The sequence below is a fragment of the Colias croceus genome, chromosome 8, assembly GCF_905220415.1.
Source record: "Colias croceus chromosome 8, ilColCroc2.1".
Lineage (NCBI taxonomy): Eukaryota > Metazoa > Arthropoda > Insecta > Lepidoptera > Pieridae > Colias > Colias croceus.
In genome coordinates, this window is record NC_059544.1 from 4334771 (window position 1) to 4604625 (window position 269855).

A 269855-nucleotide genomic window follows, 5' to 3' on the forward strand; every position below is an offset into this window, starting at 1 on the left:
TACATTATTATTTAAAATTACATATATTTAGACTTTCTTCATACATTTCTCCTTTAATAACATATTGAACAATATATTTTCTTATGTTACATATTTATTTACATAACTTATCGATAGCTCAACACGCAATTGATACCTACCCATCCCTATTTGTCACACACACATCTATATAGTATCTATAGCTCATCTGCCTTCGATGCGCACTAAGCAATTTGTGCAATACACGCGCTCTATACTATTCTAATATAATACTCTAAGCTTCTACTGGTAGCAGCAAGTAATATTTATTAGTTACACCAAGTACTTCCATAATTATGTTGTGCTAATTAATAAATTCCTAGTACCTACTTATCTCAGTTTATAAAGTTGTAAATGCTTACTTTATTTACTTTTATATTTACAATCTGACACAAACACTTTTACATTGCTTACATAATAAAAATTGATCACAATTTACTTTTGATATATTTTACACTGTGGCATAGCGCTAACGACGAAAAACAAACGACGCGAGCAGCGCGAGGAGCGCGAGTCACGCGAACGGCCCCCCACACTTCACTTCCTAAAATCTTGCCTCGCGTTGAAATACCTCGGGACTACATAAAAACAAAGAAAAGGTATTTCTATACAGTATGTTGTTGAGGACTGACTAATGAATTTTGTAAAAAATATTAATTTAATTTTTTCCAGATCATACTTATTGTTCATTTTCATTTAAATTAAATTCCAACTCTACTTTGAAGAGAGCTATAGTACAATAAAATAATATCCCGTGTGACTTTCCATGCGTTTAATAATGCAATTTAATAAAAACAATATATAAGTTAATTTGTTTTTGGTTAAATGAACATAATAAAAGGTCAATTTATATATCATATCATTATTAATCGTTACAGACACATTATTTTGCCCTCTATTGATAAAATAAATAATATTTTGCATCCGCCATGTAATAAAATTGTAACAGGGTCGCAGATATTATGCATGCAGAATAAATTGAGGAAAACAATAATATAATATTAACGGGATCGAAGCTGCATACAAGGCTCTGAGAAGAAGAAATTTCCGGGCTTCTTTCAATTTTCACAAAATCAAACACATATTAAGTGTTCTTGACTTGAAGTTGCAGGAAAATTTCAGCGGAAATTAGAAAAGTTCAGGTGACACTATTATTATATGTAATAAGTTCATATTAAAATAGTTAAATAATAAAGTATCGATATTATTTCTCTTAAAGTATCATAGGACAAAAATCGCATCATAATTTGAAATCTATTTACTACAATAAATGTTATTTTCTAAACATAATAAAAATAATGCCCCATTTATTATTTAATTTAGGTAGATCCTTATTAAATCTTCTATCTAGCAAAACAAAAAGCTACAATCTAAAAACACAATTATTCTGTTTGTCAAATGCTAACCTCGGACAGATTAATTCCAGATAAAATAATAGTTACTTCATAATTTCGGATGAAGGCTGGACGTGATCCAAAACCAGTCTCGATGGATTCGCTTCGAGATAAGGCTTTATGGTCAGAAAGATGAATATTACCTTTGATTAAAAGTAAAAGCTTTTAAATAACTGTTCATTATTTGTTGGTAAATAATAAACGGCAGTGAACATTTATACGAACAAATAAATTTATACAGGCAAAAGCTCTTTGGGTTTAAAATGCAATATTTTGAACTTGTGAAATGTCAAATTTTCGACTTCGCATTGAGATATACATAATTATGGAGTCGACACCACCTACATCACTTATGTTCATCATTATGTTCCGCTCAACATACGCCATATGGCGTAATTGCACGCTCATTTTTTATTTGTTTTAAAGTGAAACGCATCAAATATGCCTTCGTGTATGTTACGATATTGCACAAATAATACGGAAAAGTGCAAAGGAATAACTTTCATCTGTAAGTACCTAACTAGATAATAATTTTTAGTTAGAGCAAAAACATGGCGCACAGATTTTGTTCCTGGTGTCTCCTCCATAGTAATATTATCTCAATGCTTTAACGTACGTTTATTGTGCAACCCACAGATCACAGAACTCTATGGTTTAACCATATTCTCTAATGTTATTTTTTATTGATAAACATCATAATTATAGAGCCATGAAATAACTAAAAAATAAATAAAAAATAAGTATGTAATGAAAATACATGAGCGGATATGGGTGATCTTAAATATGTAAATTAGCTATGACGAATTAGATGTGACAAAGTTTTTTAATTCGATATCTTAATCTTTTTTTGTCCATGTTATTTACTCAGGACTCTATTACAACTCCATTCTATTTGCATTTGTATAACCCATACGTAATTCAATAACAAACATTTACATAGGCAACTATTCTCATTTCACATCTGTAAAGAATGTGTAAACAGACCGATACATTTCCTTGCCTTTGAGGTAAATCTGCGCATAATAATTCTCGATATTAACATAAACACTCAGTCTAATCGTTTATCTTGTAAATATTGAATGTCATCGACGCGATACATGAGTAATTAAGAACTAGTCTCATCGAGGTATCTGGCCTCAAATTAAAGCCTTATAGCGACAAAACAAGTACGTATAGTATAACTACGTAAAACAACACTTCCGCAAAACCCAGCGGTATGGTACCGAAGGTGAATGGCCTCAGGCTGTTGACAATGCCAGTGAATGGGATACATTTTATAAAAATACTAAAGCGCCCATACCCTACATAACCTTATAGAACCTATACGGTCATGTGGATAAAGCTCAGACATAACAAAAACAACAAAAATATCCACAAATCCGCTAGCATAAAAAAGGATTTAGATACGTATAGAGAAACCTGTTTAAAATTTGGATTAGTTTGACGTCAATAGTTACATATTACGAATATAAGAATATTCTTTATTTATTTACAAGGTAACTTAACGTTTTATCCAATACGTTAATAGGTAATTACTTATGTATTTACCTATACTGTCTTTTCCGCTATCGATATTTTGTTCAAAAAAATAATAAAAGCTGGAAGCTATGAATATCACAGACCCTTAAAATTCAAAAAAAGTATATTATTTACGCTACACTTAATATTGTGTAATATTACGATAATGTGCAAAAATGTAATTTAATATATTTCGTTGTTAAGAGCTATTAAACGTACAAGGATTTATTAATAAAATCTAGTAAATAAAATACCTTCAAATATCCTTCAACTAATATTAATAAAATGTATCATTATTTTACATAAATACATTATTTATGAAACTTAATAAATTGCCGAAGAGTCAAAGAAAACTTTGCCTATACCTACATTAAAATGTGATTTAAATTAATAATAATAGTAATGGCTTATGAAACTGTGACTCTTCTCAATTTAAACCGAAATTTATGATCCGCTTTTATTTCTTAATTAAGAATAAGTGGGTCGATTTATAGTTAAAACATAGTGTGTGATGCGTTCTTGTTTCTGTTGTTAATTAAAATGTAAATTATTAATTATGAAGTAACCTTCTCGCAACATTGAACTTGCATTATGACAATGACCCAATTATTGTGTATGGTTCATTGATCCAATAAGACCATCGCCGTCAATGATCTATTCAGGCGGATCGATAAAAATTCCATTGCACGGGCACATTTATTCGCAATAACAAAACTATTACGTTACCTGTGTCATATAGTAATATATTTTTATCCCTTGATGTAGAGTAAAAAAATGTAGGGCTGTATGTGAATCGTGAACTGTGTCACTTTCAACCATATTTTCATTAATAGGTAGATAAGGCCGAAACTTTTTATGTAGGAAATTATTAAGGATAGATTCTATATAAGAGATTTAGATTTATAACAAATATTTAAAAAAATGGTTGAAAATAATTGAAAAATAATGAAGTAAAATTTTGTCATCAAAATGTTGCATAAAAACGCAATATACCTATCAAACCAATAAGTTTGCGTGTCCTATCTTATTTCATTAAAATCGTTATAGACTAACAATGGGCACCATCGGTTTTTCCTATGTCTCACGAAGTCACAAGAGAGTTTTTCAATCAACCTGCAACCAAACCATACTTAGAGACCATTTCAACTTAGCTTTAATCATACTCATACATAATCATCATACGGCAATTATTATTTAATCGTTTACAGAATATCATCATTTAATCCTTCACCTTGCAGTTCCATTCAAGTGTAACATAGACGCAAAAATGTTTCATTACTTAACAATAATGGTGCCAAGTTCACCGCTCCAATCTCCGTTGTGTCAAATTACAGTATTCGTTATGCTAGATAAAACACGTCAATATTTAATACGCTTACGATTGTTATTGATAATGATACTTTTATGTCTCACTTCTCGATAGAATTACCCAATGAATCAAGATTGACCAAAGGTTCTAGTGAATCGGAACCAAAAAAACAGATGGTCAAATCAGGAGCGTACCGTAAAAAAGCTCGCAAAGATTATAAATATATCCGATATCTTTTATAGGTATCTAATGTATAATGTAAAGTCATTTAATTTTATTTATAAAAAAAAAATAAGTCGTCATTTCTCTGTGGGTGCTTTCTAGACATTGTAAGAATTTTGTGCATAAAGTTCAGCTCGGTTCCAAACTGAAAAATTATTAATATTATTATTTCTTTAAATTATCTATTTCAAAATAACACGTAATACCTACAGGAAGGAAGATTTACTTTCCTGTAGTTTACTGTAGTGTTCTGCTGGTAATAAATTACCTATAATATTATTTCTTGATATACCTAATTCCCTAAAAAAGCTACCTCACTTCGCAATACAGATAGGTACTTTACAATGTAGAGCTATAATTATGATTTGTTATCATATAATATACATAGTCATTGACCATAGACTTGTTAGGTCACAAATCAGACTTTTTCTTAGGTTAACGTAATAAGTAATAACCTCACTTTTTGTTCAATTAGTCACGACATCACGAAGTTGCCATGGATACAATATATTGGATATTATATTTATTACCTACATTTTATAAATAAAAACCTACCTAGTTTAACTTTTTGACCGGATCATTAAAACTACTGAATTAATTTTAATAACACATTCCTGCACTACATTTTGACATACGTTTGCATATGGGTACAGTTATCATATGCAAATTAATTATAATACCTACAATCTTCCTACAATATTATACATGTTTAATGTTTATACATAATATACACGCATAATATTAGGAGATACACATCAATCTCATAAATATACTTACCCTTTCGGAGAATGGTTATAATTATTTTCCACTCAATTATAAGTACTTATTATCGTGTGAAAAAAGTAAAGTAAATATTGAATGTACTCGTATTTATTTAAATAACAACTACTTATTTATAGAAATAAACAAACCGTTTTAAATAAGAATTTATATGGCTATTTCATAATCTTATGACACTGCCTTATGCCTACAACAAAGTTGATTCGCTACAAACACGTTAAGAAATTAACATTGAATTACCTATCGCAATTGATTAAAAATTCAATTGCATTGATAATTTTTTAACCGATATATAGCTGGAAAAGACACCGGAAGGAAGGATGTAGGGCGGCCTTGTCACAACTTCCGACGTCTAGAGATAGGGTTCACTGTGTGACCTTCCTATGACTCGACAACTTAGTATAAATGAATTTATTAGAAACAGCAACAATTAATAAAGATAATTAAAGGTTAAGGTAAAAGAGATTTAAAAGAGCGTCTTATAAAAAATTTTGAAGTCTGGTTGAGTATCCTAGTTGGAAATTATTGAATTTCAATTCGCCTGACAAAGTTCTTGAATTATTTTTAAACTCATTTGAAAAGCAAACACAGCATTTTCGATTAACGCACAGATTATGTACTAAATATGTAGTTATATAGATAAATATAAGATAAATATGTAGTTATTAGTTAGATACTTCGTAAATTAAGGATTAATTCTTAATTCTTCTTGTTATTTCGTTTCATTATTTTTAATTAGGTTTATTTATCTAAATAATTAAATACGAAGAGTACATAAAGATCCTTCCTTCCAGGTCCTTCCTTAATTCCTTCAAGTGATATAGATAAGATTAAGATCTGATCAACATAGATTTTTAACCACGGTCTCAACTCTCACCTGACAAACTTTCGCTAATCAAGTTGACATACCTAATATCAATAATAGGTACATGACACATGTACAACTTAATTTTTATGAATACTTCATTTATTATATTACAACATCGCAGTATTGAACCTAACAAGTATATAATAATAAAGTATATAAGTAAATTACAAAGCTTACGTGACCGTTCGCACGTTCAAAGTGAATGTCAACAATTTAGACTTATTGTTTGGTAAAATTTGTATAAGTTTACTAGCTGTTCAGTATTACGATACAAAGATATGATAGGTAGGTATAGATAAAATAAAAATATTCAAAAAAACGGTCAACCTTCTACCCTTAATGAAGGAGGCGGACTCTAAAATATGTTAATCTAGGCAGGTAACTCATTAGTATTATAAATTATAATACGAGCACAGGCAAAAATTCTCGCGTTTTTTCACTGGGAATAAGCTATTAGCTAGAGACATATTATCATTTACAGTGAAACCTGGTTAAGTGAGACATCAAGGGACCTGCAATGTCGTTTCACTTATAGAGGTATTCCACTTACCCAGTGTCTCAGATATACAGGTACCTATAAATAAATATCTGTCTCATTTAGAGAGCATTCCATTAATAGAGGTGAGAATACAGGCTATTTTAGTTATACAGGTGCGATCATTAAAAAAAAACATCTGTATGATAGTAAAGTGAAACTAAAACTGAAGGTAATAATTGAAGCTCAAAATTTATACTTACGTACTTGGAATTACGTGTGGAATTTGTGGATAGAATAAGAATGAGTAAACAAACAATGGTATCTCAGTTACAGAGGTTTATGCATATACAATTTACTCGCTGTCTCAGTTATAGAGGTAACTATGATCACAGAATACATAATAGTAGCTAAACGCTACAGAACGGACACTCTCCGCCTCCCGCCAAAATTAAACACTTACCTCACCCCGCACGATCAGACATGTTATGGTACCCATTTCCCCGCAAGGACGATACCAACGACGTCTTTAGACGAAACGCAACGAAGATTGACAACATTTAATAATCAAATTGACTTAAAGCAATTTTATTATTTTGGATTTGTGATTATCGTTTTTCGTAGAAAATGGTTAGATATTGTGCTGTTTACGGATGTATTTCATCAGAAAAACGCGAATTTTTTTTTACGCTAGTCACAAATGTGCCAACCATAAAGAGTTTACACACACATTTGCAGTCTCTACAGTGTGACCTTAGTGTGACTGTCAAAACTATAATTTTGTATGGAGTGTCCGGGGTGTGCTATGATGATAAATCGAAAGAACAAATCCCAGATATAGAGGTTTACCTCGTCCCACTAACAGAGGTAATTCAGTGCCAAAGTGTTGGGACCTCAGCATGAGTTCCAGTTATGGAGGTTTCTCACTTATCCAGGTCCCACTTAACCAAGTTTCACTGTATAACCTACCTACCTAGTACCTTGTATACGTAGTATATTATTATTAGTCTGTGCTAGTACCTACTCGTTTTACTGATCGAATTATATTATACTAGCTGCTCCGCGCGGTTTCACCCCCGTGGCTCCACCCCTGTTGGTCGTAGCGTGATGATATATATAACCTATAACCTTCCTCTATAAATGGGCTATCTAACACCGAAAGAATTTTTCAAATCGGACCAGTAGTTCCCGAGATTAGCGCGTTCAAACAAACAAACAAACTCTTCAGCTTTAAAATATTAGTATAGATTACTGAAATATAATAAAATATAAAATAATAATGTAAATAGAAAAAAATATCAATTTAAATTTATTCTGGCAGATTGCACAACAGGGCCGCACAGTATCGATGCATTTCAATGATTATTATAATTGCAATGAGCGGCATGCAATGATATTTTTGTCATCACTTCTTAGAACAATTCATTTTTTTATTTCGCAAATCATCCTACATAAATTTTTATAACACCTATGAACTTTGTGTAAAGTCAATGCCCTAGCTGTACTTAATATGAAAACGATGACAATAGTAGGCCTTATTTACTAATGTTAAAGTAAGTAATGGCCTCCCACTTAATTTCGTCAAGGCAAACTTTAGGCATAAGGAAATTATCTCCTAAATAGGCTTTGTTTAATCTTTGTATACCCTAATTGGTAACCTTTTACCGATCTTATTTACATAATAAGGTACCTAACAGAATAAGGCTTCATGCGCACAATTACAATATTTTACTACTTTGTGTATAAATAATAAATATTTTAATAGCCCAATATAGAAGTCGGTATGCTCATTATGTTGCAATATGATAATTAATTTTAGTTCTATATTTTATTTTATGCTCTATGGTTCTAATAGTGGTCAGTTAGCTTGGTGGTTAGCTTATCTAGCTCATAATGATTATAGCAGTTACTTGTAATTATTGTTATTTTTGCATTCGTTATAACAAATAAAAACGCTTGAATAAAAACGATAGTGGATAAACCCAGAATAAACCAAATGATTGATTATGAATCATTATTCTGCTCCGTCACGCAGTTCAAGCATTTTGTACCCAAAGGCCTGAAATTAAAACTTAAACCAACTTCAAAAAAAGATGGAGGTTCTCAATTCGGCCGGTATTATTGTTTACTATACCATTCCATACTAATATTATAAATGCGAAAGTAACTCTGTCTGTCTGTCTGTTACTCAATCACGCCTAAACTACTCAACCAATTTTTATTGGGTGAAGCCATTATTTAAGAGAAGAAGAAGAAGAAGTACTCACTACTCAACCAATTTTCATGTTTGGTATGGAGATATTTTGGTACCCGAGCACACCCGGGACACTCCATACAAAATTATCGTTTTGACAGCCACACTGTAGAGACTGCAAATGTGTGTGTTAACGCTTTATGGTGGGCACATTTGTGACTAGCGTAAAAAAAAAAATTTATCCCGGGAAATTGACGCAGTCCCGGAAATCCCACGGGAACAGGAACTATGCGGGGTCTTTGACTGCGCGGGCGAAGCCGCGGGCGGAAACCTAGTACAATATAAAGGTAAAGGTAATAAAAAAACAATCTGTGCTTTTTGAAGATTTTATTAAAACATCCAGATTTCAAATACATATAGATAAGTGTTACAGTGTCCTTAATTAAATACACATTTTTCCAGAGTAAATATTAAATAATAAAAACATAGAAAAAGGTTTATCGTAATTAATATACAAAACATTAATATACAAAAAGAACCTTATTCTATTTATCAAAATATAATAATATGAATGAAAACATTTACTGTAGTGCCTAATTAGGTTGCGGTTATTTTTCAACAATTTTATAAATCCGAGACCCAAATTTTTTTCATAATGTTCCGAGAAAATAAGCAACATAATTTTTGAAGTTATACTTCTTTTGGCGCGATGGAGAAAAATGATGAAAGCCTGAGATGAAATAAACAAATGACAATATAGTCCTGTAATATCCTTTATAAATCCTTACCTAATATACTTATCGATTATTCTTTTATTAAATTCTGACACATCAAAACAAAGGTATCTTGTATAGTTAGCTTACACGTTTATCGATCACGGAGTAAAAAAGGAAATAAACATTTTTCTGTAATACATATATGCAATTAAGGTTTTAGAAAAAGCATAATTTTGACTTTGAAAATAAATATACCTATCACAATAAAAAAATCAATCACAATTTTTGAAGTGAAACTTCTTTATCGGGGTTGGAAAAAAATTTAGTGTAACATTTTTTCGTTCACAACATTTTTTTGAAAAATAAGTTCCTAAAGAAGTTTCACTTCTTACACGTACACGCACACATTTTTTATCCACGAATAATTCTAATTTTCTAAACATACAAAATCATTTTTTTTTTTTTTTTGTTAGTCCGATTTTCATCATTACAAATAATATTTTTGCAAACTTGAAAACAAGACCATTTTGATTTATTTTTTTATTTTTTATTACTTTTTAGGGTATACGCAGTTACAATAATATAATCATTAATTCCTACACGATTAAAATATAAGCGACTCCCGGCTTCTAACTTCAAACGCTGCTTCTACCGATAAGCAAAAAAGCAGTGACCTTTTTAATACAAACAAAAATTACATTAATCAATTGATTTCAATTGGCAAAATATTCAAATACTATACAAAAAAACGTACATTCATTGTTACATTTTCTTGATCTATTACGAAATTAAGAATATATAAAAAATAAGAATAAAAACTACACCTGGAGTCGCTAGACAACATAGGAACTTAGACGAAGAACATGCGACTGTAATCCAGCATTCTGCTAAGGACTTGCAGACGCTGAGGTTTGATCTGCAGATCTCTGTCGTTGAATTTCGTTCCACTGTAAAAAATGAAAAATATTACGTTATAATATATACGGTTACCCTACAAATATTATAAAACGCGCAAGATTGTGAGGATGGATGGATGTTTGTCTGTTATTCTTTCACGTAAAAACTACTGAACCGATAACAATGAAATTTGGTATGGTAGCTGAAGACCCAGAATAGGACATGCTACTTTTTATCCCGGAAATCCCACAGGAACGGGAACTATGTGGGTTTTTTGACCACGCGGGCGCGAACGAAACCGCGGTAGTTATAACTTAAATATGGCAGATCGGATTTTCATGATATTTGGTTTGTTGAATTCGTCTCCACTTGGACATTATTAGTTTCTTTTTTTTAAGCTATTGCATATCTTCTATCGCGGGCCTTGAGCGCGGGGACCGAATCGAGAAATTCCGTAACGAAAAAGCCTCACGCTCCTCACTCCGACGGGTTCGGAGGTGTGGCTTGAAGGCATGCTATGCAATAGCTTTACCGCGGCAGTCCCCGAGTGCCACGCGTCTTTTTTTCAACATGACTCACAAGGTGAGGTTCTTAGCGCGCGTGCACGCAAGGTGCGCGTAGTACGTGGGCGCCGGGTACGACACGGAGCGTGTGCAGCGCGAGAACAGGTGGCACAGGTAGTACGTGAGCTGCTCCACTTCCTCTATCGCTATGTTGCCGTCGTTCCGGACCACGTAGTAGCGGGTCGGTCGGGCCGTGCCTTTGATCGCTTGGTGGGACACCTGAAACGAGCAAAAAAAAATTGAGTGTCTGTAAAGTCGGTTTACTCACGATAGTTGAACGTGACAACGTCCGATTGTGCTTCTTTGTCGCTCGTTCCGCGCTCTCGCTCGCACTTCAAGCCTTACATGGACCGCCTCAGATGAGTCAGAGCGAGGTAACGCCGCATGAGTCATGTTTTTTCGTGCGTGCAGCCGGCTTTATCGAATTATAAGACGTTGTCACGTCAATAAACAATAACTTTATTTCCAAAATATAAGATAGGTACATAGAAATTGAAAACCCTTGCTCCCACACTAGGATTCCCTGTGTCGTTAAAATCAAATCAGTGGCATTAGTATTGATGAAAAAGTTGTGTTAAAGCCCCGATCTGGCAGTGGCCACTCGTGTTAGTTTGGGAACATAAGGTATACCTAGTCAATTGGTTATATTTTATTTAAGAACTTCCGCAATAAAGCGGTGCAATAAAGCACCCTTATTCGTGAATTTATCAGGGGCGTCCAACACAATAGCTACACTACTGACTCCAAATCAAACATATATTTAACTAAATAAATAAATAACCACTTTTAAACCATAAATTTGTAACAACTTACATATTAACCGCATAGTTTATAAATAAATATTGTAGAAATTACCATATAGAAATCCACTTCGCTGCTGTGCACAATGTCCTTATCAACCACCGTGCCCGGTTCTACGTTTTGAGCGTTAGTTTCACCCAAAAAGAATCTAAAATTGAACAGATACGTAAATCTACTAGATATCTATATATAGACATTGTTAATTTCATTAAAATATTAAGGTACGACACGTATAGTCCAATTAAGAATGGCGACTCATAACGAACTTTACAATTTTACAAATATTTTTTTAAGACGTACTTATTCATAATTTGCCATCTCCTAATGCTGTTTTACGGTTTGACACTATTCGATTAGTGTCGAAAAATAATTCGTCCAAACAACGGCAAAGTATTATATCTTCGTAGACAAAACACAATCAACAACTCAATTTTCATCAAAGCACAAAATCTGTCACTTCTGTGAATGTTGGTTAAAAAAAAGTTTTATTTATCACTAGCGGTCCGCCCCGGCTTCGCCCGTGGTACATGTTTACGTTTTCTCTACATAAGAACCATCCTCGTACCTCAAGGAATATAATAAAAAAGGAATTATCGAAATCGGTTCAGCCGTTCTCGAGTTATGCGCTTACCAACACATTTTGCGATTCATTTTTATATATAAGATTTAAATAGTCCGAATATAACTTTCAACCACTTACCTCGTGTGATGTCTCTTTTGCACAAGTAAAAACATGATTTCAGGTTTTGCATTAGCGCCAGCCATACGCTCGTATGCCTTGTACACGGCTACCAATTCACTATTCATCACCTGTTAAAAAATGGCAATAAGGTTATTTAATAAAACACGCCAAATTCGCAAATCTTCAAACAAATTGGCAAATAATAATAAAAGGGATGCTGGGATACTTGTTTTTAAATCATAATAAAATCCGTGGCATTAAGTAATAGTTATTAGATATTTTAAAAATTAAATCTCAGAAATTAATAGATACTTGAGCGAATTGGCCTTCCGACACTCCATCGCGGAATATGTAGATTTTTCGTGGAAGGGAATTCTGATGCTGTTTATACACCTTCAAGTGTTCCACCATCATATTCTCAAATTCGACGATCATCTCTTTCTGAAATAAAAAAATCACAATAATATGAATGTATTCAAAATATATTAACACAAATTTGTTTCAAATTGTCTACTCTATATATTAATTTAGACGGTAGTTACTGTGTGACGAATATTTTAAGTGATAAAGATTAGGTTTTTCTTTCACATCACAACAGAGTAATTTATTATTGACTGGTCAGGCGAAGCCGCGGGCGAAATACTAGTAAAATATTAATGAGCTTTTAAATTGATGAATTTAATGAATTAATTAAATTATTGATCTTACCTTTGGTGTTTGAATACTCAATTCAATGTTGTATTGGAAACATTTTGTGTCGAACGAAGCGGTCACGGCTGCGATACTTGGTATATCCGTCTGAAATATAGTCACAATGTTAGTACAATATGTGAAGGCAACTTAATATTATGCAAATTATTTTGTATTTTTTTTGAAGTGAAACTTATTTAGGCGCGATGAGAGTACAATTTCAAGGTAGCGTCATGGCAATACCGTCACGTCATGGAGTAAGGGGACGATTTTGGTATCTTTGAATCTTGCCAAAGAAGTTTCACTTCTGACACGTGTGCTCGGCATAAACGCTCTTCTTTTTTCAAAATGTCCAAATTTTTTATTAATTGATTATATTATTTTATTTTCAATAAATTAATCAAAAATTTTTACTAATTTCCTAGGTTAAAATAATAAGCGTACCTGATCAGGGCTCGGATGTGTGACGTCAGCGCCCACGATCATAACGCCGCCATCTTTCAAACATGGCGGCACACATCTATTCTCCAGGGTTTGGTTAACGCCCATCAATTTAGAATTCACCTATAATGAAATGGAAATGAATAATGCTGGCAAGCTACAGGGTTTTCGTTCTCTAATAGTATGCATAGATTTGTAAATAAAAAGAAAGAAAAACTACAGGTGTACATAGAATGTGTTAAGTTACAGTATACATATTTCTTCTAAGTCCTCTTAGGTATCCTGATCCTTCTAAAATTACATGTTTTAATAGAAATTATGCCACAGAAGAATTCAAATATAATCTGTAATATAGTTTAGACTAAAAAGTCTAAAGGACACAAACAAGGAAATTTTATTGTATTACGTAAGTATGTATATTGATTAATGTTCCTGCGAAACTTCACAAATTAGACATAATCTGTAAATATTTAGCTTACCTTCAAAAGTATATTTCGAATAGTCTGTTCGTTCATACGTCTCTCTGCTGTGTTATCTTTAATGCACTGTGTTAAAATCCCAACCTCCAGCTCGGCCATTTTTTTAACCTGTTACAAATATTTTAAATGTATATAAAAAGGCATCAAACAGACATAAAAATATTGAGAGGAATTACAGATTTTTTTATCGCGATATACTCAATATCCCATTGGAAAAATAAAACTTTGAAGTGTTACTTCTTTAGGCGCGTTGAGAGTAAAATTTCAAGGTCGCGTCAAGGCAATACCGTCATGTCATGGATTAGAGCGACGATTTTGGTATCTTTAAATCCTGCCAAAAAAGTTTCACGTCTGACACGTGTGCTCGGCACACACGCCCTTTTCTTATATAACTTACCTTTTGATAAACATTTGGCGCCCAAGAACTAACAATGACGAACAAGAATTTAATCTTATTATCCACCGCCTTTCTGAACGTCGAATGAAGCTCCGTGACCCTTATGTTGAAATTCGTCAAGCTTGGCTCCTCCACAGTCATACCCATTTGTTTGCCGACGCGTTTTATCTTTAAATAAATATAAAATTTAACATATACATATAACTCAATTGTAATAAAATTGTAAATACAAATAGGTATACATTTATATTTTTTACAAAAAAATCTCACTTCTTAACCTTCATTTATACTTTTATAAACATCACTAAAATACTTTAAAAATGCGAAATGTTTAATATTAGAAATGAATTCTCTCTTTATACACCAATATTTCCTATAAACACTAAGAAGTCACTATTTAAATATAAGTATTACGGCCTAGCATGCTAGGCTAAGAAACGCACGTAGAAACCTAGGTCACAAGCATGTTATATAGTTTTAAGTTAGGCAATAAATCTTTTTTTTTCTTCCTTCCTATATACGCACCATTTCTATAATATTGTGGCAGTTCAACCTGTTAGGATCGGCTTCAACAACAATGAAGCCCCACGATTGAAGCGCGCTTGGTTTCAATAAACGTCTTGCTTGCCATACTCCCCTCCTGCACACAAACATTCTTTATTTATATCCACAATGTTTATAATTAAAACCTACATTAACATTTTTAGATTATGAAATATATACTATAAAGTAATCAATAATTACAGTACCTTGGTATTTTTTAACCGACTTCAAAAAAGGAAGAGGTACTAAGCACTTAGTATTGAGCCCGATAAGCCGGTTAGTTTTACATTGGCTTGGCACCGACATCAAACCTATTTAATAAATAGCACATCTAAATAATATGTAGTGATTAATAATATCAATTAATCTTTTTTATTTTTTACTTTTCCGTTTTTGAAGTCGGTTTTTCTTTAATTTAAAACTTAAGAGTCCGGCGGAGGCCGCTGCCAACTGCAATTCGAAGTGAAGGCAAAATACGCTCGAATATTGTTGTCTCTGTTGCACAATTCCCGCCGAAGCCGCGCGTGAATTTGTGTGAATAGTGTGTAGTTGTGTGAGTGTACCATTCATTCATATTGACAAACGCATTTCTTTTTATTTAGGAATATAAAGCCTGATTCCCACGACATGTTTGCTTCACAAACCCGACCGCGCCACACCATACCACATGCCATGGGAATCGGCGCGCTTGTGGTAGTTTGACGATGTTTGCCGACGCATGTGCTATCCATCGGAAGTCGGTAAGATCAAAGGTGCGCGCTTGGCGCGGTGCGACGGCGTTGGTCGACGTCCGTCGGGGCTTGCCGTCTGTAGCGCGTCATTGTTCGGAACCGTACGATAATTATTATTATCGTACAAATACGTCATCTCTTCAACGAGCTGTAATATTTTTATTTATACATAGTTATGTATTATGTATCATGTATGATATGTATGTATGTAAGTATATATATGTGTATGTATGTGTATTTATAGATATTGTTTTTACTTATTTATTTATTATTAGGTATCTATTTTTATATATATACGTATATAATATGTATATGTACATATTTTTTTTTTTTCTCCTTTTAAATCAAACACCACCCATCTAATTTTAATTAACTTAACGTATCACTTAACATCTTGTAATGACCCACAGATTAGGTATTAGTAGGAATACCCGTCCACCGTGCTCGCCAGTGCTTGCCATACGCAGACATGCCGTGGGAACGCTCAGTTCAAATCGCGACGGACGGCGACATGCGCTTGTCGTCTGCCGATGCTTGTGAAGCAGACATGCCGTGGGAACCCACCTTTATGTTTCTTATTTACTTTATTTTTGCAGCAAACTTTGGGCAATCGTAAGTGTATGTGCAGAATAGAAATGCGTTTTAAGGAAATTTCTTTACAACACTTATATCCTACTAGTCATATTATAAATGCGAAAGTTTGTATGGATGTATGGATGTTTGTTACTCTTTCACGTAAAAACTACTGAACCGATTACAATGAAATTTAGCACACATATAGAGGGTAACTTAGATTAACACATAGGATTTTTATCCCGAAAATCCCACGGGAACGGGAACTATGCGGGTTTTCCTTTGCAAACGCGGGCAAAGCCGCGGGCGAAAATCTAGTCTTCAATAATATCTCAACATCTAGGCTTTGTAGAAAAAAAATGTAGCTGTAAAAATCAGGGTACATTTTTTTCGCAAATATAATCTATACTCTACTAGCGGTCCGCCCCGGCTTCGCCCGTGGTACATATTAACGTTTTCTCTACATAAGAACCATCCTCGTACTTCAAGGAATATAATAAAAAAAGAATTATCGAAATCGGTTCAGCCGTTCTCGAGTTATGGAATTACAACGAAAAGTGGCATTGATTTTTATATATTAGATACATATATAATAAAAAAATCTGTAGAAGGGTCAATTCTGTACATTGAAAATATCGAAAAAGTAAATAGCAGGGGGTGTTACTGGATCGATACCAAACCCAAATATGTGAATAAAAAAATTTTTGTCTGTCCGTCTGTCTGTCTGTCTGTATGCTGACATCACGTGAAAACTAACAGTTCGATTTCGATGAAACTTGGCATAATAATTATAAGTACTTTATTATCCTGGGCATACAATATATACTTTTAGATACTTTTTATCCTGGAATAACACGTGGAAAAAAATAATCTTAATTTTTCAGTTTTATCCATAGACGTTGTTCTGTAGAACCGCGAACACACGTTGCGTTACCCGCAGTGGATTCTTTTTTTTATAAGATGTCATTGTCAGAGTAACTCAAAATGGAGAAATAAACCATCCACGCGAAGACCGACATCCGCGCGGACGGAGACGCGGGTGGAAGCTAGTCAGAAATATTACAATACAATTGGCAAAAAATACGCACGCACAATGCACTATATGTTTTTACTTTTAGGCGCAAAAAAGTGACATCCTTTGACCCTTTTTATCGGAAATATCTAAGGAGCTTCTCTTTACACGAGTAGAACACCCAGAGTTTTATTTTAAAAACACGATTTTTAAAAAAATATTTAATATATTGGGATTTTCGCGGCCGACTGAGCTACCTAAATAAATTCGTAGAAAAAAAATTGATACACTAGAAAATTTATTATGTTGCTAATATATGTAGTGATTACAGGCGCAAATTATTTTCATTAAAATAATTATTAAAGTAATTATTTTAAACCAGAATTAACAATACTTGTATTTAGGTATACCTACTTAATTATATTTAAAACGATAAATTAAATTAAACTAAAAAACACAAAATATGCAAAAATAAATTAAAATTATTATTATACGAGCATAGAACCTCCACCTTTTTGTTTTAGGATGAAAAAAAAAATAGTTTGACAGGGTTGTGCTTGACAAAGTGGTGACGTGGTTTTCACACATCGAAAATATTACCAACACATACAAACTTTTTTCTATACTATGAAGTTTACTGTATGTATCTGTATATTGTGCTTGATGCGACAGCACGACGACCGATGAAAATTTGTGATTAATTTGAACGTGTGCCGTAATACCAAAAACGATGAATGAAAACTCAATGCTTTTCCAATTTTTTTTGCATATTGTGTAACTTAACAATGTAAACCATGTTTCGAATTACATTACATTAAGAATATTGCCGTTTTTATTACAGAATGGATGAGTAGAAAACATATCATTTATACTTTAAAAATGTGAGAAATACAAATCGTTTACAATTCGTTGTATTTAAGTATTTTGCAATAAAAATAATATGGGAACCTAGATAAATACTGTCTTATTCCGAATAACAGCACAATAAAGTGGAAATATGCTCAAACTGAAAATTATTTTGGTATTACGTTTGTATGGAAAAATTGTCGTCCGCCGGCCTCTTAAAACCAAGATACTAATATCATAGCAATAATTAAGCTAGAATAACGCTCGAATAATATAAAGTCGTTTGGCTAAATATTATACTAACAGGTATTGTAGGTAGTAAATGTATAGTAATACCAAAGTGGAGCGATGTTTCAATTGGCATAAAACTGAATACTATTACTGAATACTGAATACTATAATAATAACATACTTTTCTGAATAAAGAAGGGTATTGAATTGAAATTTAACTGCTTTTTTATACTTAAGAATTATAGAAGTAAAATAAACCCACCTAGGTATAACTGTTCCCTCGCCGACATTCAATATTGGTGCGTGTAGAATTTTCGCCTCCACTTCATAGAATCTCGTTGAGATCTCCAAACCAAATTCGCGGAAATATTCATTGCTGGAATACTTCATCTGTAATAATAAATATCATATCATAATAAAATAAAAAAGTTTCGATTGTTAAATTCGCTGCAAATGCGACATTTTTTTATTGAATTCGAATTAAATGGAGCAACATAAGTTACTACAAGAACAAACAAAATACTAATATATACAAATAATAATATTAGTTTGTTTATTTCGAAAATTATTTCATTCATTTCATTATAATATCCGATTGCTATTACAGGATATAATATATTATTACAAAATGATTATACTTTCTGTGAATATAATATACTATACTAGCGGTCCGCCCCGGCTTCGCCCGTGGTACATATTAACGTTTTCTCTACATAAGAACCATCCTCGTACTTCAAGGAATATAATAAAAAAAGAATTATCGAAATCGGTTCAGCCGTTCTCGAGTTATGGAATTACAACGAAAAGTGGCATTGATTTTTATATATTAGATACTCAGTAACCATTTCGATTCTGCATACATTAGTTGTAAACAAAAAAATAACATATATAACTTACATCCCTGATGACCTCTTCAATCTTCCGCTTACGGTCGCTAGGCGGCGTTGCCGCTTCGCGCACCATTTTCGGCAATTGCCTGTCGTTGAGTTGTCTATTCAATGCCTGTTGGAAAAACACGTGATTTTTTGTTAAAAGCAGACAAAATAAATTATTATATATATCCCTATTAAGGCGACTACACCACCGAAACTAGCGCCCCCCCAACATTTTATTTTTTTACTCCTAAACCAGATCAAATTTAAAAAATCTAGCTCGGTACTTTGCTAGTATATTACTTGTAGTATTTTTGGTATTACTTTTCATTATTTTGCATTCGGTAAATTAGGAGAACTTTTGATTACCGCCAAAAGTGGCCACTTTTGGCGGTAATCAAAAGTTCTCTAGAATAATGAACAGTTAGAATAGTGAAAAGTAATACCAAAAATACTACAAGTAATATACTAGCAAAGTACCGAGCTAGATTTTTTAAATTTGATCTGGTTAAGGAGTAAAAAAATAAAATGTTCGGTGGCGCTAGTTTCGGTGGTGTAGGCCTCTTAATACTGTCATATAGCCAAATTAACTATTAAATAGATCATCCAACACCATTTTATACAGGAAGCCTAACAACATGCAACAACCAATAGGAGTGGGGCAGCAATAAATATCTTATATACGCGGGAATAAAATATAATACTGGTGAAACAGCGGGGCAGTTACCTACTTTGAGACAATTTCTAATTTTACTTTTTATCGCGCGAAGCTTTAAAAACTTGTATACATATATTGATGTGATCTCTTTTATTTATTGTTAACTATTTCACAATCTCACCTGTCCATATGTAACTTCCAGTAACTCAATTGGATAATAAATCTCCTTGCTCCTTGGACCGACCCATACGCAATTCATGTAGGGATATTTGAGCCTGGAATAAATAAATCATTAATATTGGAAAATTTATAATCAAAATAACAATCTTAGAAATTATGTCAACAAGTCATACTCATGAATAAAAATATATTTTCTAGTGTTTGATATTACGCAAGTATTATCCATTTAGAAAAAAATATTTTAAATTTTTAACAGATCGCTTTAACGCTGCAAAGTGTGCGAAACGTCGGAAAATAATATAATGAATAAATCGTGTTTAAAATCCGTTAAAACCTTTAATTTCTAAATTTTTAAAAAATAATATATTATATTTGTAAAACATTTAAACAAACAAATTCCTACCTTTGTCCCTTAACCCTGGCGAAATATTGTTCGACGGTTATATGTTCCTTCTTTCCAGCAGTATCAGTGAGGGTAAACTTCATTTCATTCGCGGGCAATACCAGAGAATTGCATACAAATTCACGTTTTTTAAATCCTGTTTTGTGATCCCCAATCATAGCATTTACCTGGCGAACATAATAAATACATACATACATGATATTAACCAATATTATGGCAATTATTGATCAAAGCAATTATTAAACATCGTCCATGAAATGTATCTGTATTTTTTTTTAATAATATCATAATCATTTATTATATTCCTAATATATTATCATTAACATAAATACTAACGTGCAATCCATTAACAAATTTGCGGAATAGTTCGCATTCAATTTTACGCTGCCTCTCTAAAGGATTATTCACATCTAAGCGAAAATCGTTTCTGTACGTATCCAACAGCGGCTGGCATTTGGGAAATCCCTTGTGAGCGACTGAAAATAAGCGACATAAAGTTTGGTACTGAAAGTATTAAAATAAAAAAAGTTATTTGAAATTAAAACGAAATAAAAAAAGTAATTAATTATACCATATCATGATACAGACTATGCAAATAGTATATATACATATTTATTTTAACTACAACCAATTTGGTACAAAAAACAATTATATAAATAAAAAAAATCTAATATATAAATATATGTTCGTATTTGTGTAAATTATGAAATTAATAATATTGCTTTTATGTCATTATTTTATATTGAAGTTAAAAGCTTACCATCAATATTTATAAATGGTCTTGATGTAAATATAGCAGATTGGAATAAACCAGTCCACATTTCTAATCCGTCGCCTAAATCGACGGGATTACGAGGACGGGTAAAGTACTGACGGCTCGCCTAAAACAGACAATTGAAATACATATGAAAACAAGCACAGTATAGCTATAAAACATAGCAGCAGTAACATTTCACATCGTGAAGTATTAAAATGTGACAAAACATTAGTTATATTTTTTTGAAGTGAAACTTCTTTAGGCACGTTGAGAGCAAAATTTCAAGGTCACGTAATGGCATAACCGTCACTTCTAGAATAAAACGACGATTTTTGTATCTTTGAATCTTGCCAAAGAAGTTTCACTTCTGACACGTGTGCTCGGCACACACGAGCTTTTTCTATATTAGGTAGAAAAGTAGAAATCGTCTTACCTTCACATACTTTTCTAGCGCTCCTTGACGTAATATAACGTCAATACAATGTATGGCCTCTGTGGGTGGACACAAAGCGGTCCCTTCTTTCATATATCTAAAATTATATTATCACTTTAAATTCCACGAAAGTACAAATTTTAACCACTCTGATCTTGTATAAGCTACTTCTAACAATTACCTAGGTACCACATACAATTAGAAATAACAAATATAATCGTCATAAACACAACCTGCCTTCTTGTCCTTTTTAAGATTCTGTATTTATATGCGTGAATTAATAGAAAATAAGCATTATTATCTTACTTGAAGAGGGAACCTAAATCAACAGTCCCAGTTGTTTTCATAGCAACATCAAATTTGATAAAGGTCCCATTGTCATCTTTAATTTGGACCTGAAACGTAATTTTGTAGGTATCAAAAAATATTAAGCATAGATTATTTTCATTTTTTATTGAAAAGGAAAAAAATCGTAGAACTCAATTTGAAATAAATTGTCGTAAGCAAATACAAAAATAAAATGAAACAAGAGAAGCATTATTAGGTATGGTGTTTCATACATAAAATTTTATTTTGTATAAAGCATAAAACTGTTCCATTACAATTAGAATAAAAGCTATTTTAACTTTAAAACGTTATACATTACATATAATATAAAATTAGAGACATAATTATAATACATACATTTGAAACATTAGTCATTAAGTTAAAATTGCAAACAGTTCTAAAAAGCTTCAACTTACGTCAGTATTTAAAACTTCATTGTCCTTCATAAGTTGTTTTAAAGCATAACAATTCTTCATCATATCAAATGCTATTAAATTTTTTGGAAAATGTTTTTCTTTCACTGCTTGGAATACTTTCGGCATCAACTTTTTAGGCCTCTCAGGAGTAATTGCAACGTCATAACGATGCTAAAATTAGAAATAAGCATATGTAAAATTATTTATTGTCGTAGAATAAAAACAAATCGTACATTAAAATACTCACAATGATCAATGGCTTGATGAGCATCGGTAAATAGTTAGTAAGAACTTTTATAGGATCAGAAGGCACCCCTGTTCGACTCCTAATTTTCTTAGGTAATTGAAATCGGCACAAAGTAGATGAGGGACGACCAGACTGCGTCGGTCCTTGGGCCTGTCTAACGGGCGCTTGTTCCACCGCACGACTGGTTGTAGCTTGCGGTTCCACTTGCGCGGGAGCAATTGGCTTTGCAGCAGAATCGCCGCCATGACCCGGCATAGCTTTTGGAGCACCCCAGGCAGGTGCTGCTCCCCTTCCATGACCTGCCGATTGTGATTGTCCAGGTCCAGCCCAACCTCGTCCAGCCCCTGGAGCCCCACGGCCACGACCTCTTCCAGCCGATTGGAATGGTTGCGTCGGTAAAGGCACACTTTGGGATTCTTGTTTTTGAGGCAAACTAGCAATATCTTGAACCGATTGCGATGTTGATGGACCTGACGTAACCATAGATTGTACCGGCGGAGGAGTTTCCTTCTTCTTCTTTTTTCTTTTCTTCACCCCACCGATACTCAATCCAACATCGTCCTCACCTACATCCTCTTGAAAAGCTTCTTCTTTTACTTTCTCTGGTGCAGGAACCTTAGGCATTTCTGATGTTGAAGCTCCAGTGTCCTCGAGCGTAAGATCGCCTAAACCAAGACCCTCTTCTGCCTCTTTCTTCCCCTTTTTCTTGCCTCCTTTAAAAATAAATATGGTTGAGCATAACTTTAAAATATAAACAACGATATAAATAACGACGCAAGACGTTTCTTCCACAAGATTTTATTTAAAATAAATTCACACTCAGTCAAGAGTCAAGATGTTTAACGTTACATTCAACAACTTGACGAGTTGACCTTTAGTCATTCAATCAAATAGCAGATTCAACCAGATGACTGCGACATATCGAAACGAAGAGGAAGAGAATATAACAAAATGGAAGGATATTAAAATAATCTATCATTCATTCATATCATTTTTTTTTTTAACTCTACAAATCAAAAACCTCCGTGGAACGTCAGATATATCTATAATCCGCGTATAAGTAACTAGCTTTGCTCCGCTGTTTCACCCGCATTGCATGATTGCTCCGCTCCTGTTGGTCAGTGTGATGATATAATATAGCCTAAAGCCTTCCTCGATAAATGGGATATCTAACACCGAAAGAATTTTTCAAATCGGACCAGTTTTTCCTGAGATTAGCGCGTTCAAACAAACAAACCAAACAAACAAACTCTTCAGCTTTATAATATTAGTATATTAGATTAATCGCTTGATAATCAATTATTACGAAGGATGAAAACAAAACATCAATTTCATACACTTTTCGGGTTCATCAATAAACACTATAAACAATCTCTCTATCTAAAAATAAACGCGTACAAGTGGCTAATGAGATAGTAATTCAAAAAGGCCACTTCACAAGACTATCACAAAATAAACTTACATGTATTGTAGTGATAGCTTTATGTAATAAACGTGAAATGGAAATTTTAGGACTAGACTGCACTGTTTTGCACTGTTTTCATCCGTTCATCTCGCGCAGTGCTACAGCGCATACTAGACGCACTAACTAAAAGACCTATGTCCATAGTATTGATCGCGCTATTAAATATTAGGAATTATTTTTAAAATTTTCAAAAAAATTAAAACCAATTCTTATGACAGATTAATAAAGTAAATTATGCACTCAAATGCAGAAGAAAGAAAACGATATCTTTAAATATCACAAAAAAAAAATTCAACCGACTTCAAGAAAAGGAGGATGTTTTCGATTCGACTGTACATATTTTGTTAAGCCTTATTATTTGTTAAGTTAAGTTTATTTGTATTTGGGTGCAAATGTCGCAAGCTTTTCTAAATGAAATCTTTCTTATGATAACAACACAACAAAAAAAGAATTAACGAAATCGGTCTAGTCGATCACGCGTGATGCCGGGGAAATAGGGATTCATTTTTAGGATTGCGTATGGTGAAATAGGACCATAATATTATTATGATATTACTAAGACTTCGCTGTCTGTCTGTCCGTTCATCTGTTACCAGGCTGTATGTCAATTTGAAATTTCAGAAATAAGTATTTCTGTTGCCGGTATAACAATAAATATAAAAAAATGAGGTTGACCTTTTATTTAAGTTTTTAGCTTTAACTTAGTGTCGCGAGTCCGACTCGCACTTGACCGATTTCAATATAGAGAGATTATTCTTTCATAAGATCCTTCTCATGATTAATACGAAAAGAAAGAAATTATCGAAATCGGTGAAGCCGTTCATGTATTATTCCCTTTGAAATAAAAAAAATATCTTTATTGAGTACAAAAATTAATACAGTTACAATTACAGTGTGGCTCTGTCTTCCTACAGATAATTATTTAAAATATGTCAACAATTACAAATGTAACCAACAAACAATTAAAAATAGTCCAGTTGAGAACTTCCCCATTTTTTTTTTATCAGTAAAAATTCATACAAAAATTATGCATTTCATTAAAAGACAGTCTATTTTGTCTGTTCATATGGACGCTTCTATTCTTTATTTAAGTTAGAACTAGTAGCTAATTAAAAGTCTCTTGCTTGATAAAATTAAATCAAATGTAACAAAGTGCATACCTACAGAGTGAAAGATAGCTGTCCTACATAAATATAAAAATGTGTAATTAAAAAGAAGCTATTATTACATAAGCTTTTGCACAGTAATTAATGATTTGAGTTTAAAGTTCTTAAGATTAATCAATATTTATTTACTATAATTTCTTTGCAATTGAAAAACTGTATCGTTACAATCACATATTTCGGCATATACACATATCAACACCGTCTAGGGATATTACGAATTTTTTTCAATTAACTAAAAATTTGTTATAAATAGAATGCAACTTAATATTTTTTATAAAGCCTATTTATTAGGCTATAGCTTAGAATAAAACAAAAACAGTTTTTTTGCGAAAATAAAATTTTATTTATAAAAAGACAAAAGGTGAAGTAATGGCAAAACTAACGACGTATGTGTTTTTTGAGAAAAAAGTTAAAAATAAAAGAAAATAATGCCAGTTTTTGCAATCATTCAGAAAATCAATAATCAGTGAAACCACCCATGACGTTAACAACCGTCCTGCAACGGTTTTTCATGCTTTGAATCAAGTTATCAAAGTCAAGCTGTGGGATATTGTCCCAGGTCCTGCTAAGATGTAAAAAAAGTTGCTCCTCAGTCACAATGTTTTTAGGAAAATTCCTCAAAGCCCTTCTTTGGAGCATGTCCCACGCGTGCTCTATAGGGTTTAGGTCAGGTGATTGCGCGGGCCAGTCTAAGACGGATATGTCGTGCTCCTGCAGCCACCTGGTTACCACTCGCGCTGTGTGCGAACGGGCGTTGTCGTGCATGAGCGTAAATTCTTGGCCCATTTGTAACCGATGGGGGTTGACTATTGGTCCTAGCACCTGGTCACGGTATTTTTCAGCCGTCATGGTATTTCTGATCCAAACGAGGTCTGTTCGTCCACCAACACGAATTCCGGCCCAAACCATAATTGTTCCACCGTGGTAAGGGTGGACTTCCTGATGGTGTAGTAGTCGACTCTCACGACCAGGAACTCGCCATACGCGTACTCTTCGTGAATCGGGATGGAAACCGAATCGAGACTCATCAGTAAACAGCACTACAGACCACTGGTTATCTTCCCAGAGCAAATGTTCACGAGCCCGCTGCAATCTTCGTCCACGATTTCCTCGGCGTAGTGCTGGAGTACGAAGCGGTCTGCGAGCATGAAGATTAGCTTCATGCAGTCTCCTCCTCACAGTTTGGTCACTCACAAGCAACTGGTGCTCTGACTGGAGCCTTTGAACCAACTGCATGGCCGTAACATTTGGTTGCCTTCTTGCAGCAACTTGCAAAAATCTGTCTTGTCGTCGGGTGGTTATGCGCTTCCCACCTGAGTGTCTTTCAGCCACTTCTCCAGTAGCACGATAACGTGACCATAATCTCGAGATAACGTTCTGTTTTGTTCCAATCTCCTCAGCAACACTCCGTTGAGTAGCCCCAGCTTGGAGCATGCCTACTGCCCTTAACATTTCCTCTCTTGTTAAATGGCGCCGCTGCATGATGCGTACAGTGTCAAAATTTCGAAATTAATCGCTAACTTGTTGTAAAACACCAATAAATGACAAAAAAGAACCGAAAACTAATGGTAGGTAAAGTGCACCTTCGACCTTCTCTCTAGTTATGCCGCGCAAATCTTTTGTGTTTTCTTTAATTTCTTAAATTCAAATTTAGAATTATTTAAAAAGATTTATAAAATAAGCTTTCTTAAAATATTTTAAAACTAGCCAGTATTTTTTGAAATTAAAAACTTTAAACATAATATCCCTAGACGGTGTTGATGTGTATATTTCTGGATCAGGTTTCTGATGTCATGTTTTTTTTAATACAAAATATGAGGATACAGAGGTTATAATATAATGGGGTGTCTTCAAGGTCTTCAAGAAGGGGTGTTTATTTTGAAAACTAAGCTTCTAATTAGAAGAAGAACTGCAAACATATTTTGTATCATATATTCATATACAGTGGTGGTCACATAATTAAAGACACTAAGAGCATTTTATACTACCCAACACACTTATCTCAACATTTTTTTTTTACACTACCATTGGAACTTTTTAAATAATTTTAAAATATTCAGGTATGTGTTGTCTAATGATAAAACTAAATTTTATCTACAAAACTTGTCGGTTTGTTAGATTTTATTCGGTTCATCCTTACTACTAGCAGTTTTAACCTAGCAAAGGTCTGGCCATATAATTAAAGACATTAGACTCGCTTATAAGAAATATAAAAAATTATTATTTTAATGAGATTATTTTTCCAACACAAAATGCCTAACGTATTTACAAAACATTTTTACACTTTTCAATATTTGGTTGCATGTCCTTTGGCAGTAATGACGGTTTACATCTCTTGGGCATTGAAGCAACTAATTTTGTATAAGTTGCATCACTAATTTCAGAGAGACCGTAAGACTGTAAGAGGGCCAATCCAAAACAGTTACAGATTGGTTCCTTAACAAGCACTTCACTACTTTTGCTGTGTGCTTAGGATCATTATCGTGTTGAAAAGTCCAAACAAAAGGTAAATTTTCCTCCGCATAGGGCAGCATGGATTGCTCTAAAATATACTTGTACTGGAATTTATCCATGTGGCCTTCCGTCTTTTTGACAGGTTCAACACCAAGTCCAGAAAAACAGCCATATTTTGATATTTCCACCCCCATGTATGGCTTACTTATTATTGTATCTTGGATCCATTTCCTTATTGAGATGGCGTCTTACATATTATTTTCTGACATAATTAATCATATTAATCTTAGTTTCATGCCAAAACAGCACATGTTTCAATTCTCGTTAAGTCCAGTCTTCTTATTTTGTAGCAAAGTGAAATCTTGCCTTCACAGTTTGTTTTTTTCAAAAGTGGTACTTTCCGAGATACTCTTCAGTGCAAGTTTTCCTCACACAGTTCCCGTCTAATTGTCCTTGCAGACACCCCCTTCAAGTCTGCTGCACCACACAACTCTGAACTGTATCAGTTCCGACCCTTTAAATGGATCTTTTTTAGCCAACAACACCATTTTTTAATCTTTCGGCCGAGCAGTTTCACTTGGTTTTGCTATTCTGAGTATGTTTTCGGTCGTGTAGAACATCTTGACATGTTTTAATGCATTCATAACCGTATCCTTGGAACAGTTTAATCATCATGGAAGTTAAAAATAATTTTTCTTGTGGACGAGTCGCAACTCTTGTTTTTAACCATAATAATTGATATTAAAACTATTAAACGTATGAATTTTAATTCTAAAAGTTAAAAATACTCAAAAAAATTATGGAGTGTCAACGATTTATGAAATTACGAGGCAAAACGAAGAAAAGCACAATGCTGTTTCTTTTTATTTATAAAAAAAATATAACTCATTTCTTGTTGTCTTTAATTAAGTGGCCAGCTACACGTACGTAAACAAAGTTTGTGTAACATTCCCACAGAGAGCAAGTGTCGAAACTAACAAGGAATATAACTATTTTTTGTCCCTCATTTTAAAGAACATATTGTCTTGTATGGTTTAATAAAAATAATACTAGATTAAATACCTTTTTCAGATAATTGTACTTCCTAATGTAAATCTTTTATGGTCAATTAGGGGGTGTCTTTAATTATGTGACCACCACGTATATATCGATAAAATATAACTGAAATATGAAACCTAACCCTGAAATCTTTGCTTGCTTCACATTGAAAGCGTCATTTATCAATTTGTGGCTTTTGAAGAGCCAAATTGTGCTCACTTCAATGTTATATGGAGTTTATTGTTACAACTTACAACTGAGTTATAAACGTTTACACTGCATATATAATTAAAGCTACATACTACTCTTTAATGGCTGAACAGATTGAATTGATTTTTATTTGATTAATTTACGTCTGCTTGGTAATCCAAGATAACTGATAAAAATTTCTTTGAAATAGAAGCAACATCTCCCATCTTGCTTTAAATAAATACAAAAAAAAAATTCTTACCTCTCCCCATTTTGAATTAAAATCTGCAAAAAAAGAAAAATTGTTAATTATTTTTGTCAATACTTTTAATCAATTTAATACAACTATATTATATAAAATTTAATATTTAAAATTACTACTAAATTGCAAATGAATTGCATCATCAAATGGCTTGGGACAAGTTTTAGTCTTTTAAAAAACTTTATTGTGATTGTGAATCTAACAACTTATCATTTTCTAAAAGCTGAACAACAATTACACACATTAACTAAATATTATTTTTCTCTCCAGAATTATTATTTTTCTTCATGTATGGTTTCACGATCGACTGACTATAATAATGGCGAATATTTGCAATGTAGGTACCTATACAGAATGTAGGTTGATAGATTAATATGGTTTGTTGATAACGTCAAGTAACTCGAAAATTAATAAATCAAAGAATAGGTAGGTAGGTAAAAGTGTATTGTGCAACCACAACATGACATGGTCCATTTTCTTCAGGTTCAAAATTTTAACTCTTCTCCATCATTTGGTAAACAAACAAAATCAATCAAGTAGGGATTACCTTTTGTAACTTCTAAATCAAAACAATGCTGAATAAATCAAAAAAACAAGTTTTTACTTTCACTTTAATCACGGATTATTGTAATAATCACAAAATAATCGAATAAGCTGCAGTGTCCAGTGAGGAGGTAAATTACCTATTTATATTTTCAACACTTCCATAGACAAACATTTGTATAATACCTACCTACGTAAATAATAGGCAACCGATATTCAGGGTTGCTCTATTAAATTATACCTGTTTTAAATCTCAAATTTGAAAGCAATAAGGATAAGAGCGTTTTCACATTGTCCGGTCCGATATCGGATATCGGAAGCCGATAGCCGATATCCGATATCGGACACAATTTGCCCTTTCACATTATCCGATAATATCGTCCCGATATCATGAGTGTTGCCAGAAACTGGAAAAGTAGATATATGGAGAATTAAAAAAAACAGTGGATGCATTTATGTTACAAAAAATAAACTTTATTTTAAATAAAATAAATAGTAATAAATAAACTATGTTTTTCAAACCGGTTTAATCTGCTGACTGCGGAGTTTGGATTTGTACCCTCTGCAGAGTCAGAATCTAGTTTCAATATTCAATTTCATTGTGAGGCTTGTTTTTTTATATGCTGTTTTTCTTTTTTTAATAATAGAACATGTTGTGTGGTCGTAGTGAATTATTTTTAGAACTTTTTTATATTAAATCATGTACGACTGTTATGTTCTTATACAAATAAAATAAAATAAAATTCAACTCAGTATTAAAGCGACGAAACTGGCAAATATAAATTCAAATTACATTTACAAATGTAGGTGCTGTTATCTACCACAGAATAGTAAATTATCTACGTAGTACCACAGACTAATAATAATATAGCCATTTAAATAATCTAAGGCCCCGTTTCCACCTGCAAGTAAACTTCTGCAAGAACTGTCCGACAGTCTGTCTGACAGCAGCTTGCATGTGTAAACTATGTTGCAAGTTCTGTCGCGACAGTTTGTCAAGCGCTTCTTGCGAGAAGTTGCGACAGCATGTGTAAACATGACTGCGTCTACTCGCGACAGTTCTCGCAGCTTATCGGTCTAGTTCCGTATATCTCGCAGCAAGCTGCAAGTATCGCCCACATGGCTTTTGATTTTTGTTTATTTGAAATTAATGAGTCGTGAATGCTCTTGTGAAGAATGAAGAAACTATAAAGTCAATAGGATTATATGAGATCTTAAGATGGAATAATGTGATTATTTTTTGAAAATGAAGTGAAATGAAAATTTATTTGTTGAGTTGTGGTTACAAAGTTTTTATAATAAATTTCATGTCCGCACAATTCACCAACAAATTGGCATACAATATATTTATATTATGCTAATTTTATAATTTAACTAAGTTATTATTTAAACAATATATTATTTACATTAGTTCATTAGATCATTTTACATTAAATAGTACACATTATAAATTATAGTATACGATTTATTTCACAAAATAGAATAGAAAAATTGTAACAGTAATTCCTATCCCGTCACTCGCAAGATCGTGTGTAAACACCTCCGCGATAAGTTGCGATAGTATGATGCGCGAGCTTCTTGCATGACATTTATTGCAGCAATAAATTGCAGGATATGTAAACGACATTGCAAGTAACTCATGCAAGACTTCCGCGAGTTTACTTGCAGGTGGAAACGGGGCCTAAGCACGAACCCAGACAACCAAAATAGTAAACAAGCCAAACATGCTCAAAAGTCGCCGCGCGTTCTTGACAAAATGTAAGGTCGCCGCATTCTAATTCTGAAATTTTAGAGAAAACTCAACAAAATTGCCGTATTGTAAATTTTCTTTTCAATAAAAAGAGTTTGATTTTAAAAAATTCAACTGATAGATCGTAGTTGTACATACAGTAAAAATAACTACAAAAAGAAACCGACTTCAAAATAGCTGGAAAAGTAAAATATAAAAAAGATTTGATATTATTTTATACTTAATATTATTTAGATGTGCTATTTATTATACAGGTTTGATATCGGCGCTAAAACAAAGCACTAAATCTGTGACTCAATGACAACAATACAATAAACAGCTTACAGCACAACAGTAGTCCAAGTAGGAGGAGGAGCGAGGCAGAATGAGTAAATAAAGATAAAAGACACTAATATTTCGAAGATACGGTTGAATTTAAGAACGCAATCTATTTTTGTTTACTTCAGTTCAGCCAATTGCCGTATATTATAGGACGGTATTAAAGTAGCTCCCGTAAAAATAGTATTTTTAATGCCTTTAAATACTTAAATGAATGTTTTCTTAATAAAAAGGTTTAAAGTAAATGAAAGGATTTTTTTTACATTTAGCGCCTAGAAATGACTGAAAATACACAAACTAGTGCTTTTTTTGCTGTTGGTATACTACCTTTTCGAAAATTGAGTTGGTAACACTGAACATTATCGTCCGATAGTTCACGGGAATATCGGTGTTGGCTCCGATATCCGATATCGGACCGGACAATGTGAAAGACAGGTACCTAAATCATACATTTTACTTAGCCTCCGATATCGGATATCGGCTATCGGCGCCCGATATCCGATATCGGACCGGACAATGTGAAAACGCTCTAAGGATGTTTAAATCCATTGTACAGTGCGACACAAAAGAGATGACAAAAAATGAGGGCGCCACCGTCGCTCATATAGCAACACTGATACTGCGACGCAAGCAATCTTGATACTATAGAATAAAAATCAAAAAAATAAAAAGTAATAAATACCGCGATTTAAAGTTGTTTCATTCATCATCGTGTAAATTTAAGACAAAAATACATTAGTATTTTAAATGACCTACCTAGGTCAAATTTTACTTAAATGTATTTGGAATTAGTTTATAGAAATCAGTCAAGCCATTTAGACTGCAGAGGCGCACATAGAATCAAACATACGAACAAACAAACATACATACATACAGCTCAAACCTAAGGCTCAAACACATTACGCTCCTTCTGGGTCCGTCAGGTAAAAAAAACAAGGTGATTTGAAAACTACATATTTTTATTTATTTTTTGTAGATATTCTCCTTCATTTTTACTCCCTTGCTCCACTATCCTGCGTACTGTGCTTTCAGAAACCCCTATAACAAACGAATTAAGATGAATAAAATCAAATAGTACATTTAACATATTTATTTAGTAGCTTAAAACTATTTTTTTTTTATGTCGGAGGCCAAGACTCACTTTGGATCCCTGCGTCCACTCTAGTAAGTAGCAAGTAAGGATTCTTAGATAGCTGTATGAAAATAGTTATCACTATGCTATTTAAGGCTGGTTGGATTGGATATAACTTCTTGACTCAAATTGTGCTGGTCGCACTATAAAAACTAGTTTTTGTTTACATACAAATAACCTCAAATTAAATTTCAAAAACGTAATAATCGCCATAGATACGTACATTAAACACTCGTCACTAATGGAATATTCTATTTTACATAGTACTGAGCAAAAATAAATAGAATCTCACCGGTATAATCTGCTGTACGTCTGTAAACGTTTTCCAAATATTTTTCTCGTTTTTCAGCTTGAAATTATGAGAAACACCGAATGAAAACTTTATATATGGCATCACGGACACCGCTACGTTTAACCTTTTTCATGATTTCTCCTTTTTTTAGTAAATTTCTTGTTTAAAATAACAATTTTATCTCAACTTCACCAAATAAACAACAAATTTTTATTCAACTTGACAGCTGCATTGATAATTCAGGGTTGCCAGATAATGAAAAAAAATTAGTTCCAAATTAATTAATTTCATCTCTTTTATGTCGCACTGTAATTTATTTTAATTGAATCAACATCTTACTTTATTAACAAGTCGAGAAAGAAAACGTCCTTCTAAATTTTAAAAATACATAGGTTTATGTACCATAGCCTACAAAGCTACGTAGTTTTTTCGTCTGGCAACCGATTGGTGACTGCCGAATAATCTAGAATTTCAAGGGATATCCCCGCATATTGACAATTTTTTCCAATTGAATTCAATACAATAATTGAAATATACAGAAGAAATAAATATTAAATTATTATTACATTAGATTGGCAATTTTAGGAAACTGATGTTGAACCATAGAGGAGAGTAATAGGTTATATGTGTTGAACTCTGTTGAAGTGTTACTATCAAAGTTTCTAATAAAGTATTAATATAGGCGTTCGAATATGGTACGGGCCGCACCGCGACTTGGGTGCGCTCTGGACCATATTCGATCATGACGTGTACCTTGGTCGGTGGTCCGCCGCAAATAATTATTATTATTTACGGTGCGCTCGGTTCTATGATTTTCCTTCTGAACTTAGTGCGGACCGTACCAAGTTCGCGCGTGTGACCATAGAGTCACAGTACTCTATGGTCACAGTTCTACCGCCAAACAAAACGGACGTCGGTCGATCGTCATCAAGAAGCTGGTACTCAGAGCAATTTATTGCTCTGAGCTTAGGTACCTATATCTAATACACTGGAGATTGCACTATGAAAGTTGACTTGTCACGGGAAGGTATGACCTTGAATGACGACTGGTTGTTTTTTTGTCCCTTTCACACCTAACTTGGCAAGTTGGTGTGAAAGGGATGAAGGAACAACCAGGCGTCATTCAAGGTCATACCTTCCCGTGACTTGTCAACGTTCATAGTGCAATCTCCAGTGTATTAGATGTAAGCTTCTTGATCGTCATCAATAGCAATGGCGTTGGATGACGTGGCTATTACTGAAAAAAGATTAATAATAGAAATTTTAGAACTCTACAAAGATGTATTATTATTTTCTTATTTACAAACGAATCCCTGTCTTTTAAATAGAATTTTGCCCATTCTTTTCTCTTTATATTCTTCTTTTCAATGGTTGTACGTCTTGTACTTGCTACGACGATTGCCGCAATTAACGCGATATAATTAAGCTTCTTTGGATAAAGTTGAAGGCATGTCGACTCGACGCACTATATGTTTTTAGGCCCGAAAATATAATATAAAAAAATAAAAACGAAAATCAGTAAAAATTACAATACTTTCGCCTCTATCGACAATATCGAATATTTCAAAAAGGGATAATTTGCGCCTATAATTATTACTACATATATTAGCAACATAATAAATTATTGTATCAATTTTTTTTTATACGAATTTATTTATCTCTGTCGGCCACGAAAATTCCAATATTTTGAATATTTTTTTTAAAAATCGTGTTTTTGAAATAAAACTCTGGGTGATCTACTCGTGCATTTCAAAAGAGAAGCTCCTTAGATATTTCCAATAAAACAAGAATGTCACTTTTTCGTGATGTAATTTGATGTAATTTCACTTAGCTCGATGACATTTTAATTATTTTGAAATAAAAAATTGCGTATGGCACCTATTTAACAACAAAAAAACCTCTTGCAATAAAAAAATTATGTCTGATGGATCTATCTAAAGGCAAAAGATTAAAAATTACGCGTTTGACTTAAAAGTTAAGTGTATTTCCCTGTGTGCACTAATAAACGCAACCACTACCGCCAGCCAGACAGCCCGGACTCTAACCGAAATAGCAAGAGAAACAGTATATCAAAAACTCAAATATACTAAAATGACTTTTTTTAAAACGTTGCTAGCTCCCGTATGGGCGTATTCAGAAAGAAAGCTTGAAACATCGGCGCTTACCGGCGCTTGTCAGCGCTGGTTACCCGCGCAGGAAAATATATGAACACGCTCCGATAAGCGCTGATAGGCGCCGACCATCGACCACACAACCACTAGACGCCTAATGTTAGCTTGTATGCATTAAGTTCAATCTGTCAACAACTTGAGGTATGGTGAAGCGGGGCGCTGCATTCTCATTGGCTAATTCAAGGTCACCAAATGTCCTAGAGATGAGACATAGTAAATTTGTATACAAATACTTTATCGATATATTTTGTATTCACATACTTTATCGATATAGGTATTTTGTACATATACACGTACTTTATCATTGGAAATTGAATACGATGTTAATACATATTAATGAAAACCAGTCCAGCGTGAGTCGGACTCGCGACACTGAGGGTTCCGTACAAACAGGCTAAAGAAAAACAAATCTGCAAAAAATCGGTCACCAATCTAAATTATGACCTTTGCTTAACGTCGATTTTCATTTTTAGTGATATAGTATTCATATTATTTTATTACAAAAACTTAACATTTTATATTATAATATAACTATATTATGCAACGTCATTCATGTCATTAATTTTGAAAACAACTAGTATAAAATCGCGAACCTAAATAGTTTTCGATAATTATTATCGATACAATTTACAATCACAAAGCTGGTATGTCACTAGTTACACGTGCCACACCATAGAGGAGAAGGGATGCGTAATCAGGTGATACGAAAGAAAGAGATGCAAATATAATCGACGCGCTTTGTCACTTGACCAGTACCAGCGTAAAAAGAACTCCGATAAAATATTGTTCGTAATAATATTTAAATTATACGCAAACAAACTACTTAAATATGAAAAGTAATCCCGTCCTTCTGCAAACTTGAGGTTTTACTCGTTTTACCACACTATATACTACAAGGAGCCATTGTTTCTTTTTTTTTAAAGGTTTTTTTCGGACGTGTTAACAGATCACGGAACTGGTCGCAACTGATAGTTGCGTTTCGTATGGCTGCGGTTATAAGTCCTATTAGACACATGCGTTGACAGAAACAGTTCGTCTGTTATTAGGCGTCTAGTGGTTGTGTGGTCGATGGCGCCGACAAGTTCCGATAAGCTTCAACAAGCGCTTGTCAGCGCTGGGCGCTGCCATATAAAATTTGTTTTGATCTGCTTCAACCTGCTTCCTTTGTGTAGAACGAACTAGCGTTGACAAGCGCCGACAAGCGCCGATAAGCGCTTATAAGTTTCAAGCTTCCTTTCTGAATACGCCCTATCCTATTAAGTAGAGATTCTGAAATCTGAAGTATGTGGTATGATATGTCTGTGGTATGATTACTCGTACTAAGAGCTAGCGCGCACGAGCAACTTTGTCTCCGCAACTATTTTGTCTCTCCCATCAATTTGTATGGGGAGTTGCGTCGCTACGTGCGCGCACTTTCATACTAGCCCATGGGTGGGAGAGACAAATTACGGAGACAAAGTTGCCCGTGCGCGCTGGCTCTAATACATAATCTGTGGGTATGATTGGGATTTGGGATGGCAACAATGACTAAGGAATCCTATGGACAGGGCATAATGTTCTATACAAACAACTGATTATACAAATATCATGCATTTCGATACCGAAATAATAAAACGAATACTGTCTCTTTCTAACTAATGAATATTCTGCTAAGTGAAAATATATGACTATACGTCAGTCAGTGCTAATTCTATACCGTTTGACATTTGAAGTTAGCTCAAATACCTACTGTGGCCGGGCGCCATTTTATGTTCTCGTTATTATGATGTACATGCTCTGTCATTGCTCCATAATAAACATTGAAAAATATTGAATATTTTTGTGATTGTGACAAACATTTGTGTCTAAAACATATAGAGTGGTCAAGGACAAATAGTGGCATAATACCAAAGCGCAGTATTGTGGGATGTGGCTCCGGAAAGAATGAAAACTAGAAAAGTTTGTCTTTGCACCGGTATGCATACGTTTTGACTGAAATATTAGTTATTACTTTGCTGATTTACTTATTTTCATGTATATTGAATTGAGGAGTATTCACAGACTATGTTCAGTGTAAAATTGTTATCAAATATAGCTTTATTTTGTATATTTTCGTTCTAGTAAAATAATGAATTTGGGTGCTAGTGATGACTTATAATATCGACATCAGCAAAATGTTCGATGAAGACGTGCGTCTCCCAAGGCTGTGTCATTAATCTTAAGAATAGTTGCTTTGGTGAATACACTTCCAAAATAACAAATTAATTTTGCCAAGAGCAGCAGAAGGAAAAATAAAACACTTAAATTTACCTAATATGAATTTTAACTTAAGTAAGATTAATCGCTTTTATAGTAGGTACTTTAAAAATGTATTTATAAATAAGTCAGGTCAGGACTAAAATTATAATAACCTAAAAATTCATTTTTTGAAGGTTACCAAGAAGTGAAAATAGAAAAGGAGAATGGTTAGAAGCAATTGAAAATGAAAATATCAAGCCAAATGTAAAGGATATAATATCATAGTATGTTCCCTACATTTCCCCGAAAGTGCTTTCAATAGAACAATGGATGTGATTAGTCTGCACGATGATGCTATACCAGTATGTCTGCCGCTGCATTCACACAGGGTGAGGTTTTTATCTGTAGACACGTGATGTCTTCCAATTTACTTTTGGTCTTTTTATTTAGATTTAGGGCTGTCATTTATAATCTAACGTTTCTCCTATTTTGAAGGAGGCCTGTGAACAAACTGAGATGGTTTTATATGATTTTTTGAGTACAAACTTGGGTGATATTTGGTTGTTGAAATGTTATTGACTGAGGGAAAGTGCAATTTACTTTAAATACATGGGGTGTTTTAAGTTATTTTTCTATTCTTTATAAATTTATATTTATAAAGCATTTCAATGCCATAAAACCAAAAATATAAATTCAAGTTCCGTCCATCCGCATTGCCCTTTTAATTAAAATGTATTGCATTTTAGTTTAAATGTAAAGTGAACAATGCTAGTTAATGTAAACTGTGACATTTCATTTCCAGGTACCAGTTGAACAGTCAGCCTCAAATCCCGAACTCAAAAATGAACTGAGTGTATCTGAGTGCATTCCAGGCTACACAAAATAGTTTAGTTCTATAATTTTCTCTATTATTATATATTATTGTTTTTTTTTGTCTATTATTTATAAATAAATAAATACAATTACTGTATATTGTGTTGTTCATCGTAATAAAATACTATTATATACCTATATTAGTATATATTATGTTGTTTCATTATATTACATTCCTCAAAACTGAAATTACCAAATTGTAAGTCTACCGTAATCCTTATATCGAAGTCAAAATTGAACTGGATTTATCAAATTATACAGGGTTAGCTATCTTGTCCGGCGAGGTTGCTGGTGTTTTACAAGTAACCCTGTACAGGTGTTACCGTCACGAGCAGCCATCGTCATACTTAATTTTATTAATTGGCATTGTCATTTTTTCCATTTGTAATTTTACTTCTATGTTTTGTACAATAAAGTTAAAATAAATAAAAAAGAGTGTGTGTTTATGTACACGCGTTACAAGTTACGCGCCAAAAGAAGTATAACTTCAAAAAAAATATATTAATATTATTTTTATATCGATAAACATAATAATGTTTATCGATATATTCTCGGCACTAAACACCGCCATGTTTTGTTACAAGCAATATGGCGCCGGCCACACTTTTTTGTAGGTATGTCACTTCCATGTGATTCCTTATTCATTGGATGGCAATTGGCAACTTCGTTTGACAGTATGACGGATGAAAGATCAAGCGAGTAGAATTTAATCGAAAACCACAGAAGACGAAAATTTTGTATTTATTTCAGTAATAGCTAAAAGCAAGAAATCGTCTTTACAATGAATACAATCCCTTGGGATTCATAACAAAATAGATCTACATATTCATTTTCATTGTTTTTATAAAATGACAATTGTATTGTTTACAACCACATTGTTGTGTATGATTAGAGGGCCTTTTAAATATGGCCTGTTACAATGCCGGCAGTGAAATAAATACAAGCATTTTTAATGATTTACTTGGCGAGAATTATATTGTAGATGATTTATCTATTGTACCTTTAGAAAAGGACAGTTTTGGTGAGTTATATTCTTTATTCGTTACGATAAGACTCACAAATATTATTATTAAATGTCATAAAAATCTCAATAAAATCCTCAGTTCATATTACTTTTTTTTTATATGCCTAGTGGTGATTAAAACAATTTTTAAATTATTGATTTACATTTAAGCAATATGTGAATTGTGTGGTCGCGTTGGTAGAAGAGGTCAGTTTTATACAAGAAATAATAAGGTTTGTTCATTAAGATGTCATGCAAGTAGTACTCGAAAGCGTCGTTGTAACTGGAGGTTCAAACTGATGGAAGGTGCTGAACATATGGCTGGCTTAATCCCTTTGGAACCTCTGCCACAATTGCAGCATTGGCAGGCTTCATACAATGACATACAGGTAAGGAATGTATTTTAAAGTGTTATTTAAAAATATTTCACAAACATATCTAAACAAAATGTGTTGCAAGGTTCAGGAGATAATGCAACATTTTTTAAATGAGTTTCCTTAGACATTAAGACAAGCTTTAACGTCCTAGCTATGCATTATCATTTTAAGACCATCATCATATAAAAATTCAAGTTGATAAATCTATTAGACACTTCATCATCATTCAGAGGATCATTTCATTGTTGGCATCATACAAAAATAAATATTTAAAATACCACTTGCTTTAATTTTAATAGCATTTGTATTAATATAAATATTATAACAAAAATCATTTCTTTCTACTGTAGATGAATAGCAAGTCTAAAGAGATCATACTACAGCAATACACAATGACTATAATATTCACTATACTCTACAGCACAATCTTGTATGAATATAATTTGCTTAAGATGATTTTTTTACAGGCCGGTCCAATTAAACAATCAGCAGCTGTATTGGCTAACAGCTATGTTTGGAATGATGAGTTATTTGGCTGCGATTTTCTCGCCGCTCCAGTCAGTTTATTTAAGCATGCTCCACTTCATGAAATGTGGGATAATACATTTGAAGGGATGAAAATTGAAGTCAAAAATACAGATATTGAAAATTACTCAGAGAAATTAAATGACTTTTTCTGGGTGGCCACTGTTTTAAAGGTTGGTAGTAATAATAAATGTATTTTCATGGATTTGGTTCACAATAAAACTTACCAAAGTGATAGAGGGTCAAATTGTATTACAAAATTTTACATAAAATAGGTATTGCATACATATAATAATATTTATTTAATAATTGCAGGTAAAGGGGTATATGGGCCTACTTAGATATGAGGGCTTTGGAAGTGACGATTCAAAGGATTTTTGGGTAAATCTTTGTTGCTCCGAGGTACACCCTGTAGGCTGGTGTGCTACTAGAGGAAAGCCTTTAATACCACCTAGAAGCATAGAAGATAAATATACAGATTGGAAGAAGTAAGTGATTATAATTTTTAACCCATTGACCACCGAGCGGCCCAATGAGACCGCGACTGTGATTCCGGGGGCTGATGGGTTTATTTTTAATTATCCCATTTATGTTATAGTGTAATTAAATGTATCATCATATTTTTGGCATAAGTATGATAATCTAGAATCTAGATTTCAGATTAAGAAATAGTGAGTACATAAGTTATGTTTGTTTCCATTTTTTACAGGTTTTTAGTGAAACAGTTAACTGGTGCTCGAACTTTACCTGCTAATTTCTATACAAAATTAAATGACAGTCTTGTATCAAGATTCAAAATTGGTTCCATCATGGAAGTTGTAGATAAAAATAGGATTTCTCAAGTTAAGGTAATATTTGTTTACATCAAGTAATATTATATTGTAAACAGTTGTTATAATAACATTGTATAATATCAAATCATCAGCCTCATTTTGACTTGTTTCTATGTGTCTCCTATTTCTATGTAAGTTAATAATTATACATAGTGATATAGTAATATGTATTACTATGTATAAAATCTTAATACTATATCATATTTACAGGTTGCCAGTGTGTGTGAAATAGTGGGCAAGCGTTTACACGTAAAATATTACGACAGTTCCCCGGAAGACAATGGCTTTTGGTGTCACGAGGATTCCCCCTTAATACATCCTGTTGGTTGGGCGTTTAGAGTTGGCCATCCATTAGACGCTCAGCAAAGCTATTGCCAAAGAGTTGCGGCTGGTCGACTCCAACCAAATGACTCTACACCAGATATGTTTTACAAATACCCAACAAATGAACCACCACTTTTCTCAGAAGGAATGAAATTGGAAGCAATTGATCCACTGAATTTGTCAGCCGTGTGCGCAGCAACAGTGATGCAAATATTGAATGAAGGGTACATGATGATAAGGATAGATTGTTATCCGGCTGATGCTTCTGGTGCTGATTGGTTCTGCTATCATCAGCGATCTCCGTGTATATTCCCTGTAGGATTTGCATTGGCAAATAATATCTCCTTGGTTCCTCCTATTGGGTAAGTACAAATATATCCGGGGTAAAAAAAATAATTTGTAATGTCTCATAAAAACTTTTCTTTTAATTTTGGTTCGATATTTAATGTCACTTAGTGGTTAGTAAATAATAATAAAAAAAAAATCTGGTCTGGTGCATATAATTTTGCTTATTTTGACGACATACTGCACGAGCATGAACTACGCTCGTATCAAGAAATACTTGATGCGAGCGTGACTGCAAAATTCTAAATTCGGATGACGAACACATAGCGGGTATAACTCAATACACCATGAGATCTGGGAAAAAAAATATATTAGAAAGTTTCTATGGAATCTATACTTCTATACTAATATTATAAAGCTGAAGAGTTTGTTTGTTTGAACGCGCTGATCTCAGGAACTACTGGTCCGATTTGAAAAATTCTTTCGGTTTTAGATAGCCCATTTGTCGAGGTAAGCTATTACATATCATTACGTTAAGACAAACAAGAGCGGACTCGCGCGAGTGAAACCGCGAAGCGCAGCTAGTTTTTAACTAAAAAAAAATTGTATGTTGTTGTATGCGTATGCATATGGTAGTCTGGAAGAGATCGCTGCCTAGCGATAAGGCCGCCATTTGTACATACTTGCATCTGTTTGTTCTATTTCTGTGTTTTATGTAAATCTTGTGTGTGTGCAATAAAGTATTATCTATCTATCTATGCGATTCAGGTACACAGCGGAACAATTCAGCTGGGAGGAGTACCTCGCCGAGACGGGAGCGCCCGCGGCCGGGCACGGGCTGTTCGCGGCGCGCGGGCGCGTCGTGGCGCACGGGTTCGTGGCGGGCATGCGGCTCGAGTGCGCCGACCTGATGGACCCGCGGCTCGTGTGCGTCGCCACTATAGCGCGGGTGGTCGCCGATCTGCTCAAGGTATTTGTGGAAACAAGTTTTTTTTATGTATTTTATTTTGTTCAAAATTCTGCCTTACCTAAGAACGAGTATAAGAAGATCGCAACAAGACATATAAGTATATTAAGAAGAGCTGGAACGTCAACACATTTACACATTGCACATGTTAGGCCGGGAGATACTGACACAAAATTTCGGGTCATTTGTAACAGGATGGCGGTCTAGAGGGGTCTTACTTATCCGACGAGTGTGACTTACGCCCACGCGACTAGTCCGCCGGTACCAGCGTTCTGACCATCATTTTTCTTTTTGTCATTGCGTAATAAGACCTCTTTAGAACCGCCATTCTGTTACAAATGACCCGAAATTTTGTGTCAGTATCTCCCGGCCTATGTATGTGTCATATTTTGCAATTGTTTATAAATACAGGGTGATGTAATTGGTGTAGTACGAATATCTAAAAATCTATGAAGAATTTTGTGATACAGTAAATGGAAGAATTATATACTATTTTACAGTATTTAATAAAATCATTTAATTTTTTGTTCATTTTCATTAGAAATGTCAATTTTTCTCACCAAGGTGGAAATTTGGATGATAAGGATCTTGTTAGAAAAATATAAATTTTGACTAAAATCGGCATTTTTTTTTTAAATCAAATTACTAATTAATAATCAGAGTTATCACCATTTACATTAATTTACAAACGATATCGGTTGTTCTTACTTAAAATTGAATACCAATGTCTTATTGCGGTATGTGTTCTTTGGAAGTGTTCGTAAAGTTGTTGATCCGAAATTAAATTTTGCGGAAAATCTTTTAGAGCGCTTAGTTGTGACATATCCTAAGCATATTCAATAGAATTAAAAGACGAGCGAATATGCAAGCCAGTCTAAAACTTGAATATTTTCTAAAATGAAACTAGAGTCGCATTTATTTTTGAACATACTGTAAGTGAAATTGCATAAGTGTGAGTACTGTGAACATGCCAGCTTTGCTTAATTGACCCTTATTCCATAATTTGTCGCCCTGGGCCATTGCCCCCTCTAGCCCACCCCTAACGCCGGCCCTGCTAATATAATATATCTGAAGAGTTTGTTTCTTTGTTTGACCGCGCTAATCTCAGAAACTACTGGTCCGAATTTGAAAAATTATTTCAGTGTTAGATAGCCCATTTATCGAGGAAGGCTATAGGCTATATATCATTACGCTAAGACTAACAGGAGCGGAGCCACGCGGGTGAAACCGCGAAGCGCAGCTAGTGTATAATATAATAATATATCGTAATTACATTGTGGTGAAAAGTTAACAATATTTGAATCATTGAACCAGGTGCACTTCGACGGTTGGGGCGGCGAGTACGACCAGTGGCTGTGGGCGCACAGCACGGACGTGTACCCGGTGGGCTGGTGCCGCGCGGTCGGGCACCGGCTGGAGGGGCCGCTGCAGCCCCCGCCGCGAGCCACCCGCAAGCCGCCCAGGCCGAGCCGCAGGCGGAGGAAGCAAGGTGAACATACACATAAATACATGTATACGCACCATACACACCTACATGATAATTACAAATAAAAAAATTATTACGTACAAAAAACACAACATGCATACGGTCGGTTCAAGGGACCGCTGCAGTCACCGTGCGCCGCATGCGGAGGCAACAAGCTTAATACATACATATAACCAAAACATCTCTTCTTATTTTGTTTTTATTTATATAAAATACTCGTGTCACAATGACAGTTACCAATTACCATACTCCTCCAAAACGTCTGTACCGATTCTCACGAAAGTTTATTTTGTTTTTTACACTTTTAATTTAATTCTTTGTACATTTTTATAAAACAAAAACGATTTCAGTAGCAAAATCGACACCTCAACCGCCAACTTCAACGGAAGAAACATCACAAAACTCTGATATGGGGGATTCTAAAAGTATCTCGGATAATGGTGAAACTAAAAGCTTATCCCCGCCGACCAGCGTGTCTGAAGTGTCGGCCGATTTAGATTCGCGTATTGAAGAACCGCCTCATAGTAAATTGAAAATGGACGTTGATTCAGAAGTCAAATGCGAAACAGCCAATGATCCAGGGATTGAGAAGGGTCAAGTAGAGCTCATGGTATGTAGTCCATATATATTTCTGTTGTATTTGCTTCGATATTTCTTAAATAAGAATACAAAATCAAGATGCAATTTACTTGATTTTTATTTTATTTTTATTTTTTTTATAAACAGGTACAGTTACAGACTGCAGAACATTACCTTATATCTAGCTCTTATCTAATAATACATATAAATTCTACAATCCAATTAATACCGTACACAGCTTACTTATACCAAGCTATAGCCAGGAACAAAAACAAACTAAGAACAAGAAAATTCTAACAGAGTGAAAAAAAGCCACTATTTAATATACAAAAAATAAAAACAAAATACGTTGTTACAGCAATTTATAAAAATTACTTCTAAAAACATCCAAACTACCCAAGAATATGTCACAATCCGGGTCTAAATTATTATACAGGCGGCACATTCTGTGTACAGGATTGTTATGCGAAACATTGTTTCTGGTAGGTGGTATGCTGAATAGACGTGGAGTGCGTGAAGGGCGGGTAGGAGCTCTAAAGTTAAGGCTAGACAAAAGCTCGTTCCCTAATAACCCATTGGCTATTTTATGCAGATTGCACAAATCAGTCAGGGTCCTACGGCTTTCTAGATTCATTAGGTGGAATTTACGCAAACGCTGATCATATTCAGGTATTTTACGCCGTAAACCTAATTTACCACACTTTAATTGTACGTAAGAAGCGCCTCTGCACAGCTTCAATGCGGTTTATGTGATTATTGTATATTGGAAGCCACACCGATGAACAATATTCCAATATACTTCTTACAAGGGTTAAATATAATATTATCCACGACTTCGGATTTTTAAATGGTGAGGCGGTACGTAAAACAAAGCTCAAACTTTTATTGGCCTTACTGACAATGTAATCGTAGTGCGGTCTAAATGATAGTGAAGAATCGAACATCACACCTAAGTCTCTAACGACATTGACTCTGGCATTTTTTAACATTGAGGGTCATACGATTGGTATTGCACCATTCACTGACGACATCTAAATCCCTTTGTAAGGTCTGACAGTCACTATAATCTTGTATTCTGTGGAAAATCTTGACGTCATCCGCATACGCAAGAGTATTACATGAGATTAATTCAAGAAGATATTTGTGTTGAATAACATAACATATGTAATTCAGATTATTACGATTTATTTCCATCAAACTCAAATGTATTCTTCTTTTCAGGATTCTTCACTACTGGATTTACCAAAAGAAAGTGTTTTATCCAGCGATAGTAAACTAGAAATGTTAGTAGCTATTCCGGCTAAAAGTCCCGAAATACGAGAACAGAGTGCCGACGACAAAATCATTCCAAGACTAGTTAATAATTCCGTACCTCTAGATGTTTTAAATTCGGTGGAACCAGAGAACTGGACCACGTCTGATGTTGCAAAGTTCCTCACCGTTAACGACTGCCAGCCATATTGCATCAACTTTGCTCAAATAAATGGACCAATGATGCTGCAATTGTCCAAAGACGAAATTATAGAACTACTCGAGATGAAAGTTGGTCCCTCTCTGAAGATTTTCGACCTCATACAGCAGCTAAAGTGCAAAATCAAACAACCGCAGTGTAGATTGCTTGGTAGTTTTAAATAGTATCCGCTACAAAGGGCCATTTCATTGACTTACCCTATATAGTTGACAGTGATTTCGTAGGCAAAAATGTGTAGCAACATAATCGTGATAGCTTGCATAGCACATTCGTATTGTAATTTATTTTGATATGTAATATCTTGTGTGGTTTTATACGTTTTTAGAAAATCTCATGCACGGTGTAAGTGTGAGTGAATTGTGATGAAAGTAAAATACTATTCGATGGTCAAGGGATATGCATGATGATTGCATTTTTATTGTATTTACTTTTTTATTTTACTTCGGTTATTCGGTATATGTTAAATTCGTATAGAAATAAAAATTTCTTGTGAAAACTAAGATGAATGAGAGTGAGTGAAGCTTAAAAATGTGATAAATTAGTCAAACAATTAATTTTAAATTCGTGTACAATCTAATTTTAAACTGTAAATCATCTCCTATGACAAATAATAAATTTTAATGCTTTTAAAATTTTAAACACGCATGCTTATGAAAATGCTTGTATTTAGGATGTAGATTAATAATCATGGAGTAATTTTAATACTTACAGATTTTAATCAATTCTCATTTTTAATATTGGTTATAATTTTTAAACTATTAGATTTCTTTGAAGAAAAAATTCATTTACCCTACTCAACAGTTTTTCAGTGATTAAATAATTTTAAGGGTTGTTTTAAACTTAATTTATTACCAAAGATGTAATCCACATTCAGATTTGAGCTTTTCATGTGTGACCTCATTTTTAAATAGCTGTTGCATGGTTCTATTATACTCAAATCAATATTTTACTATTGAATGAAACACAAAAATCCCTTTTTAATAACATATTTAATGAACATTAGTATTAGTCAGTACCATGTTTTTTAGCGTTTGGACATTATCATATTAAATAAATATTTTTAAACATTGAATTGTCTCATTTCATTAAAATATAATATATATCACAGTTTATATGTGGACGGATAAAAATTGTTTCCTCTATTCTTCACCAATATACATCTTTACTGTTTACAATTTCTTGTAGCATCTGTCTAGTCAGTAATCTGTAACAAAGAAAAATCATGTTCTTTCTTTTTATCTACACTAATATTATAAAGAGGAAAACTTTGTTTGTTTGTTTGTTTATGCAAGCTACATTATCCACGAGTAATATAGGCTATATATTATCACGCTAAGACCAACAGAAGCGGGTAAAATCGCGCGGCACAGCTAGTTATCTATAAAGCAGAAGAGTTTGTTTGTTTGAACGCGCTAATCTCAGGAACTATTGGTCCGATTTGAAAAATTATTTCGGTCAGATAGCCCATTTAGCTAATTAAGGCTATGGCTTTACATAATATATCATCACGCTAACAACAACAGGAGCGGAGCACAACAGGTAAAACCGCGGGGCACAGCTATTTATTATATAAATAATTTTAAATAACAGGTACAAAGTTAAAATGGCAAAACATAATACTCTATTGATATAAACTATAAAACATACCTCATTGTGTGCGTGGGTATAGTAGGTGCATACAAAACGCAACCAACAAGATTTCCTGACCTGTGAGCATGGCACTTATGGTATTCAGAACACCAGAATGTTTCACACATTCCAGGCAATGTGCTTGTCGTGTCTGTAAATAGAAAAAATACCTCTATTGCTTCTTTATTCTAAAATACGTGAAATTAAACCCTATTTTTGTATTAGTATTGGGAAGAAATATAAACCAAAATTATGTTTTGATTTTTTTTCGTATTTTCTGCAATGGATTATTTTTTATCGTTAATAGGTAGATTTTCCGAAAAAAAAATAGTATGTTTTTTTCTTGATGTGTAAATATCCTATGGCAAATTAACTTCAACATTCAATCAAAAATACCTTTATCCTCCATGTCTTGCACTTTCAACTCAGGTGCTAGATCTCTGGCAGATGTAATGAAGAATGTTCTCAAAATGTCCATTCTGTGTACACCAGACATACTTCTTATCTTTTGATTACTGCTATGTAGATGGCGAGAGAATATGCATCTTTTCTTACTTATATTTATAACTAAACACCTAAAAAAGCAAAAGGTAGGTTATTCTATGATATATTTCTGCTTGATACTCTTCTTATACAAATTAATTCTACATTTAGTAACAACAAAATATATTTATATGTGATGTAATATATCAAAAGTAACAAATGTATAATTTACCCCAAAATGCAAGCTTCAAATGTTATGCTCAATGGAAAATTTCTCGGATAAACCAATTTGGCCTCCTTTATGAGATGTGTTGAACTTTCCCAGCATTGTAGAACGATTTCATCAATCTGTGACAATGCTGGTGTGGCTCCACAAATCACTAGCACATACACATCAGCTAGAAGCTTGCATGTGACTGCTCTGAACGCTACCTGAAATTTAATTTTTCTGTTAAAATTTAATTTTCATTGTCATGTAATTCAGTTTCTATTCTAAGAGCCTTTAAAGTTACACTTACTAACTATTTATAAATAGCTAAAAATAGTCAAGTTCAGGGAGAGATACCCTTTTTAATGTTTTACAATATCAACTTCTTTATTTTTTGTACACATTCATTTTGTAATGAATTTTGTTATTAATGTAATTTAGCATAAATTGTATAATTGAAATAACACTTGACTGTACATACATTAGGGCTCATGTGTGGCAAATAAACAGGTGTTTCCCGCAAGGGAGCTCCATCTTGTGACGCCGCTAATAATAGGAGTATTTTTGCTTCCCGAGAGTCTAATTCATGGAAATCTGAACTGGTTGCCACTAAGTGTCCATGTATGCTGAGACAAGCCCATCTCCCTGTTACTCGCTCTGCATAGTTATCTAATACTTGCTAAAATAAAAAGATTTTTATCTGATGTTTGTTCAGAAACATGAATGGCAATACTTTTATAAAAAGGAAATAAAATGATAAAATTAAATTGGTATTGAGATCAATTACTACAATAATACAATATTTGATATCTTTTTTAAATAATATAGTGTAAATAGAAACTTAGACCTGAGTATACATTATACATGTTGCATAGTGAATATTATTGTATTTTACCTGTAGTTGCTGTGCCTGTGGACACAATATGCCTTGAATTAAATCCAGGAGCATTGAAGTCTGCGGCACACAGTTTGGATCTAATGATTCAAGTAAGTAATCTAAAATAGGATAGCATTGCCTCAATTCCCTCTTTATTTGATCTACGTTCTTAAAGTTTTCCAACTCCTTCTTGCCAACACAAAATATCATGACATCATGTACTAATGACAACAAAAGTTCAAGATCACATTCTAAACCTCCTGTGGCAACAGCTATAAGTGTTATGCTAAAATAAAATAATTGGCCTTAAATCTAGAAATTATACACATAAATAACTTGGACCAAACAAAGTATTTCTTTCACAATTTATTTGTGTGTGTAACAGGCAGTCAATTTGAAGGAAAATTAATATACACAAGCTTGGTATACCTCTTACAATATTCTTTCCATATAATAGATCCATTATCAACATGTGTGTTAATCATTGATAAATTGTGACATTTACTAAACATATTGATGCCATGAAGAGATGCTATGGTAGAAAATTGTATCTAAAACATATATAGGATAATAAATTGATGTTGCTACGAAAGTCCCTTTTATTATTAATGGTAAAGTTCAATCAATTTTCCATACGTTATCGATATTCCCGCGCTTTCTTGAAAATATAGGAACACCGCTTTCTGAACCAACTGCGATTATTATAACAGACATCCTGTGTGTAATATCTTTGTTATATGGTATATAGCGCTATAATGAGCAGTATTTGATCTATAAGCGATTTATAACCATTTTATAATATGATAATCTTAACTTTTATTACGATAATAAATTATTGTAAAGTCAAAATTCGTTTAGGGTAAGCTTATCAACCCAGAATTAAGGAATGATCACACGATTTAATACATAATTTAATAGCCTACGACCTATTTTGAATGTCTTGTATTTACTAAACAAACAACGATGGAAATAATGAAACAATAATAATTATTATTATTGGGATTTGGGAATTAATGGGAGATTATGTAGCGTTAACTGTATTTTGAAATTATTATCATTTAGCATTAGCATTTAGCACTGTCAAGTGTCAAATATTAATTGTCAAAAGTGTCAAATGTCAGTCTTATGTCACTTGACATTTTTTTTCTAAGAGCAATAAACCTATAGAGTACTTGTATCGAGCGTATACAATTTACATATATTTGTTTCTCTCTATCTAAAGAAAACGTCGTATGAAAGAATGAGACAGCTATAGACAACAAGCTACGTTTCAACATAGTCATGGCACCATTTTTACTATAGGTACGTATTTAGATAGATAGAAGGTGATAGTGATGGGATGTGCTTCAATCGATAAAATCGTGAATGTATTTTGCATTTACGGATTCGTGAAATAATAAATAAAAAAAACAAAACTTATAATTAATTTCAGTTGAATACATTATTTGTATATAATAAATGCGAAATTATGCGAGAATGGATGTTATTCTTTCACTGCGGAACCGATTACAATGAAATTTTGTACATACACACACATAGGTTAGGTTTTATCCCGGAAATCCCACGTGAACGGGAACTGTGCAGGATTTTCTTTAAAAACGCGGGCGGAAAGCTAGTATATTATAAAAGAAATTTTAAAACTTGAAATGTAATTTAAAATAAAGAAGGAAATGATGATAAAGTTAAAGGAGTGAGGAGAAAGGCACAGTCAGCATGAAGGAATCATGCAGCATTTTAACAAGTTAATAAAAGGACAGTCTTAATGAAAACATTTTCCTAACATCCTACTAATAAAGCGAAAGTTTGTGAGGATGAATGTTTGTTACTCTTTCACGCGAATACTACTAAACCGATTAAAATGAAATTTGGAAAAATTACTTTTGATCCCGTAAATCCAACAGGAATGGGAACTATGCGGGTTTTTCTTTGTAAACGCATGTATATTAAGTATGTATTTCAATAGTAGTTTCTCATCTATGAGAACTGTCATTTAATCAACCGTTTAATTTTCACATAGTTACACATTTAAAGTAACTTATGTGTAAAAAATTTCAAAATAAAAATTCACTCTCTTTAATCAAATGTATTTATTATCTAACTACAGGAACAAAAAAAAACGTAAGCGTAAGATTGCACAATTCTTCTAGAGTATCCATCTTGATAACACGCAGGCTCGAAATGCAGTGAACACAATATAGCAAATTGTGGCGGCGTCCAATCAACTCATGTCTCATGTTTTATACCCATTTTTTATTTAGCTCTGGAAATCTAAAACAAAATGAATTCATTAATAATCTGAAAGAGAAATTAATAAACAACAAACGAAAACTAAAACACATAAGGCAAATAAAACAACCACGTGGCCGTTTTATTTTCCTGCGGTAAAAAATTTACATCTATTATTTGCAACAACAACTACATAATATAAATCTGATATAAGAAACAAAATAAAAAAATCAACGTTAATATGAAATAGATTTTTTGTCATAAATCGATAATATACGCTAGATGTGTTACAACACTACGGTGGTAAACAAAATGCCAAACGTGATATTATTGTGACATTTTTTAAAAATTATTTCATTATTCTATATTCCACAACCCCATAAAGTGGGTAAATGTTACAGTTACAACATAAAATTACAAAAAAGCGCTTGATAAAACCTTCAAATAGGTTTAAAACATAAATATTTATCAATTTGCTGAAAATCACTTACCGATGGAAAGATATTTGCACATTGTTTTTATCCAAAACTCCCATTCGACTAGTGATAGCCGGTTGATAAACATACAATAGTTATTTTAGCACACTGACAAATAAAAAGAAACACTGTACACTTTATATTTTCTAAATATTTCGTTAAAAACACTTGACACACTGAGCCCACCAGCTGGTTGGAAAACAAACTGACTGCCGGCGCGCTACGTTTGAAGACAGTGCAGATACTCTATCGCTATCTCAATCTGGCTTATGCTGTTATTGACTAAGAGTAAGTAGATTAGAAAATATGTATTTTGTTCTGTCTCAATATAAGAACTCTATAGGTTTATTGCTCTTAGTTTTTTTTAACCATGCAGGAACAAAATTGCCACTCAACAAAAAGTAAATAAATCAAATGCCTTCTATTCACCCTCAGTATTCACCCGAGAACAATGTTAAACAACCAACTTATCTACATCTACAAGTTAGCTATATTATATTATATACTTGAATGAGGTCTTTTTGCTGAAATAAATAAACGATAAATTATTGTAATTTTCAGATAAGCATTCAGAAGTTAAAAATAAGGAATCCGAGCTTTATTTGTTTAACGGGCAAGACAATTACCATTGCGCTGTAATCCCCCTTCACCTTCACCACAGATCAAGTAATTTAAGTAGGTACCTTCACTCAGAGATTAAAATTTCATAGGTGTTTTTTAAATTATCTTTTGAACTCTGGGGACATATTTTGAATTCATTGAATAATAATATTAGGTATATGCAACATTAGGGTAGTTTTCCAATTACAGCACTAGAGCGCATTATGCGGCATAATGCTTATTATAACGTTGAATGTTTCAACTACAGCAACGCTTCGCACAATCGAGCACTCATAAAAGTAATGCTGATACATTATCATATTATATCTTTTCAATAAATATATCACTTGATATGGAACTAATTGATTGATTGACCAGTGATTTAAACTCGGAGTACTCGATAAATAGTCATCATCACTATCATCTGAGTAAGATGATTCAATTAAAAAGTAAGGTGGGGTAAGACTAACATAGTTTGTTGTTAGAAATGAAAGATCGCTTCATACACTGAAATTTCACATCTTACTGTTAAATGAAAAATAACACTACATTAAGATTTCTTTACACTTTTATACAAATCTTTTAATTTTCACGCAAGTATACTGGAAGCCGATTTATTAAATGAAATCTATAGACTATGTGAACTGCTAGTCTTGCCCCACTAAACGGGGTAAGACTAACACTGTTTTTATTCTTTGATTTATAACATACTTTCTTAACTTCTGTCGAAAAAACCAGTTACATTACAGTTGCCACTTAGACTAGGTACGCTGTTTTGTGTTACAGAATAAGGTTTAGTTTTCCACTTATTCAGTTTTTTCTTTATTTGGGGGAAGACTAACATATGACAAAAATTAGGGGTGTAGAACCTTTTTTTCTTTATTTGGGGGAAGACTAACATATGACTAAATTCAGTGTAGAACCCGGGAAATCCTGTAATAAAATTATCAAACAAGTCAGAATTTTTAAATATCAGACAGAACATAAGTTGACCTCATTAAAAGATTAGATAATAAAGAAATAAAATCAACGTTTTATTACGTCTTTGAATATATTTAAAAAAATCAATTAAGTACTTAAACTTACACAAATAAATCTATACATATAATAAAATCGTAGGAAAGTCAAAACTGTACATTGAATATTTTTTTAAAAGAATACCTGGGCCGTGATCTATAATCGATATAGAAGCCAAAAACATAGTTTTTAGAATTTTTGTCTGTTTGTCTGTTTGTCTGTATGTTTGTCCGAGCTAATCTCGAAAAGTACTGCATAGATTGACTTCAAATTTTGCATGAATATTACTAACAGGTCGGGTGAGGCTATAGGCTACATATTATCAAGCTATCATCTACGGGGGAGGAGCTGTGAACCTTTCATTTTCTTACGTATTCCGTGTATTACGACAGCGTACAATCTAAAGACTCATGTTTAAATGTTGGTTTCGAGTAAGCCATGCTATTATCTAGCTTTACAAAATAAAAACTATGTCATTTACGTAATTTGGGCAGAGAAACAGTTTAATGAATTTAGTAGTATAAAGACAAATTAGAAACAGCGCCATCTATTAAATGTTATAAAAATCAAATCAATTTACACGTTAACTATTGGAAATTAATAATCAAATGACGTATATATAAATGTTGTTTGACAATATCTAGATTGACACTATAAAAATTATGCCATTTAAGTAACTTGGGAAGAGAAACATAGCTTAAAGAATGTAAGTTGTATAATGTTAATTTTGTAACAGCGCCATCTATGAGATTTCGTAAAAATCAAATCAATTTACATGTTAACACTACTGAACACAATGTTAAAAATTAATAATTTAAATATAATTATGTTATTTATTTATTTAACTCTTTAACCCATATCTTCCGTTCCCTATAAGATATATTTCGTGTAAATAATAAACTACATTTTTTTTAAAGTGAGGGTACCTACTTAGATGTTTATTATGTTAAGTAAAAATAGACACCATTATCTACAGTTAATCTAATGATTGTGTTCCAAAGAGTATAATAATATATTGTTGTGTTCATTAGTTACAATTTTTAAAATCTTCGTGTTTTATAAATTTACTAGCTTACCGCCCGCGGCTTCGTCCGCTTTGCCTAAAACCTAATAAATTATGTACTAAAACCTTCCTCTTGAATCAGTCTATCTATTAAAAAAAACCGCATCAAAATCTGTTGCGAAGTTTTAAAGATTTAAGCATATAAAGGGACATAGGGACACAGAAAGCGACTTTTTTTTATACTATGTAGTGATATTTATAAAGCAATTGAATGCCATAAAACCAAAAATATCAAATGCAATCTTCGTGTTTTGTGAATTTTCACCATCATGCGTTCCCACAAAAGGTAAGTTGTTACTTACAGGTATTTATTGAAATGAAATGAAATGAATGATTCTTTTATTATTTTGAGGTGCATTGGGAACAGAAGTTTTTGATAAAATTTTATTTGTAAGTAGCTTTTTTTATAGATTTACAGTTAACTTTTGATTTTTTATTCAATGCTAATAAAATTATATCGCCTTTGGAAGACGATTTCTGCTGATATTTTTACTACACAACTTGAAAATTGATGATTTGATGATAAAGACCTAGACAGTAGCAGCGAGGATTAAGTGGAAATTAGTAATCATCCGCTTCGTCAATTTTTGACTGAAGTTAATGTCCAACGTCCAATGGTTCAATCATTGGAAGTATCTCGGGAAATTTTGGAGGATATTTTTCAGGAAGGAGAGGAGGGGCAGCCAACCACATATCAAACTACTACGTTTTAGTACCGAAAAAAATGTTATTGCCAAATGAAACGTAAATTTTGCACTCACAACTTTACAAGTAATGTTTTTATTTTGACTTTGCGGTTATCTGATTATAATATTTATCGTTATGGCTATCGACGTACCGACCGTACTGGGATCAGAGTAGGTACATGATATACAGTTCATCATCCAGGATTGCTTAGAGCATTTTCACACTGAAAAAGATGTTTTCTTTGAATCGAAGTTGCTTCATTTATTTATTTTTAATCATTTTACATAATATGTTTTATATTTTATAAATATATCATTTTCATTATTTAAGTAGATAAAATAAATTATGTAACGGTTTTATAAGAAAACACATTATATTTGTTAGGCGACGGTGATTTCTTCCAGGCAAAAGAAATCATCTTCAGGATGGAATCATCCTGGATCATCTTCAGAATCATCTTCTGAATCATCTTCAGAATCATCTTCAGAATCATCTTCAGGATGGAATCATCATCATGGATCCAGATGGGGGTCAAGTGACGCGGGCCACGTACCACAAACATGCTTAGTTTGTGGTATCGAGCGCGAAAGATAGTCATCGTGTTTTTAGTAAAGTTACTATGTAAACTAACGTAATTTAATACTTAGGTACATATTCTATAATGGTGTGCTCAAACTGTTAATCTACATTTAATTTAGATTATTATTTGATACTAAGTAATGTAGAATTTAAACCACATTCATGTTTTCTTCAGATTTTAAGATTTTCTTATCAGAGTGTTCAATTTTAATGTAGTTAAATTTTATAAGAGACAATAATTAAGAAAATTTTAAAATAAAGTGTCACGTATTTTTTTTAAACAACGAATGACGAAAAACGACCTAATCGCGGACGAAGTCGCGGGCAACAGCTAGTTAAAGAATAATTACGTAAATAATTTTTAAAAACTTTCATTAAAAACTTAGAAGTTATTTTCTTCCAATGTAATAAATATTTATGAGGATATTTTTTTTAATTAATTGTATATATGCAGAGAGAGCAATATTAGCAACCATCCAAACGTCAAACCAATTGGTTACAATAAGTCATCATCATCATCAGCCTGTATCAGTCCACTGCTGGACATAGGCCTAAATAAGTACCCGTACCTACCATAGATAAAAATGTTTACAACATCTGACTTGGGGCAAGACTGCCATATGTTAGTCTAGCCCCAGGTCGAATGATAGTCTTACCCCACCTCGCGATTTAGAGTTTATATATTTGTTTTGATCAATTTCTTTTTAAATAAATTGGTTTTACGTGGGACCAATATCATTACTTAAAAGCTTGTGTTATTGCAATTATATTCACGTATGTAACGTTCCAAATTCACCACTTTTTCCCTCGAAAATTTTATTCTACTCACTACACGCTGACCTCGTGTTTTGCCTCCTCAAATGTCAATTTAGAAATATCTCATGTTCACATTTTTAACGTTAAGTAGCGACATCTGTGTTTTGGGCCGAGAACTTCTTGAGTATTTCCTACTTTACCAACATAACAAACTAGAGATAGAAGCTGTGCTTATCGAGTTAATACACTGTGATAGTCTTCCCCCTATGATTGTCTTACCCCATCTTACCTTACTTAATTCTTTTAGAACTCATTTAAAAAAATTACTCAAAACAAAAAAAATGTTAATGAAATAATCAAAATCCAAATTTGAAATTACTTAAAATAACCGTAAATAATTTTCAACCAATTATTATTTATACCACTTTATTTACACATTAATGAGGTTATTGCTAACTCTATGAATATTTTTTTTTCAACACTGAACTTAGAATATCCGGAAAATGCTGGAAAATGCCTGGAAAATATCCGAAAAATGCGTGAAAATATCCGGAAAGTGCGTGAAAATGTCCGGAACAAGCGTGGAAAATGCCACTTCAAATTTGCGGCATCAGCATAATTCGGCATTGTGCGCCACTGAGTCGCATAACGCATTATGCTCCTGTAATTGGAAAACTACCTACAAGATATTATGCGCTCAAGTGGCGCTAAATCTGTTTGTCATTTGTCAAAATATGTCAATTAATAATGTCAATTGTCAAAGGTAAAAAAAAACTCAAAAGTGAAAAGAGTTATAGCACAGACTAATAATAATATACTACGTATGTTATAGTAACTTCTGAGTAAAACAAAATTGCAAAAAGTTTGTTGGTTTGTTGTTTGTAATCATCCACATAATAAAATCCTAATTTAATAAGTAATATCCTATTGCTCACGTTTTTGCTTTACGAAGAAGAAGAAAGTTTACAAAAATTGTCGTCATTTTACACTGCCTATAAATTTTATTTCTTATCGATGTATATCGAATAATGTAGTTATAGTGTATAGATATATAATAAATTATATCGCATGAATCCCCAGTGCTTTAAGAAAATTGCATCATATTTGTGAGGAAGTAACGCAGTTTTGTTCTATATAAGTAACAAAAAATTTATGAAATGGATAAAATGGTAAGTATTTTGTAATTCAGAAACATCTATATTTAATCGTGAAGAAAACAAAGAAAAATTGATCAATATTCTTAATTTTTGCCCTATTGCATAATATTTATTGAGTGGTGAATTTTTTTTATGAAACAATATTTTATTGTGAACAAATATATTTTAGTATTGAAATACAATAAAATTTAATTTATATAAATTGGTGATATACTTATTCTTCTTGTGTATAAGATTAATCTTGTGAATTCAAAGATCTGTTACATAGTAAAGCAAGTTAAGTTTAATTGAAAACCATTAAAACAGAAGCAATATTTCCTCTTCAAAAATAAATGGTTATTAATAATGGTTATAATTGTATTTACAATTGCATGTTTCAGATGGCACCTTTTAATTTAGAAGGAGAAACTTTAGGAAATAAACACAGAAATTACAATAAAAAAATAAATGATTTAATTTCTCACAATCCAAATGAAAAGCAAACTGCTATTAATTATGATGATTGCGACATAGAAAACTTACTGAAAATAGATATTGCTTGCTGGCAAAAAGATGTTGAATATATACTTGAGATATTTAAATGTAAGGATATGTTGTATCTAACTAGAGCCTTAAAACAGGTGAAATGGCTGATAATAGAGCTGCCATATGCTCACATAATCAATCCAACTTTTATACATGATGAGTTACTTCCATGCATGAGCATAAAGGCATACAATAAACTTATGCTGCACATTCGATTAAATCTCAGAGATGAGGAAAGAGTTGATATGTTTTACACTTACTTGGAGGAAAAAGAACTTAAAAGAGCATTTAAATGGCTACCTTATGCCTCACCAACATTAATAGAAAAAGTATTAAAGCAGCATGGTAGAACGGTACCTTTGACTATCATAAAGCGGCTATATAAGTCAAATTGTTTATTTGATTACTGTAAAGATGTACTTAGTGAGCATAATTATGATAATAATAAGATAGCCCTGGAATTATTAAGAAATGATCACACCAACTATATGAATTATCTCAATTTAATACCAGAGTATCAATTACCAGATATTTCAGCCAATAAAACAAAGAAAATAATGAAAAATTGTCCCGATGAAATTTTAAATAATATTGGGAAATTCATTAGTAAAGTACATGTTGAAACTGTTGCAAAAAACATTCCATCAAAAGATATTCAAGCCTTTTTGGAGAAAAATTGTCAAAATCCATACCTTAAGCCTTTATACAAATATGACAAATTAATATATTTTATTAAAAAATTACCAGAAAAAGTTGATTTAGTTAAAACTGTATTTTTGGATAAAACAGAAGTAAAATTTACGACGGAAAAATATCTGTATAATAATACCATGATCCGCTGTTTAACAAATATGAATAATGAATACTTGTGGTATGAGATCATGCCTATTGACATAGCATTTGTTGGCTTAAAAAAATTAATTGAAGCCGAGTCAAACCCTCTTAAAAAGTGTAATATGCTTTGTATGCTTTGGTCTTGTTCTCGTGGCTGTGAAATGCATATGCAAGAAGTACTTAAATATTATCATACAAATCACATACATGAGGCTTTTAAATACAAATCAAAATTTATCAAACATGTTCTATCAAAAGCAGACATCCATCACGTTGAAAAAATCACCTGGAATCTTTTGAATAATTTGTTCTATAGCATGGGGATTTACAATCAGAGTCAGAATAGCAAGATGGATGAATATGTTGATTGTATTATATTATATAACATCATTCACGATTGTAATGTTCCTGATGTAATACTGTCCAAATTTAATTTTAAAACTTTCAAGAATATTCACAATAAATTAACTCAAGAAGAAAAAACAAGATTATGCGAATTCTTATTGAAATTTAATAGCAAAATCCTACAGCAATACAACATTGCAGATGAAAAGGATTTTAAAGAAATTTTGGCATGCTTTAAAAACATATCAGATTTGAGCTGTGACTATAAGAAAAGTCTAGATGATTTCCTAATGAAAGAAATGAATGAGATGATAGATTATCTTCTGAATCAATCAAGATTTGAAGACCTAAAAGAAATATGTAATATTGGAATAAATTTGAGAAGGTATATTATGATCAATCATTCTATTTTCATAAGTGAAACAGAGAATGATTGCATAAATGCATTAAGATATAAACCACAGTTGTTACTTGAAAACGTGAACGCAATATGTGGGAAATCTGAGTTGCCTAAAAGAAGATTGTTTCAAAAGCTTCGAGTTTATTGGCATGATACACTTGCTGTAATGTTTAAGGATACACATTTTAAAATTTTATCTGAATGTTGTAACGAAAATGCTGCTATTATAGGACATGTAATCACTCTTTTGTCACAAACTGAAATAGAGAAATTATTACAGACATATTTAGTTACTGATTGTACACACAACAGTAAACTGAAAAAGAGCATAGTAAACTCTTTATATATGGCTCGACCAGCACCTTCGCTGGAAATCTTGGTATCAAATATGAATAATATGAACTTTTCTCATATAGCTGGAGCTTTAAATTGTTTGTTCTCGGACTTAAACCAATTTGTAGCCCGTCCATACATTTACAAATTCTACAAAATGAATATTTTGTTGCGAAAAGTTGCTTTAAGATTTGCGGTCACTAAACTAAAGCATGATGAAATAATTAAATTATTTCACGAGACTTGGGTAATTTCTAAGAATCGTCGGTTGCGAAGTTTAATATTCAAATTAACTTTTTCTTTGTTTATTTCATCAAATAAGGATAAAGACATTATAGATATATGGGAACTAATGGACAGTTTTATTGGGGATTTAGGATTAAATGAACACAAATCTATATATAATACATTATGTAACATACCAAAATGTCCAACAACAGTATGTCAACAGTATTATAAGCGAGTGGAAGCTTTTTTAAAAACATTACCAAATGATAGCTATTATAAAATGTTTGACCATCATATTCTACATATGATTGAATATAACTCCAGTATGAATTGGATTTTAGATGTAGATTTGGTTTTAAAGAAAAAAGAAACAGATTTACAAAACTTACTGACAAAACAATATTATCCACATTGGCTACCTGAATACTTGATGGATGTCAAAGATGAAAAAACCCAAATGGAAAGATATAATGCTTTATTTGTACCATTTTTAGATAATGTATTATGTGCATGGCAATCTGAGTCACAAGCTAAGAAAAACTTTCTTAGTATAATGGAAAGACTATATGAATTTATTGGAACATGCGAAAATAATAATAAAATAGTTGTACCTATTACAATGTTTTCTGATATTCAATCAAGAATAGAAAAAGCCATACCCAATGACGAAAATTACTTTCTTTTGAGGTATACCAAATTAGCTGTGTGCTATTTAAATGTTGTAGACACTTTTCTAAAGTCAAATACAAATACACTTGAATTATCTGCAATAGTTTGTGAAAAATTTGGAAAAGTTTGCGTTGAGCAACTAGATGAAGATATCAAAAAATATTCTACTGCAATTTATTTGACTTTTTCCCAAGCATTGGATTATTTAATTACTCAATTGGATTTTGGCGTAATTAAAAAAATGCGTATTTTAGAAGCAGTGATGAGGTGTAATCCTCCCATAGAAGGTTATATAATGGTAGTGGAATTACTACCAAGGAGTATATTTACTGAGTATGAATATTATTCACGCAGAAGTGTAATACTTAAACTCAAAGCGCATCCAATAGAAGCGGTAAGAACGCATGTACACAATTACTTTCTCAGAGTTTAGACGGTAGTCTGTAGTACAAAGTACAAGTACAAGTAAATAAAAACAAAAGCAACAAATGTTACCATTCTATTCTGGGAATAATATTTTGCGATTTCTGTAATATTTTCCCCTATATACTTCCCCATTTAAAACATTAGTAAGGACAAAGAATGTGCAGTCAAATATTGTAGAGGAATAAAAAAAAAAGTTATACATATATTAAATAAAATTTATTTTAAATAAAAAAAAATATTTTAGTACCATAACATGATTATTATTAAGTATAATATAAGAATTTTATATTTAAACACTATCGGTTGTGTAAGTACATCAGAATATTGTATAAAACAAAGTTAATTAAGTAAAGATGTTTTACTCCAATGGTTCCCTCCGTCATAAGTCCGTAGATGTACCGTTTCCTTGAACGTCGTGCGCTCTTTCAATATTTTCTTCAGAAGCTATGGTTGTAGCTGAAAATGAAGTGGTATTTATTATATTTCAGCGTGGGTCCGATATTTTAAACATAGTAAATTTCCGCCCGCGGCTTCGTCCGCATTTGCAAAGAAAAACCCGCATAGTTCCCGTTTCTGTGGGATTTTCGGGACAAAAAGTAGCAGCTCACAATAAGACGTGGAAGTATGATGGTATGATTGAATTATCGTAAGCGAAAAAGAGACAACATAAATTAATTCAATCCACATTTCACGTATAAACTTGTACATGTATACGCAGTATACTTACGATCCTTACTCAACAGTTTTGGGCCTGTAAGTGCAATAAATATAGCACCAGCGGGAGCTGAGATTACTACGCTTAGTACACTCATGGCCAAGATAGTTTTGGCGTAAAATTCTTCGTCAGTTTTTGGATTTCCTGCAGATTGCCCATTATTTACAAGATCCAATGCTGCGGGGCCTAATGCTGCCTGTTAAAAAAAGTATCAATGCACTTTATAATTTTAGGGTTTTAAAATATAGGGTTTAGCTGAACATAAAATACAACTAAATCGGATACTTTAGTAAAATTCCTATCGAATGAATAAATAATTGTATACAGTACAGTATTTTTCCACAAGATTCATAGTAAGTACTTACTTTTCGTAAGTACCTATGTACTAAAATATAATGATTTTACCTGAACTGTGGCTTTAGCCATCCAAGTAAGGCCGATAAATAGCTTCTCCTTTGGATTAAGACCGCATCCAAAACTAATAAGGAATGTTGCAACTACCCTCAAAGCAAGACAGGATAGTAGACAAATAGCGCCCATAGATATCATATCTGGATCAAGTGCACTAAGCTAAAAAGATAAATAAACAATTATTAATCGTAAAACTTATTATTTTTATCAAAATATTGGGATTTTCATCAACTTACCGTTATTTGAGCTCCTGTAAAAGCAAAAAGTATTGGCTCAAAAAATATCCAAAGTATCCTAAATAAGTTGCTCACGGGGTTCTTATTCACTGGCCATCCTTGCTTTTCCCAAAAGTAAGCAGCCATAAAACCAGATGATACGATAGCTAAAGGACCTAGAAGTATAGAACGAGAATAGAAAATAACAATACATAATTATTTACTAACACAATGTAATTAAGATTGTTATTTTTGATTGTGATTTCGATTTTAGTTTTGGTAATTCTGACATAAAAAAAACATTTATATTTTTTTGGTTTTTATGGCATTCAAATGCTTTATAAATATAAATTTATAAAGAATAGAAAAAATTCGATCACGAGGCGGGACTCGAACCCGCATCCTTCGCGCCATTCCGGGGCGGATGCCTTTCTTTTCTTTTGGATCGAATTTTTTCTATAAATTTATAAAGCATTTGAATGCCATAAAAACCAAAAAATATAAATTCAACAAAAGGTCGTGTTCCATCGTTACAATATTGTATTCACTGAAAAGTGCTTCATATTGGTTGAGATGGTTGTTAAATCATCTCAATAGATGGCGCGCGGTGTGTCCCTTAAGACACATAAAACTGAAAGAATAGATTAAATTCGATTGCTCAGGCGGGTCACGAGTGGCTGAGTTGGTTAGGCATCCGCCCCGGAATGGCGCGAAGGATGCGGGTTCGAGTCCCGCCTCGTGATCGAATTTTTTCTATTCTTTATAAATTTATATAAAAAAACATACCTGCTCCACTCCATCCAACCAAATTAGAAATAAAAAGAGCGAATAGGCCCCCTAAAAATAGCGATAAAAATCTCAAAGGAACTACATAGGTGTCTCCTTTTTCCGGAATTACAGATGTCATCCCTCCCCATAATCCGCCTAATACTATTCCTACAATTATGGACAGTGGCCCCTAAAAATAAGTTTTTGTTTTAGTAAAGAAAACGCTATAATATTTCATAATGCTATATTATAAAAAAAAGATGAAATTTTGAAATTGTATGCTATAATATGTACCTATAATATTATGTTCAATACATCGAAACTCCGTCATCTATATGAATGATGTCCATCTATTTATGATTAATAGTGCCAATATTTACCTTAATAATATTAAATGTAGTAGATCCGGTAGAGAACATAGCGTTCAAAATGATTGCAAATACGGCAACACTGACTGAGTCATCGATAGAAGCAGCAGCTAATAGTAATGTGGGAATGCCTTTAGCCACTCCATAACCAGCCTCGCGAAGTCTAAATAAACAGGGGACCACTACAGCTGGGGATACGGAGGCAATCATTGAACCCAAGAGAAATCCTGGAAAAATAATATAAAAAATACTTCCATAATAAGAGCTAATTATATGCTGGAAAAGTATAAATTATTTATATATTTTCTCCACTATTGTCTTTACAAGTACTGAATACAACAGAGATGTATGTAACTAACTAATAAACTCTGAGATGAACATAGGTTTACGTATAAGGGTACAAGAACACAAATAAAGGTTTAATTAAATTTAGATTCATATAAATGTAAATAACTTACCCCATATCCACGGTAAATGTAATAAATAATGTGCAGTGATTGCAATGGCAACACATTCGACAAGCCAAGGGAGTAGCCCTAGTTGTAATACAGCTATGTAATGCTTTTTTAGCACATCAGCATTCAGACCTAATCCGGCTCTCATCAATATTATAACTAAAGCTATTTTTCTGTAAATAAAAACTGAATGTTATTGTTATGTTTTTATGACGACTCAGTTGGGTTTCGCACACCTGACTACATAGGTACTTACATGGGATAGTAACAAAGTATATATAAATAAATTCCTTTCCTAGTATGTTTCTCATAGGTACTGGATTCGATCCCCTGCCGTGGAGGGAGATGGAGTTGAGCAAAAAAAATTATTGCGTGAGAGAATAGGTACGAAAAATCACATATTTGCTGCTATTTGAACTGGTATGCTAGTTAAGAAATGCGATTAGTGAATTAGTTTTAATAATCTGCCCCATAGGTACCTAAATCCCAGATGACTGATATCTAATCCCAATCTTATCCAATCCATACTATTATATATATATATTAATATTATAAATGCGAAAGTAACTCTGTCTGTCTGTTACTCAATCACGCCTAAACTACGTACTAAACCAATTTGCATAAAATTTGGTATGGAGATATTTTGATACCCGAGAAAGGACATAGGCTACCTTTTATTGCGAAATATGTACCACGGGCGAAGCCGGGGCGGACCACTAGTGTTTTTTTATAAGTAAAATTCTCACCTCAGATCTTGATTTAGTTGTCGATAAGTATCAGTCATGTGAACTAGGTTTAAGTTTTGGAATAAAATACCAGTAAGTAACATGCCGATAAGTGCTGGTAAAGTTGTGACTTTCAACCAAATCCATCCTACTAAGTACGATGCTATGACCAATAAGGTCATGCTAAGTAATTCTCCACTTAGAGCAACAGGATCTCCGATTTCAGCGTATAGGATGCCCCAAGTTAAGAAAACTGGAATATATAAATTCATGATGAAAGCGATTTAAAAATATAATCACGACAAAAATACTTACAAAATATTTTTCTCCATCTCTTACTTAGTTATAAATTTTTGTGGTGTGGTGCGAAATATTCGAAGTTCCCTGGGTGAATTAAATTTTGGAAATGTGTTCAACTGGAAAATGAGGGTTTCAATTTGTCATTAGATTTGTACTTACAAAAAATAATGATACATATTTGCTGAGCTGCCTGTCTGAATGTTGGAAATAGGGGGAAGGGAAATGCTCTCACCCACCAGGGTGGCTCCGAAGAGGGTGTTGAATCGGGTTCATGACATCGTAAACAAAACTTTTGCCACCACCTAAAATTATGCACTTTTTAATACCTCGGAGAAGTATAGTGCTCTATGATCACCAATTCACCAAATCAAAAAATCACGATACACTCATTTTTGTACTGCTGACTAGGTAGTATTTACTACTAGTTTTTTTTTATTCAAACAATAAATAAAAAGATAAGTTTAAATGAAAACAGATTGTTTTTTTTATATATTTATGGATGACTCTATTAGGTAGGTACTTAATATGTGTCTAACGTAGAGAAAAATATTAGTTTATAGGTAATTGACTTACTTACTTTAAATTATCCTGGTCGTGTTTACTATCTGAAATAGTTAGAGTCATATTTAAATACTTGATCGTAAATTAAATTAAATACCTAATCTTTATACATAATATTAATACCAAACCCAATAAGGTAACCCTGTGGGTTACCTTCACCTTCACCTCTAATATTACTATTTTATTATCCCGGTCTACGTATTTATATATTACCAAAGATACAATTTTATTTATTTACATTAAAGTCATAATTTATAACTCAAATAGTAAAAAGGGTCAATGTAGAGAAGTGTTGTTAGAATATAATAATATAGAGAATGACGCCCGGTCCTAAAGAATTAATCTTAAATTTTCCAAACATGCAAATTATATTACTTATAATACTTTAATTAATAATTGGTTAGTTGTTACAGTTATTAAAATTGAAAAACCGTGCTTCGTTTTATAAATTTTCACATACCGACGAACGTGTAAACTCGTTCTCCTAAGAATAAAAATAAATAATAAAATTTATTAGAAATTATTCTTTACTAATAAGTAGATTAGAAGTACCTACCTAGTAATTATATTCTTTAAATATTTATTTATTATAGAAATTGTAAAGATATAAAACATACCTGTGTCGTATCCCTTGTGTGCCATATCTAGATTTTCATAGCTGTTTCGTCGATCTGTAAATTTATAGCAATTTTTTTTATAAACTTTTATAAGCCAAGACATTTTTTGTAAATCTTTAAGTAGACGTTTTACTGAATTTTAACATTAATTTCGCTCTATGGTAGCTAAGTAGACAAAATAACTATTGACATTTAGATACGGTCGATGGAATTAACTTTTATCAGATTAAAAACATTAGGTAAGTACCTATAAAACAAAGTCGCTTTCTCTGTCCTTATGTCCCTATGTCCCTTTGTATGCTTAAATCTTTAAAGCTACGCAACGGATTTTGATGCGGATTTTTTAATAGATAGAGTGATTCAAAAGGAAGGTTTTAGTATATAATTTATTAGGTTTTAGACAAAGCGGGCGAAGCCGCGGGTGGCAAACTAGTTACCTATAAAAGAAACAGTCTAAAATATAAATTATTGACTGCCTAAATTAAGGTTTAATATTAAAAGTTGAAAATCAAGATAAAATTATGTGATTAATGATTATAAAATGACAATATTTAACCTTTAGTTTATCTATTAATTTATTACCTCATTCAATAAAATATTTAATGCTTCTTACCTACTTACCAATTATTACTTTAATAATAATTTAATAATAATTTGTTGAAGAAACGCAGTTAAAATAGTTTATATTTACCTACCTATTTGTTTTATTTATGGAGATAAAATACATGTAATGACTAAAATGTAGAGGAAATCACTCGCGTTCTCTCGTTAGTTTTCATATAAAGTACATTATTACACAATTTACACTTGATAATCGTTTAAACTTTATTTATTATATTAAATAATGAAAGCCGACGACGTTCCCGCGTTCCTTTTGTATTGAAACTAAAAAACTGTGTAGGTACATTTATATATATCGTGAAAATGCCAAAGTGCGCAAGTCAAAAGTCAACAAGAAACGTAACGTAAATGTTTAGCGCTGAACGACTTCTTTACTGTTGATAAGAAAGGGAACTTAATATCTACATACCTTAGAATAGAACGTGTAGAAAATGGTTTCGCGGCATTTTTAATATTAACTTTTAAACAGGTTAGTTAATTAGGTAATATGCTTATGCTTTAACTGTACTACCTATTAAATTACATTATATTAACTAGCTATTCAAACCTAGATTAATTATTTTACATTATCTGTACCATTCATTTATTAAGTATTGTTCAACACTTTATGTTGGTAATAATATGTAGGTAGCAATCGATCTTTTACATTAAGGAGTTTATAATTATTTTTCAGGCGATTTGTATCGCTATTTAATTTATATCTTCAGGTAGGTATAAATTAATTTGGTTGAGTTATAAAGTTATTCGGTAAAAGTTGGCAACACAGAATAATATCTGTCATCTAGATTCTAGAGGAGGGCGGCAGGCGCGGCGGTGCTTGCTCTGTATCCAACTACCTAGTTAAAATGTGGATATCAATATCAAACACAATGTTATACGAAATACCTAATGAGTTTAATAAAGAAAAAAACATTGCATCTTGCAAAATATTATATGAATCGAATCGTGTTTAAAATTATGAATGTGAAACAATGACGCATGTTTTGTTTGATATGTTTATCATATTATTACTTTGACGCTAAATACAATTTTTAGGTTATAGCACAGGATTACACTAAAGTTGTGCAACGTTCATATAAAATAATAACTACACTTAGTCATAATATGTTTACATTATGTGTTGTCACTCACGTGATGAATTTAGTTCAATCTGGCTAACTTTAACGTAGTTGACCTTGTCATGGCTGCTTTTATTAATTTCGGACATGGTTCCCAATTTACGCACTCGAATGGCTTCTGAATCTTTATGGCTAAACGTCAGAATAGAGCCGTTAGGTGACGCAATTTTTTACTGAATGGTATTTTTCGTGAAATGCAATGTATTAAAATGTAACAAATATGTTCCTTCTGTTTACATTTTCCAATTCTGTGAACACGAATATTTACAAAGACATTATGATGTAGAATCTAAATGAATCCTAATTTAATATTTGTTGTTTCTTGTAAATAGGTAGATACTTATATTTTAGTTATCTAGTCATGTGAGAAAATTGGAATAACCATCAAAGTACCTACCTACATTATAAATATTAAATAAATATTATATTTAGTCTAAGCATAGTCACAGAATAATAACTAGTAGCTGCATAGTACAAAATACTATGGTGTGCTATGGTATAGGCACAGATGATATACTATGCCTAGGTATAGATAAGCAGTATAGATTTTTATTATTACAGTAATAAATAATATTTAGGATTAGAAATCACGTAGGTAATATATTATGAAGTGATGTCTAAAATCTAAATGAATTGAGATAGAAAGATGTATTCTTTGATTATATTTGATATATTTCTGAAAATCAGTGTTGTAAACTTGTAACTGTGTTGCAACTTGCAACATATACCTACTGAGTGGCTACCTGGTTTGGCACCACATACTGTTTCTTTTATTAATTTTTACTATTTATTTTTTATTTTACTGTAGTAAGTAATAAGGTTGTTACATATCGTGATTTTATTTGTTTAGGTACTTGTTTTCTTTTTTTCAAACTGTTTGTTTTCCGTGTTTAGGTACATCGTTAATAATTTATGTTGTATTTGTGGAGTCAAATAAATGTTTCTTTCTTTCTTTCTTTAAATAAAATTAAAAAATATATTACTAGGATATAATAAAATGTATGAGCATTGCAAGTTAGAACTAAATAGTTTGAAGTAAAAGTATTTATTTTTTAATTATCTATAATATAAAAATGAATCGCAAAATGTATTGGTAAGCGCATAACTCTAAAACGGCTAAACGGATTTAGTTAATTTTTTTTTAATATTCCTTGAAGTATGAGGGTGGTTCTTATGGAGAGAAAACGTAAACATGTACCACGGGCGAAGCCGGGGCGGACTGCTAGTAAGTTATAAATTATAACGGAAAGAAGTATTTACATGTCAGACGATAGACTTAGATATTAATTAGGCAGAAATGAGAAAAGAAAGGTGTGCATTACGTTTAATATATTATTTCTAAATGGATATTCCTTGTAAAAAATGTAAATGTTTAAGTACCTAATTAAGAGGTAGAAAAATTAATAATTCATTCTCCATTGTTTTTAAATCATTTTATAATATTATGCTTAGATAATATTATAAAACGGATTCTCCTCCTGTCTGAAATTTCTTTACAGTACTCCCAAACTGATAATGCGCATAGAAAAATTCGTCACTGTTCGGCAACTCCCCATGTCATATTCCCCGAGCCTCCGAAGACGATATGTATATAGAGTGGTTAAATGTATTTTCTTCATGCATAGTTTATTATAATTATGAGTTTTATTGTGATTTTATGGTAAAAGAGATAAGTAACGAAATTTTTTTCGATAATTCAATGTAAGTTAATAGCGAGGATACGCCACACGATTGCGAATATATATTTGTTGTACCTATTGATTTACTTAGAAAATTCTATACTTAGAACTATTAAAGTGTCTTACTGAAGCTGGCGTAATGATGGATGTATGGAAGGCAAAGTTTATTATTAAAAAAATGATTTTCAAACACTGGTTTACATTTAAATTGTGAAATCTAATCATTAAAATCTCAGTCAAAAGGATTTACAGAATCAGGGATTAACTCTATTTCTGATATCGTAGAATGATCAGAACTTTCATTATGCTCTTATTAATTTTCACTTTTCCCACTGCTATCTGCTATCTGTGTAAATAATCATTTTACCGGAAAGTTCAACTTTGAAACAAAACTAAGAAGGGTATGTAACAGCAGCTCTATATAATTCCATACAGAGATAATACGTGCGGTCACCACCAATACATAAAGACGACTGATGGATTTTTGAATTTTTTGATTGACAGGCTACCGTCACCTATCGCCCGAATTGTTTTCGATTGTGTATGATTTTGAATTGACTCCTATTTCTTTCGAACAAGGTGCAAGATGCAAGTGCATTGTTTAGGGCACTTATGATTTAATGATTCGGGGTGATTCGGGTGTTTCTGGAAATACGATAATTAGCGAAGATCTGCATGCGCATTATTAATTTTGGAGTACTGTAGTTACTTTTGTCCTATGTTACTTTAGGTACCTACTTTTGTCTTTATTATGTGTCTTATGAAATTAAACACAATATGTTATTTTAATTATTATATTATAGCCCCAGTTTTGGTGAAATAATTAATAAAAACAGTTATGTAGTTTTTGTCTTTTGAGTACCTAATAGATACAAGTATTAGGTAGGTAGGTACTGATAATTATATCTATCACCGCAAAATACCAGGACATTTAAATCCTTCAGTTTGAATCTGGGGGCACGGTAGTGCCCCCGCCAAGACGAGCCAAGCGAACAAGCACGGGCACTTACCTACCTTTTCTCGAAGCGCTTCGACGTTTTTTTGAACCCTCATAATTTGGGTTTGGATTATGCTAGATCAACAAAATTTTCGGGATATATTGTCAATAGCGGACTTATTGAACATATTAAGTTTTAATTACATTAGCTTTTATACTTCAGATTTTATTTATATCTAAAAAACGCTAATTTCGTCACTGACTCACTGATGATCATCAAAATTCTTAAGGTATTTCCTAATGTCCTAGAAAGCTGAAACTTTGTACGTAAGCTAGTATAAGCACACAAACAACAAAAAAATTATAAAACTTGTAACTTTCACCCCCCAAACCCTTAAACTAGGGGATGGGAGTTTGTATGAGACCTGTAATTTTAAATTAAATTTTGATGACGCTAGAGGTCTAATCTAATAATCTAAAACTTGGTTCCCCTAGATATTCTTAATATATATAAATCTCGTGTCACAATGTTTGTCCTCCATGGACTCCTAAACCACTTAACCGATTATAATAAAATTCGCACACGATGTGCAGTTCGATCCAACTTGAGAGATAGGATAGTTTATGCATGTAGGTACCACGGGCAAAGCCGGGGCGAACCACTAGTATATATGTATAGGTACTCCTTGTTAAAAAAAAAATTTAAACTTTAATCGACATAACTACTTATAAAATTTTGTTACAAACAACTTACAAAAAGAAATGAAATCCCACCAAAAACATTTTCATGTAAAATGTTGCCTAGACGAGCCCATATGACTCGCACTGTCAAAAAGTTATCAGATCTCATGTAGAGCGAAGCTTCTAACACTACACGCCCTAACTCTACAAGGCCTAACTTCACAAACTCTACGCCTTAGTCAAAATATGTGGCTAATCGGTTAAGTACTTTTGTGTTATACAATAGTTCTTGTAGTAACGAACGGCCAAGCAGGTATACTAAGAAGCTGCTAAGTATATCTAATATATGTACTGTTATTATCATACCTAGTTATTATCTTATGAAATTAATATTATTGCTGCTACTGTAATTTAAAGGAAATACCTAGTTATGACTCAGTTTAGCACAGCAACATCCTATGAAATGCGAAAGTTTGTGCGAATGGTTGTAAGTATGTTTGTTAGGTACTTATTCAAGGGAAAAACATTGAACGGATTTTGATAATAATCGGCAGTTACGTATCTATAGAAATACCTACTTGATTTTTCCGCGGGTACGTCCGCGGGTGAAACCACGCAGCACAGATACTTATATATAAGGTAGGTGTGTCAATTAACGCCCTCTGTTAAATAACGCCCGAACTTCAAAAAACCCACTTATATTCAATAGACCCGCATCGTACCTCACGCACAAATGAATTGCACCAATAGGAACGCGCCTAGCGCGGTTGCGTAAGTCTGGAGTCGCCATCTTTGCCAGTAGCAGCTTTCGTTTCAAGAGCGTTAGACGTGCACTGGCTGTTATAAAAATTTCTTCTAACGAAACTATAAGTTTTCAGTTGTTTTTGAGTTATTTCTTGGATTATTTTATACTTTGGCAGTAATATACATAACCACACTTCATATTCTGTAAATATTTTCAAAATGATTTACTTAATTACTTCAAAATTTAAAAAAAATGTCAATAACGCCCAGTCGCGTAATAACGCCCAGTAAACGGACCTTGGGGCGTTAAATTAGTTTTTTTTTTGTTTAAAGTATGATAGAAGATTACTAATATTAACGTTGATTAGTTAAACTAAAATAAAAAAAGTATAAAATCGTTACAACTTGAAGAAACAAGTCACTTTATGTGAGTTACGAATTTTATAGTTTTAATATTAAATTTTCTTTCTTGAGCTTCTTTTATTTTGAATAAAGAAATTTTATAACGTGCTTTTTATATTTTACTTAGCAGAAATTCTATAAGAACGTATTTTAGGCATACACAATTTTCTTTCATAAACGGGCGCTATTTAACACAGTATTTCTATAAACGCCCAAGAAAAGGTTTTTAAAAAGATGTCTTTATGTCATGAAACATAAATAGTTTCACGTTTTAATTGGTATTTTTCGGTTTAGAAAGAAATATCAAACCTACTCGTCGTCTGTTTATGTGCTTTAAAGTAGTTTTAATAAATAATAAATTAGATTTTTGTTAGGCGGGCGTTAATTACCTCTTCTACCTTATAACTACTTATTATAAAGCTGAAGAGTTTGTTTGTTTGTTTGTTTGAACGCACTAATCTCGGGAACTACTGGTCCGATTTGAAAAATTCTTTCGGTGATAGATAGCCCATTTATTGAGGAAGGTTATAGGCTATATTTCATCACGCTACGGGCAACAGGAGTGGAGCCACGGGGGTGAAACCGCGCGGAGCAGCTAGTATATAATACATTTTTAAGGCTAACAGGCTTATCAGACCGCCAATAAAAAATTTCATTAAAAAAAATTGAGTCGAAGTTGTAACTGCACTGCGAATCGCAACACAAAATACAGGTCGGTCAATAGCCTCTCTGTAATAAAATTGGGTTACAACCAACATTTTTATTACAAACAAACAACGGGATATGAGCAACCCGTAACGAAAACTAAAATGATTTTTTAGCGAACAAAGTTGATCATGAATGATTGGTCCAGTTAATGGGAAAAGTTAACTTGACTTTCTCGTAAGCAACCGCACCACTGTTAAACAGGCTGTCGTACAATTCACCTGCCATTAGAAAAGGCAAGATTAAATTATAATGCCTCAGCTTGCGATTCTGATATTCTTGTGAAAACAAAATTTCGTGGAAAATTCCAATGCAACGAGTTACCATCACTGTGCAATATCATTTATACCAAAAATTTATTATTATTTTAAGAAATGTGTTTACCAAAATATGTTTTAACTGTTTCGTTTTTAGTGTTGACAATAACATCATTAGGTAAGTAATTTTAATTAAGTAAATATAATATTGTTTTAACACAGCTAGGTTGCATTAACGAAAAGTTCAGTAAAATTTTTTTATGTTCAATGACAACAAATATCTAAACAGAATTTCTTTATCAAACTTTATTGTTTATTTATTAGTAATAATAATTGATGTATATAATTATTTAAAACGTTGTTATATCTTATACACAAATATTATTTTATACAAAATTAAGTCATTGTAGGTATACCGAACGAGAGCGTGTAAAGTATTTTTTAAATAGTTATTGTTTTGTCAAGATAAAGAAAACGTAAGTAAAAACACATTCCTTAATTGTTCCTTAACGAATGATTATCACCCTCAAATATTTACTCTATTGTTTTTTTAATGACTGGTAAAGAAGGATTTAATGCAGAATATATTCGTAGGTAGTAAACGTGATATTTTAATAATTGAGTATCAATGATCATTTATCTTATTGTTTCGTTATCATTGAATATCATAATATATATTTACTACTTATGTACTACTCTGACACCAATGAAAATAAAAAAGTTCAGAACTCAGAAGTTATGTGCGTATATTTTTTCTCAATTTGTTTTGATAAGTAATTAGTTAATCTGTTAAGATAACATTAAAAAAATCAGAACCTGCTACGAGTGAGCTTAAATTTGACACGATACAAAAAGATTTTATCGCAAGTCGCATAAAAGATTTTATCTACTTTCCTCCTTTCACATCTTATCAATAATACAAAGCATATCCTAGCAGGCTACAGCATAAAAAAATAATAAAAATCATCCCTTATTAAGCTGAATTATTTACTTACCGACTTTGAAAAAGAAAAGTTTTCATAATTCTCTGAACACGTTTATGATTTCTTCGCCAACTGTAGATTGATTTTCAAAATTATTATTATTTCTTATTCGAAAGAGATTCTAGGCACGCGCCCGCCGTGGTATCACAAAGTTATAGGTAAATTTTTTACTTCCCGATTTTAACACCCAATAAATAGGTGATTTACCCGCTTTCATCATATTAATATCTAAGATTTTAATATGTAAACTCAAACTCAAACTCAAACATTTATTTATTCAATTAGACTACTATTTAGTAGCACTTTCGAATCGTCATTACATAAGTATTTTTAACATTTACCACCGATTCGGAAAGCAGTATCTATGGAGAAGAATCGGCAAGAAACTCCATAGTTGCTCTTTTAAAATCATGTCAATATTACATAATATGTAACTTATATCTAACTTATACATAATATATCATAATATGCCAAAGAACTGTCCTGTGGTTTTTACGCGACAACCCTCCATGGGTCTTTATCGTCCATATATTCCTGAATACTGTAGTACGCTCTCTGAACTAGTACATTTTTTATATAAGTTTTAAATCTAGACACGCGGCAGCGTGTCAAGCCGAGTTCAAGCGAAGAGAACTGGCGAGCAGCAGCCGTGTGTATATTTACACGAACCATTTCGAGCCACTTTTCACCCCCTTATAACTCGAAAACTATTTAAGTTACATAAACCAAATTTGGTACATATCAAGAGGACCTCAAGATAAACAAGAACCTTAAATTTCATAAATACAGATTAAACAGTTGCGTAGATATTAATATCCAAAAATCGCAATTTTTAAGACTGACTGACTTATAGACATATACAAAACCTAACCCACTTCCAGATGACCTAGAAAGTTCAAATTTTGTAATCAACCAGGTAATAGTGAGTGTACAAAGGAAAAAATCAGAAAATACTGAATTTATTTGTATTTAATTTTTTTTCAATGACATAAATTTTGTTTGTATGGAAAAATGGAAAAGTTTAAAAAAAAAGAAAATAGTATATTCACCTTACTAGTCTTAAAAAATAGATCAAAACTAATCAGTGGCCGAAAAAAATTTTGAAATCCATCAATAAATGACTGAGATATAGATTATTGAAGTTTACATATTTTAGGACGAAACATCTGTAGATTCGAAGCGCCTCTGACATCACACTCACTCGCGCTAGTATCGCTAGGGCGGATTACTTCGATTGCATGATTTCTTTATTCAAAACTGTTATTAAACGTAAAATAAAAGAAAATTGTAATAAAAATATTGCCTTTATTGCTCATACAGTTAAAAATAATATGTAATTTTACATATTCACATTTATTTATTCTTTATTTATGAGTGTTTAGTTTAGTTTTAATTTCAGTGTAAATAAATAAATAAAATCTTCATTTTGCTTTAAACATGGTATTCAATGATGATACAATTATATTAATAAAGCACAAACATGTTTAGCCAATACAAGCATGCAAAAATAATTACCATAAATGGTGTAATGGAAGAAGGCTTCGTCGAAGGTCGAAATGATTTAATATGCGTAATATTAATATGAGTGAAACAACCTTAGGCGCGTTTAGAGTAAAATTTCAAGATCGCGTCATGGCAATACCGTAACGTCATGGAGTAAGGCGACGATTCTTCTACAACGATCTTTGCATCTTGGTAATAGTGTGTGTACAAATTCACGCTGGATGTTTAGAAAATCATATTGTAATCTTTTAAACAGAAAACGAGTTTAAAAAATTGCAGATAATGACGGGGCAATGTGCGCTGACATTCATAACATATAAGAAAATATAGAAAATAATACTAAACAAACCATACAGAGAAACCGCAAGAAAAAATAAAAAAAATCGTATATAAAAAGTATTATATTCATAAAGTAAATCAAATTTGCAGAGTAATTTTCTGTACAAAAAGTAATGATATCCCACCAAAAACATAAATGTAAAATTTGGAGCCGAGTTCAATCGTTGACTTAATTTGCCAAAAAAAGAAATGAGATCTAAATGTGTGCCAAGTTCTGCAGACAGTCCAGAAATTTATTTACAAAGATGTATTAAGTTCTTAGGTTGACTGAAAACTCAATTGTTTTATTTTCCCTTAGAGAACAATGTTTATTCCAAAATATAACTTTTTTAATTTGAATAATATAATTATTTTCACAAAGCAAACAACTAATGACCTATTGAACCCCATAATTTGATGAGGCTAGTTTTTAGAACCTCACAAAATATAAACAGTATGTAAAACTAGCCTCATCAAATTATGGGGTTCAATAGGTCATTAGTTGTTTGCTTTGTGAAAATAATTATATTATTCAAATTAAAAAAGTTATATTTTGGAATAAACATTGTTCTCTAAGGGAAAATAAAACAATTGAGTTTTCAGTCAACCTAAGAACTTAATACATCTTTGTAAATAAATTTCTGGACTGTCTGCAGAACTTGGCACACATTTAGATCTCATTTCTTTTTTTGGCAAATTAAGTCAACGATTGAACTCGGCTCCAAATTTTACATTTATGTTTTTGGTGGGATTTAGAATTACTAAACTATTTAATATTGAGAGGAATTCTATTGTATAAGCGTATACCTTGACCCATAAATGAATTTTTAACTTTAGCTAATCGGAAAAATGGCATTTCAATTCTATTCCTGTTCCTTGTGCCATAATCGTGTCTATCTCCTACTCTTGTGTGTAAGTCGGCGTTTTTGTGAACATGCAAAATATTATTAAATATATACTGTGATGGTACAGTAAGGATACCAGTATTCTTAAAATGATCTCTTAGTGAGTCCCGAGCACGTAAATTATATATAGAGCGAATGGCTCTTTTCTGTAAGATAAATATAGTTTCTATATCTGCAGCCTTGCCCCACAGTAGAATTCCATAGGACATAATGCTATGAAAGTAGCTGAAATAAACCAATCTAGCCGTATCTTCATCGGTGAGATGCCTTATTTTTAGGACTGCATATGCAGCTGAACTGAGCTTACCTGCAGCAGTGTTGACATGGGCTCCCCACTGTAGTTTCTCATCCAATGTTAACCCTAGAAATACAGTAGACTCAGTAGGATGCAATACCTCCCCGTTCAAGGTAATATCTCTGTTCAACTTTTTTACATTAGGAAGTAAAAATTCAACACAAGTGGTTTTTTTGGCATTTAATAATAAATTATTGGCAGTAAACCATTCAGATATGTGTAAAAGAGCACTGTTCACTTCGTCAACATTTGGGTCATGCCTATCCACATTAAAAATTAATGAGGTATCATCTGCAAACAGAACTATTTCACACCTATCCTGCAAATAATAGGGAAGATCATTGATATATACCAAGAACAAGAAGGGACCTAAAATGGACCCCTGTGGAACACCAATGTTAATTGACGCACCGCTAGAACGTTCTCCATTAACAACTACAGTCTGTATCCTATCATGCAGGTATGACGCTATGAGGTTCTGGGCTTTTCCTGTAATTCCATAGTGATTAAGTTTACGTAACAAAGTACAATGTTCAACGCAGTCAAATGCCTTGGAGAGGTCACAAAATATCCCCAGAGCATTTTTTGAGTTTTCCCATGCTTTATAAATATGTGTTAGAAGTGCAACTCCAGCATCTGTGGTTGAGCGCCCCTTTGTGAAACCAAACTGTTTGGTGTGCAGTAAATTATTAGATGCAAAATGACTACTCAATTGGTTTAATATCAACCTCTCGAATACCTTACTTAATGTTGGTAAAATAGAGATAGGTCTATAATTGTTACAGTCTTCTTGATCGCCCTTCTTAAATAGAGGTATAACTTTACTAAGCTTTAGTAAATTAGGAAATGTACCATAGTCACAACACTTATTAAATATGAAAGCTAAATTTTTCGCAATATTTTCTATTATATTATTAACTAAATTTACGGACATTCCCCAAAGATCACAAGTATTTTTTAGATTAAGCGTCTTAAAGGCAGTAACAATATCACTAGCAGTTACGTGTCGTAATTCAAATAATGTACTGCACCCCGCAACATGGTCCCTCAAAAAGGTTTCTGCAAGTGCTGAAGACGAATTTAAACTATTAGTAATAGTAGCAGGGACACTACTGAAGAATTCTTCAAAAGCAAGCGCAACATCAGCACTTTTGTCAATAACCCTGTCATTATATACAAGTTTTATGGTATTACTTGATTTGCTTTTACCCATTTCACCATTAATAATAGACCAGACTGTTTTAACTTTATTATCAGAGTCGCGTATTTTTTCTTTGATATACAAACGCTTTGCAGTAAAACAAACTTTTTTAAAATTTTTTGAGTAATTTCTAACATAACTAAGAAAAGATGGGTCTTTATTATATTGCTTCATACCATATAACTCATAAAGAACGATCCTACACCTATGTATGCTAGATGTCGCCCATTTACTAAATGGTAAATCCTTGGTAATATTTAAAGATTTAACTTTAAATATTTTTTCAAATTCATTATGAACTAAATTGAAAAGATTTTTAAACATTTCACAAGGATTATTATTACAGGATTGATCATTCAGTACGGGCAGGTTTTTATTAATATTATCTCTAAATTTATTAATGCCTTTTTTACTTATAGGCCTAACATTAATCCTTTTAAATGTAGGTATGCAATCCCATTCAAAAACTACTTTCTGGCCACAGTGATCCGAAGTCAATGTATTGAGAATATTTTTCTCTAAACAGATGCAGTCACAGTATATATTATCAATACAGGTTGCAGAAGTAGGTGTAATTCGTGTGGGTTCGTTAAAAAGTTTATATAGATTAAATGACTGAAATAAATTAACAATTCGTGTAGCCGTTTGTGTTTGTAAAAGTAAATCAATATTAAAATCACCACATACTATAACTTTTTTTTTACTCCTGCTTAGACGCTTTAATATTTCTTCCATGACTTTCTCAAACATATTATAGTCACTGGAAGGGGGTCTATAAACGCAAACAATAATATATCGCTCCAGCTCCACACAGGACAGTTCAATGGTCCGTTCTACAGAAAGACCAACAATGTCAGTTCGTTCTTTACATTTTACACTATCATGTACAAAAATAACAGAACCTCCGTGAATAGCCTGCGTCCTAAAGTATATACTTTTTAATTTGTAATTTTCAATATTTACTAACGACTGACATTGTTTAAGCCAATGTTCTGTTACACAAAATATTTTAATATTGTTATCATTCAGAAACAATTCTATTTCTAACAATTTGCTAGCCAAGCCTTGAATATTTTGATGCACAATGGAAAAAGACTGCTTAGCTGTTGTCTTATATACTAGTTTAAATCTAGCTTAGGGCTAGATTGTCTGTCAACACTTAACCTAGGTTGATGTATAATATAATTACTACTACATAAAAATATAGTAGATTGATGGTCTGATACCGAACATGTACCAGACTGGTTAATATTATATGCTATTAACATAGCAAGTTCACGCTTATATCTAGATGGCAGATACACTGTATTCCTTGTCAGAGTAAAAGATTTAATACATAAGTTAATGTCAAAGTAAATAAATGCATCACAATGATGATTTGTTAGGTTATACAATTTTAAATTCATATTATGAATTAATCTATTTTGTTCCTGTGTTAAACCAGGTAGGTATGGCAATGTACACAACATAAATTTACATTTAGTCTTACTACTAATATCTAACATTTTTTTAAATCCTACATCAATATCCTTATTATTTATATTTAAACTGTCCCCATATAATATAATTACAATATTATTCTTATATCTAAGATATTAATATGTAGAATAGAACCAAATCGAAGACAGTTTTTTTTTAAATGTAGTTGTACACCAATAATTATTCACATAAGTGATTTCATTTTAGATAGCTACCTAATGCAAATTCATAGTCATAATACATAAATTGTTTTCAACTAGCTTCCGCCCGCGACTCCGTCCGCGCGGATGTCCGTCTTCGCGTGGATGGTTTATTTCTCCATTTTGAGTAACTCTGACAATGACATCTTATAAAATTATAAAAAAAAGAATCCACTGCGGGTAACGCAACGTTTGATTTTTTTTCTAGGTATTTTCCCAGAATAAAAAGTATCCTATTTTATGCCCAGGACAATAAGGTATAATTATTATACCAAGTTTCATCGAAATCGAACCGTCAGTTTTCCCGTGATGCCTTCACATACAGACAGACAGACAAAAAATTTTTTAATCACATATTTGGGTTTGGTATATCGATCCAGTAACACTGCTATTTATTTTTTTAATATTTCCAATGTACAGATTTACAGATTTATTATACCTATAGATGTGTTTTGCTTAAATATGTCCGTAGGTAATAATAAAATATTTTAAATTTGTTTTGCTTGATTATTTCTCGTAGATAGGCCATGTGCCTGAATTAATAACTAATTCAATCTAAATCATCGCAACAGTAGGTAAAGGATTGTCTGTTTTAATTTTAAAGTGTCTGTTGTTTTAAACTAATATGAGAAACAATTGAATCGATTTCATTGGTAGTTTGTTAAATTATTCGGGACTAGCTTTCCACCCGCGGCTTCGCACGCGCAGTCAAAGAAAAACCCGCATAGTTCCCGTTCCCGTGGGATTTCCGGGATAAAACCTATCCTATGTCCCGGGGTAAAAAGTAGCCTATGTCCTATCTCGGATATCAAAATATCTCTATACCAAATTTCATGCAAATTGGTTCAGTAGTTAAGGCGTGATTGAGTAACAGACAGACAGACAGACAGAGTTACTTTCGCATTTATAATATTAGTATATGGATTATAGATATCTACGTGTATTTTTAAACATAAAAAGTTGGTCGCAAAAAATCCAATTTGTGCGGTTGTTCAAAATTTGTCGCTGATAGTAACTAAATGTAACTAGGTATTGAGTTTAAATTAAATTAGATTCATAAAGTTTCCTAGGAAATACATGTATATAAGAAATATGATATTCTTCGCTATAGTTACCTGAGGTAGAACTATCTACAGGATTATCAGTGAAAGTTGTTTAACGGCAACATTTTCCAATAAAACATAAATTGTGCACATACCTATATGATATATAGATATTTGATAGCTTTCATAATTTTTTTAAGCTTCATAATCACTACATAGTATAAAAACAAAGTCGCTTTCTCTGTCCCTACACGTCCCTTTGTATGCTTAAATCTTTAAAAACTACGCAACGGATTTTGATGCGGTTTTTTTAATAGATAGAGTGATTCAAGAGGAAGGTTTTAGTAGGTATATCATTTATTAGGTTTTAGACACAGCGGGCGAAGCCGCGGGCGGTAAGCTAGTTGCTTATAAATTAAAAGATTAACCCAAGCCCAATTGAAAATATTCCACTGTCAAGATCGCCAAAATGAGTGCAATGGCAGTGGTCAGTGACCCAGACATCAATTATTTAGGTCTCCTGTTTTGAGAGTAGTGGTAGGGGTATGGAATTTTCCATCATATTCAAGGTTGAAACCAAAATATAATTTGAAAAACAGTTAATATAACGAACGTCTGTGAAAGTTGTAATTAAAAAAACTACAATCTCGGTTATTAATGAGTTTTTTTTGTATTCTGTAAATAAAACTGAATCTAGGTTTAAGATAAATTTTATTTGAATTTTAAATTAAAATAAGGAGGATTGAGCACAATAAAATTTTGTTTAATTTTTCTGCATTTTTTATATTGATTTAATCAGTTTAAAAGTATTTCTTCCTTTTATCTATATGCTCGATACGCATAATTGGCGACACATACCTATCTTTGCCGAGATTATATGCGTTGCAGGGGCTAAACTGACGCATTAAATTCTAAACTTCCTTACTAAAGGAAATAAAGACTTATATCTTCTTCTAGGTTATTATACATGTAGATGTTAAAAATATTTATTCATGAGTATAAGTACCTGATGAGAATGTAATTTCAGCCTCAGATGTCGAAGGTGACATGATGTCAATGCTAGACTTCCGCTATTTTCGGTGTGTCATGAAGAGGGAATGGAAGTGCCCCGATAGTGAGATTGAATTTCATTTGTTTACCCCGTAAGTATAACTGGTACATTGTTAAAATATTTAAGTTAAGAATACAATTTTCCCTAAAAATATCTATATAGTCAGTTATGAAAACGTAATTAATAATCGAATTGGATTTATACAGTAGATGACTGATGCTTTTACGTACCTGGAAAGTCATCAGTGCTCAATCCACCAACGATGCTGCATGCCATGCAGCAGCTTACCATGTTTATGATACATTTATTTTAAGCAACGTTATAATCCAAATAGAAGCAACTGTTCATAATTTATAAAATGTGTGAACCAAAGACACAGTCCTACCTATTTTACAAACGAAATGTATTGTTTGTAGTTGTTCTCTATAGATAAATGGATTTAATAATGTAATCAGTGTTTCGTGAGCAGGGAACGTCCAGTGAACCAGAGGATAAATGTGAAACATATACATCTCTTACCGAAACTAGGATGGAAACTAACAAGGAAGAACGTTTTCATAATACATGGATTTAATGGTACTCATGCGAAAACACCTATGTCTTTTCTACGTGACGGTAAGTTTAAAGATAATAGATATTCTGTACACGATTTTTGAACGAACTCTGATTTTAAAGCAGATTTATTACGATAGACAAATACATTGTAAGATATTCTACTTTCTTTGCCTTTTTCGAAATCGTTTTAAATGGTTTTAACAATTTTTGTAATATACAATGGTGATGTTTGGTGAGTCTAGGCTTTAATAGTGTAACAAATTTAAGAGTAATCATAAAACATGCAAATAATCCAATATTTAATTTATTCTCAGGACTTTCACTAGTAGAAGTCTCTGTTTACCGTGGTAATAATAAGTTAATCCTATACAAGACTATTGTCTGTGAGTAAAATATCATGTGAAAGTTAAATTGAATGCACCGGTATAATTGTGGCTTATTTTATCGCCCATAATAGTTTTTAACTGTTATGCTTTTGTTGATAAACGCAGCAGTTAGATGGTACAAGGTTTAAAATTTTAATGTATGTTGTAATGTCATAAGATTTATTATTAAGTAAGGTTTTAATAATTTCGTATACGTATATTATATTAAGATGAGTTTTAATTATTTTAGCATACTTGTGGCGCAAAGATTACAATGTTTTTATGGTGGACTGGTCGGCGCTGTCCAGGTTTCCGTGCTATTTATCTGCTCTAGCAAACATGAGGTAACTTTCTCATTTATTGAACTATTTATTAATTAATTTGTTCTTGATCATCATTAACCGACTTCAAAAAAAGGAGGAGGTTATCAATTCAGCTGCTATGTTTTTTTTTTATGTATGTACACCGATTACTCCGAGGTTTCTGAACCGATTTACGTGATTCTTTTGTTGTTCGATGCGGGATGGTGTCGAATTGGTCCCATAAAAATTTTATTCAGATAGGCTCAGTAGTTTTTATTTTATGAGCATTTTTGTCTGTATTTGTAAATGTTGCAAGTTTCCATACAAAAGTTTACATAAAAAAATTCCATAAGTAATTACTTGATGCTGATATTTGTTAACGGTTCGACGCTTATATTCATAGACCGTGTCAAGAATTCTTCCATCATATTTTATCCTAAATTAAACTTTAATCGAAATAAGCCATTCCAAATATAAATCTGACATGTAATTATGTCAGATTGCAGCAGTGGACAATTTTGTATAGGTATAATTTTTTTAAAGAAGTACTTATATCTCTACATGCATTTGCAAAAGAAAAAAGCACAATGATGTGCTATTGTGATAGCTATATTCCTAGCTTCATACAGAATGTCGGATAATATCGAGTTCAATTGACTCTCATACATTAATTTTTTAACTGATATTCTAATATTTTTAGGTTAGCAGCTCAATGTACTGCTCAATTTTATTCGTTCCTAACTCAGAATGGTGCGCTTGCTAAAATGATAACATGCGTCGGACATTCCCTTGGCGCCCATGTTTGTGGGATGATGTCTGCACATCTCACTAAGAAGCAGTATAAGATTGTCGGTAAGTGTTAATAAGGTGTTAATCTCTAAAATTTCGTGAATTATTATTAAAATATAACTAGATAGGTGTAAATAGTATGCTAAGCGTCGATTTAGGATCTGATAAAAGAAGATAATGTAACGTTTATTACCTAATAATTATTGTTGTATTGATTAATTTATCAAAACATTATACTTATCTTAAAAATAATATAATCGTAGTATATATTCATTTTATTAGATTTTGGTAAATGTTCTTAGACCTTTCTCCATACCGTAACAAGTCGTTGAGATTATTAAAAAGAAATACTTAATATAAGAAAATAAACATTTTAATTGATAACAAAAATTTATAACATGGTATAAATTGTTTCCGATATTATGAAAGAAATATAACATGTATCAAATAGAAGTTCGATTATAATACGAATTGAATTATAGTTGAGGTTTCTTCGGTAGCGCCATTGTTACAGTCTTAGTTTCCAGGTATTGAGAAATACCATCTTCACCCCTGAAAAATAAAAATTGATTTAACTTTAAAGTGTATGCGAAACATATTCTAATGGGTATTGATATTTTCACAAACAAAAAAAAATCTTCATCAAAAAAATGTTACAAGAGAGATTTTGAGGCCATGCATGTCCAATAATTAATTAATAATTAGTAAAGTAACTAACAAATTAATCGAAAGAAATTAATCGAAACTTACAATTCTCTTCCCAATCCAGAGTCCTTAAATCCACCGAAAGGTGTTTGGCTGGTGACATGGTCGTACGTGTTAACCCTGAAAATAATGAAATATAACAGTCAGTAGTATTCCTTTACTAATACTGTACCTAAATAAATTAAAATAAAACTGATCCACATGCAAAACCCGAGAACACCTCACTTGACCAATTTGCATTTTTTTTCATGTTTTGGTAAAACAGAACGGCTTAAGTATATGGAGAGAAATGACGTAAAAGTTAGGAAAAAAATATGTTTCCAGTTGTGAATGAACATATAATAGGCATCCACGTCGAATTGAATATGTTTAATTCCTGAATCTAATCTTTAGACCTTCTAATAAGAGATATTACAGATTTCTAGCCTTAAGAAGTATTAAAAGAAAACTTACCATACAGAGCCAGTTCGCATATATTTCGCAAAGCTCAGAGCTGTAGTGATGTCATTGGTGATGACTCCAGATCCCAGACCGTAGTTGGAGTCGTTCGCGCGATCTATAACTTCTTCGAACGTTTCGAACTTTAGTATACTTTGAACTGGCCCGAAGATCTGTATAATTGGTAAAAAATTACTAGGTATTAAAATACTTCAAATTTAATTTACATTTTAAAGTTGATTATGCTTCTATATTCCCACTTCTCTATTGACAGTGAAGGAAAAAATCGTGATATAGAATATCATTGAACCCAAAAACATGCATGCATCAGGCCTGCTTACATTTCTTGAGAGAATAATCACCATGTACATTTTTGCAATGATAGGAAATAGCTTAGCATGTCGCATTGACTTTTGTTAAGTCTTGTGAAAAACAAAAATTTCTAAGAAATTCTAAAATTATAGTCATACATTTCACTATGGTAGATTATTTTGATTGGTGCGTATATCCAAACAATATAATAATAGCCAAATGCTACTGACCCCTCGCTCGGCGTAATCATCCTGTTTGTACACAATTCGTTTTCTATCTTATCTCATATCACTTGTTTAAATATAGTCTTTGAGTGATACGTCATATTTCAATACACAACATAATTAATATAATAACATTTACAAACTTAGGAACATCTTTTGTAAAACTAAGTACATACCTATATTGTTTTTTCTATGTTCTAATTATTATTTGGTAGGTAGTTTACTGCTACGGTAACATACAAACGTGTATGCAAGAACTCCTACTTTATAATACCTACGTATATATGTGGAAGGAAATAAACCTTTTTTTTGTAATTTTACTCACCTCTTCGCGAGCAATCTTCATATTATCTTTAACATCAGCGAAAACAGTGGGCTTGATGTAGTATCCTTTGTCTCCAAGTTTGTCTCCTCCGGCCAAACATTTCGCGCCTTCATCCTTACCAGCTTTGATGTACCCAAGTACTTTTGTGTACATCTCTTTGTCGATCTGTAATTTTAATTTTATTATTTAAAAAAAATTCCAGTAATCAACCAAGCATGGTTCATAATCGAATTATAAAACGTAAATAGATTAAAATTCTAATACATAATTTATATTAATTATAGCAGTACACATTTGGCTATTTTTTAATCCAATTATTTAGTACTAGATATAAAAAAAGAAAAAATATATATTTCAAGAAATAAACAGCAGAGGGATCCACTGTTCTAGTACGAAAAAACAAACATTTATCAAATTGAAATATTTACCTGGGGACCTTGTTGTACATCGTCGAAGGGATTTCCAACGGATCTATTTTTGGCGATTTCAGCGGCTTTTTGAATGAATTGATCGTAAATACCGGATTGTACGAATGTTCTCGTCCCAGCACAACAACACTGTCCACCATTTGCAAATGCGGCCGCGTGGGCTATTTGCGCAGCTGTTTCAACTAGAAACATAAATCTTTATTTAAAAAAAGAAATTTTATTTACATAAGTAATATAGAAACATGAATCTTTATTGTAAATAATTTTATTTACATAATAGATACGCAACAAGGAAATGGACTTATATAAATTGTTAATATTTTAATTTAAATGTAATTTGAGTTACTTTCACGTTTATAAAATGTTATGTAGTGGGGACAACTTATTTTTAGAATACACAACAACCAAAATAGAAGACAATTTAAACATTAAGCTAATTTATAGTAGGTAGGTACATACCGTCTGCGTCATTGAAGACTACTAGAGGGCTCTTTCCACCAAGTTCCAAGGTGACCCTCTTAAGATTGGCAGCCGGCGCTGCTCCAAGAATTAAACGACCCACCTGGAATTTTTATTTTATTATCTACTTGAAAAATAAGTCAATAAATTATTTATGTAAAAGTTTACATGAATGAAAAAGATGAAAGAGTTCGAGTTTAAGTTTCTTGTTCTAGACGTATGATAAATCTTCAAACATACACATTTATTTATATCAGCTTGTTAGATACCAAGGATACTTAACGCATCTAAATGACATTGTTAAACCTTTGTAGATATATGAAGTACGTGATGAGCACCTTCGTGAAACTAATAGACAAATAGGCAGCGTCGAGTAAGACGAGTAATCGCAGCGAGCAAGTCAGACCAATATTCTTTGACAGGTCAGAAAATTGATTGAAAATAAGAAGAATTAAGCAAAGAGTACAATTTTAGGATTTATATAAATAAATCGACGGATAAATCGATCGGAAAGACGATTATTCAAATGTCGGTAGTAATCAGAAGTCTTGATTCATAACAAAAGTATATAAATATTCGGATTGTTTCGTAGACTTATTTCGGCCATATTACTAATAAGACGGATCACAAATTAAGAATTAAACAAACATCACCTCAGTGGAGCCAGTGAAGGCAACTTTATCGACATCCGGGTGATGTGTAAGAGCTGCTCCAGCGGTGGGTCCGTACCCTGGCAGGATGTTAACCACGCCGGGGGGGAAACCGGCTTCCTTAATCAGCGCGGCCACTGCTAGCGCTGTGAGCGGCGTTTGTTCCGCTGGCTTTACTATTATGGTGCACCCTGGAAGTTAAATACTTTCGTATAGCTTTCCCGTGTGGTGACGAAGGAAATAATAAAGCGTTTGTCGTGGAAAGAATAGATAGTTAGGATCGCGCGAAATATTATGTTGGAACCTTTTGTACTGGTGAAAGTATAATTAAATATTCAGATTAGATTTTTATAAGTAAACGAATGTAATCTAGAAAGTATAGATTTTGATTGAGCCAGAGATAGAATTATTAATTTTGAAGAAATATTGCGATAAGCTACACGTTACGTATCAGACTGCACATGATGTAAATCAATTTTTTAAATTTCTAAAAACTTTTTTCGAAAGCATTAAACCTCATGAACAATTTCCGTAACTATGCTCCTAATTTACGCATAAACATTATTTTATACTAACTATTCTAATTCTGTACTTACCTGCAGCCAAGGCTGGTGCAATTTTCCACGACAACATCGGAATTGGGTAGTTCCATGGTATAATTTGCGCGCAAACACCGACTGGCTCCTTTAAAGTCATGGACAAAACTTCTCCATCTAAAATGTATGCAATTTTTATAAAAATACTAGTAGTAAAAAATACGTTGAGCAGTGATGGCTCAGTGGTGAGACCTCGGACTTCGAATCGATAAGTCCGGGGTTCGAGACCAGGCGAGCGCGCAGGAAATAAATTGATTTTTCAATTTATCTGCGCATGTTGTTACATCGCACCACTGCTCACGGTGAAGGAAAACATCGTGAGGAAACCGACATGTCGAAGAATTAAAAAGTTCGACGACATGTGTCATCCGCCAACACGCACTTGGCCAGCGCGGTGGATTATGGCCTGTACCCTCATAGGAGGCCCGTGTCCCAGCAGTGGGAACGTATATGGGCTGATGATGATGATGAAAAAATACGTTCATTTTTATTAAAAATATTTATAACTTCTTCATCTTAACCAATATTTATTTTTTTATTATTTCTTTGTTTGCAAGAATATTTGATATTCTATCAAGTCAAAATGGAAAATCAGATTGGTTGGGGTTGTTGTCCTGTAAATCGTTGAAATTCCCACCTTTTTATGTAGGAAATAATTTAAACAGCATTCCTAATTGATTCCTAATCATAAGAACGATTATGCAATCAAATATGTGTCCACATGTAATGGTTTTACACGAGTATCATAATTAAAAGCAACTCTTACATGACAATCATGTATTGTTATCAAAAATTAGTAATGAAGGCAGTGATAGTGGAGGTCAACATAGTAAACACAAATATTGTAACGATAAATACGATTATGGTCACGTGAAAGTGCATTATGTTGCCGATTTGGAAGAAAATATTAAGAAAGAAAGTTTATTTTAAAACTTTAATTTGCTAATACAAATATTGATTTTTTTGTCTATATTTAGAATGAAATCATTTGTTGTTTTTTTCGGGCGAAATTAGAATTTTTGCAAAACAAGGTTTATCTTATTGTATAATAATAGATCATATAAGAGACCGACAAATTTTTATTTGCAGCCAGAAATTGTTTGACCGATAAATATCTTAATTTAATTTCATTAATTTAATTTTATGTTATCTTTGTCATCACCCGTTTCAAACAATTTAGGTTCCGTTGTTATTATCGTTTTATAGTCACGAAATAAATATTTTAAAATTATATATAATATCTTCTTTTCTAATATGATTAAATAGAGACTCATATATTTTTGGTTAGGTAGAAAATACGATATAAGGTATATTAATATTTCGTCTCACCTGCAGGAATTGTGTTGCCCAAAATTTTGTCGGCTTTTCCAGCGTAATACCTCAAAACACTGGATGAATAGTAAACTTCTTCTTCAGCTATTTTGACTGGCTTACCGCAGTCTAAAGTTTCTAGTTCAGCTAAATATCTGGCTTGGGAATCTATTAAATCGGCTAATTTGAGTAAGAGCATCCCTCTTTGAGAGGCGTCCATTGTACGCCACGGGGAGTACCGGTGGAATGCGGTTTTTGCTGCGGCTACGGCTAGATCAACGTCTGCCTGAAATAATGGTAAAAACTCGAGAACGGCTCGACTAAACCGGCAATTTTTAAAACGTTTTTGTTAAGGCACAACAGCGAAGGTTAGGTTTTGTTACCCTCTTGGTTAGATTAGTTAAGTTGCGACTAGTAGTAGTACCTACTAGTAGTTCTCTTGTTCGCGTAAAGTGGTCTAATAAATCTGCTGAAATCCAGCCGGCTTCCAGAATTTACAGCGTGCTTTTCGACCAATACATTGGATTCTATTTTATTCGAAAAAGACTAACAATTATTATAAAATGAACACGGGGAGTTTTTTTTAACTATTCTAAATCTATACATATAATAAATCTGTAGAAGGGTCAATTCTGTACATTGAAAATATTGAAAAAATAACTAGCAGGGGGTGTTACTGGATCGATACCAAACCCAAATATGTGATTAAAAAATTTTTGTCTGTCTGTCTGTCTGTCTGTCTGTCTGTCTGTCTGTCTGTATGTGAAGACATCACGTGAAAACTACCGGTTCGATTTCGATGAAACTTGGTATAATTATACCTTATTATCCTGGGCGTAAAATAGGATACTTTTTATCCTGGAAAAATACGTAGAAAAAAAATTAATCTCAAGTTTTCAGTTATCCATAGACGTTGTTCTGTAGTAGGTACCGCGAACACACGTTGCGTATTATTATAGACCTAGCCGTATTTGGGTCCAATAGATATTTATAAGATGTCATTGTCCGAGTTACTCAAAATGGAGAAATAAACCATCCACGCAAAGACCGACATCCGCGCGGACGGAGTCGCGGGCGGAAGCTAGTATTTAATAAAGAAAAAGACATTCCAACTACAGATAAGGTTGACAATAATCTTTAGCACAGATTCTAATCAATTATTATTATTATAATAAGTAGGTATATCTACCAATAGCGACAACCTGTTGAAGAATCAAGATAGGAAGATTAAAAATTACAATTTTAAAAACCCCCCGCAAGCGAAGATAATTAAGCTTCTGGACAAAAATATAGGGTCAGTTATATATATCACACGACTTCGTGACCACGCAGATCGAATGCATTTCGAGACATTTTATAATGTGTAATTAAAAAGCGTGATGTAAAATAAAATTCTAGGTACCTCTATTCTATCTACTTTTGTATGCTCTGTTGCGTGTTGCTTAAACGCACTAATCTTGGAAACATCTGCTCCTATTTCTAAAATTCAGTACATATTCTTTACTCCATAGTTATATTCTTGTATCTTCATAATATGTTACGGACGTAGGTACCATCATACCTATGGGCAATATTTTTTTTTATAAAAAAATAGTAGTAATATTTACTTACCTTATCTGCCTCTGCGACTTGGGCAATGATGGTCTCATCCTGAGGATTTATGGTTGGAAAAGTCTTTTTGCTGACTGCGTCCACCCACTCATTGTTGATGAAAAGCTGTATTAAAAATACCTCAAGTTATGCATATGTCTGTTAAATAATTTTACGGCTTTTATTACTTAAGGTAACGGCACCAGTGGTGGACAAGCATCCAGTAATGGACAAAATAAATATAAAATTTAAATAATAAGACCAAAATAAACGTTATATAATTTGGCATTACTTAAAATATAAGTTTGGTTAATAAACTATCAAAATACGACACTTCATCTTATTCGGTCAAAATGTTTGAAGATGGCATAACTTTATGTTTAGTTGCTGCGACTCATTTCTAAGAAATCCGTTTTACTAAGGAAATCCTTAAGGAAGTGAGGACACAATTTTGTTTATAAGAATTTTTGTATAAATCTTAGCAAAATTTGATATTACTTTTATTTATAGTAGTTAAGTGTACGAAATATTACACGATTTAGTATCATGATAGGTTAAGTTGTTTAAATAAAATTTGTCAGTGTCCATAACTGGATTTAATTCTATGGATATATCCATTTATGGACAAATGTCGAAACTAAACTTTTTTTTAAGATATTAAGTACATGCGCTTTTCTATATTGTCTTTTCTTTCTGATTAATAATATACCTATCACGACTATTTCGAACACAGGGTTCCAATATTGTACAACAATTGTCCATGACTGGATTTGCTTTGGTTCCTATAATGGACATTGATATTTTTTGTTAAAATTACACTCCCCGACAAATTGGTAATGCAATCAATGCCCTTAATAATAGGGATAAAGTAACAAAAGCCGCTGAAGGATTTGAAGTGCCAAGAATGAATTTGCACAATAAACTATCAGTTAAAAGTCCTAAGGTCTGCTCAATGGGTCCAACAACACAATATATATCTGAACATGAAGAATATATTTTAGAACAATGGGTCATTATGTGCTGTGCTACTCGTTCTTGGCTTCATTCTCTATCACTGCGTAGATAAATCGCATCCTTATGCGCATTGTAACGCATCTATCATCTCTGATGAACTGTTTGGATCGCTGTCTGCTGCTAAATTCCACCACCATACAGCACACACGCTTAAATTTAATCCACACCATCTTGACAACAGTTTAAAAGAAGCTTTTTGCCTCATGCTACAATTTGGAATCCATATCGATGGATCGATCAGATTAAGGCTGCTATTGGCGGTTCCCGAGTGTAGCGGAATGCCAGGAAACAGAGAGATATGGTGGAACATCGTGAAGCGGGTAACATCTACCCTTCAAACCTCATGTTGACCACCTTCGCTCTGACTAGAGTGATACGACGAAGAAGAAGAGTTCCCAAAATGGATGGATGTGTGGCAGTACTTTTTTTAGTTATATTTTTCATCCCTGACTTATTGAGAACCCATATTGTTTTTTCTTAACGGACACAACTCAGATTATTTAACGATGCCTTTGTCCAATTTTTGCCTAGAAAATGGAAATTAAGACTGTTTAAAATATTATAAGTATGCAAAATAATTAATAAATACTATTTTTTATGAATACATCCCAGATTTATTGTATTCCAATCATCATTTGCAAGAATTTATTGATAACTATAAGTCTTCTCCAAGTGTAAATAACTGGAGAAACAACTTTAAGTAAAGTCCATAATTGGGTGTTCATAACTGGATGTTGTCCAAAACTGGGTGTCCATCATTAGATTTTAACTGTCCAACACTGGTGCAAAAAAGTGGTTTTTTTATTTATAAATAACTTTATTATTTATGCATTGTAATCTTTTTTCTAACAATGGTTATGTTAAACTAACATTGAACTAAAGGTATTCAAAAACAATATCCAATAAAGTTAAAAAACCTATGAGAAATTTGCAAAAAACTTGATTTTTTTCCTTAATCTGTACAAGACTGGTGCCGTTACGTTAACAGCTTTATATTTTGTACTGATAATAATTACAGCTTGATAAAAACTTACACCCGACCCCACGGTTTACGAGTTCACGGTCTTTGGTAAATAAGAAATTACCGATTATAATTAATACAGGGTGAAATATTATTATTCCTAGTTACTTACACAAATGAACTACGAAATGTGCTTAATAAATTTTCTGTGTCCATACGAATTACCTAGGTATATTTTAACATGTCAACAATACCAATAAGTAGGTAAAATATAATGTAGGTATTCATAGAAATGTGGAAGATTATAAAAATAAGTCTTATCACGTGTTTTTGTTCAGAGCAGATTTCGATTTGCACTTGTTATTATTTTTAATTTGGTTTGTGGAAGATTACATATTGTATCCCATTTTGGAACTAATAAAATTAAAAAGAACTGTTTAATTTTTAGCCGATGTACAAAATACATGCCGAAAAAAAAATTAAAGGTAGATATAAAAACAAATGAGATACCTAATCCTATAAGTATCCCTGGTCAAAACAATTATTATTTCATTATTTCTGTACGAATATAACGCTGTAATATAAATAAATAAAAATTACACATAAAATGTATGCAGGTGATTAAAATAAATCACAGCTTCATCGTACCTACTGAAAATCTACCCGGCATTTTCGCAGACGCGCGTACTAAATCCAATATTATAACGTGTTAATATCTTATATTATGTTTCTAAGCCGGATATTTATTAAGGTAAATATTAATTAGGTCACTAATTAACTCACCTTAGTATATTTTACATCGACTTTAACCATTTTGCCTTATATTTGTTAGTATCGCTCACAAATAACACGTAACAACTCAAGGTACGCCGTGGGTGGACTGCAGACGATCGTGAAATTCAGCGTCCGGTCTATCACATTTTGACGGCTAATTTTTGGTGTTGCTAGATTTAAAAAATTATGCATTATCAAAGAGGTTGAATGCACCATGAAGGGTTTAGTATAGAAAAGGAATAACGTGTTTTTTTTTTAATATTAGCACAGTTTTACAATATTATTCCCTAACAATTTACTAATATTTCATAGCATGTTTTCAACTGAAGTACCTAAGATTTCACTATAAAATTTCGCTCTCCGAGATAGCTGTACCTAAATCAATATTTTTTTTTAATTTATTTAGGGTTTGTCATAGTTATATAGGTGAAGGTTAAAAAAAAATACAATTCAGGTGGAAGATTCCTGAATTGTATTTTTTTTAATACAATTCAGGAATCGAATTGTATTTTTTTACAATTCAGTTACATACTATTATTAGTATGTAAATATTACATTACTAGCTTACCGTTTTCAATGAAAAACCCGCATAGTTCCCGTTCCCGTGGGATTTCCTGGATAAAACCTAGCCTATATTGTATTGTGTTGTATTGTTGTTGTAATATAGGCTAGGTTTTATCCAGGAAATCCCAGTTTTATCCAGGGAATCCACGAGTACGTGGATAATGTAGCTTTTGAATGGTGAAAGAATTTTTAAAATCGGTCCAGTAGTTTATGAGCCTGTTCATTACAATCAAACAAAGTTTTCCTCTTTATAATATTAGTGTAGATTTGTTTTGTTATGATGTAGGTTTCTTATGTAACAATAAATCGAATTCTCGCCCACGGTCTATAGTGGTTTCAGTTGACGTCAACAAAGATGCGCGATCAGCTGCTTGCCTCGATTCTGAAGTATAACCAAAACAACCCTCACGATAAACTAAACTCTACTCATCTGGGCTGTGAGACACAGAGGTCTCCTGTTTACATAATGGAACACCTTTCGCCAGCCAACAAGGCTCTTCATGCAGCGACCAGAATTAAAGCTAAAGAAATGGGTTACAAATACGTCTGGGTTAGAAATGGTAAAATATTTGTACGTAAAACTGATGGTGCTGAATATATATTGATCAAGAATAGTGTTAGTCTTAGCAAATTAATTTAGCTGAACCTAGATCGTAAGTTTTTCTTTTATTATAACCATGATTGAGACTTAACCTCTACAAAATTCAATAATTTAAAAATCTATTACCAAAATTGCAGGGGCCTTAGAACTAAAACCAACACTTTTTACAATAATATTTCCTGTACCGATTATGATATAATAATCCTAACCGAAACCTGGCTAAATAGCAATATACTTAGTTCTGAACTGGTTGATGATAGGTACGTGATCTATAGGCGGGATAGGGAGACGTCAGGTTTTCACCCAAATAAAGATGGCGGTGGAGTCTTAATTGCTGTTCTAAGGAAATTTAACTCCTACCGTATCGATAGATGGGAAAGTAGATGTGAGGATCTCTGGGTGACTGTTGATGTGCCTTCTAATCACGTCTCAAATCAAGTTATCTTCTGTGCAGTGTACCATCCTCCACCTGTTTCTCTGTCCTCCATCGAACATTTTATTGAGCACTGCAATATAGTCATTGAGTCGACAAAAATGCCAATATGCATAATAGGAGATTTCAATCTAGGTAAAATAAACTGGACCTCTAGATCCCTTAATATATCTCTTCCTAATGTGTGCAAAACATTTCTGGAATTTGTTGATGTTAGTAAACTGTCCCAATTCAACTGTGTAAAAAATATTTCTGGTCGAACTTTGGATCTTGTCCTTTCTTCCTTATCTTCATGCTCAGTAAGTGAACCCTTATTCACTTTGACATCCATTGACGTACTTCACCCTCCGCTTGACATTACACTTATATTTTTAAAGGAACTAAATCTACCTTACAACAAACACAACTTGAAACGTAATTTCTACAAAGCAAATTATAAGAAAATTATAGAGTACCTGAATAGTCTTAATTGGAGTGAAGTTCTTGGTGGGTCTAATGATGTTGATAGCATGGTTCAAATTCTATATGATTTGCTAAATGAGATCATAGCTAAGCATGTTCCAACCAGTAAAACCTCATCGACTCGTTATCCACCATGGTTTAATAAAGGAATGATACGTTCATTAAAAGAAAAGAATAAGTTGAGATTGCGTTACAAGATGTACAAAAATCCAATGGATGAAATTGAATTCAAATTAATAACAAAGAGATGTCAATTACTAGCAAAGGACTTATACAAAAAATATATGGACTCATTAGAATCTAATCTATCGAAGAATCCAAAGCTCTTATGGTCTTATATCAAGTTAAAGCGCGGTGGAACCAGTTCCTATCCCCTGACTATGAGCGATAGCGAGACTTCTTCATCAGATGCTACAACAATATGTAATCTTTTTGCTTCGTATTTTTTATCATCATACACAACTGCTCATGACAGTGTCTCTCGTGTTCCTTATCATCTAGATGCAATTGAAACTAATAGCCAATGCTTAATAATACCGTCACTTGATAGGGACTGCATTCTTAAAAAGTTACAGTCGCTGAATGTCGAAAAAGGTGCTGGTCCTGATGGGATTCCGCCTATTTTTATATCTACTTGTGCGACAGCCCTCGTTGACCCCCTGGTAATAATTTTTAATAAGTCGCTGAAGTCTGGAACTTTCCCAATTCAATGGAAGAAAGCTAAAGTCGTCCCCGTACATAAGTCCGAGAAGAAGGATATAGTCTCAAATTATAGGCCTATTTCAATTATCTCAACATTTGCGAAAGTCTTCGAGTCATTAATTTGTCCTTACATCCAACAACATTTCAAGCTCTATGTAAGTGATCACCAGCATGGTTTCATTCCATCAAGATCAACAACCACAAACTTGGTGACGTTTACAGAGTCTCTTATCCGAAATATTGACGCAAATAAACAATTTGACGTCATCTATACAGATTTTAGCAAAGCCTTTGATAGAATCTCTCATCCTATACTAGTCTATAAACTTTCTGCATATGGCATCACAGGGTCACTATTAAATTGGATCCAGTCTTATGTTACGAACCGCGAGTTCTTTGTCGTCATGAATGGGTACAGATCCAATAGTCACCACATTTCATCGGGTGCTCCCCAGGGTTCGCACTTAGCACCCGTCCTTTTCAACATCTATATCAACGACCTGCCCCGATGTTTTCAATTTTCTGAATGTTTTATGTATGCCGATGACTTAAAATTTGCTAGAGCTATTGATGAACCGAATGACATTGCGCTACTTCAGGACGATTTAAATAGGCTTACTCAATGGTGTTATCAAAACAAAATGCAACTAAATCCAAAAAAATGCTACCATGTAAGTTTTTCCCGTAAAAATTTAACCTTTCGATCGCAGTATCTAATTGGTAATGAACTAATTCAAAATGTTGACACAATCCGAGATTTGGGAGTAATTTTTGATAAGAAAGTAACCTTTGTACCTCATATTGATCATGTCATTAAGAAGTCATCCCGAATGTTAGGCTTCCTAATCCGAAACACTAAGGACTTTATCCGTGAGCGTACAAAAATTATGCTATACAATAGCTTAGTACGAAGTATTATGGAATACTGTAGTATCGTTTGGAGGCCGCACTTTGCCACTCACATGTTGAGATTGGAAAGGGTCCAGAAACGTTTTTTATGGCACTTAGCTTTTTTTAAAGGGAAAGCTAAGCAGCTGTCCTCTTATAAGGAGCGTCTCGGCTTTTTCGGAATGATCTCTCTATCGACCCGCTATAATGTCAGCGATGTGTTGTTTCTCTTTAAAATTCTTAGAAATAAAATTAACTGTCCAGGCATATTGCATCTGATAAATTTTCGCGTTCCATCCAAGTACCCACGTAAATGTATTACTCCGTTGTGTCCGCCACTACGAAGAACGGTTCTAGGGGCAAATTCCCCCATCGGCAAATTAACTAAATCTCTAAACGAATACAGTGATCTAATAGATATAAATGCAGACAGTGTGGTTAAGTTTTATAATGCTTCTCTCAAATATTTCAAGGAAAAATAATTGTACCAAATAATGTATTTATTTAACTGTAGCTTTTTTATTGTTATTGTTATTTTAATTTTTTTTTTCTTTAATTTTAATATTGTAATGTAATTAATTGAATGACGATTTTATCTTAATATTAATATGAATGTTTAAATTATTTATAAATGGATATTTTTCTTATGTTTGTCCAAACTATATTTTTGTGTAGATATTATAAAAAAAAATTGAATTTTTGTGTTGGTTTTTTTTAAGCTTTTTAATATTATATTTGAAAATTGTAAATTAAATTCCGATTTTATCTTAACTTGAATATTTACATTGTTTAAATAGATATTTTGTCTGTCGAACTTTATATCTTTATGTCGATATTATATTATATTATTAATATTATAAAAAATGAATTTTTATGTTGGTTTTTAACTTTTTATGTACTTTAATTTAATATTTTAAAATTGTAATTTTTGTATGCCGATTTTATTTTAATATGACTTACATTAGTTTTTAAATAGATATTCTGTTGATAATTTGTTAAACGTTATCTTGTGTATTTATCAGTTTTTTTTTTTTTAATGTTCATAAGTCATAACCGTTTTCAAAAGCATGTAGTGTTAGCCTGTAAGTAATTGTTACACTAGATACGTTAAATTGTATTTTTCCTTTTATGCCATATATAGTGTAAACAATTGTTGGCTATCCTTGGTAAATAAATAATAAAATAAAATGTAGTATGTAAGTATAGCAAATAATAGCTACTTTCTACATGTTTATTTATTGATGTGGTTTAATTAGAACAACCATAAAACAATTCATATTATCGCTTCAACTAATAGGGATAAGGATATGAAAATAAAATGAACTAGTAAATATAAAACAATTTAATAAAAAAAGGTGTATATAATTGGCATTAAAAGTGGAACGTTATGTTTTTTCGGCAATTTACAGCAGTGGTTTCTTTGGCAGGTTGATGGTCACGGTCTTGTTTTCCAAGTATTGTTGAATACCGTCTTCTCCCCTGTAAATAAAAAATATTATTATAAAAATATTCAATATAAAAACATATAGTTACTTAAATTGTTTATACAATTATAGAATAGCATACAATTTATATTTTGCAATAGGTATTATAAATATAGGTAAGTATATTATATAATAAAAAATTACAGTCCTTTTGAGACTTAAAAAATTTCTTTAATAAATAATATTTTACGATATTTTATATGCGAATGAAATTTTGTCAAAATTCTTCAAAATGTGTTATTAATTATTATTATGCATTAGGTATGCGGCCTAATGCATAATAATTAATAACACATTTTGAAGAAACCTAAGAAGAAAAAAAGGTTACGTTTTAACGCAAATCGCGCTCTTTAAAACAAGGTTTATAATGCTAACAAATAATAATTATTATTTAAAAACTCACATTTCGCGGCCAATACCGGACTCCCTGAATCCTCCGAAGGGTGTCTGGACAGCTACATGCTCGTACGTGTTGACCCTGAAAGTGAAATAAAAATAAATATACCATTTTATCCGACTTCGTTGCTGTAGTAACTTATGGTAAAAATATATCTAATAACATTTCATTACATGATGATTAAGGGTATTGTAAACTTAGTGACTGATGATGTTATATTTCAAGGCCTTGGCCAACTTATTATTAAGAGAGACCTGGGAAACCGGTTCATATACCGCTCCGATCATTATTTTGTATTCAGGAAGGGTTTATTAACTGAGAGAAGAAATAAACATCGGTGTACCTATATGTAGGTATACTAATCGAACCAAGAATAGGATCGATTCTGTGACGTCATTACATAGGTTAATAAAACGAATTAATATAGTTATATTAGTAATTATTAGGTAGGTACCATATTAATACAATTTAATTTATGAAATGCAAAGGATTAAGTAAATCGTAATCAACTAACATTTGACATGTTATTACATGGACCTAAGACATGGACATATATATTAAATCATCGACGTCCCTCTTTTTATTTGAATCGAATATGGGCCCAATAGTGAATAGGCCCTTTTCACAATGGACAGCGCTGGACGAGTATAGCCAATCATGAAAGTGTAAACTGTAGAGGCCCTAAATGTTGATGATCAGCCGTCATTGTAGATGTTTATTAATAATTGCCGTAATGGCGGCAAGTATAGGCAATCACCAACAATATACAACGCTGCCCATTGTGTTGTGCCCATTGGATGAATTAATGCAATATACATACCAAACGGTGCCAGCACGAACATGCTTCGCGAATGCTAGAGCTGTGGTGACGTCATTGGTGACCACGCCAGCTCCAAGACCATAGTTGGAGTCGTTAGCACGGTCCACGACTTCTTCGAATGTCTCGAACTTCAAGATGCTCTGGACTGGTCCGAAGATCTAAAAAATGTTTTGTTTATTGCCTCCATTGTTTATATTTTTTAGTGACAAAGCATTGAACACAATAATAATTTACCTATAAATTTATACATTTTACATGCGGGTATGTTATTTTTTCTATTGTTTATAACATAATTTCTCTTAAGTCTGTTGACTTTATTACCATCACCAGACTCTTTATTAAATTATCGGGCAAAATATCCTTGAGACTATAATAGCTACTTCACAGACTTGAATTGATAAACGTCGCACACATAATTACTAGCAGTCATGTCACAAAATACTTTAATACGCATTATATGACTCCGCATATTTAGATAGTTATTTACTTAAGTATATAGTTACAGTTGATTTGTTACCTACTCCAAATTATATGTTATTATGTCTCTCTCCATAATACACGGGTATCGCCGTAAGGATGATACCCGGTCCTTTGGAAGGCTTACGTGGGGACACAGGTCCAACACGCAGAGGCCCTTTAGAGAATTTAATGTGTTGTGGGACACCAGCCGCAGCCTGCCCATGGCTGCACTATAGAGATACAGCCCTGGGCAGTCCGCGGCCAATGTAGGACTATTGCAGAAAAATGGAAATGAATAAAACTGGGTTATGGAAGGGGGTGTTAGATGGACTGGTATATTGGGTCTATGGGGGCTATGGACGTCTGCCTTTTCAATATTAAAAATTGAAAATTATGGCAGACGGTGACTCGCCAGTTCGGTCGATGGGCTCCCAAAAAGGTTACCGATAATGGCAACAAGGGGGCAACATCAGCTGAACGGCTAGGGGTGTAGAGAGGTGCGGCACCGGTTTCACCATCGCGAGCCCACGGGCCCGGAGCGGGTTTCCCCGCTATTACGCCATTAGACACTTCCACCCCCGAGCATATAGCTCTAGCGGCTCCACTCTGGACGGCCAACAAAGGCAAGCCAGAGGTGGGGGATCCTGAACCTCGTCATTGTTCACTCCGAACTGCCACAGGGACAGCCCAGAGGTGAGGACAGGGACCTCCCCCGGGAGCGCTCGGTTCCCGCGGGGTCGCTACTCCCCAACACCTCGCCACAAGGTGCCCTGCGGGGTGACTGACTGCACGGTTGGGATATCTATTGTAGATATGCCAACCGGGGGCGATGGGGTCGTCACATCCCTACGCCTATATGTTATTATTATTATTACCTCTTCCCGCGCAATTTTCATGTCGTCCTTGACGTCAACAAATACGGTAGGTTGGATGAAATATCCAACGTTGCCATGGCGACTGCCGCCAGCCACGCAGCGAGCACCCTCTTTCTTACCAGCATCAATGTAGCCGAGAACTTTGTTGAACATTTCAGTGTCGATCTGTAAAAGTAGTTAGGAGTAACATGAATAAAATAATATTATTGATATAAATGATAGTTTCGTGAAAAATTTTGGAGGACATCAGTATCCTACATCTTTGACGGAATATTTATTTTTCTGTTCTATAAGGAGGGATTATCTCAAATTCACATTCATCTGCAATTACAATATGGATTTTCTTTCAATTAAATTATTATTTAAAGTATTATTTCTTCCATCCATATAGAGAGGTGTGTCATTTCATTATTCACTCAATCCGGTTTACGAACGTAGTACAAAGATTCGATTACTGACCTGGGGGCCTTGCTGAACATTCTCAAAGGGGTTTCCAACGGTCCTGCTCTTGGCGATTTCAGCCGCTTTGGCGACAAACTTGTCGTAAATTCCAGACTGAACGTAAGTCCTGGTTCCCGCAACGCAGCATTGGCCGGCATTCGCGAAAGCCGCTCTGTGGGCAATGTGTGCGGCTTTTTCCACTGAAATATTAGAAAACTTGTTAAAATAATCTCATATATATAAAAAAGAACACAGTTAAGGAAACTTGGAATCTGAGCTCAATATTTTGGATTATGTTAGGTATTTTGAAAATTGTTTAATAATTACATTAATTATCCTACTCAGTTCAATATAATGGAACAGAGAATTTATGAGGAAAAAAATACATATTAGTTTCCTGTACCTAATAAGGATTCACACTTCTACGAAGTTTACTAGTAGTCTATTTATTTAGATGACTGAGCAATTTAAAAGCGCTTTTTCATATTTTTTATATTTATAATATGATGCAATATGTATTGTGTAAATATATGATGTAATTTGGACTTCTTTTGTATAAAATTTTGTTTTTTCGGTTTTATAAATAAATTCTTTTGCATACCATCAGCGTCATTGAAAATAACCAAGGGGCTCTTTCCACCAAGCTCCAGTGTGACTCTCTTCAAATTGACTGCTGAAGCTCCCTGCATTATGATTTTGCCCACCTAATATAAATAAACTTATTAAAATATAGTTCGGTACATTTTCAGCATACATATTATGTATAATTCGGTAAATATATAATAGGGTTTTCAAAATCAACCACTTTATATAATTTTTACTTTCGAAATTCGATAAAATATTTTAAATTTTAAAAATTAATGATGTTGTCCTCGAATTAATTACCTAGTTAACGAGTTTAGATATAGGTCAATAATGTAGCTCTACAATTTGTTTTTAATTCAAAATGATATTTTAAACGTTTATTTTCCGTAAGTTTTCCGTAATTTTATTATACAATAGAATTCAACATACTTAGCATATTTTTGTCTCAAATTAAAATGTTTACAGAAAACAAATTAAATATTATTTTAGTCATAGTGTTCTTGTATAGGTACCTAGTGGTTTGGTTGCATAACATTAAAATTAAAGATAATGGGTAATCAATGCAAGTATATACAATAGCTTCACCGTCTGTCCCATTTAGATTAGATATCATTGTTAATTAAGTTCAAGATTCTTAATACATTAACGCTATTGATTCTGGCTACTAGGTACTTTTTGTTTCTATCCACTACAAACGGACATTTTAACATTCATAAATCTTCGTAACAAACATAACACCCATATAGATTAAAGATCTAGATTAACTTAAAAATACCAATCTCGTTATAATTTAAATACAAATATTAGCGATGAAATTAAAACATTTAGTCCTGCTATCTAGTCTTCTTCTAATCTATCCACTCCTATTATCTAATCTTATCTATGAAAAGATGCAGCTGAAAATGTTAAGATATATTTTTTTTTAGATATCTGTCTGCAGATAATTATCTCCTTTTTAAAGTTACCGTAATTTCCATAGTCGGTAATAATTAGTTCTGCCATTCGAAAGATGCATAATCTTCAGATCTTTCTTGTATAAGAACTACGCGAATGAATAGCGTTACCAATCTAGTTATTTACAAACGTGTAAGTATGCAAAATAGAAAATAATAACCTCGGTGGATCCAGTGAACGCCATCTTATCGACGTGAGGGTGGTTAGTCAAAGCAGCACCGGCGGTGGGTCCGAAACCGTTAATGACGTTCACAACTCCTGGCGGGAAACCGGCTTCCTTGACCAGGGCGGCCATTGCTAGCGCGGTAAGGGGTGTCTGCTCCGCGGGCTTCACGATCACAGTGCATCCTGGGAATTTCAAGCGAATTATTAAGAACTGGGATACGTTTCAAATATCATAAAGCATATATCAGACGAAACAGAAGCTATTTAACAAATAACACGGTTTAACTCGGTTGAAGATAAAACATCTTTATTTTGCTTTAGATAAAAAATTATTGAATAATAACACGAAACAGCAGCATTGAGAAGACTTACCAGCAGCCAAAGCAGGTGCGATTTTCCAAACAAACATAGGAATGGGGTAGTTCCATGGGAGGATTTGTCCGCAAACGCCAACTGGTTCTTTCAAGGTCATGGACAAAACTTCACCATCTGTAAAGAGAATCGTATTCAATGCAGATGGTATAGAAATTATATCGGTAACAATGAGATGTTTCGTATTTCTGAGTATGTGATATGAAGTATTTAAAAGAAATAGTATACCTGCGGGAATAGTGTTTCCCAAGATCTTGTCAGCTTTACCAGCATAGTACCTCACGACTTGGGCTGCCCAGTATACCTCGCCGATCGCTTGTGCAACAGGTTTGCCGTTGTCTAGAGTTTCCAGCTCGCTCAAGTATTTAGCGTCCCTTTCCATCAAATCAGCCAGTTTGTTGAGGAGACGTCCTCTTTGGGAAGCATCCATGACGCGCCATTCTGAGTACCGATGGAAGGCTTTGACTGCTGCATCTACAGCTAAGTCTACGTCAGCCTATAAAAAGCCAAACATTTAAAATTAATCATGTCTCATAAAATAAAATTTGCCCATTTTTTATGTACCTTATTAATTGATACGGATAAAATATTTCTTTGACCATTCATCTAAAAAATATCGTTTTACCTTGTCTCCTTCAGCCACTTGCGTGATGACAGACTCATCTTGAGGGTTGAGAGTAGCAAAAGTTTTCTTGCTCACGGCATCCACGAATTCATTGTTGATGAACAACTGAAATTCAATTACAGTTCATAATATTATGAGTTTTCAGAAACACACTAAAAAGGAAAGAAGTCAATATGTGTTGAACAAAATCTAATCAAATAAAAGTTTGTTCAATATAGTCAGAAGATGCCAAAATAATCCTGCTAGTACTATACAATATAATGTATAGTGACTACTTAATAATTTCAATTACTTCTTTAGCTTATTATCATAAGTATCTGCAATTATTGTAGTTTCATTGTTAGAAATATTGCTTTCTGCTTTAATAAAATTATTTTCTTTAAAAGATAAGAAAAGAAAGATTCTATAATTGATATATCCAATGCATGATATTGATTATGTTATTATCAATATATATAATATTATCAATATATATAATGTTATCACACTGAAAAATAGTAGGTAACATTGCAGCGAAAATACTATTTATTATATATTCCACTTCTACTTTAAAAACATATATGTAAAGTAAAAATCATAAACGTAATGCGTTAACTAATGCGGTTTTATATTGTCACATTGTTTTAGCAATGAAATCGGAATAACAATTGTGATTGAAAAATAAACCCAACAATAGGTTGTTACTAGCGCGCCTCTCATATTGCTACAATTGACTAAATGGCCGGATGCTTCATTCCGAGTAATAATCAGTAATTGTTAGTTGTGACAATATGCGATCAAAATCGAATCATAGGTACTGTGTAAATTTTTAAGAGAATTTTCTAGAAATGAGACTTAAATATTCTGTAAGTAAATACATGATTTCATATTATCATGGAATTTATGATAACATAAATTGATCAAAATGTATGTTATTTTCATTAATTTTTCAGCTAGAGATAGGTATGAGGTATATCTGCTTGTTGTTTCAATGCTTCCAAAAAAAAAAACACCTACATAACATATTTCACTTGGAAATAAGTTTGTTAAACTTTGGCAATATACCAATAATGTTGCGTAGAATGAAAATAGACCTAATGGTATTAAATTAAGACTTATTTTAGCTTTTCTTCTGATACGGTATTTATACTGAACTTGACCATGAACGGATTTATCTTTGTAGCCGTTTATCGCTTCAGTTAGCGAATATTTCATATGTTTAAAATTTATTCAGATGTGAATTGGTTCTGTCTATTTAGTAAGTACTTTGTTTTAATCTTATCAAGGCTATTTAAAGATCTTCCGCTATCAATGTTTATCAGTACTTATGCGAAAACAAGATTTATCTAATTAAGAAATTCAAAGTAGCCCTATTTTTATGTTATATTATAATTTATTGAAAAACACATTGATTTCTAAATAAATTTAGTAGTTTTGGTTAGAAAATCTAAATCACAGATAATATAATACTGATCTAAATATAGAACAAGCGTTTCGTAATTTATATTCCGATCGTCTATATCACTGTACACTCTACTATGATGTGATATGTCATGTCTATCTGCTTAACCAATTTCGATTTTTAATATATTTTAATTTTCCACAGTTATTATGTCTTTCTTTGTATAGCTATGTTGTATAACAAGTAACAACAGTTATATTCAAAGTTGACGATGCATAACATTCCATATTATGTATAATTACTTTTTACTTTACGTTTATCATCTTTCAGAAAAATTGTAAGATACTTTTGAAATACATTTGTAATTTTTATTATAGTTATATTCATAAAATCGGGATGATACGAAATCCGTCCTTGACTGATCATTGATCAGTCTATAGGCGTAGGCGACAATGAAACCGGTTAAATGGTATAAATGCTTAAAAACAACGAAATAACAACAAAATAAAATGGAATATTGTGTTAAATTGGAACATAAATAGAGATGTATATTATGGATAAAATTATTTGATTATTTTTTCAAATTCCTACCGATAAGATTAATTCGCCGGCCGGCGTTTGTTACACAATAGTAAAAAAAAATCATTATTCTTTATTTTGTATAGATTTAAATAACGTTTTGGAATGTCGAATGATATAATTCACTTAAGTACTTACCTTAGTGTATTTAATATCAACTTTGGCCATATTTAGTCTGTCACACGTGTGTTCTCAACCGCGGTCAGTCACAATGTGTTGCGTTGTGTCCAAACACCAAACACCCAGAATAGAATATTTCTTAATACTGATAAAGAGCTATTGATAGTGGATAGCTTAACTTGTCCTACGACTTTTGCTCACACGTCTATCACTTTAATTATTATTTATTCTGTTTATACATATTTATACTATGCGTTGCGACCCTGGTGGTGGGAGTCACGATCCTCAGTAATGAGGGAATGACTGAAGAGAGAGAGATACTATGCGATAATGATTCTTCGTGATATCTTTTATTTGTTCTGCTTGGTTCGTGGATTTCAGTCTGCTTATGCTCAGATATGAAAATTAAAGAATTTTTTAAAGATATGCTGTTTATGATTTATTTGGTAAAACTTTAGAAAAACCTATGTTGAAGATAGAATGCGAAATATCGAGTGGGTGTATATAAATTTTCATTTGGTGCACAAGTATAGGATTTCTTAGTTGTTAACACGCTAACCACGGTAGAGATATTCAATATAGAGGACATACTTTATCTTAAGAAAGATAATCATTGTTTCGGTATAGATAATTATTATTGTTATGGTACTGAACGTATTGTACTAACTGAATAATGGTTTATGGTTTATAGAACTATAATAGGAAGAATAATAAGGTCCATTATGTTTATTATCATAACAAGCAATCGATTTTTTAGATAGAAGTTAAACATAAAACTAGCTTTTAATTGGAGCTATTTGCCATACCTAATTTTTTGTTTCCGAATAGGTATCTTGGTTTCAAAAGATTCATATAACCGAAGGAGTCGTATGAAAAAGGTAGCAAAAAATGGAACAAGATCTCGATTTCAGTTAGTTTTTACTCTGTTATATCTTTGGGACTTATTCGAAGTATTTTACAATTCTATTTTTTAAAATACGCAATAATAAATAAATACAATAAGTAAATAGAAAATACATTGAAATGGAGATTGCAGTAAATGTGAGGTGATCTTTCCTTTATTGATATTAGTTCATTATTCAGTTATTTTAAAATAGATTTTTCATTGTTCTATATTTCTAAATTTTATCATTTGAATTTGGATTATTTCTGTTCAATTTTTATTGCTTATTTATAGAAAGTATAAAACCTTTCATAGCTCATATTTCCAACTATATCTCATAAAGTTTGATTTCTAATAAAAGTAAGGAGTCGGTAAAATCAATATCAAATACACGTTTGAATCCAATGTGTTCAGGTGGAATTTAATGATAGTTACAATAATAACAATTCATAATCAATTCAATTGTTTTCATAATAATTTTGCAATTCATTTTATATCTGAATTTACTCAATTGTTTCGTTTAAGGCACAAAATAAGAAATATTATATCTATGGGTCAGTCTTCCTCACCATTTCTGTCCTTTTCTGATAATTCCTTAATTTTATTTTTATTCCCGTCGTCCATCCTTTATCCCTTATCTTTTAAAAGCCGACCACTGAAAACACATTTGCAGTGGCCCTACTTCTGCAAATGATCCTGGTTCTAGTGAGCTACCAGCTCAGTTGCCCAACCGTTCATCAAAAATTGCTTCGACTGACATATTAGTGAACAACATCACATCATAAAAGTGGCTATATTGTTGCAGGATTAGATCCAGCCCGTCCTCTAGTATCAGAGTATGGTTCTAGATTGTTCCGACTGAGTCGAGATGATGCTCACATAGTTCAGGTGATACATACGAATGCGGGTTTCCTGGGTGAGTCTGGCCAAGTGGGGCATGTTGACTTCTGTGTCAATGGCGGCCGATTACAACCGGGTTGCAGCGGGCATTTCATGCGTAAGTAGAAACTTAATTTTACCTACGTATTTCTTACTATTTTTTTCTTAATAATTTATATGTCTGTGTGCTACGTTTTTACATCTAAACCATCATTATGATATAGATACGGACTAGACCTTTAGAGAGGACACATTCGCTTCTTTGAGTCAAAACCTGAATAAGTTAATTAGGAAATGGAGTTAAGTATATTCTATGGGAAATGCTTGAGAGCTCGAGTGCGGAGCGTAGAGTTACAGACTACTAAATAGTGTGGCGTAACTTCGGGTGCAAATCAAGTTTAGTTATGATATCTTAAAATAGAACATGTTAATTGTTCTGACGAAATGCAAACATAATTGTACACACCATATTTACAAATATATTTGAACAAATTGAGTTTTAATATTTTGGGAAGGTCGATTTCGATTATTTATATTTTAAATTTAGATCATTCAAGACAATGGGTAGGGTACCAAAGACTTTATTATCTATAAAAGGAGTGTGCTTAGGTATTTAATTTTATTTATGAGTATAATAGTGTGTCTGTTCTTAAAATAAATTGTTATACATTAAGATAAAAACTACTTCTATCTATGAATACAAGTCGTTTAACATAGATGTTATCTTAAAAATGGTACTCCAACAAACTATTGACATTCATAAGGTATTGAAAATTGTTTACTAAAATTGTTTATTATAAGTGGGAGCGTTATTGATAATAAATTCATTATGTTAAACGTGTTAACAAACAAAATATTCTTATTGATATATCCAGCATAATTTGTTTACCATTTAGAAAAAAAAAGAGTGTGTGTACTTATGTACACGCATTAGAACTTATACTTCTTTGGCGTATGGAAAAAATACTAGAATATACAACTTGAACATAGTTTTCAATTTTCATACCACCTAGAACTAACTTCATGCTGTTAAATTTAGGTGCCGGTGTGCGCGCGCATCGTAAAAATTCACTCTCATCATTTTTCTCCATCGCGCCAAAAGAAGTATAACTTCAAAAAAATTAATAATGACAAAATAATGAAGCTTTTGGAACTCAAATTCAACATATTATCAATGAATGCCTATGTTCGAAAGCTCTCTTTGGAGGCTTGATTTCTAGCACTAAGATTATGTGACGTTAGCAAAAAGATAACTCAATAATTAGGTAATTCTATTAAATTCGATATAATCTTATCGGCTCGTTTTGACTGTACTAGCTCAATGATTAACGTTATTTCCATAAATAAATATGAACATTCATTGCTGTAACATTATCACCATTATAATAAACTTTTTCATAAATGGTTTTCATAACTCACACAATCATCCTGATAATTTTACACTGCTATATATCCTGCTGTATCATTTCAGCAATGTCATGCGTTATTGTGATAACTGCTGAAGATGATTTTTGTGAACATTTATCATTAATGAACCATTTTTTCAAAGTATTTTTAAGTCCGTGAAAGCTGGTTTTTTCAGTTTTTACCCTACGTCATTTTCCATCTACTATTCTTGTACGATCGACTTCTTTCTCGAACATTCCATTTATCTAAATAATTTCCAGTTTTATTACATATTATTGCATAATATTTTTACTTCTATCTGCGATAATAATGCTCGTGAGAGAACACTGATAGTGGCCCATGACGTGCACTGGAAAAAAATATGGGCTGATCAGGATGATGATAGATTTTAAGACAATAATTTTTATTGGGTTAAATAATATTTATTTTAAGGTGTTAGACGATGTAGTCACTTCATGAGTGCCTGCTACTTCGCTGCCAGCATTCGCCGTCGTATGCGAATAGTCGGCATGCCCTGCGACTCCATCTGTCCGAAGCAAGACCTTGCAGTTGTGGTCAGGGATGGAAAGCCGTTGGCCATTGGGACCGATGTACCGGAAAGGTAAATTTGTGTTCTTTCTCGAATGTTCTAGAAGGTTCTAGAAGGTTAGCTATCTGTTTTACTCTTAAAACAGAAGAGTGTATCAAAGTACACATACCCTCTGGTATGTGTACTTTGGCACACTCTTCTCTGTTAATGACGTGATGGAGGTGTTATATCCTTTTTACTGTCCTACCATACTGGATATTAATCTTGGCAGGAAAAATAATTTTATTTGACAATTACTGAGTTGCTGGCCACTAAGCATCAACGGTTGTTATTATTGTGTAGAATTATTCAGTTGTATATATATCGCATAGCGTTAGGTACACTTCACAGAGCTATTATTTTGTAAAGCTCTTAAATACGACGGCAATAAGTATGAGGATGTACTTATGTACCACTTTAAAACCCAGATCACGTATTGCTAGTCATTGCACTTGTACTATATAACATTTCAAGGATTTTCGGTTGTGATTACAGTCACTATTTATACCTAATTTAAATCTGGCTAGCCCTATTTTGCTTCATTGGAAGTAGAGATATATAATTGACTTTATTACATACTTACATGCATCACTTCGTATACCTACGATATAATGAATTTGTATGGTGCTTTGAGCTGTATGATTTTGACAATTGAACAGTATTTTCATATAATACGATTATTAATATAACAATCCACCCAATAACATAAAATCCAAATTACTGGACCGGTTAGGCTAAAATCTAGACAGCTACTATGATGAAGGCATCCGCTAAGAAAGGGTTTCGATAAATTGTAGGTTCCTGAAAATTGTAGTGTTATGTAGATATTGCATTGCATAAAAATATAAAACCTGCATTCAAGGGAATAAAATAAGGGAGGCAAGTTTGTATCAAGAAAGTTTATTTTGACCACCGGGCTAAGCTGCGACCAACATATTTTTGTATGTTATAAGTTATAACATATTTTTGGCAAAATTGTAAACAGATAATAATATTATGTGTCTTATATGGTCTTATGTATGTCATTTTTCACAGTTTATTTTAATAATAACTGGATCGATTATTTATACAACTGTTTTAAAATATGTTGGTATGTTTAATTGTTTAGCATTATATCGATTTTATATTTTAACACTTTAATTGCATAATAAAATGTATTTTTCATTAATTTCTTTTGTTTACAGTTCGAGAGGAATGTACTGCGTGAATGTGGAAAACCATGAGCCTTGTCCATTTGATTAACTTTTATAAACAATTTGTTACTTATGAATTTACTGTTGTAGAAGAAAAGAAAATCACTATATTATTGATTTGTAAAATTGGTCGTAAATATTTATTATTTTTTGTTAATAAGTAAGCAGTTGTACAGGCTAAAGTTTTTTTTATGTAAATTAATAGAACTCATAGCAAAACCCAAATACCTTTTTAAGTTATTTATTAACAAATAGTACAGTAAGCCCAAAATATTAATGGTAATAAAAACATTAAAACAGGGTTATCTTATTCTTACTTGATTTTTAAGTAAATTACAAAGAAGCATAATTTATTGTAGTATTTAGTAGAATTAGTAATATTTGGTATTTTTATCTGGAAAACATAATTTATACCATAAGATTGTGATACTCTTTTATCAATTATCTCAATTTCATTTTTAATACGTAGTTCTGCATGTAGTGTGTAATGAGCAGTACAAATTCAGTGCAGTGTAAAGTGTTCATATGATTTTTCAGTACATATTTAGTTAGTGGCAAATATGTCGTATTGACCTTTCTGAAGATCCTGTTAAAATCTCTTTGGGGATGGAGTGGGAAGAGCGGGTGGTCAGAACATTGACAATTAGTATTGAATGATTTTTAATACCAATCGCGTATTGGCTGATAAGAACCGTACCCGTACCCGTATTTTGTTATTATTTACCGATAACTATAAATAAATAAAAAGTTCTTGAACCTCAAATAGCATTAAAAAGATAATTGTAGTGAAAATAAACTTTATTAAGGTTTCAATATTGAAGTTTTATTTTTCTTTGGTTTGAATTCCACCTGAATGACCGTACAAGAGAAGTTGCATTCGTCATTGTAGAACATTGATTTAAATGTGAGGTTGCCGTATAAAAACATGCCTCCGTAGTATTTTTGAGCGACGTTTTCGATATTAATACTTAGATGATAAGTACCCTGTAATAAAATCATTAAATTAACTTCATAAGGCCTAGGGGATGTGAAGCGAGGAATTTGTTTTTAAAGAACCAATCCTGTCGCTTTATTTACCTCGCCTTGGTCAACACCGCTCTGGTGCAAACGATACTACCTAAATTGTTCTTTGCAAACACATCCCTCGCATGACATCCTCGATCATATCTATGGTGGAAAAGCACCCTTAGTAGGTATTATTATCTCATCAAGGAACAAAGGATGAGTATTCTATTATTATAATAAAAATATGATATGACTGGTGTATGATAAATAAAATAACTAACTTTAACAAAAACACACTGCTGTGTAACGTTCAGTATAGCTTGAAACAGTGGCTTCATGAAGAGATGGTCACAAGGATTCTTCATCTGAAGACGTATGAGTGGTTGTCCATTTATAGTGGCTACTACTTTTCCCTGAAAATATAATCAATTCATTCTAGGTATTATACATATATTTTACTAGCTGCCCTTCGCGGTTCCACCCGCGTGGGTACGATCCTGTTGATCTTAGCGTTATGTTATATAGCTTACTCGATTAAAACCCCTTCCAGATGACACAATTTAATCAGTCGATTTGATTGCCGATTAAATCGGGCCCAATTTGATCGTCTATCCACACGTACACTTTTAAATCGCCAATTTTAGTTCTGCTCCGTTGCCGTTACTGACTGGACTTTTATTTTGCAACATGCCTCTTAGTAAAAAACAAAAATTGGGGCTGATTTTGGCTGTAACTACAAATTTAGAAGAAAGAAAAAGAAAAAATGTGTACATGTACATGTACACGTAAAAAGTGAAACTTCTTTATGACCTTATTTTTCAAAAAATAATTTACTATGTATTTGTATAGGTATGCAACTTTACAGAAATACGTCTAATCACGCGTCGTAGGCTTGTCGTAAGGATAAGAAAAAGATGGTGGGTAACGAAAAAATGTTACACTAAATTTTTTTCCAACCCCGATAAAGAAGTTTCACATCAAAAAGGATATGGAGCAAAGAATGGTTGCTTAAAAGAAATCGCCTAAGTCAGGGATGGGGAAACTACGGCCCGCGGGCCATCTCCGGCCCGCGAAGGCTTGAAATCCGGCCCGCGACCATCAAACAAAAATCAAGAGAATATTTCGTATTGTTAGTAATTTCATTCTCATTGGCAATGGCCAGCTTGCATAGAACAATCAATTGTTTGGTCAAATGGGTCGTGGCATGTGCTGTGCATGTGCGGTCCGAACGTCGGACACCCCTCCCGCGCGCCCACCCTCGGATTCCCGTATCCACGCCGCCCGCGCCGCACCGCCGGCCGCCGCAGTCCCAGAGTACGCCGTATATTCTTAATTACGAAACTACAACAGTCGCCTAACAGACGGTGAGTGGTGACATTTTTAAATCCACAAGATAACATCTTACATGTTATCATGTTCTTTGTATGTAAATTCTGAAAACAGTTTGTTAATATAATAATATACAAGTAGCATAAATTTCATCACATTTTGTGTCTTAAAATGATTTAATTGTAAAATATGTTTGAGCGATGTAGTGATGTTGGTTTTGTTGTTTTGTTACAGCAGCAAAATGACGACCAAAAAACGGAAAGTTGATTCTGAGTGTCGAGTTTTTAAAGAAGAATGGTCATGGAAATATTTTTTCACAGAATTTAAAGACAAACCAGTTTGTCTCATTTGTAATGAAACAGTTGCAGTTTTTAAAGATTTTAATTTGTCTCGACACTTCTTAAAAAAACATGCAAATGCGAAATATTCGTCTATGACAGAGGCAGAGAGAAAGTCCTTTGTTGAAAGGCAAAAAGATAAGTTACGTGGACAGCAGAACATGTTCACGAAGCAATCTGATACTCAGAAAGCTGCAACACTGGCAAGTTATGTTGTAGCTTACAAAATCGCAAAAAGCAATAAAACTTTGTCGGATGGTGAGTTTGTAAAAGATTGCATGGTGGCTGTAAGCAACATTATTTGTCCAGAAAAAAGTAAAGAGTTTCAATCTTTAGCTTTATCACGGAGAACGATAACTGATCGAATTGACGCCATCGCTGCACAATTATCGTCACAGCTGGAACAGAACTGTAACGAATTTGAATACTTCTCTCTAACCATGGACGAGAGCACAGACGTGAGCGATACTGCCCAATTGCTGATTTTTATTCGAGGAATTGATTCAGAATTCAACATAACCGAAGAATTAGCATGCTTACAATCCTTGAAAGGAAAAACCACTGGAAAAAATATTTACGACTCTTGTTTTGAGGGTCTTTCAAAGTTTCACTTGCCTATGGACAAATTATGTAACATAACCACGGATGGAGCACCAAATATGATGGGTAGCAATTTGGGGTTTATGGGTATATTTTGCTCATGAGCAGTGGTGGCTCAGTGGTGAGACCTCGGACTTCGAATCGATAAGTCCGTGGTTCGAGACCAGACGAGCGCGCAGGAAATAAATTGATTTTTCAATTTATCTGCGCATGTTGTAACATCACCACTGCTCGAATGGTGAAGGAAAACATCGTGAGGAAACCGACATGTCGAAGAATTAAAAAGTTCGACGACATGTGTCATCCGCCAACCCGCACTTGGCCAGCGTGGTGGATTATGGCCTGTACCCTCATAGGAGGCCCGTGTCCCAGCAGTGGGAACGTATAAAATGGGCTGATGATGATGGGTATATTTTGCAAAGAAAACCCTAATAATAATGTATTATTTCTGCACTGTTTAATACACCAAGATGTGTTGTGTAAAGCAGCTATTGACATACAACCCGTTTTGAGTGTGGTTGTTAAACTTATCAACACAATACGTTCACGGGGTTTGATGCATCGACAATTCCAAGCATTTCTAAAATCCACCGAAAGCGAGTTTTCTGATCTCCTCTACCATACTAAAGTGAGATGGTTAAGCTGTGGCAATGCATTTGAGAGAGTGTGGAACTTAAGAAAGGAGATTCAAGACTTTCTGACGGTGCAAGGCAAATGGGACGACTTTAAGATCATGTCTGACGAAAATTGGCTTGCTGATTTCGCATTTTTCACAGATTTGCTGTCGCACTTAAACAAATTGAATACAAAGCTTCAGGGCAAGAATCAATTCTTAGATGAGCTTTGGGGACATTTAAAAGCCTTCAAATTGCAGCTTAAATTGTTTTGCTGTTGTATAGAGAAAAATGAACTTACCCATTTTCCCAATCTGAGCAGTATATCACCTGTCTCAAACGACAAATTAAAAAGGTTCGCTCAACAGCTAAAGAAACTGCACGAAGAATTTGAGAAGAGATTTCAAGATTTTATGACAATTGAGCCTTCACTAAATATTTTTTCGATGCCTTTTAATGTCAACATCGATGAAACACCCGCCAACCTCCAACTTGAACTAATTGAGATGCAATGCAATACCCATTTGAAGCAACTGTTTCTTAACACCAGCAAATTGGAATTTTATAAGTCCATACCTAGGACACAATACCCAAATATAGTTGCCCACGCCCAAAAAATAATGGCTATGTTTGGTACAAGCTATTTGTGCGAACAAACTTTTTCAATAATGAAATTAAGAAAAAATTGTCTTCGTAATAGGCTTTCGGATGACCACCTTTATTCACTACTAAAATGTTCAGCATCACAAATGGAGCCTGTTTATGATGAAATCATGCAAAAACAAAAACAGTTCCACATGTGACATGTCCCCACAAAGACCAGCGCTCCTCAACCTTCTACTTCGCAGCTAACTTAAAAGTTTAATTTAATTACAATTTCCAATTTCTTTTTTATTCCAATAATTATTTTGTTATATTGCACAATAAATTAGTGTTTCAAAAATACATATCAATATTTTTATTTCGGTGATTAACATAGCCAAAAATGAAACAACTTGGCCCGCCATATATTTCGTTAGTATTATATTGGCACGCCAAGGAAAAAGTTTCCCCATCCCTGGCCTAAGTCATATAAATATTGTTAGAGAACTGGACAGTGTCGATTTCACAAATTTTATGCGGATGGACCATGACACTTTTAATGAATTATTATCTCTAGTACCTAAGCCCATACATTACTAAACAAGACACTGTTATGAGAGAATTAGTCCTGAGGAGAGATTAATACTAACGCTTAAATATCTAGCATCAGGAAGAGATTACAAGTAAAAATTGGCCAATTAGCGTCCACACCACCCAATTTGATCGGACAATCCCAAGGCAATCGCAAATCGGCCGATCCCGACCACCCAATTACCTTGAATTTCATATTTCCGTCTAGACGACCCAATTTGATTGCCAATCTAGTCAAATTGGACGAAAAATTGTGTCGTCTGGAAGGGGTTTTATGGGCTATCTAACACCGAAATAATTTTTCATACGGGCCAGTAGTTCCTGAGATTAGCGAGTTCAAACAAACTCTTCAGCTTTATAATATTGTTATTTATTAGTAAAAATATTTATATTTTGTATTTTCGTAACAATAGGTAAAACGATATGTAACACCGTGCTCTTTGAATCGTAAACTGTGAATTTTTGGCGGGCAAAAAATGGTCTGATGTATTGACTATGGGTGATATACCTACTCGTTTTTTGCTACTTCATTCACCTTTACGTGTAGGTCACTTCTTAATTTAGGAAGTTATTAAAATATCATAAACATTACCTTTATATTTCGTTAAGATTAACACATTGTGAAAGCTACATGCTAAGGCTGCATGTAAAATTGTTTAAATTCTTCTTAGAAAAGGGCTGTTTATCCCGTAAAGACAATACTTTCAACAATAAAATTACTTAAACATAGTTGTTCTATTGCGTTTGCGTTTTATTTGTGTATATGATTCGGTATCCAACTGGTTATGGTTTTGAAGTGAAACTTCTTTATCGGGGTTGGAAAAAAATTTTGTGTAGCATTTTTTCGTTACGCGTGCCATTTTTCCGTTACGCGCCATCTTTTTAACCGACTTCAAAAAAAAGGAGGAGGTTATCAATTCGGCCGGTATATTTTTTTTTATGTATGTACACCGATTACTCCGAGGTTTCTGAACCGATTTACGTGATTCTTTTTTTGTTCGATGCGGTATGATGTCGAATTGGTCCCATAAAAATTTTATTCGGATAGGCCCAGTAGTTTTTATTTTATGAGCATTTTTGTCTGTAGGTATTTGTAAATTTTGCAAGTGCAAGTTTGAAGTCGGTTGTTTTTAACGCAGTTATCACTTGTTCTTATCCCTACCACGCGTGATTCGGTATTTCTGTAAAGTTGCATATGGTAAATTATTTTTGAAAAATAAGGTCATAAAGAAGTTTCACTTCTTACGTGAGTACACTTAGGTAGTACACGCACACATTTTTTTAAAATATGACTATAAAATATATAATATATTACCCGAGTAGGAATAACATCCTTCTTAATGACGATGTCGTACAACAAGTTGACTTCGTCAGTCGACATTTTAGCTGAGATAACGCAGCAGTCTTTACGTTTAGGACCTTTGCATAATTCGACCTCCTTAACGTGTAGTGAAAACTCTCCCTTAAAAAAAAAGGAAGATTTATTTGGATTCACGCACCGAGCTGCTATTAACCTTGCTATTAAGCCTATTAACTTAAAACCTAAATAGAAAATGAAATGTACTTAAGGATAATATCTGTGCCTCCAGTGAATAAGGGAGTAAGACGAGTTATTCCCTTTGGTTTTTATTGCACCATTGGATTCAGCTCGTCAAAATACACAACATATCAAAAGGTCATATCTCTAGCTGCATCCTAACCCAGTTTTTCGAATGACCCAAACGGTATAAGTAGGGTGTGATAAACGGTATAAGTTACCTTATCCATCATTTTAGGCAATCGCAAAGGAACTATTCGTCTCGAGTCAAAATAACCCACGAACACAAAGACATATGTGTAGTTATACTTTTTGAATAAAGACTTAATTCATTTTGTTCCATCCGTGCTAACACTATTTTAGTATAAACGCAGTTGTGTCATTTTTCTAACATGAGCATAAAGGAACAACTCTTACACCCGTATTCACAAACGTTACTGTGAGGTCTCATAGTAGGCATGGACGCATAGGGGTAGCAAAATCATTTCACAAACAATACTTAAGTGGTGAAGCGCACTATGCGCTCGTTAAAATGAACGCACAGCTAAGCAACTTCGTTAGCTACTTTAGACAACGCATAGTAGACCAAAAACAGGCCACGTGTACAAAACGTGTGAAGTTATATTTTTTTGTCGTCTTAATTTGTTGTTACTTTCAACCTCAAAAGTCAAAATGGATTATAGCAGTGAAGAAGAATTCGTAATTATATTAACGATAGGATATTTGAACAAAGGACAATAATAACAAGAAAAGTGGTACGGGACTTTCAAGATCCTTATTTGATTACTATAGTTCGGAAGAGTTTAGAAAACGTTATAGATTTTCGAAAGATGTTGTTTATATATATATGGCTGTGAGTTGAAGGCAACAGTCAAGTCCTCCCAAGCTTGCTTTTTTAATTCAATATTTTTTGAATTAGTTCGCTTGTCTTCAATAATGGGTCGGTCTCGTACTAGAGCCACGATTAGTTCCCTTTCCGACGTGGTGAATGGTATTTTCTTAGAACTGGAATACAATTATTATGTACTCATATTGTTTTATACGTCACTCAAAATTTTCTTTTAAGTTTTCCTTAGTTTGTCAGTCAATATGCCATATCAAACCAAGTTAAAATTACATACATAATAGCAAAGTAATAACATTACAATGTTTAAACTTAGGTAATTTGTGAAGATAGTAAAACAAAATTTCTCTGACCACATTGCGTCCGTAACGTTATTTTTTTTATTTCCAGTCACGTGGTGCTGCGACATTTTAAGTGTAAGCTTATCAAACGGTTCGAATTGATTGTCATTGTCATTTACTCCTGTCAAACTCTACCATGAACTTAGCAATACAAATGGACCAATCACATGTCGCCATTTTACGCAGTGCGTTTGCTTTGCCAAGCATTACTTAAGTTTTGTCTATGAATAGAAAGGCTCGATGAATGGAACGCACTGAGAAGTGTTACCCTTGGCACAGTGTTGATGCTTTACTTAGGGAAGTACTGTTTGTGAATACGGGTGTTAGTGTCATTGGTTCAAGTGACGACATGAGACAGTTTTGCATTAATGCCGTGTTACTATTGGTCTATTTGAATACTGCACGGAAACAACGGACACTATTCCTTTTTGCTTTATAATATTTTTCAATCTTTTTTTATTTATCAGTTAACTTGGGATACTAATAATATTTCTATGGAAATGAACTATTTTTTGCAATAGATATTAAAAATACAGTTTTAATTAACACATTAAGTGCTAATATTATACTCCTTGTTTATATAAATACAGAACGATAATTGAATCATCTAAAAAAAGCCAACAAAAATGTTAAACTTATAATATTTTCTTCTTATATTTGGGTAAGTTTTATAAAAAATAACTAGTTTTTAATCTTTTTTTTTATTTAATCTAACTACAATAATACTATAATTATAGACGCATAGAAAAAAAAAATTTATAACCAGTCTTGACAATTATGAATATTGTGTTCTCTCTCATATAGCGTTTTAGCCACTGTAATTTGCCTTTTTATAGGAAAAAAATCCGCAATATCGAAACTATTTTGGTCCTGCATTATCGTAAACATATTATTGATACTCTGGTACCATATATTTTGAAAAAATTTTGATATTGTCACGTAGAGTCTCTTCAAGTCATATTTGCATCCAAGGCACCTTCAAATCTGTGCTTAATTTTTTCATAAAATCTTTGCGGCTCATTGTTTTTTCTTTATTTATCTATATTATTTTGATATTATAAGATATAGAAATTGTTAAAATTCCATATCATGCCGTAAAATATTGCCACTGACCACCTATAACTTTCCCTGTAAGGTAACTGAACATACCTACAGGAATATGGTTTTCGAGCTTCTCTTATCTCTTAATAGTGCTTGTATTCTCAATGTATAACCACCATGACATATTCGGTTTTTCTCCAGACAACATCTTCAGCCACCCAATCCTCATTCGTCATTTACTAAAATTGAAGGTTTTTCGTCCTAGTGTTAAAGTTTTCTGGATCCTATTTTATACTCAATATATAGTATATAATACTATATCATGTAAAACGTGACTTGGAAAAAAAATATTCAAATAAATCAACACAAAATATTTTTTTTAAACAATCGTAAAAGTTACGAAAAGCCCAATTATACGTCAAAATGACGTACAACATCCTCTTTACTACAAAATGGCGGAATTTACCGGGATGAGCCAACTATGTACTGCTAGGTCTCGATGGCTAATGAGTTGTTTCTGGATTTCGAAGCGATTCGATGGTAAATATAGAAAAGACAAAGTTATTTCGCCGCGGTGTACATTAAATTCTGTGCCTCCAGTGAATAAGGGAATAACTCAAAAACAGCACTTTTCAGGAGAGACAAAAAACTATTTATCAACACTAAATCTTTATAACTTCAAATTTTTATGCTTGTATGGGTAAGATATTATGTTAGACTTTAGTTTTACATAAGAACAGATATTGTAACAACCCCATAAATATACTTTTTTCGTGTTTTTTTGTAGTTGTGCCCTTATGAACGAGTACTTCATGGAATAACTCAATGTATTCACATAAGGTTTTTTTTGCCCTTTGCAATATAACGACTTATGCCCTAATGCACTATGTTCATAGTCGCATAACACGACTTAAATTATTGCCAGTTTTGGTTTTATAGAAATGATGCGACTTATTATGCTTGAAATTTGTGTACTTTATGACTCAATTGAGGCCTTTTAGTGGAACAACCATGCACGTAGTTTGAAAAACGAATAAAATCAACGGATTTTTTATCGTTATTAGATATATAATAAAAACAAAACAACATGTAGGTGTTTATGCATTTAACCCTAGAAGTCCAATCTACGTAAATAAATTATCTACACACGAATGATTAGTGCTTTTAGGATTTATCGTGAATCATGATCCCATGATATTATTATAAAACTTTAAATAACTCAGGCCCCGGAATCACAGACACAATAGAAAATCTATTGTGTCGTGGACCGATCGGGCCGCTCAATGGGTTAAAAAATGATCTTGATTCAAGGAGGTTTTAGTAAAAAGCAATTTTAATACGCACACAGAATACGCACATAATTATTTTTATCACTATCTAATGAAAAAACCACAAACAGGGCACAAAACCTTGCACAAAACGAATAAATGAATAAAATGTGCAGAATGCATGGTCTCGTGAACATTTTTTGCGAATAATGAGGAAAATATTTTATACAAAGGACCTGAAAGCGATCTTATTATTTCATATCAGATCAATCTGATACTGAAATTAATACGTTGTTGTACCTATGCTTGTTAAACATAAATACCTGATATTTAATGAGGTATTATTACCGAATAATTTTTATTCAAATGTAGCGGATAAAATTAATGCAAAAAATTGGCATTATTTTTTCATTGAGTATTAGTTAATCATTCATAAATATCTCCGATCCGTTTCAGATAAACTTGGTTACAAGCGCTACCACACTATAATATAAAACTGTGTAATATTTTTCAACGAACGCTACCTATCATAAATATTATGACACGTCATTAAGTCACATCATTTTAACGTCTTATTGAAACATTAATAAATATCAAATAATGAAGATCAAAAATTATTTTAAAATGCTTTACCTAGACTCATAATTCATGCACATACTATGATTGTTCGTGAAGATTAACAAATGGTACTATATGTTCAAAGTTTAATACTGAAATGCGTTAGTTTGGGTTGTGTTATAGCGGCTGGAGGCTTATGGGCTGGTTCCGAAGTGGATACAAGACCGAAAAACAGGGACGAACAGACTCTAGTTGGTGGGGCGATTTGGTCCCAAACGCTCATCCCTTTGGGTCTAATAATATCTATGGTAGTAGAAGACGGATTGTATGTCTTTGTACATGGCTATTTTCTCCTTGTAGGATCTGCGCTATTAATTACAACTGGGATGGTTTTGGTAAGATATTTTTAATGATGTACCTATTAAATAAAGGTTATCACGCGCGCTCTGGTCCGTTCGTTAATCTCGACAGAGGTAGATAAACATTATCAGAAATACGGTGGTCAGTGTGTTTGTTTTGTTTTTTGAACAAAAATAAGTAACATGTAAAATGTAGTGACCCAAGTATGAGGAACTCTTTAATAGGGATTTGGAGAGTAATATTTGTAGAAAACTGAAAATATATTGCATAGAATATGATGCTGTTTTCTACAACGATTTGAAAGCTTTCCTGTTCGAGTGCGTTACCTTATTTATGAAAAAGTATTTCTTCTAAATTAACCAGATCCAAGGGGTCTTTTGGATAATGATCTCTCAAGCCAACAATTCTAGGACATTGCAACCGGAATTGAGTTACATATTCCTAAACACTCACTAGATCGAATCTTCACCTATTCATGAAAAATGCAATACCGTATTCTTTTGACTTAACTTGGTACCATACACTACAAACAAATTTAGTAGGTTTAGGATTAGGCTTGAAGCAAGCCTGGGCCAAGTTACTAGCAGAAGACTGCTGGCTAACTTATACATATATCAAACAACTAGTTTTTAAAGTACTTTCCCTCCACTTGTAGACTTTTGGCGAATGGAACAGAATGAAGAAAGTGCAAAGAAGCAGCAGATTGCAAGATGTCCTAAACATCAGTAATCAAGTGCTCACAACGGAGTCTTTCGATAAAATATACTTAAGTATTGGCCTGTTGTGTCTTTTAGCTGGCGTTTTAACATTTGCTGATTTAATTGTTATTGTTTTATGAATATTATTTACTAAATGATAATTTTGTTTTATTTGCAAAATAAGTTGCGAGTTTTGGGGTGATATAGGTATCGTATTTAGAGCTTTTAGGTTAGACATTTATCTATCTTTCATAGACGAATTATCAAGCTTTTTCTTACTTTTGAAATAAAATCTCCTTTTAGCTCAGTTATCTCTATCTGAGAATTATTAGATCGAAACAAATATTTTCATCACATATTTAAATAGCACATTCTTTATTATATTGGATTGAATAACTTGCTATAATGTTTATAAATATTAATACAATTTATGCTAAACTAAAATAATTCGTATGCAAATGTTGTGTTTGGTGTCGTGTTGTATAAATATAAGCTGCTTGCTGAAGCAGTAATGAGTCAACTAGACAACCGGAAAATTGCAGGTTATCGAAGATTCAATAATATTCTGCACCTTCTTTTAGACTTGATAATTAATAATATGCTAGTATGTAGGTACACTATATTATGTAATGAATAAAAAAAGATTAGCAAATCTTCAAAACACCAAAGCTGCTCAAAAAGACACATAGGAATATGATTTTTTAAGTGAAATTCTAATATTTAAATTACTTTTTCATAATGACTCTACCTTTTTTATTATTATTTTGTTGTAGATTTTGATCATAAAAAATAATTGTTAATTGTAGATAATAATATATCTCTTCCTGAACGAAGATATGAATGACATGTAATTGGTTTCTGTTCAAAACTACCTATATGTATATAAAGTTTAATTAAGTAAAGGTTATTTTTAGTTATACATATAGTTTTTAGTATTTTAAACATTTTATTTATTTATTTATTTATTTATTAATACTTTATTGCTCTTAAAAATTACAAATTGAGACTTAATCTAGGATACATTGTAACAAACGGCGGCCTTATCGCTAAATAGCGATTTCTTCCAGACAACCGGTTGTACAGAGAGAAATTAAATAAAGGATAGGAGTAGGGCAGAGCATAAATAAATATATGAACAAAAATAAAAAGAAGAAGAGTTATAAAAAATGATATAAAATAAAAACAGCATAATATACAAGCCACAAAAATTAAGAGATTAAATAATATACATACACACAAATAAATTACATGCATATGAGAAGAGATAAAAATAATATAGTTAATATATATACTAATAAAATATATAATATATTACACATAATATATACACTAGGGTAACTGAGAAAAATAATGATCACGAACCATATTTTTAAAAATATTCAAAGATTGCGCCTTCTTGATTGGTTCCGGCAGTGCATTCCATAATTTAATCGCACGAACAGTGAAGGAGTTACCCAGAAAGCCTGTATGATGAGCTGGCATTCTTAACCGGAGCATTTCCGATGAGCGGACAGAGTTCCCGTTTTCTCCTCTGAACACAAAATTTTCCTTGAGATATTTTGGTGTTTTGGGGTTAAACAAAACTTGATATAGTAGTTGCAGCACATGAGCATCCCGGCGAAATCGAATGGGTAGCCACTTGAGCTGAGAACGAAACTCAGAGACGTGGTCATATTTCCGCAGACCAAATATGAAGCGGATACAAAGATTTTGGAGACGTTCGAGCTTGTTTAATTGGTCTACGGAAATATCAACATAACTTACATCGGCGTAGTCAAGTATGGGTAAAAGGAGGGATTGTGCTAGCAGAATTTTGGTAGGGATGGGAAGAAAATTTTGAAAACGACGGAGTGAACCAGCAGTTGCGTAGACTTTCTTACATACCTCCTTAATATGACAGCTCCACGAGAGAGTGTTGTCTATGTACACTCCAAGGTTCCTTACAGTTTCACTATAAGGAATAGGTGTGCCGTCGACTAAAATAGGAGGGAGATTCACCCAGTTAACCCTTGCAATCAAGGAAGGGCTGCCAACAATGATAACTTGAGTTTTAAGGGATTTACTTGAAGACCGTAATCCGAACTCCAAGTTACAATGCTGCTCAAGTCCTCGTTGACCGAAACGATTGCCTGGGGTAAATCATCAAGGGCAGATTGTGTATAGATTTGGAGATCGTCGGCATACATGTGGTAGTCGCACGTTAACCTGTTTGAGATAGTGTTAATAAATATTGAAAATAACAACGGAGACAGGACTCCGCCTTGCGGGACACCAGCACCAACATCACACCATGACGACTCAACCTCGTCTATACGTATACGCTGACGACGCCCATGTAAGTAACTGTAGAACCAGTCATTTACTGAAGCCGATATATTTAAAGAACTTAATATGCTCAGCAGTATATCAAAGTCGACAGTGTTAAATGCATTGCTGAAGTCCAATAATGTTAGAACCGTGAGCTTTTTATTATCCATTCCATGACGAATATCATCGGTTATTTTAACAAGTGCAGTGGCCGTACTATGACCGTATTTTTTATATATTTTGTATAATGCAATACATCTGATGTTTATTATTAAAATACAAACTTAATAAAATTATTTAGTACCGTCAAATTTGTTTAAAAAAGCGGTCAATGTTTAATCAACATAAGGCACATTAGGTATTATTTAGATTAATTAAGCCTGCGTGTACTGAATGCTATGAAATTATTATCTAATGTTGCTTTTGAAAAATATTACAGAATGTAATTCGGTATAATGATGTGCCCATTTGCCCGCCAACTGATTCTGCCATATCTATAATATAAAAATGAATCGCAAAATATGTTGGTAAGCGCATAACTCGAGAACGGCTGAACCGATTTCGATAATTCTTTTTTTATTATATTCCTTGAAGTACGAGGATGGTTCTTATGTAGAGAAAATGTAAATATGTACCACGGGCGAAGCCGGGGCGGACCGCTAGTAAATTCATAAAAATTTGTGTGAGGTGATTATATATAGGTAAACAAATCGACTCAAGTTGTAAAAATACTGGCAGCTGACCCTTACGGTTTTAGAAAACAGCTTACGATATGTTTTCAAATCTACCGAAATTACATAAAAATCTGTACAGTAGTATAGCAAAGCGAAGTGGAAAACGAATATTAAATGAAACGGCTGAAGTTTCGATATATAAGACATGAAAACAATGGGCATATTTAAAATGAATACTTTGTCATGTGAGTCGATACCTCAGTGAGGTTAGCAACAATGCCATTTGGATTGTAAGTAATAATTAATTGCATTTATCTTAATATACATACACTAGCTGCTCCGCGCGGTTTCACCCCCGTGGCTCCACTCCTGCTGCCCGTAGCGTGATGAAATATAGCCTATAACCTTCCTCGATAAATGGGCTATCTAACACCGAAAGAATTTTTCAAATCGGACCAGTAGTTCCCGAGATTAGTGCGTTCAAACAAACAAACAAACAAACTCTTCAGCTTTATAATATTAGTATAGATTAGGTATTTAAAAATTTATTATTAATTTTCTGTCTTGAGTCAAATAGCTCTTTTGTTTCTTTATTATTCACTAGAATTTAATTTTACTCTTATTTTTCTATCATCTGTAAAATATAGAGCAGAATGCAATACCTATAATTGAAACCGCATTCTTTTGGCTGTGAATTTAAATACCTATATTATGTTCTCTTGTATCTAAAATTCATTTAGCCAAGGTGGAAAATTATGTCCATACCCATGAATAAGCTAACAGAACCTTCTTGAGTTTTGAGTAGCGATTTAAGTAAGTGACCAGTTGTAAATTATTGTGGTATTGGTATATATTTATTTTTTTATTTTTTCAGTATAATAATAACGGGATTGTTAGCGTTTGGGGCGTATTGGACTACGAAATATATAATGAATATGGCGAATACAGGGACAGAATCCATGCAAATTGTTACAACGACGATGGCACCTACATAATATGTAATTTAAGGAAAAGTAACATTTAATTTTAAATACATTTTAAAAGAAAATAAAGATGATAATATGTGAAAGTACGTAATAGATTATTTTTTTCTCCAATTGGTTATACATTTTTTTATTTCCCACGCTTCATTTGTTACTACACTGAAATGTTTTGTTTATGGAGCATTGTTCTTGTAGGAAAGTGTTAAGATGTATGTTCACATATGTAATTTTTAATTGTAATTTGGAAAATTAGTTAGTAAGTGATTAGACTTGATATTTAAAATAATCCAAAGACGCGGAAAAATTGAAGTATAATTATATAAAAGTATAAGTATAATTATATAAAAATTGAATATTTTTGTATAGAGAGAACCTAGGTTCTACCAAGCTAATAGCTATATTTCAAAAACTCCCAGTAAATTAAATTATTTGAGTATGAAATATGAAGTTTTAATTCCATTTTCTTATTGTCACTTACACTTTCCAACTATTTTGTCTCCTTCCGTAATGTAATGTGTAGACAGCTTTAAGTATCATTTCACCATTGATAAAAATCGAATAAGACTCAATATAACATTTCTATTGCATTCATCTGAGTGGTTCTGGTGTAATGGCCTTTGGTTTGTAAGTGCGATTTTTTGTCAAGTTTAAGATTGTAGTACAGCAAAAGATTTAAATGATTAAAGAAAATATTGTAGAACAAGTAGTTATTTAGTAATTATTAACAAAATATTGCAGTCTCAGACTAAGAACTAAATAAACTTTCACATTCAAGTACTTTTATTTATTTAATAATGCATAAAAATCGAAATAACTGGACCGATTTAAACGAGGCTAAGGCTACTTTTTAGGTTTTTAGGTTACTTTATTACTTATATTTAATTTTTTTTCTTTAATTTTCAGCATTATACTCACATGCATCCTAGCATTCGGAGCATATTGGACGACCAAGTACATGATAATGCCCGGTGAAATATATATAAAAAATTATAGAGGCGCATCTGCAGAAACGACATCAGCTACCACCGCGACCGTTGAGACCACCATAGGATCCGACATAGGAGATATAACAGAACCAAACATTGGAAACAACACGTCCTCTTTTGACGTTTTTGATTCATAATTAAATTGCCAATTTTATTCTTAAAACGTTATTAACAAATATTATATTTGTTTGTTATATAATTTGTGTCAAAACAGTCGCAGGATGTTTGTTAAATTAGTGGTTATAAAAACTGTTTGTGCATATTTTGCGCGTAAGATTGAATTAATATTTTGGCGAGGTGCAGGTGTGAAGTGTAAAATGGTTGTCGCTGGAACGTGAGTTCTATGTGTTGTGTTTATTTTATTATTTTATATTGTCACTACACACCTATAAACTAATTACTTTTTATGGTGTAAAAGTTACGTTAAGTGCTGTTTCAATTGGGAAAGTAACATCTTACAAATTGTTCTGAAAGTATCTTCTTTATCCTTTATTCATAAGAAATTTTAGCATAAAGAACGCTATAAAGACTTTTCGACGCATGCAATAGGTACTTTTTTCGGAAATAAAAATCTGGTAAGGAAGCAGAATCTAATATATTCAACTTTTGCAGCCTTCTGATATTTGGTGCTCTCATGGTAACCCTGCTATTGGGTACAAGACATTTATTTCAAATGGATCGCTTCAATAATGAAATACCCATCACTAATCTTACAGGAATTGGTAAATTTTAATTTATTACACATTATAAATTTCAATATAAAGACCTGCTAATATTGATAAATTAATTTGTTTTAGATGAACAAAATAAATATGTGAAACTAGTTTTGCGAAGGGCCAAAAGGAATGTCATTATGTAAACATGACGAAGAAAATGTTTCTCTCTATTATAATTCTATAGTGAAAAAACTCTTTGCTATAGTGATTAAATGATTATTATTTAATTATTATTTATAAGTAATTAATGTATTTAATAATAAATTAAATGAATGCGACTACTAATTTTATTTTAACAAAACAGTAACCGAGTATGACCAGTAGGCGTTATAGTTAGTCGCTTAAAGAAGGTAATAGAGCAAATGTCAATTTCTCATTTAGGTATAATTAGTATAGATTTTAACAATAACTATCTTAACCTCCTCAGGCCCAAAACCTAAATAGCAATATTTGGTTTCCTCCCAGTGTCAAGCAAAAAGGACAACATATTTTTAAGGCTTGCCGCCCACGACTTTCGTGTGGCGTTATTCATTAAAAAGGAAAACTAGAATTTTTATATTATTTTTTGGGATACAATGGCATGATACTTAGTCGATCGGTACGCTTGTTTGTTACAATTTGTGGTGTCCATTTTAAAGGACATTGGGCTGATACTTTAAAATCAGCTGATTTGTGTTTGGGTTTTATGAAGGACATTGGGCTCATAACGAAAAATCTACCACTGGGTACTTGGGATAAATAAAACCATTGAATATGGAAAAAATAACAATATATTTAAAGTTGTTTCAAAAATATTTAGGCTGGGGCATAAGAAATATCAAAAAAAAAATCTAGCAGTAAACAAAAACAATACTTCTTCATATTCAAATTAAAATCAACTAAAAACAAAAACCTTCGTATCAAAAATAAAAAGTAAACTTCTCTTTTATGCCCTGCAATGCTAAATCTAATAAATAAAAACTAGTTATAAGTAGGTAATACTGATGAAACAGGTAACAAATAAAAATCAAGTACAATCAAAAAAACCCTTCAGCAATTATTGCTGATGAAACTCTAAATAACAAGTTTTGTTTTTAGTAAGGCACAAATATATTATTTGGCACGAAGTGCACTTGAAATAAGTTTTATTAAAATGACATAGTCTGCATCGGTTTATTATATTATATTTTATTTATATATATTGTCTTCTTTTACTAGAACATGGGAACTTCCTCTTCCCGTTTCTTTGAGTTCGTAGTCTTGTTTAATGGGACAATCGCGAGGGATTCGATCTTTCTTCAGCGTGCTGGTGCATCCAATACCTCTGTTATAAAGCTCATATGCTAATCTTTGGGACGTAATAAATTGGTCAAAGTAGAGAACATGGCCTGGGACCAGATTATCCAGCTTTTTCGGCCAGGCCAAATTCAGTTCCTGCGTAATCCGGATATGTAGTTTCGCCTTGATAAATATGTAAATCGCATACTAGTCCATTGGGATTGGCAAATACAAAGGCTTTGAGTCCTGTGGCATGGGGTTTGCCCGGACATAATTGCTTCATTGGAAAAATCCCTGTAATTAATATTTATGACATAGTAAAGGTTCATCCCAATGTCCATTATTATGGACAACTAACTTTGACTGTTATTAAATCTTTGCTTTTAATAAGGACGCCTAAAATAATGTCATTAAATAAACGAATATACGAATCATAATAAATATAAACAAGGTTTATGTTTAAAAACACAAAGATTATTCATTAAAAAACGGATTAATAATCACCATTCCTTCGGCGGGCGCTCATGATGACACTTGGCGGAGATTTGATGTGACACAATTGGTTAGATTGGCAATATGGCTTCTGTTTCCTATTCGAATATAACTGACCAATAGAAAAAAAGCAAAAACAAAAAGAAATGTCGCAAATTTTTGAATTTTAGCGCAAAATTCAAAAGTGTCCCTTATGATTGACACTGGGTGGAAAATTATGTTTCCTTATTAAAAAGTTTGGGCCGCAAGTTTTTCTGTGAATTGTCCTTTATAGATGACAATGGATCAGAGGAGGCTATAGATTTAAGATTTTAGGTACAATAGGCAAGAGCTTGTAATAAGTATATCTAAGGATGGGTATGCATTCGAGTTGTTTGTAGGGCATTACTATGTAATGTAACGTTTTTACGAAAGCTATATACTGGCAAAAGCTCAGTTTCCGAGTAATGTAGTTCGTGCGAATGCTCGACATTCTGTTCGATGCAATGATTACAGCAAGTGAGCTTTTATTTGTAACCTCGTCGATTGCTCTATATTCTGTTACAAGTGCTCTAGCGTTTAAAACTCCTATATTTTCAATGGCTCGCCATGATAGACAATCAACTTATTGGATTGTATATTTATTATTTTTCAATACCTTATGACCTAGTGTTTACAAACACTCGTATTCAATTCAAACAAACAAGGGATTATGAGTTTATATAAATAAAAACCTTCGCAGTGTGAGGGTTCATATTATTCATGATAATAGTTGGAAAAGCGGGTAGCTGTTTACGGTGTTCTGTCTTTTTTGAAAAATTAAAATTCGTTGCATATAAATCTGAAATGGGTGCTGGTTTGTAAGTATTATTTCTTAACTTTTAATGTTCAAAAAGTTTTTCATAAGGAAAATAGAGCAATAAAACTCTATAATTTAAAATTAAATTCAAATGGATTTGAATTTGTGTAGAAAGCACGGTAACTACAGTTTTGTTTTAATAATAATATGCCTAATGTATCAAGTATTAACTAAATCTATAAAGAAGAGATGAATAGATTTATTAATATTTTGAAAAATCGTATTTGTGTATTTAATTCAAGCACGAATAACACATTTTCCACCCTTTCTATGTGCAATTTATAGAGAAAAGTTCACAGATCGCACTACAATTATCTAGATTTCATAGTACGATGTGCACAATCATGAATTACACCACCATTTCTAGTGTAATAATTCTGGGAGCTGTTGCATTTTCCGCATTTTGGACGACAAAATTCTTTAAAGAAATGTACTGGATAAGCAAAAAGAATACAACGATGTCTCACACTAATTTCACAGCTTCAAGCACGCCAGCACATTATCTTAGAGATTTTATAGAGTATGTTGAGTAGATAAATGATTTTATCGAATTAAAAGTAAGTATTTCATGCTGTTATTTATGCATTACTATATATATATGTAAAGTCATAATTTGATTTTTTCAACTCTATATTAATTGAATAAACATAAATGTAGTCCAATTACACAGTGAAAAGTAGTTCAACTCTTGCGTACGGGCATATATTATGTAATGTGAAAAAAAAAAACAAGTTTACAAGTATTATATTAAATTAAACCTTTGAATATTGTAATTATATTTTCAGGTTTCTTCTCACTGGTGTCTTGGTGTTCAGCTTATATTTAGTCGCAAATGAGATTAGAGTACATTACAAACTTCTGGCGGACGACGAATATTTAAGAAGCGACGATTTTATCAGTAATTGGTATGATAATAATATAAGTACCAGTTCAGACCTTACATAAGACATTAGTAAGAGTATTGTGATGTAAATAGTAAAATATATTTGTAAGACACTTAAACGCGTTTTATTTTCCCAAAACGCATGCATTTAACTATGTGTTCACTGGAATATGATAACCAATCTCTATATGAATACTAGTGGTTCGCCCCGGCTTCGCCCGTGGTACCTACATGTTTACGTTTTTTTTTTAATAAAAACTATCCTATCTCTCAAGTTGGATTGAACTGCACATGGTGTGCGAATTTTATTATAATCGGTTAAGTGGTTTAGGAGTTCATTGAGGACAAACATTGTGACACGAGATTTATATATATTAAGAAGAATATCTATTATATTAAAAATGAAAAGGCTTAAGTATGCATTTCTAGAAACAAAGTTTTATGGCCTAAAATCATACGAAGATTCCCTGAATAAAATTCTCTTCTCATTGCAATAATTGAAAAGAATAATATGTATATTTTGTTAATTTCAATGTCGACAAATTTTTTACTCTTGGTAAAAGCAATTAAATTGAGCTCTGTTGCTGGTATACTGCATGTATACAAATAAATTTTATAAGTCAACAAAGACTCTACCATAAGTTTTCAGTAAAGTGTGAGACAGGGATAAAAAATAAACAAAAATTTGTCTTACTCTTTATGTATAAATACATTACATAATCCTTTGAAGTAGATACAGTAAAAGTAGAAATAGAAATAGATCTAAGGATGTGATGATAATGATTATAAAGATAGCAAAGTAGCTGGCCGCTTTTTCTAATTAATACCTTATTATTTTTAATGTGTCATACATAATTCTTTGCTTTATTAACTTTAAATAAATGTAAATTCACCTAATACTTATAAAAAAATTATTATACTAAAGTGTAGGTGTGATGACATAGCAATAGCAGGGAGTGTTAAGTACATACTAATATAAGAAGTTAAATTACTTTATACATTGTAATTTTTCGTTGTAATATTGTGCGTAAATACTAATTTCTATTCCTATACTAATGATTAAAATCTGAATCACAGGCGTGTATTATAAAAAGATACATAACAAAAACAAAAAAAAAAAATATATTTTTATGGAAAACTTATATGTTTGCGATGATTGCAAAAACAAATTTAAATAAAACTGTATTTTATCTTTAGGTATAATCACAGAACATTTTTTAATTGTGATGCCATACAAAGTTTAATTCAAGAGATTCTTGTGAATATTTTGTGATTTAATTAGAAGACTATATAAACCATACAAATGATTTTTTAACATAATTGATAATATTATATTATTCTAAGCACATACATACTTGAGACTCTGACCTTATTTAACTGAGATTGTAATTTGGACGATATTTATCGTATTCTATGAGGATAAATTGGTCACAATAAGTACGCATAGTATGTATGATTGCTTCAAGGCTGCAGGATTGCCTTGGACATTATCAATCCCAGTATTATTTTTTCCCTTAATCAATAACTTTATTTTTTTCATGTCATTTCACCACTACCAATAAGAATTATCCTAATCAGGTCCTAATGATTCTACTTATCATTCGCTTTGAATAAGCAATAAACGTTTAAACGTCTATATATTTCATACAATTGTTAGACAAAGCTCATTACGATTAAAATTTCTCATTTTAAAGCATACATACGTAGTTACATCATTAAAGTTTTCTTGATATGCAAAAGCAATATCTAATATATTGGCCCCGCATCAATGATATCAGATTTATTTAAGATATAATAATATTTAATACTTTCACCACAAATACATGATTTTATATTATCACAATACTATAAGAGTAAGGAAATAAGTCATATATTCAGATTTATAATATCTACATAGGTATGTAAATGTATACGTATTTCATGGTTCCATACCTTTCTATATTTTTTCTACAAGACTGTTATGCAAGTAATATTTATGAGATATTTTTAAAATGCTACTGAATATGAATAATGTTTATAGTTTTACAGAACGAGAGTATTTACAAAATATACAATAACAAACACCTGACCATTATACGCATATACAAATAAACATAACCTATTCCCAGTACTTTATTTCATATTGTTTTTGCCGTTTGTTGCTTTTTTATTCTTCTTCTTATAATAAATACCCTCCATTCCTTTTCCGAAAGGAGGAGCAGCATTCGTCGTTAGATAATAGGATCCCCGAGCACTGTAATTGAAATAACATACTTAATTACATATTATATTTATGTATTATTTTTGTTAAAAGGAATGTAAGTACCTATCGCATTATTTCGACATAAAAATGATCATGTTCTAAATTGAAATTAACTTGTAAAATTACTGCTCTTCATCTAGTATTTTTTTCGAAATTGGTTTGACTTTAAAATTGTAGAAAAAAAAAACAAACTGATAAAAAAACGTTTCAAGATTTTCTTTTTTATTTATTTTCTATCCGTATAGATTTCTTTCTATTTAGTATCCGTAAATACACAAGATCCAATCCCTTTTACAGGATATCTAAAATATTAAGAACTGCTACATACAATAGTCTATTACCTTGGATCGCAATTAGCTCCCATGTACACCATACCAACTTCTGGGGACGGATTTTCTCTGAACTTGTGGTAGGAATCCGCTGGAGATGCGGGAAATGCTTCAGGGTTCCGCACGGATTCCGCATAAAATCTCCAAGAACGCCAGTGACTGCATAAGTCTAGAAGAATTTGAGAAGAATAGATTTTTAGTCCGAGGAAGTTATTATTTATGTATTGCTTTGAAGTACGATGAATGATGATAACATTTGTAAGCTCAAATTGGATATTTGTTGCTTTCATAATGCAAGCATGTAATGATCTTTCCGAGACATAGACGACATAGACTTCAACCTTTCCGAAAAGAAAATATAGAGAAGGCATACCTACAACCAAAAGACAGCTCATAAGACATATCTGAATACCATTGCCACCTACCACCTATGCCACTTGTCCATAAGCCACAATTCTGTGCTCCACCAAATTAAGAAGTTACTTCACAGTTCTCTACTTACTATACTTACTGTCATCAGATAGGGGGACGGGTGCGAATCTCGGGCACCCGGGTTGGACGCTTTTGCCTCCGTTTGGCCAGAAGTCAGCGCTCCCTGTGCGGACTGGCGCGCCGTAACCACCTGCGTCTGTGTGAATTACATCTACAAACTCAGCGTCTTTGTCCACTATGTGCTCCATGACCACACCGTCTGGGTAGAACGCTGGGAAGGCGGGGTCTAATGCTGTTACCCTAGAATTCATGATTTACATTACGTAAAAGATATGGAATACAGAACAGGATGATAGTTTATTGATTGACTTTGATACATTTTGATTTTATATTCTGTGGATCTACATGTATAAATGCGTCTCTATGATATAAATTATTTAATACGTAGCCTTGAATGAGTATAACAGGTATGTGTAACGGGTAGGTATATTACATATTACAGGTATAATTAGTATATTTAATTTTAAATGAATCTCGAGATATGTGAATTGATTAGATTCACCAATAGCGGCAAATAGCACAATATATAGCTATATTAAATGTGTATAAATATATATTTACATATTTATAGTTTATACACATTTAATATAGCTCAGATTTGCTAGGTTCCGGCTTTGTAAGTAGAGCGTATATTACGACTTACGATAGACAATGATAAATACTAGCGATAAAAAATACTTATCGTGCGAAAATGTTTAAGATTTATCTACTTAGGAAATGATAAAAACGCATTATTGAATATGTAAACGGATACAATAAAACATTATTTAGGTAAATATATTGATTATTCGTATTTTCCATGTTAAGACATTCAACCTTACTATAAATCTTGTTGGAGTTTACTGACCTCTGTGGCTTGTAAGTATTAGAATAAAAAATCAAGGACTTTTATTACTTGCGTGATCACAGTTCAACATTGAAATATTGGCGGTACCTTTTAACAGTTTTCCTATATTTATTCTTAAGTTCTCTCGCTAGGTAGCCAGCTACATGGCTTCCAAGGGAATGTCCGATTAGATGCAGTTTATCTAGAGGCAAACCCGCATCTATAAGTTTATGTACTTGCTCCGCAGTTGCAGCGCCCACCTGGAAACAATTTACATAATTAATACTGTAATAATTAAATATATTTTATATTCTTTTGACTGATATACGAATAGGTATATCTATTGGAACCTATATTCCTTCATTCTTATTGTGAATGGACTATAGAGTTTAGTCGATAAAAAGTTTTAAAAGTGTTAAACGCACCTTTTCACTTCTCCTTGAAATATAAGAAAGTTAAAATTACAGCAAGGTTGTTAGTGTTAAGGCTGACTAATGATTTAAAGCGAAATTATATTGCACATTTTATTAAACTTCTGATATTGCAATAATCTTAGAGGAACAAGGAAAATATTTTGCGAATGATTGCGAAGTTGAACAGCATTGGATAAAATTCATGGTGATTTATGACCATGACACATTCTGAAAACCCAAAAAAAACTTATAATACTACAAACAACAGTTACTTTTATATTCAGTATTTAGTTTGTATCCAGAACAATTAGGGATATGATTAAAATATACATAAGTAGATATTTATCTCTATCATCTAACGTTTTACATCTTAATAAAAATAACAGATAAAAATAAAACTTTATCTACACATAAACAGTATATTGCATAATGCTACAATATGTTTAACCGCATTTATTTCACGTGATTAACCAGAGACCTGTTCCGTGAGGTCATTAGATTCTTGTAACAAAAGAATTTACATTTTTATGAATAATAAACCAAACAAGAAATTGTGAAAACAATGTTCTCCTTTTGAAAGTTTAATAGGTTACGGTATTTACATAAAACACATAATTTTTTTATTCGTGAAGTAAAACATTTAATGGGTACGAATATTGTTCAAGTTTTAGTGGAACTTGTTCTTCACGTAATTATAACAAGTCAAGTGATATTAAGAAACTCACCCGTCTCAGTTTACTTACTAACATTCCTTTTTAAATTTTCCCAATTAGATTTGTTTAAGAAACCCAATGTATCAGCTAATTTAAAAAATAGTGCAGTTCGTAATTTAATCAGTGGAAAATTTGCTAAGCACATACGACCTAGACTAACTTAACTGATTGCCTGAAGCATTAGCAAATTCTTCATGAATCGCTTTTTAAAGAAGGTCATGAAGAAATTAAATACTATACTGATCCATAAAAAAAATCCTCAAAAATATTGCCTGATGGTATGACGGATATAGGGATATAACACATAGGATAGGTTTTATCCCGGAAATCCCACGGGAACGGGAACTACGCGGGCGAAAAGCTAGTTCTAAATAATTTATAATTAGTTACGACTTCTATAACGTTCAATAATAAGAGTTATTCAAATTTTATTGCATAACTCAAGAAGGTTGTTGCGTGGTGGTGTTTACTGTTTAGTTCTACAAAGGGTATCTGGGACCAATTATTATGAATAGTGATTCAGACTTTGTTGAGGTAATAGTAGTCAGTGACATTGTATAAAACGCCGCTAACTGTTCTTCCTTAAGTATGTTTTTATATTATATTTTATAGATAGAGTGACTCTTGAGGAAGGTTTTAGTATATCATTTATTAGGTTTTAGATAAAGTGTCGCGGGCAGAAACCTAGTTATACATAAATATTAAAGTAAACTACCATACAACGGAATTATTTTTTGAAGATAGTGGAAACATTATACATATAAAATATCTACATAAATATAAAGGCAGAAATATAAATTAACAACAACAAAAAAAAATATTATACTGTATAGTTTAGTTAAAAACCCGGAAGGCGAATATTATTTATTTATTTATTTATTTATACTCTTTATTGTGCTGCCAAAATACATACAATACAAACAAAACTTATTCTAAAAGAAAAACAGCACAGAAGGCGGCCTTATCACTCAAGAGTGATCTCTTCCAGGCAACCAACTGATAGAAGGATAAATAATAAACTAGAAATAGGAGGTAGGTTGGTAGAAAGTATACGCAAAGATAAATAAATAATAATGTTATACAAAGATAATAAAAATATTATTTGATAAAGATTATAAACTAAATACTATAAAATAAAAATATACATAAAAAAAATAAACATATCATATGTAAAATATATATATGAATCTATTATGTAAATGCGATGCCAAATGGCAGGAAGTCATTATGAATGACCCCCGCGTGCGTTGTCATGATTTTTGTCATGCTTATTAGGATCATGACGTGTTTTTTTTGTGCTCTTCATAATATTATTTAGGATTAGCTTGATCTTGCATCTCGCGGGGTTTGTATGTTGTAAAGTCGCATCAAAAATAGCCGTGGTAGTAGTTTCCAGGCTATTTATTATTATTTATTATTCATACAGATCCGATAAGCTGTTTGAAATATCCATACCCACTTACAAGTCTTAAATTATGCTAATAGGTATTAGTAGGATAAGTAGGATTGCTCTGCAATTTACCTCCCTCATTTTCATACTAATTTAAACATCTATTTAAAAAGTTTACCTTTTTCGTGTTTCTCGCTGCGTTGACTAGATAAGATCCGTGGGCCATGTTGGACCAGTCGATCAGAATGACATTTGTATCAGGCCTCGACTCTAAGTAGGCGCTAACCATGACCTGAAAGGAAAATACGATGCTATTAAAAATAGTGTATAACTGTCTATTATTTATGTTTTGTTATTGTTGAGATAAAACGTTTGTATTTTATAATCGGGCATCTACACATTAGGTATATTTTGATCATTGTAAAAAAAACTTATTTTTCTTCAAAACAATATTTCAGTAATGCTCATAATGATACAAATTTAATTGTTTGTTAAATTAAAATATTGTAATTTAACAATAAAGTCAGAAGTAATAACAGCTCTGGAAAAAAACTGTCCTTTGACACTGCGTTACCTTGTCTTTGAGACATGGTACAAATGTTTAACCATGGACGAAATCACCGATGTTGTCTAGTGCTATATTTACATAAAATCTATGTTTTTCCTTCTCTGTTGCTCAAAAGGTAAATTGCAAATCAAAAAGTACAAGTCAATAACTGCGTTAAAAACAACCGACTTCAAACTTGCACTTGCAACATTTACAAATACAGACAAAAAAGCTCATAAAATAAAAACTACTGGGCCTATCCGAATAAAATTTTTATGGGACCAATTCGACACCATCTCGCATCGAACAAAAAAAGAATCACGTAAATCGGTTCAGAAACCTCGGAGTAATCGGTGTACATACATAAAAAAGAACATACCGGCCGAATTGATAAAATCCTCCTTTTTTTTGAAGTCGGTTAATTAACTATGTAACAACTATTTCCATTTTCAGATATGAATTAAACTTTCTCATCAAAAATTTCACAAAATGTATTTAATTTAAGTTGTTATAGTCATTAAGGACGGATATAAAACACGATTTATAAATTACAATATTATCGTAAAGGCAAAAGCTGAGAAACCCAGAACATAGCATAATCCAAGTTCATTTAGGTATTAGCTGTTCTTTACCGCTTAGGCCGGGTTAGCGTTAGCTACTATTAAGTATTCTGTATGGCTTTATTTTTAATTTGATATTGAAAAAGAACATTGAACACATAAATAAAAAATACGTCCTCCATGGACCAATAGTTCTACGATACAATATTACCTAGTTTTATTTACTCTACGCTAGACTTGTCTTGAATAGCGTTAACTACAGACAATTTCATATGTAGAGGTATTAATAAATAAATAAATAATAAATAAATATTATAGGACATTATTACACAAACCCACAGTAAGCTCAATTAAGGCTTGTGTTGTGGGTACTAGGCGACGATAAATATAATATTTAATAAATACATATATAGATAATAACACCCAGACCCAAGAACAAATAACTGACTGACTACAACTGCGCCGACCGCGTCGTCATTAAATTTCCTCTATTATTAATTATAATAATTAATACCCCCTACATTAGGGAATTAAATTTCCTCGCAACCAATACGCACTTGTATACTCTCCTGTTGAGCCGTTTCAATGAAGCCGTGCATGTACAGTACAGTGGGGTTGTTCTTCTCGAAGCCCTTGATGTCGAACAGGCGATGGGCTTGATCCAGTGGCATGTCGACGTACTCCTCGCATGTACTTCTGTAAAATTTAATAAAAACTCATTGAGAACCTCCTCTGTTTGAAATGGTAATTTAAAAAGTTACTATGGGTTTGCTATTTAGTTTTATAATAACTATTCAAATTATTACAAAGTATAATACAAAGTCAAAAGCTTTTTCTTTTCCTTAATGTATGCTCAAATTTGTAAAAGTACGCAACGGATTTTGATGTGATTTTTTTTTAATAGACAGAGTGATTTAAGAGGAAGTTTTTTTTTGTATAAATATTATAATGAGCCAGACGCTTCACTAGGCTTGATGTAAACATAAGACAAACTGATACATAGGTGTTTATTTTTTTTCTAATTCAAGGTTTGGTTGTATATTTTTTGTTAAGCATATGACATGCCTATGAAGTACGGTCTGTATAATATTATTAGATTCATTATACCTTCGTCATATTTTTGAATTTAATATTCTGTGTTTTCCCTTGATTTAGTTATATGCATAGACTACACGAAGTTATCTCAATAATTTAATTTTATATTTCTTTATTAAAATGCAAACAATTCTGAAATAATATAAAATTGTTTATAAATAATTACCCATTATAAAATCGTAGGTAAATATCTTCGACCCGATTCGTTCTGTCTGGCAAAACACCTGAAATAAAAACCACATTTAAATTGTTATTCTTCTTAAATTAAGAAATAAGTATTATTTTAATTAAAGCTTGCTTAATTTATTTTACGTAGAAATGTTTATGCTTCATAAAATCTAATTTTAGGAATTTTCTTGTGTGGATTTGGTATTGTATTATTGTAATAAAATAAATTTTATAATATCGATATATGATAGTCATATATATGATTATTATACATGCTACTTATAAATTATGGTATTTTTGCAACTCATAAACTTTTTTAAGACGTCAAAATCAAGGTCCCTGATTGATTTAACCTTGACAGGCCACCTTGTATACAACGTTGTTAATATTTAGCAATAATCTTATCAGAAATAAATAATAAATCATAGAAACATTAGATATTATTATGTAACGTAGATATGACAGTCTTATCTATAAGAAATGTTTACCAAAACCCGGAATATAGGATAAGAGCGTATTAATAATCCTAATTAGAATAAAAGTAATCTTTAAGATATACGAATTTTTTATAGATAAATAAATAAAAGTTATGTTTACTATTATCAAAAAACATAATTGAATAATTTTAAATAGGAAATATATCTTTTATTTACATAATTACACAATTTTATGAGAGAAGAAGTTCACTTTTATCTATGGTTGAAATGTTGGAAATTAGAGTAATATAGAGTCTTCGCTCTATTTCATACAGAATATTTTTATTATGATCTTAAACAACAGCGGAATTTAATTATATAGGTAGTTATAGATTAACAATATCAAATCCAACCTTTTAAAGTTTGCTGATCAGCACTGGTTATTCCTTTTTCTAAAAATAGATAAACTAAAAACAAAATTAAGCTTCTAGAACACATATTTTGTATCTCTTTAAAACGTACGTTAGATCGATTTACTTCAAATGGACTCTTTACAAACGCAGTCATGCTTATATAAAAATTACTGTTTACTTGTAGGTCTATTATTTGATCATTTTGCTCTATTACGGTTAGCGTGTGGGTGAATTATTATAGAAACCTTCAGAAAAACCATTTGACGTCTATTAAATTACCCACAATTATAATTTTCCAAGAATGGACGTGACCTATACATTTTAAATAAGTTCATTAATCAGATAAATAATAAGAGTTAACTGATATTCTGATATACATACTTACAATTTACAAAGAAGACGGTTTATATAATTTAGGTAGAAATCGTGTGCTAAACCCAATAACATTGATTAATAAGTAAAAATTGAGATTGAAAAGGGAATTAATTTATTGCAATAATTATTAATTCTGAAAATGTTCAGAAATAAAATAAAGTTCCGAAAGGAAAGGTTGTGAATATCATTCCTTAAAATATCTTCAGATTCTTTATCATCTAATATCATCAGGTTCTTAATTAAATTATTGTTATAAATATAATTAAAACTTACTTTAATATTCTTATTATATTTCTTTTTGTCTCTTGTAGATATTAAAACAGATTTCTCATATTCTTACCAAATTATATTTTTATTATTGGTAGGTACAATATGATACTTGAGTTTATATATAAGCTTATATATAAGCATTAATAAACCCACCAAAATCAATTGTAATTTATAAATTGCTATTCGAATTAACTATAGACCTTGAAATTATCATAAAAACAACATGTAAGTAATAACATTATATTATTATTGTTTGAAGGAAATATGAAAAATTATTTGAATATTAAATAGGGAAAATCCGTACATATTTGACGTAGGAAATTAGGTTTTAGGATATATTTATCATAATTATAAAAATATACTTTATTGTATATTAGGTATGTATTATGTCCTTATGTTAACATAGATAGATTGTGGACTAATAACTATATTAACTTTAGGAAAAATAAAAATCAGCTTTGATTTTTGGGCTTTGAATTGTTTTGTTTTAAATTTCGGGAGGGTCTTATATCTCTATTCCGCTATTTAAACGATAAGAAAGTAATCATAGAAAGTTGCTGTTTAATGTTATCAGCATTCTGACAACTGTTATCTGTGAACATTAAAATGAAAACTTATATAAAATCGTAAATAACGTCATATCATTCATTAGTTTTTATAATAATATTATGATTGTGTTATTTCTTGTAATGGTTAAATGTTAATATATTATATGGGTTTTGTTCAAAAAAATTGCGTGCTTATGAGTATTTAAATTTAGCAAATATGACGTCTGGTATTAAAATGAGCCAATTTTTGTTAATGTCAAAGATTAGAAATAACATTAAAATCCGTAATTACATAAAAACAGTGTAGAGCTTTCGATTGAATTGATGTAAATCCGTATCACACTTAACTTGTTTTTTTAAATAATTATATGGAATTCCTACTCTGTTCTTAAATTCCTTTAATAAATATCTCGCTATATAAAATTATTATTCCTTATAATATCTAAATCCACTAGTTGTTCCCCGAGGTTTTACTCGCATTGCTCCACTCCTGTTTTTTTTGTAGCTTTAGCGTGATGATAAAGCCTATAGTCTTCCTCGATATATGGGCTATCTAACATCTAAAGAATTTTTCAAACCGGACCAGTGCTCTAACAAACACACTCTTTAGCCTTATAATATTAGTATAGATTTATAGTTGTATATTACAATAGATGTCCTATTTAGCGCAAAGTTCATAGTTATTAACTTTTTTTAATTGCCCATACAGTTGACTGAACATCGCTTGTCTATCTGTTCAACCGGTTTGAGAGAAATTCTTCTTCAAACAAAAAATACGGAGTACTTTATGCTTCTTTTAGAATGGTATTTATTGAATATTTATGATGTTTTTTCATTGTAACGCGAACGCCATAGTAAGAGTTAAGTGTTACTCTATATTGTTTATTGTTATTTATTTTTACCATTTTATCAAGAGTGATAATTGTTTTAAAGAGTATGGAATATGTACTTAATAAATATTTTTTTATTAAATAATTAAATTTTATTTTTTTAACAATAGTTTGCTGAAAGTACTAACATTCTTCCCTTCGTTCCGTTTGTTTAAAAGCAAATGAATATTATAATTTATAATATACATTCTGAAATTTAAGTTAAACACGATTTTGAAAGCAATTCATTTACAACGTAAAGATAAATTACAAGCATAATAAAAGTGATTGATATGACGTGTATTCAATCCATTGCAGTGACCCAGATAGCGAAGTTTAGATTCATAGAAGACTATCTGTTGGAGTGTCATAACCTTATGGCATGCCGACAAGTTGAAAGCGCATTTTATCGAAGTTGTATACAAAAAATAACTAACATTTTTAATGTGTAAAGAACATTTGCATACGTTTATTATTTTAATACTGAACTCAAATACATTTGTTTAGATTTATTAGGTAATTGTTTTTAATATAATCACGTATCGTACTATAATGTTGTGGAAATATGTAACAATGTTATTGAATTAATTTTGCTTCAATGAATCTTAAATATTGCAAGATTATGAATAGTTTTGTATTTATGTAGAGCTCCATCTGTCTGTCTCTGCTTCACACCTCAAACACTGAACCGATTTAGATGACATTTGGTACATTGAGACCCGAGAAAGGACAAAGGATAGTTGTTATCTCAGAATTTCAACGAGAACGGGACGGGTGCTTTCTTTTAATACGCGGGTGAAGTCGCGGGCGAAAAGCTAGTAACGAAAGAATATACAAAAGGGAAGACGTAAGCTAGTTGATTTTCGGTAAATGCGATATTGATGTAGTTCTAAAAGCTTTTTGTTATTAGTAACGTTTTTTCTGTATTAGGAATGTCCTAATTGCGTATCTTAAGTTATTGACCTTGGGTTGATTTTTTATAACTCTATTAAATGATTGATATTAGTTAGTTACGACACTACTTATACAATTTTATAACATTATGTCAATAGTGTAGTGAATGTAAGTATTTGCTTTTTGCATTTAACCTTACTATACTAATACTAGGTATCACAGAAATGTAAAATTATTTTGTAGAAGCAAAAATTAATATTGTAGTTTCCTTTTTCAAGCTGTGTGAAAAAATAACCACATAATTTTCATTTTTATTCCAAGCTCTACGATAGATTTATGAGATTCAGCTATTATTAAGCTATTGCATAGCTTCTATCGCGGGCCTTGAGCGCGGGGAGAAATTCCGTAACGAAAAAACCTCACGCTTCCCACTCCGACGGGCGGAGGTGTGGCTTGAAGGCATGTCCAGTGCCACACGTCTTTTTTTTCCTAACGTTTCATCTATGTTATATTTCACTTCATTAGAACATTACAGAATTATATGAATCTAACCTTGGATGGATGTATGTGTATGTATGTTTGTTACTCTTTCACGCATACACTAATGAAATTTAGCACACATATAGAGGGTAACTTGGATTAACACATAGGATAGGTTTTATCTCGAAAATGCCAGTGGAACGGGGACTATGCGGGTTTTTCTTGGGAAACTCAGGCGAAGCCGCGGTCGGAAAGCTAGTTAATTTATATGCAACAGTAACTAAAACATGCAATATTAATACGCATATGAGATAAATCATTGAAATGCATAATATTGATTATTGATAAGTGATTGCGTCATAAACAATGACTGAATTGAAAATCGATGTGCGGTACGTTGCCTTGGAAAATTTTGTAGTATAGGTACCTAGGTATATCTTGAAGTCTAAAGTCTACTCCTTTTTTGAAATATTGGTCTTGTGCAGTTCATATGTAAATTGTAAACGTTTAAAATTAACTCACAGATTTTTTATCTAAGTGATTATAAGTACGTTTATTTTATCTTAAAAAGTAAGGTACCTACTCATTCGAAAGATTGGAATCTTAATTCTATATTATATCTATACTATTATATTATATTATATATTATATCTATTCTATCTTAATACTAATTATAATAAATAAAATAAATAAATAAATATTTCGGGACAATTTTCACACACGATCTGATCCCATACTGAGCTTTCGCTTGTATTATGGAAACCAGATGGCTGATAAACATAGTATATACATATATAATTTTAAATAAAATATACTTATATCTACAAATATAGATAATTAACACCCAGACACAGCAAAAATATATGCTCATCACACAAACATTTGCTCCGTGTGGGAATCGAAACCACGACCTAAGCTCCCTAGACCCTCTGGCTTGGAAGGCAGGGCCACTACCAACAAAGCCAACCGGTTAGTCATAAATTAAATGTTTTAATATAGATTTACTCATCTTTTGAATACCTACCTCGAAAAAAGTTGTGTTTAAAAAATATATTTAGTTATTATCGCAAAGTTTTTAATTAACTTATTTGAAACTGCGTTACTAACGCGTTGTAATTGTTTGTAAATTATATAGCTTTGATTTACAAAGACAGCGTCTTACAACACATTGTAATCATTTCATTATGAAGACATTGGCTAATTAATTGTCGTACATAATTATGTACCTAGTTATGTACACGCAAAGTTTCAATCAGCTGAAGTAGGTAACTCATAGCATTCATGTGTAAAAAATAGCACATGATTTTATATGGACATTGTTCCGCCAGGTTCCGCCTCTTATCACTGAGGGGTATGAAAAATAGATATTGGCCGATTCTCAGACCTACCCGATATACACACAACATTTCATGAGAAACGGTGCAGCCGTTTTGGAGGAGTTTTGTAACTAACTAACACGAGTATTTTATATTACGTATATTATACTATATAGAGATTGAAAAACAGTGATTAATTTTTATGCATCGTAAACTGCATCCCTAATGACGTAACAGCTGGGGACGACGCGGGATTCCGTTTGGTAACGTCATCCATTCAGGTTATTTATATAATATAACAAAATAGCGTAGATGAAAATAGAAGCTTGTTGTCTGAAGGGATTCATATTTATAGGTAAAACAAAACGTTCCTTCTCGCTGTTAAATTGCAGTATGCTCTGATTGAGTACGAGGTAAAAAGAATGAATGTATTAAATAATTATCACAATTTTAATTGATTAGAGATTGATAATAATTTTAATGCATTCAAGTTGTAGAATAGAAACAGTACAAAGGAATTAAAATTACTTTTATCCAGAAACATATGCACGTAATTTAAATATAAAAAATAAGAGTATTTAAATTTCAACCACGAAAAAAGAAAAAAATATCGCTCTATCATTTTTGTTCTACCAAATTTTTTACAAATTTCAATTAAAATTACAAGGTTTATTTTATAATTAAAAAAGAATGTGAAAGCCCACATTTAAGTTAATTTGGTAAGATCTTAAATACAATATAGGCCTTATCCATTTTTCATTAAATATAATGAAGTGAATGTCAAGAAAAAAAACTATGACCTAATTGAACTATACTTAAAATTTGGTAAATATACATCAAACGCACTAAATGTTATTTCTGCATTATTAAAATAGCTATAGTAAAATAATATATCTAGGAATATAGAGAGCGGGACTCTACATCCATACTAATATTATAAATGCGAAAGTAACTCTGTCTGTCTGTCTGTTACTCAATCACGCCTTAACTACTGAACCAATTTGCATGAAATTTGGTATAGAGATATTTTGATACTCGAGAAAAGGCATAGGCTACTTTTTACCCCGGGAAATAGGATAGGTTTTGTCCCGGAACTCCCACGGGAACGGGAACTATGCGGGTTTTTCTTTGACTGCGCGGGCGAAGCTGCGGGTGGAAAGCTAGTTCTATATAAACCCAGTTGGCAATCATTCTTATAAAATCTTGTATCGATACCTGTTCTAAATACCTTTTATCTTTATCATATCTTTTCTTTTCAATAATTGAATCAATTATGATACAATTAGCAACCGGTTATAGCATTCACAATGACGAAGAATGATTTACGCGTTTTAAATATTTCTATCTCAGATAATTAGCAATTTTAAACTAAATAGCTAAAAAATAAGATCATATTATGGAGATACAATTTTTATTTTTGGCAAGAAGGAAATAGATCAAGGAGGGAAGCAATGCAATCCGTTAGATAAGATTACGCTCTACCTAGCGTTGTTTATATTTACATTTATCACCGACACATTGCTATCTACTCAAACAAAACGTTTTCGCGTATCACCTGTCAAAAGAGCCCACGTGCGTCGGAAATAACCGACATCCAACCGAATATGAACGAAGGAACACGCAAATAGTTTATACTATACAAGCATACATACTGTGATACATACAAATGAATACCGCGAATCTCGATCACAATGCTCCATTTGCTGCCAATTCACTGCCCATATTAACATCTATCGAGCAACTAAATATTTTAGTCATTTCCTATTGCATTAAAATACACCACTCGAGTTTAAAACTACTTTCCATTTATAAGCAATGCTCACTGACCGAGAAAAGTTTGCACTTAAAAAAATGTCACCCAGATTTATTTCGCGGGTTTAATTTAAATCCTGTATATATTCGATATGTTATTGAATTCGGATGGGATTATGACAGAGCTGCTCCATTGAGGATGTCGTAATTGTAGTTCCGTACCTGTTCCCCACCAGTATTTCTTCCAGCCAACTGACACTGCACGAAACATTGCGCTACGTGTATCGCCGACAGCGCGTGGCGGCCAACTGAGTGCCGACTTGTATTCACAATTCACATCACATTTCCGACCTAGTACGCAAACTACTGAAGCCCGGCGTATGAAAACTGAAAAATGTAGTTACGCCATGTATCAAAGTAATTAGTGGTGTCGAGAAAGCACTGCGGCGTAACAACAACGCTAACACTTTTCGCGCCAAAGTATTAGCGATGTTTTAGCACGTTAGAACTCGGCGACAAAGAGGCTCTCCGTCATACCCTTACTCAATTAATCCTTAATTAGAAACGGGAGTGCTCTTAACGTCGAGTGGAACCAAGCAGATTTCACATCGTAGCGTGTCATCGGAGTAAATGGAAATCTGACATCCCGATGCCTCAATTAGGCCAATTGTGCCAAAATTTAGGTCAACAATTTAGACAGGTACTAGCCGGGTCAGTTATGAATTTTAATTAAAATTGTTTCATGACGGATTTCTATCAGTATTGGACCAAATATAAATAACAATTTATATTATAATATCCAAACAAAACAAGCGTCCAATTTCGACAAAAAATTGTTTTTAAGTTGGCTATTTGATGATTAATAACTTGTACATATCTATCATATTATATTTTAAACAACTTGCTGTTTATATATTTTACTTGCAATAACTGCTTAGTCATTTATTCATTCAAAATATATTTTTTATCCTGTCTTCTTTTTTCGTTGAATATGACTACGTTTTTTTTCCTTGATCAATGTTTTATTAGTACCTTATTATAAAGCAGATTGGAAGGGTATAAGGTTTTATGACGAGTGCATTGATCAGTGCATTACTCGAATAGTAGGTACATAATGACTAGCTACCATTAACCGGTTCAAAAAAGTAAAGAAATTATACTAATAATTAAGTATCTTGGGTAAATTAATTATTACGTACCTTACCTACTAAAAGGACAGCAACCGAATTAACCGAGAATAACCGATGATATTTCTCAGCCAACACACTATCTACTCATATCAGTTGCTAAACTATTTTAAATTGCATGCCTACACAAAATACATTTTGTCCAAGAAAATACAAAAAATATGTCCAAAAAAAAGGTCGAGGCTAATATTTTTTTTGTATGCATTTGCAATAACGAATCAGGAAGCAAGTCAAATAACATATATATTAATCGATAAGGGGCTGTCCATTAATCACGTGAGGCTCGAAAGGGGGGGGGGGGGAGGGGTCCATCAAAAAATCACGAAATATCACCAGGGGGAGGGGGGGTAAAGTAATATATCACGTGTATTTATTTTTTCGGCAAGCGCGCGATACTCAAACGAAAAGCGGCGTTACGTGTATTTGTCAAACGCATACAACTTTTCGCATTTCTTTCATTATTTTTATGTCATTCAAAAACAAACTGCAATCTTTCTGTCTACCTCTGAACGTTTATTATAGTAGCCTTTAATTTTCTATAACAAAATTAGATGATACTTATACCAGTATTTTTTTATAAATAAAAAATTGATTCTTTGCAGGTACGAAAAAATACACGTGATATAGGGGGGGGAGGGGTAGTCTTAAACCTCACCACGTATCACCAAGGGGGAGGGGGGGTCAAAAAATACCAAAAAAAACATCACGTGATTAATGGATGGCCCCTATTAATGGGTCTTCCAAGCTTTTGGTTTAATTGAGTTTTTTTTGCATAGCAATTGCTCTTAGTTTTATCTGGAACGCATAATTTGATTTATAAACATGATGGAAAAAATACAACTATTTTATTTTCCGCTCTACCTACTGAAAATAAAACAAAGAATTTCATTAAACTAATGTTATAACATTGATATACTGTATGTAGTTGACTGTGACCATGAGAAGCATAGGACGCATAACCATAAGATGCTTGGAACCGGTTTCAAGAGGTAAACAAAAATTACAATGTATACAAATGTTACAATTTTCTCAAACAAATTTAAAATTTTTGAATGTTAGAACAAGGATTAATTTTTCAAAATTAACACACTATTAATTTCTACTAAGTATATTTTTATATTTTAGTCGTAAAATAGGGTTATGTCAACCAACATTTCTGACGCCTGACGATATTTAAAAACAATAACGTTAAGCAAAGAATTCGCATACAATTTATTCAAAACACTCCGTATTTTTAGATGTGAATGGAAAATGAACAAAGAAATATTAGATCTAAGTAAATAAGACTTTTATCCATGTTTTTATAGTTAGGAAACAGCGATGGAGCCAACCTTGGAGCTAACGGATGGAGCTGTTGCATTATTTCATACACTGTGCGATAGATGGCGCTTTCTTTAAAGTAAATATTTAAATAAATTAAATTAATAAGCTTAAGATTTTTAAATGAAGCACGGATTTTTTTCATGAAGAAGTCCTTTGTTTATAAATAGCGGTAAAATAATACATGGTGTATTGTTTCATGTTTGCCCTAATCTGAATAGGCAGTTGACAGATTTATTTTGATTACACTATCTACGCTTATCATACAACATGCAACAAAGCAACAAAATTAAGGATAAAAATGTCTGAGAATTATCATAATTTACATGCTAGACGTTATGGAGCATCGAGCCCACTAAATCGTAGGATAATGTGCTATCTCATATGGGCAGGTGTTAAGCCTAGATTTGGCTTGACCTACGTAATTCTAGTATATGTATGCACATCAATAGAACGTGACAAGAATTTATTACGATTGTAGCTATTAATTATTTTTATTTGTAAATACGACCAAAACCATGACAAATAAAATAGAACCATTACAATTTAATTCTATGAATATAGTAGTAAAACCTTATTATTATATAAGACACAGATAAATTCTAATTATATAATATTAAATATTGGTAAATTACGTATTTTACTTTTAAGACCAACAGAAAAAATTGTTTCAATTAATCGTAATTCCTAAAAAGTGAAAAATGACTACATGAAGGTTACCTTTGGAAATATAGCGCCAAAATATATCCACTATAAGCCATTGACTCGTATAATAAAATAGGTGAGATATATATGAAAAAATAATCAAAACAAATAATTTCTGCATAGACCATGTCCTTAGAAGTGGATATACAAAATCACCTTTACATAAGCTCTCCACGCATCTGTAAATAAAAATAAAAAACACAGTGATTATCAAAACACTAGTTACCAATACCGAACTTAACTTCTTTACATTTATATCTAAATGATATAATTTGTATACGTAGTATATTATTATTAGTCTGTGATATAATCTAAATCATATGTACATTCACAATGACGCTGAAACATTTAAGTAAGTAGGTAAGATATTTAGATATTTAGAGTTTTTATACAGGATTTTTACGTGATAAAGTTTTTTTAAGATTAGGGACCTATTGCTCCGTTAATTTAATTGATCATAAAATAAAATAGAGGTCAGTTTAATTTTTTATACCCGGCTTAGAATATGTGAACGTGCAGGTAACAAAATGTTTGTCTTTTTTTTTATTTGTAATTCCTTTCCCATTCGTGTTATTCATGTGTGTTTCTTTTTATTCTTTGCGAGTTATTCTTGTATTTGCTAGTAATTAATGATGAAATAGTATTGCTATTAGCAGGTAAAAAACAATTCTATACTAAATGTATACAAATAAAAAAAATACATAAAACATTATTTTCAAATAATTACGTACATAAGCATGTAAAGAGTAATGAAAGAAATCATGATGCTGATGCCTTTTGTCAAACTTGCTGGTCGCTTCCTTGGGACTGATATCAGCTCAAAGAGGACAAAAAGCAAGGATACTGTATGCATACTGTGGTGTGCCCATATTGGTATATAAATATCAGTTGATAAAGGCATCAAAAGCTCTCGGTTCTTATTCCATAACAGCCAAAATAGAATATCAGCAAACTGAAAGAAAATGTTCATAAATTGACAAGAAAATTAATTTAAAGTTAGATTATACTGTCTATTACAAATATGAAGAGAAATGTCTATTGACTGACTTTACTCTTTCGACGTCGGTCGCAATGGAATTAATTAACGTAATTATGTTTGTTTATTAAGAACTTCAACGTAGCGTTGCTAAAAATATAAATAATTTGTTATACTTAAACTTGGAATTCGCTGTTTGTTTTCTTTGTTGTTACCAAGAATAAAAGTTGAATTACAAAATACCTTCCCAGCAATAACATGTTTCAAGACTGGAGAGAAAACAGTATTATTTCGTGTCTTACCAACATAATTTTACCAATTTTTGTAATTAACTAAAAATATTACTAATTACTATATTGTTTAAAGTCTTGCATTAGATTACATGAGCTTTCGAACCATTGGAAAATGTAGGTACATTTATAATAATAATAATAAATAAAATCTTTATTTGAATTCATACATTAATAATTATGTTAAAATAGATTGGGTTTCAGGCCCCCTTACTAGGTATATGACCTGTATTAAGGGGACCTGTTCCTTCCCTAGGAAATTTTATGTCCATTTAAGTCCATATGTTTTCTTTTTAACAATACTCGATATTATAACATAAATAATGTACTTACTACAGTTGTAGGTAGTATTATACTTGTAAAAATTAAATGTCGTATAGATGCTAAATTTTTTTTGTTTCCTTTATTTTCTTGCCACTCGCAGTAGATACAGATGAGTAGATAAGGCATCATCGCCAACTGCAATTGTAAAAAATATTTTTTCTTTTTCCGAATACTCCTACGACAGTCACTCAAAATTTATTATGCCTGTGGGTTTATTTAAGCAATAATGTCGTGTTGCATTTTGCCTGTCTGATTTTTAAACTACCTATTTATTCATGTTATTCGTCAGTTAAGATGATATCATTTTTATATTAACAATGTCATTGTTTAATAGTTTATTATTTTTCCATATCAAAATTTTCCCTTTGATCATATCAGTAGAATCGTATCGGTCATATTTGGTATAATATTGATAATTATCAATTAAACATTGTACATACATAATTATTATTTCGATATCAAAATGATAAGCGTTTGTAATATTGGAAACCAAATTGCAATGTATCAGCCAACGTTTATTGTTTAAACTCAGTATTCTGATTCTCAGTATATTTATGACAATCCGTACAGAATTATTTGAGAACGATCATAATTATTAGATATTGCAATTCATACAGATATTTATATTTTAATTGGAACCCGCAGGAGACGGCTTGTATAGAAATGGAATTGCTTTACGAATGTCTTTACACCGATTTCCTCTTGAAGCTTTGTATCACCTTGCAAACTCATTAAAGCCACAGTGTTGTTCGATTATCCGATTCCTTTGAGATATAAATATTTTGAATTTGACAAGAATAAAAGAAAAATCTCTTTGATTTACATCGATGGAACTCACAAAAATTCTATTTGAAGATATTTTTTTTACTGAATAGGTATATAAACTAAAATTATTTTATTTATTTTATTTTTAATTGATTTTCACCCCGCACGCTCAGTCTGAGATCAGGCAAGAATTATTATCCTACATACTGGAAGACTAAAAAAAATTACAGTTCTATTGATATGTATAATCCATACTAATATTATAAATGCGAAAGTAACTCTGTCTGTCTGTCTGTTACTCAATCGCGCCTTAACTACTGAACCAATTTGCATGAAATTTGGTATAGAGATATTTTGATACCCGAGAAAGGACATAGGATAGGTTTTATCCCGGAAATCCCACGGGAACGGGAACTATGCGGGTTTTTCTTTGACTGCGCGGGCGATGCCGCGGGTGGAAAGCTAGTTTACCAATAAATATCCAAAAATGTGTTCGTAACATAAATATTGAATCAATTAATGTATCATAAATACTACAAATTCTGTGACTTTACAAAACCCATTATTAAGTTCAGTTCTTTAATCACTATGATCGTATGAAAAATGAAGAAAGGTACACGAATTAGATTTTAAAACTATAGATATTAAATATCTTTTCATTATGTAAAAGTTTAAGATAAAAGGAAGTAATAATTACCTCTGGAAAACATCGTGATCGAATACGACATAAATTACTCTTATACTCATTCAAAATGTTATCTAGAAGGATTGATTATAATAGTTAGTATGTAGAGAAACATAATATGAGGCATGTTGGGACGTAGAAGGCAGTTTAATTCAAAGTGTTGTATAGTACTTGGCGTAATTAGTTGACTGTATGCGTTAGCACGTACGGAGTCCTAGGGCACTAGTTTTATATGGGACGTCTTTGAAATAGCAGTTTTAGGTAGGAAATTTAAATGAGTGAGTATTTTGTAAATTCATGTACTTGGGTGATTCGCATAATGTTTTCTGTATCAGGTAGTTGAACGATGCGTAATAATGCGGAAATGAATAATATTATTAGGTATCACATTAAAATATGCTTAGTTTATGGGCAAAATGCTTATGTAGTGTAATTAAAGCATGATCTTTAAGTTATTTATAGAAAGTAACATTTTATGATTCACTTAAAATACACACAATGTACTTTCAGATTAATGACAAGATGATACTGAAGTTGCTACAAAACCGTGGGTTCAAATAGAGATACTTAGACCAAACAATAATATGTCTCTTATAATGTGAACAGATGAAATATTTGTGAAAATTATTTGGTTACATCATAATATAATCACATGTAATATAATAAAATAAGGTTACGTAAATTTATCTGAGTATAAATAAAATCGGAAGTTTACAAAATAATATTTTAGCATTATAATATTTTAAAAATAACTTCAGAGACGGGTTAGAAACGACAAAGCTAATAACATGTTCTTTGTGAATTCCGTGTATTCTCCACTTGAAACAAATATTGTCTTGTAGGGACAAATATTTGCAATCTAGTACTTATTCGCAAGCTAAAGCATAACTCTCAGAATAATATATTTCAAAATCTACATAAGCTATATTCATGTGCAAAAATAAATATTATCTATCTTAAGTACGTTAACACTAAAATTGTTTGTATATAAATATAAATAGTGACTTAGTTAGTAGCACGAATAACTAATAGTTACTACGTAAGTAGTTAATAATAATATTGTACGCAACTAGTATTTTTTACAAATAACTAAAAACTAAAAAGAAACTATTATATGTTACGTTTTATCATGTTTTTTCTAAAACGAAAAGAGGCTGCAGCGAGAGTTAATTTCTTGATGAAATATCGCCAAATGTTTGTTTTGATTCAGATCTTTGAAACAAACATTAATACTGTTGGTAGAAACTCCTATTAAACTTTATAATTTACCGTAAAGTAAATTTATAAATGTGATTTTGTATCAATTTGAGCGAATAAAAATGAGAGAGAAGTAGAGTCAAACAAATTATTAGTTTATAATAGCACGGTTCTTATCAAACGAAATGAATAGATTAAAACAGGATGAATCTATTGAGAATTAAATCCATCAAAAGGACGTTCCAAATCAGCTCTGATTTTCCTGCAGCACCATCAGAGTAACTTGATGGTTATAGAATAACAATGACTGTAGAAGTGTAGAGTTATAAGGTCGGCGTATTTTTATTTTTTATTAAAAGAAAAAATAAAGGTATGGACGAAATTAAACTTATTAAAAATATATTAATTAGCTATAATTAAAAGCTCTATGATGCTGTTTTGAACTATGTTATTATACATTTTCTATTTAACAGGTTGTGATTTCATATCGTTGAATGTGTGGGTTTTTAAGAGATTCATATTCTGCACTTCAAATGTTATCAATCCTACAATTAACTTTCAGAAAATACGTCAGTTTTACACTTGGTTGTTCGTACGAATATTTATCATAAATTTCTTATTAGGTAGCAAACGTTATTTTCAAAATTTGTGAAAAATAACAAATTCTTATAATATCTACTGTTTCAGTACCGAAATACAGATTGGTATAAAGCTATATGGTATGAAAACAAGAAGATATATTTCAGGATTTGTGATAGTAAAGTAGTTGCTAAGAGAATGCCAGTAAAATATACTCACCCAAATTTACTTACATTAAACCACGTTGTGATCAATTTCCATTTGAGTCGTGAGTACGGATGTAGTTTTGGGTCCTCAGCGCGACTGAAATCTATGTTCAACAGTTTTGTAGCCACAAACACTAAGTGTAGGAACGCTACCACGTATACAAGGATGCGTATATTGCTATTTAATAATATATGGGTTGTCATGATGCACGTTTGTAACGTTGGACTGAGTGGTACTCTGCGGACGCAGGTATATTAGTTTGGTTTTAAGTATATTTACAGGTGTAGAAGTCTCTTTCATTGTTTGTTTTTTAATATTGTATTGTCATAGGTTCATGTTTTTGTGGTTATATAATATATATAAATGACTAAGTACCTGGCAGAAAACTGAGCGTAAGGCTTAGCACGCACTGCGGTTAAACGTACGCGTTTTATCGTAGGTCTGAAACCGCAAAAAAATGTAACACATAGTTTTCTACACAAGCGCACACATTAGTGACGTTTTTCAGTGACTGATTTTAAAAACGTAACTTGCTACATTTTGATCGCGGTTTGCAAACGCGCGTTTTTTTGTGTCCTATAGTAATAGTATGGTAGCGCACGCACAGCGTTTAACCGCATTCGGTTTTATATTGCTTGCTACGGCTTGTAATAATTTATCAAAGGTACTAATAGACATTCAGTAGTAATTAAAAAATGTATCGGGATGCTCTCGCACATCATTGTACATTTTGCAAAAGTATCCTTTTAAATGTCTTTGATCTGTTAGCGGATGTACCCAGTACTTATGGCGGCGGCGTTGTTTACGACTTTTGCTTCTTATATTTCAAAATCAAAGCCACAACACATGCTACTCGCCAGAAATCCATGATGGTACTGACATAAAATTAAGCAAAACGCGAGCCGCAATGCGTGTTCGTATGCGGTTTTGCGTTTTCAGCTATTCCTGTGCTGCTCGCGTTTAACCGCAGTGCGTGCTAAGCCTAATAGCACTGACTTCCAATAATTATTCCTCATATTTTTATTTCGGAGTTCGTACAATAAGTGTCAAGTAGTTTTCATACAAAAATGTTGACAATGTACCTACTTTATACGAGAAATGTCGGTAAGCAGTATATGGGTATTGCTGAAAATGAAAATACAAAAATATATTCTGTTAGAATTTATTTTTACACAAACGTCTGCTTCATAACATCAAATTAAATTTAGATTCTTCTTTTTTCTTAGACTAATAGGGATATCTTCTGCCGGTGTTAATGCGATAGACTCCATTTCTAAAAAAAGGTAATTTTAAAGTTATTAAATGATAATGTTGTAGGTACCTACTAAAGATATGGTATGAACAATATATTATATCGTTGTTATTCATTATAAAAACATTTGTGATAACATCAATGCACACATATTACATTATTATAAATAACTTGTTGTTTATTCCTTCGATGGAATTAAAAAAAAAGTTTAGCGAATAAATTAAGTGAAAACACACATTTTTTAAACTTACCCGAATTTGGACATAGCGTTGGTACCAATTGGGAAAAGTATACCACGGCATCTATTCAACCTCATTTCAGCGAAGGAGTTGCAGGAATGAGCGTTCAAATGGCTATGGGTAAGAGAAGCGGCGAAGAGTTCCCAAGCGCGCTGGTGGCTGCAAGCGCTGGAGAGGAAACAGCCTGGCTGGCCTTCACCGCCGTTCGCATAGATGTCCACGTGCCCCAAATTAGTTCCAATCCCATTTGGCAGAAGTCCGAACCCATCTGTGTGGATCACTTCTACGTATTTTGCGTCACTGCTTTTGAGTCTGTTCGAATTTGTGCCCCATTGGTTTCCAGATGGGTCGAGTCCTGTGAAGGAAAATGTGTGCATGTTGATAAATTCACCAGAACCCCTTTGTTACATGCATTTCATTTCTAAAACATACAATAATTCAAATACTTTTTTAACTTTCAAGTATTACAAACGTTCAGGACACATAAAATTATGATTGAGATACAAGATTATGTCTTAGGCCAAATACTTTTTACAACATTCAATTAAATAATTTTGCCATTAATGATCTTACCTGTAATTCTAGCAACTTGTCCGTTGACACCTCTGCCTGCGTAGCCAGCAACGTGGGCTCCGAGACCAAAGCCTACAATATGAATACTGCCGTATGCAGCCACTCCAGCTTCTACTAGCTGACTGATCAGCGAACCCAGGTAAGCACCAACACTGGGGACGGCGTTCACGGCGTTAGTGTAACTTTGCAGGGAATACTGAGACCAATCCACAACGATCACTTCAGCGTCTTCCACTTGGAGCAAAGCTGAAAGAATAATATGATGATTATTACTTGTTTATAACTAGTATATTATTATATTATCTGTATAATATATGCTTTGTGTGTTAGTGCTGTTTAGCAGTTGTTCTGATAAGTGTCGATATTTTAGTAGCATATAATCCACCAAGATTCAGAATTAGTGAATGTGTGTAGTTTTGTAAGTTTTATATAATAGGTATTAATGTGATTACCGTTTTGAACCGTTGGATTCAAAGTAGTGTCTCCTGATCCACCGTGCCCGTGGACAATAATTGTAGTGTTGCGAGTCAAGACCATAGAAGTTTCTTGAATAGATGCTAATGAACTATTGAATACTTCGGGATTTAAGCTTGCTCTGAAAAGTTTTAAGAATAATTATTGTGAGCTGGTTCTGACAACATTATAAGTATTAAAATTTCATGTTTGGATTAAGACAAATGATAGCGAATAAAATAATATTTAATAATCAAATATAAAAATCAATTTAAATTCTTCTCGTCCCCTTCGTCGATTTTCGTAAGGTCGATTTATTTTATTGAAGCAGAATGATACTGTTTAATAATATATTGTAATTTTATATTTACCTCGTAAACAGTAAATACTCGTTGAAGCTTCCCTGCTTTGACGAACGCGGACCAAACGAATGCAACGCATTGCAAGCTGCAATATTAAAACATTTGTTTAACGTGACTGATTGAGATAATCTTAATATAATATATAAATCTCGTGTCACAATGTTTGTCCTCAATAGACTCCTAAATCACTTAACCGATTATAATAAAATTCGCACACCATGTGCACAGTTCGATCCAACTTGAGAGATAAGATAGTTTAAATCTCAAATCGTTTTAGAGAAAGCGGGCGAAGCCGCAGGCGGTAAGCTAGTACAATTATAATTTATAACATTGTTTCATAAAAGTTATTTATATAACCTTTACTTTACAACCCACTCAAGACATTTGTAATGCCAGTCTAGAAATAATAACATTTGTTATAAACGATAGCGGATTCACATCGCGATCTACAAAGGAATATAAATAAGATTTCTCGAAGTTACATTAAATATTTTACTTACCCACTAAAGCGGCTGAAACTAATATAAGTTTAGGAAACATTCTACGTTCAACGTCTCTTAGCAATTTCTATCAAAATTCTAATGGTTTGCGATTCGCAACCAGCCTTTTATGTAGATTTTAATTTGATTATTCATAATCGATAACACTGATAAAAATAATTGAACATCAAATAAAACTTATCTTTATCGAGCGATTCACTTTGATCTTAATTTCTATTTGATTGATAAGCTAATCCTTTAATATCAAATCTTTTTTAGTTGTAAAACAAATCTGTAACAAAGAAATTGTTTCCGTTTATTGATAAGGTTTATTGTGAACGTAGGACGTAAAGAGTGTGGATTACCTACGTCACTAGTATAACAAAATGTGACATTAAAAAGTACGTATTCTTTTAAATTTCAGCAAAAATAGATTACTTATATTATGTTAAATGAAGATTTAACTGATTTTTTTTTATTTCGTTTGATATCCATCACATCCTATTGAAGTCACCATACTGAATTTAGGCAAAATCCATACTAATATTATAAATGCGAAAGTAACTCTGTCTGTCTGTCTGTTACTCAATCACGCCTAAACTACTGAACCAATTTGCATGAAATTTGGTATGGAGATATTTTGATACCCGAGAAAGGACATTCTCATTTCATTCATTCATATTTTATTGCGAAATATGTACCACGGGCGAAGCCGGGGCGGACCACTAGTAAACTTTATAAAGGCTGATATATTATACAAATCAAGGAAAATAGTATATTATTATGCAGTACTGTCTACAGCTCATCCAATTTATGCTTCCTGTTTTCATATTGTACAATTTCTGCATAACTTCATCTGCAAAAGACAATTTTTTATGAAATCCTAAATGATTGCCATATTAATTGGCATAATTAGTTAGCATGCAGTTAACACACGTTAGTTCTGTAAGGATAACAGGAACGCCTTACGCCGTTCGGGTAATTCTATACGATAAGTAGGTATTTACGTTACTAGGCTTCCTGTTAATACTTTTAGCTGGTCACTGAACTATAATTAACGATGTTTACCTACTTTTCAATTTTAAATTAATTAACATACCGTTGTTATCTGTCAAATTTTCTCGATAGGATTTCGTTATCGTTCATAATTAGGTACCTAGTTATTAATATAAGTATTTTTAATTTTACGTTTATTTTCTTAGATATTATTATTACAATTACTACAACGTAGCCTTTTGGTATTATCTTTAAATGTATAGCTATCAGCATTAGAATTATTTATAGGTATAGGTATCTAACCTTGATAAATAGGCTAAAAATATAATTGATAATTACTATTTATTTTAGCAAATAAACCGATACAAGTCTATCTCTTTTACTGCCAATAACAAATCAAAATTAATTTATTAGTCAACTTGTTTATGAAGAAGTATATCTGCATGATTCTTGTTGTTTAAGTTAGCTGGAAGACGCAGCTTTCACGGGGTTAAATTTTCCTATGAGCTTACCAGCCTATTTTTGCATGAAAGAGAGACATATCCATCCAATGATAAATTAATTTAAAAATATTCATAATTTTAGTTGCATTCATATTGTGCATAGGTTCATTCATTCATAGGTAAAGCATTTACTTTAAATAAAATAGTTATAGTGTGTTAATTTTTACTATTTCATTATATATTAATTTTGAACCTGAAAAAGTAACATATATAGATTAAGATTATTTATATATATTTTATTTATTTATAATACATTTATTTATATATTTATAATATTATTACAATATATTTGTAATAATATTTATTTATTTATAATATAAATAATATCACCTCCTTTCAGGATGATTTTGCGTATGTCTAGTGGTGAACTTTGATAATATAATATCTTATCTACTACAGCAAATATATTTTGTACCATTTCGGCAAAGCTAAGACAATAATAGTGTCTTATTTAAGATAATATTAAAGTCGGCTTTGTAATTGTTGATTATAATTTATAATGACAATAGCGAAGCGAAGCGTCAGCGGTTGTGAATTGTATTAGTTTAAAACGTCATAAGTTTTCTGAAAATAAGAAGGAAAATTTTCTCAAAAAAAAAATAACACATGGAGAACATTTTCATCAATAACATGTTGCAGTCATATAATTAAATAATAGTATATAAGCGAAACTATACCATAATAATTATACACGCCTTCGTCATTAATTATACTGATACTACGTCCATATTTGATTAATGTTGATTAGATCCTTAATTATTGCTGGTAAAATGTACATATTATTATATTCTAAAAGCCAAATTAGGATTTTGAAAATACAAATTAGTTTTGAACATTATTTTCTAAAAATTGTTTTAAAAACTGCATAAAGGAGAGATAATAAAATTATATTTTCCGGACAGAAAACCTGACCTGGCACTTTAAATACAAGAAGATATTGTGTCATTATAAGTAGCAACTGAGTATGATTATTAAGAAACTGAGTTGCATAGAAATTGATGGATATGAAAGCGGATATTATGTTGAATTTAGGGTCCGTTCCCACAGACCGGCTCAGAGAGGAGAGTAGATTCTTATCACGTTGAAAACAGTGTTTTTAGTATTTGTAGTATGACATATTTTTGCATGTGCACTGCTTTTGGCAACAAGAATGTTTGAACGCGTTTCGTATATAAAATAATAAGAGGAGGTGACCGGCTACGATCGCGTCCGATCCGCTTTCAGATTGCTTCCAGCCGGTCTGTGTGGAATGCTACATAGACTCCAAGCGTAAACTATCCGGAAAAATGAGCGCCGATGCTTTCCAAGTGTGTCAGCCGCTCTGTGTGAACGGACCCTAGCTGACAGTATTCATATTTCTATTGAAAATGTAGAATACTATTGTTACTTGTACTTTTATACTATCATTAAGTTTCCTTTATCCTTATTAATTGCAGCCTGAGGTAAAATACGTTTTTGATAACTAGGATACGAAAGTCGCTGTCCGAGTCAATGATTGATTAAATGAATATTAATAGATTATAGATTATTGAAGATATATAACTATTAATAATTATTTTAGATATTTTATCACGTCACGAACACTAAATTAACATAAACAAAATTAAATTAAAAACAATATTATTCCTTAAATATATTTTTCTTACACTCAAGTTATGGCATACAATGTTTACTAAAATTTATAAACATAATTAATTACTTTACACGAACACAGAAAGAAGTCTTCGTCATTATTCATTTAAGTAATACTAAATACAGATAAATTCTTTCGATCAATCGCTTATGTTTTATTTTATGATTTAATACCAACTTAAATAAAATGGATAGGTTCCTCGAGTATTTAGCCTGTATATGCCGCTTCTGAAAATAAAATAATAAATCTTTTAAAAACGAAGATAAATTTGACTTAAAATAGTAAAATAACTACACAATCGGTTATAAGTATTGTATCACATTAACAATAAAGCTTTTAAAAAGCTCTTGTACACAGCTAGTGTCAATCCTTGCAACTATACCATTGATCCTTATTCAGACTAAAGAAAGAAAGAAAGAAAAGACAGAAAGTTCAAAAGTATATAGGTACATGTATAATATTAAAATTTAATAAACATAAACTTACCCCAGCTTAACCAAAGAGTTCGTGCCCATCGGGTAAAGAAAGCCTCTACACCTGTTAAAGGCCATCTGACTCAACGAACTACATTGATTGCCTTGCAAATGCGTGTATGCTAGCGACGCAGCGAAATATTCCCAGGCACGGTTGTGGCAACAAGGCCTATTTAGAAAGCATCCCGGCTGGCTATCCCCCCCATTCGGGTAGAAGTCGGCGTGTCCCAGCGGAGTTCCAATTCCATTAGGGAACATGCCGCCGGTGTCAGAGTGAATAACTTCCACATATTTAGCGTCTGCCTTGTTTAAGCGTTGCGAATTTGAACCCCATTGATTGCCAGCTGGATCCAAACCTATGGGAAATAAACATCGATATGATATAGTCAATTATGGTTGAATAAGAGGCATGTTTATATTTGAGTAAGATAAGGCAAGAGAAAGTGGCATAATTTTTAAGTTTTTTTTCATATTAGCGAATAAATACTATATAAACATGATTTTAATCAGATAATACGAGGCTAATGATGTTACAGTGCACTATAAATTGATACACTTTTTTATTTAATATGCTTCAAGAAAATGAGTCACATACCGGTAATTCTAGCAACTTCTCCGCCAAGACTTCTTCCAGCGTAACCAACGACATGTGCGCCAAGATCAAATCCAACCATATGTATAGTATCAAGAGTGGCTATATTCGCTTGAACCAGCTGCTCAATTACTTCTGCCAAACTGGTGCCTACACTGGGCACAGCACTCACGGCATTGCTGTAACTCTGTAGAGAATATTGAGACCAATCTACTACGATCACGTTGACGTCTTCGTTTGTTAGTAAAGCTGGAAGAGAAATCAATAAAATTGTATTTGCCATGTTGTCTTAGAAAAATTTTAATATAATTTTTAAAATGTTATCGTTATTTCGCTTCAAATACTATATATCTAAAGTGCGTGTTACTACAAATAATCAACACTAAATACTATCAATAATGACTATCTTGGAAGTCATAACATACGTTATTAAACTTTTTAAAACAAACATTCAATTACAACAAAACATGTTTACAAATTGAAAACATACATAATAAACGTTTTAGTATATCAAATTATATTATTATTTATTACTAGCTTACCGCCCGCGGCTTCGCCCGCTTTGTCTAAAACCTAATAAATTATACACTAAAACCTTCCTCTTGAATCACTAAAAACGCATCAAAATATTTTGTGTAGTTTTAAATATTTAAGCATACATAGGGACAGAGAAAGCGACTTTTTTATACTATATACCTAGTGATACTATTATATTATATTATTATAGGTACTGTATTTGTTGCAACACACATTCACTACAATAAGAAGTATGTATGTTAAAACAAACATTTACGTGTAGGTTGTAAAAGTTTTGAACTAACCATCTTTAACAGTTGGGTTAATACTGGTATAGGCTGTTCCCTCATGTCCATGTACAATGATCGTAGTATTGCGAGTTGAGTTCAAGGAAGTTTCAGCAATCGACTCTAACGTGCTATTGAATATTTCGGGTTCCCGCGGATTGTTTCTGTGGAAAAAGTTGAGTAAGGAGTTTAATATGTAACTAGTTATGTCCCGCGCTTTTACCCGCTTTTCCCCGTTCTCGTTGCTTTAAGCGTGATCATATAATATAATACCTCACCCAAACAGCAAAATGAATTACCAAATTATTTTAATTAACAAGTATTTTTAATTACTTCGGGCACTGCGAAACAACATACGGTTTTCCTGTCTTTCAATAATATCTTCGAGCCATCCTCGATTTATGGGTGATTTAGCACTGAAATAAATTTAAAATCGGACCAGTAATTTCTGAAATAATAAAACAGTAACATAATTCTTACAGAACAAAGACTTGAAGACGAATTGAGACCCTCCCTTTTTGAAGTAGGTTAAAAACAATGCTTCGTAAATGTGTGTTATTAATTTTCGTCTGTTCTAAGCTTTGCTGGAGAGGTATTTATTATTCACTCCTCGCAACCGAACTTAATACCTCTCTGATTATAACATTTATGCGATTCTGAAATGTTCTTAATGTAATTATAGTCTAGTGGGAACTTTAACGTGGAATTTATTGGGAATGGAAATGTTTTTTTTTTCATTACAGGTCATTGTTTTATTTCAGCAACGATTTAAATTTCACATCACATCTTTAGTTGGTTGCCTGGAAAAAATCACTTATTAGTGATAAGGCCGCCATCTGTGCTGTGTCTTCTTTTAGTATAAGTTTTCTTTTTGTAATTTTTGTTGGCAGTACAATAAAGTATTTAAATAAATAAATAAATAAATAAATTTATATGATTCACCCTTTTTCAATTTTTTATATATTGTAATAGTGTATTTGAATTTTCATATCAAGTTTAGTATTGAGCTCAAGAGTTATTTTTGTTGTAGAACTAAGTATGTGCCATGAAACAGGACAAATATTTCAGGACAAATATTAAACTATATATGTAATAGTTATTACGAAAAGTACAGTATAAATAATTTACCTCGTATACGCCAGATATACATTTAAAGTTCCTTGTCTCTCTATACTAGGTTCTACGGATTGTGCTACGCAGCCATTACATACTGAAAAAAAGCAATTTAAATTACCCCCATTATTTATGTAATATACAACGTCCTGTGACTTGTAAAATATAAAATATTGCCAAATAATAATCAAATTCAAAAAAAGAGTGTGTGACTTTAATACCCAAAATCGTCGCCTTATTCCATGACGTGACGGTACTGCCATGGAATTGGAATCTTACTCTCAACGCGCCTAGAGAATTTCACATCAATAAGTTTTAATTTCAATATAGAGTAAATTATTTTAACTTAATGGAGCCATCCTCTTTAAGTGTTCCATTTGCATCTTTCAGCTTATAATTTTCAACACGACGGGGAACAAAATTCAACGTAGTTATAGTAGTCTCCTTTTAATTTATGTTTCAGTAAAGAACGTCATTAAAATTTACATAGAAGGCAATTAAAACACGTAAAATCTCTTTATCGTAGTTTAAATTTCGCGGGATAAAAATAACTTTACTAATTTTAATCGTCAATTTCTGAACATAAACAAATAATAAAAGCAACGTTTAAAAAGTTTACTCACCCACAAAGGCAGCACAAACTAATATAATTTTAAACAACATCTTGAATAGCGTTTAGGAACTTGTATTAAAATGTGTTGGTTATGAAAAAACTTTCGCTATTTATGTTGATTTCTTAGAGATAATTGTAATAGATAGTATTGATAAACTTAATCCACAGTTAAACAAATCTTTCGTTAACCGGATCAATCCCTTTGATGCTCAAGTATATTGGTCTACGATAAGATAGTAATCAATTAGTTTTGATAGTTTTCGGTGATTTAAAACTTTGTAGTTAAATAGGACAAAACTATTTACGGTTAAAAATGTTATTTTATCGTTATAAAAGGTATACCGCTGTTGATAAGAATCTCTGTTGCAATTTGAAGTCATACGTTTTTCTCTTTTGATTATTAAAGTATGATTTTGCAATAAGTGTTTTTTTAAATTACTTTCTGAATGGTATGTAAAACAAAAAATAATGAATAATATAATCTATAATAATAATATATCACATGACTATCTTTAAAACCATTAATGTACGCTCTTTTAGATTCCTTTATTATCTTACGAACGATAATGAGATACAAATAAAAAATTAAGCACGCAAAGGCTCGAAAGTTATTGTCACTGACCATTACATCGGCTGTCAATCGCTTAACTCTTAATTTTTCAAACCTAGCATTATAATAAGTCAAGAAATGTTAAATGAATCAACTAATTAAGTACATATACTAAGTCTTTAATAGGGATAACCTGAGAAATTCCTAAGTTTTGAAACACTGGCTATGCTATATAATTTACGTATGTTTCGTGTACGCTATTGTGTGTTCTCCAATTAAATAAGTAACCCTTCCACTTCCTAGCATCTAATTCCATTAGATTTGATTGAAATTAATATAACTAATTATTGAGATGGAGTGTTTATGGCATGATTTTTGTAATAATTATCTCAATTCCACATACATTGATAAATACAGTGTTTCATATTAATCAGTTATATTCGTTATAGTATTTGTTTTAATGCATTATTTCAATAATTATAGGTCAATAGGTTCGGTATGACGCATACAGCTGGATATTTGGCATAACTTGGCCATTACTCGTCCAACTTGTGTAACTTATGCGAGCTACTCACTTACTGACCCAAAATTACTTGGCAAAGGATAGACACGTCTTAGCATATCATCTAATTGATATTACCAAAATTTTTATACTTAAATACTTAGAACCGAACATTTTTATATAATTTAAGAAGAAATAGTTGCGGACAACGTAAGTGATTTGTGTTCCGGGAAATCTGTCCCAAAACTAAGTACATAGAATAAAATATATGTATATAAAAAAAATTAAAGTTCATGCACATACTATAAGATTTTAAATTAATATTTTATTATTTACAACAAGACCTCCACATTTGTTATAAGAACTTTATGTAACATAGTTGATAAACTCGGGTTTAATTCGCTTTTACAAGGGTCAGTGTTAGGCGCATGCGTGTCAAAGGTCGAGCATTTGCGTCCAATGACGACCGTAGTTTCATGAACGAGTTCACAGATGGGAGTCGCATTCAGTGCTTGAGCTCTCTCCGCGTAAAACTTTACTAACGGCCAAATTTTGACATCGCCGTGTTAACAGTTGCTGGAGCCAGTTTGTGATTTGATGCAAAGTTACCGCGTATAGACACAAAAATGCGGTGGATAGCGGCGGTGGTCCTCTTGAATTTTATTTATTCAGGTAAGTTTTAAAGTTTGCGTCTAATTCTCGGCAGAGAGACCGACGAAATTTTCCAGCGGGTTTTTAATAAAAAATTGCACTCCAGCCAAAACGTTTAAGCTGCGAAAGATTCGAGTCACGTCGCAAATAAACTTCAAGCAGTCGGACCGTTATCCAGAAATATTTCCTCGATGCTAATGTAACGAGATAGTCCTTTTAACATTTGAAAAGAAATGAAGGAACGAATTGTTTGATTAAAAATTAGTTGACTTTGTAATTTTAATCTAATATATAATAATCGTTTATTCTTTATTCGTCACATTTGGTACAAGGACATCACTATATCTTGTTTTCTTTCTTGAGAGATCTTTTACGTTTCGTTTACTTGTTTTAATTGATATGCTTTTGGTCAAGGGCACATAATATTACTTAGCGTGCAGGAAATATGAGCTGTCTAATTTAATTAAACGTTTTCACCGTTATATAAAAAATGCTCTGGACGTAGGTATCATAAATTTAAATACCTTAAATGGACCAATATTATGGGAAACAGAAAATTATTATATTTAAAGTTACAAATTTGAAATATGATATAAGAACATTTTTTTAATCCTAAAAAAGTATGAATACTTTCCTAGCGTTTGATGAAATAGAATATAATATTATTCCTTTTTTCTTTTGAACGTCCACGTAACAATGGGCCAGCTATCAGCGTAGTTTTCAAAGGAAAATGATCAGCGCATATATTTTTTACCTTCTGTTTAAGAGTAATATTGTTGCGACGACTTAATGAAATTTAATTAAAATTAAAATATTTTTTAAATCGTGATTTGCGAATGTGTTTCTGAACGATTGATGAAATTGTGGTGCGTTCGCTAGAACCTTATATTTAAAATGTTAATTAAAAATCACTATTTAAATCCTGCGTAACAATTCCACTAACAATAGCACAATCAAACAAGTGTTATAAGTGATTGAATGTATTCAATTAGTTATTTAAATTGATGATAAATGTTCTATGCGTTAACATAAAATAAATCGCTGTTCTGTATATACGGGGAAACGCAATAATCGCTTTATACGAGTCCCGTTGTAATTGGCAGGTCAGTCGGTATGTCAATTATAGTTCGTTCAACTAATGAGGTTACTCACCAATAAAATATCATACGAATGACGCGCCTGCTCCAAACTGCAATGGGATATTAAAAAATCGGATATTTTTTGACGAATGTACTTTTTACTAATTGTTATAATTGGCATTTATGAGCATGCACATTTTACAAGTTAATAAAATAGAGACCGTTAATTTACCAGATCATATTAGCAAAAATAAAATTAAAGCTGACGGTAATTATTAACTCATATTAAAACTATTTGTGAAATATTTGTATGAATAAAAAAGTCCTTGCTTATTATTAAAATTTCACGATAACATTTTATTGAAATTTTAACGTTTCATACATTCAATAGTCTTTCATGATATTTTAATTATCGGAAAAATTTAATGATTCAAATTCCTCATATCGGTATTAATTTTTATCAACACAGAATGTTGTTGAAAATGTAGAGATTTTCCATTATGTATCGAATTTATTGTATTTCCAATTCCATGAACTATATATGTAATATATTGATACTATGTTTGTACGGGCAAGTAATGTTTAGTTCCCAAACTTTACACATGTTACAGTGCGGGCGGTCCTGTAACAAGCAATTGCTTGAGGATCTTATACGTTTACATACAAACTGTTAAACTGCATTAATTGGATGCTGTTTACACAGAAATTATATTAGTTTATACTCATACGTACCACTAAAAAAATCGTACATCGTTTCAGAGTTGTTACAAGATCTAAATTAATCTTATATATTCTCCTAAAATATTTTCTCTGACCGATGAAAATATTATATAAATAATATTTATCAACGTTTAAGGAATAAATTATATACGTATGTAACAAGGGAGTAATAGAAATACATATTCATGTAGGATGTAGCATAGTATCCAGTTGGATCTTCTTTAAAAATGAAGTTTAACTGTTCATAAAACAAATTCAATATTTGCGTCGTTAAATTGGCACAATGTAATGTAATGAATACACAGACTATGTCACGAATACACAGGCGAGTAATAGTTTTTCATCAGTCGTAAAGTGGGAGCGGCCGCCTAGCCCAGCAGGACAACGACCTGATAGCCATATTGCTGTTTTACAAAGTCAACAGAAATATATAGGAAATAGTAATGTTTAAGATAGTGGCCTTTAAACCTTTGCTCTCGGAGTATAGAATGTAATCTATTACGTAATTGGTTATGTCTTACGTTAATTTGGTGGGCATCGATTGTAATAGGATGATAATACGTATATAGACTGCTATCGTGCAGGTAGTTAATTTGAAGTTCTGTATTAGAGTTGGTGAGAAAATACACTCTCCTTCCTGATATAATTTTGTAATGTTATAAAGAGGCGATGACTATTTTTCCGGAAATTGAATGGTTTTTACCTTTGGAATGTATTTTTCTCTTGTATTTTAATCACTAGGTACATAGTAGTCGCTTTCTCTGTCTCTATGTCCCTTTGTATGCTTAAATCTTTAAAACTACGCAACGGATTTTGATGCGGTTTTTTTAATAGATAGAGTGATTCAAGAGGAAGGTTTTATTATATAATTTATTAGGTTTTAGACAATGCGGGCGAAGCCGCGGGCGGTAAGCTAGTATGAAATATAACGAAAAATAGCTTAAGTATGATTATGATTTGAACACAATATTGTACCTAGTGGATTTCTACGTAGCACGTTGTCGTTAAACCGGAAAGTCTGAAGACGATCCTTGGTGGAACTTATAAAAAGCCTGGGTCTTTCAGACTACAAAATATTGAGATTGTCTTTTTTTACATAAAGAAAACTCACGGCGTGTTCAAAACTATAAAGTTGTCAGCAAAATCCTCATACTTACAAGTTATAAGAGAATCAGAACCGTACAGCGTCTTTATAAAAAAAAACTTTCTTTTATTTATCTATACGAAAGAACAAAAACAAAATATATCAATTGCTTGGTTCGTTGCATTGTGAGAAACGGCTTTTTAGAGGATTTTAGAGTGGCACACAGCGCTCGGGCTTAAAAGAGCTCTTTTAATACCGTGAAAAAGTGGCCTTATTTCGCTGCATTGCTTATTGTGAGGAAGGGTTTGGAGTGCCAATAATGCAATAAAAAGGGAATGTATTCTATCTCAGTGTTTACTTGCAATAAATGCTGTAACAATCATTTTATTCGCGAGTTAGTGTAGGTAAGTTTAAGTAGGTCAATGCTAATTGTATAATAGATAAAAAGGATATTAATGTGCGCAGTATGTTCTATGAAAGTGTTGTCATCAAATAATCACGTGGTTAGTATAGTCGGGTGTCAATGTGCTCCAATTCGTACATTTAAGTGAATTTTTGTGTAAATGTAATCAGCTGATTGCTAGATCGCTAATTAATGAAGCGGAAACGAAATTATGGGCGTACCTTTTTGGACCTAATTATTTATTTGCCTATTATGCTAATTATAAATGATCGTGTTATGGAATGTTACATGCAAGAATTATGTAATTATACTTTACGTTATGAAAGGTGAAATTGCCGAATAGTTTGCTTTAGTATTTTTTAGCATTCAACCAGTTTTCTATTATATTTTGCGCTTTTTACATAAAGTAGTAAAAAATTCGAAATATAAATAATAATATTTTTAAGCATTCTTTTTAAAGTGTTATTACAAACAGAATATAGGTACATCTTCTTATTATAATTCTTGCATGTTCGTCCGTTGTCGTCTGTCGTCTGTCCGTTAGTTGTCCAATGTTGCAAAATTAAAATTACGTCATATTACAACATACCTAGTTCAATAATTAACTTCACTTAACCGTGTAGTTAATTATTGCTTTATAATTGACTATGGAATTTGCATCAATAGATATATCTATAAATCTGGAGGCGCATTCATGATAATCCTCGTCAGGCACTCGAAGCGAGTTAACGACGTGCTTATAGCAGAAGTGATCATTATCGTTTGTGGACGAACTATCCTACAGTTAATGTACATAGAAGTTCATAGAACTAGCTATGGCCCGCTAAGTCGCTCGTATTGAACTTTTAATAAACACTTTGGAATTGAAGATATTCCTCTGAGAGTCTATTCTACAGATGTATAATTCAGTAATTAAATGGGATGTTATCACCTAATAGTTAACGTCTAATTACTTTCTATAATTAATAATTAATTTAAATATAAACAACGTACCTATAGCAGCTGAGGTATTGCCTCAAATCATTGAAATCTCTGAATAGGCTAATAATAGATGTTGTCAAGCGTGTTAAGAATTAAATAAACTTTTTTATAAGTTTACTAAATCAAAAATTTTTCGTCCAAAAATTCAGTAGTACTATATTATAATATTATGATAGAAGCTATAATTGCAGATACATTTATTCAGAGTAATGAAAAATGTATTATACCAATTTAAAATTTAAATATCCAAAATATAAGATTCAATGCAGCACATAACGAACACCTGTTGAACTGAAATTGAACAATTTTTGAGAACGTATTATATAAAGGTATCTCTATAGAAGTATAGAAGATAATACCGAAGCCTTAGATTGTAGTAGCTATTCTGGTCTGTATTTTATACAATAAAGGGACGTTTTGTCCACGTAATTCATTTAATATTGAATTTCTCGTGGCTTTTTTGGAAGGATCGGAACTATAATAATGTAATAAAATGATGGAATAGACGGGCGTAAAGGTATTTATAGTATCAATCAGGATTTAATATACCTACCTATGTTTATATTTTGGTTTCAAATCAAAATATTATGGGAGACATGCATAGAGTTTATATATATCATATTGTGTACAGGCCGGCGCATTCTTTTTCATAATCAGAGCGCATTCTAAATTTCAATTTCAACATTAGAATTCTGATTGGTTTTGTTTTTGGTCGATTTTTGTATAAATACGGATATTGTGTGCAAAATAAAATCATTACGATCAGTATCGTCTTTGAGTTCACAACCCCTCTACAGTTGGTGACCCCGACGGAGCAAAAAGAAAACATGGAAGAAAAAGACTAACAACACCATGAAGAAAAGCACTGCGAGCTGGCCCCCGTCTCCATCCAGTCCAGGCTGCTACCATCTTTTACAGAGACTGCCTACCGAACCAAGCACATAAAAAGAAGAACGACAAGATGCCTATCGAATGGACTACTGCAGCAATTGAAGCTTTTGAGAAATGCCGACAAAGCATCACAGAAGCGACAACATTATGTTTTCCCATTCCTGGCTGCTCCCTTGCCATCATGACTGACGCCTCGGGTCATAGTCTCGGCGCTGTACTTCAACAAAAGATTGAGAACCGTTGGAAACCGCTAGCCTTATTCTCTAAAGCAATGAGTGCTACGCAATGTCGCTACAGCGTGTATTTTCGCGAATTATTAGCAATATACGCGGCTGTATTACATAAGTCAATTCTGTTCGAGTATCAAGTACATCAAAGGAGAAGAGAACACAGTCGCCGACGCGTTGTCACGCATCGAAGAGATCCAATGCCCTAATGTAATCGACTACAAGCAGTTAGCCATCGACCATAGTAACGACGAAGAGCTCAGAAAGTTAAAAACTCAAACAAATTTAACATTCGGTGAAGTCTCGCTACCCAGACTCGATCGACCAATCACGTGCGAGCTATCAAGCGCATCGCCCCGTCCCTTTCTACCGAAGGCATACCGTTATATGGCATTTAACGCTCAACACGGACTATGCCACCCTGGTATTAGAGCTACTCGGAAGCTAATAACATCGAAGTTTTTCTGGCCAGCTATGAATAAAGACGCTACGTTATGAGCCAAGTCTTGTATCAGCTGTCAACGAGCAAAAGTTCACCGCACGTCGTCACTCCATTAGCAGAGTTCCCGCCTTCGCAATGCTTCGAACACATACACATAGATATAGTCGGTCCACTACGACTCTCAAGAGATTACCGATACTGTGTTACCATCATTGATCGTCTTAGAAAATGGCCTGAAACAGTTCCAATTCAAGAAATAACTGCCGAAGTCATCGCGAAAGCATTGTACGAGTACTGGATTGCACGCTTCCCTTATGAAGTGCTGAAGCGCTACGACAAGTACTACCAAATACAGTTACCACTTCGGACTACAGTAGTATCAATTGACAGACTCAAGCCTGCATACATATTAAACGAAGAGGTTGAAGGTATGGCAAGCTCAGCAGTAGCATCTGCACCTACACCTACGAGTGCTACGTCGTCAGTGCCTGCTACAGACTACAACACGGACAAGGCACGTCCCTACACTACAAGAAGTGGACGCGTCGTCAAGAAAAATGTTCGCTTCGCTTGAGGGGGGACACTATGGGAGACATGCATAGAGTTTATATATATCATATTGTGTACAGGCCGGCGCATTCTTTTTCATAATCAGAGCGCATTCTAAATTTCAATTTCAACATTAGAATTCTGATTGGTTTTGTTTTTGGTCGATTTTTGTATAAATACGGATATTGTGTGCAAAATAAAATCATTACGATCAGTATCGTCTTTGAGTTCACAACCCCTCTACAATATCCTCCAACAAGTTGACAGGGAATATTTCCAGTTAGAGTCAAGCTATGAGCCCGGAATGAATAATATTACCTGTAGAGCATTTGCTTAATTAATAAACATTATACTTTTTGATTTCATTTTAGGATCGCTCGTGCGTGAAATGCGACTTTCTAGTTCCAACGACCACCTGTGTTCCACAGCACGTATCGCGATGAAATATACTGTTGACAAATGTGCACTTTTAAACGAAAACAAAGATTTAATACCTACATATCCTAGCTATAATAATAATAGGAAATAATTGAATAAACTGTTATTCCTTTTTTTTGCACAATCGTCACCTTTCTACTATGTTAGTAGATATCTAGCAATTCATATCTATTAAGTATGAAAACGATCTCTTCTTAAGTTTAATAAAATTAAACACTAATAGCTATATAAAAATAAATTGTACAAACTTTTTCACCGTTAACATTAAAGTTTCATGATTTTGTTTAATAAAGTATATTTGGTCCTCAATTAAAATGAAAGCTTGAATTTGCTAAACCCTTTAATTAATTAATAATTTATTAATTAAAAACAAGCTCAAATACTCCACAACTCAAAGTAATATCAAAGTTTAGAAGCGTTGAAGTTGTGAATACAGAAGGACCTCTATAAGCGAAACTACTAATATGGTTTCTGAGTTGACTTGTAGCCGAAGCAGTCGACAACTATAACTGCAAATTAGCCTCCAATTATAATTCAAACTTCTTATAGCGGCGCTGCATTACTGGAGGTTTGCCATCTCTTTGTATTTATGACTTATCTTTTGTCAAACAAAAAATATATTTGGCGATTTATTTCCAGTCGTGTATTTGTTTCGATATTGCATAACCATGATTTTCTTCGTTCAGGATACCACTTTACTTCTTTCTTACCTAGCATTATAGGATATACACTCAAGTCTAAAGCGGCGCGCTTGAACACGGTAATTTTAGAAGCAAAATGTAAGATTTCCTCACTTAAAAAAGGGGATAAGTATTTATTGTATCGTGCCATGTTTAATAATAATCTTGTTACTTTTACAACATGAATTACAGGATAAAAGGGAATAAATTATTTCATTCAAAGCATACACGAAACGAATACGTAATTGCAAAAACGAAATACAAATTATAATGTATGAAGTGCACAATTGAGAACACGTGCTCGTAATAGTCCGAATTGAATACATCGTGGAGTCTGGACTAATTGATGATTTACCGCGCTTAGTACATTATCGAAATAAAAATGTATTTAGATTTATTGTTTAATTTTAATTTTTATAGCAGTCAAAATAGTTAGAGTATGGTTCTCAAATATTTAATACTAACTGAATTATTTTTTTTTGTTCAATCTCAAGATAATTACCTAAATTATTCGAAAAAATATTTGTCCTACAAAATCTATGGTTTGTTCAAAGAGTCCCCCTTTCCAAAGTGTATCGATAACGAGGTCATCATAAATGATTACTAACAAGCTGATTTTTTTGTTTTCACTTAGTTAATGTTTATATAATTCAACAGACATATTGTCCTACAAATTGCGTAATAAATATTTGAGAACTATCAAATCCAAAAATTTTATCCTTGTTATCTCTGTTAGCTACCACAATCGAGAGTTTCGTACACGAAATTATTCGGTGTCTCATCAAAATAAAGCTACAAACGGAAAATCAGCTTGATAGTAGTCACTTGTAAAAATGGGCGATGTATCCTGAACTAAAAGCTTTATTAATGAAAATTTTTTAAGGTATATAAAAATCGATCACGATATGGAAATCAAGGGAAGCCGTCGGCCTCAGCCGACTAGGCGTTGCCCCGGTACGGCAAAAAGACGCGAGTTTGAAATGTTTTCTATACGTTAATAAAATCTCATGTTTTCAGATGACTAATGTCTTAAAAAATTAGTATTTATTGTTTTGAAACATGTGAAAAGTTCTCCATATTAATCTACGAAGGTAAAAGTCATTTTCATGAACCACGTTATTTTCATGTAACATTTTTATGTGAGAAAAATCTAAAGTGAATAACTACAAAAATTTTCGAACTTGTCTATCTCTTGAATTTACGAAATATTGTTTTAAACATGCAGCAATGTTTGATCTTATTTTCTTGACGTTACGGTCAGATTAAAGTTTAGTACCTATGAATAAATAAATATTTTGTTAGTAAAATATTTTTTATGTTCAATGTTTTGTAGTTTCAAATATTTAACGTAAAAGTAGATTTGTTACTCTTATTTATATTTAAGAATCAATTTTGTAATACTTCAAACCTATTCTAACGGGAAGTTTAAAGTTTACAAACTCAATGGGTTCATTAACTAAGTTAGATATGAGACGAATATAGATTAAATATAGTATAACGTATAACTAGCATTTGCTCAAATTATTATGTAGGTTTTTCATCCAAATAGTGGCTTTAAAACAAAAAACCAATTACCGTACGGTTTTATCGCTCTACAGTTCCAACCGCACCGGATCGAGCAAATTGTTTAATGGCTCTCGGTTTATTTATTGAAATAATAATCGAAATATTAAGATCCGTATATTAAAAGCCGGTTAACTACGTGTATATTACCGTTCACCGCTATGAAACAATTTCATGCTACGGCAAATAAAATCGCGAATGTGCGCCGCTGCCGGTTGCGACCAACAAAATTGGTAACGAATTGTGGTCATATTTTAAAACAAATGTATCGCGGACTGAATATTTGCACTAACGTTTAAAATTCAACATTTTATTCCTATTAATGTTTTTTAATTAAAACTAAACTTTTATTGATTTGGCTGTCATTTTAATTAAATAAAAAAATAAATAAAAAATAAAAGTAAATCATTTTACCTTCGCAAGAGGGAGAATAAACTATAATATGATAACTTTTTAGTTTTTATAGGTACGGTAGAAGTTGAGTGAATTTAATATTGTATTAAAAGAAATTACCTATTCTCTTAGCTTCTCCATTTAAAGTAAGTAAAAATATGTTTTGCTTCCTATTGTTACTTCTTGGTGGAACTTTATAACTTTATTAATTAGAAATTTTCTTCCAACTTTCACTGTATTTTATAATTATATTTTAATTTTACAATATCATTTACTACTCGTACCGGTTTCGAGACGTCATTGTCAGATGATTGCCTGTGGCAGAATGATAAAAAGTAAACTTACTTCTTGCCAAAATTTTCGCCTTGAAAAAGTTGATACAAATTAAAAACAAATTGTGATTTAAAACAACATTCCTTCCAGAAAAGTTTTTTAAATTGGTCAAATTTCCGAGTGAGCGCTATACATTTTGCCTGTCTGAACAAATGAATATTTTTCTGCAAGGGTAAAATGTAACCGTAAATAGTGTGCTAAAGTTTACTGCGATATTTCGTATATAATATTTTCTGCTATAATTCCTGGATATAAAATACGTCCTGGCTTGTAGAGGCTAAACCTACTTTGTCATAGAGTACCGGCGTAGCGTTTGTAATACTATTGCATATCATATCACGGTGGAGGAAATTTTGAATTTTTGAAACCTTCATTTTAAAGGTATACTTTGTATTAAAGCAATTTAAGGAAAACGAAGATCATTCTTCCTATATTTCAGGTCATTCATATCCCTTTTTAAATTAAACAGTCTAATCAATGATCAATTTCTAAAGGCTAACTTTAGAGACATTTTATTTGAATTAGCTAAATTTAGACACACTATAATTAATTTTATATTAATTGACAACGAATTCATATTAAAAAATTTCATATCTTACTTATTTAAAATACCATGTTTAAACATAATTTTATAAGTAATCAAACCGCCAAAACGTATGTACAGAGACGTTGAATATGTTTTCATACACATAGAAGTTATGAATAACTGCAAGAACATAATTGGCGGGGCTTATCGTTCATTTGAGAACATTCAAAGTGGATTTAGTCGCAACATAAGCTGATACTCTAATTGAAGTTAACATCCATTATTCATTTAATGCAGGGTACAATAGCAGTTCACCTTCCTTAGGCTTCTTTAGATCTTATTTCATTATTGATTTATTAAGACATTTCCCAGGGATACAATGTATTATTTAGTCTTGCTTCAGGACAGTTTATTTTTAGATGTCGTGATTAAATATATGGACCTGTTTACGTTTGATTTATTATTGTATACTACTCTTCTTAAAAATAAAATTTATTCATAAAGAAGATTCGCCTTCAATAATTTTCATAACAAAAATATTATTTTCAGTTTGGTAAAACATTTGAGTACATTTTGTTTGTTTCGTCAGGACTGCAACTCTTTGAAAGAGAGTTTGTAAACTTTACTGGAGTGCGCCTACTGAATGTTCTAGAGTATCAGTGTATGCTTGTTCATAGTATTAAGAATTTCTAGGAAATTTTCACCGTAATACCACAGCGTAACACTACGGAAATTACTAAATGAGCGATTGATATGAGGTAGTATTCCTAAAATTTATGTTTTAATTTTAATTCATTACTTTGGCAGATAAGTTCATTTGGGCATTATACAATAAGTGATAAATGTTTTATCACGTATATAATAAGAAGTTATAATAATTGTTGGATGCGAAAAAATAAGAAGATAAGAAACTATTACATAATATTACAGTAATTAGAAATTTGTCTACGTCTTACTCTGCAGATAAAAAGTGATTACAGGATCAATTATTGAATGCATCTAAATAAAAAGAAAGACACTAATGGTACTTCCTTGCTTGGCTGAACGCTACGGGGCAGAGCCTTAAATCTAATTGATATACTGTATCTCTCTTACTTCTTTGCATATTTTATCTGATATTGTTGTGTACGACACAAATAATATGATTGGAGAAGGTCGCGTGATAATATTGTGCTAAATAATAAAATTGCTTAATATTGATGACACTAATAATGTAATTAGAAATTATGGGAAATTCTTAGTTATTATTTTACCAGGAAATTACTAATCAAAATGATATATATGATAAAATTATAGACAACTAGAGGTCCGCCCCGGCTTCGCCCGTGGTACATATTTCGCAATAAAAGGTAGCCTATGTCCTTTCTCGGGTATCAAAATATCTCCATACCAAATTTCATGCAAATTGATTCAGTAGTTTAAGCGTGATTGAGTAACAGACAGACAGACAGAGTTACTTTCGCATTTATAATACTATATAGTATGGATTTATCCTTGAGACGTGTAAAAAGAAACAAGTTAAAAATAATAATTTTGGTAACGTGATGTGTTTTTCTATCGATATCGATAAAATATAGTTTGGAATTAGCGTAGGTAGGTATCAAGTCGTGATTTGTCCGATTACTTACCTTCGTTATTCGACGATTATTATCAAAAACAGTCCACCATTAAAACAATACATTGAAATTAATAAGTTATAATAATTTACGTTTAGAAATAACAATGCTTTTCAATTTTTGGCACTATTTCCTAACGGGTTTAAATTAACGCCTCACTGCTATTGCTTTTGACAGTTCTTTCTATAGATAAAATATATGATAGCAGACAAAATAGAAGTGTTGTATTATCTGTGATCGAGGTTCTTTTTTAGATATTTTTTAACTTATGTTAATATTCGTACGAAAAAATATAATTATTTTAAATAATATAAACATTAGGTAACTAAAATTATTAAGAAGAGAAAATTATTCATAGTTATGAAATTTATTGTAGTAAAAAAAAACTAAGTATAAATAACTTGGCTCACGCTTATATTATACTAGTGGTCCGCCCCGGCTTCGCCCGTGGTACCTAAATGTTTAAACTATCCTATCTCTCAAGTTGGATCGAACTGCACATGGTGTGCGAATTTTATTATAATCGGTTGAGTGGTTTAGGAGTCCATTGAGGACAAACATTGTGACACGAGATTTATATATATTAGATATAACTAGTTAATCGCCCGCGGCTTCGCCCGCTTTGTCTAAAACCGAATAAATTATACAAACTAAAACCTTCCTCTTGAATTACTCTGTCTATTAAAAAAAAACCGCATCAAAATCCGTTGCGTAGTTTTAAAGATTTAAGCATACAAAGGGACATAGGGACAGGAAAAGCGACTTTGTTTTAACAGATATTTTCGAAGTGTGTGTCTTCACCATTTTTTTTCTAAATACTTGACGAAGTATTTAAAATTATAAGATTCCATTGCTTTATATTAAAATTTCGAGTTTAAAGTTTATTATTTATGTATTAGTATGCGTAAAAATATAATAGAAAATCATAAAAAAAGAAAAAAACAGTACATAGATAACATTTCAAGTATAAGAATTCTTAGTTTTCTTTATTCAAAAATAATGAGATTACTTTTAACAGTTCTGGAAACAATTACACTTACGTCGCATGTAATAAGAACCCAACATTACAACGATCTACACATAGGTATTCGCAATAACTCTGAGGATCCTTTGTGCACCTGTCATCCTCAGCCTTCCCGTGACCACAACCGCTTTAAAGTATTTGAAAAATTGGGCTCTGAAAGTCGGCAGACAGAGAGACTCACCTATTTATTTAGCGTATTTCCTTTATCGTATTCTAACAGCATTTTTCATAATTTAAGCAAAATAATGGGATACTAAATCGATCATGTAGTACCTATCAAAATAATGAAGCTGATGCAGAATTTTGTCTGCTATTAATATCCTTCAAATTCTCTTATATTAATTTTGGTAATTTAAGAATTGATAAATATTTGCATAAATTTCTATGAATAATATTATGATAGCAATCTAAAAAATCATATCATCAAATCGTATAATATTATCAGACTACATTTGACCTTTCGCCACATGTGTATTCGCAAAACTAAAGAAAAACATCAAATTACAAGCGTCTGAAACATTGAAAAGTTTATCCGAATATATTCATTTCAGTCGCGAAATGTACTGAAGGGTCGTTGAATTCGCAAACAGTTCTAGGATTTCTCTTCGGATGGATTACAAAGAGTTTTGTTTCATACACATGTTACCGAATGCGTGACTAGGCATCATATTCATCGATGAAGATAAAAAGACGCAAGACGTGCTTTGATTGTTTAAACAACAAATACAGGGCAAATCATATTATTGTTTGTTCTACCAGAAGTTATCTTTTTAATTCTGTTTTGTTATTATTTCTCTGTTTGTTCTACGTTCGTGTTTTTTCCTGTTTTTATTGCTAAATAAACCTTCAATGTGATCATTTTGTGTAAGGAAAACGTTATTATTTAACTCCATTATGTCATGCAAATCGAGATTCCTTCAAAGTTTGGAAAATGTTTATGCACTGACCAGGTTTTCAACCTCACTAAACCTAGTTTATATAAAAATAAGATTATATATTCGAAACCAATAAGACAAACGTGAATAAGCTTAATGTCTGCAATCGTACAAATAGTTTTATTATTTCCATCTCGGATAAAAATAAGAGCAATTTGTAAATCTCGCTGAATTTCAGAGTATGCGTCAGTTATCGGCTTAGCGGTTTTGTTGGCCGACATAAATCCTACGCGTAACTAATGCTGGCTATATGGTACCCAGTACCCACACTACATAAATGTTTGGTTTTCATTAGCAGAGGTATTGGCAAAAACATAAATATTTTTATGATTTTAATTAAAGTAGGTATCTGCTTAATAGTACGCTCTTTTTTACATTATAAAAAAATAAAAATAAAAAATAAAAATATCTTTATTGAGTACAAAAATTAATACAGTACAATTACAGTGTGGCTCTGTCTTCCTAGCTAGGAAAATCCTGTGTTAAGGAAGACAGTTCCTTCCCAGAGAACATGTTCAGTACAAAACAAAGATTACATTAAAAAAACAGAGAAAGTAAAAAAAAAACATATAATAAATACAACTGCGCGTTTACAATTTTTTTACAAGTATAGTGTGTGAGTTTGTTAGTGTGTGTGTGTGTGTGTGTGTGTGCGTTTGTTAATGTGTGCAGTGTGTGCTTGTGCATGTGAGTGTTGTGTGTTTGTGCATGTTATATTATATAATAAATATTTTCTATAAGTTATGTTTAACGTACAATATCCTGTATCCTGTGTTTTATTAATAATCAGTTTCATACCGCAAATGAAAAACGAATTTATTCCTCATAAAGCTACGCCAACCAAAATGAGGTACACAAAAAATATTTTTTGTCGGATACATATTGTCTGTTTTATTGCGAAATAATGGGAACCGTTGTCCAACAATTTCGTCACGTTTATAGATTTGTTCCCTACTCTCGCAAATTCGAATACTTATAAGTAATTTGGCAACATCTGTTTACTTTGATATTAGTTTTTGCTTAGTTTCTAGCGGCATTAACCTCGATGGAAAGTTAATGCTCTTAAAGAAAGTATTAGCAGTAACAAAGAAGTCGGTTAATGATAATTATCCTCTCCGTAATGGTGGAAAATAGGCTTTTTCTGTTTACTGAATAAGTATAAAAATAAATTCATTTTAAATAACATTCTAAACCTCAAAGTTAATTGCGAGAAATTCATACTCACGAACTTATTAATTTTAATATGCATATTATTTTGTAAATGTGAAATCTGGGGACTACGTTATAAATTTTTTGAACGTACAAGTCTATACAATACTAACGCATTATATTATATTGGATTGATTGGATTGATATTCCTAATTATTAACCAAACGGTCAATGTTTTTAATTTGAACAGTGGCCAAATTAATTGCGCGGGGATTGGAAAGTGCGGGAAAATGAAAATAACGATGGATTAGAATCTATAAAATAGCTGTAAGAGTGTGGTCAAGGCAGGGTTTATAAAGATTTCATCACATTGCCGCGGGTAAAACGACCGGGCTTTTCGTACGTGCTATAATATATTCAAATAAGAATATGTATTTTTAAGGTCTTGCTTATTACAAAGGGCTTTATGCTATATTATGTATCGTATATTGTTTGTAATAAGTTACCCTTATTCTATTTTCAGGCTGAAAAGTATGAAATGACTGTTTTATATGATATGTCTGCGAGAATATAGCTGTGAAATAGTAGGTATTGGAATAATTATCAAGGGCACAGTAAAAACGATCGGAATATGATTATAATGCCATTTCATATTGTATAAAACATAAAAGAAAAGAAGATGAATGAAGCTGATTTATCAATTTTGAAGTACCATCGAATAGATGCTACTTGAAAGTTAAGGTATAATCGCTTATACTTTTATAGCGTTTCATACTATTACACGTGCATGTATTTATCCATACTAATATTATAAATGCGAAAGTAACTCTGTCTGTCTGTCTGTTACTCAATCACGCCTTAACTACTGAACCAATTTGCATGAAATTTGGTATGGAGATATTTTCATACCCGAGAAAGGACATAGGCTTCCTTTTATTGCGAAATAACGACGGGCGAAGCCTGGGCGGACCACTAGTATTAAATAAAAACTACTAAAAGCATTATTAAACACCAATAATTATTACCTTTAAATATCAACCTAGATTTGATGTCGATAAGATTAGATAATCTTATAGTATTGATCAATTTCTATCGATATCAACGAATTTTAATCAATAAAATATTGCAAACATGACACATGCATATGTTTCATCAAGAATCAAGATGTTATCATCGTAATATTTATGTTATTAATATTATGATCATAAATGGGGCCATTAATTGCAGGTCTGATAAAAATTTTTTGTTTACCAATAAATAATAATTAAACTGAAAAATACAACCCATACAGATTTGGGTATGTATTGAAACCTTTCTTTTAACGATACACATTAATTAATTTAACTTGGATAAAGAAAATTTAATCAGAAAGCTATAGAAAATATAAGTCTAGTCGGTAAGTATCAAGGTAAGTATACCTACATTTTAACATTTATATATCGAAGACGCACAGGATTTGTTATATTTGTTCTTAGGTAAGAATAAAGATTGTTTACATTGAAAAAACTCAGACAGAGCCACGGCGAACTGTAGTATGTCATAAATAGACATGACAGTTTATCCGCTGGCCGTATTTCTACTTTTCAAAGCGCTTAAACTGAAAAATGTTATGTTTTACTGAAAATCGGTACAGAGAATACAAATGCAATAAAGGGGATTTCCATAATCTTTTTGTAACCTGTACTAAACTACGAGTTGTTTGTGACGAGTTGTTTGCATAAATTTCTCTACACACACAAATCGAAATGAACTTTATACAAAATAAATAACCGCTACAAGCGATTGAAAAAGTTAAATCGTGCAAGGAAATAGACAAAAATTGTATTTTTCCGTATTGGATTCGCGCCATAAAAAATATGTTTTAAATACTTTCATTGAACAAGAAATTACGTATACAGATATAAAGCAGTCATGAATAGAAGATGGATACTTTTATGTTAGGTACGTAAGTTACAAACATCTTTTCATTTTCTTTAAAACCTTCAATATTCTTATGTCTGAATTATTTATTAAACCTAAATGTTTTCTAAACGTTATCTCGTAAAACCATTCGTTATTTAAATTTTAAATAAGTTTCTGGAATAGTATTCTCAGCGGCGATATTACTTTTACAGAACAACTTCAGCCATTATAAAAATAATTGCTCCCCAATGATCCAGCATTTACTGCAAACTTTCTACAACACTAGTGAAAGAATTAATTGCTTCTTAACGTATATTAAAGAATGAGAGCAATAGATTTGAATAACAATTCTAATGAAAAGAGTCTAATATATAGTAGGACCTTAATCTAAATTTTTTCTTTATTTAAATGTTATTCATAGAGTGGAATAGAGAATTGTAAATGGCTAAGTATTCATTGAAACACTAAGACAGTTTATTTGTAATAATAAATGAAAAAATGAAGTCCTTATTTTAATGTATAAAAAGCAAAGGAATTGCCCATGCAATTGTTTAAACTTAAATTAAAAAAGTGGCTACAATCGCATTGCTTTTATAACATAAATGAGTTCTTTGCTTATAAACACTAAAGATAATAATAACTGTAATGTAAAACGTTAAAATTAATCTAAAAATATATTGTATTTTAGTTAGTTAAACACATATACCTACATTTGTTTGCCAGTGTGCTGGCGAATTGTGCGGACTTTATTGTAATATATTGTAAAACCTTGTAGTTAACCACAATTCCTGCAAATAAATTATTTCAAAACTAATAGTTTACTCTCTATCTAATTGTCTCAAGCTTCCTGTATTTATTTTGTATAATTTATCGCAACCTGTTTAATAAGTAACAACTTCAAGAACAACGCTAACTTATTTAATGAAATGTTTTACATTCCGCGTCGGTAGTGCCTGAGACGTTTAAGTTTATCTTAAAACTTCATTATTTATCATGCGAAAACTATAGTCTTTTGTCTCTGACAAATGAAGTATGAGCTCTATGCTCTTGCCACTCTTGCTATAATTAGTTGAAGAATAACTAGGTACTATTTAAAGAGTCTGTGCTAATTAAAATGTGTGAAAACGGTTGGAAAACGGATATAAATATGGCAGCGCACAGGTTACATTTAATTCAATAGAACTAGGGGTATGTAATATTTTGTTTCCCAGTTATTTTATTGAGATTTAACCAGGCATTTTTAGAAATATACGAAATCCCCTATCTCAAAATAATACTACACGATTTTCATGACACAGCGGTTGACTATGTTAAGGTTGAGACTATGAATTTAATAATAATAATTAGTAGTTGGTTTTTGCCTTGCTACAATTATTATTTATTCAAATTCTCTTATAGCATTTTCATCTATAAGAACATTACAATTATAAAAGTTTTGATTTGTTTATTACGATTTAACTGTGAACTGTAAACTTGTAGCGACACCTCGCTCTGAATCGCGCAAGCGAAATGTTTCGCTACAGAGCTATATATACAACTTTCCGACATCATCCATTGGGGCCTTCACGGCCGGCCAGTCGAGTAGACTGGTCGAGGATCTTCCCTTTTTCGATGGAGGAATTCCACCTTCCTTCCTCCACAGTGGTGACCCCTGACAGTTCACAACTCCTTCTGTCCATCCATGATGTCCATGCCATGGATGATGTCGGAAAGTTGTATATATAGCTCTGTAGCGAAACATTTCGCTTGCGCGATTCAGAGCGAGGTGTCGCTACAAACTTTACCGAGGAAAGCCTATAGTTATTTTATTTTGGACCAGGAACATTGTTTCGTTGACGCCAAATTAAAAACACCTGCGATATTTTTTTTAAATGCACATAGGTTGTTCGCGCCACCTCTGGATTATAGTCCAGAGAAATTTATTGCTTTTGTTATTTTTGTTCACAAATAATTTAAGAATACAATTAAAATTATTAAAATTTTTAAACACATTAGTTAAACACATTCTAGAATAATATTAAAATACTAATAAATTACATATTATATTACTTAAATACATAATTGCGATAATTTTTCGATATTTTTACATCATGTAATGGATCTTCTTACAAACTACATATATTAATTGTGTAATAATAATATTCAAAGCGGTACATAATCGTTTGCACAGATTATATAAGCGTGCTAAGCTCGTGGCTACGCCTTTGATGGCTGAAACATGAGATGGTAATGATTGCTGGCAACATTTGTTCGCCCATCTGTGACATGACAAGCGTTGCACTATGCTATCTTGTATTATCTGTAATACGTGATATGTGTATTTTGAATTGATATTGCTTGTTTTATTTTAACAATTGATAAAAAATATTTTAACATATTTAATTGCTGTCATTCAAAACTTGAAAATGCATTATTGTCGGGGCACGGGCTTAATACTAAGTGCTTAGTGCTTAGCACCGACATCAAACCTTTTTAGTAAATAGCACAACTAAACAATATGTAGTAATTAATAATATTTTTTAATTTTTTTTTAATTTAATTTTTTTTTGTTTTTACTTTTACGTTTTTGAAGTCGGTTGTTTTAACGTAGTTACTTTTGTAGTTATCACAGGAAACCAGTTTTGTATTAAACAAAAAATGCTATAGATTATACCTACCATTGTGAAAATGAAGCAATTTCTCATCTTCCTTAAAGGTCAGTTCTGTACAATTTTAGCTGGCTGTTGGATTTTGTTCCCAAAGGAATATGCGAGCGAGAGAATTCAGAATTCACCTGTAATGTTTCCATCACTGAAAACTTTATAAGAAAGAATTGTATGTGATATTCCAAGTATAAGAATAGAATTTAATCTAAGATTTAAATGGTTTCCAAGTATACTAGAATAAGACTTCAATCGTTAACCTCAAGATCCAGATTAGACAGAACAGAAGATTACAACTGAAACAGTTGAGTTAATTTACCAAAACTTGCTATCATTCTGTAGTTACCTATACGATTTCTACTGAAATTCATGGAACTTTTGTTTACGATATATTATTAAAAATCTATGATCTTGGGAACCGCCTACGCCTCGATTACGTCACTAATACCTTTACATTAGTTGTATATCGATTTATACTTCCCCAATCCATTCATTTTTCGCGGTAGCAAATTAATTTGATTAAAACAATTTCTTCCTTAATTACTGGTTACAGTATATTGTAGGCAGTTGCATTTTAATTTATCTTTTACGAAGTAGTTAAGTAAAATTTTTTGGTGATTCTATTGGTGAACTAGGTGCAAAAAAAATGAAATAAAACATATTAATGTAGCATTATTTATTTATATTGTAGGTTACATTTTATACGAAGTTTGATAAATTTCCTGAAAACCTTTAACCACGAAACTGTGTCTATTGAAAATGGCAATTTACCTGTACTAAGTACACATTAAAAGTGTCATAATGAGGTTGCGGCTAATCCTCGTCGGAGTTCGCTGAAGCAAAACACACAGGTTTGTGTTTTGTATTAAGGCTATGTGTGATAATGCGTTATAGCCTATTTTATGAGGGTAATAACATTATATTATGATTTGATAACCTAAAGCTATGAATTCCGAGCCATTAAAGTGACTATTACGCACCCTATGTAGGTTAAAGTACAATGGATAATGTTTGTACAGATATAACCAAGATATAACACAACTATGAATGCCAAAAGTACTTGAACTATACAGACAAAAGTCTTTTTATAATATGTGATTATAAAAGTATCTATTGCAGATCTTTTCATCGCACAGAAAAGGGCGTGACATGATAAACGATCTACCTGCTGATTATGATTTAACCCTTTTTAAGTATCCTTTCAATACATTTTTATGATCCGCAATTTCACTAGAACATAATGGCAGGTACACTGATCAGATAAAAAGCTTAGACAGGTTTTTTCAGTCTGAAGATAATTGTTAATAGCTATTTGGTATATAATATAGATGTGAAATGAATGTATTTTATCAAAACATTTGAAGTGAATAAAAAATATAAGTGATTGTAAAAATTCCAGACTAAAATTGCTTTTTAATATGATAACTAATTTGAAAATGAAAACAGCCAACAGCTTTTATATTTCACTAGATATGTAACCATTTCCCTAATTGATTAACGTTCTAAAGGTTCGACGCACAGGTTCGACGTAATTTTAATTTGAAAATTGACAGATAAAACAAACGTGAATTGTAACTGCACTTTTCGTAGTATTAATATTTTTTCCATCCGTTGAGCAGGCAACCGCTTTAATATTTTATATAGCAGTTCTGAAAATGTGACGCAAGCCAGCCGTGCTTTTATTCCACATGAATAACTGTCTTTGATTCCATTCTCATTGTTTTCATCATATTTTAATGTACTAATGTTTATTGTGAAGTTAGGTTATCATAGATTTAAATACACCTGTTTTGTATTGCTTAAATTTATATAATGTTTGGTATTACATGATAATAGGATCTAGATAATTTATCATGAAGTTTCGGTAAGTTAACTCGTGCGATCCCTCGTGATATAGAGATAGAGCAAATAACGGAAAAATTTTAATGAATAGTTAATGTATGAAAATAAATATGTGAATACACGTCATCCTTTACAGAAAATTTTTTACTTTGAACGAATCATACTTCATCTTACTCATCTTTCGTTATTATATTATCTACTCATCTGGTTTTTCCTACCAAATGTCAAGATAATAGTGAATCTCAAGGACATATTGGTTTACAAATCTATCAATCTACAACTTCCAAGTCCGGACATTCAGGCTCTGAGACGGGTCATCGCTATCTCGACTACTGCATCGTTTACTAGCTATATACTTCTTGTATAGTAAAGCCTATCACGAACTTAGCAATTGCGTCAGAGCTACAACACAACAAAGTTTATATTACAATTAAACTTACCACGACCTGTACAAAGGTTCAAACTTATCCAATATTACCAGTTTCACTCGTGGCCGTCGTCTGTACTCAACTAGCTCATACATTTTTACTGTTAAATTCTAAAACGGTTCAACAACTTTATTATTATATCGAAGTATGTAAAACTCGTATGGGTATTCGTTGAACTGAGAATTGCAAATGTTCAATTACGCTTTGCTATTCGACGATACAGAAGTGCAGTTAAATAAAATGTTTCAAATATAATTAGCAATGGAAATTGTTTAGATTACTCATGTTAAGTAGTATAATAAATCTCAATTTATAATAATTTTATACAATCATTACAAACGATGCAAAATGTACAACGCAATAAATTACGCTATGAGCGTAAATTTGAAAATTTTCGGCCGAACGAGTTACGCCCAAACCACAAGTGAAATTATGACATGGTGGCACTGGAGTTTATTATTAATTATGTTATTCGAAAATAAAACTATATTTGAGTGCATTAAATCCACAGCTGTAGAAAGAAAACAATTATTTAAAGCTAATTGGCTAATGGAATATTTACAGATAAAAGTTACGACTTTGATTAAACCGTAAAATTAATCTTGTCGTAGTTTCTACAGAAAATAAATAGCCGGGAGCAGAGCAATTGAAATAAGCGTCTTATATGTAAAATCTAGACAATTAAAGCATTCCGTTTGCTCAGAGGGAACACTGGGATGCGGATTGTAATCTGCACTTGCTCGTACGTCGCGCCCTAATCGCATAGCATTCATCGGATCAAAATACTCGACATGGCGTGTGTAAGTCGACATGAGTTTTAGTGAATCTCTTATAATATTCATGTTAAATGGGAATAATCTAAATGAGCAAATGGCAAAGCAGGTTTTAAACTCAGCTTCATTCATAATCGTTATCTTCTTGCATCGTATCTTCTATCATATAAATTTTATATATTATGTATTCTAAAATAAAGTTAAGATCTGTTCTATTTAAAATAGTCTCAAAATATCGATCAGTAGAGTTGAAGTTTAGTCACACTGATACGAATTCTCTTATTGACTTATATCCTAATTTTACACTCGTGAACCTATATCAAAAATAGAAGGCTGCAGGCAGTTCAGAATTTATTCAAAGAATAGGAGACAGAGAATAATAGATTGTTCAAGAAAAGCTTTTTTTATTTATTGGGTAACTGGCACTGGTCTACATACGCAATCATTAATCTTAAAGAGTGGCTTTTAGCACTCTCACTAAAGTGAAAGAAAAACCTATTATATGAATAAACTATTGTTGTCGTTTAATAATACTCTTGTTTAATACCATCCTCTATTGTCAGTGTAGCATCTTATAATCAGTGTTCTAAATAAAACTCCTGCCGGTAAATTTTAAAGAATACACACCCGTAAACTAAAAATTTGCAAACAATTTTATAAAATGAAGTGACAATAACAAGAAAAGCTAACATGATCACCAACTAAACTTGGTGGACTGGTGGTATTGTCGTATACCACTCCACCAATTCAAAACTATGCTTCGCGTTTGTCTTATCTGCAACGTTCTATATATTGATATGTAAAACACGTGCATTAGTTTTGAAGATAGTCTGGCTTGATCATCTGCTGGCATCGATCGAGAGAGGCGCCGCGGCGTCGCGACCGCCTGTCGCCGACGCAGCCTGCCTGAGGGTTGAGAGGCTGACCCCAATGTTCAATTTTTACAGCATATCTACGGTATAATTGCGCCTCTTTTGTGTATTGTTTATCTATATTAAAGGGTATCTTCGTAGAAACAATATGAAAAACTTAAGTAGTCAGAAAAAGCCTATTGAAGTGAAAACTCATAATTTAGAAAGGATTTGTATTTTCACAATGAAATTTACCAAAATCTACCAAAAAGTACCATATGAAGCTTTGACTTCAAAATTTAATCAAAGTAAAATAACTAATGCCGTATTATTTAGTATCATAATTTTGTTTGCGCGACATTTTTATATATAGGTATAGTACAATTTATTTTACCCAGAAAGCAGGAATCATATACTAGCAATTTATACTTAAACTGAAACTGGATTTCAAATTTCACAAAACGTTCCTTCATCGCGCACGTACCTCATATAATTTACGAAGAACGCTCCACAAAACATATTATGTATGTGGATTTTTAATAATATTAAAGAGCTCTAACGGAGCACCCTTTCCGTCCAAATAGTATAATGTTACGCTAATGCAATTTCTCCGAAAATGAAATCTTTTTCGCATTAGCGAGAGCTTTAACGTTTATCCGGATTAACCGAAGGCGTGTTTTGCGTGCACATAGACGTCCATTAGCATGTTGTTAACAACCTGTCACACCTCACCTTCAAGTTGTTTTCATAGCCTTGAATCCAGGGATAACTCCCCGTTCCACTGACCTATAGCTGGTGACGTCACTGTCGCCAATTTGTCGCCCAGACCGTCTTTATCCGTCCCCCGTAAATAGCGCAAAACGTCAGACATGTCGACTGGTTTTTAATGTATTGAACTGGCGAAATAAAAGTATCTCATCCTTTGAATACAATTTAACAATTCTATTTTACATAAAGTTAAGTTAATATTTTAAGCAAATTATGTAGTCAAAATAAACTATTAATTATTCACAATATTTAACCAATAACCCATATTTTGCCACTTAAAATTCAATTAAGAGATTAATTATAAAAAACTTGCACTTTTGCAGTTTTTGCGCTGAAAAACAAATTTCCTATTAACATGTATGCATAAATGCAAATTAATTTAAAAAGAGTGGACGCAAGCTAATGTTGTGTGTTTTTATTGCAAAGTGCTTTCTAATTAATAAGCTCACTGTTTTATCTTTTATACAAAAGCGTTCATTGATTATGAATATGTAAAAATCACTGATATATTATATATCGTACTCATTCTCTCTAATCTACTTAAATTCTCGCATGAAATACTTTGTTTTTAAAGTAATAGTTTTCCTTTAAAATTTAACTATGATAATACGATCATACCGAAGTATAATATAAGTTTTAAAGTTCCTGGTAGGGTTTCGTTTTAAATCTTATTCTTTATATTCATTGTTTAATTTATTTTATATCTAAGAAATTGAAATGTTTTAAAAATTTTCTTAGAAAAACTAACGGTTTTGTTCCTTAGAAAAATAATGGCTTGTTTTGCCTCAGTAGTTTTGTATTTAATTGTCTCTTTGTTGAATTTATAGCTAAAAGAACCTCACTTGTAGTAAAATATATTGTGTTTTATTTCTGCAAATAAAATACGAACTCAGTTTCTTTCAAATAATTTTTTAAAAGTCTATTTATTATATTTGTTTTCATCAGAATAAAGAAAAATGCTACTAATGCGAAAGTTTTTCTAACAGTGAAGTGAAATATTAAGAGAAGCGCTTACCTGCTTATCTTGATACCCTCATAAATTGACTTCAAGATTTTCCTGCATCTCGTTTCTAGTTTAGTCTCGTGTTAACGTGCCTTACTTATAAAAATGTAAATGTTAAGAATATGTACCGTAACAATGTACAAAGATCCGTACATTATGTATGTAAAAATGCATTTATTTTTTACTCGCTGTCTCGCGCAAATCGTCTATGTGTTTCTACAGTTGATGCGTTTATTCTTACAATGTATATTAAACTATTATTATTACTGTTAATTTTCATCCAAATCCGTTCAGTGATTTTTTTGTAAAAGAGTAGTCTTTTAATTATTTTTAATATTAGTAGCAATATCCAAAGACTACCAATATCCATCAATTTTCACAAATTTTTGAATTTATAAAATTAGTAGGATATATATAACTACCTACTCAATTATTATCGTAAAAGTACACGAATAATGGCCTAAAAGCATCACAACCATAAAACTCAATTCGTTTATTTCATTGTAAATGCATTTTCCTCGTTTAAAATTGCGCTGATCCTGAAAGAAAAGAGGTATTAGCATAATATTACCAATTCATTGAATCTATAATGATGCTCGTGTGTTATTTGAAATTGTATTTCAGTATCATATAGAATTTTCCATAAGTTCGACGAAAGTCTGAATATTTTGACTGTATTAAAAAATTCAATTTTCTTCTTTGTAGTATTTTTGAAAAATTTTATAAGATTAACTGCCTTGGTACCTATTTGATGAGTGAAAATAGCCCATAATGTCTATAAAAAGAAACAGGCTAGGTTCGATCCTACTTGGAAACACAAAGGTCTAATCATCTGGTTGAGGATAATAATAGGAAATGATCCCTTTGTACAAAACTATGTATGCAGAAATTCTTATTTTGATAAAACTGCAACATCTCGTCTATCAACTCGTTTTATGCAGCCATCTTCGCTTTCTGAACGATAAGACCGCTGCGGCTGGTTGTGCTCTTTTTTAATTATTGCATTGTATTGTATAGATACTTATTTATACTTCTTTCTGTGGGGCACAAAAAAGTTGCAATTTAAACTTGTTCAACAATCAAACAACTTACTCAGTCTCATTAACAATGGATCTAACACGTTTCCCTATCCGATTATATCATTAGCGAGATATTGCTATAATACTCACGCACTAACGATCTTCTAATGATGTTACTGTGTTGGATCAATTCCTTCATCCGAACTAACCTCTGTTACACATTGCTGATAATCGTCACCATTATGTAAATTAATATCTGTATATGCGGTAAAATAAGCATTAAAAAGTATTAAATTGAATACTCCTAATAAAAATAAAATGAATCCTCCAATTTGTCACATACGTAAAAGCTGTATATCAATTTCTATTTGGTAATATTTCACGAATTATTCCCGTAGAATTTGATATTTTACAACTGCTTTCAAAGCCGATTAATTTATTTCATTATTTATTTTGACATTTCGAGCTCGTTTCAGCTAGCGTGTGTGTTAGGTTGGTAATCATGTAATTATTATTAATTGCTAAAATTACTATTAAATAATTCATCTATTTTTTCACCGATGCCTTACTTGGAACATTGATATTTATTAATGTAATGCACACTGAAATTAACGTCATTGTTATTTCATTCTTCTTGTTGGTATTGTAATAAATGTTATTGGTGTCCTTCTTTTTCGTTTTTCTCTTTGCAAACATACGTATATAATATTAAATATTTTTTTACACTCTGCGTAAGAAATGGATCACGTCTGAATCGTCTTGAAGTTCATTCCCGTTCAAATACGATGCCTCTGACGTAATCTTACTTAAGATGAGAGGAATCTAAAACGTTATTGCCTTTTGATGAAGGAAGATGCGAACTCGTATGTGGACTTTATTAAAAGCATTTGTTATAAATTCTAGTAAAATCTATGAAGACTGAATATTCTTTGCAATTATTTCAATTATGAGCAATCACAACCATAAAACTCAATTCGTTTATTTCAATGTAAATGCATTTTTCTCGTTTAAAATTGCGCTGATCCTGAAAGAAAAGAGGTATTAGCATAATATTACCAATTCATTGAATCTATAATGATGCTCGTGTGTTATTTGAAATTGTATTTAAGTATCATATAGAATTTTCCATAAGTTCGACGAAAGTCTGAATATTTTGACTGTATAAAAAAATTCAATTTTCTTCTTTGTAGTATTTTTGAAAAATTTTATAAGATTAACTGCCTTGGTACCTATTTGATGAGTGAAAATAGCCCATAATGTCTATAAAAAGAAACAGGCTAGGTTCGATCTTGCAAAGCAACTTGCAAAGAATAATCAGAAAATGTCTTCTAAAACATAAAACTTTTGAATATTTAAGTAAGTTTAACAAAGCAATGAATGTAGAGGTATTTAGCAGATCTGTTAGAAAAGACAGGAAAAAGATCTGTTTGTTCACCACACATTTACCTTGTTTATTAGTTTGAAAAAGCTTAGTAGTTCCCATTCACCTCAACTATGCGTTTTCCTGGATTCCCCTTCCGTCAGTAGGAAACAAACTGTCCGAATGTTTGAGAGAGTAATAAAAGCTTAAACTTATACCGATGTCCTAACTTTGTTGTGAACTAGTGAATATATTGCGTTAGACTACAACTTTAGGTTATTAAAGCGAGATATGAACATAGTTAGCGCTTTCTGTTATTTTAATAATATGCTTATTGGTATGTGAGAACCTTACTACTTTTAGACGATCGTGTTCAGTAATGTTGTATGTATATTTACACAGTAATAAAGGTCATATTTTTTATTTACGTATATCACAGTTGTTTTTTTAATGCTTATGAAACAAATTAAGAGCTTTTCACATAAAAATAAGTTTAATAGGTTTAAGTAGTAATAAAATTTTACCTCAAAGTAAAATTTTAACTTAATTGTACGAAGTTTACCTTGTTATAAATTGTTATCGTTATTCTCTCGATATATTTAGGTTTATACGTTAAACAATGAAGAGAAGTTGCAATTCCCTGCATTATATTCCTTGAAATTTCTTATCACGTACTAAACTAACTAGTCGCAAATTGCTGCACGCTACTTTGGAGAGCGAACTATCCTAATATAAATGACAAGGCTAATAATAACTCACCCGAATTTATAATCACATACAAAACGATTTTCTGTTCATTTGATACACTTTCGTTAATATTGTTGTTGCGTATAAAATTGAGAAATTAAACAGATAGAAGTTGTACGCTTGATAAAAGCTAAAATTTAACAAGAGCCGATAAGAACACCTTATAGGTAAGATTAAAATACACTATTAAACGATTGCACACCTTTGTTCAAAATCCCAAGGGATTTATGGCGTTCCGATAGTGAAACTTTAACCGATTCGACGCAAAGAGCATACGTAAATTTCAGTTGGATTTTCGTGAAACCGTAAACATTAATTGTGAAGATATTATCAAAGTGCAGGTCTAGCGACCTGTCAAAGCGATGTATGAATACGACGTTGTGATGCAAATTCGGATGCTGGAGCGAAAATTATGCAGGTGATTCGCCGGTACCTATTACTAGGTTGAATTTTAATTAGAACTTCTCTGGTATTGTAAAACTTTGGAAATATCCAAAAAAAGTTAGCTCCGATGAAATAGGATTGTGTAATTAAAATGCATTTACAGTTACGCGGTTTTATTTTATTTATTTTATAGAAATACGCGGAACTCGATTTCTAATGTAAACGCTTTTCTAGTACGCGTCGTATTTATTAATTAACATAGATTTTCAATTTGATAGATAGTTCGCCTCTCTGCTTACTGTATCAATGAATGTGAAAGTTAATTTTATTTTTTTAAAGAGTAATTTATATTCTATTTACATCACTGCCACGTAAATTATATTAATTTAACGTTTGAAGAGCCACACGTCTTTAAAATAACAAGCAACAAATACCGCCCGAGCATTCCAAACATTTACACGCGGTTAGTTAAAGAATTTAAGGCACATAGTACCATATAGAAAGGGTTTCGGGTCTCGCATATCTATCTCCACATATCGGAATCAACACCATTTAAATTAACTTTGTATAGTATCAGGCCGGTTATTATAACCGAACAATGTATCAATTCCGTAAAATAAGCGGTCTACGATAATGTGCACATTATCCAATCAAACGCAACCTCATTTATCTTAAAGTTCCAATTTCGGTATCAATGCAGCTAATACAATGCGTTTCCTCTATGGGTTGAATATGCGCTGAAGCTCGTCACAGTTATTCGACAGCATTGCTGTCAAAACGTGCTGATGCATCCCGTGCCCACACTGAATATGCATTGATTATTCACTGATGAGATGGTCGCACATGAACCGTGGCTTGTTATATTCATTGTGTTCCAGTATGTTTGTAAACCTTCCAGATTGCAGCTCTTCAGAACTTCGCAAAACTTTTAGACATGTAGCATAGAAGCATACTTCATACTTGATTTATTTGAATATTGATAGCAGATAAATGTGTAGTTATTTATCCATTTAATTTTGATAAAAAAATGATCCACTTTTCCACGAACACGCAACAATAGCGTGGGATTGCTATCTGTAACGAGATCAGTTTGTTATTATGTGTTTATATATTTGCTTTACGAGGTGCGGGTAAAAGGTATCGTATATCTATTAATAGAATAGAACAGTCTCTAAAGTTACGCTTTAATTTCGTACAAAGGATTTATTTATTTTATTTTTGTGATATTATTACGGAATCCTTTGACCTTGAAAGATAGCCAACTTGTAGTTTAACTAATTTTAATAAAGGATACCGATGCAGGATTGTGCGAATAGTTAACATGAAACATAATATCAATGTAGCCATTTACATGTTTGCTACATTACCGTTTGCAACTTCCGTGATTGCGATGAATTTTGACCATAATATTATTACAATACCATCCGTATGAATATTACAAATCATTCGTCATCGTTCAATTGCAAAGCATTACCTAATTGAAAATGATTCGCTAAAGCTACATCGTCCATGTTATTTTAGATTTTATGTCGCGTAACGAGAAACAAAATCATACAATGACCTCGCTTCAAACGAAATTTCTCCAGAGCTTAAAAACATTACATCCAAATGAACGGTACGTACTATCTCAATTTTCTCAAATTACAAGGCAATAACAAGGCGTAACTTCGTAACTTTTAATGAAGGAGGAGATTCCATTTTTTCGCGGAGCTTCATTTACATATTTTATTTTAGTCGCACGTTTATTTTTAATCATAAGGAAATTATACATATTGGATAATATTATGAATTAAGTGTTATCGTAGGTATCTTATTGTTTGAGTTAATGAGTTTCTTTTAAATTATTAAACTGAATTAAGTTTGGTTTGTTTGTCAATCAAAATAAATACCTTCATAGCTTTTAAGCTACTACCTACTGGCTACTTGACTTAAAATTCATATCTTTACATTATAAAATAGATTAACTGTATTCATCTTCTCTCTTTCTTAAGTCAGTTAAAACGGCTTTGACAAAGAAAATGAGCTCATAAAGCAATTGTATAAGTCAGGGTCGAGCGGTGCAAGCTGAAGGCTGAAGAAGGATTTGAATAGAAGTTATTTCTGTATGTCGACGGTACAAGATCGATAGAGATTACATCTGTGGTGATCTTTCTGTGATAGTATAGAACAAGCTGGATTTAAACAATATTTAATTATAAATTTATATTTATAAAGCATTTAAATGCCATAAAACCAAAAATATAAAATTCAGTATTAAATTGTATAGCTACTACTTTATGTTTGTTATTCATAGTTACTAGCTTTCCGCCCACGGCTTTATCCGCCTACAAAGGAAATTCTCATGGGTATGGCATGTTTCGCCGCAGTAAAAAGTAACGAAAAGACAAGCAAACAAACTTTTGCATTTATAATATAGTAAGGACATTCTTTACAATATGGGTTCTTAGTAATTGAAGGGATAAAAATCCATATTCATTTATTTATTTATTTACACTTTATTGTACAACAGTCTTATAAAATAAAAGTAAAAAAAACCATTCAAAATGTACAAATGGCGGCCTTAGGGCTCAAAGCCATATCTGCCAGGCAACCTTCTTAGAATGTCCCGTTTTGTGTACAGTATAGTTCTTCAAGTAATTCATAGAAGGACATTTATAACATCAAATGTAAATTTTGCATATAAAGCGTGTTCAAATTCGGCAAGTACATTGAGTTCAACATAACATCAATCTAACAACAGTTTGGTATGCACAGTCGCGAACTGTGTTACGATGGCATTAGCTTGATTAATGTCAGAATACGTTTATCTTCATATTTGTAAACATTGTTTGTATGACGTATGACTTCTGAATATGGAATTATTTTGAAGCGACTGTAGACTCCAAGGTTCTGGCTGGTCTTTGGGAAGAATAATAAGATTGCTTCATTGTATTACGTAAGAACATTCGAATTGAAATTATTTATTTAATTTAATTTTTATTAATTAAATTTTTGTTTTGGCATAATTTTGTTTTGCCACCAATTCTATATAGTATCTATCTAAAGTTAGAGGTTAAGGGGGTAGATCGGTTGCATGCCGAATCTTTGTAAATTATTCGCAGATATGGGATAGTTACAATAACTGCGTAGTTTTTCATTTATGAACAAATACTAGATAAAATAATACACTATTTTTCCAACAGTGAGAATCAAACCTAGAGTCGCTAGTGCAAGTATATTGAGTAAATATATTGAGTATTAATTATAACGACAATTAAGCGCGTCACACACGGTGAAGATACTATAATATTTTATGTTAAGATTCTCTAATATAAAATATTACAGTATCTTAAGGTATCCGGTATCAGCCTTCTGACCATCATTTTTCTTTTTGACATTGCGTACTAAGACCCCTGTAGAACCGCCATCCTGTTACAAATGACCCGAAATTTTACGTCAAATAAATACACCAAACATTGACTGATACATTTATTAACTAGGCCAGTTCATTGACGTGGAAACATAATTCTGTTTAATCATTATCTAATTATTATCTACTACAAATTGGTTATATAAATTCATAAATAATACTGTACAAATATTTTCATTAAAACTTAAAAGGAAAGCAATTTGTATCACAAAGGTATCCAATTATGATTTCATGCGTGCCAGCGATCCCTGGAGAAATTATAATACCTACATACGATTTTGTACCGTAAGTCGAAATTTTATAAGAAGAAGAATTAATGAGATGGATAAAATGTTTCCTTTTCATGCTAATTAGTTATTAACTTGTTAGTAACGGATCTTAACTTTTGTTTATTGAATTTTTTAAGTCACTAATAATAAACGCTTCAGTACTATTTTTATAACTTTATCCTCTATTCACGAAATAGTGTTAGTGTATCATTATTCTTTTGAATCACCTGGTGCAAGGATACGAAAAGTCTCCGCTTCGAAATAGAAAGAAAACGTTTCGTAACGGTTTTAAAGTCACAGCCGAAATTAAAATCGAATTCTCTTTCCATCCAAAAGACAAGTCGACTCTACAGCAAGCGTTCTACGGGCTACGAACATTCGTAGCAATATGCTACTAATAAATCAAAACATATGGGATTTATTAACGTCGATTCGAGGTTTATGTCAGTGGCAACGATTCCGGCAGATTGAGTTGGGTCATGTCAAATAGCTAATGTGACTGATTTGGAATGTAATAGAGCTCTTTATTAACACGCCTTTGTAGTTCACCAATTTACGATTATGTTTCGATATGATGATTTTATCCTAATTGGTTTTAGGTTCAGGAGATGGTGGTAGGTATTTTTATAGTTCAATATTTGTAAACACAATCATATTATAATGTTAATTATATTATTGTCATGTCCTTAACTTCTTGCGGGAATATCTAAAAATATATTGTCTTGGTATTTAAAAAGTATTTTTAGAGTAACAATTTATACTGTAGTAGATATAAAACAAAAACCCATTAATCAGATTTATCCACTTACAAAGAATAATTTGATATCATTAACCATCATTTAACATTTCCAACAAAAACTTCAAAAGGCTTAACTTAATATTTAATTTGATAGAAACCTAAAAAATTGTTTCTCGACTTTGTTGTTAGATTTTTCTCCTAATTAATTGATAAATACTTTGAGAATTATGGTGAATATTTTATGCCCAATTTATCTGTATTTTGCACATTTATTATAACGATAATTCTAAATTCTAGATTACTAATAGACTATGTTTTAATATTAGATAAGTTAGGTATGTGGACTAGTTTACATGAAGGCCTTTCTTTAAAGGAAATTCCAAGGAATCAAATCAAACGCGCATGAAGGCAACAGCCAGTTGAATTATAATTCAAGAATTACATAAGCAAATAAAGAGCAACGTTGGCTGCAGTTCAACTATTCTAAGAAGCTTACCTCTCGGCGAAGGAGAATGTATTAATGCCGCCCTGAGGCGCGGGCGGATTACATATACCGCGTAGTAATTTAGACCAGATCAGAGGATTCTTTTATTACCGTTTGGCTTTCGCTGTTTTTCTTATGCAAGAATAAATTAGTACTAAACCCGGGTGCGGTGCATCACTAGAATATAATTTAGACTTAATCGCCACTGCTTACGTGCACGCTATACCGTTATTTATTGGCCAGGCCACTTTAAAAGTTTCCTTTTCTATATATTTGAATATAGGCACGTTCTAATAAAATGCTACTTTATTTGAAAATATACGACGATTTCAAGAAATAATTATAAACCCCAAGATTATTCACAACTTTGATGGTTATCATAATATTACTAAAACTAGGGCATATTCATGTCGTTTCCTTAATAAGCATGTAGAATACAGTAGAATTACAAATGATTATGCACATTGCACACGTTGGTACTCATTAACTATACATATCCATGCTATATAAAGCAAATAACATAGTTCAGTACTTATTGTAGGTAATGTTTACGAGCGGTTCTATTTATAAAAACCTAATTAGCGTCCTTGCATTCGCTCTATTCACGCTAATACGTTTACATAATGAACTAATAATAATTTCTCCATTTCTTAAGGTTAGCTAAGATTTAATTTAATCAATAATTCGAGAATATCAGCACTTCAAGTCCGATCAATCGGCTAATTTGTCTTAGATCGCTCGCGAGGAAATATTTCAAGAAGTGAACTGGCAACAAAGTTGAACTGCGTGGTTCAAACTTTAAGATTGAGTTTCTGATGTCGATAAATCGATTATCGTTTGCTCGCTATTTTGTCCTCGTTCAACTATTGTATTCATTATACAGCTCTTTCAATATATAAGTTTACAAGGAATAAAAACGTGTTGTTGATAAGAAAATAAATGAAAATTGTTTAAATAGGATTATTTTATTTAAGTATAATTATGTTTGTAGACATAAAACGAATCCCTAATTCGTTTTATGTCTATCATTTAATTTTTTTTCAATTAAACTCACACATAGCATAGTATAATTAATGCTATGCTGTGCTTCTTACGTAAGATACACAACATACCTACGCCTTAAAACCGCAAAATGCTACATGTATATTTTTCATAAAAGCCTTCCATGTTGATATTTTCTGAAAGTTTATTTCGTTTGAAAACCCTACAAGGCTATACGATAACTTACCTGATACAGCAAACTAGATTTAAGTACCTGGCTTCTCTCGTACACATTTTATGTTATCCTACAGCCGTTTGCGAATATCAATTTCCACACTTTACTTAATTCCCTTAATTTTATTTTCAGAATAATTTAGAACCAAAAATGAAAAGCTTGCTAGCTAGAAGTACCTATGACATTCATCATAGTCTATTTTTGCGGTAAAATAAATAAAGCCTGTTGATATTTTAAATGAGTGAGTACCCAAAATGCAACAAACATAGTAGACACCAATTATTTTATACAGGCGTTTAAAAGAAAAAAAAAACTCAATATTTATGTATTGAGTTTTTTTTCTGACAAATGTATATTTGTCATTCGCATGTGTATTTACCGACTCTTGGTTTAATTCTATTAGTAGATAAATTAACTACAATAAAAACTAAAATGTTATTAATTACGAATTATCACTACAGTGATTCAACTGAATCTGTTCGCACCTGTCACTGTACAATGTACAGTGTAGTGTACATGCATGACATGAATTTAATTAAATCCTCTTTTGTACATATGACACGTGTTATAACTTGAACAATATAACACGTCACTTCAATTTCATTATCAAGCTGTGCACATGACTTCGTTTGGACGGATTGTAAATAATTTTTGTTTCAGTAGATATGGATAAAATCCTACTCATAATGCGAAAGTTTGTGAGGATGGATGTATATGTTGTTACTCTTTACGCGAATACTACTGAGCCGATTATGGCAATTTAGCACACCTACAGGTCCACACAGGATAAGTTTTATCCCGGAAATCCCACGGGAACGCGGGTTTTTCTTTGAAAACGCAAAAACGCGGGCGGTAGTAAGTATTTCATAAATGTGATTCTCTGATAAAATTCAAATTGAAAAATTTTTATTATAAAATTTCGGTAATACAATAATAGTACATAGGTACTAACCTATGTACTATTATTGTGTTACACTGCAACAGGCAGTGTTAATCATATAGAAACGTGTACAATCTGCATATTATTAAAAAAAGAAAACCTTTACCATTAAAATGCATTGAAAATACAAATATACCGTATAAACAATAGTTATTTGGAGCTGATGCAAAATGCAACAAACAAAATTGCTGCACATTTTTAAAATATTTCTCATTTATTCGGTTCAAATAACCATCGAACAATTCCAATAATTGTATTATACAAACGTGTATAAGCGTTTCATGTTTTTTAAAACATCAACCAACATTTTCTCTTTATTGTACGTAGAATTTACATTAGTTGTTTGTTCAGTTATCGATTCGCCGCAATTCAAACGTGAGAGCTAATTGATTTAAACATTGCAAGTGCTTCATCCGATTGTCGGCAATCGAACGTGTTACGTTTGAATAAATTTCACAATGACCTTCCACCTTTATTATGTGTTTATTATTAGTTTTGTGTCGTAAGAGTAAACAAGCAGATAAAACAAGAAGAGATATAAGTAAAGAATCAGCGGTAAGCTGCAGATAACATTCGTACCAAAATAATCATAATTTTAGTTACCTACCTACGGTGTTAGGAGCAACGACTCATAATGAATTTATTTTATTATTTCTGTTAATAACTTGTGATGAATACGGTTTATTTCAAAATAAACCGTCAATTATATGAAAATAAGACATTTAGTGTTTATTGTATGAACAATAAACACTAAATGTCTTGCAAAATAGATAGTTATAGGTTTAAATTAATGTAATGAATCGTTTACAAGATGAATTACATGCAAAATGGCGTTTTTGTTGTTCTTCTCTGATGAGCCTTTGGGTTCTAGCTTTTATAAAACCACCGGACAAAAGGAATGTGTTGGGTCAGTTATTTAGGTCGGAGCGCCAGCATTTTTATAAAATATTTAAAATTACACCCTAATTGTTATTTTTATAGGCAACTTTGACATTATCTTTTCACGTTGTTTTATTTTTTTAATGACTCGCCCAAAAATTATATTGGCTATTTTCAGAATCATATTCATTATGTGTACTTGCCTATTAATTATTAATTTAAAAATAGATACGATAAAAAATATTTATTATATTAACCTTTGTGAAATCAGGAAATAGACAGAGCTTTAATCCTGCTAATTATTAACCTAACTCACAATTAAAATGTAAAAATATTATTAAGTTTTGAATTTTTTATTACCTCCGTAAAGGTATATCTGGTTTATACCACAAAAACATACCCAATAGTCTATAGATCATATAACTTCTTAAATCAATAAAAATATGCGCTGAAACTATTTTACAATTCCTGAAGGGTATAAGTAACATCTCATTAGAATAATATAAGACGTGGATTTCAGTGGATTCTCACTTGGCGAGAAGTAATAACCGTCGTAACGACTAAAGCAGATGGCGTTCACTGCCGACTGGTGCATAATGTGCCTTTTTTCAATTCCAACTATTAAATAAATCGAGCCTCTATTATTTATAAGTACACTATATAATATGTGTTTATCTGTTATATGGGTGACTGTAAAATGAAAGATTTAGTGGAGTATAGTCCTTTTAAAAGTCGAAACAACAGGCACATTCTAGGTAGACGTAACTTACCGCTTTAGACGTCGTCACTACTCTCCATCAGGTAGAACTGGGGTCATCTATTAATTTTAATTCAGTATTATAAAAATAATTGATGTTATGAAGAGAAATAGCAATATACAGAAGACCATTATAGAATAACATTTGAATTCCGGCTTTAAAATTGGATATTGTTTCACTTGTTGTTCGTTTTTTAATAAACAAAAGTTTATGCTGCTCTATATTCTACAAGCATATGAAATATTTTAGATAAACCCGAAAGTAATATTTACTGCAAAGTATATAAAATCAAAAGGAAAGAGTCTGGAAATAACAAATTTTACATACCTATCCGATGGAATGGAATGCACTCGGTATTTTTTAAAGAGTTCTTTATACAGACAATTGAGTGTCTTATATTTAAATATTTTTTTTTATTCTTGTCGAATGCGAAACATGGACAAAAGAAATACTCGCATGATTGTCACTCACACTTTTGTAGAGTGTGAACCACTAAACCACACAAAGCATTCCATTCTGATACCTTCGAGTTTCGAGGAAAAACACGTTTTTGGATGTAAAAATTGATTCTTTTTTCGTGAAATATCTAGTGTTTCATAGGCTCCGATGTTTCATGCCGTTCCGATGGAGTTATTTCCAGTCAAAAACTCGCGAGCTTTGAAAGCGTTTTAAAAATAAATGCGTTGAGGCAAACACAGTTTTCCGGAAGAAATATGTGTATTGGCGGGTAAAGAGTCCATTTTGTTTTGGTTATTTTATCAGGAATCATTCCCACTATGTGAAGGCTTATGACCGAGCTGCGATCAATTAGAAGTGTATTTTGAACTCGGCTGTATTTGTATTGAACTGAAAGGTTTTTCGTGACTTATTTTGAGATGGAAATTTCACGCTGAGAACAATCGCTAATGGAAAGTTGGCTTGTTTTTCTTTGTTTCACGCTGCACAGTATTGTAGTTATCACAATAAAATAAAGTATTGTGGTTCTTAATTAATGTTAACAAGTTCGTAATAGATCTTGTTTTAAACGTGTGTGTCTGTTTAAAGATTAAAAATAATTAATGCAATAATATTGTAAATGACATTAATATGAAATTGCACACTCAATGATTCCTAAAGTTTCAAGTATTTTAGAGCTATTAAACAGAATGGCATATAAAAAATAGATGGGCCAAAGCCCACTCAGTTCACATTCGCGTCGGAATTATGTATTTGAAAGCAATTTAGTTGAGCGTACTAAACATGATGCAATATATCTGTGTTCGGGGTGCCGCTTCGTATTTTCGAATATGGCAATGTAAAAATATTAAATTTACGATGTCATAGGAAAAATTGAACACGGGTGCCGTTATTAAATCAGACTAGTAGAGCAGGTGCGGCATCAATATTACGTTCTTCGTGAATATTTTTAATATAAATATCATATGCGGGGAAGTTTCAAGTGCAGTTTTATATTCAGTGAAGCAAGTGAATAAAACGGTTGTCCGACTGTGTGCGGTCATACTGGAAGGAATGCAAGTTAGATAAAGCCGGTTGTTTCAAGTCAAGCTTCAAGTTTACTTTTAATACGTTCTTTATAAAAAACTTAACGGGTAACCCTTGTTTGTGTATGGAGGGATTATATTAAGGGTAAGAGGTATGTTTGTTTTAGAGTTGAATGTATAATGATTTTAGGTGAATTATATTAGGATTTAATATTAACTTTTAAAATGAAGGTTCGTTTACTCATTAATGTTTATTGGTATTACTCCTAAATTATTTTAGGGTTAGTTATTGGTATCTAATTAAGAGACAAATATTTTTACCAAGCCCGTAAAAATATTTGTCTCTTAATTAGGTACCAATAACTAACCCAAGATAATTATAATCTTGTATATTTAGGATATAACGGAAATACAGCTATTTTTATCATTAAATTCCAATTTCGCTACGAAGGAAGAATTATTCGTTAAATTACAAAGGATAATAAATAACATTGTAGGCGTAGTATAAATTCTCATTCATCCAATAAAGAGAAAACACAAAATCACTGCCATCAATCGTTTAACCTTTACCAATAAATCTGAGTTCTAACGTTGTACCTATAAGGAAATTTAATACGCGAAAACCATTCGAGCTGAAAAAAATCTACGAGATGAAGTCGTCTTTACATTCGTGCGTACTAAACATGTATCCATCCATTCTCACAGTATATTTATACAGTGAGAATGGATCGCGATGCTCTAGTACCTTTGGTAAGCTTCAATGACCACTCGGGTCCAACTTTTTTGGATAAACACGTCCAGTTAGTAAAAGTGTGCAAATAAAAATTTATTTGATTTGTGTCGAGTTCTATATCTTATTGAAACCATTTTATGTTTAACTAATTCACAGTCAACACATGATACAGTTGAGCATAAGAGTAATAAGTATATTGATACCATAATTAACTTCTCTTATATTATTCTGCTGATACCTACTTGTTAAAAGTGGGGACAAAATATTACTAGATAAAAATGCTTAATTCCTAAAAACACCGGAAATTATGAGTAGGCACTAGGCATACCTTGTTCATTGATTCCATTCAGGAAATTTATGTATCATGATATTACAGCGAGTCATAATAGCTCTTTCAATTATGTTTTAAAATAGTCCTTCAGATTTTCAAAAGCACGTACAATATTTTTAACAAAAGCGACCTATTTACAGACTCCACTTTCACATTTGTAAACAGCTAGAACGGATATAGGACAATCCCTCTCTGTCACACTGAAAAAATAGAAACACAACCTCAACCACGCGGGTTGAATCTTTTAATGGCGAAAAAGTCATATTTCAAACTTGCGGATTTCCACAGATAACCGCTTGTTAGTTTCAAAAGTACAATACTAACAAGTTATAAGATACTAATTGCTCTATACTGTTGAAACTGGTAAAGATATTTCTGTTTATGTAGCAGTTAATTATGAGAAATTTCCTAGGAAAATATGAGGATAAAGGATCATTTCCTTTGTGTTAAAAGTAATAAAAATACACCCAAAAGACTATCCTTATTTATTTCGTACTTAACAATATAAGATGTACTTAATTTAAGACACAAAGGTTGTTATAATTTGACTTAAGAAAATAAACAAAGTTGTTATTGCTAATGGTACATAAAATTTACTTTTCTCATCTTCTAAGCAAAACTTTTACTTTATGATGGACGACGGGACGTGCGCTATAATAACTTAATTTACTTTACAATTTATTCCAAGTAAGTTTATATTTCACTTTTTTAATTTCTTTAATTATGAAGGAACTTGGTTCAAGTATGTTAAAAATGTGGCATTTTTTATATCAAATAAACGACTGAAATTCAATTTCGACCAAATATATTTTAGAAGTCTTCATCTTCATGAGGTGTACAATTACTATAGTTTTAAATATTGTAGTAGATATAATTTTTCAGAACAGTGAGATTTAAATATGCAATAAATTATTTATATAAAATTAACAAACACTTATTCGCATTTAGAGTTTAAGATATAAATAACTTCTTCCGCATAATTAATATCATTGGAATCCAATCTTCGTTTGATTAGTTTAAATCTAAATTATAATATTATAATCGTCATTATTATAAAAATGTAAGCATGTGTATAATATTTAAATGTACTATCCCCTTTAGTAATAATAATATTATAAATCGTGAATAGAAAGCATTTTATTTTTCCTTTCACATTTAAACACAAAGTTATCAAATGGCCTGGAGCGTCCGGTGTATTTCCTTTTCCCACAGTTTAAAACTATTATATAAAATACTTGGATTTCTTAGCTTTAACGACTTCACTTTCGTATATTTTATATATTTATGTTTTAAAATAAAGATATTTTTATGGATACGTAAATTGTACGCAATCGTATGAAAAAACTTATTAAAATAATATTTCAGTATCTAGTTATTTTATTCGTCACTCTGAACATTAGTACATAATTAATAATACCTACCTATAATCAGTGACTCTGTACTGTGTCTTGGTTAGCTATTGTTATCCGATTCTGCAGACAAAAATACATGAGAAAACCCTTTGTAAAGCTTACACAAATTACTATTAACGTACTATAACGTGATAGATAGAAATTAAATTAAATATTTTTTTAAATAAAGCAACATATATAATATATACACATTACACACACACGCACACACACACACACATACACAAAGATACACACCTGTTCTGTTCCATAAAGTATATCTGAATAGTTTTTACATACCCATTTATCTTTATATCACTTTTTACTTTATTAAGGAAATGTTATTCGTGTAACAATAAATGGTAATGTACTCTAGGAAGAGCGAGATATTCTACCACAAGCTTATAAATGATTAAAAGGATGTCTCAATGACTGATATAATTGTAAACATATTTGTTAACGAATAAATATTTTTGATTTTTGATTTTTTGATTTTTTTGATAGCGGTTAACGCAGTATCTATCCTATAGGGTATAGAGTCTAGTCCCTATCCTGACTATCTGAGATGTATTAGTGCCAATAATAGGTTGTATGTAGTAAAGGGCGCTAATTATTATTGGAAAGGTTGGTGGCGTACGTGCTGCGGATCTTAAGCTCTTGACCTTTGCTTTTTCTGGTTTTTCTATAATAGAACCGTCTTAATGACATTCTTGTGTTTTAATATAAACGAAAGATCATGGATATTTTAGCATAAATCAACCCTTAAACCGACTGTTATATATTCACTCATGGTCTATTGTAATAGTTTCTGTATACCATATATTTGATTTTCATCATGTTTATTTTGATGATTTCTAATAAATGTTCAACAAACTTGGCTAAAAGTTTGGCTCTACTATATTGACACTTTTTAATTCGACTCAATTTCAACTAAAGGTGACGTTTTAAACAGATACTGATAGGTAAAACTATCTTAGAGATATGCAATCAGCCATGGCGAGTCGAAGCGAGTGGTTGGATGGGTCGACCGCCATAGTTATTTTGAAAAAGTCCTAACTGTTGTGAGACAGCTATTAAGTCCAGCCAATTCCTTGGAGATGCTTCATCAAATCTCACTTCACTGATTGGCCATTACCAAAGAATAAAGAAATAGGTCGAATATAAGTTATGGATAAGTCTATTAAGAAACAGTCATGGTATCTATACGTTTGATGTAACTTAATAATAGTTTTACGTAATATTTTGTTCACATATGGCTTCACAGCATTCATACGTAACGAGTTAACATTGAAACGTACCTTCTGTACGTGTAACATACATAATTAAATGCGTTCTTATATAAATGTTGTTTATAAATACTTCAATACTTTCAATATAAACAATTATTTCAGAAGAGGATAATGGCCGCTCGACATCTCGATTGAAGACGGATATTCACCGTTTATTTCTTTTTTCCTAGCAGAAATATTTATTTTGCAATATATCCTAGTTTATTAGTCAGCATTGTGAGTAAATACCGTCCATAATTGTTAAAATATTTGACACTAATAAATACTATATCTTACACGTGCTTTTTAATTTAATTTTGCTATTTTCAATTAGGGTAATTGCAATTCAGGCAATATAGGTAATAATTTCATAAATTAGTAAGGTAGAAAGGGTAATGTATACGGCCTGCAATCTAAATTGACACAGGTTCCCGGTCCCGTAGTTTGTTTTCGAAGTTTACGCTTCACTTGTAAAGTTATCTATTGTGATAAGAATACAGTTCCAATAATGTAACAACTGACTATTGCACAAAGAATCCTGAAGCGCCTTGTCTAGGTCTGAAATTATTTTAAGTTGAAAAAGTTTGATTAAAATTATTTTTTAAGTGTTTGTAACTACCTATACATTTATAGAACTTGTATATTAAAGAAAGAGATACTACGTACGTACTTATAGGTTTGTACGTCAATTCAAATTTGAACAAGATAATATAGGTAATAATTTCTCCTAGACTCAATTTAAAAGTTGTAAAATAAACCATATTTAGAAGTATTGCATTATATTAGATTTGCGTCAATGATTTAGATTTTCGTTTGAAAGTAAAAAAAAAGCGCTGAAATTGTTCAAAATTTAGACGGAAAAATTCAAACCATTCGTACTCTATGATAGCTCAAGCGGCTAGTGCTTAAAGATCAATAAACCTCCCGCGTGACCCTATCCATCTAGAATCCGGATAAAAGGTAATCTATACCATTCCGAGGGACAAACCAAAAGGTATTTCACTTACATACACGAATTTATCAAAGAAAGTCTCTAATATTTTTTTAACGTCCAACTGAATAGGATTTCGTAATTTTGTTTCATTTTTTCGTGTTTTATCTATACTAAAATTATAAAGCTGAATAGTCTGTTTGCTTGTTTGCTTGAACGCGCTAATCTCAGGAACTACTGGTTCGATTTAAAATATTTTTTCAGTGTGATCAAATATCATCTATAGTCCATTACGTTTTATGAGCACAGCAATGCCAAAACATGTGGCACGGCTAATGAAATAAAAGTAAAGCTTAGCTTTCAAAAAATTAACATTCCAAACACTGTTATGTTGTCATATGAGGATAAACGCATCAAGAAAGAACAGAGAAACATGCGAACGCATTAATGTTATCAACATTGTCATAAAATAGACTTTAATATGAAACGTGACACTCGAGGACCGCAAAATACGCTTTTTGAGATGTAATTATCATTTCGCCTGCTTTGAGAGTGAAAATGTGTATGTGACCTTATATTGTGAGGGTTTGGGTAATGTAAAAATTCTAATGTTGAAAGAAATGGATGCGGAAATTGTTATTTCAATTTCTATTAGGAGGTTCAATATCAGTATAAAGTATAATAATGCGGTTCCAAACACATTACAACTGTAGTTAATTTTATTTAGGGGCACTATTGTTAAATTATTGTGTATATTTTCTTCTTATCGTATTGTATTGTCGCATACAAATAAGTACTATCTTCAGGGAAACCCAAAAGAATATACATAAGTAAATATGTTAACTGGACTTATATAGGTAGTATCTAATAATATAATCACTAAATTGCGATTTTGCCAATATGCAGTTTAATCATGTGATAAAACGAAGGTCATTCTCATTTTCTTCTCGAACGATATGTGCCAAGCTTGTATAAAACCTTCTTGAATTCCAAGGCAAACGATTGAGCTAGATATTGGTCAAGGACATACATTATACAGTATTCAATGAAGCTTCCAGAAATTCTTTAAAGATTCTGTGTTTAAATTTCATAGATAAAAAATATAAGATAGCTCAAGCATTTTCCTTGTTGCAATGTAATTAATATTAACCATATGCACGTAGGTATAATTTCACAAAATACGTTAGATGTTAATTATTTCTTCGTTTACTTTGAATTAATATCTACAAATAGAGTTTCCGTATTTCCAAAATTAGGTTTATGTAAATATATGTCAGAAGGGACTATCTAGTATCAATATTTTATTACCGTACAGCTAGAAACCGAAGCAATCTATCTCTACGTTATTGGTACATCCATTTCCATTGGTCCAAACCAAGAAGTAAATGGACTGTAATTTAGAAATTATTTGCGAGTAGATTTGTTATATTTGTAATTATTTTTAAACAAAAGTCTAAAAACTATTAGACTATACAATATAACACCACACTAGCTTTAAATTATTTTGTAAATGGTTCACCCAGTCATAAATTCTGCGGTAACAAAGCCAAACGAATTAAATCGAATTGATAACCTCCTCCTTTTTTCAAGTCGGTTGATAAAGTCAAAGTTAATAAAGGCAAATGTTTGGGCAGCATACCAATGTTGCTGTAGCTAAAACATGTTTGAATTTGGACAGGACAGGAGTAATCTATAGTGACATGGATGAAAGTGCTAATCCATTCGTCCTTTCTGTAGGCAGATTTAGCAAGCTAAGAAACGACCATTCATTTGATAGTTTGGTGCGTGTATCTTTTGTACATTTTGCTTTGAAGGGAAGGTAATTTGGAAACTGTTGTACAGCAATCTTCTAGCTAAAGACTATGGAAAACGTTTATGTATGGTAACTGGTATCCAATTTATGAAACAGTTTTGAAAGAATGAGATTATAATACAAGTAGCTCTGATGTGTAGTTTAGTTCGTACTCTAAAGAATATGTAAATTGTAAACTATACAGGTGGTGGTATACTGATTATACTAAAAAAATGATTGATCGGTTGATGAAGACATTATTGCAAATAGTTAATTGCATCATGCATGACAAAATATGCTCATCTCGCACCATCTTCAAAGTATCCTTGTCGGAACAAAATTTCAATAAGGCTGAGTAATAGGATTTAATATTTCACAGAGGCATTGTTTCAATTTCTCTTTGTTGTATTACTGTCATCTTAATTAAATAATTCGTATTTATTAATAATTAAACGGAACTTGTACACCTTCCTTTGTCATTCAATATTTTTTATCATATTATACTTAGTGAAATAGTCGAGAGAAAGCAACTAGAAAATGCACGTAAAGAATAATTCAGTGTGAACTCGTACTATTTTCTTTAATTTTTAACGAACGTAATTTTTAAACACGTTCACAAACACATTAATATACCTACATGTAAGTCATACAAATAAATCACATATAATTAGCAATATATCGCTGATAACACATCCGATATTAGGCAACGAGGAACAGTATGATAATATTAATCTTATCACAAAATTGATTCGTGTCAATAAATCGTGACCCGATTTTCTTTACTTAACAAGCAATAACATAATATGATACCTACTCAATTTCTTCGCAATAAAACCTTCATAACATCTTTGTTTTTAGTTTTATATTAACCTCTAATACAAAATACTTACGTGAGTATAATAATAACCTTTTCTTTATGAAAAAACATAACTAGGAATTAAAGTCAATTTATGGAGAACATATCCTTTCGTTCTAAGACCTACTTTCGTACAATTTTAACAATTAAACCCAACAACGCACTCAACACCATAATGAAAGTAGCAAAATAGTCGTAATGAGACATTAGCTTACTAGGTTCGGTGACCATCGTGTACTAAAAGTGTCGCATACGTGAGATCTACCCACTCCCGCAAAAAGCAATTAACCCAAGTTCTTGAAGCACGTACGATGAGGGAATTAATAATAAATTCAGTTTAGTCCTGAAGTACGTTCTGTACGCTTGATTGCGTCTCATAATGTTTTTTGATTGTTTTTAATCATAAGCTACTTTTGGTCTGTATTAAAATACAATGTTTAATAAGACTGTTATAAAATGTTATCTCGAGTTGGAAAAGCTCAATAACAAAATAAAATAAATCGTGGAATTCGTAATACTTTTTGTGATACAAAGACATAAAAATAGAAATATATTAAATCATCTTGTATTTACCTAGTTATCTTGCTGCGATTCTGAAGCTGAATCACATTAAGCAATAGAAAATGACATTTCCATTACTTAACACTAGCCATTACTGGATATTTATTACCTATAATAATGCATGATTTAAAAAGAAATAGTACAATGTTTACTATTGGTTTACTATAACAATTGTGACGATAATAAAAAAATAATATTAAGACACCATATTACACTACAAGTAACTATTTTAGTTAAAAATTTTAAGATTATCATGAATCAAACTATGATAAAATGCATCTTTGGTTAGGTTAGCATCGTTGCATATTCCGTCTCCACTTAAAAAAAAGGTATGCATATTCCGTAGACAAAAGGATTTCTTACCTAAATACCCAAAGTAGGTATTATGGTAGGTCCACCTATTGTCCCTACATTTTTATTTAACATGCAGTAACGTGAGTGTCTACTCACGTTACTGAATATTTAATAAAGTTTACTTAAATTAAGTAAAAATGAAAGGAACCACGAAGACATTATAAAATATTAAAGTTAAAGTGCAAACACGATATAATTATAGAAATATCGTTATATCTACTTCATGGCTTAATGAATTAAATGCCAAGTCCACGCTTCACTTTATTATACGAAGGAAAATTTAGTGAAAATTCAATAAGAGACGATGGACTTCTCAATTAAATTATTGTTCAATCAGTAAGTGCTTAGGAAATGTTCATGAAACGTTGACTTAAATATTAACGTACATAAGCTAAGTATGATTCTGTTTCTACAATGAATATTAAATGTAAATTAATGGTATAAACAGGTTTTTTTTATTTATACTTTTATAATTTATATGTCTCTATTCTGCACAGTAGGATATAATATACGTATTGATTTATATTACTGAAGATTAACTGTTACCTATTTCACAACTTCAAGTTATTAAAAGGAAAGACGATTATAAAGGGAACACGAATAAAATTGGTTTATCCATTGATGCGTTACGACGCCAAAGATAGACGTGAATCCATTTTTCATCAACTGAAAAGATATTATGTACTTAGTTCCTCCGCTATAGTTGATATTAATGTTCCGATGCTCTAGAACAACAACCTTTTATAAACAGTTTACTGAGTCAATACCATTCAATCCTTATTAAGTGTCACTGTCCTTAGCAGTGAATGCACATTATGTAATGCCTGTAAACGTAACTCTTTTTTTCTATTTCTTAAATTATAACGTTACAAGTTGTACTCTAACTGATATTTTCAATTAATTATCACAATTATATCTAAAAAAATAATGACGTAAATCATTTTAACTTAATAATATAAGAATCCTTTAAAATTCACTTTCTTCAGTCTCTAAGGTCGTTCACATAATTAGCGCTTCTAAAATTTTAGACACGTTACACGAGAAAGCTATTAACCGTAAACTTATTACACGCTTAGGAACAAACTATATGTCCCCTATTTGGAGGGTTGAAGTCAAAATCAACAGGTTAAACAAATGGGGCTGAAACAAACAATTTTAACACGCAAGCCGACCGCTAGGCAAACATGTATTTAAGCCAGGACACGGCTAATGCATCGTTACCGTGCTGGCCTCAACTGGGGACGGTTGCCTGAATACAGAACAGTCTGTGGGGAATGGTACGAGTATAGTTGGAACGCTAGTAATACATTGAAAGAATATTACATTCGGTTTAGATCAAGAAATGCGAATGTTGGAACAAATACAGCAGACCGACTGTATTCATTATTGGAATATGGTTGTTACATTGTAGTTTTGCTGAATTACATTTCAGTTTTATTTACGTATGTAATGTTGTTATACATTTTCAAATACTAGGGAATAGTGCATGATTTAAGTAATTCTTGCTCCATATCGGCATACTTTTTTCTATAAATTCCTATTTGTTTCCTTCTGCTTTTGATTTTTGGTATGCTAATTGACGAGTGTGATTCAGTAATCAATGTAAATCGACGAGCTATTTTTTAGTTTATTTGGACAATAACTTTAATTCGTATCCCACTACATTACGGAAATAATAACAGGCTTACAGGTAGTGTTGCCGAACTATCGATAGTTTGACTATCGATAGTTGACCTTGAAAATAAGTCAGAATATCGATAGCACTATCGATAGTATCGATATTATCGATACTATCGATACTATCGATAGCGTTAATCATGGAATACTATTGATGAACTGCAATAGTATCGATAAAATCGATAGTATTGATTGCCAATAGTTGCTATACTATCGATACTGTCGATAGTATCGATACTATTGCTACTGAATATTGCAACTACAATCGATACTATCGATAGTACTGATACTATCGATAGTTTTGAGCTATCGATAGTAGTAAATTGTGCAATAGTATTGTTCACGATTTCTTGGTATAATGGGTCAATTTAAATTAGAAGACACTAACTATGCACAAATGTACGTGGCTTATTGGATTACGAATTAACGAACTAAAAAAAATGGATTGTACAAAGCGCCAATAGATAACTTGAAAAGTATTATAACCAAACATCTAGTTCTCTGTCATCCACTATAATATTATTGATAAAGCAATACTATCGAGAAAAAGGTCACTATCGATGGGACGATATTATCGATAGTATCGACACTATCGATAGTATCGATAGATCGTTCGATATTGAGCTTCGATAGTATCGACACTATCGATAGTATCGATAGTTCGTTCGATATTGAGCTTCGATAGTATCGATACTATCGATGGTATTGCTATGTGTCGATAGTATTTACGCTTATAGGACTATCGATACTATCGATAGTATCGACACTATCGATAGTATCGATAGTGCTATCGATACTATTGCTTTTCCCCAACTATCGATAGTTAATCGATAGACTATCGATAGTGGACTATCGAGCGGCAACACTACTTACAGGAAATAGAACATGGTTCAATAATTCTCATGTCTCATCGTTATATAAATAGAACAACATTTGTATTAGATTATAGAACATCTGACGTAATCACAAACTTGTTTGATTTGTACCATAGTATAATATTAGAAACTTCAAGTTCCCCTAATGATATCCACACAATACACGTAAATAGGTACCATACATGTACATTGTACACACTACATAGTCCTCGAATCCCTAACTACTATTATTCTCAGGTAAATATGCCGCTTTGTATTCGATGCACTTACAATGCGTCAATAACTAGACTTGAGGCAGAATGTGGAGTTCAAATCGTAAACTGTTCAATCTATTGCATTCGAAGACTCGATTCCTGTACAACAATGGAAACGATTACTGTCTTATGCTCTATGTTAACAGGAATAAGGCAATTTGAAATATTTATAATTTAAAAATGGTTCTTCAATATTGTAGATTTATGTGAATGCAATGTGGCTAATTAGCTCAAACGATACCTAGAAGTATTCTATATTCTTATAAACAGGGCAGTAGGTATTATATGACCTACTAAGAGTATGGAGTATGCGTAGAGCGTTTTTATTGGAGCGTTCTGGATTCGATCTCCAGGGAAAAAAAATGTTATAAAAAATCTCAGTCTATCAAAACATATCCATATGCTGCATCTATTAGAAATAGTTTTAATTCAAAATGGTAGAAGTCACTTACCTTACTTGTATATTACTAAAGCCTATTGGCAATACTTGGTACTGAAGGATCTACAATGAACATTTTAAATTTGGTTTCGTATTAGATTAAAAAATTACCTTTGTACATTACCTTATACTTTTTATCAAAACCGTAGCGAAACGAGGGCCATTTTATTATTAAAATATTGAAATATACCACTTGGTAGACAAACGCAATTTAACTTTCTTAAGGCAACAAAGAATTCCAACTAGAATAAGTGTGAAATTAAGTTGATAAAGTTTATAGAAGAAGGAATTAATTACTTACGGTGTAAAAGTTACTTATGTTTTTAGCTTTGCATCTACATTCTACAAGTTCTATCTTCAATCAGGATTCTAATCTGTTTGCCTTTAGCAATTAGGTATAAATTTACTTGTGACCGCTAGGTACTGACAAACTTTAGCATAGCTGTGCATTAACTAGTACTTAGAATTTAGATTTGCTTTGATATATTATATTGAATATCATATTTTATACCGATGAAATATGATATTCAGGATACCTACCGAGGTAAGTACTAAGTATATTACAATATGACTATGGTTTGAAAAGTGCATTACATTATGGCATACGTTTATTTATATTTAAATGATTATTAACCAAAACCAATTAGTTACACATTTAATATTTATGCCCGATGAAACACAAATCTCAAACAGCTTTGTCATAACCTCGGTAAAATCAAATGTGTGCAAATAACGTTTCAATACTAATTTATTGAAATCGTTTCTGAATAATATTGCGACGAAATAACGAACTAATTATCCATTCCACCCTTGTGACTTGTCAATTACGGTCCACATTGCACCATTTGCATCCATTGTTTTAAAATTCGTAAAACAACACGTATTCAAAGCACGACGGAAAAATGTTTAGAATTGGCTTGTGTAGCTTGTTAGCGAGTGTGACTTTTCTAGGTAAAGTTATTTCCTGTGGCGGAGAAATAACAAGCCGCGTGGTTCCAACAGGAAGGTTGGATTTCGTATATTTTTTACTGAACAGAACTTTACACCCGAGTGTGCTAAAGTTTCCTGGGATCATTTACTAACTACGAACCAGCCACAAAAGGGAATTGCGAAATGAAGGGCTACGGTGGCTACGAATTAGTTTATGAAATTGATACAGTCGTACCATGATGTAGCATAACATGTAATATATAGATGAAGCGGATTAAAGCAGATTTATTTTGGGTTTAGAATAATGTCAGCGCTATATAGATCGTATAGTACAATCACTTTTCCAAACTGCAAATATCAATACTGCTAAGACATCATGATAACCTCCCAGATGGCGGTTGAATGAAAATGTAAAACAATGAACGATGACGAATTGATTTAGCCCTTTCGATGCTTTGTTATTGCTCCAGAGATAAAGGAAATTTTCTTCTAAATAAGCTTTTAGAAAGGGCTAATAATTTATTTCACTTGTACATAATATAATAAAGAAACAGCATGTAGATAATATAGTTGAAACAAAGAAATAAGGTTGGGTGCGGGTGTATAAGCGGAAAACTCATAATAACCTGCGTCCAAAACAACTTTAAAGCAGCATTGTTTTGAATTGTTAACTATTTCCTAGCATTAGATACCTACAATGGACAGATTTTCAATTTATTTTATATGGAATTAAAATAGAAAAACAGAGTTAATTGATTTAAATTTTTATTATCATAGATTTCAGAGCCAATAATGTAGGTATATTTAATATATATTTCGCTTCAATCACAATATTTATCCGTTAAACCGATAAATAAAATATTTGAAAAATTATCTTCGCATCATGAATTCTTAAACAAAATATTTATCGGCATCTTTATCGAATTTATCTTTAATCGTTTTTCACCGAAATAAAAAGTACCTACATAAAATATATTTTGTTGTATTAATAAATAATACTACAGGCTAAGACTACAGGTATTTTACCATTTCTCGTTATTCTGAAAGGTGAAAAGAAAATCCAATACACAGTTGGATCAAAATGATTTCTTAGAATAAGGCTTAAAGGAATCGTACATTTATCTGCATACAAAAGAGAGAATAATTTATGGCGCCGTTTATCACAAAGCAATACGATTAAAAATTGAAATGTATTATTTACCAGTATGATAAAAGTTATTTTTTGTCCGTTGCCTTGGTTACTCCTTTTACTAATGACGTCTTTGAAGGAATCATCTCGTAGAGCTTTTAGGTTACATTTTTTACGCCCTTTATTTATATGATACCTTTTAAGCAACCAAAGTAAAAATATGTATTTAATAATCAACTTCATTTTATTTTTAGTACTAAAAATCATTCACTACTGTTATAAACTATTTTCTGAAATTTTATATACTTTTTTATCTAATTACCGATAGCAAAATAAATGTCAGAAAAGTAATGAACAACCCAAAAAATCCACCACAAAAAATATAACATAATTATTATAACTTCATTTCGTATATTCATTAAGAGGCTGAGATGCTTCACCAAGGATAATATAATAGAATATAATGCTTTCAGTCAAAGTATTTCTCTGAGGATACATCCTTTTGTTAATTAGCGAAGGCCGCAAACCGTCTTACACTGTTCTGCTGTTATGTAATGAAATAATACCTACGTTACTTGTACTGAGATGCCCTTAAACTTTACTTCTGCTGGGCCCCATTAGAGCAATAATATAGATACTTAATGTAATATTAGGGCAATAAGTAACTAAAAATAAAGTAAGTTTTTCAACAAAATTTAAAATTCATCGTCTTTTATTTCTCAAATACATTGCATGGAAGTTATTTAGATTAAAACGCGTCACAAAATACTTTGTAAGACTTCGCTCTGAGCTATAAAGTCTCGATACTCTTTCTATTAATTTGAATTCATTTTGGAGTAAATTTTGGCGCTGGTTTGATTTAGATCCCTTCCAGAAATTTAGCAGCTCATTGGAATATTCAAATACGTGTTACTTGATTCTAACTTCGGATGAATGTTCAAAAGTTCACGGTCGCAAAGCTTTGGGGAAAATGTTTCAAATAATTTATCTTTAAGTCGAAGACAAATTATTTAATTAATATTAATAATAGCAGGCGTGTCGAAGGTTGGTTTAAAGTTTATTGCGATTAATTAATTAGTTTGCCAGCGCCCTGTTCACCCATTGTTTATTTGAGTACTTAGTAAGTGTTCAGGATACAATAACAACAAGGTAGAAAGTGTATGTAAATGTACGAAACGGCTCCTAAATAGTTTTTAGTAAGAATGTACCTACAATACAATTACAATACAATACAATTATTCAGACTATGTTTGCATCATATTATAAAAAATCCCAACTAAACTTTAACGAGGCACATACCTACATTCTTCAAATCAAAGTTTCCAGACTGCAGCACATTCAAATCAACTCTACTCATTGATACGTGAAATATCAGTTAGTAGTTAACAACAGTAGAACTGTGAACTAATATGAAATACTCATGTCGGCGCTTAGGTTAAATTAATCTCATCAAGCAATAAACGACGCAACAATGCCAGCATTCCCCATACACCGATCTAATATGAACGACGTCAACGTTCATTTGTTAGGCTGTACAAAACTGATAAGCTACGTGCAAATTTCATCGAACTAATTCCGTTTATAGCGGTTCTATCGGATAAAATTAAATTAGCCTTTATTAAAACTAACGCGTAAAGTTTTACTACAACGCCCGATAATGTTTTAGTACAGTTTAATTTAAATAGTTTGTTTTGTAGGGCACTAGGCAATATGTGGAAATAATTGAATCAAAATCGTTGGAATTCATATTTGCTTTATACATTGTAATCTTGAAAAGTTATTCATAGAAGAGGTATGTTATCTATATGTATTATACTAATATTATAAAGCTGAAGAGTTTGTTTGTTTGAACGCGCTAATCTCGGGAACTACTGGTCCGATTTGAAAAATTCTTTCGGTGTTAGATAGCCCATTTATTGAGGAAGGCTATAAGATATATATCATCACGCTAAGATAAATAGGAGCGAAGCACTGCGGGTAAAACCGCGGGAAACAGCTAGTAGAAAAATAAACTACAAGTAAGATCAAATAACTCTACAAAGCAAAGCACTACAAGTTGCAGACGATATTTATGTAAATCTATTTTACCACAAAGGCATATATGTTGTAGTCGAGACAAACTATTTTCTGAAACATAAATAAATAACAAACATTCTTGTTTTTGTTCTGTATCATTTTGACGTTGATATACAAAGAGTTTCAAAATGCATGCATATTATCTGTAACGTAGACTAGGTAAATCTAACTAAATCTACTTCTAATTCAGGTGTTAGTACCGTCTAGTACAGTTTCTGACACTTATCTGTAAGCTAATGAAGTACCTTTGTAAACATAACTAAATCTAACTTACTCCTAGTACACTCGTAAACCTACTCTTAGCTTAATTATAATTAGTAAAGTTGTAAACTTCAATCTGTAATCAGATCTCTAAATATTAAATTTTATCCTTGATATTATTGTATATTGTCAGCCACCATTTCTTATTACAAAATATAAGAGAATATTATGATAAATAAAAACCGGCCAAGTGCGAGTCGGACTCGCGCACCGAGGGTTCCGTACAAACCTGCAAGGTTTATTAAAAAAAATATATATTATGTGATGTAACTAAAAATTTATGGTTTTCGTAATTTTTCCTTTATCTATGCTATAAGACGTTGCTTCATTCCAAATTTCAAGATTCTGAGTTCACGGGAAGCACCCTGTAGGTTTTGATTCCCTTGCAAGTGTCGAAAATTTGCGGCATAAACGGCTGTATCTTTTGATTGCGTTGGCTTAGAAGTTTGATTTTTTCACAGCTTCAAGGGACAGTAGACCTGAGTAATTGATATAAATTTCAGCTTCATACCTCCACGCGTTCCTGAGAAAAAGGGTCTTGACAGACGAACGGACGGACAGACAGACAACAAATTGATCCTATAAGGGTTCCGTTTTTTCCTTTTGAGGTACAGAACCCTAAAAAATACATAAAAACGTAGGGAACTTTCTTCATTTCTGCGAAAACACAATATAATAACATGTTGTCTCTAATGTTTAGAGAAAACGTTAGTATGATATTTAATTACACGAAAGATACGGATCCAAACCAATTACGTGGGTAATATGAGGAATTGTTAGGTACTTGTTTATTCAAGCCATATTACTTCTATTACCCTCTCTTTCACTGAATGCATCAAAATGAAAATTCATTATTCCTCTTTACGTAATATGCATCAGGCTTTATTACACACAGACGTTGTATTGTACTCCTATAAAGCTTAGCTAAAAATAAATGTATTCACTATTATCTCTCATACCTTTATAAATATTCGAACTATTCAGTTTTCAAGTTATATCAATTAACTTAATACAATTTAAATTTTAGTCATGATTATTATCTCCATTATTTTGTAATCTTTTATCTGAGTCCCATAAATAGAAGCTTATGTCTTTATTCGTATAATTTATAGGCCTATTAAACTACGTTACGTAGTTTCCGTGCACCATAAAACTGTAAAAGTGTAATAAAATAAAATTGTCCATGTTGTAACAAGGCCAATAAAACAAAGCTTTAATTTAAAAATAAGTACCCGACGACTGTAATCCCTGCTTCATGTAACATTATTAGATTACAATTTTATGTGATTCCAAATTCCAATGCTAGTTACATATTTTATGTAGTTGTAATCCTATCCTACTAATATTATATCTGCGAAAGTTTGTGAGGATGTGTAGGTACCTGTGTGTGTGTTTGTTACTCTTTCACGCAAATACTACTGAACCGATTACAATGAAATTTAGCACACATATAGGGAGTAGCTTGGATTAACACATACTTTACACATTTGAAAATGCGGTGAAGCCGCGGGCGGAAAGCTAGTAACTATGTAGATTCATAACCCATAAAATTTCAGAGAAAATGCAAGTAAAATATCGAAGCCGGAGTTTTTTGGTGAAAAATTGGTGTTGTGTGTAAACTATAAGATTAATTACAAATTTTCATTTAAAAAGTAGTTGTTAAGCAGTGCTTGGACATGAATTGGGTCAAGCTGGCAGTGGGGAAGTGACCACACCCTCAGAATATCGCCGTAAAGTGGTTGCATATTGAAAGTATGCTATCGTCATAGATTGCCTATAAATACTCCGTATTATCATAACCAATAGAGGTTAAACCTTGCCCTGATTCATTTACGTTTAGATACAATTCCATTCCACACTACAATTTCTTTTGAGGTTAGAATCCCCCTAAATGATGTGATATCATGTGTATGTAAATATTAATTTGAACGGCGTTTTTGGGCTTCCACTGTTCACTGGGTTTATATTATTTGATGTACTGAAATCTAAAAATATATTTAGCTGAATCTGTTCGGAATTTGATAATGTTCTTTAACCTAGTTCTCTATTACACGGGACCTAAACGTAACTTTAAGCACCTAGATATGAACTTCGTCTGCAATTTTATCTTACGCGAAGTTCAACTTTTATCTGCAGCTGCTTAGAGACACATGAAATGCGGTATTGTTTCTACACGTTGGTTATAAAAAGCTGATATCGTATAAGAAAGTACATAATTCCCAATTATTCGTACATTATAAGTACATGAATATAATTCGTTTTCAATTAACTATTGCTTCCTTTGAATGTTTCAAAATTACGTTATGTTTATTTATTTACCTTGTATTTTCATATCGATGTTAGAAATTTTTATCACGTGTACGTACTAGGTATACATCCACATATCAGTCGGGATTGTTATTTATGTACGACATTCATTGCTGCGTCAGTGCAGTGTTTAATGTTATAGCCAGTAGCTGGACGGCGATACGACTGCAACTAGATTTATAACCCGTGCCGCAATATTTCAATATTGTGTTAATTACTTTTAACATATTAGGAGGGAAAATTTATCATAAATAGTTACAATCGTTTATTAAATTTTATAAAAGTATAAAAAATATTTATGGACGTAATAACAATTTGACTAAGTTATCGATAAACCGTTTCGAACAACTGGAAATTTTTGTAATTTAAATAAAGCTATAGAGAATAAAATTGCGACGTTATTTAATAAAAAGTTCAGAGAAGCTTAATAAATCGCTCTCGTTATCCACCTTAAATATTGGTTCTATGTACCTTTTATTATTTTCGATTGTAACATTTGTATTTTTAATTTATATGTAACTTTCTGCCTACATATTTATGTTAATAAGTATAATTTATATTCTTTAAAATGTTATATAAAAATATTCATGAATAGATAATACGCAAATAATTATTTAAGTTACAGAATTGAATTTAGACCATAATTTAATTGAATTCGTAAAACAAACGAGATGCAATTACAGGTATATTCCTTTGAACGTTATTTTTCAACTTATTATAGTCTATTGGAGCGAACCCACAACTTGAACTTTCTGCAAAGCTATTTGAATGGAAGTATCCGCAATTAAAATTTAATTAATTCTCTGAAAAAATTTATTATATTTAAGTGTGATTTAACTAAATAAAGAATGCATGTAAATTGTGCCAAATTTTAAATATATCTTTATTCGTACTGCATGATACGATTTTCTTCACCATTTTATTAACATTTATAGAAACTTAATTCATACCTAATCAGATTGACAGGAATTTCTGTGAAGAGATTTGAGAATTAATAATACAAAAAAAAATTCACGAATTTCTGTGAAGAATTGTCAAATATTATATTTTTTTTTTGTCACAGGTATTTTCACTATTTTTAATATAATTTTAACAACATTCAATAAAATCTCCAATAATTCACAAACATGTATAATTAACGTGTATATATAAGTTTTAATATCAATTTTGATAGTTTGCAGTGCCTTTTGAACTCTTCCTGGTAACCTTCTAATCACTGTTGCAAGTCTATTTTCAAGCCGTTATTATATCTGTTTCGAGGAAATTATATTAGTAACTTAAATTGGAATTTTCCTTGAATTTACTGCGACACAAATATGCTTATTATATTTACGTTTATTGATGTATTTTCTGGAAATATATAACGATGAATATTTTAAGAGTTTATCTCAACTCAATGATAATTCATATGAATTTTTTAAATCTCGACCATATTGTATTCGCATCGTTGCTTCATAGGAAAAAATTGTTAGCATAAATTAATTTAAATCATGTCATGCATGTCAGTAGTGTGAGGCAGTAGTTGAAAATGTTAAAATTTATAGTTCATTCAGTGTCCATATATGATAAAATCCAATTGATATTAAAATTGTATCACTATTAAAGAAATCTTATTCTTAGAAATCTAAATCTGTACCATCTAATATTTAGTTTAAAATTACGAAATGGTTGAAGATCAAATGCGTACCTGGTGCTGTAAGTTTTAATTAACCTCCTACTAAAGTTATATTTTAAATTAAAATATAAAAAATAACTCATTGCATATACGAATGAGTTTTGTACAATATCTACACAATTTTTCAACCATATTATCTTAAAACGTATGAATCATTCCAGACATTTTTCTTATAATGTTTGAAAAAATATAGCTGAATAAGTATTAGGTGATTGCATAACTCAGTAAAGGTCACGTTAAATGGGACATAGGTTATTGAGATGTTTTGCTAGTTCTATATTTGGCGAGACAGTGCGTCGCCGACCTGACCTACGAGACTTGGCCACCATTCAGATAATAATAAATAACTTTCTGTGCTAGTTTTTGGTTTATTGCAGAGTATGTTGCTATAAAATAAAATTACAGTTAAATGCATCTTGAAGTACCAATTGAGTTAACGGTACTACGCTTGTGGTATAAAAAATTGTTTATATTTTGAGCATATTTTTAAAATGAGGTTCGTTTGGTGAAGTGGATAGACGGGAAACTGGTAATGACTGTGCTTTTATAAGATATGTATTAGGTTAACTAGGCAAAATATATAGCAATTATAATTTATCTGTTGTGGCAAATTATTAAAATTTCATGACACCTTCAGAATTTTCTGGCTGTGTGCCGATGTGTAAACTTTAAAAGCACAATGACAATTTCTTGGATATGAAAAACAATAGAAATAACAAGATTCATCACTTGGAAAGCAATAAACTTCATGGGGGAATATGAATGGCGTCCGGCACCCACACTTATCAGAGGAAATATCGAAACATTTTAAATGCTTTTTCATACCGCCAATTTCCTTGAGGAACTGTTCTTCAAGACTTCAATAAGAAACGACCTTTTCTTGGAATAGCAGTACAAGTTGACAATGTAACGTATCATATGATTTAATATCCATGTATACCTATTGTATACCTACCTATTAATGATATTGACATCCTAATTTTAGAAATTTCTGTATAATGTTATAGTGAACTAGCTTACCGCCCGCGGCTTCGCCCGATTTCTCTAAAACGATTTGAGATTTAAACTATCCTATCTCTCAAGTTGGATCGAACTGCATTATTATCGGTTAAGTGGTTTAGGAGGCCATTGAGGACAAACATTGTGACACGAGATTTATATATTATTATTATTAAGATGAATGGATTTAGACGCAACGTAAGAAAATGTTATTTTACGTCTTGAAAACACTTGTAAAATACCAGATGTAAAGAAGATTGCTAGGATAGGATAGAAAAATGTAAAGGACGTCTATGATGTATCTTTATACTTACTCTATCACTTATAACAATTATTAGTAGCGAAAGATTGAATACATCTTAGATGGTATTCGGAGTCTGGATAGAAATTCCGATAGAGGATATATGTTAAGGCTTAAATGCCTTACCCATCTTAGATATCAAGGATTCTGGTACATTAATATTCCTTATTTAAGTCTTAATCATTGGATAGATTGTTCTATTTGATTTACGATAAACATAGAAGAAAAAAAGGATTATCTGAATTCTTGATTAATACGTTAACATTTAAATTTATTAACTACTAGCTAAAATTAAGATTAATTTTTTTTCTACGTATTTTCCCGGGATAAAAAGTATCCTATTTTATGCCCAGGATAATAAGGTATAATTATACCAAGTTTCATCGAAATCGAACCGTTAGTTTTCACGTGATGCCTTCGCATACAGACAAAAAAATTTTTAATCACATATTTGGGTTTGGTATCGAACCAGTAACACCCCCTGCTATTTATTTTTTCAATATTTTCAATGTACAGAATTGACCCTTCTACAGATTTATTATATGTAGGTATAAATAGGATCTAGACATCATTGTATTATATTGAATTGGAAAGCATTAAAAATGTATATTATATACTGTATTATTAACACATTTTTGTATAAACATGTTTCTATCCCAACACAAATTAAGACTACAATGTTAAAAGAAAACTTCGTATAAAAGTTTGAACTTCAAAGACACCTCATTCATTGATTCCTCATGAAAAGACCTATACCTTCTTTCCCTGGCTTCAGAGGAGTGATTTTTACCGTGTACACCATCTGCGGTCTGAATTAAAGTCAGCTAGACAACGCCAACACCTGCGCAGTAGTAAATCATAACAACCGCGGCTGAATTTATGTTCTATGTTCGACGGCTCGGCTTGTTATTGCCACCTGACCGCAGATGTTTTCACCCATTTCCTCTATATTCATATACCACGTTGTTTATAGAAGTTCTACCCATATAGTTTAGTTTGAATGTTAATTTACGGTTTTGATATTACTCTGTGAATACCTTTAATAATTTCTGTACCGAATAATTTGTGACCCTTTCGCTTCAATCAAAAAGTAATAGAAACCTAATTTACTTTTTCAACTGTTCAAAAGGTTTTATTGATATAAATAGGTGTTAACACCCATTTATATTTAAAAGATTTTAAATCAGCAACGTAAAAGGTAAAAGCTAACAAACGAAAGACAAGTACATGACTACGTAATTTTTATCTGCCGAAGTAAAAAAGATTTAAAGATAAAAGAGAAAATCAGCTTGAATCGTTAGTCTGTTTAATGGATCTCAAAGGAAGGGCCGTATCATAGTGAGTGAACCTTGAAATCTACCTTTTACTAAGCATTTCCATTAGAAGCGAACTCATAATACAAAATAAATACAAATCGTTTATACAATAAACTAGTCTAAACTAAGAGTATTTTCTCAACAAATTTTATCATTAAGCCAAACTACTGACTCGGAATCAAAACCGAGTCTGTTAATCAAACAGTCTAAAAGGATGCTGTGCATATAAATGAAGAACATTTGCATAATCTTTGTAAGAACAGATTGGTCCCAGCTTCAAATATTGTATCGTTTTAAACAGCTGTACATTTTTATTTAACATAAACCAAAAGGCAGAATATTTTAATCTCCTCTTCTATATTGGATGCAAATCCTTATTAAAATCCTTTTATATTGACCGAACTTTATTTGATAGCTCAATAGATATTATATTTTCTCAATTACCGCAAGGATGATTTTGTTGTAATATTTTCTTTGAGAGTTCTTTTGAAATGACCAGCGCTATCAGCTTTTTGGTTAAAGTATTTGTTTTATGCGAGAGCAATCTTACAGCATTAACCTCGGCGCTTGAAATCTGAAAAGACTTATCTGGAGTTTAGTTTCTACATTTACGGTTGCCTTCTTTTTTAAAAATAAATACAACCAATAAATTGTAAACTTTGTTTTAATTCAAATCAGTTCTAAGAATTATTCTATGTAGGTATTTAATTTCAAGAGTTAAATAAATAATTAAAATTATCCTACGTTATGTACGTTATATTATCTATAGCTTTCATAATTTAAAGGGAAAAAAGGCATGCTTTCCTTCACCGTTTCGAAGAAAAACGTTTCTTTAAAACTATGAGTTATTCTTTGGTGTTCGCTAATCTTTTAATATAAAGCATACATAACTCTATAAACCAGAGCAAAAGTTTAACGCTGAAGTACAACAAGACGTATAAACTTTACTAGTATGACTTTTATGGAATGAGTTGCTTTGAGTCGGATATAACATTAAAATTATGGGTTAGAGTTAATAATCTCAGAAATTAGAGCTCGTCTGGTCTTAAAAGAAAAATAAAACTGTGTTACAGAATGTTGGAATGATGTCCAAAAAGTACATAGTTACCTATAAGGTTACCTATTTCAGGATAATTAACTCGGAATTATATGCAAAATTAATTTAAATACGAGTATAGTCACTCACGACCGGGCTCAGTGGCGTGCATTAGGAGAGGCCTACGTCCAGCAGTGGACATCGAAAGGCTGATGATGATGATGATGATGGTACAATAGGCACCGATACAATAGGCACTCATTTGTCTTAGAGTTTAAAATAACATATGATTTTTTTTTGGTTAGTAATTGTAATTGTTCACTTTTCTAAGTGAACAATTTACAAAATCATTTAAGTGAATAGTGTTGAAGTGAATTTCCTAAATTAACACATATTATTTATAATAAAATATCGTGTTCAGATGACTCTTCCGATTTTATGAAAGTGAAGTAAAATAATTGTTCAGTGGCCCTTCAAGCGCAATATTCATTAACAGGCTTCACTTGCTGTCAACGAGGTCGTGAGTTAGAGGTGCATTTAAAAATTCGCAGAATTTCTATCTAAATATCAATTTTATGCACTCAATTTAGTGAGTTTCCATTAAGAACTTATATTATGAACGAGGATTCATAATATAAGTTCATACAGGACTGTAATTGAATATGTATTCCATTCGCTCCATTAATTATTTTTCCTTTGTACATACAGCAGAATACATCAAACAATTCGATGCACTATCAGATTGTTTTACGATCTGGAAAATTCGATTAACAAGTTACATATGCCGGATTTTATATAACATTATTTTGTGTATTGTGCTTATTTACTTACTAACTACGTTACTATACTTATCGTGTAATATATCGATGAAAATAACTGAAAAATTCATTGTGAGATATCATTGATATTTTTTCATAACAAAGTAGATAAAAATTTTATATTTATGCACTAAATAATCCACACATCTATAATGTAAACTGTTGGTCTTAGCGTGATGATATATAGCCTACCTTCCTCTATAAATGGGCTATCTAACACCGAAAGAATTTTTCAAATCGGACCAGTAGTTCTCGTGATTAGCGCGTTCAAACATACAAACAAACAAACTCTTCAGCTTTATAATATTAGTATAGATAATCTATACTATTTACTATACTATACTATGCTCGTTGCCTCAGGGAAACTTTAGAGCAAATATTATAATATTAATATTATGTGAAGGTATATAATATAGATCTTTAGACTCGTAGGTATATCACATTATGAGAGTTATAAATAATAAAATGTATAAGTAGTTAGAAATTCCATAATAATTATTGCCACTAGTTATGGTAATCTATCTTAAAATTATGAATCTGTGTAACTTTTTTAAATAGAACAAGAGAATTGATAGGCATCGGTACTTCATTGGGCAAAAGTATGCTTCTTTTTTATCTATAATTGTAAATTAATAAACATATTTTATACAGAAAACACATTTTATTAAAAAAACTCACATAGGACAAGGGATTTTTTATACGTTTACATTTTCGAAGGTTTTAAAGTGAACAAATTGACCTTTCACAACGTTAGTGATTATACAGATAAATAAGAGTAAAGTTCTGTGAGATCGCGTGAGTTAGCAGCGAGGATGCCACTTAGTATCAGTTATAATAAAAATCTACTGTCACTGAGGGACGTGACTTGGGTGTTAGAGTGAATAATCCATAGTTTTTACAGAAATACCCATCAAGTACCTACAATGCGTCAAAAGGCAATATGAAAGATATGGAGACTAAGAAAAAACTACTCTATATTTTTATAAAAACTGATTTGGCTTTTTATCAAGAATATAGGAATCGGTTTGTTAATTACAGTGATGTAAACGTAGTTAATTTCACAGTGACAAACTGTGGTGAACATACATATTTCAATGGCTAATCAATACGAACCTCATCGTTTTTAAATTAAATTTGATATAGTTGACTAGCTTTCAAAGGCAACTTTTTATTGGAAAATTACGAATGTTCAAAAATATCAAAACGATATAGTGTTTTTAACATGTCTGTTGCCCGCATTCGCTGAATAAAGAGCATGCTAAAAGCAACATCTATATAATTTTATGAAAGGCCATTACATAGTCCGAGCAATGAATTATTTCGGCACATTTAGTGCGTCTAGGTCAGTCACGATTTACAATTTGAACTAGGCGTAACCCCTGAATTATTAACTGTACTATCTCGCAAATGTTCATGAGCAAATGGCCCGAATCACGTCATGTTGGTAATTCTAATAATAGCCGATGATACGATGTCACAAATTACGTTCATAATTTAATTATACCAGTGTCCCTCGCTGGCTTCCAAGGACTTAATGTTAATTATTCAGTTCAATGATATCCTTCCTACGTTTCCACGTTGAAGTCTTGTTCGACTAGTCAGCTCGCTACGAGGCTACAAGATATTACAGTTTCGATCACCGACCGATTGTGAACATTAATTGATTGGCCGTGTACCTATTGGGAAACAATATCCAGCCAATGCTCTGAATTCAAATGAAAATTTCTACAAAAATGGAAGATTATATGAAGCTATTAAATTGTATCAAATCGATTTGGACGATACAATGCCGTTGATATTTAATTAAGCATTTAATAATGGATTAAATTATATTAATTAATCAATACAGCTCTTTAAAACAGTACGGTTGTAAATTGACATTCGACCAAACATTACATTAAACGAGAAGAATATATCGATGAATATGAAAGAAAATGGAATTGAAAAAGTTGTACATCGAGATAATCTTTTATGACGATGAATTTTGTAACCAATAAATCCGTAAGGTTTGGAGCAAAATAATTTCACAAAAGATTTGTTTGATATAAAGAAAAATCGTACATTTATCCACCATTTGGACACTTTGGGCTTATGGACTTCGATAATATGAGTAATTTATTGGCCACAATTCAACCTCGAAAACAGATTTATAATTTCACAAACAGAATTATGGAGATGAGTTCAATTAAAGATTTTACATTCTTCTACCGCAAAGATAAAATAAGGTCGCCATTGTGTTATATAATTAGTACCTACTTAGCTCGTGTTTGAACTCGCGTATTGTTCAGATAATAGTAGGTATTAACATTGGGTTTTAAATACGATTCGCAGTATTATTATGAATTATCTATAAATATAAAAAAGTTACAATAACACTCTGCTATCACACAGTGAATACAAATCATAAAAGTTGATGTGTAGCTTCCTAAAGCTGCATTAAAAAGTAGAAATTAAAATACTTCCATGTGAGAAAAAGACAAGTGGCCGTGCTAAAACGATCCAAATATTCCAATTTAAGTGTAATTTGACCGCAGTCTTGTTCACATCCGCACGGATTCACAAAAGTATTTGATGAAAAGTGTTACCATTCGCACCCTATCTGCTATCTGCTACTATCTAGTAAATCGTTAAACACTATTTTTTATTCTATTCCTCTTCGGATCGGGTCGAACAATTTTTCCTCTTTGTCCTCGACGAATAATTGAATTCCGTTCGGTATAAGTACGTTTTGTGGTAAGCCGTAACTCTTTACTTCTTCGTTGAATCCTTAGTCGCCGTCGCTAACATTTACATAAAAAGTTAAGTAACAGTCTTTTAAAATTTCTACCAACAGGGTGAGAAATTTCCCCTTCCTTTGTATAGTGGAGTGCTTCAGAATTTAAACTATAAATTAACGAACTTAACCACTCTACATTACCGTTCTGAAACGCAGTTTATGAAGCTTTTACACGGTACATGTGTGACAATTTTGGGCACAACATCTAAAATGTTCTAAGATGTAAAAGTACTATTCAGGAGTATTTATAATAATTGTCACAATACTGATAATAATTAATTACTGCAAAAATATCACAATAACATCAAATTACCTGGAAGAGATAGCTCATAAGGTCGCCCATTGTGCAATTTATGTGTATTCTTTTTTATGTAATGTCTGTAATTTGGTGTGTACAATAAAGTTCTCATTCATTCATTCAAATTCAAACCTATGTATAATATCCGAATGTTAATATAACACACTGATCCTGTAAAAATTGGTGAATATCACATAACTTGAAATATTGCTCTACACATAGTTTTTTTACACAAACTTACAATTTGAGGGGAATATTCTGTATTTAGACAATTTACTAATATTCTATAGATGTTTATAAATAAACGATGTTATTACTCGAGCGAATATTCCAAAATAAACAAACCGACATAATAAAGGCAAACCATGCGGTATATTCAGAGCTCCTGAAATTTCCACTTTATTAAATCACAGTATGCAGTCGTGAGCAGATAAATATTCGCTTTTAACTCCAGCTTCCCGGTGTGTACGGAAGTGGACCTTGATATTCTAACCGTATGGACAAATACGTGTGCTGGGTGTAATATGAAATTACTTCGCGTCTAATAGTACCACCTATTTGCGTTTAAAATTGAACTCATTTAAAATGGAACTTATTATAACTTATAACTGAATTTCATTCCAACTCTACAGTAAAATTCGCTGAATCAGAGTTGAATTGATGTTAAGAATCGTTTGATATCTTCAAACTTCATCAGCCTGTCTAATTACTTGAGATACCAAAATAGTCTGGCTTATTTTTATCCTAAAATTTACTCAGTAACGCATTAACCGCATAATCCAGTTTTAGACAATCTATCTTAGATATTCTGGTTGCCTTCATAGACAAGACCAATTTATAGATTAAATAAAGGCATTAATTGGACTTGAAGCTTCCGATCACAATGAATTATTATTCAATCCTGAAGATCTAAGAGAGAATTAACATTTGTGGACGGTTGTGTTTTTGCTATACGATAAACTAAATCGAGAAATCTTTGTATTTAAAGTGACACAGAGCAGTAAATCACAGTCGAATCGCAATCTCAATCTAGAATCGTTCCCTTCCAATAGGGTTTCTAACCAGTACATGGATTTCCTTAAATATATTGAGATATGTGAGTTTTTCATAAATACAAAGAGAACATTTTTATTTTTAGAACACACTGACACGGTTTTCGTTACCTAAAAATCTGCATATAATGCATAAACAAAGCTAAACAAAGGAAAGTTCCGAATTATGTACCTCCTACGTGACCTGAAGCGTAATTTTGTAATACATACATATTCATTTTATTTTAGGACATTTATATTTATAATGTCAATCTTTCTCGTCTTTTGTATATTGTAAAACTGAATTAAATGAAATTTTTTAGGTGTATCTATATAGTTATTTTTATGTATCTCAAGTATCTTAGATTTGAAACACGTAAAAAACTTTCGATTCCGTGAAAGGCAGTATTGAAAATCGTAAACTTTTCTCCGCTTTTGGATATGAAGTTAAAATATTGATGCGGAATTGATGGCTTGGTTCGCCAAATGCCAATCCAATTATATTAGTACCTAATCTATAATGTATTTTAATATTACATTTCATTTTATAATTGATTATATTAAGATACAAATAATTATTTCATTACAGATTAGTTTTTACTAGCTTACCGCCCGCGACTTCGCCCGCTTTGTCTAAAACCTAATAAATTATATACTACCTTCCTCTTTAATCACTCTATCTATTAAAAAAAACCGCATTAAAATCTGTTGCGTAGTTTTAAAGATTTAAGCATACAATGGACATAGGGACAGAGAAAGCGACTTTGTTTTATACTATACATATTGTAGTGATATAGCGTGTTTCAAAACATATCGCCGACGTAAAGTTGGTAAAAACAGTGCTACACATTATCAAATAGTTACTACAGTACTAGATGTCGCTCTACTTTCAAAACATTTCGGATCTTTATAAGATACAATTGCTTAATACGTGTTTGGGATGTTTGTTCATGTTAATCGGTTATTGTACGGTTAATACATTGAAATATTTGATACATATAATGTAAACTTGTATATATAATGGCACATCTACATAAATATCGTCTATAGAAAAGACTCTACTAGCTTACCGCCCGCGGCCTCGCCCGCTTTGTCTAAAACCTAATAAATTATATATCTACTAAAACCTTCCTCTTGATTCATTCTATCTACTAAAAAAACCGCATCAAAATCTGTTGTAAAGATTTAAGCATACAAAGGGACATAGGGACAGAGAAAGTAACTTTGTTTTATACTATCTAGTGATGAAGTATCTCCTCTACGGTGATGAATTCATACAAAGTTTAAACACAGATAACATAATACTAGGTTTAAAGTAGTTCGAGTGTGACTAATTTTGCGTAAAAGAATAAAAGAACCTAAAAACCCTATTAAAATGACCTAAATAAGTAAGTGCTATTGCGCATTTAATGATAGCCTGCAGCTATTTTCTTTGTAAACGAACACATACTTGAATATAAAGCTCTTAACACGTTAAACGCTTTAAGAAAAATCGAGTATTTCCATTCAGGCCACAAGGCTCATCGGTGAGCCTAATCATACCGGACCGTTCGAGCCATGGTGGTCACCCGTGAGCCGCGTGACAGGTCCAACGTAAACGCTTCCCACAAGCCACAGACTGCAGCTATGAAACAAAACGCGTATGGAAGTGAGCCGTGAGGCCCAGTAGTCGGTACGGACTGCGTGGTTTTCAAATCCGATGGAAACTTACTAGTTTTATCCGGGTTTTTGTTAGAATGCTAGGGTTTTTGTTAACGATATGGTAGAAAACTTGTAGAAAATATTATTTAGATTTAATTAAGACAATAAAACATATAATAATAATCAAATATTTATTGAAATAATGAAAATACGACACTCTTATTCTAAATTTACGACGAAAAAAAATTATTTGTGGTTCTTGTTAAAACAAGGCAAACAATTCCTTTCTAACTGCGTTAGCTCCTCTTGAGTTAGTTCAAAATCATCAAAATCATCCATTTTTGAAGAAAAAAGCGTAACCGATCCTCACTACTCGACGTAGCGCACGGAAGTGTCGCGCGTGAGCGTGCGGCGCCGTGGGCCGTGCGGTGACCCCGCGGCCCCCCGCCAACGGAAAATACAAAATCCTTTGCATGAGGCCACGGGACTCACCCGTGAGCCTTTTACAATATCTTAAAAACTAGACGGTAAAAGTCGCTAGTTTTGATTTATCATACGAATTACTTAATTTTATGAACATTGGGATTAAAATTTTAAGTTGATGAAAATTACCGATTATCTGATTACGGCTTGGCTCGAATGGAAAAGTAAGCTGGGCTCACCGGTGGGTCGTAAAGCGTGCAACGTGTTAAACAAAATTAAATTTTTAGCTAGCTGTAAGCAAATTATTTCCCCTGAGTATATTAAATGTGATGAAAGTTACTACATTTGAAATTCACAAGTGACAGTAGATTAAGGCTTATAACGTGAATATTACACAAGTGATAACTGCGTTAAAAACAACCGACTTCAAACTTGCACTTGCAACATTTACAAATACATACAAAAATGCTCATAAAATAAAAACTACTGGGCCTATCCGAATAAAATTTTTATGGGACCAATTCGACACCATACCGCATCGAACAAATCACATCATAGAATCACGTAAATCGGTTCAGAAACCTCGGAGTAATCGGTGTACATACATAAAAAAAATAAACATACCGGCCGAATTGATAACCTCCTCCTTTTTTTTGAAGTTGTAAAAATGTACGCTTCATATTTGTCATTATATTCTTTAGTTTAAATTATTTGGCTTCTATGTTTCATGGAACTTCAAGGAATTTAAACGTTATTTGTTGGTTTTTATGTTATAAAATCAAAAGTAATCTAAATTTTCCCTTCCGAATTTAATCATTAACATCCAGTATACGGTTTTATGTTTTCATTCCACCAAATCTACTTTTATTGAAATTAAGACTTCATTAAAATAATGAAAGGCATATTTTTTTATCAGCTATAGAAAATGCGACAAACTTCATAAAGTTTCAAAGAAGGCTTTAGAAATTGCGATTGAAACATTCCCTTCTTGATATTCAAGAAAACTTTTGACATAAAACTTATTGATTAATAGATTTCTGTTTTAATTAAATTATTAAGTTTGTACAGTCCTTATGTTTAATGGTTTAATCATTCGGGTCTATGAGTGCGACTAAATAATTTATTACCGATTATGATAGTTCGTATTTTTGTATTCAAGTCAAATTTTGATTACTACTACCATATTGAAATGGTGGTTTTGTCTATACCTGGATATGTTTTAATATTAGGGTTTAGAATAGTCACATACCTACCTAGTTCATATAGACTACGAGTATCAGTTTCAGACTATTTCCTAGTACACGATTTCCACACTATGTTTGGTTTCAGAGTAAGAGCCAGCGCGCACGAGCAACTTTGTCTCCGCAACTATTTTGTCTCTCCCATCAATTGTATGGGGAGTTGTGTCGCTACGTGCGCGCACTTTCATACTAGCCCATGGGTGGGAGAGACAAAATAGTTGCGGAGACAAAATAGTTGCGGAGACAAAATAGTTGCGGAGACAAAGTTGCTCGTGCGCGCTACCTCTAATGCAGCTTTAATGAGGTAAAACAAATTGAAAACTCGTATATGAGCAGTTAATATTTCGAAATGCCTCAGTAATTCTTGACTATAACTGTGGGTGGCTTTTCTTGGCAGCGAATTCATTTGGCTGCTAAAGTAAATACTGCCTTATTAAGGATCGTGCCAATCACGTAATAAGTTAGATCTGGCGCGCATTTTAAACATTGTATAACAATGAAATTGTATTATTATTCACGTCATTTACTGAAGATTAATATGTAATTAAAAATAAAACGTTTCTTTCGGAAACTAAACGTATTTATCAAATAGAATTACATGGTTATTTTGTTATTTTTCCTCTTATATCTCACTGTTCACTTTATTATCACGTACAGAGATATTTTCCAACTGATACTGTCCCGTTCATAGATATATTTGTAAATTGTGATTTCCTTTTTTATCTATTTCTTACGTCAGATTTCATTCATTTATATATTATTGTTGATTTCTTTTAGAGTATGTTTGAAGCAAGCCTGTGAAACTTTTTTTATCGAAGATTTTTACAGTATGCTGGATGCTGAAATGAAACTGCATTTAATATGATCTACGACAGATCAAATAGGCCAAGGATATGGACTCTATTTATTGTATTATCTGTGGTGTAGACATATAATATGTATTACTTCAAGAAATGACTGGATGAGATCCTTATTCAGTCCACTTCAAACTCTAAAATACACCCATACCTAACTTTTATCGATATATCTATACTCTTCAAACTAACAAATTGGTTTGGCCACCTGGCTCCACCACATAGCTGAATCGATCTATGACTTTTTTTCAATCTGTTTCATTTAAAAATCAAACCACGTGAGCTATCTGCAAAGTTTCATAAAAAACATTTTTAAACTAACAAATATATGTAGAATGTTTACCTTTCTTTATTGATAGATATAATTGTTACACACATAATATTAAACTGCTACCTTTTTTTTTTTCTTTATAGTGGGGAAATCTTCCAAAGATACCCACGGCCCCCGGGGAAGGAGCAGTGGGTTATGTCGGATTCTTACCGACTAAAACCCATCTGTGTTCCGTCGAGCCGCTTTAATGAGGGGGCCGCGGGTATTTGTTAGAATACCTAAACTACTACCTAGAAAACACCTACATGTAACAAAAATTTTCATCATTATCCTATCATCCCTTACTAGAATTCAAAATATCTAGCTGTAAATTTATGTACATACAAGCTATTAAACCGTTGTTTACTACTAAACAATCGATTATATCACCACAAGGGCTGAGTGAACCTAAATTTACCTCCAAAATATCCCATATTCATCATATTACAAAGAGGGATTTCGTAAGCTCTTTGCTCAAGACATTGATGAACATGGTAAAGTGAGTGTGCAAAATGCTGCTTTATTTATTCACTGCAGGCATATGGGAGTGACGTGTGTTTTATGAAATTTCAAGCTAAGTGGAGCTCGTTACGTTTAACTATATTCATAACTTAAGGCAACACTGATGGTGATGCGAACGTGCTATCATTAGAAAGTATATATTATATATCATGTTACTCAGCGTCCTCTATTTTGGCTTTTAAGGTTTTGGATGATAAATAATTAAGTAAAGATGCTCGTCCTCATTTAAACCATCAAAATAATGTCAAAATGAGAAAACAATGCGATATATCTACATTATATTTGATTCAATTAAACTACAATCCAGTATCTACAAAATTGTAAATAAAGAATAGTTCAATCAAAAGGTAACAATATAAAGAATGAAGTGTTCAATCTCCACGGAGAGATATCGTTTCGAACTTTCCTATCGAGGTTATCGAACGTATCACAATAATATAAGAGGTTTCAGTCTGTAATAGGGTGAATTCTGAAAACTGCCGCGTCAATCGCAATAATAGAATTTTATACAAACACAACCCGGTATAGGTTATTAAATTATGCACGAAATTTAAATAATTTGGGCCCTTGCAGGTTTTAAGGGTTATTAATCATTGTGACAGGTATTACTTCGCACCTTGAGCTTAATTGCGTCAGTTACCCGATACTTATTCAAAATAAACAAGAAACCGACTTGCTTAATGGAGACCATCTATCATTGGATCAGTATTCAGCAAAAATATCAATAATTTTCCAAATGATGGATGTGCTTTCATTTAAAGATGGGATTTAATGTTCTCCGTGGTTATTTATATAGTCGCAGTTGAGCCGTGCGATTCGTTCTTAATATAAAACGACATCTGTATTTAAATTTGAATGTAAATTGAAGTACATGTACACTTTTTAATATAGTTTTCATACATCTGCATCTGCACTGCATATTTAGATTTATAAAACTAATAAGTGGTTTGTTATTTAAGTGTCGTGTACTTACATTATTCAAAGAAAGAAATAATTTAAAGTGTAATTTCAGAGAGTCAGCAAATCCGTATTTAGATAATATTTAAAGAAATAAGTAGATATCTACGTAAGTGATTACATTTATCAAAGAAAATATTTACAGGATAACTTTGTATTGTATGAACGTATCTAAAGTATACGCCTGTTTCAACTCTTCAAAAGCTTTCGACTTTTACGGGCATCAATTTTTAAGCTCACTCGGTCGTCTTAGCAGCAAAGAATATGATTTGAATCCCTCCTTGAAAATTTTATCTTTCTTGATATGAATATATAAGTATGACGTTTGAATGGATTGAAACTGTGGGTAAAATATTTCTGAATTCATATTTTTGTTGCTGGCAATATTGGCAGCCTTACACTAAAAGAAATATGTACTGATCTTTTACGACGTATCTTGTATACTGTTCATATTATTTTACAAACTATATTTTGTTGAAATAAATTAGAAGTACAAATATTTATTTCAATTTATACTTTACTATGTCCTTTCTCGGGTATCAAAATATCTCCATTCCAAATTTCATGCAAATTGGTTCAGTAGTTTAGGCGTGATTTAGTAACAGACAGACAGACAGAGTTACTTTCGCATTTATAATATTAGTATGGATTTAACTAACTCTTATTTGATAATATTGATTCTTTGCTATGCTGTTTTCTTTCACATTACATTTTTTTTGTTGAACCACAATTAAATTCCTGAAGACAATTTACGACTTCCCAGTTAAGACATCTCTGAAAAAACTATGAAAGGAATTTTGAAACTCGGAAGTCGGACAATATTAACTGTCAATATTACATTCTCCACTCTTTATATTCCTGTTTTTTTTATATCTCAGAATTGTGATAAAATAACTCGGGCCCCGGAACCACAGACACAATAGAAATCTATTGTGTCTGGGACCGATCGGGCCGCTTGGGGCTCAATGGGTTAATAAGTAATTACATATATAAAAACAACATTGATAACTGAAGTTAACAAATATTACGATTTACGGTTGTAAGCCCGCACTCCTGAAACAAATAGTGACACAACAATCAAACTGTGTAAATAATGTAAACACTACAGAAGATCCGCGCATGCATGAAGTAGGTATACAGGCTTACTCAATTTCGTGCACGGTAACCACAGCCATTTGTTCGTTCCGGTCCCGAAACAAGTTTAAACAAATTTCAACGTTCCGACCGCCCTGTTTAACATTCTTTGTATAATCAATTTCCGAAGCAACAAATGGAAAATAGTTGAAGGATTAATTGGTTGTTTCATTGGGGCAATGGGCAGAGGAAATTATCTTGTTACGGTTGGTAACTATATCTTATACTACTTTGTTGATTTACAAGGTTATGTTGGAATTATAAGACTTTGTTACTGACAACATAATTTTGATATAAAAGAATATCTTCAAATATATTATGTAAGTTTCAAAAGAGATAAACCTAGGCACGAAACCCTTAATAGTCCGTCTGCGAATTCCCATTTTTCCATAAAATGGCGTTTATATGGACATTTAGGCCACATGTCGGCACTTTGCGGGGCCAATATGTAATTATGGACTTGCGATGTTTGTAAAACCCATTTATTGTAACTTTTCTGAATAACGATAATATATTAGGTAATCTTAACACTAGTATTATAACATAGTAGCATAATTTAATTTTAGCTACTTAGGTATTTATTCCCCGAAAGAGGCTCTGGGATTTACTTTAATTAAAAGAATTGAGCAAATAATTATCGGATATTTTTTTATCATGGTCAAAAATTTAATAAAGCAATATTAATTTATATAAAATATAGGTGTTTATAAATAAATTATTCATTAATTTCTAATAAAATGTGTAATTTAGCATCTGAAATTACTGACATGTCAGATATTTTACAGATTAGAGATGTGGATACATCTCTGAATTATACGATAATTAAAAACAATATTGAGTCAGTTTTCTGAATTCGTTTCATTGGCAGATATAAAAATTAAAATTTTAACATCAACTATCGGGCTTTCACGTGAGTATTTTAGGTATCTTCTCAATTTATATGATATCCCGCTGCTCCACGCATAGCTTCCGCTTCATTATTTTTTATATATTATTTAATTCCGTTTTCCCCCTTATCCTACTCTGGTAGGCAACAACCATAACCTTTGTTATGGTCTATGGGCGACGCAACCTGCTTACCACCAGGCAGTGCGTCCGCTCGTTTGCCTTCCCATAGCATAAAAAAAAAAAAATTCTATCTCCTTTGGATACGATTGCGGTTGGTGACAAATTTCGGCAGCACGTAAGAATATTACGTGATATTTTCGTTAACAAGCAATAAACTCACAAATTTCACAAAATTCCAGTCAATGGAATGTGATGTGAATATAAATTAAAAGCGTTTAAAGTTACGCTTAACTTTTACGAATTCCCGTCGGACGGCTTTCAACAAACTTCACCAATCATTCGATTTTTTTTTCACATATTCCTATAATGAGCCAATTACATTGTAATATTATTTTTCATTTAAATTTCGCTCTTCATTTCAATGACAGCTTGAATAAAGCTATCATTTGAATTATGAAGTTCTTTACTAGAGTGAAAACTATTCTGTTTTTATCTTACTTACCTATAAAAATGTTAATACTTCTCCAAATCTATTTTACTGGGATATTTTTGCTTTTTAAAGCGTTAAAAAATTAACCATTAAATTTATGTGCAAAGTTTTAAACTTTTAGATATTATTTTCACCAAAACAACGTTTGTATACTACATTTCAATTAACACATTTATTTTATCCTCAACATCAATAAAACTCTGTGAAAATTTTGTAAATAAGCTTTTCAGACGAAGTTTTGAACCAAATTAGAAAGTTACAAATTAAACTAAATATAACTATCATGTTGAGTTTAATGTATAATATGTTCAATATGAAATAATAAGCTGAGTTTAATTTATAAGAGCTATACGTTTTATGAGCTTATTATTTTTGACTTTACTAATTATAGCTACACTTCGGGTTTTTTGCAGACATGATTATAATTAAGCTAAATAAACACAAGTCTCTTGTTGGGTCGTAAATGTTAAATAATATAATAAACGAATTCATTAATTAAAAGAAAATGAACCTTAATATAAAAATGATAAAATCAAGGCATATCTATGAACATTTTTTCTTTGTAATTGGATGAATTGATACACAAAAGAATGTATCAACGTACCAGTTTGACCTTTTCATTAATTTCCTTTCATCGATATACCTTACCTCGTCCTAACCTTACCAATTTGCGATAATAAAACGATTTTTGTGGCCGAAGGAATCCATGGAAAGTGGAAAATGAAGTGCCATCATACTCACGCTCTCTTTCGTTTATTGTATAGCTTTTTGGCCTATGGGCAAAGATTCACCTCAAACAAAACATAATATGATATGTAAAACTACTGACATTTTAAAAAAATATCGTAAAATTATTTAATTTTACCAAACGTTATTTTCATATTTCTTTATTTAACTTACTAGCTTTATGTATTCTTTATACTGTGCCTACAGTCCAAAAATCTCGGTTTATGTAAATAAATGAATATTTGACACGGTCCTTACGCGGTATTAAAATAACATTTCCAATTTAATTTCGCGTTTGCATCTGTACGGAGGAAATTAAATTTTCGTACAGTAGAAGCTCATTGCACGTCAGACGTTTAACATGGGAGGCATATACTACAAGTTTAATATTACAGTCCTTGCAATTCTATTCCTTCATTTCTAAGAGTTATTCGATCAGAAACAAATAATATACAAGACGTTAATAATGTTCAATACACAAGAGGCTTAGCAAGATGAAAACTTCTGCAATGGATATGTATTATCTGCTAGTTGATTTATATGTGTGTTCCATGGGATTTAGAAAGTACTTTGTTTGTTTGCAGTTTTATCCACGAGTCCCGATGATGGAGAGCCCTATCTTCATGTAATGGCAAGATCGTCGGTGTACAATGTTGGTGTTAAAAGGGCAATATACTGCAAGGGACGGAATCTTCCAGAGGTATTTTAATACTAGAATTATGTCACAGTATATCCCGTAACATTTCTGACAACGATGCGTTCAGCTTAACGTTTCAGAATGTTTAGTTCATGTTTTATGGACTGACAAGATTATAGAGAAATAATATTTATTTGAATATCATATCTTCTTGTAATTGTATCGATGAATTTAATCAAAATTTGATTGCAGCAACTCAATAAAATTGATTTGTCTAGTTTGAAGAATAGACCCTAGAATTCAGTAAAAATATTGATACTTTGATTTTAAGGCATACAATAGTTATCAAATTAATTACTCTAATCAACATATCCTTCACAGATGATCGACTGGATCTCTCCAAAAGACACAGTAGTAGAAGGTCGGTCATCAAAGAACACACGGGTATATGTTGAGAGATCTAAAAACGACACACTAGCGAGTAGCCTTGTGGCTCTCATCATACAAGATGCCATGATCGAAGATAGTGGCAACTGGACTTGCAGAGCAGGCTCTTTGAATGAATCTATTGAAATTACTGTTGGTGGTATGTATTTCTGATTAAATATTATAATTTTTCGCATATCCTGAAAAATTACATAATAATGCTTGTATTTAGTAACTGGTTTTTTGTTAGCCAGTAAGATTCTTGTAATTTTATACATAAATACACTCGAACGATAAAGTGTCGGAAAGACAGTGTCGAAAACAAACCCGTGCCTAGTTCAGTTGTGTTTGAAAAAATAGTAAAACAAACTAAGCATAAATCTAGAAGATCCTACATTAAACTTGTAGGATACAACAGACAATGCAAGCATAGTCCTTATAAATAAAAGAAACTTAAGCCACACTGTAATTGTACTGTATATAATATATATAATAATATATATAATATATATAATAATAATTTATTTAATCTATGTGCAATGTAAAATAAACTAAAATCCTTACCTTTCTAAAAGGCACTAATAAAATTACTTTGCTGAATTATGCCCTAATTCAAAATTGTTTCATCCCTTCCCTCGTAATATACAAATTGTAACAAAGTTACTCATTAAATCATTCCTTTACGTCGTAGATTATTTCTAGGAAGAACTAATTAATATTCCAGAACTTTCTTCGAGTATTTAAGTCATAATACAAATTATTTATAAATAAATAAAACAAGTGGTCGCTTCTACTCTCTAATTAGACTCTTCGAAGTAAAAGTTTATTATTTGTATCTACGATGCACGTTAGTATTTAAGTTCTGACGTCCTTATCATAATTAGTTAAATGTTATCTCAAAGCTATCGATTAAAATAGCTCTACCAAATTTGATAAAAAACTCTAGTTCTGGAAAGCTCACATAAATGGATAAACTAAAATAATTGAAAACTTGTACATTGCTATACATTAAAATTTCAAATTCTAATACAAACTTTAAAATCGTATATGTTACTTATTATTCCTTTTTTATAGTTAAAGCTGTAATCTCAAACAAATACGAGACAATCGAAGGGGAAGAAGGAAAATCTGTGAAATTAGATTGTGTTGCGAAAGGTTACCCCGCTCCCATCATCCAGTGGTATCTTGAGAATGATCCAATTTCCAGTAAGTAAATTTATCTTGTATTTTCGCAATGTTTTCTTAGATAAATAGAAAAGGTATGTCCACAATAATAATGACCAACTAGCTTACCGCCCGCGGCTTCGCCCCCTTACTCTAAAACGATTTGAGATTTAAACTATCCTATCTCTCAAGTTGGATCGAACTGCACATGGTGTACGAATTTTATTATGATCGGTTAAGTGGTTTGGGAATCCATTGAGGACAAACATTGTGACACGAGATTTATACCTACATATACATGATGAATACGATACATTTTATTATTTTTCACGTAAAAGGAGTCGTGTCTGCAGTTTTATCATACCTACGATAAAATTATTTTAATGTAAGAGTTGAGTAACAGTACATAAGCAGTTTCAGAGTGCATAAAAATCGAGTTCAAATCAAGTATATTTAGTAATTGTGGTTGTGAAAAAAAGATATTTTTATTTATTTATTTATTTATAGATATAGTACCTTAATTATTCTACTTAATACTTGCAATTGAAATTGGTTATCATATTTTACACAATGAAATCATCTATTGAATAATCTTTCTCTAAAACGATTTGAGATTTAAACTATCCTAACTCTCAAGTTGGATTGAACTGCACATGGTGTACGAATTTTATTATGATCGGTTAAGTGGTTTAGGAGTCCATTGCGGACAAACATTGTGACACGAGATTTATAATAATATGTATCAAAGCAACATATTTTTTGTATAAAACTCGAAGTAACAAAGGTAGTCCTGAGTTCTACCAATTAAATAAAATAATGAAGTTATTAATTAAAATCTCTTCCAGATGATCACAAGAAATACATACTTAAAATGAAAGGCGATAATTATCAGCTTGAAATCAAGAGCTTAACCCACAGAGACACCAACGAGTACGTCTGCAGGGTAACACAGAAAGCATTGTCTCATTTCTCTGACAGGAGAGTGCAATTAATTGTTAACCGTAAGTATTGGATTCTTTATAAACCTTAAGTTTCTCGCGGTTCGAATATCCTCAGCTATTTCTCTTTATGTCGACTGCTAGATTAGAATTCCGATAAATGGCTATGTTTTTCTGAACTGGATTACGGGGACTAGTGGATTGATAGACTTATTATTCAACTTCTTAAGGCAAGTTTTACATCCGAAACATGAAATAGTAATTGTATTGCTTGAAAATGATGTAAGATTAATTAAGATAGATTATACGATGGATCAAAGGGTCTTAGATTACTAAACTCGACATCTCTACAGTTAAGCTAGAAAATGTGAGTCAGTTTAAGCAATGAAAAATTCAACATCCTACCAAAAAAATCAGGCCAAGTAAGCCCGGCCCACCTTTAATCTAAGTTGTGTAGAATTTCCTGAACATTCACAATAATGATACGTTTATATTTTTAGATAAGCCTTTTCTAGTGGACGAAAACAATGAAGTGTCCTACTCGAAATACAAGACAGAAGAGGTTTACGCTATTATGAACGAAACGTGAGTAACAATGTCATAATGAAAAGCTTAATTGGGCTTCACATTGTTTTAAAAGAAATTTCCTCATAAAGTTGTTGTCCTGAGTAAAGATTAATTGAGTAAACTGTTTTACAATCTTTAGAAGATCAGCGTCGAGTAAATTTGGAAGATAATTTCCAAAAATTTTTAACAACTCAGGATCATCTTAACGTACCTAATAGAGTTGTATTTTTTCTAATCTTTAATATAATATTAGTTAATTCATGAAACTTATTTTATATTTAACCTATGGGATAAAACTGAATAAACTTGGTTTAATTTCTCGGTGGAGCTTAAGAATAGCAAAGTCTTGAGCAGTCGCTGTTAGCTAATTACGAGCTTGTCTAAAAATAAGATCGACTATTGAATTACTTTCACAGTTCTCCCATTTCACTTAGAGATGAAGCTTTTACGCATGAAAATAGTTATTTAAAATAAATTATATATATTCCAACAGTAAGAATATTACGTGCACGGTTATTGCCAACCCACCACCTACATTCCGCTGGTACAGACGGCAAAACGGCTATGATGAAGAATTGCAGGATACTGAAACGGTAATTGCTTTAAATTTCTGTCTCTATTTAAGTGCTTGTATTGGTTATAGAGGTACATCGATAACTCCGTTGTCACTACCTAATAGATAGTAGTAATTAAATTTTTTATTACTTACGTCAAGTGGTCATGGACATGACATTAAAATATAATGATAAAAGCTGCTAGGCTCTACTCAGGTTGAACATTAAATGTTCGAAAACACACAAATATATATCGTTATCCGCAACTAAGCAGGGACAAGTGCAACAAATCATAACAATATTTTTACCAGTTCTTGAATAATTAATCAGTTGTATAACTTTCGAGGATTTTCATTGACATTTTTCCTTATTTTTAAATAGCGAATCGTCTTATAAACTAACATAATTATTTTCCAAGGTCTTGACACCAGAAGACGGCAATAGCTCTGTGTTCGTACTGAGGACGTTCGACGAGAGTGCGCTGGGAGAATACAAGTGTTCGGCCAATAACAGCAAGGGACACGTCTCTATCATCTACCACGTGTCTCTCGGGAATAAGCCGAACCCGCCTGATTTTGTAAGTTTTTTTGACGTGACAACGTCTTATAATTCGATAGAACCGGCTGCACGCTGAAAAAACATGACTCATGCGGCGTTACCTCGCTCTGAGGCGTTCCATGTGGCTTGAAGCACAATCGGCCGTAGTCACGTTCAACTATCGTCAGTAAACCGACACCCTATATTACTTGCTCTGTGACCGACACTACACGCAACCAATTTTTTTTTTGTCGAATACCAATGTGTAGGTACCTTAAATTTTTAGCGTGTAGAAAAACGTGAATTGGCTTTGAGTAATTACAAATCGTTTGGAATACAATGAATGTCGATAATGTTCTAACATAACACACATAATTTGAATTTAAATAATATATTGTATATAATAAATACTATGGTTTTGATGAGACCACCACTCGAAATTACAATCTTTTTGAAAAAAAATAGCTTTATAAAGCTTTAAGCTTTAACCTACATTTAGCTTATGGCAATAATAATAAGAAGAATGTGTTTTTATCTTCCAGATACAATTAGCTGGTACATCGACAAGTGAGCTAACGTTCAACATAACTTGCTCCACTTGTAACATGGCGACGGCTGAAGAGGATATGTCGGAAGACCCCACCAATCTTACTGTGCTTGGTAAATTTGTCAATTCTATTGATTCTATGTACCAATAATCATAGCAGAAAAAGACATATAACGTTGCTACGTTATATGCTACAACTGCTCTTAAACTAAAGAAAATGGGAAATGCTCTTAATTCTATAATAGAATATTAGCTTTAAATAGGAAATTGAAATTTCATTTGCCTACGTACAGCTACGTAAAAGATTTTCAGGGTTTGACAAATGTTTCATACTCTGGTTGTATTTGTATGAAATATGAGACATGCACTAGATAATAATATATATTAGCATATAGGATATTTTAAATACAGGTACAACGCCAGCAAAACCATAGGCAGTATATTCTATAAACACACTTAAACAAATTTCAGGTTATTCTTTCGCGCTCGTACCCGTGCAAGAAGGATTCCTGCCTGACTGGGATGCTGCTAACGAATTTCTGGTAGACATTAAGGAATACAACAGTAAGTGTATTCCAAAAATATATTTAAATTACTTTCAAAAGATATAATTAAAGTATCGAGAATTTAATCACTTTATTACAGGTTTCCGCATTATTTTCTTTTCAAAAGAAAGTTCTTGTGTGAACAATGGGTATTGTAGTAACAAAGTTGCTTACTCTTTCAATTGAAATTTCATTATCATGCCTTACATACTCATATATAATGAAAATAAATACTTAATTATTTTAATTTATTTGTATCAAAATCTTGTAAACTTTATAATATTCGTCAAAATTAGAGTTTAAATGTTTTACTGAAATGTTAAGATGGTAGCAAAAACTACACCTTTAATTCACAATTTTGTGACCAAACAAAAAAATTACAAAGATCTCATTAAAAGTTTCATAAATATTATATACCTACCCTACAGGCTATACTTTGTTATAATATAGTCAAAACATTTCTTACACACTAAGTTATTTCATATTATGTTATCCTTTAAAAAAATTATTGTCATTCGAATCTCAACAGGTACATTATTCACGGTGGGCCCGCTACAGAACAGCACCACGTACCACGTGAGAGTGCGCACACGCAACGCCGCGGGATTCTCCGACTGGGTTGAAGTGACCCCCAACCCCACCACCGATCTAGCTTCCCAACTTACTCTTTCATTTATCCTCATTTTAGTAATTTGCTCCGTTTACCCTATTGTTTATTAAAACAACCACTTATTTGGTTTCGAATTATTTATTGTAAAAAGACTCCTTTTCCCTGTTAATATTAGCTAGATAGATTTTTAATTTGAATATTATATTGTCTGTTATGCAATATGTGTAAGTGTTCATTGGTGTAAAAACTTGTTGGTGTTAACTAAATTATTGTCCCCATTTATCACATGTAATCGTAAGCTATCTTCGACTGCAATTATAAATTCCAATATTAATTAATAGTTTATTAGAATAAGGTTTAATGTAATCAACCAGTTCAGGATTTGCGATGCGTCTTCAGGAGTGATTATAACTTAGTGTAGATTTCTTTCCGTCGTATTTGTGAATTGCTTGATGCCTATTTATTGCTTTCTTAATCTGAGTTTAATCTTAATTAATCTCTATGGTGTAAATGATTATTTGATAGTTTGATACATTTAATATTAATGCAAATGCTAAGATTTCTTTGAGTATACTGTAGACCTGTACGGAAAACACACATTTTCTAAACAGAAATAACGATTTGTAATTATTATGACGTCTTAGAGCTAGCGCGCAAGAGCAACTTTTGTCTCCGCAACTATTTTGTCTCTCCCATCAATAATATTTGTATGGGGAGTTGCGTCGCTACGTGCGCGCACTTTCATACTAGCCCATGGGTGGGAGAGACAAAATAGTTGCGGAGACAAAGTGGCTCGTGCGCGCTACCTCTTAATAACGAACAAGCAAGATTGTCAGGTTTGCTAACATTTTTGAAATATTGCGTCCAATTATTACTCACTTTTAATAATAATTGTTTTATATGCTCTTTCATTAAACGTTTTATAGGGATATTAAATTGAGTCACTTTATAATCTTCAAAATACTGTTTACCTAAAAAGACAATAAGCTTTAGAACTATAGCTATAGTAGGTTTATTTAATTTTATTAATATATTTAATTATACTTTCAGATTTGTTCAAACGTACCTAATGCCTAACAAAGTTTGGTAATTAATTAGAAACAGTAGAAATTCCTTACATTGTATTAAATACAATCATTCAAATATATCAACGTATTAAATAGAAATAATATCTATCTTTAGATGCTTATAGTTTTTTATTTGCTCTGTAAATAATTTCTATAAAAATATGAACTATGTTTAATCGAATACTGTATTTATTTATTATAGATATTTAAGACATGTTTGGCTAAGCTGCGGAGAAATTTTATATATTATATATATTTATAATATTTATTTAGGGATTCCTTAGTTAAATAAAGACGTTAGAATGTTAAGTTGTTTATCTATTACCTTTTACTGGAAATAGACTTACGTATGTTTTAATACCAAAGATTGTACTCTTATTTTAATTTCTAATTATTAGTGTCCACTTGCAAAGAAAACAATTTAAATTATCATCAAACGAGGAGTTAATTAAATTTGGTTGATATTTGAGTCAAACGTCCGTCAATTTAGCTTACCTATTGGTAGGATTTTCAATTATATTTACTGTTTACACAGGAAGACTGAATTTCCTATACCCTTTGGATATTTTCCTCTCTTCCCTTTATTATGGAACTTTTTAAATATATAACGCTCATAGGTATTTATATAATTAATGCTTGTGAAGCACCGTGTTGTATGGAATCCATGACATTGTAATTTTAGTAGCGTTAGGAAAATGTTGTGATCTGTCTTTATGTAAATAAATTTCTAGCTTTGTGATCATGGTCCTGTCGCCTGATTTGATTTGTCACTCAACATTGTTTGTTGCAAATGTAACACAGGATGCCGAAATAAAGGTGGTTTATAAAAATAAATATGTTGTTTTCTTTTATTCTCCCCTTTAACTTTACCTTTGAGGGTTTGATTCAGGAATTATAAGGATATAAAGATGATGTTAACTTTCTTTAAATATAAGTAAGATAAAATAATATGCCTAAAAATATTTATCTTTTCTACGAATTTCAAAAATTTTATCTAATAATAATTTTATGTTAGCTACAATATTCCAGTTAACATAACTTCATTGATAAATCAGTTTATATTAGTAGTTTATTTTATATGCAAAGATGTCTATAATAGAAGGTGAACTCACACAAAATAAAACACGCATTACTTCACAAAAATATATTTCCCAAGACTACACAAGCCGCACAACAAACATAGAGCCGAAAGCTACAACCAGCACGCCTCCCGCGAACAACAGCCCATAGAAACGTGCCTCAGTATCATGCGTTGGTGAACGAATGCTAGAAGGAGCTGCTGGAGTATCCTCTGGTTCATCATCTGTTACTGCTTTGAGTGGGGACGACCAGGACGACCAGCCAGCTTCGTTTGTCGCGCGCACTCGGATCCAGTAGGCAGTTGTTACTTCTAAATTTGGTAGGGTTATGAGGGCACCTGAAAGGTAGAGCTTAATATGTATATTGTAAGGAGTAATGGGATTGTTCGTTTGTTTGTAGCCAGTTAAAACAAAAATTTTAGAAGGATTTAAAAATTCCTCTAACATTTCAAAACCAAATCTGTGCAAAGTAACCTCCAATCTTTTTCAGAATCAGCAACTAAATTATTATGTGCTCCAAAAAGATATAGTTCAGGATACATCGCCCATTTTTGCAAGTGACTACTATCAAGCTGATTTTCCGTTTGTAGCTTTATTTTGATGAGACGCCCAATAATTTCGTGTACGAAACTCTCGATTGTGGTAGCTAACAGAGATAACAAGGATAAAATTTTTTGATTTGATGGTTCTCAAATATTTATTACTAACTGAATTTTTTTTTGGTTCAATCTCAAGATAATTACCTAAATTATTCGAAAAAATATTTGTCCTACAAAATCTATGGTTGGTTCAAAGAGTCCCCCTTTCCAAAGTGTATCGATAACGAGGTCATCATAAATGATTACTAACAAGCTGATTTTTTTGTTTTCACTTAGTTTATGTTTATATAATTCAACAGACATATTGTCCTACAAATTGCGTAATAAATATTTGAGAACCAACAAATCAAAAAATTTTATCCTTGTTATCTCTGTTAGCTACCACAATCGAGAGTTTCGTACACGAAATTATTCGTTGTCTCATCAAAATAAAGCTACAAACGGAAAATCAGCTTGATAGTAGTCACTTGCAAAAATGGGCGATTGTATCCTGAACTAATAAGTTTTAAACAACTAAAATTAGTTACTGAATGTATAGGTAACCTAATTCAATTGCCGCAAAAGCTTTGATGAAATTTGAATTAATTTAAAAATAGGTGAAAAGGATTGCTTTTGCGTGTTATTATCAAATATGAATGATGAGTACGTAATAAAATTGTCATAACGAATTCTGTACATTCGTCCATACTAATATTAAAATATAAAAATAACTCGATGGGTTTGCCACTTCGTGTATAATATATTCTAGCATGAATTTTATGGGCTATCTTTTACGATCTCATATAGATCTCATATAGATATAGTATGGATTCGAAATAAGGGGTATCAATAAACTGATAATAAACCGAAATTTATAGGAAATCTTTGATTAAAAATTGGTGTAATTCTCTCAACCTGTATTACACGAATAGGCTCATAAATTCAACACGCACAGGATAGCTTAAAGGATACATCGTGTTTTTGTGGAGAATTCATACTTATAAAAATTTGCTTAAAGTCTATGTGATAACTATTGATAAAAACAAAATACCTCCTATTTCACTCTCTATAGAATCGAATTCGTCTAAACTTAATTGGACTGATTTGGCCTTCCGCCAATCCAATGAGGCTTTTTTCTTTGTCTTTTCTGCTTTCATGTATTGAATTTCAGCACCTAAAATGATACAAATTTTTGCAATATTAAATCTAAATTATTAAACAAAATTATTACATCTAAAACTATTAAACACAGAAATGTCTTATTATAACTATAGAGGGCTTCATGTTAAAGTGGTTAATAAATTACTGTAGAAGTACGAGTTGTCCTCTATGAAGACATAAAAAAAGCTCAGAGCACCGAAGACTAGTCCACCAATAATTTGGCTAATAATGTTAAACGCATACCCATAGTATAATTAATAATTATGGTACCCCGCAACGCTAAACAACATACCATCAATTAATTAAAACGGTAGTTAATAGGAAATACTACAGATAATATATTTGGCAATTTATTATCTACGAAATAAATAGGTATATCTATGTAGGTATAGAAAACTTGAAAGTAAGTAAGTTAGTAACTTGAAAGAAAGTAAGTAATGTAAGTTGATCGTTTTATACTGATACTGAGTTATTGTTAAATCTAATATAGTCGAGATGTCTTTAACGAGTAGAAATTACCTGTGAGTGAACTTTAATCTTTACTTGCTCAAAATTACACAAAGTTACTAAGTAGGAGTTGAATGGAAATCTTATTGTATCGTATCGAGTTTGTAGGAGTTTTTTAATTACATTAGACATTTAACTATACTGAATTAGAAATTATCGTAGTCGATATTATCAATAGCCGCGTACTGACTGAGCGAGCACCCTCGTGAGGCTGCCTCGGACGTTTGCTTCGCAACGTTTGCCGTGCGAGGCAGCCTCGGTCTGTAAATATGATGAGGCTGCCGCCGGCGCCGTTGCCGAGCCAGAGCGAGGCTGAGCCATTACTCGAACGTCTCGAACGATCACAAGTACACACACAGTCACACTATAATCAGGAAATAACTCATCCCAAAGAAGTCTATATTCGCCATATATATGGGAGGCAGCGCGTGGGTTCTCCTCGGGCGAGGCTCGTCTTGACCGACCGTGGATTTGCCTCACGCGGCTGTCTCACGAGACTGCTCGCTCAGTCAGTACGCGGCTATTATCGTCGTTCAATTTGCTTTCAGCTCCTACTTTAAGTACCTACTTTTGTATTATTGACACTTTACAAAAACGCGTCACACTACTATTTAAAATCATTTATCTTTTACATTAGATACGAATGAAACATGAACACTGAACAGCCCAATTAAGTACCATTTTCGAATAAAAAATAGGTACTATAAATACCACCACATACATACCACCGACTTGATAAAACGCTTCTTCCTCCCAAATAATAGCAAGTTGTACTGAATTGTGAGTAAAGTTATTTACAGTAACCTGAAAACAAAGCTGTTCTGTTACCGAATATTCATTTAAAAAAAAATATCCTTCTTTCGATTAAAGACTTAAAAATTTTTAATAAAACATCTGCTAAAATGGTACTTATTATAATATGGTAGAGATTAATTTGACTTACCTAATTTAAATTTAACGTATTAAACTGTATTCCCAATTTTTTTCGTTCAAATTCTCAGACATGACATACAAAATTTATCTACACTTAAACTAGGTAAGTACATATTAACTAATTGTTTCTAACCTCAGTAGGCGCATCAGGTTCCTCCAATCTCTGAATCGCAAACACTTTATCCACAGTCCCAAACTGATTTGTCGCTCGACATCTAAACCGCTGACCAAATAAAGATTCATTTGCATTTAAAGATATGTGCGATTTTGTTTTATCATCTTCCACGTGTATTTCGCTTTGAGGCAATTCTGATAAAACATCACCAAGCTCTTTGAACCATCTGTATGTTGGTTCGGGAAAAGCATCCACTGAACAGACTAGCTCCACACTGAAAATATAAAAAGTGTTTGATGTGTGTTATCAGTGTTATCCATACATTTTAAGTGAAAGACTTTTTAACAGACTTTAAACACGATTATTTATTATCATTCTATTCTTCTTGTGGCCACCCTTGTTGTAAAGTGTTCGAAAAAAAATAAAGTAACAAAAAAATATTTTTTAAATCCGTTTTTGTCTTTTATTTCAAAATAAACATTCCACATTGAAAGGAAAATTACGTAATATTTTATTTAAAAATATATTCCTAGCAATTGTAAGTAGTCACACAATAACGTAAGATATATCGAATAGTCAGATTAGTTTAGTAGTTTTTGCTTGAAAAAGCATTGAATAACTTAATAACTTTCGAATTTATTACATAAAGTAGGGATAAGAAGAAGGATAAATAGGTAATTCAATCTTCCAACCGTGGAAAAAACAAAGTTTAGGCAACTTATGTAAAACTAATAATATAAAATGGTATGAATGATATTCATACATTTTAATTGTAAACTAATCCATATTTTTAGGTATGATGTCATTGAAAATGAATGCTGTAAATAAAAATAAAGAGCACAGGGGTAATTATGAATGTAGAGCAATTTCGAAAAGTTTAGAATATCGTGCGATATATTCTCAAAGATTCTCAAAGTATATTAATTATAAAAACAAAAATAAACGTAGGTATTAATTTTAAAGCACACAAAAACACCTAACCAAAGACTACACATAAACTATATACATCTTAATTCTTAGCTCAGTAATTTAGGTCCTACTCATTTAGGATAATGTAAGCCTTTACAGAAACGAGAAACTTCATTATTCCACTTTCTGTAAAGGATCACGAGAGGAACATACTTTTCGTTGTCTTTGACGAATACCACGCTCGTGTCATTGCCGTTTGTGAAGATAGGGGCGTCTGAAACAAAAGTTTTGAATTTGCACTACTTATGTCTTGAAAACAGTGCTGAAATCTCGTACATGATATTCATAGAAAAAATATTAACAGAGTGAAAAATATGAATTTTAATCATTTACTTCAAATTAAAAACATATTTAGGTACATTTAAATTTTAAAGTTTAAAATGAGTTCACAAAATTTATTGACAAACTAGGTATCGATTTGTAAATTCAATGGATATGTTATTAACGTGAACCCAATTAATTTATATCATTAGTGGGCATATAATTAGGTGTTATTTAATTAAACAATATGCACGCTGATTAAATACAGTGTACTGTATGCATCACACATACGCGCATATAATATATAATATATATATCACACATATACAGAGAAATTGATTATTGCGCCATCTATACTTCAACACATACACTAAAATACCTGCTTATTACATATTATGCATTATATTAATGGTTTGAAAGTATGCATATAGATGGCGTTATATTAAAATTATTTATATTTTTAAAAATATAACATTTTATTTTTATTTATATTGATTTATAATGAAAAGTAAATAATAATTTTTGTTTGTAACTAATTCACAGCTTGCACATATACTAAATATTAGAACCACATTAGAATATACGTTCTAATTTGGTTATTTAAAATATTAATATTAATCAGTAATTAAAAATATCATCTACCTACGCTACGTTTTATTTTTAAGGGCCGATTTTTCAATGCTTGGATAAAACTTATCCGTCCAATAAAGTATTACACAATAATATTAAAATGTCACGTAAACTGTCAAATACGGGCTTTAGAATACGTTTTTAAAATGGTAGTTTTATACATTATTCGACGAATAAGTTTTATCCAAGCATTGAAAAATCGGCCCTTATAGCAATAAAAAATAATACGCACAATTTATATTTAATGTAATATTAATGCTACTGCTCGCAGAACACTCTTCATCATGATGACTTGATTGTATCGCTTCACAGCCATAGATCCCACTGTCTTCTCTTTCTAATGATCTGATAGTAAGAAGACCTTCAAACCCTTGGCTATTGTACTTCGTTGATATCATGAACTTTGTTGTGTCGTCTGAAATAAAAGTACCATTTAAATAAACAATAGGTATACTGTTTATATTTTACAAATGGAAATTTATTTCTAGGATTTCTCTAAAAAAATTAATTGAAGACAGAAATGAAGATATACTAAGGAAAATCTTATTTATATCTTTAATTATAAAAGGATCGGAATTCATTTAAAACACCTGGTTTTCAATAAGCATGAGCATGACGAAGATCAAAATAATATGCTACTCGCAACTTAAATAAGTACAGTACAGTAGATGCTCTCACCAAAACAGTTCAGAAATTCAGAATGGATCATATAAAAATATGTTATCAAAAAAATATTTACCTACAATAACATCTCCATTTCGGTACCATACCAGTGAAGGCTCCGGTTCCCCATGAGCCTGACAGGTCAACGTGATTGACCGCCCAAGATCCACCGTCACCTCAGTTGGAGTGTCTACAAATTCTACTGGATCTGAAACAATATTATATCACAGATAATATAATATTATACCTACTAATCATTATATTTCATTCTTTGGTTTCTTCTTTATATTCACCCTCAAACAAGCGCACGCACACCCACGCACGCACACGCACACACTAATTATCTCACTCAAACTTTAAGAACCTAAATAAATTAAAGTACCCCCCGTCTTGTTTTACTACATTTTTCAGCTAGTTATTGAAATTCCATCAATGTTTCAAACTTAAACAAAAAGAATCTTATACAGCTGGCCAAGGGTAGTTACTATTTAGTAATCTGTGATCATAGCATCCATGTTCATGTGACTATAATTAAAATTAATTAAAAAAAAAATCTATCCTTTCCGTAAAAAATCTTTCAAACTCAGATTTTTTTTCATACTTTTTTCAATTATTTTATGCACACATACGAGATCAATGATTTTATGCGCTCCCCTGCCTTAGCTTTTTATTATTATTGCTATCCTTTATTATTTACCTCTAAATTAATGTATGCGTAGTTCAACTTGAACGTACTTGAACTTAATTTTATTATTTTTAGAGCAATACGTAATAAGCATTTTATAATATTTTAGTTACTTAAGTATAAAAAAATATTTTAAATTTGTAGTAGGTAGATTGTAAACAAAGAATGGATATTACGTAATATTAAAAAAGTGGTGTTAAATTTCGTAATAGAATCTCATTCCACGCTTTTATAAACCTCCGTTTATCACACGGAGAACTAAAAGTGGCGCAGTTCTTCAAAAACAAACCAGATAATAACTGAATTAACATTTATAAAATGTGGTTATTTCTTTAAGTTGTCTTTAACTTCTTCTTTTTTTAATTGACAGAACATACCAACATACAATAATTTGCAATAACATATTTAGCGGTCTGGCAAAATATATTTAGCTATGATAATGACTTATATAAACTATCACACATCTCAAAATATGGTACATGAAAATTGAAAACCATATTATATCATTAATATTGTTAGCTTTCTGTTGTGAAAAACTTGAAACATGTGAATAAATTTTCATTAATTTTTTCAATCTAAAAATCTTAACTGAGTTGAATTTCCTATATCAAGCTTATATCACCTTGTATGGGGCGGGTCTAATTTTTATATCAGGTCGTTTTACGATTAGTCAGTAATGTCAGTATAAAAATCACTATTGCGCTTTCATGAATAATTACCTAAAACACAAAGCGAAACCTCTTTACTCCTCCGTTCAGTCCGGCACTGCCACACGCCACTATCTTCCACAGCCAGATGGCTGAAGACGAGCACAGCAGCAGGAATACGAGCTCTGTACGAAGGAACAAAGTGTTCCTGGACAAACACTCTGTCCGTCGCGACTCGAGGCACCACGCTTCCAGAAGGATTTACCCACTCCACCTGTTCATTTTTTTATATCTGTATTATTTGCATACATTTTTATCTGTATTATTTTTTTTATCTGTATTATTCCGTGCGCCGCGGAGCATATAAATTTATTCGTTTAGTTACTTTTTGCTAACTTATCTAACTTTAACTTAACTAAATATAATGTGGTGAAAAAAACTGATTCATATGGTATGGAGGCATGGAATTTATACATGTACTTAGCCAATTAGGTGAATACTAATTATTATTCTTCCCCATCCCTTATCCCTCTTTTATCTATTTAAGAAGACAAATATAATAAAGTTCACTTACCTTATCGTTTTTATCACCGCCTTTACAAATTATTGATTTACGAATACCCGCATTGAAATAATGTTTGTCAACACCATAGTCTATCGGCTCTATAGATAATGTGTTGAATCCTTTATACGTTGTTTTTAGGCCGATAACTGAAATTTAACATTTATTGTAATAAGAGAAAAATAAGATATTCCACAACACGGATAACTCATATTTAAATTTGACAATAAATTTCTAAAATTTAAATCAATAAAAATAACACATAAATAATATAACAGTTACCATTGTGGCTTATATATACAAAAATGTATGCAAAAACTATCTTCATTTTTTAGTATTTTTTTTTATTTTATTTTACACACACTTCATATTGGGATAAACTGTCGAAATGTAATGCTGGAAATGTGGGACAGGAGTTTCCGACGTGAAAATGTATTAATTGTAACAATTAACATTAATTATTATTATGTGTTGTGCAAATGTAGCTGATGCTCGTTCAGGAAATGACACTTAGGTGAAATTAAAAAGGTCATGATTATGTGCGGATCTAGTGGAAGTATTATTCAGTAAGTACATGAATTAAATGAAGATACAATGTGAATGAAATTGTGGATACCATTTCACGTGTAGATCAGGATATTTCGCACTGATATCTGAAATGACAAATTGAATAAAAATGCACGCCTGTAAATTTTGAATCAGAAGACTTTCTATTTCCAATACAAATTTTCATCCGATATTTTATGTTCTTAGTCTTCTACTATGTATTACATACCAAATCATTGTTTTTAAAATTTCGTTGAGTTCCGTTCCACTTATTAAGGTTGATAGTTAGTAATCTCTTGAAATACAGCCGTTCAGAAAGCTTAGCTAATTCATACAAAACCGCTGAACATTTAATGCGTAAAAACGTGATATACAAACATACAGTGTTATATCACCTTCTATATACATAAAAAGGCATAAAATAGGATACTTTTTATCCTGGAAAAATACGTGGAAAAAAAATATATCTTAATTTTTCAGCTTTATCCGTAGACATTGTTCTGTAGAACCGCGAACACACGTTGCGTTACCCGCAGTGGATTCTATTTTTTATAAGATATCATTGTAAGAGTTACTCAAAATGGAAAAATAAACCATCCACGCGAAGACGGACATCCTCGCGGACGGAGTCGCGGGCGGAAGCTAGTTAACAATATTAGTAAAGATTTGTCGGAATTAGTGTTGCCCAAGTTCAGTCTTGGTCTTGCAGTCTTGGTCTTGTTCTTGCGTTTTTGCAAGACCAAGACCAAGAACAAGACCGCGTATTTTTTGCAAGACCAAGACCAAGACTGACCATGCAAGACTTGAGCAAGAACAAGACTTAGCCTGCAAGACTCTTGCGTCTTGCAGCTAGGACTTAGCGCTATTTCACTGAGTAGTTAGGTGTAACAGTTCGATGTATAGGTAGGTAGGTACGCTTAGGAATTCTATGAGACGCAAAAAACTGTATCAAAGAATACGAAAAACTGGACCTATGCGCATTACGATTTACGACTAATACGTACCATAAACATAGCGAATAAAAAAATATCTATTAAAATCAAACTGAGTGCATGTATAGTTATGTTTTAACCATCGGCACTTTGATAATGCGGCATCAAAGGTTTTGTACTTACTTCTCAAAGAAATTTGCCGCTTTTCGGAAGAACATGGTTATGATACACGCGCCGACGGCTTCTTTTGAAATCTAAAACAATCGTTGCCGCCACGCCGAAATCATAACATTTGACACTATTTGATTGCCGCCATAGGGCGTTTTGCATACTCATGCAAAATGCAAAATAATTTCGAATTTTTTTAAGAGTACCTACAGGTGTTCCAAAGAATAAATAAGTTTCAGAGTGCTTAGAATGAAAATGAATACATTATACTGATCACGCAAGTAGTATTATGATTTGGATAAAATGGTAAGGATAGGTAGATAATAGATGTCATATTAATTCATTCTAGTAAGTATATATTATAATAATTGTAATTAATTTGTTTTTTTACATGTTTTAGCAAATGTAAGCTTATAAATCATAAATGTTTATTAAGAAACAGTTACTTCCATGGAAAACGACATAATATAGGTCAGTTGATTTTTCGAATTTCTTATCAAATATTCAGTTATTTATTAATCTGCATGATCTTTACTATGGCTATGTTAATTCAAGCTCACAATGTTCCAATTCTAATACGTTTTTCTAAGATTTAAAGTAAACTTTAATAAATAGTAATAGACTAATAGGTAATTGCAAGACTTGCAAGACTCTTGCTGCAAGACCAAGACCAAGACCAAGACTGGGAGCGCAAGACCAAGACCAAGACCAGGTGTATTGGCGCAAGACCAAGACCAAGACTGGCTAAGTCTCGTCTTGTTCTTGCATTTGGGCAACACTAGTCGGAATTAGTTATTATGACATGGGTGTTTGAACTCGACACTAATATCTTGTTAACTACAATGTTTAACACGTACCTATTTCATCCTTGACTCACTTCCTAAGTCTACTTAGGTACCTTGCTAGATTAATTCTAATATACTTTTATTGCAACAAATAATTTTATATTTTGATATTTTAGTTTAAACTAAGAAAATCTCTTTCATTTATTTTAGAGATTATACTATTTTATACTCAATTCTGCAGACTTGTATTTTGTTTATCTAGATAAACAGAAGTGATTATTTCAGCGAGTTTCATAATTGGTTTTTATTATGAATGAGATCATAACAGTCGTGTAAATAAATATTTAAGTGGCTTTGAAAAGGGAGTGTTCACAATTAGTTATATTTTTCAGTAAATTCTCTCAGAAATCCCTCGCGTATTTGATTTGGGAAACCTATGTTCCTAGTATGTATGGTACTTGTCTGGTATTCATCTTAAATAGGTGGATATTTATTATGAACGCGAAAGTGCTATGTCTGTTATGCTTTCACGGCTAAACCACAAAACAGATTTTGATAAAATTTGGAATGAAAATGTTTGCACACCCAAGTTGAATATAGTCTACTGTTTTAAGTGTAATTAACCTATTCTAAAGTTACAATAGTTAATGTCTAAAGATGTGGTACGAAAGAACTCTTTAGACTTTAGAGATAAGGTAAGGTAAAAGGTCTGTAAAGACAGACTTTGAAAACATACTTAATTCATAATAATTGTGAAAACTTTGACCTTGTGTTTAATTCAAATTATTTTGGTATTTTAAATCAGAAGGATTGAAGTAATAGTAAAAAAAATGTTTTCGTATCTGTTATTTATGATAAATTGCTTATTTTAGACCACGATTTCATCTTAATCATACCTAAATATTCACATGTATGATGTATCTGACGATGAATTACAAAAAAATATGTTACCTTGGTTCGTAATCAATAGTCGGAAGTTAATGATGTGTGTACAGTTTTTTTCGACTTAACTCTGGGTATTAATTATGGGTATTTGGTGGCAGTTGGTATTCAATGATTATCCATTAATTGTACCTAATATAGTAATTTATCCTTATTCCTAATCAATGAGAGTTTTCTCCTTACGTAAATTTATCATATTGTTTTAGCAATGCTTTTCCAATTTGAATATTGTAGAAAACTTCATTTAGTGCGTGATCATTTCCTAGACACAGTTTTCTTGATTTAATATTTCTCCTTTACATTTTGTTCGACCATTCCTTATTTTGCGTAATGTAATATTATCATTTATTCAGTTTATATCTATTTAAAATTTCGTTTTAAAACTCACTTGGAGATAATTTTAATAATCGGGTTCTTACTGTATAAATCGTGTTTATTGTACTTACTTAAAGGTGCAGAGTACATTCTTAATAATTTGAAGGTGAAGACTGAAGAACTATGAACTGATAATTCTGAGAATTAGTTTTTATACTACATAAATGGAATATTCAGTGAGCATTGATAGAAAACCTCCAAAAACTTGGAAAAACCTAAATTCCGGAGAATTGACGTAATTGCGTGACAATTTTAAATACAATATTATTGTCTTTAAATATATGAGCAGTAGGTGGGACCCCCAAATGAAATATTTAAATATATTATAATTTATTATTCGATGAATTTTCCTAGGCTCAAAGGTAAAAAATATAAGTGTTTATTCGCTTAACCATAAAACTTTAACTAGCTAAATATTATGACAATCTCAAAAATTATTTCTATTACTGACTGCAGCGCGGTTTCACCCGCGTGGCTCCGCTCCTGTTGGACAGTGGACTTAGCATAATGATATATGTATAGCCTTCCTCGATAAATGGGCTAACACCGAAAGAATTTTTCAAATCGGAACAGTAGTTCCTGTAATACGCGCGTTCAAACAAAGAAACAAACTCTTCAGCTTTATAATATTAAGTATAGATAGATGTACAAGAGGTACCTATGATATTATAAAACTACAATCTCACTGCGAATTTTCGCTGTAATAAATATAATATATTTAAGTTCTTCGTCATCTACAGAAAAGTAAAGAACATTATAATATTATCATCATAAATCAACGACTATTTTCATATTTCCAATTGATTAAAGGTAACCATATGAACTATGACCTGCCATGGAATATTAATTAGGCAAAAACATAATATTGTGGAATATTTACACCGGAAGTGGAACTTGGAACACAATGTGATATGAATCATTAGGTTTAGGATGACATTCACACTATCAGTCATGGGCCAATGTCAAACAACGTACTATCATAATATATTTAGAATTATCGTAAACGGCCGTGGTAGGTTAGTATTTTTTGCGTTCAATTACAATATAAGTATTTTTGTCAGTGTGATGTAAATAATATTACAATTCCACAGCCCTGTCAATCGAATAACGTAAAAAAATTAACATCATACTTTATTATGTACTTTTTTTTTGAGCGGACAACTAGCTGGATGTTCCCTTTATGATTACTTGTTACCACTGGCCCTTGAAAAGTTTTCATGGTTTTCACAAACCTGTTCCTCGTTTTTAATTGATGAGAGGAAATTACTGACGATGGTAATAATACAATGTGGAAAGAGCGAAGAATGGAAACGAACATCCAGATCCCTATTGCAATTTGCAGTTTGCACAAAACACAATAGCATTCTCATGGTACTACAAACATATTAATTCCGTATTTGAGGTGCCTTCCTAGGCGCGAGCTCCAATTCGTCCCGCACATAAAAAAGAAACTAACTTACATTTATGAATTAACCCTTTTTTTATTTCATTATCGATTCCCTTCACCTTTTTTAAGTTATACATAATTTTTCTAACAAAACCAATACCTGTTTAATTTGTAAAGTTTGTTTATAAAATTGGTCAAAAAAACTTATTATAATTTAAATTGTCTTCAAATTCTAAACAGAAACGTCTTGTGAAAAGACTCTTTACTCATAATATAATTAGATATTTATTTGACAAAGTTATAATCAACAACAACGAGGAAACAACGAGCCATTTTTTATCACTGACATTTTAATGTTTATTTTTATTTGTTACTTTGAAATCGCGCCTTTAGATACCTAAGTTAGGTATCTAACATTGACCTAACACTGAAAGGAAAAAATTATCGTTTAAAAAAATGTTAACGATCGATTTGCATTGTTTGTTGTTGATTTTATGTTAAGAATGTTCAAGCGTTAAGGGGAGTCCTTTCAGCGAAGCGGAGTAAAATTGGTTTGCAAGATCAAATTTTTCATGTATTTGCAATTATATGACGCTTCTAGAAAAAATAATCAATACACTTCAAGATATTTCCTAAAAAGTGTGCTAATTTGTTACACAACCACGTGTATTTTGGTCGATCATATAAAATCATAAAAATAGGCTAAAATAAAGATCGAAAACGAATTATTTATTAATGAAATTTCTGATTTTGGAAATAATTTTTATATAAGGATATGTATTTTGATGTACTGCAGAAAACGTGCTAAATTTTGGGTTTCTACTGAAGCCCTGTAATTATTAAATACATATTATATCTCAGAACTTAACGTTGCCCAGCGTTTTCTTTACAAACCGCGCTGCCCGCTACCCCGCCAGTCCTGATCAGGCGCTTGCTAACGTAGGACCTGTGTCAAATTATCTCCGCTCGATTTTACGTTTTGAGTAACGATAAATTATTGAAAATGGGTAACAAAACAAACAAAATTCGAAAGAAAGCAGTGTCAGTATCAAAAAAAAAGAACAGGAAAAGAGAACTATAAGAAACGGAATGTAAATTGAGTAATATGATAAAAACGTAGTTACTTGATGACACAGAATAAAAATATCAGTTGGTCATAAAGTTTCACCTCGTATGCTTTTATTTCAAAACGATAAAAGCTGCGTTACTGTGAAATAAGAGTTTAGTTTATAATAATTTGTTTTATATATATAATACTAGTGGTCCGCCCCGGCTTCGCCCGTGGTACATATTTCGCAATAAAAGGTAGCTTATGCCCTTTCTCGGGTATCAAAATATCTCAATACCAAATTTCATGCAAATTGGTTCAGTAGTTTAGGCGTGATTGAGTAACAGACAGACAGACAGAGTTACGTTCGCATTTATAATATTAGTATGGATTATTGTTACGTAATTGGTGTATTATTTGCATAATTTTGGGGTATAATTATTAATTACAGTTGTTTATTTTAAGGAAAAAAACAATAATGATTATTAGTTAAAAAATAATTGATAATAGTCAAATAATAATGATTATTGACTAATAATAATTATTAATCACTACAGTAAAAGTTCCTTATTGGCGGGGTATATGTTCCATAAAATATATGCCTCGAATACAGAAACCGTGAATACGGAATGGTAATTATTATATGGGATTATAGGTTCTACGTTAGGTATACGTTCCTAGGTGACGATTGAGATTTTTTTCGTGTCTCATTTTTTTTAGTTGACATTATAAACTAGGAAGAGTGCAGTAGACGTTACTCGATCACAATTTTGTAACGAATGTGAAAGACGAAACAATAAAACACGCAAAGCGGCTTTTACTATAAACGGAACTACATTTAAAAATATACTTTATTTATTGAGTTAT

At 32.0% G+C, this 269855-nt stretch overlaps 16 protein-coding genes and 2 long non-coding RNA genes across 29 annotated transcripts; 6 read left to right on the forward strand and 12 right to left on the reverse strand.

Moving 5' to 3' along the window:
• Positions 1–10179: 10179 nt before the first annotated feature.
• LOC123693516 (protein argonaute-2) lies at positions 10180–29927 on the reverse strand. The gene is made up of 22 exons (XM_045638662.1): positions 29795–29927; positions 29248–29270; positions 22674–23386; positions 22427–22597; positions 21990–22078; positions 21684–21780; positions 21254–21374; positions 20830–20969; positions 20494–20660; positions 20092–20185; positions 19278–19382; positions 18643–18770; positions 14970–15084; positions 14445–14612; positions 14048–14155; positions 13572–13691; positions 13146–13235; positions 12750–12878; positions 12456–12565; positions 11810–11903; positions 10971–11173; positions 10180–10441 (listed from the first exon to the last, which is right to left on the reverse strand). The coding sequence occupies exons 2-22, from the start codon at positions 29255–29257 to the stop codon at positions 10345–10347; spliced, it is 3069 nt and encodes a 1022-aa protein (XP_045494618.1). The 5' UTR covers positions 29258–29270; positions 29795–29927; the 3' UTR covers positions 10180–10344.
• A 2872-nt stretch (positions 29928–32799) lies between these two features.
• Positions 32800–33584, reverse strand: LOC123693517. Its single transcript, XR_006751694.1, has 2 exons — positions 33283–33584; positions 32800–32896 (listed from the first exon to the last, which is right to left on the reverse strand). It is a non-coding gene; the product is annotated as an uncharacterized LOC123693517 (long non-coding RNA).
• Positions 33585–39195: 5611 nt separating this feature from the next.
• On the forward strand, positions 39196–47460 carry LOC123693707 (polycomb protein Sfmbt-like). 2 transcript variants are annotated; one of them, XM_045638903.1, is made up of 10 exons: positions 39196–39564; positions 39718–39935; positions 40391–40621; positions 40764–40936; positions 41158–41296; positions 41492–41967; positions 42659–42860; positions 44172–44346; positions 44694–44953; positions 46144–47460. In XM_045638903.1, exons 1-10 carry the CDS (start codon positions 39450–39452, stop codon positions 46555–46557), a joined length of 2403 nt encoding a protein of 800 aa, XP_045494859.1. In that variant the 5' UTR covers positions 39196–39449; the 3' UTR covers positions 46558–47460. The 2 variants fall into 2 exon arrangements, with proteins under 2 accessions (XP_045494859.1, XP_045494860.1); XM_045638904.1 differs by having other exon boundaries at positions 44697–44953.
• LOC123693708 (protein fuzzy homolog) lies at positions 47364–50608 on the reverse strand. Its single transcript, XM_045638905.1, has 8 exons — positions 50227–50608; positions 50020–50141; positions 49609–49876; positions 49195–49392; positions 48738–48937; positions 48419–48597; positions 48041–48173; positions 47364–47597 (listed from the first exon to the last, which is right to left on the reverse strand). Exons 1-8 carry the CDS (start codon positions 50302–50304, stop codon positions 47540–47542), a joined length of 1236 nt encoding a protein of 411 aa, XP_045494861.1. The 5' UTR covers positions 50305–50608; the 3' UTR covers positions 47364–47539.
• Positions 50609–57825: 7217 nt separating this feature from the next.
• Positions 57826–62126, forward strand: LOC123693600. The gene is made up of 2 exons (XM_045638766.1): positions 57826–58163; positions 58532–62126. The coding sequence occupies exons 1-2, from the start codon at positions 58152–58154 to the stop codon at positions 61916–61918; spliced, it is 3399 nt and encodes a 1132-aa protein (XP_045494722.1). The 5' UTR covers positions 57826–58151; the 3' UTR covers positions 61919–62126.
• On the reverse strand, positions 62113–68952 carry LOC123693601 (sodium/hydrogen exchanger 9B2-like). Of its 8 annotated transcripts, none has more exons than XM_045638768.1 (13): positions 68799–68952; positions 67047–67100; positions 66890–66913; positions 66446–66473; positions 66028–66170; positions 65590–65821; positions 64847–65016; positions 64401–64615; positions 64039–64210; positions 63274–63428; positions 63032–63196; positions 62639–62822; positions 62113–62367 (listed from the first exon to the last, which is right to left on the reverse strand). In XM_045638768.1, exons 1-13 carry the CDS (start codon positions 68872–68874, stop codon positions 62291–62293), a joined length of 1695 nt encoding a protein of 564 aa, XP_045494724.1. In that variant the 5' UTR covers positions 68875–68952; the 3' UTR covers positions 62113–62290. The 8 variants fall into 8 exon arrangements, with proteins under 8 accessions (XP_045494724.1, XP_045494727.1, XP_045494726.1 ...); XM_045638771.1 differs by lacking the exon at positions 68799–68952 and adding an exon at positions 68077–68161; XM_045638770.1 differs by lacking the exon at positions 68799–68952 and adding an exon at positions 67742–67953.
• A 5173-nt stretch (positions 68953–74125) lies between these two features.
• Positions 74126–113580, forward strand: LOC123694113 (phospholipase A1-like). Its single transcript, XM_045639432.1, has 8 exons — positions 74126–74368; positions 83145–83259; positions 83638–83783; positions 84339–84432; positions 85091–85242; positions 109562–109753; positions 111475–111643; positions 112795–113580. The coding sequence occupies exons 1-8, from the start codon at positions 74308–74310 to the stop codon at positions 112850–112852; spliced, it is 987 nt and encodes a 328-aa protein (XP_045495388.1). The 5' UTR covers positions 74126–74307; the 3' UTR covers positions 112853–113580.
• LOC123694112 (aldehyde dehydrogenase X, mitochondrial-like) lies at positions 85537–95096 on the reverse strand. Its single transcript, XM_045639431.1, has 11 exons — positions 94976–95096; positions 92239–92343; positions 90646–90913; positions 89317–89433; positions 88724–88911; positions 88071–88173; positions 87612–87793; positions 87184–87348; positions 86338–86495; positions 85930–86004; positions 85537–85731 (listed from the first exon to the last, which is right to left on the reverse strand). The coding sequence occupies exons 1-11, from the start codon at positions 95003–95005 to the stop codon at positions 85656–85658; spliced, it is 1467 nt and encodes a 488-aa protein (XP_045495387.1). The 5' UTR covers positions 95006–95096; the 3' UTR covers positions 85537–85655.
• Positions 99944–108095, reverse strand: LOC123694111 (aldehyde dehydrogenase X, mitochondrial-like). The gene is made up of 11 exons (XM_045639430.1): positions 107892–108095; positions 105794–105898; positions 105397–105664; positions 105169–105285; positions 104792–104979; positions 103694–103796; positions 103111–103292; positions 102652–102816; positions 101318–101475; positions 100504–100578; positions 99944–100095 (listed from the first exon to the last, which is right to left on the reverse strand). The coding sequence occupies exons 1-11, from the start codon at positions 107919–107921 to the stop codon at positions 100020–100022; spliced, it is 1467 nt and encodes a 488-aa protein (XP_045495386.1). The 5' UTR covers positions 107922–108095; the 3' UTR covers positions 99944–100019.
• A 51-nt stretch (positions 113581–113631) lies between the features above and the next one.
• On the reverse strand, positions 113632–120652 carry LOC123693680 (the record flags this gene model as incomplete). Its single annotated transcript, XM_045638870.1, has 5 exons — positions 120597–120652; positions 120269–120404; positions 119178–119324; positions 114090–114221; positions 113632–113787 (listed from the first exon to the last, which is right to left on the reverse strand). Coding segments are annotated over exons 1-5 (627 nt in total), but the record flags the coding sequence as incomplete, so codon positions are not given.
• A 2846-nt stretch (positions 120653–123498) lies between these two features.
• Positions 123499–124649, forward strand: LOC123693681. The gene is made up of 2 exons (XM_045638871.1): positions 123499–123846; positions 124467–124649. Exons 1-2 carry the CDS (start codon positions 123577–123579, stop codon positions 124647–124649), a joined length of 453 nt encoding a protein of 150 aa, XP_045494827.1. The 5' UTR covers positions 123499–123576.
• A 4411-nt stretch (positions 124650–129060) lies between these two features.
• LOC123694065 lies at positions 129061–130318 on the forward strand. The gene is made up of 4 exons (XR_006751764.1): positions 129061–129097; positions 129377–129793; positions 130072–130181; positions 130257–130318. It is a non-coding gene; the product is annotated as an uncharacterized LOC123694065 (long non-coding RNA).
• Positions 130319–134329: 4011 nt separating this feature from the next.
• Positions 134330–150122, reverse strand: LOC123693862 (inactive pancreatic lipase-related protein 1-like). Of its 4 annotated transcripts, none has more exons than XM_045639119.1 (8): positions 149976–150122; positions 142419–142476; positions 141715–141853; positions 140229–140342; positions 137643–137794; positions 136728–136948; positions 136229–136385; positions 134330–135878 (listed from the first exon to the last, which is right to left on the reverse strand). In XM_045639119.1, the coding sequence occupies exons 1-8, from the start codon at positions 150022–150024 to the stop codon at positions 135758–135760; spliced, it is 1011 nt and encodes a 336-aa protein (XP_045495075.1). In that variant the 5' UTR covers positions 150025–150122; the 3' UTR covers positions 134330–135757. The 4 variants fall into 4 exon arrangements, with proteins under 4 accessions (XP_045495075.1, XP_045495074.1, XP_045495073.1 ...); XM_045639118.1 differs by having other exon boundaries at positions 136719–136948; XM_045639117.1 differs by lacking the exon at positions 149976–150122 and adding an exon at positions 143250–143364.
• A 1521-nt stretch (positions 150123–151643) lies between these two features.
• On the reverse strand, positions 151644–158196 carry LOC123693684 (androgen-dependent TFPI-regulating protein-like). Its single transcript, XM_045638873.1, has 5 exons — positions 158015–158196; positions 154565–154690; positions 153697–153917; positions 152981–153144; positions 151644–151735 (listed from the first exon to the last, which is right to left on the reverse strand). Exons 1-5 carry the CDS (start codon positions 158189–158191, stop codon positions 151644–151646), a joined length of 780 nt encoding a protein of 259 aa, XP_045494829.1. The 5' UTR covers positions 158192–158196.
• Positions 158197–159136: 940 nt separating this feature from the next.
• Positions 159137–161467, reverse strand: LOC123693843 (pancreatic lipase-related protein 2-like). Its single transcript, XM_045639081.1, has 6 exons — positions 161368–161467; positions 160877–160952; positions 160505–160647; positions 160053–160298; positions 159492–159834; positions 159137–159261 (listed from the first exon to the last, which is right to left on the reverse strand). The coding sequence occupies exons 1-6, from the start codon at positions 161405–161407 to the stop codon at positions 159216–159218; spliced, it is 894 nt and encodes a 297-aa protein (XP_045495037.1). The 5' UTR covers positions 161408–161467; the 3' UTR covers positions 159137–159215.
• A 3109-nt stretch (positions 161468–164576) lies between these two features.
• On the reverse strand, positions 164577–168122 carry LOC123693685 (lipase member I-like). The gene is made up of 6 exons (XM_045638874.1): positions 168083–168122; positions 167475–167556; positions 166365–166510; positions 165547–165792; positions 164965–165307; positions 164577–164705 (listed from the first exon to the last, which is right to left on the reverse strand). Exons 1-6 carry the CDS (start codon positions 168120–168122, stop codon positions 164645–164647), a joined length of 918 nt encoding a protein of 305 aa, XP_045494830.1. The 3' UTR covers positions 164577–164644.
• A 1463-nt stretch (positions 168123–169585) lies between these two features.
• LOC123693759 (hemicentin-2-like) lies at positions 169586–254849 on the forward strand. Its single transcript, XM_045638965.1, has 11 exons — positions 169586–169796; positions 247008–247123; positions 247442–247646; positions 248561–248692; positions 249496–249651; positions 250089–250173; positions 250649–250748; positions 251128–251286; positions 251789–251906; positions 252265–252357; positions 252868–254849. Exons 1-11 carry the CDS (start codon positions 169751–169753, stop codon positions 253056–253058), a joined length of 1401 nt encoding a protein of 466 aa, XP_045494921.1. The 5' UTR covers positions 169586–169750; the 3' UTR covers positions 253059–254849.
• Positions 254850–255144: 295 nt separating this feature from the next.
• On the reverse strand, positions 255145–263186 carry LOC123693652 (limbic system-associated membrane protein-like). Its single transcript, XM_045638837.1, has 10 exons — positions 263088–263186; positions 262818–262954; positions 262316–262517; positions 260988–261119; positions 260481–260663; positions 259511–259571; positions 258407–258662; positions 258066–258144; positions 256724–256846; positions 255145–255432 (listed from the first exon to the last, which is right to left on the reverse strand). The coding sequence occupies exons 1-10, from the start codon at positions 263131–263133 to the stop codon at positions 255173–255175; spliced, it is 1479 nt and encodes a 492-aa protein (XP_045494793.1). The 5' UTR covers positions 263134–263186; the 3' UTR covers positions 255145–255172.
• Positions 263187–269855: the final 6669 nt, after the last annotated feature.

Bases quoted from the DNA above. Each gene is read 5' to 3' on its own strand.
- LOC123693516 (XM_045638662.1), bottom strand. The intron at 22,598-22,673 runs GTGAGTATTTTA...TTCTAATTTTAG, and splicing joins TCATCAAGCCATTGATCATT to CATCGTTATGACGTTGCAAT. The intron at 14,156-14,444 runs GTAAGTTATATA...TATTTGTAACAG, and splicing joins CGCCAAATGTTTATCAAAAG to GTTAAAAAAATGGCCGAGCT.
- LOC123693707 (XM_045638903.1), top strand. From the start codon at position 39,450: ATGGCCTGTTACAATGCCGGCAGTGAAATAAATACAAGCATTTTTAAT. The intron at 41,297-41,491 runs GTAATATTTGTT...TCATATTTACAG, and splicing joins ATAGGATTTCTCAAGTTAAG to GTTGCCAGTGTGTGTGAAAT. The intron at 44,347-44,693 runs GTGAACATACAC...AAACGATTTCAG, and splicing joins CCGCAGGCGGAGGAAGCAAG to TAGCAAAATCGACACCTCAA.
- LOC123693708 (XM_045638905.1), bottom strand. From the start codon at position 50,304: ATGTCTGTTATAATAATCGCAGTTGGTTCAGAAAGCGGTGTTCCTATA. The intron at 49,877-50,019 runs GTATACCAAGCT...ATTTTATTTTAG, and splicing joins TGGAAAGAATATTGTAAGAG to CATAACACTTATAGCTGTTG. The intron at 48,598-48,737 runs GTAAATTATACA...TTGCTTTTTTAG, and splicing joins TTTGAAGCTTGCATTTTGGG to GTGTTTAGTTATAAATATAA.
- LOC123693601 (XM_045638768.1), bottom strand. From the start codon at position 68,874: ATGTCCGAAATTAATAAAAGCAGCCATGACAAGGTCAACTACGTTAAA. The intron at 67,101-68,798 runs GTGAGTGACAAC...ATAAATTTACAG, and splicing joins GATTGAACTAAATTCATCAC to ATCGACGAAACAGCTATGAA. The intron at 66,171-66,445 runs GTAAGTAAGTCA...GCATAATTTTAG, and splicing joins CACGACCAGGATAATTTAAA to GTGGTGGCAAAAGTTTTGTT.
- LOC123694113 (XM_045639432.1), top strand. From the start codon at position 74,308: ATGTGTTTACCAAAATATGTTTTAACTGTTTCGTTTTTAGTGTTGACA. The intron at 83,260-83,637 runs GTAAGTATAACT...TTTCGTGAGCAG, and splicing joins GAATTTCATTTGTTTACCCC to GGAACGTCCAGTGAACCAGA. The intron at 83,784-84,338 runs GTAAGTTTAAAG...TAATTATTTTAG, and splicing joins TATGTCTTTTCTACGTGACG to CATACTTGTGGCGCAAAGAT.
- LOC123694112 (XM_045639431.1), bottom strand. From the start codon at position 95,005: ATGGTTAAAGTCGATGTAAAATATACTAAG. The intron at 88,912-89,316 runs GTAAGTACAGAA...TTTAACTTCCAG, and splicing joins TGCACCAGCCTTGGCTGCAG to GGTGCACCATAATAGTAAAG. The intron at 88,174-88,723 runs GTGATGTTTGTT...TAAAAATTCCAG, and splicing joins CCTTCACTGGCTCCACTGAG to GTGGGTCGTTTAATTCTTGG.
- LOC123694111 (XM_045639430.1), bottom strand. From the start codon at position 107,921: ATGGCCAAAGTTGATATTAAATACACTAAG. The intron at 105,899-107,891 runs GTAAGTACTTAA...ATTGAATTTCAG, and splicing joins TTGATATTAAATACACTAAG to TTGTTCATCAACAATGAATT. The intron at 104,980-105,168 runs GTAAGTCTTCTC...TGAAATTCCCAG, and splicing joins CGCACCTGCTTTGGCTGCTG to GATGCACTGTGATCGTGAAG.
- LOC123693681 (XM_045638871.1), top strand. From the start codon at position 123,577: ATGGTACTATATGTTCAAAGTTTAATACTGAAATGCGTTAGTTTGGGT. The intron at 123,847-124,466 runs GTAAGATATTTT...CTCCACTTGTAG, and splicing joins TTACAACTGGGATGGTTTTG to ACTTTTGGCGAATGGAACAG.
- LOC123693862 (XM_045639116.1), bottom strand. From the start codon at position 143,334: ATGTGTTCTAGAAGCTTAATTTTGTTTTTAGTTTATCTATTTTTAGAA. The intron at 140,343-141,714 runs GTGCGTATTGGT...TTTTCCTTTCAG, and splicing joins CTCAACAGGAGAGTATACAA to GTCATGGTTAGCGCCTACTT. The intron at 136,949-137,642 runs GTACCGCCAATA...CATGAATTCTAG, and splicing joins TATAGGAAAACTGTTAAAAG to GGTAACAGCATTAGACCCCG.
- LOC123693684 (XM_045638873.1), bottom strand. From the start codon at position 158,191: ATGACAACCCATATATTATTAAATAGCAATATACGCATCCTTGTATAC. The intron at 154,691-158,014 runs GTAAGTAAATTT...TTACAATTGCAG, and splicing joins TGATCACAACGTGGTTTAAT to TTGGCGATGATGCCTTATCT. The intron at 153,918-154,564 runs GTAAGTACATTA...ATTTTCTTTCAG, and splicing joins TAATACTACCTACAACTGTA to TTTGCTGATATTCTATTTTG.
- LOC123693843 (XM_045639081.1), bottom strand. From the start codon at position 161,407: ATGTTTCCTAAACTTATATTAGTTTCAGCCGCTTTAGTGG. The intron at 160,648-160,876 runs GTAAATATAAAA...AAAACTTTTCAG, and splicing joins GAGTATTTACTGTTTACGAG to AGCAAGCTTAAATCCCGAAG. The intron at 159,262-159,491 runs GTAAGTTTAAAA...ACCTTTTTTTAG, and splicing joins AACGCTATGTCCAAATTCGG to AAATGGAGTCTATCGCATTA.
- LOC123693685 (XM_045638874.1), bottom strand. From the start codon at position 168,122: ATGTTGTTTAAAATTATATTAGTTTGTGCTGCCTTTGTGG. The intron at 167,557-168,082 runs GTGAGTAAACTT...GCTTTTTTTCAG, and splicing joins AGTTTGTGCTGCCTTTGTGG to TATGTAATGGCTGCGTAGCA. The intron at 164,706-164,964 runs GTAAGTTTATGT...TTTTATTTTCAG, and splicing joins AACTCTTTGGTTAAGCTGGG to AAGCGGCATATACAGGCTAA.
- LOC123693759 (XM_045638965.1), top strand. From the start codon at position 169,751: ATGCGGTGGATAGCGGCGGTGGTCCTCTTGAATTTTATTTATTCAG. The intron at 169,797-247,007 runs GTAAGTTTTAAA...GTTTGTTTGCAG, and splicing joins CTTGAATTTTATTTATTCAG to TTTTATCCACGAGTCCCGAT. The intron at 250,174-250,648 runs GTGAGTAACAAT...ATATTCCAACAG, and splicing joins TACGCTATTATGAACGAAAC to TAAGAATATTACGTGCACGG.
- LOC123693652 (XM_045638837.1), bottom strand. From the start codon at position 263,133: ATGAAGATAGTTTTTGCATACATTTTTGTATATATAAGCCACAATG. The intron at 262,518-262,817 runs GTAAGTGAACTT...AAAAATGAACAG, and splicing joins GCGGTGATAAAAACGATAAG to GTGGAGTGGGTAAATCCTTC. The intron at 258,145-258,406 runs GTTAGAAACAAT...CTTTGTTTTCAG, and splicing joins AACCTGATGCGCCTACTGAG to GTTACTGTAAATAACTTTAC.